Source organism: Schistocerca serialis, chromosome 1 (genome assembly GCF_023864345.2).
Source record: "Schistocerca serialis cubense isolate TAMUIC-IGC-003099 chromosome 1, iqSchSeri2.2, whole genome shotgun sequence".
NCBI classification, from domain to species: domain Eukaryota; kingdom Metazoa; phylum Arthropoda; class Insecta; order Orthoptera; family Acrididae; genus Schistocerca; species Schistocerca serialis.
In genome coordinates, this window is record NC_064638.1 from 813,957,164 (window position 1) to 814,245,521 (window position 288,358).

At 43.3% G+C, this 288,358-nt stretch overlaps 1 protein-coding gene, 1 long non-coding RNA gene and 1 other non-coding gene across 3 annotated transcripts; all 3 read right to left on the reverse strand.

Annotated features, from left to right (window-relative positions):
* Positions 1 to 82,603: 82,603 nt before the first annotated feature.
* LOC126484258 (failed axon connections) lies at positions 82,604 to 240,153 on the reverse strand. The gene is made up of 7 exons (XM_050107681.1): positions 239,704 to 240,153; positions 92,253 to 92,455; positions 90,755 to 90,890; positions 90,534 to 90,671; positions 90,294 to 90,424; positions 89,922 to 90,102; positions 82,604 to 84,553 (listed from the first exon to the last, which is right to left on the reverse strand). Exons 1-7 carry the CDS (start codon positions 240,004 to 240,006, stop codon positions 84,479 to 84,481), a joined length of 1,167 nt encoding a protein of 388 aa, XP_049963638.1. The 5' UTR covers positions 240,007 to 240,153; the 3' UTR covers positions 82,604 to 84,478.
* LOC126484268 (uncharacterized) lies at positions 133,760 to 206,886 on the reverse strand. Its single transcript, XR_007587831.1, has 3 exons — positions 206,761 to 206,886; positions 189,485 to 189,515; positions 133,760 to 133,803 (listed from the first exon to the last, which is right to left on the reverse strand). It is a non-coding gene; the product is annotated as an uncharacterized LOC126484268 (long non-coding RNA).
* A 28,095-nt stretch (positions 240,154 to 268,248) lies between the features above and the next one.
* Positions 268,249 to 268,321, reverse strand: Trnaa-cgc (transfer RNA alanine (anticodon CGC)). Its single transcript has one exon. It is a non-coding gene; the product is annotated as a tRNA-Ala (tRNA).
* Between the last annotated feature and the right edge of the window lie 20,037 nt (positions 268,322 to 288,358).

Below are 288,358 nucleotides of genomic sequence, written 5' to 3' on the forward strand. Positions count from 1 at the left end.
TTTTAAGGCAAAATAAGGGGACCACATCCTAAACACGAAAGACACTTCCATACCGTAACACCACCTCCTCTGTACTTCACTGCCGGCTGTACACATCATGGCAGGCACCGTTTGGCAGGCACTCACCAGACCCGAACCCTTCCATCAGTTTGCCACAGGTTGTAGCGTGTTTCTCTCTCCATATCACTCGCTGCCAATCATCCTCTGTTCAGTGGTGTCGCTCTTGACAATGACTACAGAAACATGTGGTTTGTGAAGAGTTGCTCGACCATTTTATCCCATTCTTTTTAGCTCCCTACGTACAATCATTGTACTTCCTGGCCCGATGGCAGCACTTTGAAACTCACGAGTCATTCCTTCCGCTTCCGTGTGATTTGTTACAACCAGTTTTGCTTAATCATCTTTGGTATTAGATCGAATATATTTGAAAGAACGTCTTGGCGCTCCAAGCGCTGCGCAAGTGCTTTCGTATCGACTGTTCCATTCCCGTCGACGGGTGTTTGGTGACTTACGTTGAGTACAGTTTCGACATTAAGAAAGTACATTCGCTCTTGTGTCCATTTACGCGAATTTTCCACATCTGTAGTCATAGCTGTAATCCGAAAGGAAACATTGAAGGATGATTAAGGTTTAACGTCCTATCGAGAACGAAGTCAGTGGAGACTAATTGCAAGCTCGAATGGAGCAAAGACGGGGACTGGATATCGAACAAGTTCTTTTCAAAGGAGCTATCCTGACATGTGCTTTCAACGACTTAGAGAAGCCACGGAAAATCAAAATCTGGTCTGGGGATCTGAACCCCAGTCGTCGCGATTGCTAGTTCAGTATCTTAACCTCTGTGTAGACTCCCTCGATGGGGTGTTAAGCAAACACTGAATTGTACTCATCATGATTTTCGTTGAGCTCAGCTTATGGCAAGACCAGCGAGGCTTATGAAGGAACACAAAAAGAGAAGCTGGGGTGATGAAACTTGGTGTTAGCCCTTCTCTACACATTCAACCATCAATAATACACGTTTTACCCAATGATGGATGATCTGGGCAGACCTTGGTTGTAGAAGTTAGCATTTTTGCTTCTCAGAAACCGTCCCACACCAAAAACATCGCCATTCTAGAAATGCCTGTAGTGCAATTAATTCTTTGTCCAAGGATAGAGGAAGAAGTCTCTGGGTGCCATGTGGAGAGAGTACAGCCAAGGAGGGGGGGTGGGGGGATGCATGGGGAGGCGAAATTTGATTGCACAAAGAACTAGCATGTGTTGGCTCACCATAAATGTGGGGTTAACCCAGATAGTCCTGGTTTTTAGTGCTATACAGGTAATGTCTGTGGTTACAAAATGTCCTGTGTTTGAGGATTTTATGACTGGGGAGAAATTGTGTTTTAGTTTTAGCCCTTTAAGTTCACCATCGTCTTTTTAAATACTCTGTTACGGTTGTGCCTCTCTCAGCCGACTTTGGAGCCACCGGTTCCGCCATAGCTTTTCACTTAGTCATTTGGCAGCACAATAGGACAATGTGGTTATGTTGTTTTCGTGTGTAAAGTAACTCGTCTACAAGTTTTTGATCATTTATCTACTGTTCGTGTCATTGTTGAGCAATGTGCAAACGGAAGTTCGTCTTTAATGTTAACAGGCAAGAAGAATATAAATTTTTGAAATTGTGTGCTTACAGTAACAATGAACGTCTCTTTTACATGCTGTGTACTGGAGAATTTTCTGTTGTACAGAGAGGAAAAAATGATATTAAAGACCACGTGAAAACACCTAAACGTAGGAATGCTATTCCTGCTACTGCTTCACCAAATACAAGAGATGTTTTTAAGTCGAGAGATGGGAATAACCGTGGTGTGGAGTGTGCTGCCAAAGAAACAATTTTTAATGTGACAAAAGTCAGATATTTCACGTTGCAATATTTCTAAAATGGTTTGGTTGGCTATGGCTTTGCCATGGACATTTGCTCCAATTGGGATGGCTTTTAAATTGTCGGAAACATTTGGTATGTAGAAAGGGACAGGCTCTCAGTAACTGCTGTTAAATGTCTGCTAAATGTTAATATTAATCACTAACTTTCTTGTTATGAATTTTATGATGCCATTAAAGAAGACAAATCATTTCTGAAACTAGTCATTTCTAGTGAAAAATGCATCTGCATGAATAAAGTTTAATGTTTTAGTGCATCGTTAGGACTCTTTCACAACTTCAAGAAATGTGTCCTGTGACAGACCCAAGCATGTGTGATCGTGTCCCGTGCAGAATGCGCTGGGACGCTGTGGAATCAAAACACCCCCTTGGACAGCCTTCCGCGGTGCTTTCATCTTACAGCCTCTCATATTCTCATCAGGAGATTTCAGTATTAAGCTCCCGTTACTGCGTCTTAAGAACATATACTTTTAGCACCGCACCACGACAGTCACAAAAAACACTCAAGACCATTATGGAGGAGTCTTCAGCTTTCTCAACTGTGGTGAATCCACATGTTGCCAGTGTTTGCTTTTCCTAATTTGTCTCGGGGTCGTAGTGACAAACACAGCACTCGTCCATGGTGATTAGAGGGCTAAACAGTTCATCTTGAGTGATCTGGTACAGCTGCAACATTTTCGCTGCTGCCTACTGCCTCGGTTCCGCAGACTTTGTGTGTGTGTGTGTGTGTGTGTGTGTGTGTGTGTGAGAGAGAGAGAGAGAGAGAGAGAGAGAGAGAGAGAGAGAGAGAGCAGTCACGGTACCCAGCGGACGTCGACCTTTGTCATCTTCAAAATGCTACACATTGTGTTGAAAACCAATCCATGATTGATTTCCACTTTTCCCATTATTACGGTATTCTGACGGGGGTATTACTGCAGACACATACCTGTAAACAAATAAAAAAAGTAATTACGTAATTTTATGTTTTGAGGTGATAACTAAATCTTTATGACTACTCTTTGTAGATAAGCCTTATAGAGAGCGCATATAGGGCATAGAGCAATAGGGCGAAAAACAGCTGCATTGTTTTGAGGAGTCATGCTGAAGTCGGTGAGTTATACGGTAGGATACAACTACTGACAGAATGCTCGTTTTTTGATGCTCGCTTCTAGTTTGTGGATGGTATATGGCTTTCTGTGAATTTTTGTATATCTTGGTGAGAACTGATTCGAAGCATTTGTCCATTACCATAAGCATCATGATTGGATGATACTTAAGTGGGGTGCTGTTTGGTCTATGTGATTTTATAACACTGCAGTTTTGCTGCCTTCATTGCTCGGGACGATATTTTCGTTTTATTGCAGCATCAAAGATGATTGTAAACACAGTTTGTTGTTTTATTTTGATTTTTATGTTTTCAACCAAACATTGCATCTATTGACCAAGTCAGTACTGACAATTTAGCAGTTTCCTTCCAGATTCGGCTTATTTCACCGTCGTGTTTGGGGGGCAAGTAATTATCCCGCATAGCAAAATTTCTAGCTTATTAGTTTCTCATGGTGTATTACTTTCGTAATACAAAGTGTACCATACATTTATATCCACATCTAACATGTGCCTAATTAAGAAAGAGAACAATAAAATATACTAATAAATGTAAATAATCTCTATGCACTCATTTCTCCAGTCCATGAAGTGATGTAACACCACTCACTACCAAGGTACATAGACAAGAAAGGCCATTCCGGCAACTATGCTCCGATCGGTCAGCGACGTGTTAGTTCACTAGGCAACCAGAGCAGTCGCATACTCGCTAATGGGAATTACACAGTAAAGCAATTTTTCACGTCTATTTTCATTTTATTTTGAGTATCTCATCGATGGGATGATCGGAAAGAACTAATATTCGAAAGATTCTAAAGGAAATGTGAAGTGGCGAAGGCACTGATGACAACACTTTTTAATATCCAACGCTAGCTGTAGATGAATGTGACTGCGCTGAATATCTTACAATTTTACGTGTTATTTTAGTTCGGACATATTTGGAGACTATTATGACAGATATGACGAAACTTACCTGATTATGTTGACACGGAAAATTTAATTCGAAGTTACTGAAGACGACGCAATCCAGAGAAGATTTGATGCGGCCCGACACGAATTCCTCTCCTGTGCTAACCTCTTCATCTCAGAGTAGCACTTGCAACCTACGTCCTCAATTATTTGCTTGACGTATTCCAATCTCTGTCTTCCTCTAAGTTTTTGCCCTCTGCAGCTCCCTCTAGTGCCATGGAAGTCATTGCTTGATGCCTCAACAGATGTCCTACCATCCTGTCCCTTCTCCTTGTCAGCGTTTTCCACTAGTCCTTTCCTGTTCGATTCTGCGCAGAACCTCCTCGTTCTTTACCTTATCTGTCAACCTAATTTTCAACATTCGTCTGTAGCGCCACATCTCAAATGCTTCACTTCTCTTCTGTTCCGGTTTCCCCACAGTCCATGTTTCTCTACCATACAATGCTGTACTCTAGACGTACGTTCTCAGAAATTTCTTCCTCAAATTAAAGCCTATGGTTGATACTAGTAGACTTGTCTTGGCCAGGAACGCCCTTTTGGCCAGTGCTAGCCTGATTCTGATGTCCTCCCTGCTCCGTCCATCATTGGTTATTTTACTAGCTAGGTAGTAGAATTCCTTAACTTCATTTACTTCGTGACCATCAATTCTGAAGTTAAGTTTCTCGCTTGTCTCATTTCTACCACTTCTCATTACTGTCGTCTTATTCGGTTTACTCTCAGTTTATATTCTGTACTCAATTAGACTTCACTCATTTCAGCAGATCGTGTAATTCTTCTTCACATAGGATAGCAAAGTCATAAGCGAATCTTATCATTGATATTCTTTCACCTTGTATTTTAATTCCACTCTGAAATAATTCTTTTATTTCCACCATTGCTTCTTCTATGTACAGATTGAACAGGAGGGGGCGAATGACTACATCCCTGTCTTACACCCTTTTTAATTCGAGCACTTCGTTCTTGGTCTTCTACTCTTACTGTTCCCTCTTGGTTCTTGAACATATTGCGCATTACCCATCTTTCCCTATCACCTACCCCTATTTTTCTCAAAATTTCGAACATCTTGCACCATTTAACATTGTCGAAAGCTTCTTTCAGGTCGATAAATTCTACTAACGTGTCTTGATTCTCCTTCAGTCTTGCTTCCATTATCAACCGCAAAGTTAGAATTGCCTCTCTCGTGCCTCTAGCTTTCCTAAAGCCAAACTGATCTTCGTCTGACACATGCTCAATTTTCTTTTCTATTCTTCTGTATATTCTTCTTGTCACCAACTTGGATGATGAGCTGTTAAGCTTATTTTGCGATGATTCTCGCAGTTGTCATCTCTTGCAATCTTCGGAATTGTGTGCATGATGTTTTTCCGAACGTTGGATAGTATATCGCCAGTCTCACATTTTACACACCAAAATGAATAATCGTTTTGTTGCCATTTCCCCAATTGATTTTAGAAATTCTGATTGGATTTTATCTATCCCTTCTGCCTTATTCAGTCTTCCAAAGCTCTTCAAATCCTGTTCTAATACTGGATCCCCTATCCCTTCTACATCGACTCCTGCTTCTGCGTCTTCTTCTATCACGTCATCAGAAAAGTCTTTTCTTCATAGAGGTCTTCAATGTACTCTTTCCACCTACCTGCTCTCTCCTCTGCATTTAAAAGTGGAATTTCCTTTGTACTCTTAATTATACCACCCCTGTTTTTAATTTCACTGAAGGTTGTTTTGACTTTCTTATATGCTGAATCAGTACTGTCGACAGGCATTTCTTTTTCGATTTCCTTACATTTTTCATGCAAGCATTTCGCCTTAGCTTCCGTGCAATACCTATTTATTTCATCCCTCCACGACTTGTACTTCTGTATTCCTGAAATTCCTTGAGCAGTTTTGTACTTCCTTCTTTCATCGATCAACTGAAGTATTTCTTCTGTTACCCACGGTTTCTTTAGAGTTACCTTGTTTGTACCTGTCTTCTTCTTTCCTACTTCTGTGACTGCTCTTTTTAGAGATGCCCACTCCTCTTCACTGTAACTGCCTACCGAGCAATTCTTTATAGCAGAGAATTTCGAGCGTATGTTTCATTCCTTAGTACCTCTGTACCACACCTCTTTGCGTACTGATTCTTCCTGACTAATCTCTTAAATTCAGCCTACTCTTCATCACTACTAAATTGTGATCTGAGTCTATATATGCTCCTGGGTACGCCTTGCATTCCAAAACCTGGTTGAGGAATCTCTGCATGGCCATGACGTAATCTAACTGAAATCTTACCGTATCTCCTGGCCTTTTCCAAGCATACCGCCTCCTCTTGTGATTTCCGGCCAGTGTGGCCGAGCGGTTCTAGGAGCTTCAGTCTGGAACTGCGCGACCGCTACGGTCGCAAGTTCGAATCCTGCCTCTGGCATGGACGTGTGTTATGTCCTTACGTTGGTTAGGTTTAAGTAGTTCTAAGTTCTAGGGGACCGATAACCTCAGATGTTAAGTCCCGTAGTGCTCAGAACCATTTGAACCTCTTGTGATTCTTGAACAGAATATTCGCTGTTACTAGCTGAAGTCTTTCTCCTCTCTCAATACTTGTCCGAAGTTAGTATTCTCCTGTAACCTTTTCTTCTACTCATTTCCCTACAACTGCATACCAGTCCCCCAAGACTATTAGATTTTCATCTCCCTTACCGAAGCGTATTACTCTTTCAATATCCTCATGTACGTTCTCTCACTCTCTCCATCTCCGGCGTGCGACGTCGGCATGTATACCTGGACTGTCGTAATCGATGTTGGTTTGTCGTCGATTGTGATAACAACAAGCCTAACACTGAACTGTTTACAGTAACAAACTCTCTGCCTTATTTTCCTATTCATAACGAATCCTACTCACGCTATAACACTTGCTGCTGCTGTTGATATTACCCTACACTCATCTAACCATATATCTTTGTCTTCTTTCCATTTCACTTAACTATATCTAGATTGAGCCTTAGCATTCCCCTTTTCAGATTTTCTAGCTTCCCTACCACATTCAGGCTTCTAACATTTCACGCCCCGACTAGTAGAACTTTATCCTTTCATTGGTTGTTCGATCTTTTCTCACGGTCATCTCCCCCTTGCGAGTTCCCTCCCAGAGATCCTAATGGGGGACTATTGCGGAATCTTTTGCCAATGGAGAGATCATCATAACACATTTTTTAATTACAAGCCTCATGTCAATTGGCTATACAGAATGTATCTTTAATGCAGCGGTTTCCGTTGCCTTCTGCATCCTCATGCCGTTGATCTACATCTACATCTACATTTATACTCCGCAAGCCACCCAACGGTGTGTGGCGGAGGGCACTTTATGTGCCACTGTCATTACCTCCCTTTCCTGTCCCAGGCGCGTATGGTTCCCGGGAAGAACGACTGCCGGAAAGCCTCCGTGCGCGCTCGAATCTCTCTAATTTTACATTCGTGATCTCCTCGGGAGGTATAAGTAGGGGAAGCAATGTATTCGATACCTCATCCAGAAACGCACCCTCTCGAAACCTGGACAGCAAGCTACACCGCGATGCAGAGCGCCTCTCTTGCAGAGTCTGCCACTTGAGTTTGCTAAACATCTCCGTAACGCTATCACGCTTACCAAATAACCCTGTGACGAAACGCGCCGCTCTTCTTTAGATCTTCTCTATCTCCTCCGTCAACCCGATCTGGTACGGATCCCACACTGATGAGCAATACTCAAGTATAGATCGAACGAGTGTTTTGTAAGCCACCTCCTTTGTTGATGGACTACATTTTCTAAGAACTCTCCCAATGAATCTCAACCTGGTACCCGCCTTACCAACAATTAATTTTATATGATCATTCCACTTCAAATCGTTCCGCACGCATACTCTCAAATATTTTACAGAAGTAACTACTACCAGTGTTTGTTCCGCTATCATATAATCATACAATAAAGGATCCTTCTTTCTGTGTATTCGCAATACATTACATTTGTCTATGTTAAGGGTCAGTTGCCACTCCCTGCACCAAGTGCCTATCCGCTGCAGATCTTCCTGCATTTCGCTGCAATTTTCTAACGTTGCGTCATCCGCGAAAAGCCGTATGGAACTTCCGACACTATCTGCTAGGTCATTTATATACATTGTGAAAAGCAATGGTCCCATAACACTCCCATGTAGCACGCCAGAGGTTACTTTAACGTCTGTAGACGTCTCTCCATTGAGAACAACATGCTGTGTTCTGTTTGCTAAAAACTCTTCAATTCAGCCACACAGCTGGTCTGATATTCCGTAGGCTCTTACTTTGTTTATCAGGCGACAGTGCGGAACTGTATCGAAAGCCTTCCGGAAGTCAAGGAAAATAGCATCTACCTGGGAGCCTGTATCTAATATTTTCTGGGTTTCATGAACAAATAAAGCGAGTTGGGTCTCTCACGATCGCAGTTTCCGGAATCCATGTTGATTCCTACAGAGTAGATTCTGGGTTTCCAGAAACGACATGATACGCGAGCAAAAAAAATGTTCTAAAATCTACAACAGATCGACGTCAAAGATATAGGTCTATAGTTTTGCGCATCTGCTCAACGACCCTTCTTGAAGACCGGGACTACCTGTGCTCTTTTCCAATCACTTGGAACCTTCCGTTCCTCTAGAGACTTGCGGTACACGGCTGTTAGAAGGGGGCAAGTTCTTTCGCGTACTCTGTGTAGAATCGAATTGGTATCCGTCAGGTCCAGTGGACTTACCTCTGTTGAGTGATTTCAATTGCTTTCCTATTCCTTGGACACTTATTTCGATGTCAGCCATTTTTTCGTTTGGGCGAGGATTTAGAGAAGGAACTGCAGTGCGGTCTTCCTCTGTGAAACAGCTTTGGAAAAAGGTGTTTAGTATTTCAGCTTTACGCGTGTCATCCTCTGTTTCAATGCCATCATCATCCCGGAGTGTCTGGATATGCTGTTTCGAGCCACTTACTGATTTAACGTAAGACAAGAACTTCCTAGGATTTTCTGTCAAGTCGGTACATAGAATTTTACTTTCGAATTCACTGAACGCTCCACGCATAGCCCTCCTTACGCTAACTTTGACATCGTTTAGCTTCTGTCTGAGAGGTTTTGGCTGCGTTTAAACTTGCAGTGAAGCTGTCTTTGCTTTCGCAGTAGTTTCGTAACTTTGTTGTTGAACCACGGTGGGCTTTTTCCCGTCCCTCACAGTTTTACTCGGCACGTACCTGTCTAAAACGCATTTTACGATTGCCTTGAACTTTTTCCATAAACACTCAACATTGTCAGTGTCGGAACAGAAATTTTCGTTTTGATCTGTTGGGTAGTCTGAAATCTGCCTTCTATTACTCTTGCTAAACACATAAACCTTCCTCCCTCTTTTTATATTCCTATTTACTTCCATATTCAGGGATGCTGCAACGGCCTTATGATCACTGATTCCCTGTTCTGCGCTTACAGAGTCGAAAAGTTCGTGTCTGTTTGTTATCAGTAGGTCCAAGATGTTATCTCCACGAGTCGGTTCTCTGTTTAATTGCTCGAGGTAATTTTCGGATAGTGCACTCAGTATAATGTCACTCGATGCTCTGTCCCTACCACCCATCCTAAACATCTGAGTGTCCCAGTCTACATCTGGTAAATTGAAATCTCCACCTAAGACTATAACATGCTGAGAAAATTTATGTGAAATGTATTCCAAATTTTCTCTCAGTTGTTCTGCAACTAATGCTGCTGAGTCGGGAGGTCGGTAAAAGGAGCCAATTATTAACCTAGCTCGGTTGTTGAGTGTAACCTCCACCCCTAATAATTCACAGGAACCATCCACTTCTACTTCACTACAGGATAAACTACTACTAACAGCGACAAATACGCCATCACCGGTTGCATGCAATCTATCCTTTCTAAACACCGTCTGTGCCTTTGTAAAAATTTCGGCAGAATTTATCTCTGGCTTCAGCCAGCTTTCCATACCTTTAACAATTTCAGCTTCGGTGCTTTCTATCAGCGCTTGAAGTTCCGGTACTTTACCAATGCAGCTTCGACAGTTTACAATTACAATACCGATTGCTGCTTGGTCCCCGCATGTCCTGATGTTGCCCCGCACCGTTTGAGGCTGTTGCCCTTTCTGTACTTGCCCGAGGCCATCTAACCTACAAACCCGCCTAGTCCACGCCGCACAACCCCTGCTACCCGCGTAGCCGCCTGCTGCGTGTAGTGGACTCCTGACCTATCCAGCGGAACCCGAAACCCCACCACCCTATGGCGCAAGTCGAGGAATCTGCAGCCCACACGGTCGCAGAACCGTCTCAGCCTCTGATTCAGACCCTCCACCCGGCCCTGTACCAAAGGCCCTCAGTCAGTCCTGTCGACGATGCTGCAGATGGTGAGCTCTGCTTTCATCCCACTAGCGAGACTGGTAGTCTTCACCAAATCAGATAGCCGCCGGAAGCCAGAGAGGATTTCCTCCGATCCATAGCGACACACATCATTGGTGCCGACATGAGTAACCACCTGCAGATGGGTGTACCCTGTACCCTTCATGGCATCCGGAAGGACCCTTTCCACATCTGGAATGACTCCTCCCGGTATGAACACGGAGTGCACATTGGTTTTCTTCCGCTCTCTTGCTGCCATATCCCTAAGGGGCCCCATTACGCGCCTGACGTTGGAGCTCCCAACTACCAGTAAGCCCACCCTCTATGACCGCCCGGATCTTGCAGACTGAGGGGCAACCTCTGGAACAGGACAAGCAGCCATGTCCGGCCGAAGATCAGTATCAGCCGGAGACAGAGCCTGAAACCGGTTCGTCAGACAAACTGGAGAGGCCTTCCGTTCAGCCCTCTGGAATGTCTTTCGCCCCCTGCCACACCTCGAGACGACCTCCCACTCTACCACAGGTGAGGGATCAGCCTCAATGCGGGCAGTATCCCGGACAGCCACAGCCGTAGTCTGATCGGGGGACGCGTGGGGCGAGCAGGCCATCCCCGACAAACCCCCATCCAAACCCCCACAGTGATGCCCATTGGCAACAGCCTCAAGCTGTGTGACTGAAGCCAACACTGCCTGAAGCTGGGAGCGAAGGGATGCCAACTCAGCCCGCATCCGAACACAGCAGTTGCAGTCCCTATCCATGCTAAAAACTGTTGTGCAAAGAACGTCTGAAATAATCTACAGAGAGCACAAACAATTCGACACAAAATTTAAACGGTTATTAAAATACAAGATTGCCTAGTAAATGCAGTAATGCTGCTACTTGCGCACTGCTGACACACTGCTCGGCGGCGGAAGGAGACTACGCGATTTTACACTATTCAGGTACTAAAACGCGATGCTACAACTCTCAAATACTATAATACGCCCGAAATTTATGAATTAAACAATGCAAGTACCCAAAAACACGCAAAGAAATTAAGAATTAAACTATGTAACAAATAAGTGAGCTAAGAGTATACGACTTGCTGCCTGGCTTCCGCCTTTAGGGTCAGTTTCCAACCCTAAGGTCAAGAGAGTACCCTGAACTTCTGTCCTCCCCCCCGCCCTCTCTGACAAGGCCGATGGCAGAACGAGGCTGAATTCTTATGCCGGAAGTATTCGGCCCCCAATGCTGATTATTAATCAAAATTTAAGCGGTGGTGGGTTTCGAGCACGTCATGATTACTAATCAACGACGCTACACCACGGGTACAACTGCATCCTATTGGCTCTTTTATTCAAAAATCTAATGTGGGTGAAAGTTCTCGTTCTTACATATAACTCCATCGATTTTCTTTTCGATTGCAGGAAATCTTGTTTGTGCTAATGATTCTATCACACACTTGCAGTATGAAATATTTGCTCCGTGAAAAGACGCAAAAATATTTCGGCATCTGATAGTATACCAAACCACTCTGGTGATGGAGATTTAAGCCCACCTTTCGAATGTACACTTACCCAGTCTTGCAGTGCTCTGCCCTTTTGTACTACCTTGTGTATGCGGTAATACCGCCATCTCTGTATGTTGGGCGAATTTGTTACATGAACTAAGGATTCCGAAAAGGTAGAGTAAGCTCAAGCTTCACTGGCTCATTTCGTAAAATTCCATTCATCAATACATAATGTTGATATTAAAGAACTTTGCGGTGGAACATTTAATGACGGTTCAACTGCAGTAGGAATTAAGATCCGTAGAACGAAGTGTAGCGCAACACCCCCATCTTCAATAACGTTTGTTACATCATATAGGCGATGGATCTTTTAATATTATTATTGATGAGTGTAATGACACCAGTGACAGCAAAATGTTGGGAATTGCGATTTTGTGTTTTACTTGTAATAAAATGTGTTTGATTACCACTTTTTTTCTTATCTACAATTTTTTACTGTGATGCCGAAAATGTCACCACATGTATGCTGCAGCTGTTAAATGACAAGGGACTAAAAATAAAGAATATGAAAGGGATTGATGTTGACAACGCCATTGTAATGACAGGGATTGTGAAACGCATGTCCCAGTCTTATCTTCATTCGATGTGTGTGTCAATCATTATAGTTTGTGATGCCGTCAGCTTCTAAGTGTTTACTGATAAATTTATATTTTTTCCTATGAAAAATTGCATGTAGCTAACTGGTTTCCCCATTCTGCTGTACGTCACTGCATGTACAAAGCTCTGTTTGCCGCAATAAGTTACTGTAATAGACACGAGTTCACAAAATGTGTGTCATACGCGACAGCTTTCGATTGAAAGTACAGTTGCTCGTATAGTAAAACATGGCTTGAGCTGTCTCTATGTTTGGTTGGCATCGCGACGTCGAAGGAGAGTGATTACGCTGTTTCAACTCCATATTCCTTGTATCTAGTTCTCGACGACAAAACTTTTGCATATGTCTTTCTTCATACGGTTTTGACAGAAGTGCGAAGTTTCAGTACGTCATTTAAACCTAGGCTGCAAATCCTTAAAAACTCTTGGAAGACTTAACAGCTCGATGCTGCTGCTGGTGGTGGTGGTGGTGGTGGTAGTAGCGGCGGGGGGGAGGCATATCACTGCAAAGACATTCGTTCTGTAAGCATGCACGAAGGATATCTTGACAGAGAATCTTGAAAGCTGGGTACAATATCGTGAATATCTAGGCTTTGAAACTAACCAAAAATTACAGAGTTTAGCTGTCTGCTGAAGAAGATACAGAATTTACGAAAAATGCATTACTTACCTTCTTAAATTATATTGTGAAGTTCAAGCAAGACTTCCACATAATTTTGAAGTTAAATTATATTGTGAAGTTCAAGCAAGACTTCCACATAATTTTGAAGTTGTGATAAATATGTCAGTCTGAAGTTGTTTGTGAGTTCCGATAGTCAAGGAATCACTATACCAATAATGAAACATGTGCAAGTCTCCAGTGAGGCAAATCACAAGAGCAGATTTTCAGTGGCAAAATTTAATATCTGTTACAGGTGCACCTACGTTTCTATCGACCACACAACTACAATTTGAACCTGATGATCCAACAGAAATCTTTATTGAAATTAAGGTAATCAACATGCTATCAATATAATATTAGTAATAGCTTATTTCAATGCAAAAAAGCTTATTTTCGAGCGTCTTTTATTGGAATTTCTCTTAGGCATTTGTAACAATGGTTAATCCTTTCCACAGATATTGCCTTCATTTGCTTTTTGACATTTTCTTTTCTTGTGAAGATACTGAAAACAGCTGTTGCCCTGACTGGCGTCATGTCCAGCTAAATTGAAGTGTAATAAACATTTGGTTTTTGTGTTTGTATCGTTGTACATTGTACCCTGAATGGTACCTCTGTCGACTGAGAGAAATGCGGTGGATTCCAGGTTTCTGCGGTCAACTGTTACACCGGAAAGTGACCAGTGTGGAGCAGAATTGTGACAAAATGGTTAAATGTCGTCCAGTTTCATTGTTTGTTGTTTTCATTGAAAATTTTTATTCCTACCACGAGCAGCAATTCTATTAAAAATATTGGTTGCCACAAATATTTAACTATTTTCCCTGTTATGTCACTAATTACGAGGTTGTGTTTAGGTTGGAAAGTGACCGTTTGGTTATAAGTTAGCGAAGCCAACGACTGTGAAAGCTAAAAACCTACCGTACTTTTGGTTGACAGACCGATCTGTTGCGTAACTCGAGGTGTAGGTCAGGTTGGAATGCGATAATTTGGTTGTGGGTTGGCTGGCGGAGCCAACGAATGTGAAAGCTACTTGTGACAAGACTGATAGGTGACTTAGTCCGATGTAAAGATTAAGGGGTAAATAAACACAACAACATGCATGAGCGGGTTTAGGATAAGTTTGCTTGAGCGAGAGGACTGTACAAGCTGCCAGGACAGGATAAGTCCGAAGCGGCCGCATTGGGTGCACAGCTGATAGGGACGCCCAGAAGTGCCCCTAGAACAAAATTTGTTCACAGGGTTTCTCACAATTTACTGCTAAAACAAATAGTTTCCACGGTCACGAAATTTAGTTAGGTCTTGGCCCAGGGTAGGACAACTAATGTATGAAAGAGGGAGGGAAAGGTGAGGCGTAAAATGTTGTCGCTTGTGTGGGGAAAATGGTAAGCGGGGAGAGGAGGGGGAATGGGACAAATTATTTGTAGCTTGTGCAGCTGAATGTTCTTGAACGTTCATTGCTGCTAAGTTTTCTAAGTGACCATATCGAGCACTTGTGAAAGCCAGCCTTTCCTGAGGAACATCAAATCAAAGGCATATCATGATAAATGAAAAACTGGTGGTACATATGATCTCTTTATTGTTAATTATGAATCAATTTATTCTGCAGCAGAGAAAGTTGTAGTAATAAAAAATAAATTCACAGAGATCAAATTACCACTGGGTAAAAGGGAAAAAAATGTTTTTAGCGTATGAGTTCTCAAAGTAAAAGCATAGTCTCCTAATAATACATATCCCAGTTTTATGAAACTTTGCGACTGTAGTCCTTTGAAATACTAAACTACTTGCTAAAGTTGCAAAAAGATTATATATTCTTGACACCACCTCTACCTGATATTCTGTCATTTGTCCCAAAATCAAAGACGATCCATGATCTACAACTGCTATTGCAAGTAGGACAATACTGTATTTTCATAATTAAAATAAAATAAGCCACTTTCGGCTGAAGAAACTCTCTGCATACTTTCCATCAATGCATGAATTTGACCTCTTTGCAAACTCATTCTCTATCCTGGATCAGTCATGTGAGTGCATCGTCACCCGAGTTTGACATATTTTGGATGTGGGGGCTAATACACAATTGAGCGTGTGTCACCCGAGTTTGACACTTTTTGACATAAGCATAGATGTCGTACTGAGTCAAAGGCTTTTCAGAAACCAAGAAATACTGCCTTTACCTGACTGATTTGATCCAAAGCTTTCAGTATGTCATGTGACAAAGTGTGAGTTGGGTTTCACATGATTGTTTTCAGCATCCATGTTGGTTGGCATTATAGAGGTCATTCTGCTCAAGATACTTCATTATGTTTGAGCTCAGAATATGTGCTAAGATTCAACAACAAATAGATGTCAAGGATGTTGGATAGTAGTTATGTGGAACAATGACTACGCTTCTTGTAGACGGATGTGACCTGTGCTTTTCCCAAGAACTGGGTGCAGTTTTTTGTTTGAAGGATCTACAGTAGATTGTAGTTAGAGGAGGGGGATAATTCAGCCACAAATTGAGTATAGGATCTGACAGGGATTCCATTGGGCCCTGGAGATTTCTTCAGATTTAAGTTTCAGCTGTTTTTCAACACCACTGACGCTATTACTTCTTTCATTCCTCCTTTCAGTGGTATTAGGATAAAATTGGGGCAATTCTCCTGGTTTTTGCTTTGTAAAGGAAAACTTGAAAACAAAGTAAAGCATTTCAGATTTTCCTTTGCTATCCTCAGTTTCAGTACCCGTCCGAAGAGGGACTGGGAACTAACTTTGGTGCCACTAACAGCCTTCACATACGACCAAATTTCTTTGGGTTTTGTGAAATATCATTCGACAATATTCTGCTATGGTAGTCACTGAAGGCATCACACATTGCTCTTTCAACAGTCATTCAGCATTCAGCATCTCTCTATCTATAGCCCAATGCTTTGTTTTACACATATTATGCAGTAATCTCTGTTGCTTTAGAAGTTTGTTTAGAATGACTGTAAACCATGGAGGTTCTTTCTCATTATGAACTGTTTGACTGGATATGTATCTATCCAGTGAATTGTCAACTACTCTTTTAAATTTGAACCATAGTTCATCTACGTGCTCCTGCCCTATGCTGAAAGTTTCAAGTTCCTCATTGAGATATGGCACTACTGATTTTTTATCTAGATAGTGACCATATATATCTTTCTGCTAGTTTTAGTTGTCCTTTGTACTTTGGTTGTTGCCACATCCACTTCATGATCACTGATACCAGTATCGATGTGGACGTCCCCAAAGAGATCAGGTAGATATGTTGCCATTAGGTCTTTCATGATGAGTGGGGTTCCTAACTATCTGTTCTATGTAGTTTTCAAAGAAGACATTTAGTAATGTATCACAAGATGTCTTCTCATGCTCACCACTAACAAAACTGTAATTTTCCCAATTAATTGTTGGATGATTAAAGACTCCACCGATGATTAAAGGATGATTGGGGAACTTATGTACATGAAGCTGAGATTTTCTCTAAAGTTTTCAGTCACATCAGGAGATGAGTCTGGTGGGCGACACAAGGATCTAGTTATCATTTTATATCCATCCCTGCTACTGAGTCTTGCCCAAATGATCTCACATGGAGCTTCAGTTTCTATCTCTGTGGGTCTGAGTTTCTTGTTTACTGCAACAAATACACCGCTTCCGTTTCCCATTTGCCTATCCTATTGATATACACTTCAATTTCCCCCCAAAATTTCAGTGCTATTGATTTCAGGTTTCAACCAGCTTCCTGTACCTAGAATTATGTGAGCTTCAATGCTTTTCATGAGCACTTCAAGCTGTGGCACTTCGTTGCAAAAGCTTTGGCAATTACTCATTGGAATTTTAGTACTGTCACCTGTGGGAGGCATCGTTGCAAAAGCTTTGGCAATTAATCATTAGAATTTTAGTACTGTCACCTGTGGGACGCATTTCTTTTGATCTTGTACTGATATTTCTGGGTTTCCTACAACTACCATTATCATCAGGACCGGAAGGAGAGTTGCCTAATCTAAAAAGCCCTTGTGTGCATCCCACACACAATCTTCTATCTTAGCAGCAGCATCTTGTGTGTAGTGCTCACATGATCCATTTAGGGTGACCCTACAGTTCTCAGCCCTATGGTGCTTGTGACATAACCTTCAAAGTCTTTGGTGCTGTCCTTCCTCTCGACTCAGAATCAAAGGGCTGTGATCAGTTCTGGGGACTATGCTGCATTTTGTCAGCTTTGTTGAAACTACAAGCGTGACTTCGAAGCCCAGATGACAGGTATGTGCACCACAGTCTGCAGTTGGTTGCAGCCTGTTCCCTCAGTGGCTTCTGGAATAGCCTCTTCAACATGTTGAATGAGGCCCCCAGGCACAGACACTGGGTGCACTTGGTGCCCTTTCCTGTCCCTTGTTGCCACTTCCCTAAGGGGTATCATCAATTACTGTATGTTTGAACTGCTGATGATAGACCCCTGCTGCTTTGTGTTTGCATACTCTTGACACCGAACAAACAGGTTTCTCAAAATCCCCAAACCATGTGAAGGGAGTCCCTCTGGGTCACAGTTTTAGTGAAAGACAGCAGCTCAAAATTGATGGTTCAGGGGATTGGTACAACAACCAGATTCCTCCCTTGCCCCCATCCACCCTATACAGGATGCCTAGACTTACTATTGACATGCCACTCACAGTCAAATGGGCAAAGTAATGACAGATCCTGTACTTTCTGTAGAAGAGACAGGATCCACAGGAGAGGATAGTACTTGAGTTACCTACGGTACCAATATCAAAGGTACATGACTCTTGGGAGCTCTTCCAAAACACTGATTTTAGCAACTGCCAATCATCTGACAGCAGTCAGGGTGATTTCCAGGTGCTTATGAACATTAGCCAACTCATCCCATGTTCATGAATGAAATTCACAATGGGGCTGCACTTTGATGGGTGCGCAATGTATTACAAGGCAGTGAACAAATAACTTTGAAGTAAGTCTACTGATTATCTTTTAATGTATTAAGCTAAAAAGTTGATAATTCCTTATAAGAACTGAAACAAATACACAAAACGAGATTTCTATTAAGGCAACACAAAAACCAGTGGTAAAAATTACTAGTTTCCTAAAATAATTTGAGGTTAATTATAACTGTTAGCAAACTTGAAAACAGAGTTAGTTTATGATAATTGCAGATAATATATGGGTCTACCCCTCTATAAGGGAAAACTAGTGATGGAACTAAACCAAAGATGCAGATTTACTATATATTACTTATAGATTATGCAAAGGACAATGGTAGCTTCCAAAAATTACGTGTTATATATATGGGATATAACAACAAAGTTTAAATTTATAATCTTGATTGTTACAAATATTTGAATGCTTTTTCCGAATATATCATAAAATACGGGGTTTACGTTAGGTTCAGAGCTAATAGCACAACTTTAATAGCTCTATATAATATGAGCAGCAATTAAGTGTACAGTCATACGATTTCACAAACATATGGCTCTTTCTTCTGAATTTATCATGATTTCTGAGTTTGTGATATATTGATGTGGCAATGTGATAATATTCCTCTATCTCTTACCGCCAAACAAGTCATCTGTTTGCTGCTCTCTCATTGGCTGCATAGAACCAGCAACTGGCATCCCTTTTCATTCCCATCATTTCTTACAGCGAGCGATGACAACATAGCCTACCTGCACAAAACATGTAAGTACACCACTGGCCCTAATCTAGACTGTTACCATAGTGTAATAGTTCATAGTATTTAATCATAGAGAAAGAAATCAGCCTTCACCTTACACAATGAGGTACATTGTCATTTACCATACCTGACTTGGGAAACTATGAAGAATCTAAATCAGTTCAGCCAATTGAGACTGTACAGTTGCCAAGACGTTGGACCCTGGAGGCAGGTGATTCGTCATCCAACAATTCTGATTGAGGTTCTTTAATGTTTCACTGTGTATTCTCAGGTGAATTTCAGGGTAATCCCTTGGCTGAAGCCAAGACCAGTTAGCTTCTCCATCATTGTTCGGGGCAAACTTGTACACTACCTCCAGTGAGCCTCATGTCAACAGGATGTCAATCTACCCAGTTTCTTTCCTACCTCCCTACCTTGCCATTCAGCATTTAGATCTCTTGTGTGGTGGTGTGATGTGGTGTAAGAGAATGGCATATAAGAAACCCAGAGTACATGCATTAAAATTAAAATTCTATGTCATTCATCCAACATGTTTACAACTTCTTTCTTAAATAATCATCAGACTGATGAAGCAGCCCAGAATGTGAAACTAGCTGTTATGAGGCTTACTGCAAATGTGATTATTAACCCATTAATCATGTGGTATTTAAATACAAGCTTATTCAGAGAGAATCAGCTCTATTCACACATTGCTACCTTGATATTAATTCTTGTAAGGAAAACAGTAATATTAACAGCCCTATTTGCATAAGTTACAAAAGCTTTTTTGATGTGTTTTATCTTGTGCTCTTTAGCATCAATAAATTGTTTGAGTGACAGTATAATAATTCTACCAAAGCAGTGGTTTTATATTACTTACTCTTCTGATACTGATATTAATTTGAGGCTGTTGTTGTTACTGTCTTCATTCCAGAGACAGATATAATGCAGCTCTTCTTGCTTGTAGTCAGTCCTGTGTAAGTTATTACAACTCTGCACAAAATTATTCCTGTTCTTTTTGTCTGTAGCCTATTGTTAATCATTCATGTTCCATTTCCATATAAAACTAAACTAAAGCAAACAGTTCCAAAAAAAAGGCTTTCTAACTCTTTAAATTTGTAGTGACATTGTGTTGTTCATAACAGCTTTTCTTGCTATTTCCAATGCTCTGTTTCGCATTGGCCACTGTCAGTTAGTTTGTTGTTCAGTGTCACATTTCAAGACACTGTCCATTCCATTCATTGGTTTTCCAAGTTCTTTACCATCTCTGGCAGAAATAAAGCGTCAGCAGCAAAACTTAAGTTTTACACCCTGAACTTTAATTCCTTTTTTAATTTTCTCCTTGTTTTCCTGTACTGCTTGCTGTATATACAGATAGAATAACATGGTGAATGGGCTGCAACCCTTTCTCATTGCTTTCTCCAGTACTACCTCCTGTTCATGCCCTTCAACTCTAACTCTTCTAACATGATTTATTTTAAGTTTTTAAGTGCTCAGACAAATTTTTCTTGCACTATCTCATCCACTTACCTTCAATTTTCTCCATTTATGTAACCTTTTTTAAATATTCTTCCCACATTTCAGCCTCCCCCTAACACTGGCGTACCATCTGTGCTCTTGATATTCATACAGCTACTTTTCTTTTTCCCAAAGGATTCTTTAATGTTAATATATGTGGTATTTATCTTACCCATAGTCAAGCATGCTTTATATTTCTCCTCTCCTCTAGCCCTTCCAATAATTTCTAGATTGTCACGTAGCATTTTGCTCCAGTTTCATCTGTGTTACCTTTTGTCTGTCCCATTTGCTACATTTTTACATTTTCCCCTTTTTCAGTTAAATTTGTTATCCTGTAAGTCATTGAAGGATTTTTACTGGGCTATGTCTTTTTGTCCAATCCTTTCTCTGCTGCCGTCACTATTTCATTTCTCAACTTCATCTATTCATTTTGTATTGTTTATCTTTCACATCTTTTTGTAAGTTGTTGCCTAATGCTTCCTGTAAAATTCTCAACATGTGTAATTGTTTCAGCTTATCCAGGTCCCTTTGCCTTAATTCATTTCTCTTTTAAATTTTGTATTGTAATCTACAGTCGTAACATATAAAGTATGATCAGATAACACATCTGCTTGTGGATATGTTTTACAATTAAAAATCTATTTTTCAATCTGTCTTACAATTATACAACAATACCAGAGAAGGAAAGTTGCTACTCTCCATATAGCGGAGATGCTGAGTCACGATAGGCGAACAAAAAGATTCACACCACCTCCCAAAGTCTCACTGTCCAGCAACAGAGGAGCATTCCCCTTGTAACTCATTGCAGGCTGGGACTGGAGCAACTGAATTACATTCTCCGCCAGGGTTTCGATTACCTCTCGCTGTGCCCTGAAGTGAGAAATGTCGTGCCCACTATCCTTCCCATCCCTCCTACACAATATACTCGTCCATCCTTACACAACCCCTGCTCCCATTCCCTTACCCCTGTAATAGACCTAGATGCAAGACCTGCCCATACATCCTCCTACCACCACCTGCTCCAGTCTGGTCACTAACATCATCTATCCCATCAAAGGCAGGGCTACCTGTGAAACCAATCATGTGATTTACAAGCTAAGCTGCAACCACTGTGCTGCATTCTATGTCTGCATGAATGGCCACCGACAAACTGTGGCCAAAAAACAAGTGGACCACCCTGTTGCTGAACACACTGCCAAACATGATATCCTTCATCTCAATGACTGCTTCACAGCCTGTGTCATATGGATCCTTCCCACCAACACCAGCTTTTCTGAATTGTCCAGGTGGGAAATTTCCCTGCAATACATCCTACATTCCTGTAACCCTCCTGGCCTCAACCTTCGTTAGTCACCGTCCTCACCCATCCAGCTCCCTCCCTGTTCCCATTCCAGCACTACACGGATGTCATTTCACTGTCACATCATCTTTTAATTTCTTTTTATTTCTCTCCTTTCCGCTACATACCCCCTCTCCCCTCCGCACCTTCTCTCCTGCCCTCCATCTAAACTGCAACACTTCACTGTGTGTGTGTGTGTGTGTGTGTGTGTGTGTAAAAGCTATAATTGTGTGAATCTTTTTGTTGTGCCTATCGCGACTCAGCATCTCCGCAATATGGTGAGTAGCAACATTCCTTCTCTGGTACTGTTGCATTCCATCCTGGATTTTCCATTGTTTGATTACAATATTAAAATCTATCTGAAACACTGTAGTGTTCCATGCCTGTGTCATGTACTGTGCCTTCTTTCATGATTTGTAACCCAAGTGTTACCCATGATTAAATCATGCTATGTGAAAAGTTCTGGCAAAGGAAGGAAGGAAGACTGAGGTATAATTTTCTGTCAATGATGAGGTCATTGGAGACAGAGCACAAGCCCAGTTTTGAAAAGGCAGGGAAGAATATTAGCTATGTATTGTCTTAGGCAATCTGCAGAAAATCCTAGCCTGTATGGCCGAATGAGGCCCCCTCCCATTTGCGAGTGCAGTGTCTTGCCAATGTGCACTCTCATTTGGTAAAATTGTACCAGGTGGTATCTCCTTTCAGTTTTTTTGCCACTCCATGTTCTCTTTACCTTTTCCTACTGCTGAATTCCAGTTCCCCACCACAATTAAATTTTACTGAATAATTTCTTTTATCTCATCATAGATTTACATCTTCATCATCAGCAGAGTTGGCAGGAATATGTGCTTGCCTATGGTGGGCATGTGTCTTGGCTAAGATAATAGGTTCATTACACTGTTTATAGTAGTTTACCTGATTCCTATTATTTTCTACATTATTAGATCTACCCCTGAAATACCCTACTGGATGTTGTGTTGATAAGGTTTGCTTACCTACTCAGAAATCTTGTTCTTCCTGCCACTGCGCTTCATCAATTCCCATTACCATATATCTAATAGAATAAATATATTAAAACTTGCAACCACAGTGAAATTATTGTAATGTCATTCATGTACTTACGGCTTTGAAAAATGAAACTGAAGAACAACTGTGGATATTGGCCTTAGAGTTAGACACTATTTGCATCAATACTTTCAAATTTTATAATAATATACTGTTTATAACAGGGTATTCAAATTATGTAAAGCATGATAGATATGAAAAGAGTGATTCGAAGGTCTGGCCTGTCTTGTTCTGGACATAGTACAATGATGTGCATTACAAGGCTACAGAAATGATTAATCTATGTACCAAGTGACACAGCACAGTCGTTAAAATATTGTACCCATATTCAGCACCAGAATACAGAATCACACTGTAAATCTTAATGGACATTCTTTCTCTGTCTTGTATTTAGTTGCATAAATCACAATTCAACTGAAGTTTATAATTATAAAAAATGCATTTTACTGGAAGTGTAAGAAGTCGAAGATCTTTGAAAAGACCTTCAGAAAATATGTTATGTACTTTCTGTAACATTCTTATTGCTTACTTATGTTGAGTGGGTATTTTGCTAGTGGTTCATATTTAAAAAAAAAAAAAACTGACAGTCAAATGCCATGAGAATGCATTATTCAATGTGGAAATGTCCCAAAATATTTTATTATTATTATTATTATTATTATTATTAGTAGTAGTAGTAGTAGTAGTAGTAGTAGTAGTAGGAGTATTAGTATTATTATTATTAGTGTTACTATTAATGTTAATAAAACATTTAATATTATATTTATGATGTGGATTCAGAATCATTGGTCTCACTGTTAAGGCAAATAGAATTGTTGTAAACAATACAGCTTTGTTTCAGTTGACTGATCAAAGCTGCGCAATTTATTGAGGCAAAACCAAGGATTGTGATACCACCAATTGGCTTTGGTCTGTGATTTCATCGAGAGGGTGGATATTCTTATTTCAGGCTTGTACAGTATGACAACCATTACATCACTCATTACATTCGTGAACAGACACAAATATAGTGGAACTTCATTTAATGAGCCCCTCCCATATCACTACGTAAAAATAGACCTACTTAAGGAGCAATGTTTCGCATAATGATTGATGACAATTTAGTGTGTTATCACCAGCTATTTGCATGCAGCAGGGAAACGTACAACAATGTGACATCTTTCACTCTTGGCAGCGGCATATGAACAGTGTCTTAAGTATGTACTGCAGTCTAGGTTTAGCACTCTTTCTGTTGCCATCTTAGTACAGCTTGTGACCACACATTTTTCTAAACTTGTGTTCACACAGAGCTTTTTTTGTACACAAATTTTAATAACTTTCATAGAAATGTCCCTGAAGCCACAAGAAGATGACTATAAGAGAAAGAAATGAAGCATAAAATTATTGAGAAATGCAAACGTGGTGTGACCGTTGCTAATTTAGCATGAACATACAATCAGTCTACATCAACTATTTGCACTATCCTCAAGAACAAGGACAAGATTAAGGAGATAGATGCTTCAAAGTGAGTGACAAGAGTATCTAAACAATGGTTTCGTATTCTGGACAATGTCAAAAGGTAGCTCCTTGTATGGATAAATGAGAAGCAATTGCAGGGCACAACTATCAACAAGAACATCATTGTGAGAAGATGAGAATGATTTTTGCCAACGTCATTAAGAAGATGCCAGGAGCATCAGCAGCCAAAGAAGTGTTTAAGGGAAGCCGAGGGTGGTTCAAGAAGTTTAAGAGAAGAATCGTAAGGCACAGTGAAGCAGCTCAGCAGTTGTCTTATGGTGAGCTACTTCCTATCCTCATTATTATTGATTCTCAGAGCATTTGAACAAGTTATCTGTTGCATGGATTGATCACTGTGATCTCATTTCATTAATATGTTGTCTGTGACTTGTGAATAGCTGGCCACACAAGTGGATTTCCATGATGGGCCAAAACCACAGGCCGTGTCTGTGGCTATCTGTAACGGACTGTGCCTGTCGATCTGAAGCCATTCAGTTTCCACTAACATGCAGGCCCTGCCCAGTGGTTGTAGTCTCACCAGTCTACCTGCACACCAAGTCTGTTTAAGTGTGGCATAATGCAGCAGATTTTCATGGTTTATTTATGGATCCATGACTACGATGCTCCTCAGGAGGCCATGGGCAATGGACTTCAGGAATTGTGACTGTCTCACTGCAAGTAAGTTGTGCAGTGTGGTGTTTTATAGACATTTAATTTGTTCTAGTACATGTTGACATTTCAAAAGTAGTTTATATGTTAGTATGGATGATAAGAAGAAGAAAATTGTGTCAGTCACTGGGTGTTTGTACACTATGTACTCATTTATTTCTCAAAAGGAAATCACAAAATGCCTGTAAAATAATAGATATAACACAGTTGGTAATAACTGACTGTAACGAACATAGAAGAACCAACATTGTATGGGCAGTCACCTACAGTGTTGGTTTACACAATACTTCCCTGCCTTGTACACTTCTTTCAAGAGGCCTACTTTTTTATGAGGTTGTTTCTGAAATCAGTGAAGGTATTTTAAATCTCTTGCAATTCCAAAGAATTGCATATTTTTGTCAGCAAATGTGTTTCATTTTATTGAAATAAAATAACATCAGTGGTCTTAATGAAACACATACCATTTAGCTCGCTTTCTCTATCTAAAAACAGTTCATTACAAAAGATGTTAATGTTAGTACTTAAGATTTATCTCATATCAGGAAATGCCATCTGCTTGCAAGTTTTTTAAAAATATTTCCTCATTTGCACTATCGTTTCTTGTACCGCAGCTGCAAAGGGAGATAGTCAACTTACATCTTAACTTTCCCTTGATATCTCAAAACTGTCATGGAAAAATGGTAAAACTTGTCTGGAAATCAGGGAATTTCACTTGGGGAAACTTGTGGCAACCCTGATATACTGGTCCCAGGTTCGAGGTCGGAATTTTTGTCAATTTCATACCATCACCACAAATGTAACCTTCCTTTACTTGGCAATTAAACTGAGTAACTGAAGAAATTTAATCATGATGAACATGGGTCTCATTGCAGCATGCAGCGACCTACTCGTGAACTTAATCATATCTGCAACGAACGAAAAACAACACACAAAATTAAATCTCAGGCCATAAATCTCCACTAATAGTTTCAGACCCAAAAATGAATCTGTTAGCCATAACTGCCAACATCAAAATAACAAACTGCCACAAACTTTCCCAGTACTATTCTCACAAACAGCACTCAAGAAGTCCAATGTATCAGTAAGAGAACTCACGAACAATTTAGAAACAAACATCATAGACTACAGAGCACAACTAAATACTCCAGTATACCTTCTGCAAACACAGTCTATTTCAAATACAACAGACCACCATGATATCACACAACATAACACAGTTATGTCATGGGTCAAAGCAGTTGGATGGTACCAAATACTTTGGTTGATCCAATAACTGAATGAAAATACGTTGACTATATCCAAGGCTAATTTATTCTGTACGTATTTTTGTTTCCTTGAATACAAAGCCATGAACATCATTGCTTCTGTACACATGGTAGGGACTCTCAATTTGTAATAATTTTGTTGTTATACCAACAGTCATTCGTCATTTTCTTTCTTGAGTCAATAATTGCTTTTAGCATATGTCCATAATGCACAACAGAGCCATGGTATTAGATCCAATTTTGTCATGTCAGGATAGAATATCTCTGTTTTGAGGGAAGAGAAAAATGTGCACTTTGAGATACAGGTGATGGACAATAGTATGGAAATAATGGGAAAAATGCACGCTTGAACGTAAATGCAGGCGCTAGCTGAACTGAGACGTAGCTAATTGGAAACTCCTCCATCTGTCATGCTTTCTACTCCTACAAATAGCTAAATTTCTGTACTTTTGCTCTCTAATTTGTCCAAATCAGATGACACCCTTCACTAATTAATTAAGCCACTAATTAAGATTTTGGATAATTTACTATAATTATATTAGTTTTTAGATGAATACCATACTCCTAGTTAGGGTATTTCCAACAGCGAATTATAAGATGATTCTGTGTACTTTAGTTAGACCAGGAACTCGTTATGAATTTCATCCCAGGTCATCTCTTGTAAATCATTCTTTAAAACATTTGTTATGAAGCCATTAATTATTCCAACTGATTTACACTGAGGAGAGTCTATAATGTAAGGCCTTACCTTATTTATCCTAACTAACTGTACATCAATATTAGAGAGAGCATTTGTTACTGCGTGTAAAGGTTTTTCTTGCTTTGAGCTTCATCAAAGAAAACATTGTCAGTTAGAGCCCTACTGTCTTTATCCACCAGTGTTTGGAAGTTAATTACCCTGATCAAATTGTAGGATCCCAAATAAGGTTTCCAGAGAACTTTTCCTGTAAGAAACATTCAGAAAATCTACATTGAAATAACTGTGGACTATTAACAACTTGTTGCTGTCTGACGGATAACATAATCCTCTCAAGAGTTCAGAATTTTCCAGTGGGGATCTGTTTACAGTAACAATTAAAGGTTAACTATCTTTCAGAATTAATTCACAAGCACACACTTTTATCTACTGGTCTCCACAAAATCTACTTGGTTCAGTGTTTTTGATCATGGATTCTATTTTAATAGATGTAACAACTCCTCCTGAATCCTCACTGTAAATGATGCTAGTAACCACACGGATCTTGCTTTTTATGACAGTGGCCATTTACTTATTTATTTATTTATGTTACACATCTAGTTCTGTAGGACCAAATTGAGGAGCAAACACCAAGGTCATGGAATGTGTCAGTACATGAAATTACAACATAAAAGTAATAACAGATAAATATAAAATGTTTATGAACCCAAAAAAGTTATTCCATAAGTTGAAGTAAATGCAGTCAACAATATAACATAGGAATCAGCTTAATTTTTCAAGGAACTCCTCGACAGAATAGAAGGAGTGACCCATGAGGAAACACTTCAGTTTTTATTTGAAAGCACATGGATTTCTGCTAAGATTTTTTAATCTTGTGGTCAGAATACCCAGACTTGTGAACTGGGGTCAACAACAGGTTAATGAACTTACACCACTTATTGCCTGAACTGACCGTTTCTGAGCCAAAAAGATCCTTTGAGAAGAGTTACCCCAAAATATAATACCATATGACATAAGCAATGAAAATAAGAAAGTAGACTACTTTTCGTGTCGAACACTGACTTACTTCAGATACCATTTGAATAGTAAAAATGGCAGCATTAAGCCTTTGAGCAAGATCCTGAACGTGGCCTTTCCATGACAGTTTACTATCTATTGTACACCTATAAATTTCAACTGTTCAGTTTCATTAGTCATATTCCCATTCTGTGAAATTAAAACGGGTTTTGTTGAGTTGTGTGCTAGAGACTGTAAAACCTGAACACTGATTGCTGGGGCACCCCACATTTGACCGTGCCCGTCAGACCCCACATCACAGCCATCCTCAACACTGTGAATAATGACCTTCTACTATCTGTGTTAAAGTAAGAGGTGAACCAATTGTGAGCTGCTACTTGTATTCCATAATGGTCAACTTCAGGAGCAATATTTTGTGATTAACACAATTAAAACACATTAGTTAAATCAAAAAATATGCCTAGCTTTCTAAACCCTTTGTTCAATCCATCCAGTACCCTCTGTATGTTAAGCAGGAAAGTTGATTAACCACACACTGATATTGTTTCCAGAACAAATTTTCTTTCTGAATAGAATGTGCACCAATTTGAAACTCCCTAGCAGATTAAAACGGTTTGCAGGACCGCGACTTGCGCGCAGCATGCTAGTCTCACCAGGTATGAAGGAGAACTTGTGTGAAATTTGAGAGGTAAGAGAGATGTGCTGGCACAAGTAAAAGCTGTGAAGGCAGGTTGTGGTTCATGTTTGGATAACTCAGTTAGTAGGTCACTTGCCTACTAAAGACCAAGATCCCAGGTTCAAGTCCTGGCCCAGCAACAGTTTTAACCAGCCAAGAAGTTTCAAATCAGTGCACACACTGGTGCAAAGTGAAAATTCATTCAAGATAATAGTTGTACTGTAGAAAATGAGGCTTTTTGTATTACTGATTCCATTGTAGAATGTAAGGATTAGATTAGATTCGATTATATATACCTTTTTTCTATAGATCTATAGTGAGGAGTTCCTCAGGGATGTAGTACTTGTCATAAAACAAGAGTACATATAAATATTAACAAAAAAAGAGAGATGTTTATACTCCCTTTCAAATTTCTGAAATGAATTGTTCCTTACAGATGGGGATTAAGTAAAACTATCTTAAAGATACTGAAACAGTCTAAAAGAATGGAAGGACTTGGTCATGGTGGGTACGACACATTTCTCCAAATTTCATTTCGTCAATAGCGTATTGCTAACTCAAATTTATTGCAATAGAATACTCAAAAAACATGCAGTAATATTCATAAACAGAAAATTCTCATCTAGTCAAGGCAATGTTACAATTAAAAGAAAAATATAATTTTAAACAGTTACATAGACATGCTTCAACAGATACAAGAATGCAAGCTGAAATAATTTTAGTAAAAGTGCTATAACAATGGTCATAGCCTCTTTAATAAAACAGTTTGCTTGAAGCTCATAATCTATAAATCTCTTAGTATCCATGCATGGAAAATACTGCTGGAGAAATGAGCGCCATTAAGCTCTGTAAATGTTTTTATATACACAAAACAATCATCAGCACTTAACACAGTTACCACTTACCAAAAGCTCAAGGCAAATTATACTTATGCAATGTTGCTCATGAACTGTCATATAACTGAGTCCTGATTAAATACAGCAAACCAGCAACACTGAAGCCACTGTGCTCATTAACTCTTGAGACAATAAACTTTTCTTAAGCTAATGGCACTAACTGTTTTCTGAATAATAACCGAGGGAATGCAGCACTTCTACGCAGATATCAAGATACACATGGGTCCACAACCCAGAACAGACAAGTTATCAAGCTGCCTGTAAGTGACCAGGGATATTAAAGGAGCTAGTCAACAAGTCAAACAAATGACCTTAACGTATTAGGTAACTAGATTGTAACTCCCACTGTTGACAATATGGACCAAGGAGGTAGGAATGCCAGGCCTTGGAAATTGTCTCCAGGCCGAGTCAATGATACTCGCAGGTCAAAGGCTGGAGGGGCAAGCCCCACTGTTGTTGCCACTTCATTTAGTGGTCACAACAGTCACACTGTTCGCAATGCCACTCTGCACTATGAGTGGTGGAACTGCACATGGGAGTGTTTGACTACATCGCAACAGTAATGACTTTTTGAGTTTGCACTATATTTTACTTTAAATGGTAATAGTACACTTATCAGCAACAGTATGATACACTGAGGTGCATATGATAATTCTTAGACTATTGTAGATATACATCATCAAACAGAAAATGTGTTTACAAGATTTATTTACGTTGATCATATTACTGTACAGAAGATGTGGAGAAGGCAGGTTTGACATAAATTCATATTATTTGATATATTAATAATACATAAGTCAATTTTAAGTCAATTGATTCTTCCAAGAAATTAGTCAAGAGTAGAAAGAATCCTTTCCCACTCCTCCTAAACTTCTATAGCTACAATACCTGAAACTGTTGATAGATGATGTAGTTGTATAGAGTGTCATCGTGTTATCACTAGATAGCTGTGTAGTGCAAGATGACTTGGAGACAATCATCACTTTGCTGCAAAGACTCACAGCTGATCCTCAATACTGATAAATGTAAAATGCACAAAATGTGATGAATTGTATCAAGGAAAATTCAATTAAGAAAACTAACAAATGTCAGATAGAAAGACCTAACAGTGTTTGGCTACATTATTAGTGATCAGTCTCTGGAACTGGTCTCAACCACACTTTGTCTAGATATATCTTTCTGAAGTAACTTAAGGTGGAACAACATAAATAACTGTGGAAGCACTTTCTGAACCATGACTCATTTAAAGAGTCCTAAGAAAGAGCAATTCACATCAAAAAGAAGCCTACTATAATACCCTTGCTCCAAATATTCTTGAATGTTTAACATGAGTCAGAAGTCGTTATCATGATGGATTAAGACAGGAGAAAGAGAAGATTGAAAGGAGAGCTGTTAGTTTCATCATTGATTGGTATAACCATTGTGGGAGCATCACAGAAGTATCCAACAAACTTGAATGGGAGATATTACATGAAAGAAATTCTGTATCACAGAGAGCCCTACTCTAAAAATTAAGAGCGTCTACTTTCCAATATAAGTCACACTTCCTCCAACACATGTCTTGTGTAATTGCCACGAGCATAACATTAAAGAAATCTGGGCATATACAGAGGAATATGCAACAGTCTTCTTCCAAGCATATCATCTACAAATGATAGACATACGATGAAAAATTATTCTAGTATGCTACATACCCTTTGACAACAGCCTTGCCACAGTGGATACACCGGTTCCCATCAGATCACCAAAGTTAAGAGCTGTTAGGCGTGTCCGGCACTTGGATGGGTGACCATTCAGGCCGTCATGTGCTGTTGCCATTTTTCGGGGTGCACTCAGCCTCACAATGCCAATTGAGAAGCTACTCGACCGAATATTAGCAGCTCCGGCCAAAGAAAACCATCACAACAACTGGGAGAGCGGGGTGCTGAACACACGCCCCTCCTATCCGCATCCTCAGCTGAGGATGACATGGTGGTCGGATTGTCCCGATGGGCCACTTGTGGCCTGAAGATGGAGTGCTACATACCCTTTGCTTACCCTATATGAAAGCTTAATAATGACTAAATACGTGATAAGTATCACAAAAAGAAATTAATGAATTGGTGATAACCTCAACAATAGAAACTGTTCATGACACAGTTTAAAAAGGGGAATCAGGGAGAAGCAGCTGCCCCCCTCCCCTGCCCCCACACCTCTGAAAAAAAGGAAGATCTACACAAACCAAACCTGCATCCTGCTCCTCGCACTCAAATATATCAATTTAGTATCATTGTTGAAGAAAAGTGGATCATGTTATGGATACTGACTAATAGTGAGTGTAGAGTACACCCACAACCATTTGCCATGAAACCTAAAAACTGTTTCACCACCCACTGCAAAAGTAATGGGGGTTCGAGAACTATTGTGATTGAAAATGCTTTGCAGTTTCTTAGTTTTGGTTTATTGTGTGTATTCAAACATTATGGTAATTATGACAACATTGCTAATCCGGAGAAAATAAGTTGAATGTTATTATATTAAGTAATTATATGGATCATGGATAATATTTAGAGACTGTCATTCTAATTATGTGTATTAAGCGATCATCTAGAGTGTAAAAATGTCGACTGAACATATCAATACACAACAAGTTGAGATTTGGTGCTTGAGAACAGACCCAGTTACTAAGATAATTGACCAATACCAGGCAAAAAGTGTTAACAAAATGCCCTTGAATACAGTAGCAGTATTTGGGATATAAAAAGCTGCTGCTGAGAGCCATATGAATGAAGACATCATGAAGAAAATTCACATTGTCCATCTAATTGAGAAAGGAATATGTGAAGCAAAAAGTAGCTCTACTGAAAGGGTTCAAACTATATAAAGATTTTTCTACAATACACGATAATTATTGACAGATACAGTTTGTCACAGTATCACACTCTTCCTGTGTTGAGAAGGAAGTGCAGTTGCACAGTTTACCAGATATTTGAAACAAAGTTGTAACTAACAAAAACCAATATTATGTGTCACACCAAATGACAATCAATGCAAAATACACATTACTTGTTTTATATAAGCAAAAGAATTTATTTTCTAAATGAAGGACAGAGCCACATTTCATTGCAATAACATTAATCTAGCTATAGCCTGACAGGATTTTTCCAGTTCTAAATATCTGCAGAATTATGGTTCAGTGACGCAGGGCAAAACATTTCTCAGCAGCACCCTTAGCTAATACAAAGGTAAATAAAAAATAGAAAAAAAGTGTTTTGCATGAACAAATGAAAACAGTATGTACCTAACACCAACGCGTGTATAATTGCTGTCACATGGAAGTAGAAATAGCTGTCACTGCCCCATTAAGTAAAGTTTTGCAAAGCTAAAAGGTCACATTACTCCACAATTGTAACATTGGAAAACAATGTGCTCTGATGTATGCTCTGCGGTTAGAAGAAGTCAGACTAACAGACAGCCACTACTTGTGCAATATTGAGCAAGAAACGTAATTGAAAGATTTACAAGTGTGTGAAACACATTAAAATGGAATGCACAATTGTAGCAGACAAAAGGTAAATTGGCTGTCCAAAAAAACCCACAAGGAAGCAAATATCCATTGCATGGGTGACGTTATCTGAGACAATTGAATAATCGCATTAGACCATGTAGTGGAACATTTGGAAATTTGCTTATGTATTTACATGCCATCATGTGTAAGTCTTTTCATCTAATGACTATGGTAATCCACACAGCCTACTATAGAAAAAAAAGGAAGGTGTACTAGTGTGGGCATCCACAGGAACTTTTCCACAGGAGGGGGTGAAGACAAGACTCGAAAATTACCATTTTCCATATAAATGAACTAGTCAACAAAAAACTTTTATCATTATTCAGTAAGTAGTGGTTTTAGATAGACTCTGGTATGAACAAAAACTCTGTACTCAAGATTACACAAGGGGGCCAAGATTACACAATGGGGGTGGGGGGCAGTTGAGCAGAAAAAAAAGTCTCAGTTATTAAATAAATTGTATTTTTCTCTCACTCTCTCTCACTCTCTCACCCTTTTTAGTGAATGTTGGAAAGTAGGCATGCCACAAACAATTGGTGCTGAAAATGGCAGTGAACCAGTCATAGAAAATTTTGTGTGTGCCAAATTTTCCCTTTACCAGTCCATAGTGTGTGTACAAAGAGCTTCCCCTGGCAAGTTTCGCAAGATACCACCAGTGTATAACAACATAGTAAAGTGTTACAAGAAATTAGAGGAGGCTGGTTATGCAATGCAAAATGTTTGGACCAATTGGGCTTGTCGGAGCAGACAGTGAGCTGTGGGAAGAACATGATATTGCAAAGTGCCACAAAGTCTACCGATCGAGCTGGTGCATAATTGAACATTCCACAGACAACAGTATGGAAAATTCTTCAAAAGCAGTTAAGAAAGAAGCCCTGAAGATTGCATCTCCTGCAAGCCATGTCATGATGACAAATTGCAGTGCCTGCAGATCTGCTCTGATATGCAGAACTGTCTTGAAAATGACAGCTTTGCAAACAAATTAATCTTTAGCAATAAAACCACTTTTCATCTTTTGGGAAAGATAAACAAATACAACATATGCATCTGGGGAAGAGGGATGAATATCTGACTGTCCAAAGTATCTGAGATTCCAGGAAAGCTAACATGTTCTATGCTACATACAACAAGAGACCCATCCTATTCACTGAGAGAACTGTCAATACCATCACCTTTCTTGGCATGCTGCATTGTGACTCATGACCCAAATCGATACTGATAGCAGGGATTTTATCTATCAAGACAATGCCCCTTGACATTCCCACAACCATGTATGAGACTAACTGACAGATGGGGTTCAGCCACTGACTTAGTGCTACTCCAGTGGCTACCGTGGTTGCTGCACTTAAATTTTCCTTTTTTTCTTGTGGGGTCACATAAAGGATAGCGTGTGTCTTCCACCACTACCACAGAACCTCAGAGACTTGAGACAACAACGTCACAGCAGCTCTTCTTCCATCACTCATGATATGCTGTGTTGATTACACTGCAGAATTGGACTATCTGCTAGATTTGTGACTTGATGGAGGGTGGACACATACATTTTCTGATAGTATCTGGACATTCCTGTGTAATGCAATTTGAAAACTAAATGACACAAGAGGTCACCCACCAATACAAAAGGAGGTGTATGTAGGATACAGTAACAACGGAATGAGTCAGTCAGGAGAATTCATTGACTTTGAATATCACCTAAGCAACAAATCCATCAGTGACATTTCAGTCCCTCTAAAGCTGTACGAGTTGACTATTGGTGATATAATTGTAAACTAGAAACATCAAAAACCACCACAATGAAACCAAGACCAGGCAGATATCATGTAATGATGGTCGGGGACTGTGAGGCGAAGGGTGATAGTAAAAAATCACCTGAACTCAGCAGAAGGTATCACCTACGGGGAATTAAAAAGAACAGTGTAAAATATCCAATTGGGTCCACATGAGCACAATTTCTGTAGTCAGTGGCTCTGGATGGGGGATGGCTGGAAATGAGTGATGAGTGGTAAGTTTTGGATTTGGGGAATGCTTGGAGAATGTTACCTGCCTTCATGTGTAGTGACAAAAGTAAAGTACGGGGGAGACGGTACTATGGCGAGAGTGTGTTTTATGTTTTAGGGTGTGGTCCTCTTATTGCACTTAAGAAAATGCAGAACAACATCACATATTTAACAGCATTGTATATTGAGTACAGTAGAGGAGCAGTCCGGAGAAGATTTTATCAGCACGACAATGCACCTTATTGTAAAGCACATCTGTGAGGCAGTAGTTTGTGGACAATAATTTCTGAAATGGACTGGCGTGCCCAAAGTTTTGACCTGAACTCAATGGAATGTCTTTCAGATTAGTTACAATGTTGACTTCACTCCAGACCCCAGTAGCCAACATCACTAATGCCTCTTGTTTAACCTTTTGAGGAAGAATGGACTGCCATTCCACCACAGATATTCAGACACCTCATTGATAGTGTTCTCAGTAGAGTTGAAGCCATCACAAGATGCAGGCTGCTAACACCATACTAATATCCACTAATAGCTGTCCGAATACATACTTTTGACCAGATGTGAACATATATAAACTTTGTAAAAAAAATTGCAAGAGTTTGGACTTCATAATTACTCTTTATTTTATCTCTAATGTGTTCTGATGTCAGAAGAATCAGATGTATATGTCAAAGGAAGTCACAACTGAATTACTCCATTTAACTGCATTATCTGTCACTGGTCCCTGACACACAAATATTCCTAAACCAACTTATATCTTTGATACTTAATAATATGTAGCTAATAATCTAACAACAATCATTAAATTTGTCTCATAATTTGATTTATCTCCCTTTTTGTGAACTAGTTTTGAATTAAGTACTGCAATGATACATCAGTTTTGTATCCTGATCAGTACAGTAAAAATTTTCTAATCATCTATTGCATATCTAAGCATCACATCTTGCTATCAGACCAAGGGCTGTCTAAACCCAAAGTTAACTCTGGTGGTACACAGCGTTCTCCACATCTCATATGGGCTGTTTCCCAGATTAGATACTACTAAAAATTTCCTTTTCAAGTGTCTTTAGCAATTCTCAGCACATGGCTGTTACATTAATTTTCTTGGGTCTGCAGGGAGTTTCAGACCAGAGAAACACACACTTTTTATCCATACCTCTGGCACAGTCCAATCGATGCCAGTTAATAATGTAATAATGGAAGTTGTTTAGGAAAATGAATGCCCTAATGTTTTTTTTTTTTTTTTTTCCCCCGTCTACAATCTGTCCTGTTTCTGCACCTCACATATAAACCCACAGAACAATTCAAATATTGCCATTGTCATGTTAGTACTCCGTTATCTCATTTGATACTTTCCTGTTTCCATGACGCAAACCTTTTTCTAGTCCTTCTTAGATTTCTTTCTTCTTTCCACTTGTTGATTTTTCTACAATACCCTCAGAGTTCCATGTCTTTAATTTCTCTGTCTCCCTGACAGGTATAATCCAATTCATGTAATGACACCTTTTGACTTATCGTTTTCACCACATTAGACAATATTCTATCTCTGTTTATGACATGTGTACAGTACTTTTGTCCTTCAACGTGCACCATTGTGCCTCTTGTTACATATCTGTGCATTTCATATCCATGATGATGATGTGCTATGGCATCCTAGCTGACCACAGTCATACACATCACTTTTTAATCCTTTTCAGATACGGTCCATCACCAGAAGTATAGTGGACCAATTTCCAAGAGGTATTGATATCACCATCAATGATCTTTTATCAGTGTTGTAAACACATCTCCCAGTATCACTGCAACCACACAATTTCATGGACCTTCTCTCCATGTCACCCCTCTAAAACCTCTATGAGGGCATCTCCTGGTGCTGTCAATCTTCGGCTGCACTATGGCAGACCCTGGAGAAAAAGTTCTGTTGAACATTTAAATACAGAGCATCAGGAGTCAAGTCAATAAAAAGGGATGATCACACATGGATGTGACTTATGTGTTGCCACTCAGGCAATCACACAATTCACAGCATGGTCTGTTTTCAGTAAGAGTTTACTTGCGCAACTGATTTACAGAAGTATTCAATGTAACCAGAGGCTAAATGTTTGCAAAAGACAGAGCTGCCATTTACACACAATTGCAACAATCAGTGGAGAAACAAAAAATGACAACTTTGTCAGTACAAAGGATAACACTCTTCAACACAATGGAGCTTTTCCATCAAAACTTAAGAAACATGTTAAATCAGAAAAATGTGCATCCCATATCAGTACAAGACACTGAAAACCTTAATACATGCTACGTGTAAACGAACTTCATTTGGAAGTTGCAGAAATTGAACAAATGGACATGAACGAACACATGTTAGCATCAATTTTCTATAGGTACAGTATGAAGAAAAGGAGTGGGCACATACACAAAAAGTGGAATGAAGTCTCAGGCTATTGACCTCAGTGTGGACTGCATTCAACAGCTCTTTGAGTGAGGTACTGAAGTAACAGACTTGGGAACATAGAAGATTGCACAACTGTACACTGGATGAGGTTCCATTTCCTACACATCCAAACTGATGGTAAACTGAGGTGCACTATCTTGTGGATAAGTTAATCAATATGCTGTGTTGCTGAGCACTAAGAAATCTCTCTCTCTCTCTCTCTCTCTCTCTCTCTCTCTCATTGTGCTGACCTGCAGACGGGACTGCTAGTATACTTTCCCTCTTTACTGTGCTACTGCATAACCTCCCGGGGTAATGCAGCTAATGTAAAAAGAGTGTTTATTCTAAAGAAATGTGTTATAAAAATACAAACATCTCACAGAAGCTTGCTCAGGGATCTAAAGATTCTTACACTTAAATGCTGACAAATTCACTCTGTAATAGTATATGTGGTTAATAACAAGAGTGAATTTAAAATGAGCTCTGAATTTCACAACCACAGTACCAGAAAAAAATAAATTTCATACAGCCATTCCACTCTAGAGAGTACTGTGAAAGTCCATAACAGGTTGCAGTAAGCATCATCAGGAAATTGAAACACCTCAGTAGCCACTTATACAATTTATAAGAATATTTTACTCAGGTATATAAACTTTTCTTAGCTCTAATATTTGTATTACACCGACAACAAGACCTCATGTAGACCTTATTTTAGAGACTTAAAAATTCTCACAGTCCCATCTCTTTATGTATATTGTTGCCTATTAAACATAAAAGAAAACTTAAACAACTACACTATAAGGAAATCGGTTCATCAACACAATACTCGACAAACAAATATGATTGATATACCCACAACCAGGCTTAAGAAAACCCAATCTAGCTATGAATACATAGGCATAAAATTATTCAACACTTTACCCGTACAGGCTCAATTGGTTTCAATGGATATTTTCAAAACTAAAACCAAAGTGTGGATGAAGAAAAATACTTTCTACAGTGTAGAAGAATTTCAGAATAGTTGTAAAGATGATCTAATTTATTGATAAACTAAGGCTTACTATTATGTATAGTTATGGATGTAGAGGCAGCTAGCTATAAGCTAATAGGGTACAACACTATCTTTTTTTTTCCATGTAATATTTTTGCTATATGAAACATAATGTACAAATAGCTATAATACTTCTGACAACATTGATTGCATGTTAATGCTGATAAATTATGGCTTACTGTTATGTATGGATCTAGGTGTAGAGGCTGTTGTAAGCTAATAGTTTACAACATTGCCATATTTTTACTATGTAATATTTTGGTATGTAAAACATAATGTACAAATAGCTGTAACTCTTCTGACGACATCGATTGCATGTAGGTGCTGAAAGATGGATAAAATAAATAAATAAATAAATAAATTGCCAACACACAGACAGTTGATAGTGATCCATGAGTAAAATGACATTAATAGTTTGTTTGAAGTATTAGGTAAAAACAGCAACTGAGTTGTGTAGGAGGAGAAGCAGTGGTGTTCTTTTTTTTTTTTTGTTCCTCCATAGTACCTATTTTTCTCCTAAGAGTTATTACCAAGAAAAGATGAAAAGATAATCATGTTGATAGTTAAGCTCTTTTGTCCGTGTTACAAAGAAAAGTTTAGGGGATTTCAAAACTATAGTGTCTTTTTAAATTGGCACCAAATGTCTGAAGAACTGGCACCAATGATACATTAAGTTCCGTGTTCCAGACCCTTAAAGCCAAATTTGATGAAAATTAACCATTAAAACTCAAGAGATATCAACCTAACAACCATATCAAAATATAAACAGGAAACTGTCATAGTAAAGAGGTGGGATATTCCTAGATTAACTAAAATAAAATGTATTGTGTAGTTACTAAATGATAAAGTGAAGGGTGCTAAAGATAGTGGCATTAAGGGTAGATTGAGCTACAATTAAATACAGGCTATAAGGATGTACGGAAAAGAAGTAGAGAAAGCAAAAAAGGAAAACTGTCAGATTTACTGAAAAGTTTACAGTCCTTGCAAGGCAGCATGAGACCTGGTTAATGACAACAGGTGAAAGGGCACCTCTTATTCTAAAATTGTAGTCCAAATGACTATTTTATAAACATAGTGGAACATGTTTGTTGAAGAAGTAAACACGATGTATTACATATATGTTAACTATGGAAAGTAAGTACGTGAAAATCCTGACTTTGGAACAGATCCTGCAGTTGCCATAAAACTTGGAAATAAATACAACATTGTTATGGAAAGAGAGTGTATCCAACAGTGAAAAACTACAAACACTTGTGGAGACCTGATACGTATGGAATCTCCGGTACTATATTAAAGACTTGTGTGTAAAATTGCTCAGCCACTGACAATTGAGTAATTAAAAAAAAAGTGCCTCCGTGCTGGGGAATTTCCAGACTCTCTGAAAGTACCATGTACAGTACCAGTTTACAAAAAACATAATCCACATGAAGTATCAAGTATATGAATAATACCAGTAATAGCTAAGGTGATAGAGTCCATAATGAAAGGTCAGCTTATTAAATTGTTTTTCCAAAGGAGTAACCTCTTTTGTGATGCACAGCATGGCTTCCGGCACGACAAGTCGGTGACAAAAGAAGTACTTCACTTAGTTACAAATATAAATCAAGGTTTTGAAGACAAGCAGAGTCTATCACTGATACTCTGTGACCTTAGTAAACCATTCAATTGTATCCCATGTAAGGTCTACTCAGCAAACCAAAACCATATGGCATTGTGGGAACTGTTCTGGAAGCACTCGAATCCTACCTGAATAAAAGAGGACATTGTATCCGTGCAAGGAAGAGACTCAGTTGAAATGAAGTTACAACACGGTGTGCCACAGGGATCGATAATAAGGCCTCTGTTATTCTTAATTTTTGCTAATGTTGTTGGCTCCAATGGGCACACCTTGCAGTTTGTGGATGATACAGCTTTGTCCTCAAAAGAGGAGGATGTAGTTCAAACTGTTCAATAAGCAGAAGTTCTGTTCAGTATGGCCAAGGCCTGATTTATCATGAACAAAGTGAGAACTGTTGAAGACATAACATGGAGGATGATATGCAGTCTCAGTAACACTGGAGCCCTAGGTGACACAGCAGCTGTTAAGCATCTTGGCTTTTTCTTTGATTCTTGTTAACCTGGCAACAGCAGACTAAACATTATCTACTAACAGTATTCTATGCAATGTTCTACAGCCACATCGGCTATGGTCTAACACTGTGGGGCATTTTGCAGGCTTCAAGAATGTGTTTCTGTTATTATTTATTATTTACATTTTATGGCCTTCATTGGACCACTCTAGCCAACTTTATACAAAGAATTTTTCAGTTTCCTGTCAGCCCAGTACCACTTCATTCTCTCGGATCTCATCCTTCTTTCTTCATTGGAAATCACCCTTCCTATTGTCTGTTTGTTGATTGTCGTTTGCAGTCTGGTTAGTTTGTCTGCGAGTTTCCTGATTTCGTCAGTTTTGTTTCTTAGGTCTTCCAATGTAATCTGTAGCTCATTCATATCTTCCTTGATTTCTGTAATCCACTTAATGTTGCACTTACTATTCCACAATTTTTATATTATGTGCTTTTATTACAAAAGAAAGCGATGATGTCGTTACCTCGGGCAAAGAAACTGACCCTTGCTAATTTTTTCAGTCAGTATACACTGACAAACCACTATTTCCCGGTCCTGCCTCTAATTCACAGTATAATCACACAAACTGTCAACCAGATATCTGTAAGATCGTGTTCTGTATGGAAGATGGGATTCTGGTCAACAGGCAACCATGCCAACAATGATGTCAGGGCACCTGTGAATGAGGTAGTGTCTGCCGGGTAGCCCCACATCCACAATTGCTGTGTAAACAGCCACAGACTGCGCAATATGGCAAAAAGAAGATGCCTAGCAGCCTCTCTGCAGTAGAGGGCCCTAGAAAACAGAAACAAGCAAGACAGTCACAAACGGATGTCGCTTGATGGCTTAATGTGAATCATTCTGTTGTTTCTCAGATGTGGTGACAGTTTATAGGACCAAAACACTATCCTTAAGTCCAGGGCAGGGCCGACCACATGTATCTTCAGAATAGAGGACCATTGTGGCTGTAAGGGCATGTCATTACTGCCTTAGTGCTGCCTGTCAGCTGTGACCTCGCAGCATCCACTGGATGTGTTGTATCAAGGCAAACAGTGTGCAGAAGGCTGTGGGAGAGTGGCCTTAATTGTCGAAGACGTGCTGTATGTCTACCTCTGACATGTCTTCACAGAAGGAAACATCTAGAGTGGAGTCATCAACACGCTACCTGGATGGTCGAACAGTGTTGTTTTCACAGATGAGTCCCAATTTAGTCTGCAGAGTGATTCTTAATGTATTCACATCTGGAGGGAATGTGGTACATGACTGAAGAAACCAAAAATTGTGAAAGAGACCGATATCGAGGAGGATCCCTAATGGTGTGAGCAGGGATTATGTTTACCACTTGAACCCCTCTTCATGAAATTGTATGGGTGAATTGGCAAGCTTTAACTGCTCTCAGGTATTGTGACGAGACCTTGGGACCTCATTTTTTGTTGTTATGAGATCTGTGGCTCAGACTTCGTATTGATGGACGATAATGCTCAACCTCATAGAGAATGGGTGGTTGATGTTTTCTCCAAAACAGAAGATATTGCACACATGGTATGTCCTGCTCACTCTCCCAATTTGAATCCCATAGATGGTGTCTCGGATGCACTAAGGAGATGGCTTGCATCACGACAGCATCCACCAGCCACTCTCCATGACTGCGAACAGCTCTGCAGGGAGAATGGGCTTTATTACAACATGAGACTGATGATATCATTCACAGCATGTCCCATTATCGTCAGGCCTTTATTGCTGCCAGAGATGGTCACACCCCATACTGAGCACGCTAACCAGTTGTCCGAACATGTGTGCAAATCTATTATTAAGTTAGAAGAAAATTAAGGACTTTTTGTCTACCGTTATGCATGTTGCAGTAGCTTACATTTTGTATTCTTGCATTGTTTCCACTTTACTATCACCTATTTATACTCTTTTGTGGCAAGATAAACACAACCTTGCAAAATTTCTGTTTATCACTTTAATTTTGGGCGCCAGTGTATTTTCAGGTACCTCATTCACACAAAGACAAATCATGAGACCAACAGGAAGAGAAATGGAGTTCATCAACACACTACTCACAATGAAGACATTACAGACAGGACAAAACAAAAAATCGCAACGATGGCTGTAAAATTATTTACTAAGGATTTTCAGTAATTACAAATTGAGGAATTTAGAGCTAACATTCTTGTACATTAAAAGAGAAACCTAAATAAACTTAATACAGTATTAAAGAATACTTGTCTGGTATAGAACAGTGTCTACCTGAGCTGCAACTCAGCTCAGTGCATAGTATTGTAAAGCATATTGTAATCTAGTTGTTAACTTTCTATTTTATACTTTGTGAGCACTAGCACAATGAGTTGTTCACATGATATTCATTGGAATGTTGCCTGCACACACGTGCCACATCAGTGCTCTTGGAAGAGAGCTGTGGTGGTGACATGGCTCCATTGTTCCCGCATAGTGATTTGCAAAGATAATGTGGGGGGGGGGGGGGGGGGGGGGGGGGAAGAGATTCAAGCAGTGATTAAGTACTACATACAGAAAGGCCTGAAATCAAAGGACATTCATGGCAATTTCCAGAATACACTGGCAGACTCTGCTGTTATTCAACTGTTCCCAAGTGGACAATAGAAATTAATGTGGTCGGCCAAGATGTGTCACTACTCCAGAAATCATTGCGAAAGCACATAAAATGGTCATAGAGGATTGCCGATTGAAAGTGCGTGAAATAGCACATGCTTGCCAAATGTCATCTGAAAGGGTATATCACATTTTATCTCAAGAATTATAAATGAAAAAATTATCTGCAAGATGGGTGCCGTGACCCTTGGTGCACTCCCGCACAAATGTGCTGTTGCCATGGCAAAATTACATGAACTAAGGTGTGAATTGTTGCCACACCTGCCTTATTCACTTGATAAGGCTCCATCAGACTTCCCAAAACTGAAAATTTTTCTTGGTGGATGAAGATACACTTCAAACGAAGAATTGATAGCCAGAGTTGACAACTATTTTGCAGGCCTGGAGGAAACTCATTTTCGAGATGGGATCAAGGCACTGGAACAACATCGTTGGACCAAGTGCATTAATCTACAATGAGACTACATTGAAAAATAAAAAATTTTCAATGATGTAAGTACTTTTTTCTATTCTGTTCCGAGAACTTTTCAAACCACCATCATAAATTGGTATTTGCACATAATCAATTACGTTGCTCCCAGCCAAACACGCAGTTTCTAACTGCAGTACCTATATTGTGGTGTTAAACTTTTAACATACTTCTTAATGAGCGGATTATGATAGCATTTTAAATTTTCATATTTGGTCGATAATTATGTCTGCATTTTACATCCTCCCTACATCAGACATCATTAGTTATTTTACTGCCCATATACTAAAATGTATCGACGGCTTTTAATGTCTCATTTCCTAATCTCATTCCTTCACCATCACCTGATTTGATTACATGCCATCACCCTTGTTTTACTTTTGTTTATCTGTATGTTATAAACTCTTTCCAAGACACAGTCGATTTTCTTCAACTGCTCTTCCAAGTCCTTTGCTATCTCTGACAGAATTACAATTGTTGGTTGGTTTGTTGGTTGGAGGGGACCAAACAGTGAGGTTATCCATCCCATCGGATTGGGGAAGGATAGTGAACAAAGTCGGCTGTGTCCTTTTCGAGGGACCATCCCGGCATTTTCCTGAAGTGATTTATGGAAATTGTGGAAAACCTAAATCAGAAGGCTGGATGCGGGTTTGAACCATTGTCCTCCCAAATGAGAGTCCAGTGTGCTACCCACTGTGTCACCTCACTTGGTAGAATTATAGTGTCATTTTCTCCTAATACACATTCTTAAAGTGATCCAGAAGTAAGTCTCACAATTATCAATGAAATTAGTTTATCACTACTCAGTTCATTCCTCATCCCTGAGATAGCTTTCCTTTATGATGAAATTTACAGGAAACAACATGTGACTAGATGAAAAAGTAAGTCATTAGTAGCAGGTCATCTGCATAAGTGACACAACCCATTAATTCTGGCATGGCTGTCTTTTTTCCCTTAAAAAAGAAAAAACAGGGTTGTATGCCTAGACCCCAAAATACGACCCTGCTGACACCCTTTCCTTATTGCTTGCTGCATAACTTTATTTGAGCAAGTAAGTGTGGTCCACAATTGCTACAATAGTCCCTGTGACAACAAGGCACCATACACAGGTTATCCAATGCTCCTGCTATTAACACAATTATTCAGATGGCTTAAATACCTGCTGTCTTTTACAGTGCTCGCTGCTTGACTGATGCCATCTCCTGTCAGTTTTCCTTTCTTAAGCCTATACTGATTTTCATAGAGTCTCAACCCCCACCCCCATTTTTATTAAGTTACTGGAATGTCATATCTGTCAACAGGACTTTGCTACTATAGGATCCTTGTCATACCCTTTCTTAAGGGTGATCTCTTGCCCTTCTTTTATATGTTGGAGTATTATTAGTTCTAAGTGTGATCATTAAATTGACTCATTGATTGTATCAATTAGATCTTGTCTCTTAGCATCAGTGTCGTCTATTCCACAATATAGAGTGTACATTGGCATTCATAGTCACAGTATATTTTCTTCTGCCTGCTACAAGAATCACAGTTTTGATATGGTCTAAGCAGTCATTTATGTCATCCTTAATATTAGAAATAAATTTTTGTTATTGCCATTTCTGTTGTGGCAATAACTTCCCGACTGTGCTTTTCTCAAAGTTGATACATCTTTGGAACCATCAAATTCCTTTGGGGTCCAGACCTTCCAGTGTCACCATTGTTGTAGCACTTGATAGATTTACAATTTTACTTTTTCTAGTATTTGGTTTCTGATTTATGCTACGTAATTGTAGCACTCTTCACAGAATTTAAGTGTACTCCAAACAATATTTGATTTGAACTGAGCCATTTTAGTGCATTTGTACTTCCCCTTTGCAATCAGTATTGAGAGAAGTAAAATGTTAAAAAAACCCATTAACCTGAAGAGGATCTCTGTACACCTCATCCAGATTGTATGTAACATTTTGCATTGTGAATACTCTAAGCTGAAGATCAAGAAGCTATTTCATATCCTGAGGTAAGTTGTTCTGTTTAGCTGAATCCCATCCATCACCTCTAACACTGGAAATGTGACGAACATAGCCAGAGGATGACCTTATGTCACCAAATGTCTCACTACAGTAAGGAGACTGCACATTTCCTGTATAATAGCTAACCTTGTAGCATCCTCAATTCGATTTTAAATTTCGTTTGGAACACTATGTTCTTGTAAAACGTGAACATTGAGTTCAAGTAGACAGAGTTTAGCTTGAGGAGAAACCCAAATTTTTACTTAACTGAAGGATAGGATACTTTCTCTATAGCTGCTTTGTCATCACAGCTAAACCATCATCTTATATAGCTTCACTCCTTATCAGACCCGTAACTTCCAGCTTCAGTGTTGAACTGCCCTCAGCAGCCCTAGCTTTGTCCCACACCACAGGAGATGTACAGCTCTGAGTTGCACTACACAACTGAACTGCAACTCTCAGAGATGCACAGGGATGTGTCTCACAGAGACCACACAGAGACCTTATTCTGGAAAAAGATCTTGATGTTTGTCAAACCATGAATGATGTTATGAACGACACAGTGCATGAAGCAAAAAATTGTGAAGTTCCTGTGCCCCTGAGAGCTACAATAGCAAGAATCACTTCTCAATTTTTGGCATCAGTTTTTTTTAGGGATCAGGATTCTTTATTTACAATAATATGCACTCAAAATACCAACAAGTTTTACATCAAGATCTAGATGAAGCTGTTTATGTGTGGTGTAATGGATCAGAAATGTAGAACTTGTTGGTGATTTGACTATATATTATCATAAATAAAAAACCCTGATCCCCCCCCCCCCCCCCCGAAGGAAAAAAACACTATACATTGTTCATTGCCAAAAGGCAAGAAGCAATTCTTGCTGTTGTAGCCCTCGGGGGCACTCTGGGATGCTCTCCGTATGAGGCACCCCTGTGCATCCCTGAGTGTCGCAGCTCAGTTACTGTACACATCACTGAGTTGTATTCAGTCAGTTTAGTAAGAGTAGAAACCCTAATTTTATTTAACTGTAGGAGAGGATACTTCCTCTTTCGCTGTTTTGTCATCACATCTAATCCGTTGTTTCTTACTATGCTTTGTACAGCACTGTCTTGATTTACATCATCTTGATTTGGTTCCAGTGGCACCTCACATTTTATGAAATAATATATTGAGCATCACCTGTCTACCCTGATTTTTATTTCCTTCTCTCAATGTGATCCTCTCCCCCCACCCCATGAGATAAAACTTGCAGTGATTTAAAGGGGGGAGCAATGGGTCACATGATGCTAATGATAATTGTATCGTGAAACACATTATGAATTTCATGTAATGAAAAGTTGGCTGTATGTGCCATCACAGAGTCCTGCTGAAAGTTTATAAAAGCAAGTTTTCTAGTTCTCTCTCAGTTAATGGGAAAAGGGGGGACAGTAGCAACAATGTTTTCCACATCTCTCTCACTGTTAATTGTTCCCTGGAAAGAACAAGGCCTAACACACCACACTACTGTTTTTTGATCATGTTACATTAGGCTTTTCAGAACTCAGTGGTTATATGGGAACTAACATATCTACATAGGTGGAACAATGGTTTTTCCAAAATTGCACTGCAATTATTTTATAGGGTTATAAATTCAGTAACTTCATAAACATTTGAAAAGAGCCAGAGGAAATTCCCATTTGCTGAGAAATATGTTGAACTGAATTCCTAGAAGAATTTTCTAGAGCATGTCCAATTTTATCCAGAGGTCCTCCTGTGATTACTGTACATGGTTGTCTTTGTTTTCTGTCAATAACACTTCCTGTTTCATGAAATTTATTTATCAGTCAATGAATTGTACTCCGATTAAGATACTGAACATCAAGAAAACTCTCTTCAAGTAATCTCCTTATTGCACACACTGATTCTGCATGCACATATGGATCATACATAAATACTCTTTGGTGAATACAGTACTTGTATTTTCACTTTTCATTTTAAACACTTTCGCTCAGTACACTGTATTACATTGCCTATCAAACATGTGCAACCTGCACAAGATTTCTACACGAACAAAGGCCCCACAGAAGAAGTTTACTTCCTGCCAGTGCCACCACCGCTGGCTACTGGCATGGGGGGGTAGAAGCCCACCATGCGGTTGCGTTAAGGATTGATCACACTGTATATTCAAACAGAGTGAAATGATGAAGTCAAAGTGAGTTAAATAAGGTAGTTTTAAAGAATATAACATCAATAATTGAACAACATTGGGGAGAGGCTACAACCCTGTCTCACTCCCTTCCCAACCACTGCTTCCCTTTTATGTCCCTCGACTCTTATAACTGCCATCTGGTTTCTGTACAAGTTGTAAATAGCCCTTCACTCCCTGTATTTTACCCCTGCCACCTTCAGAATTTGAAAGAGAGTATACCAGTCAACAATGTCAAAAGCTTTCTCTAAGTCTACAAATGCTAGAAATGTAGGTTTGCCTTTCCTTAATCTAGCTTCTAAGATAAGTCGTAGGGTCAGTATTGCCTCACGAGTTCCAATATTTCTATGAATCCAAACTGATCATCCCCAAGGTCAGCTTCTACCAGTTCTTCCATTCGTCTGTAAAGAATTCACGTTAGTATTTTGCATCGGTGACTTATTAAACTGATAGTTCGGTAATTTTCACATCTGTCAGCACCTGCTATCTTTGGGATTGGAATTATTATATTCTTCTTTAAGTCTGAGGGTATTTGGCCTGTCTCACACATCTTGCTCACCAGATGGTAGGGTTTTGTCAGGGCTGGCTCTCCCAAGGCCATCAGTAGTTCTAATGGAATGTTGTCTGCTCCCGAGAACTTGTTTCGACTCGGGTATTTCAGTGCTCTGTCAAACTCTTCACACAGTATCGTATCTCCCATTTCATCTTCATCCTCTTCCATTTCCATAATATTGTCCTCAAGTACATCACCCTTGTATAGACCCTCTATATACTCCTTCCACCTTTCTGCTTTCCCTTCTTCGCTTAGAACTGGGTTTCCATCTGAACTCTTGATATTCATACAAGTGGTTCTCTGTTCTCCAAAGGTATCTTTAATTTTCCTGTAGACAGATACTATCTTACCCCTAGTGAGATAAGCCTCTACATCCTTACATTTGTCCTCTAGCCATCCCTGCTTAGCCATTTTGCACTTCCTGTCGATCTCATTTTTGAGACGTTTGTATTCCTTTTTGCCTGCTTCATTTACTGCATTTTTATATTTTCTCCATTCATCAATTAAATTCAATATTTATTCTGTTACCCAAGGATTTCTACTAGCCCTTGTATTTTTACCTACTTAATCCTCTGTTGCCTTCACTACTTCATCCCTCAAAGCTACCTATTCTTCTTCAAATGTATTTCTTTCCCCCGTTCTTGTCAATTGTTCCCTTATGCTCTCCCTGAAACACTGTACAACCTCTGGTTTAATCAGTTTGAAAGGGTACAGTACTGCCCGACATTGAAAATAGGTACAACATACTTCATTATTTTTGTCAGAACAACACATTTTTTTTGTAAAATAACTCAATTTCAATTAATACAGTGAAGCCGGATACCAGTGTTGGAAAGAATGACAACTTATTTATTTAATTGATCACATGTGCACTCCCTCAAAATAAATCCCTACATCCAGTTTGGTGAGATCTGTGAAATGAATGAATATATGGTCGTCTGCTAACCGCAGATAGTGAATGTGAATATATGATCGTCTTTGAGACGATCCTTTGGCCACCTTTGGTGGGACCAAAGAGATGAAATTTACCTGAGCTTTGAGCACCTGAAATATGGCTGACCAATACGGTAGCAAGGTGCTCCCCCACTTCAGCAGAGGTGCGAGAGGACCTGAAGAACGGCCATGTTTCAGCACTCTGCCGCTGGATCTTGTGCTGTTAAGACCTGTCTTAGTTGTGCTCTGTAAAGACAAAAGAGTGGAGACATGGTATGCATGTGGAATATTTAAGAGTAGTTTGAAATAATAATTTCTCTATTTCAGGAACTTTTGTGGGGAGAATTAAATGTCAGGCAGGTAATATTAATGGGATCGTAGTAATCTTCGGAAGTGAGCAACGGTCACAATGAAACCACGTGTAGCAATAAGTTGAAATACTTCCGTGTGCTTAAGTTAAGCTGAATTACTAGCGTGTGTACAATAAGTTGAAATATTTAAGAAATGGCATGTGCAGGACTCGAAATTAGAGACGAGTACTTCCACGTGGTGAGTACTGTGTGAGTCTCAATCTGTGTATGTGACAGAGGATAAAGAGAAGTACTCATCCATGGTATCAGTTGAGGACTCGCGTGTGTGATGAATATGTTCTTAATATTACTTTGCGTGATATGATTCCGTGTGACGCTAGATTCAAACTCTGAGAGAGAAGCGAGGTGAGTCAGCCGTCTATCCAGCAACGCCACTTGGCTTGCATTGCACAGGAAGATGTGCATATATCTCCAGAGTTCATAGTAGGAAAGTAGAATTACAAAGTGGGGCAGTGTCGTGTGAAACTGGGATAAATACTAATTGAAGTGGGAAAGCTGAAAGTGATAGTGTTGTGACTATTTATTGTATTGTATTCCATGTTGTAGTGTGGTGTATGTCATGTAATTTGGGTATGTGTGGTTTGCATGGGAGAATAGCAAGGTAGTTTCAAAAGATTAGTGGGTTATACTTGTTCCTATTGTACCGCTCGATCTGGAGGAAAGTTTCGTAATGATGATTGTGAGAGTCGAAGTGTGAGATATAATAAAAAAATCCACCATCCTATCCAGAAAGTGCACTGTAGCGTTAAATAATTATGAGACCATAATATAGAGATTCACCAATGTAAAGCCATGCCCACTGGGCGAAATTTCTCATGTGTTATTGTTGTAGGTTATAGAATTTGTGTGTTTAGGTTATAGAATTTATCGGAATAAATAAGATAGTGAAAAGAAAAAGATTGGTGGCCGTTTCCTTCGAATTGTATGTTGTCATGATATCCAGAATTTATAATGTGTGCGCCACTGTATTCAGTGCGATGGCCACGTGTTGATAAAAGCCGTTAAATAAAAAAAAGAAAGAAAATGTGGTATTGCCAGTGCGTAGTGAACAATCAGAGTTCTGTAAATTACTGATAGTCAGTTGTGTATTATTCATACAGGAGGATAATTTGTAACTTAATTGTGAGTACGAGAGTTCATGTTACTCGATAAATAAGAATGAATCCACTCGCTTGGCAGACCACTCATCTTGCAGGCCTGACTGCTTGATGCCACAGTATGAGCAAGGCATGTGGGTGCCTCTCAAGTTTATCCAGGTCCCATCTCCTTAAATTCCCACCTTTTTGCAGTTTCTTCAGTTTTAATCTACAGTTCATAACCAATAGATTATGGTCAGAGTCCACATCTGCCCCTGGAAATGTCTTGCAATTTAAAACCTGGTTCCTAAATCTCTGTCTTACCATTATATAATCTATCTGAAACCTGTCAATATCTCCAGGCTTCTTCCATATATACAACCTTCTTTTATGATTCTTGAACCAAGTGTTTGCTATGATTAAGTTGTGCTCTGTGCAAAATTCTACCAGGCGGCTTCCTCTTTCATTTCTTAGCCCCAATCCATAATCACCTACTACGTTTCCTTCTCTCCCTTTTCCTACTAATGAATTCCAGTCACCCATGACTATTAAATTTTCGTCTCCCTTCACTATCTGAATGGTGGTGGTTAGTGTTTAACGTCCCGTCGACAACGAGGTCATTAGAGACGGAGCGCAAGCTCGGGTTTAGGGAAGGATTGGGAAGGAAATCGGCCGTGCCCTTTCAAAGGAACCATCCCGGCATTTGCCTGAAACGATTTAGGGAAATCACGGAAAACCTAAATCAGGATGGACGGAGACGGGATTGAACCGTCGTCCTCCCGAATGCGAGTCCAGTGTGCTAACCACTGCGTCACCTCGCTCGGTCACTCACTATCTGAATAATTTCTTTTATTTCCTCATACATTTCTTCAATTTCTTCGTCATCTGCAGAGCTAGTTGGCATATAAACTTGTACTACTGTAGTGGGCGTGGGCTTCATGTCTCAGTCTGTACACTGAGCAAGCAGTGAAGGAAACAAAAGAAAAATTCGGAGTAGGTATTAAAATCCATGGGGAAGAAATAAAAACTGAGGTTCGCCGATGACATTGTAATTCTGTCGGAGACAGCAAAGGACTTAGAACAGCAGCTGAATGGAATGGATAGTGTCTTGAAAGGAGGATATAAGATGATCAACAACAAAAGCAAAATGAGGATAATGGAATGTAGTCGAATTAAGTCGGGTGATGCTGAGGGAATTAGATTAGGAAATGAGACATTTAAAGTAGTAAAGGAGTTTTGCTATTTGGGGAGCAAAATAACTGATGATGGTCGAAGTAGAGAGGATATAAAATGTAGACTGGCAATGGCAAGGAAAGCATTTCTGAAGAAGAGAAATTTGTTAACATCGAGTATAGATTTAAGTGTTAGGAAGTCGTTTCTGAAAGTATTTGTATGGAGTGTAGCCATGTATGGGAATGAAACATGGACGATAAATAGTTTAGACAAGAAGAGAATAGAAGCTTTTGAAATGTGGTGCTACAGATGAATGCTGAAGATTAGATGGGTAGATCATATAACTAATGAGGAGGTATTGAATAGGATTGGGGAGAAGAGAAGTTTGTGGCACAACTTGACTAGAAGAGGGGATTGGTTGGTAGGACATGTTCTGAGGCATCAAGGAATCACCAATTTAGTATTGGAGGGCAGCGTGGAGGGTAAAAATCATAGAGGGAGACCGAGAGAAGAATACACTAAACAGATACAGAAGGATGTAGGTTGCAGTAGGTAATGGGAGATGAAGAAGCTTGCACAGGATAGAGTAGCATGGAGAGCTGCATCAAACCAGTCTCAGGACTAAAGACCACAACAACAACAACAACAACAACATCAATAATACAAAACTAAATCAAAAATTTACTCAAGCTACCACTTATTTTCAGGAAAGAAACCAGTCCCCTGAAACAGAAAGAGGATGAAGCATGTGACTCAACTCTTTTTTTTTTTTTTTATTGTATGTATAAATGTTTTACTAACATTTCAAATATTTTATCATCATTTCTAACATTATTATGATTATTATTATCCACTGTCCAGTTTATCAGCCATAAGATAATCCATTCCTGACAAACCCTTTCCACAGTGAAAGATGATAGTATCATTCTCGAATTTTCAGTCCTGCTTATGAAGTCCTCTGGGGCTCCCGTCCATTAAGGCCACAGATCAAAGTTCTTATATTCCATGTACAAATGACCTAGTTCTGGAAATGAGATACTGATGTTTGTCAAATCATGGATGTTATTATGACTGACACAGTGCATGAAGCAAAAAATTGTGTAGTTCTTATTTTGTCCTCCAGCAGAGTCTCAAAATACATGAAGCTATTCAACATTGTCATTTGTACAGTTAGTAATGAAATGACAAAGAAATAATGCTACCTCATTAGGACCTTTCCTGCTAATATCTTCATGGTACACATAGAAAAGTGACTGTCCTTTGGAGATAATGTGGATGTTAAATGAATACATTGATAGCTGACATTTATACTACACATCATTCATAGTTATGTTTGGTATTCAAACTTTTTTGCAAAATCCATGCAAACTGTTTCCATCATCTTGGTTTTCATAGCTGTGTGTCTTGCATCTCTTTTTGCATGGTAAAAAGTTTCAGCTTTTCTTTCATTTCATTCATGGTTGTTAACTTTTTAATTTCTTATTTATCATTTGTGAGGACAGTGCTTTCAATTTGGTAGAGAATTCTTCACAATGAGTGCATGCGTTACTGCATCAGTATCTGAAGGTCATGTTAAAAGTCATGTTCTCAGAGTATCTGTAGGTTTCATGGAAAACATCAACTGTACAACAAGTTCTTTAAAAATCAGGAACACTTTGTTTACATTCAGATGTTGATGCAAACACGTCTATAAATAGCTTTGTTGACCTTTAAAACTGCTTATGTGACTGTATCAATGATCTAGTAGATTTATCTTATCAACTATGTGGTAGATTCATCAAGCTTCCTGTGCAGATACTTACGTTTACCCCTCTTGTCTTGCAGTGAAAAACCAGTCACCTTTCAGGCTCTTCTGTAGATATTCGAATTCATTTTTGTGATACCATGTATTGCACAAACATCTTGCTTATTATCAGATCCTATAGGAACTAACTCTGTACAAAAATGCAGGTAACTTCACTTCACAGGCCTGACTTGGTCCCCTTCTGTTAAGATATAGCATTGTTAATAAATTTTTTCAAATGTGCATTCTGATCCAATCATAATGTGTTTCTGGACTGTTAAATTTGTGTAATATTTCAACTCTTTCTGCTTCAGTGGTAATGTCAAAGCTTCTAAGATATGAACATTCGCAAGACTACCTCATTTCATGTGAACTTTGCTTTAATTTCTTAGCAACATCAGTAACTAGGCCGGTGTTTCCCTGTTTTGTAGTTTCACTTTCGGAATTCCATCTTTATTCCCCAATGTCAACATCTCATCATGATTTAGCCTATGACACAGTACTTAAGTAACAACTTTCTCTAAGAAACACAATGGATAAAACAAATTGAAAATTTGTGGTAAGGTCTTATGGGACCAAACTGCTGAGGCCATTGGTCCCTAAGCTTACATACTATTTAATCTAACTGAAACTAACTTATGCTAAGGAGAACGCACACACCCATGCCCGAGGGAGGACTCGAACCTCCGATGGAGGAGCCTCACGGACTGCAACAAGATGCCTCAGACCTTGTGGCTACCCCACGCAGCGTGATGGAGATGAGGACTTTTTGAGAAAAAAATGAAACTTACCTGGTTTTTTCCTGGACTCTTCTTTATGACTGTTCTCCCCACAATATTAAGCACACCTTTCTGTAGCAATATATCATAGCCGTGCTCCAAACATAGCTTATTGTTAATTTTTTTTTTTTAGCCTCAGAGTTTATATTTTTAGATGTTAGCAGCCATTTCTTTTTCTCAGGAACTTTTTGTCCTTTTCCACCTCCTTTATTTATCTATTTCACTTTAAAGATTGTAAAATTATCCACCTGTTTAATATGCAATTGTATAAGTTTAACATTTAGCCATATAGTACGACCACCTGTCATGCACATCATAACCTTAGTTTTCTTCGTGTTTTTGTACATGTTATAGTGACAAATTACCACACAATTCCATTTAATCAAACACCTAACGCAGTTACTGGTCACTTTTGGCGAGTACTACTATATCTCCAGAGAATCATATCATGCCAATTTTCTATGTGTGTCAAACGACTCCCACATAGTTGTAATACTTTACTTAATTTCTCCTTTAATATCCAAATTAAATGTCAATGATGACAGTCGTACACCTTTCCTCATTTTGGCTTCTTGTAAAATTCTGTTGGCATTGCTTACTCCAGAACATAACACTTACATTGTAACTTGTACAAATGCAAGGATCTGAAAGAACACTGATTTAGTTTCTTCTGCCAAAACCCTAAAAATGTAGTAATGAACAGGATGAACTAAAGTGGAAACACCAAGTAGGAGTAGTAATAATAACAAGATACCAGCAGCAAATATTTTCAGTTACATCAAACGGTTAAGAGTATTAACGGAGTTATGCAAATTTAAATGAGGACTCATTGTTTTTGCATACTTTAAGTTGATTTCCTGTTATAGAGGAGCAAAAAGAAAGTTTCTAATCATGGAACAGAGGTGGTGGTCACTTCTGCCCGCTGCTGACTGGTGAGTCTTGTTACTCTACTGTGCAGTTCATCAAAAGATTGCACTATTCAGTATCAAGCAATAGTAGTTCTTCCTGTAGTATAATTTATGTGTGTGTTGTATAGTTTCCCTGTTATTTTAAAATCATCACCATATATGGCAAAAATGTGGATATTGCCGTTTGTCAGTTGATTTGACATGTAGTGATTGTGTATAGATCTTTTACTGAGGTGACTGCAGTGAGGTGACTGCAGTGAGGTGACTGCAGTGAGGTGACTGCAGTGAGGTGACTGCAGTGAGGTGACTGCAGTGAGGTGACTGCAGTGAGGTGACTGCAGTGAGGTGACTGCAGTGAGGTGACTGCAGTGAGGTGACTGCAGTGAGGTGACTGCAGTGAGGTGACTGCAGTGAGGTGACTGCAGTGAGGTGACTGCAGTGAGGTGACTGCAGTGAGGTGACTGCAGTGAGGTGACTGCAGTGAGGTGACTGCAGTGAGGTGACTGCAGTGAGGTGACTGCAGTGAGGTGACTGCAGTGAGGTGACTGCAGTGAGGTGACTGCAGTGAGGTGACTGCAGTGAGGTGACTGCAGTGAGGTGACTGCAGTGAGGTGACTGCAGTGAGGTGACTGCAGTGAGGTGACTGCAGTGAGGTGACTGCAGTGAGGTGACTGCAGTGAGGTGACTGCAGTGAGGTGACTGCAGTGAGGTGACTGCAGTGAGGTGACTGCAGTGAGGTGACTGCAGTGAGGTGACTGCAGTGAGGTGACTGCAGTGAGGTGACTGCAGTGAGGTGACTGCAGTGAGGTGACTGCAGTGAGGTGACTGCAGTGAGGTGACTGCAGTGAGGTGACTGCAGTGAGGTGACTGCAGTGAGGTGACTGCAGTGAGGTGACTGCAGTGAGGTGACTGCAGTGAGGTGACTGCAGTGAGGTGACTGCAGTGAGGTGACTGCAGTGAGGTGACTGCAGTGAGGTGACTGCAGTGAGGTGACTGCAGTGAGGTGACTGCAGTGAGGTGACTGCAGTGAGGTGACTGCAGTGAGGTGACTGCAGTGAGGTGACTGCAGTGAGGTGACTGCAGTGAGGTGACTGCAGTGAGGTGACTGCAGTGAGGTGACTGCAGTGAGGTGACTGCAGTGAGGTGACTGCAGTGAGGTGACTGCAGTGAGGTGACTGCAGTGAGGTGACTGCAGTGAGGTGACTGCAGTGAGGTGACTGCAGTGAGGTGACTGCAGTGAGGTGACTGCAGTGAGGTGACTGCAGTGAGGTGACTGCAGTGAGGTGACTGCAGTGAGGTGACTGCAGTGAGGTGACTGCAGTGAGGTGACTGCAGTGAGGTGACTGCAGTGAGGTGACTGCAGTGAGGTGACTGCAGTGAGGTGACTGCAGTGAGGTGACTGCAGTGAGGTGACTGCAGTGAGGTGACTGCAGTGAGGTGACTGCAGTGAGGTGACTGCAGTGAGGTGACTGCAGTGAGGTGACTGTAGTGAGGTGACTAATGAAGTACTTTAAGAGGCTGTCCATGGAGCTCTAGATTTTGCTACCAAAATAAAAGAATCTTGGAAAAGGAAAGATGCTTAGAGAGGATAAGGAAGGGTATATTTGTAATTAGTTGTGCTGAAGAGGTAACAATTTTACGAGAACTGGGAAAAGATAAAAAGGAAATTCCCAAAGGAACAAAATGCAGAAACCAAATTTGAAATTCTACCTATCGAAAAGATTGACAAATTAGCTGAAACAGGTAGGGATGAACCTTAGTCAGCTTTAATGCAAAACAGGAAGTATCTAAGATTAAGGGAGTGATGGAAGCCTGGAGTCACATGAATCTTTAATCACGTATTAAAAATCTAATATACAACAATTAGGGAATGACCAAACAGAAATTAATGAGAATTGTGAAAAAACTCACAAGCAGCAGGCTTTGCAGATAGAAAATTGCATCTTGATTTGTATAGGAGAGCAGAGGTAGTTAAAAAGACTCCATTCAGAACTGAAAGAAATTCAGAAAAAAATTGATAGCAGATTCAAGGTATAGTTTGAATCATTGGCTCAGTATGCCACTCACATTGAGCCTGAAATAAAGCAAATACTTGAAGCTTAGTATAAGTAGAAAAAATGGAAGGAAAAAATAAAAATTGTGTAATGTCTGATGATCAGTATCTGCAAGTTCCGTAGTTTCTCTGCCAGAGGGAGCACTCACCCACTTGCCGTCAAACAACAATTTAAGGGATATTTCCTGAGCAATATGACATTAAGATGGGAACAGGTTGCATAATTATTAGAGGAGGGGGTAAAGCACTATCTTGGGCAAAGTGAAGAGGATCACAATTCAACTCATACGACCAATTTATAAGGGCATTTGTGATTCAGTATTGGTTGAGTAGTGGGTAGAATTGCTTCAGTAGAGACCTATTTGAAGGTTGAAATGCCATTAGGTGCAAGTTCAAAAGTAATAAAGAGTTCTTTCAGATATGTTTAGAAAAGAATCTGTATGTGGACAATTCATTGAAAGAGTAATCTAATTTCAATCATAATGACCAAGTTATGGTACCAGTACAGGCATAGGCAAACTTAATCTGGATTCTGAAAACGGATGTCATTGTAATTACACAGGCTTTGGTTCAGTTAAGGCTTGTTGGCAGGTAACAATCAGAATTTCAAAGGTTGGTATGGAAATAAATTAGAAGACAATAGGCAAAACAATTTGCAAAGACAGAAAGAATTAATGGCACCAGCACAGGTATTTGTACAATGAGAATGGGAATAGAGGTCATAGCACAAAGCTCAGGATTCGCTTAAAGGTGAGGAATGGTTGGATTTAATAGAAGAAAAAGAAGCATCATGGGGGATTGAGCTATTTCCATAACAATGACAGAGATTATGAACGACAGGCTTTATCTCAGGGAAATTTCAGTACATTTGGATGAGGTCTGATCGCAGTTGGCAATGACTAATTTAACTGCTACAGATGAACTTGAGTCTAAAACAAAGAATAATAATGAAATAATCAAAAAAAGTAAGATTTGATAGAGCACATGACAAGGTGTTTAAAAGATAAAAAATATTGTTATGGCCACAAAAAACAAGGTTACTAATGTATTTAAGGCAATACAGAGACCGTAAATACAGGGAAGAAGGTTGACTTGATGGAGTCTGCTGGGCAAAAATGTGTAAGCGAAAACATAAAATCTAAAGGAGCCAACATCTCGCGCATCAGTATGGTGAGAGAGGTGGCCTCTACAGAATTTTACCTTTGTGGTAACCCTTGTGTAAATATATGGAATGAAGAGTTGTTGAGCATTTGTACTTTAGAAAGTTATAATTATAAACAGATAGAGGATGAAAAGTTAAAGAATAAAGGAAGTACAAACAGTGAAAGTCATGATAATTTTATACCTGCAGACAAAAGTATGGACTTATTTTAGGAGTAATTCACAAAGTCGGTTTGCAGTTAGAAAATGAGGGAAGGGAAGCTAGTGATGAGGAGAAGGAAGAGCAGTGATGTTATTGGAAAGTAATGAAGAGTATAATAAATATTTTGTTAAAGTCAGTGTTATAAAGAGTAACTCAGGTGGAGAGGATCTGAGCAAGGTCTAAGAGAACAGATCTGAGCATCATACTAAGATCTCAGGGGATTTGACACTCTGCTAATTACATGGTTGTTGAGTAAAAGGACCTGAGTGCCTAGTCATGTTACTTATCTTTTGTCCTATGTATGATCAGGCATATTCCAGCTGTCCCATCATTCTTTTCGAGCTAATATTTCTCTATCTCTAAAAAGCCATGGTTGAACAACACACTAGAAAGGAGTCTAAATAATGACTATGACAAATATAAGTATGTGAGGCAAAACATAAAATAATGGATGCAAAGAAACATGAAACTGATTAGAATACATGCAAAAATAAGGTTTATATTATTGGACAGGATGTACTACAAGCAGTGAAACATTTACTTCTGCCATACTGTCAACACGAATTTGTTATATTACTACAATAGGTATACGTGATTTACACGCATGAGCATACTAATATACCATAGACAGCATGACAATTTAAGATTATGAATTAGACGAACAAAAAGGTTAAGAGAATAATACTAAGAGCGAATAAAGACTACAGGAAGGTATAACATAGAAAAAAACTCTTCTTCTTCTCATATTAGCACTAAATGTTTGTGAATTGTTGAACTGATGTGTGATGTGGCTACCAGCCTGGTATTCACCTACTGCACTGTGGGAAACTGCCTATAAAACCACATCCAGGCTGGGTGGCACACAAACCATCATTGTTAATCCATTGGGCAGATTTGATCTGGGGCCATTGCACCTTCCCATCCCGGAAATGATGCTTTGACCTAACAGCTATCCAGGTGGGTGGAAAAAGCGTATCATTGGTTGTTATAATAATAATGGCATACATATGTGAAAATGACCATTTTAAGTCGACAGTAAGTACCCTGACTTACAGAGACTACCCAACACAGCACAAGAGCAAAATGTCATTTTGGAGAGAGAGAGAGGGGGCGGGAGAGAGAGAGGGGGCGGGAGAGAGAGAGGGGGCGGGAGAGAGAGAGGGGGCGGGAGAGAGAGAGGGGGCGGGAGAGAGAGAGGGGGCGGGAGAGAGAGAGGGGGCGGGAGAGAGAGAGGGGGCGGGAGAGAGAGAGGGGGCGGGAGAGAGAGAGGGGGCGGGAGAGAGAGAGGGGGCGGGAGAGAGAGAGAGAGGGAGCGGGAGAGAGAGAGAGAGGGAGCGGGAGAGAAAGAGGGGGCGGGAGAGAGAGAGAGAGGGGGCGGGAGAGAGAAGGCGAGAGAGAGAGAGAGGGGGGCGGGAGAGAGGGGGCGGGAGAGAGAAGGCGAGAGAGAGAGAGAGGGGGGCGGGAGAGAGGGGGCGAGAGAGAGAGAGAGAGAGAGGGGGGCGGGAGAGAGGGGGCGAGAGAGAGGGGCGGGAGAGAGGGGGCGAGAGAGAGGGGGCGGGAGAGAGAGGGGGCGAGAGAGAGGGGGCGGGAGAGAGAATGGGAGAGAGAGGGGAGAGGGGGGAAGAGGGAGAGGGGGGCGGGAGAGGGGGGAAGAGGGAGAGGGGGGCGGGAGAGGGGGGGAAGAGGGAGAGGGGGGCGGGAGAGGGGGGAGAGGGGGAAAGGGGGAGAGGGGGGAAAGGGGGAGAGGGGGAAAGGGGGGAAAGGGGGGAGGGGGGAGAGGGGGAGAGGGGCAAAGGGGGGGAGAGGGGGAGAGGGGGGAAAGGGGGAGAGGGGGGAAAGGGGGAGAGGGGGGGAAAGGGGGAGAGGGGGGAAAGGGGGAGAGGGGGGGAAAGGGGGAGAGGGGGGAAAGGGCGAGAGGGGGGGAAAGGGGGAGAGGGGGGGGAAAAGAGGGAGAGGGGGGGAAGGGGGAGAGGGGGGGGAAAGAGGGAGAGGGGGGAAAGGGAGAGGGGGGAAAAGAGGGAGAGGGGGGGAGGGAGAAAGGGGAAAAGAGGGAGAGGGGGGGAAAGGGAGAAAGGGGAAAAGAGGGAGAGGGGGGAAAGGGAGAAAGGGGAAAAGAGGGAGAGGGGGGAAAGGGAGAAAGGGGAAAAAAGGGAGAGGGGGGAAAGAGGGGGAGGGGGGAAAGAGGGGGAGGGGGAAAGAGGGGGAGGGGGGATAGAGGGGGAGGGGGGAAAGAGGGGGAGAGAGGGGGGAAAGAGGGGGAGGGGGGAGAGAGGGGGGAAAGAGGGGGAGAGAGGGGGAGAGAGGGGGGAAAGAGGGGGAGGGAGAGGGGGAGGGAGAGGGGGAGAGAGGGGGAGGGAGAGGGGGAAAGAGGGGGAGGGCAGGGGAGAGAGGGCAGGGGGAGCGAGGGCAGGGGGAGAGAGGGCAGGGGGAGCGAGGGCAGGGGGAGCGAGGGCAGGGGAGAGAGGGCAGGGGGGAAATGGGGAAGGGGGAACGGGGTGAGGGGTGAGGGGAGGTGGGACGGGGGAAAGGGGGAGGGGGAACGGGGTGAGGGGGGAGGGGGAAAGGGGGAACGGGGGGAAGGGGGGAGGGTGGAAAGGGAGAGGGGGGAGTGGGGGGAGGGGGGAATGGGTGGAGAGGGAAGAAGGGGAGAGAGGGGGGAGGGGGGAAGGGGAGAGAGGGGGGAGGGGGGAAGGGGAGAGAGGGGGGAGGGGGAAGGGGAGAGAGGGGGGAGGGGGGAAGGGGAGAGAGGGGGGAGGGGGGAAGGGGAGAGAGGGGGGAGGGGGGAAGGGGAGAGAGGGGGAGGGGGGAGGGGGGAAGGGGAGAGAGGGGGGAGGGGGAGGGGGAAGGGGAGAGAGGGGGGAGGGGGGAAGGGGAGAGAGGGGGGAGGGGGGAGGGGGAGGGGGGAAGGGGAGAGAGGGGGAATGGGGGGAATGGTGAGAGAGGGGGAGGGGTAAGAGGGGGAGGGGTAAGAGGGGGAGGGGGAGGGAGGGGAGGGGAGGGGGAGAGGGGAGGGTGAGAGGGGAGGGGGAGAGGGGAGGGGGAGGGGTAAGAGGGGGAAGGGTAAGAGGGGGAGGTGGAAGGGGGGAGGGGGAGAGAGAGGTAGGGGTAAGAGGGGGAGAGGTAAGAGGGGGAGGGGTAAGAGGGGGAGGGGTAAGAGGGGGAGGGGTAAGAGGGGGAGGGGTAAGAGGGGGAGGGGTAAGAGGGGAAGTGGAGAGAGAGGGGGAGGGGGAGAGAGGGGGAGGGGGAGAGAGGGGGAGGGTGGAGAGAGGGGGAGGGGGAGAGAGGGGAGGGGGAGAGAGGGGGAGGGGGAGAGAGGGGGAGGGGGAGAGAGGGGGAGGGGGGAGAGAGGGGGAGGGGAGAGAGGGGAAGGGGGAGGGGGAGAGAGGGGGAGGGGGGAGAGAGGGGCAGGGGGAAGAGAGGGGAGAGAGGGGGGGAGTAAGAAGGGGAGAGGGGAGAGAGGGGGAGGAGTAAGAGGGGGAGAGGGGAGAGAGGGGGAGGAGTAAGAGGGGGAGAGGGGAGAGAGGGGGAGGAGTAAGAGGGGAGAGAGGGGGAGGAGTAAGAGGGGGAGAGGGGAGAAGGGGGAGGAGTAAGAGGTGAGAGAGGGGGAGGAGTAAGAGGGGGAGAGGGGAGAGAGGGGGAGAGGGGAGAGAGGGGGAGGAGTAAGAGGGGGAGAGGGGAGAGAGGGGGTGAGGGGAGAGAGGGGGAGGAGTAAGAGGGGGAGAGGGAGAGAGGGGGAGGAGTAAGAGGGGGAGAGGGGAGAGAGGGGGAGAGGGGGAGGAGTAAGAGGGGGAGAGGGGAGAGAGGGGAGGAGTAAGAGGGGGAGAGGGGAGAGAGGGGGAGGAGGGGGAGAGTAAGAGGGGGAGAGGGGAGAGAGGGGGAGGAGTAAGAGGGGAGAGAGGGGGAGGAGTAAGAGGGGGAGGGGGAGAGAGGGGGAGGGACAAATATGAGGGGGGGAGTGTGAGGAGGAAAGAGGGGGAGAGGGGGGAAGAGAGGGGGAAAGAGGGGGAGAGGGGGGAAAGAGGGGGGAGGGGGGAAAGAGAGGGGAGAAAGAGGGGGAGAGGGGGGAAAGAGAGGGGAGAAAGAGGGGGAGAGGGGAGAAAGAGGGGGAGAGGGGGGAAAGAGAGGGGAGAAAGAGGGGGAGAGGGGGGAAAGAGAGGGGAGAAAGAGGGGGAGAGGGGGGAAAGAGAGGGGAGAAAGAGGGGGAGAGGGGGGAAAGAGAGGGGAGAAAGAAGGGGAGAGGGGAGAAAGAGGGGGAGAGGGGGGAAAGAGGGGGAGAGGGTTCAAAGAGGGGGAGAGGTGGGAAAGAGGGGGGAGAGGGGGAAGGAGAGAGGGGGAAAGAGAGAGGGGGAAAGAGAGAGGGGAAAGAGAGAGGGGAGGGGGAGGAGGAGAGGGGGGAAAGAGAGAGGGGAAAGAGAGAGGGGAGGGGGAGGAGGAGAGGGGGGAAAGAGAGAGGGAGGGGGAGGAGGAGAGGGGGGAAAGAGAGAGGGGGGAGGGGGAGGAGGAGAGGGGGGAAAGAGAGAGGGGGAGGGGGAGGAGGAGAGGGGGGAAGAGAGAGGGGAGAGGGGGAGGAGGAGAGGGGGGAAAGAGAGATGGCGGAGGGAGGAGGAGAGGGGGGAAAGAGAGAGGGGGGTTGGTTGGTTTGGGGAAGGAGACCAGACAGTGCGGTCATCGGTCTCATCGGATTAGGGAAGGAAGTCGTCCGTGCCCTTTCAGAGGAACCATCCCGGCATTTGCCTGGAGTGATTTAGGGAAATCACGGAAAACCTAAATCAGGATGGCCGGACGCGGGATTGAACCGTCGTCCTCCCGAATGCGAGTCCAGTGTCTAACCACTGCGCCACCTCGCTCGGTTGGAGAGGGGGAAAGAGAGAGGAGGAGAGGGAGGAAAGAGAGAGGAGAGGGGGGAAAGAGAGAGGGGGGAAAGAGAGAGGGGTGGATAGAGAGGGAGAGAGAGGGGTGGATAGAGAGGGAGAGAGAGGGGTGGATAGAGAGGGAGAGAGAGGGGTGGATAGAAAGGAGAGAGAGGGGTGGATAGAGAGGGAGAGAGAGGGGTGGATAGAAAGGGAGAGAGAGGGAGAGAGAGGGGTGGATAGAAAGGGAGAGAGAGGGAGAGAGAGGGGTGGATAGAAAGGGAGAGAGAGGGAGAGAGAGGGGTGGATAGAAAGGGAGAGAGAGGGAGAGAGAGGGGTGGATGGAGAGGGAGAGAGAGGGGTGGATAGAAAGGGAGAGAGAGGGGTGGATAGAGAGGGGTGGATAGAGAGGGGTGGAGAGAGAGGGGTGGATAGAGAGGGGTGGATAGAGAGGGGTGGAGAGAGAGGGGTGGGGAGAGAGGGGTGGAGAGAGAGGGGTGGAGAGAGAGAGGGGTGGGGAGAGAGGGGTGGAGAGAGAGGGGTGGGAGAGAGGGGGGTGGAGAGAGAGGGGGGTTGGAGAGAGAGGGGGGGTGGAGAGAGAGGGGGGGTGGAGAGAGAGGGGGGGTGGATAGAGAGGGGGTGGATAGAGAGGGGGGGTGGATAGAGAGGGGGGGATAGAGAGGGGGGGATAGCGAGGGGTGGAGAGAGAGGGGGGATAGCGATGGGTGGAGAGAGAGGGGGGATAGCGAGGGGGGATAGCGAGGGGTGGAGAGAGGGGGTGGAGAGAGAGGGTGGATAGCGAGGGGGGATAGCGAGGGGTGGAGAGAGGGGGTGGAGAGAGAGGGTGGATAGCGAGGGGTGGGGAGAGAGGGGGGATAGCGACGGGTGGGGAGAGAGGGGGGATAGCGACGGGTGGGGAGAGAGGGGGGATAGCGAGGGGTGGGGAGAGAGGGGGGATAGCGAGGGGTGGGGAGAGAGGGGGGATAGCGAGGGGTGGGGAGAGAGGGGGGATAGCGAGGGGTGGGGAGAGAGGGGGGATAGCGAGGGGTGGGGAGAGAGGGGGGATAGCGAGGGGTGGGGAGAGAGGGGGGATAGCGAGGGGTGGGGAGAGAGGGGGGATAGCGATGGGTGGGGAGAGAGGGGGGATAGCGATGGGTGGGGAGAGAGGGGGGATAGCGATGGGTGGGGAGAGAGGGGGGATAGCGATGGGTGGAGCGAGAGGGGGGATAGCGATGGGTGGAGCGAGAGGGGGGGATAGCGATGGGTGGAGAGAGAGGGGGGATAGCGATGGGTGGAGAGAGAGGGGGGATAGCGATGGGTGGAGAGAGAGGGGGGATAGCGATGGGTGGAGAGAGAGGGGGGATAGCGATGGGTGGAGAGAGAGGGGGGATAGCGATGGGTGGAGAGAGAGGGGGGATAGCGATGGGTGGAGAGAGAGGGGGGATAGCGATGGGTGGAGAGAGAGGGGGGATAGCGATGGGTGGAGAGAGAGGGGGGATAGCGATGGGTGGAGAGAGAGGGGGGATAGCGATGGGTGGAGAGAGAGGGGGGATAGCGAGGGGTGGAGAGGGGGGGGGGATAGCGAGGGGTGGAGAGAGAGGGGGTATAGCGAGGGGTGGAGAGAGAGGGGGGATGGCGAGGGGTGGAGAGAGAGAGGGGATGGCGAGGGGTGGAGAGAGAGGGGGGATAGCGAGGGGTGGAGAGAGAGGGGGGATAGCGAGGGGTGGATAGAGAGGGGGGATAGCGAGGGGTGGATAGAGAGGGGGGATAGCGAGGGGTGGATAGAGAGGGGGGATAGCGAGGGGTGGATAGAGAGGGGGGATAGCGAGGGGTGGATAGAGAGGGGGGATAGCGAGGGGTGGATAGAGAGGGGGGATAGCGAGGGGTGGAGAGAGAGGGGGGATAGCGAGGGGTGGAGAGAGAGGGGGGATAGCGAGGGGTGGAGAGAGAGGGGGGATAGCGAGGGGTGGAGAGAGAGGGGTGGAGAGAGAGGGGGGGATAGCGAGGGGTGGAGAGAGAGGGGGGATAGCGAGGGGTGGAGAGAGAGGGGGGATAGCGAGGGGTGGAGAGAGAGGGGGGATAGCGAGGGGTGGAGAGAGAGAGGGGGGATAGCGAGGGGTGGAGAGAGAGGGGGGATAGCGAGGGGTGGAGAGAGAGAGGGGGGATAGCGAGGGGTGGAGAGAGAGAGGGGGGATAGCGAGGGGTGGATAGAGAGAGGGGGGATAGCGAGGGGTGGAGAGAGAGAGGGGGGATAGCGAGGGGGAGAGGGGGGTAGAGGGGGGCTGGAGAGAGGGATGGAGAGAGAGGAGGATGGGGAGGATAGAGAGGGAGAGAGAGGTGAGACAGGGTGGATAGAGAGGAAGGGAGGGGGGAGAGAGGGGGGAGAGAGAGGGGGAGAGAGGGGGGAGAGAGAGGGGGGATAGAGAGAGGGGGGAGAGAGAGAGGGAGAGAGAGGGGGGAGAGAGAGGGGGGAGAGAGAGGGGGAGAGAGAGGGGGAGAGAGAGGGGGAGAGGGGGGATAGAGAGAGAGGGGGGGTAGAGAGAGAGGGGGGTAGAGAGAGAGGGGGGGTAGAGAGAGAGGGGGGTAGAGAGAGAGGGGGGATAGAGAGAGAGGGGGGATAGAGAGAGAGGGGGGGATAGAGAGAGAGGGGGGGATAGAGAGAGAGGGGGGGATAGAGAGGGGGGGATAGAGAGAGAGGGGGGATAGAGAGAGAGGGGGGATAGAGAGAGAGGGGGGATAGAGAGAGAGGGGTTAGAGGAGGGAGGGGGGATAGAGAGAGGGGGGGGGATAGAGAGAGAGGGGATAGAGGAGGGAAGGGGGATAGAGAGGGGATAGAGGAGGGAGGGGGAGGGGGGATAGAGAGAGAGGGGGGAGGGGGATAGAGAGAGGGGGAGGGGGGATAGAGAGAGAGGGGGGAGAGAGGGGGAGGGGGGATAGAGAGAGAGGGGGGAGAGAGGGGGAGGGGGGATAGAGAGAGAGGGGGGAGAGAGGGGGGAGGTGACAAAGGAACTTTGTGTATCAAAATGCTTTTATTGAATATTGATAGCTACTGAGAGGAAATCGTAAACCTTTGAATGTGTCTCAAAATAAACTACAATGTTGTTGTGAACTTATGTTATTGGTTAAATTTTCCATGTTGCCACAGTGCACTGGCAAGTGGTTGGATTATAGGGTACAGTACAGAGGTTTGCTTGCACATTACAGCATACTGACGACCAGTCTCATGTAGCTATCATCCATTATCAAGTTTCCTAAAAATAAAGGAGCCAAAATCGAAGGTAACTGACGCTAATGCTATAATACAGAGTGATTCAAAAAGAATACCACAACTTTAAAAATGTGTATTTAATAAAAGAAACATAATATAACCTTCTGTTATACATCATTACAAAGAGTATTTAAAAAGGTTTTTTTTCACTCAAAAACAAGTTCAGAGATGTTCAATATGGCCCCCTCCAGACACTCGAGCAATATCAACCTGATACTCCAACTCGTTCCACACTCTCTGTAGCATATCAGGCATAACAGTTTGGATAGCTGCTGTTATTTCTCGTTTCAAATCATCAATGGTGGCTGGAAGAGGTGGCCGAAACACCATATCCTTAACATACCCCCATAAGAAAAAATCGCAGGGGTAAGATCAGGGCTTCTTGGAGGCCAGTGATGAAGTGCTCTGTCACGGGTTGCCTGTCAGCCGATCCATCGCCTCGGGTAGTTGACGTTCAGGTTTCATAGCTAACCTTTTTCGTAGGACTCTCCATACAGTTGATTTTGGAATTTGCAGCTCTCTGCTAGCTCTGCGAGTCGATTTTCCTGGGCTGCGAACAAATGCTTGCTGGATGCGTGCTACATTTTCATCACTCGTTCTCGGCCGTCCAGAACTTTTCCCTTTGCACAAACACCCATTCTCTGTAAACTGTTTATACCAATGTTTAATACACCACCTATCAGGAGGTTTAACACCATACTTCGTTCGAAATGCGTGCTGAACAACTGTCGTCGATTCACTTCTGCCATACTCAATAACACAAAAAGCTTTCTGTTGAGCGGTCGCCATCTTAGCATCAACTGACGCTGACGCCTAGTCAACAGCGCCTCAAGCGAACAAATGTACAACTAAATGAAACTTTATAGCTCCCTTAATTCGCCGACAGATAGTGCTTAGCTCTGCCTTTTGTCGTTGCAGAGTTTTAAATTCCTAAAGTTGTGGTATTCTTTTTGAATCACCCTGCACTACAAGGACTCTATAGACATAATTGAATTGTTAAAATGTTTCCAAATAGTGATGAAGTCACTACTTCTTCACAGATATTTTAAGATCTGTAGATCTTTGAGGGTCAACCCAATCTAAAATTTTAGTAATCATAACATAAAATACAGGGTTGAAAAAGCCTATATGATAACTACATACAGACTTTTTTGTTCATTTGCAGAAAAGCATAAAATTATGTTGGGGTCTTCAGTCTCAAGAGTGGTCTGATGAAGCCCTCAATTCTACTCAGACAAACTCTACTTGCAGTCTTCTCAATACATAGTTATGCATAGTTTAGTACTTCAAAAGTGAAAACTTTCATACTATGGAACTAGGTTTAATGAAGATGAAATTACAGATGATCCTAGTGCAAAATTATTATTCACTCATTGAATTCTTAGAAGATGATTTCTTTGTAGAGTAATAAAACAAATTTTTAATGTTTATTTTTACAGAGTGACTCTTTACACACTATCTGTTACGTTATTTATATTGACGAGTCTCCTGTGCCGTAAATCAATGATTTATTAATGTCCAACCTGGATAATAAAATTCTGAATATCTACCACATGTAGTCCTCATTCTACTATATCAACCCATCATATCTTCACCATTCTTCTGGAGCCCCACATTTCATATACTTCTGTTCTCTTCTGCTCTGAACTGCACTCCCATATTTCACCTTGATGCATTGCCACACTAATGCTTACTAACATTTAAACTTTTTATTTGATGTCAAATTATTATGCCCTCACTGAAGGCTTTCTAACACTAGTAGTACGTTGAGTCACACATTAAGTTATGTATAGAAATATTCACTTTGATATTAATACTGGATGTTAATTTCTCTGTGTCAGCTTTAAATTCTGATTTACTTAGTTTATAAGAATTAAGAAAAATATTTTTAAATAACTTACAGTATTATGCTTAACTAGGAATGGGAGTTAGTTGCTCTAAAATATTAAGAAAATTGGGCAAGTTCTTGAAAACCTCAAAGCAAGTTTATAGAAATCCCACTCTCTTGAACACGAAGGCAAATCCAAACAATTTATTGTCAAAAATGCTCCTTATGGAGAACATTAGTTATATTGATTAAAACCGTATTTTCCACGATGCAAAACTGTTGCACACTTGAATAATCATAGGTCTTAAAAAAAAACCATAAGATCAATCCTATTTCAAGTTACCTTTATGACATTAAATGTGTTATTTTTATTGAATAAACTGACATGTTGCTTTATCTTGTCCTGCATTTTTTCTTCACTTCATTCTAAACCTTGCTTTTATAATTACAACTAGTTGATAGAAACTGTAACATTGAAGAGTTTACACTCCAGCACACTCAGTGAAAATGGGTTCATAAATTACGACTTGAATTTTATTTATAAGTTAATAAATATGAATTCCCTACAAAAACAGTGCAATTTATTTCTTGGTGAGCATCAAATAGCACTGCAACTTCTGTTTTTCTCCTTGTGACTACCACTAAATCCACGATGCAATGTGTGGTGGAGCATACAATCACCTCTTTTATCCCTTCCATTTACAAATGACGTATGGGGTGATCTACTCTCAGCGAGCCTCAGCCTAAGCATAGTGCTCAGATTTTTTCATTTCTACCTACAATGAATGTTACGCAACTACTTGCATTTCATGACACTTCTTTCTTTAGCAACTTTAAGGTTAATATTCATTCGACCTGTCATCAAATGGTGGTATTCGTAATGTACACTGCAGTTCATCTTTTAAGTTGAAAATATTTTTTGTAAAGTCAACTTTCCCTACTTCTCACACAACTAGGCCATCACAGTTGCCAAAATAAAATTGTTGCTGCTGTAGTATTCTACCTGTTCTCCACATTTGTGACTAGATTTTTACACTTACTAATCACTATCACATGCTTTCATCACCCAAAGATTTAATGGAAGAGTTTGGAAACTTGTCACACCCAACTGTTTACTGTCAGGTTTTATGGTAAATACTGTCACTATGCTACTTTACTTTTTATCCAGTTTTCATTGTTCAATTGAGCAGCAGAAATTTATCACCTTACTTGAATAACAACATAGTAGTCTAGTTTTGTCACATTACCTTTAGGCACAATCTCACTGTATTGCTAAGAGTGAATTAAAACAGAACACCAGTCCTACTTCGAAAACCACAGGTTTCTAGCTCAGAGGACAGAGGATTTTGTCTGGAGTGGGAGGTGTGACACAGGGGGATGGTTGGAAAATAATGGACAGTTTGCTGGTTACCAAGCTGGAAAAACAGTGGAAGATGAAGGAAGTGCCAAGAAAGAAGAAGATCAAAGACAAAATGTTATTAAGAGTGTCAGAATTGTTTAAGAGGTGATAGAAGGGAGGGGTGAAATGAGAAGAGAAGGTGGGAGTTACAAGAAGTAAAAAATCTCCTTTTCACTTTTTATTCCCCTTAAAATCTCTACCTGTCACCACGTCCCTAGTATCGCCTCTCAATTGAAGCTAGCACAGTGATTGATAACTTAGCTTTGACCATTATCTCCAGCACTTGCACCTTAATATGGTGCTAAAGTACTAACTCCTGATGTAAGTAAATTTTCAGACACATGGTTAAAGGATCTTGTTTGATGTGCCTAAACAATACAATAAACACGCTATTGGCCTTATAAGGTTCATCAACATGTTTCGACAACTAATTTTGTATCATTTATGGTGTCTCAAAAATGGGGCAGTATTACACAGCCAGTAATGGCCACAGAGGTCAAGTGGGTTCCCAGCTTCACTATCAGCTGTTGTCTGCCAGGACAGAGAGAGGTCTAAGTATCACTTCTGAGAAAGTTTTTACTGCAAGTTACTCCTAAAAGCAAATAATGACCAGATCATCTTTCTGCACTTATGGCAGTTTTGTTAACTACATTTGGTTTTTAATATTTGTAACTGAATATTACGCCTCAAGAGACTGGGAAGGTTTTTCTACAATCACTAAATTATTCTTTTTAGATGTGACATTGTTACACTGTCATATTTAAAGTAATTGATTTACAGTGTGTGATTAAAGCAAATGTTATGAAAAAGTGGAAATTTAATATAAAGGTTTTCAGTTGAATGTGGAGCCAGTTATCTCAACCCTTGGTCTCATGTAAAATTTCTCACCACCTTGAGCCACACTCTCAGCCACGAGGTGAAATTCGGGAGGGGGGGGGGGGGGGGGCTAGAGCTGGTGCAGAAATCCACCACAGCAAGCCTGCACCAAATTCCCACTGCACTGTTGAAACCTTAGACACTAGTGCCATTTGTTACGTAGTTAAGACAACAAAAGATGACATTCTGTGAATGTCAGCAGATGGGGTGTACATTCTGCTGGATAGACCCTGAACAAGCTGAGGTAGTTCCTGCTGGGATAATTTCAAGTTAATAGTTTAATTGTATTAGGAATTTACATCATTTCATGTTAGAAAAATATGGTGCCCACAATAATTTACTTGATTTTCCTACCATTTACTCTTACAGCCCTTTGAAATGAGTGCTTAAGGTTTATTTTCACATCTCTCACTTTCTAGACAATGATGCATTAAAACCATAAAAACTGATGCCTTTCTATCATTTATCATCTAACTTAAGGCAACTCAGTTCCATATAAAGCTAAAAAAATGTCACAGATGAAGGTTCCAGATAACCACCACAAATTGCAGTTTAAAAAAGTTAAAACTGAGTAGAATTAGGAAAAGTTCCTTCAGTTTCACTGAAATTGAAATTATACTACTAATTCATGAAGGGGCTACCCAAGTTTCAACACAGGACCAATAATTATATTTTACACGTTTTCATTGCCCTATAATTTAAAAAATTAATTATTTTTGAGAGACAAGAGGAAAAGGTAAGAGCTAGATTTGATGGAGCAAGTTATTACTGCTGTTTTTAATTTCAGATAGTAGCTGAAACAGATACTCTTGATACTGTGAGATATATTCAGTGCCAATAAGAGGGATGGAGATAGTTACTTGTACACAGAAGACACGTGACAAAATACACATTTGATACACAGCAGTTCTGAAGTTCACTGAAGCAATGGAAGGTGTCTAGTGACTACAAAAATATGCAGGTCATTGCCATTTTCAAGAAGGGTTATAGGACATGCACGTAATCAGTTTATGTCAGTGTCAGTTGCAGAACTATGGACATGTGAAATCTCCATAAATATTAACACGGGTTCTGCAAACACATCTTGCGAGACTCGGCTCGCTCTGTTCCTCCAAGAGATCCATAGCTAGAGATAACAGCACTCAGAAAGGTGTTTGACACTATCCCATACTGCCACTTAGAGAGAAAAAAATACAAGGTTACTGAGTATCGGGCCAGATTTGTGCCTAGATTGCTCTTTAGGACTGGTTGCAGATGATGCAATGGTCTGTAAAAAGTATGAATACCAGAAGACAGTATCGATTTGCAAAATAGCGCAAAGAAGATTGATGAATGATGCAGGCCCTGGCAATTTACCTTTAACATGCATAAATGTAACATATTGCTCATAAACAGGGAAAGAAATTAACTATTGTACAACTACTCTATATCAATGACAAATTGATAGAAGCAGTGTCTACCATAAAATATCTGCAAGTAACTATCCAGAGTGACCTCACGTGTAACAACCATAAAAACAAATAGGAGGAAAAGTAGATGCCACACAGATTGATAAGAAGATTCTTAAGGAAATTTAACTCATCCATGAAGAAAGAGGCTTACAAGGCATGATGAGAGGCATTACCCATCAGTTTGACTACTGCAACTTAGAGTGTGTGCTTTCAGGGACTAGTCTGACTTCCTGTTACTTCCTCCCACATAAATATTGCCAAATCCACACATCAGTTGGCTCGTGGAGTGAATGTACATAAAGAAAATCTGCAACAGGTTCATGCAAATGCTGAGTTGGAGCCAAGGCCCTTCAGTATTGTCAAGGGAGATAGTTTTATTAATCTTTCACAACAACTAACCAGCATCAGTGCCATGTATGGCACAATCTATTCACAAGAGACTGCTTTCACCAACAATTGTCTCTCAACATGTGTATGATACTGCGAATCAAGTACGAAGTGAGATTTTGCTTAAAGCAAAGGAAATTCTTCAAAGATGCTTTAACTTACCAAACGAGAAAGTGCTGGTATGTTGATAACACAATTAAAAAAACCACACACACACACACACACACACACACACACACACACACAAATATTTAAGCTTTCGCAACCCATGGTTGCTTCATCATCAGGAAAGAGGGAAAGACAAACGGATGTGGGTTTTAAGGGGGAGGGTAAGGAGTCATTCCAATTCCGGGAGCAGAAAGACTTAACTTAGGGGGAAAAAAAGGACAGGTATACGCACACACGCAAATGCAAAGAGGTTGGGCAGATATGTCAGTCAAGGTGGACGCACAAAGGCAAAGATGTTGAACAACTCACTCGCCCTCCACAACCTTTCCAACAACCTCAACCTCTTCTCATTGCACACAGACCCAGTCTCTCCCATCTACTCAATCTCCCACTTCCAGTTCCTTTCCCCCCAAAACCTCAAAATTCTAATAAACATCTGGAACCACAACACCCTAATTCAGTAGTTAACCTTCCCTCCAAACCTCTCCCAATCCGAAACCTCTGTCCTATCCAAAGGCCTCACCTTCAGTCCCACTCCCAGTTTCAACCAAACAGCCCTCTTCAAAGATATACTGTCCTACACTCGTAGTCTCTGCTGTAAGTATCACTTTGCCACAAAGAAAAATGATCCTAATCCTACTCCTAATGATCCAGCTCTCCAAGACACTATACAAATTGAACCACGCCTGGAACAGTTCCGTCCTCCATCACAGTGGGATCCACCTCCTCTTCCTCAAAATCACCTTCTCCAAACCTTCCAGGAATTTCTCACTTCCAGCCTTCCCTCTCAATTTTCTTGAAAAACCTTAATCCTACTCCCAACATCACCACAGCTGAAGCCCAGGCTATCCGATCCATTGCCATTCTTCTGGCTGACAAGGATTCCATTATCGTGGTACTTTATCGTAGGGAGTATGAGGCTGAGGGACTGCGTCAGCTTTCAGACAACACTACATACAAAGTTTGCCAAGGTAATCCCATTCCTGATGTTCAGGCGGAGCTTCAAGGAATCCTCAGAACCTTAGGCCCCCTACAAAACATTTCACCTGACTCCATCAACCTCCTGACCCCACAGACACCCCGCACCCCTACCTTCTACCTACTTCCTAAAATTCACAAACCCAAACATCCTAGCCGTCCCATTGTAGCTCGTTACCAAGCCCCCACAGAACATATCTCTGCCTACGTAGATCAACACCTTAAATCCATTATATGCAGTCTCCCATCCTTCAAAGACATCAACCACTTTCTCTAGCACCTGGAATCCTTACCCAGTCTGTTACCCATGGAAACCACCCCTGTAACTATTGATGCCACTTCCTTATACATAAATATCCCATATGTCCAGGGCCTCGCTGCGATGGGGCACTTCCTTTCACGCCGATCACCTGCCACCCTACCTAAAACCTCTTTCCTCATTACCTTAGCCAGCTTCATCCCAACCCACAACTACTTCACTTTTGAAGGCCAGACATACCAACAATTAAAGGGAACAGCCATGGGTACCAGGATGGCCCAGGAAGCAGCCTTGGTTACCTAAGCCTGCCAACCCAAAGTTTGGTACAGTTTTATTACCTCTCACAGAAGAACCCCAAAAGTGCCCCACCTGTGACAGGATACTTTCCGGGACTGGATCAGACTCTGAATGTGGCTCTCCAGCAGGGATACGACTTCCTCAAATCCTGCCCTGAAATGAGATCCATCCTTCATGAAATCCTCCCCTCTCCACCAAGAGCATCTTTCCACCGTCCACCTAACCTACATAACCTCTTGGTTCATCCCTATGAAATCCCCAAACCACCTTCCCTACCCTCTGGCTCCTACCCTTGTAACCACCCCCGGTGTAAAACGTGTCCCATGCACCCTCCCACCACCACCTACTCTAGTCCTGTGACTTGGAAGGTTTGCACGATCAAAAGCAGAGCCACATGTGAAACACACACACAAATATTCAAGCTTTCGCAACCCATGGTTGCTTCATCAGGAAAGAGGGAAGGAGAGGGTAAGGAGTCATTCCAATCCCGGGAGCGGAAAAACTTACCTTAGGGGGAAAAAAAAGAGGACAGGTATACACTCGCACGCGCGCGCACACACACACACACACACACACACACACACACACACACACACACACACACACACACACACAGCCATCTGCACATATACAGACACAGGCAAACATATGTAAATGCAAAGAGGTTGGGCAGCAATGTCAGTTGAGGCGGAAGTACAGAGGCAAAGATGTTGAATGACAGGTGAGGTACAAGGGGGCGGCAACTTTAAATTAGCGGAGGTTGAGGCCTGGTGGGTAACGGGAAGAGATAATATATTTAAGGGCAAGTTCTCATCTCTGGAGTTCGGATAGGTTGGTGTCAGTGGGAGGTTTCCAGATAATCCGGACGGTGTAACACTGTGCCAAGATGTGCTCGCCATGCAGCAAGGCATGTTTAGCCACAGGGTGATCCTCATTACCAACAAACACTGTCTGCCTGTATCCATTCATGAGGATGGACATTCCCACATAGAAGGCTTCACAGTGTAGGTATGTCAGTTGGTAAATCACGTGGGTGCTTTCACGCGTGGCTCTGCCTTTGATCATGTACACCTTCCGCTTTACAGGACTGGAGTAGGTGGTGCTGGTGGTGGTGGTGGTGGTGGTGGTGGTGGTGGGAGGGTGCATGGGTCACGTTTTACACCGGGGGTGGTTACAAGGGTAGGAGCCAGAGGGTAGGGAAGGTGGTTTGGGGATTTCATAGGGATGAACCAAGAGGTTACGAAGGTTAGGTGGACGGCAGAAAGACACACTTAGTGCAGTGGGGAGGATTTCATGAAGGCTGGATCTCATTTCAAGGCAGGATTTGAGGAAGTTGTATCCACACTGGAGAGCCACATTCAGAGTCAGATCCAGTCCCGGAAAGTAGCCTGTCACAAGTGGGGCACTTTTGTGGTTCTTCTGTGAGAGGTTCTGGGTTTGAGAGGATGAGGAAGTGGCTCTAGCTATCTGCTTCTGTACCAGGTCAGGAGGGTAGTCGCAGGATGCGAAAGCTGTTTTCGGGTTATTGGTGTAATGGTTCAGGGATTCAGGACTGGAGCAGATTTTTAGGGAAGGGACCGTTTGATATGGAATAGGTGGCAGCTGTCATAATGGAAGTACTGTTGCTTGTTGGTGGGTTTGATGTTAACGGATGTGTGAAGCTGGCCATTGGACAAATGGAGGTCAACGTCGAGGAAAGTGGCATGGGATTTGGCGCGGGACCAGGTGAATCTGATGGAACCAAAGGAGTTTAGGTTGGAGAGGAAATTCTGGAGTTATTCTTCACTGTGAGTCCAGATCATGAAGATCTCATCAATAAATCTGTACTAAACTTTGGGTTGGCAGGCTTTGGTAACCAATGCGGCTTCCTCTAAGCAACCTATAAATAGGTTGGCATACGAGGGGGCCATCCTGGTGCTCACGGCTGTTCCATTTCATTGTTGATATTTCTGGCCTTCAGAAGTGAAGAAGTTGTGGGTTAGGATGAAGCTGGCTAAGGTAATGAGGAAAGAGGTTTTAGGCAGGGTAGCAGGTGATCAGCGTGAAAGGAAGTGAGTGCTCCATCGCAGCTAGGCCCTGGATGTGTGGGATATTTGTGTATAAGGAAGTAGCATCAATGGTTACAAGGACGGTTTCTGGGGGGTAACAGATTGGGTAAGGATTCCAGGTGTTCGAGAAAGTGGTTGGTGTCTGATGAAGGATGGGAGACTGCGTATAATGGGTTGAAGGTGTTTATCTACTAAGGCAGAGATACATTATGTGGGGACTTGGTAACCAGCTACAATGGGGCAGCCGGGATGTCTGGGTTTGTGAGTTTTAGGAAGCAGGTAGAAGGTAGGGGTGCGGGGTGTCTGTGGGGTCAGGAGGTTGATGGAGTCAGGTGAAATGTTTTGTAGGGGGCCTAAGGTTCTGAGGATTCCTTGAAGCTCCGCCTGGACGTCAGGAATGGGATTACCTTGGCAAACTTTGTATGTAGTGTTGTCTAAAAGCTGACGCAGTCCCTCAGCCACATACTTACGACGATCAAGTATCATGGTTGTGGAACCCTTGTCAGCTGGAAGAATGATGATGGATCGGTCAGCCTTCAGATAACAGATAGCCTGGGCTTCAGCTCTGGTGATGTTGGGAGTAAGATTAAGGTTTTTCAAGAAATATTAAGAGGCAAGGCTGGAAGTGAGAAATTCCTGGAAGGTTTGGAGAAGGTGATTTTGAGGAACAGGAGGTGGGTCCCACTGTGATGGAGGACGGAACTGTTCCAGGCGGGGTTCAATTTGGATAGTGTCTTGGGGAGTTGGATCATTAGGAGTAGGATTAGGATTATTTTTCTTCGTGGCAAAGTGATATTTCCAGCAGAGTACGAGTGTAGGACAGTAAATCTTTGAAGAGGGCTGTTTGGTTGAATCTGGGAGTAGAGCTGAAGGTGAGGACAGGACAGAGGTTTCGGATTGGGAGAGAGGTTTGGAGGGAAGGTTAACTACTGAATTAGGGTGCTGTGGTTCCAGATTATGTTTATTAGAATTTTGAGGTTTTGGAGGGAGTGGAGTTGGAAGTGGGAGATTGAGTAGATGGGAGAGACTGGGTCTGTGTGCAATGAGAGGACGTCGTCACACACATCCATGCCAGAGGCAGGTTTCAAAACTGCAACCGTAGCAGCAGCGTGGTTCCAGACTACAGAGTGAATGAGGAAAAGATACATATACACATACGTACGTATACATCTCGAACAGTTCAATTTAAGTTACATAGCATAGTTGAAGAGAAAGATCCCACTCCTTTCTCATATAGAAATTATGGAGCTGGCATTCAATTTCCAAATGTACAGATGTGCTTTGAGAACTATTTGAACATGGATTGCTCAGATTATTACTTCAAGAATGTTTTAACTTTGTGGAAGGCTAATCAATGCCTGTGCCTTCCCCATACTCTGAAGTGGCTAAACAAATGCTATGCATTCCCACCAATATCACTGCCAGTGAAAGGCATTTTAGCATGCCAGACTAGTCTTATCAGAAGTGCTGCTATCTCAACGTAGATCACAGTGATATGTTGGTAATTCAAAACAATAAGTACAAGTAAATTATTTTCTGAAGATAATATACAAGTATAACTCACAGTATCTGTTTAAATAGTCAACTTATATGTGTATACACAATTTTGTATTCAGCAGTTACTGTCAGAAATAATAGTCACATAGATGTCGTGTACTGTATTGTTATCTTCAGAGGTTGCTGCAGTAACTGATTCTATTTCATGACTCATTTATCTCACAGTTTATTTTTCATTTAGAGAGTATTATCTCTTTCACTGAAGAGTTATGAAATAACTTTGTAAATTGAGTGACACAGAAGAGTAAACTTTTTACTTCTTGGCACACGTCCAACTAACAAAATTGCATTGTTTTCCAATACTACAATTTTTCTAAAGAAGATAGCAAGAAAATTCATAGATCAATATATTATGAAGATGAATAATAAATTCATTTAAAATGCATGTGGTGTTTGTGTGCAGTTTTAATTGCAGGCCACTCTTGGTCATACTTTGTCAGTGTTTAGCTATGAAAATGAGTGCTGCCTCACTCACGAGCACTTGTGCTCAATCCGAGAGCTTCTCACTGCTCCACAACCAAGTCAGGAGCAATCTTCATAATGGCATAACTGAAGACATCTAATGTGTTTGTTCAAGTAATCATCAAAGAAAGGAGAGAGACTTTACTGTTACCCCGCAGAATCTAGTCATAGTCCTGCCTCAAACAGTGATTAATTACATGAAAATCAATCAAAATTAATTGTAATTTCTAAAAACATTTATGTTATATGCAACATGGCTAAAGAGGATTGTTATGGAACAGTGCAAGGTAAAGGCATCCTTATGCATAAATAAGTTTGCAGTACATTGTCTTGCATGAACATTCAGCTGTGAACAAGGTCTGTGCCCAAAGGATTCCACAGAATCTGGCAGTCTATATAATAACAGGAGATGACACTTTGCTGCTTAGTTTTCGCCTCACACATATCAATCAACTGCTAAGTTTCATCATGATCTGAAACCAGGAGGCAGTCAATGAAGTACTCAACAGAATAATAATTGTTTCTCTGGTTGTAATGGATGTGTCATGACCATTGATTTACTGGATTGAGGAACACTTTAATGTTCAACTGCATTTAAAGTTTTTTGCCAGACATCTAGAAACTCCGGAACCTATAAAATACGTCAATTGTTCATCATGACAGGCCAGCTGTACAACAGAACATCAGCCAATTGATTATTTGATAGAAATCACAATGATGAACTGCCTGTTTTCACCAATCTCCACCTCCAATAGCTGTCTAATCCTTCCAAACATGTTTATAAGGTACCAATATCAAAGTGGGAAAAATATTTTCGTTATTGGTTGAAATAAATGTGGAAATGTGAGTTTTAAAGGTAAATATTCTGAGAAACAAATACTTACATAAAGAAATAGCTGACATCAAAAATATACCTTTATTAGTGTCATGAAATGCTGTGCTTTGAGCACAGCTGTATGTGCACGTAACAAGGACACTGGCAAGACAGAAGTAAAACAATTAGGAAATAATGTTATGATGTTACAAGATGGACTGGTAAACTGAAGAACAATCATGGCCCTCAGCAAGTCAGTGAGGAAAGATCACTAATAAAGAAAATTAGATGAAGAGTTGTAATCGTTTGACAAATATTTAGTAGTGTGCTGCTGCTGGAAACTATAGATAAGAGTAAATTGAACTACTTTTGCAAATGTTAGCATGTATCATTTGCATACAATGCGAGAGTGAAATGAAAAATACAACTGGCAAATATCAGTACTGGTATGCTATACAGGGTTATTACAAATTATTGAAGCGATTTCACAGCTCTACAATAACTTTATTATTTGAGATATTTTCACAATGCTTTGCACACACATACAAAAACTCAAAAAGTTTTTTTAGGCATTCACAAATGTTTGATATGTGCCCCTTTAGTGATTTGGCAGACATCAAGCCGATAATCAAGTTCCTCCCACACTCGGCGCAGCATGTCCCCATCAACGAGTTCGAAAGCATCGTTGATGCGAGCTCGCAGTTCTGGCAAGTTTCTTGATAGGAGGAGGTTTAAACACTGAATCTTTCACATAACCCCACAGAAAGAAATCGCATGGGGTTAAGTCGGGAGAGCGTGGAGGCCATGACATGAATTGTTGATCATAATCTCCACCACGACCGATCCATCGGTTTTCCAATCTCCTGTTTAAGATATGCTTCTGCTTTAGCCTTTTCTGTAAGATTTTCCAAACCGTCGGCTGTGGTACGTTTAGCTCCCTGCTTGCTTTATTCGTCGACTTCCGCGGCTACGCGTGAAACTTGCCCGCCCTTCACTCACTGCAGGCCGACCCATTGACTTCCCCTTACAGAGGCATCCAGAAGCTTTAAACTGCACATACCATCGCCGAATGGAGTTAGCAGTTGGTGGATCTTTGTTGAACTTCGTCCTGAAGTGTCGTTGCACTGTTATGACTGACAGATGAGAGTGCATTTCAAGCACGACATACGCTTTCTCGGCTCCTGTCGCCATTTTGTCTCACTGCGCTCTCGAGCGCTCTGGTGGCAGAAACCTGAAGTGCGGCTTCAGCCGAACAAAACTTTGAGTTTCTCTACGTATCTGTAGTGTGTCGTGACCATGTCAATGAATGGAGCTACAGTGTATTTATGAAATCACTTCAATCATTTGTAATAGCCCTGTACTTAATTAACTTAAGCACAAGTTACTTTAATGGCAAATAAAAACTTTTTATGAAGATTTTTTTGAACTCCACTAGAAACATTCACATGCGGTAATACTTATCTCATGACTAGATGGTTATATTTTGAAATCTACTTTCCAAGTAACTATTGGGATAACCTTCAGATCTGTCAAATTTGTACATATTTTCACATAGTGTAAATGAAAATTTCCTTCTCATTGACCATCACTTTGTGTTGAACTATTACTATGAGGAATTCCTTAACAACAATTCGAGAGCAACTCAGTAATGACTCGTGTGGATCAAGTTGAATGCAATCCTGAACCTAGTTACTAATCTTCACACTGTTTGAAGTAAATGAATTTTTGAGAGCCCTTGATTGCTATTAGAGAAAGTTGGCACAATGTGTGATTTATGTATGACTTATTTTGCACAAATTTCTGCAAACAAACTAAAAAATTCCAGAATGAAATTTTTACTCTACAGTGGAGTGCGCACTAATGTGAAACTTTTTCGCAGATTAAAACTGTGTGCTGGACGGAGACTAAGTGGAGACCTTTGTCATTTGTGAGCAAGTGCTCTACTGAGCTATCCAAGCACAATTCACAGCTTGTCTTGACAAACTAATTCTGCCAGCAAAGAAATTGACACAATCTGATAAAATACTTTGTTCAGGGACTATATACAGATTACAAATTCTTACTGGTTCAGGGCACACATTGATACACAGCAAATGCAATAAATCAAACTTATTTTATTCCACTAGTGCAAGTGTTAAATGAAAAACCCAATATCCTTAACTGATCAAAACAACAAGAACTGCACATACCCTCAACGTACTTTGAGATACAAAATGTAAGCTTAACTTACAACCAATCATTGGTTGGTAGATTCATGTTGCTCTGAGATTCCTGTTTGGTCAGTTAAGTTACCTCCAACACAGAAAATCACAACAATGCTGGTTTCAAATAGAGATTCAAATATGATATCTATAATAAATACTGTCAGTTGGCTGGACGATTCCTTTCTGAGAACATTTTTAATAGTGTTAACACACTCTTTAAAGCAATGCATTATTGCTGTTTTTGAATGTATTTTGGGAACTATGAAATTAGCAACTACAGCAAGGGTTATCACAATGATGCACCTGCTAACACAACCACAGTGACGAACCAACACATTTTAGCAGCAACATTAATTTTATGAACAATTTTTAACTAAAAAATTGTCCAGTCTTTTGTATTCTGCTGAGAGCTTTCCTGATTCAAAAATCAAATATTATCAAATACACTTTTAGTTATAACAACAATTGAAAAGTTGTATTGACAACAGAGCAAGAAACACAAATGTGTTAACCAAGTTTGGAACCTGATGTTCCAACTCTTAGAACTGTGGGAGAGAATTAAAATGAAGGGGAAGATTTGGGAAACTTACATATGCTAATAAATTGTGAGCTACTACATACAAAACAGATTAGAGTTTAATTCAGTGTGGTGACAGGAAATTTATTAATTTCCTGTCCTTCAGAAATGTAACCGATTCCATGTGCACTACATATCACAAGAACAGTTTATTCTTTATAGAGTTTATTAACAAACTACCAATGGCTGCATTGGCTATTCTTTCATTACTTTAAAATGACATCTACTGCTCAAAGATGTTGCTGTTTGGATGGAGCACTATTACATGCTACAGTGTATTTTTAAACTTCAGTTGTAGTCATACTTTGAAACAAACCTGTATTACAATTAAGATCGTTGACAATGAAACAAAAACAGAAAATCAAGAATTTTACCTTTATTGGCCAAATTTTAATTACAGTCCATAAAGCAAAAAAGCTGATATATTTATATATAATATATATATTTTTTTCTATGAATTAAAGAGTATGTGGAGTGAAAGAGGGAGGGTATGCCATATAGTAATATAATTCTATGAGTATTTGCAATTCTAAAACACAGTCAACTGTTAACAGGGATTTGGTAAAGGAATGGGGGGAGAGAGATGTAAGATGTATATTCTACCCCAAGAATTGTTGGCAGGTTGGTTGAGGCAACATTAACTGCCAAATCATCCCCTGATATGCTTCATGGAGTCCAAAATGCCATCTGCAGAAAGGGCAAGCACCTCTTCCAGTTGCAGAATGAAAAACACACATCTCCATATAATACACATTTTCATGCTGCACCACACATTCAATCTTTATTCACATGCTGTGACACTTTAAATTATATTTTAATAAAATCTTAATATACAGCTATGGCTACACTAACAAGCTGATGTGGTAGGGAAGAAATAAGGACAATTCACATTTATTTAAAGTATAAACATTCTATATGCAGCTTTCATGCTGTACCAAGCTGCCTCAAAACTCACTGAACCAAAAATGTCATGATTCACTCTTTAGTGACACTGAGGTTTATAAGCATGTATTACCCTGTACAGTTTATCAGTCATTCCTAAGGTACCAAAAAGTGAAACAAACAGTACTATTTGGTTACACACTGTACAGAGAAAAACAAGCTCTTACCATCTCGTTGCTCAGTCATTTATCATTTTTTAATCTTATGTGCTCTTGTACTGTATGTGTGTATAAAAGTGTCCACTGCTTGTCTGGTCCCAAGAATCTAAAACCATCCTTCACAGTTGCACTTCCAGGGATGCCATATTTGGTTGTTTCACCACAAAGAGCATTGCCCCTCCCCACTTGTTTGCAGACTTTGTGAAACCTGCACATTAAGTGTCTTCATGCGAACATTTAACGAGGAGGAATAGTAGCTCACTTCATTCTCAAAATAAAATGGTTCTTACAGCTAACATACATTTATATATGCAATTTTGTTTCAGAATCTGGGATCACTTGACCACATAACAATCACTCACAAATTTATTCAGGTGCGTGATGTCAATAGCAGCAGTCAAGGACCTTCAAATGCTGTAGTGTACATAAAAGATATACCACTACAGCTTGATATAATAGTTACAATGAAAGGAAATTAAGGGGAAAATGATTCTCTATCTACTTACAGTATTTTCACTTTATTCTGGGCATCTCTGTCTTTCACATCATTCTTCTCTACTCAAAATTTAATGCCTTAAATCTTGTGCTGGCCAGCTCAGTCTAGAATCTCACCTTTTCCATTAAATGTAATTGTAAAATCTTGAGCCAACAGAAAAGGCTTCTTTTCACCAGAACCCTCTCCTTGACTAAAATCTATGATTCTACAAACACAATTATGTTGAAAAGTCTTCAAAATATCCAGATGGTATAGTGGAATGAATATTGGAATACTTTGTATCGTAGTAAACACATCTCAAAAAGTTGAAGAGGAAAACAAATCCATATTTCATATACTTTAAACAATAACTGTCATTAGTATTTCTCTTAATACACACAACTGTATAGAAAAACTTCCATAAAAAGCTACACAAATAACTCTTGAATTTTTTAAAAATTCTTATAAAATGGTTTTACAATTCTTTAATTTGTGTTGCACATGAACATAAAAAGCTCTCGTCTCATCGACTGCAAGCTGGTTGGCCGGCGGCCGAGGAGAGTTTTGATGCAGTGAGCTAAGCTGGGTCACACAACACACTTAGACACCAAATAAAGGACTTGGGAGGGACAGGGAAGGTTTTCTTATCACACTCTTCACTTTGATTCTTTTTCTTCTTTCTGCTTGTTCTCCTCTACATCTTTTTCAACTTCTTTCTCTTCTTTTTCAGACTGAAACAGAATTACCATTTCCATAAATGTGTGTAATACTGGATAGACAATCACAAAGTAATAAATAAAACTCAAACCTGCGTAATTAATTTTAACATATGGACTGTATATCAGTTGCCACTTTGATAGTGAAAATGTGAGCAAAATGAAAGAACTTTTGAGGCTGTGATTGCCAGAGATAGCGGGTAGTACATTGTGTAAAGGAGATTTAAGTGTAGAGATACTTTTAATAATCTTGAGGATAGTTTGGGAGGCTACAGTGCAACAGCTTCATAAATCTGATTGAATAATAATTCCAGCATTTCAAAATGTTTTCACATACAGTATTTGGTGATGACTGCTGGTTTAAGAATCTTGCTCTCCTCCAATGCATCATGAAATACAGTATCATATCCTGAACATTAACACTAGATCAACAGAAGATTTGTAAAATGATTGTCATTCCTTTTTCTTAAATTTAGTATCAATTTTTTTGTTCATTTATGAAAGGTTATAACTTTTCATACTTTTTCTTTCCTTTATGATGATGTGTTAGAATTTACAACATTTTTGACAGTTCATTCAACATACCTAGAATGGCAGACGGTCAGTTTGACACCACTGTAATATCCAAGTTTATGTAGATAAACCAACAATGAAGCTGCAAATACCAGCAATAATGCACAGTTCTTGCTACTCATTATTCAATTATGGCAGATGCACATATCATTATGACAGTTCAGATCAGTTCATTCACATGACTCTTTGGCAGTTTAAGACTTTTTGAACACATCTCAGAAGTGTTGACTTTCCTGATGAAGAAACGTTAGATCTCGGAGAACTCCAACATTGAATTTGAAATTGACTTCACTGATTAAGGTTAGTGTTTGTATCAGAGACAAGTGAAGATGAAGACACTGAATGAAGATGGGTTAGGGGAGGGGGCAGGAGGATTCAGATTCTAATCTATGTAAATCCTTACAGCAGACTCAACTGAATGCCTCTACAATGATGATTACTAGGGATGGAATCAGGCGAGAGATTGCCAAAGTTTGATCTTGTGGCAGAATGTTGGTTACAAATATTGTAAAGTAGGAGGAGGTACTACTACTACTACTACCACTACTACTACTACTACTACTAACACTATTTGCAAACTAGTAGACTTGCCGATGCTTTCCACATGATGTTTGGCCCTGCAGTGCTACCTCTCAAAGAAACACACAATCAAATGCTCGAGAAGTGCTAGAAAACAATCACTGGACTGTGTCACTTTACCTGGAAAAATTTCTAACCGATATATATGCTTCTGGTGTCATTTGTACAAAATAATGTGTGCGTGGCTGATCTTTAGTCACCTTCTTCGAAGCCTACTATTATGAATAGAGGTCATACTTCACGAGCTTCTCAGGTTTCTCAGTTCTGATTAACTATGAACCCAAGCTGTATACCTACCAGCCAAAAAATTCACTCTTATCTAAAATTTGGGGGAAATTCAGTGGAAAACTTTTTCTACCTGTCCTGCAGAAAACAACTATAGATAAGCAACTCCTGACCAAGCAAATCAAGCTGCAGTTTCACTGAATTCATGTTTGACAAAGCTGACAAATATGGTCTCAAATTCCACAATGCTGAGGTTGCGCTTAAATGTTTACAAAATGAAGTTTCCCCGTACCTCAGGAAAGAGGAAACGCATTTAATGGAGGAGCTATTTCTAAATCAAGAAAGAAGCTCGACAGACCTCTCTTCAGACAGCGCAGAGGAAACTTTAATTGGTACAGTGATTGTCTGTTATGAGATCCCTGATGAGGCAAGGAAGCCAATGTTTAAATACACCAATACTTTATCATGTCAGAAAGGCAACACAGACTGCATCATGACTACAGCATGGAAAGAAGAATGTCATTCTCCCGAGAACACTGCATGCTGAAGTAGGTGAAACCATAAAAATCTACAATGGAATGAACTATGGAGTAGACATGGTTGATCAAATGACCAATGAATATACTATCAGGGTTGCATGTAGGAAAATGATGACATGTCTTCTGCATCATCCTGACATGGCGGCAATAATGCATGCATCACTTGCAAAAAGTCTGTAACAAGAAATGACTGAAGGAGAAGTTCACATTTTAGTTGGCAAATGAACTTGTGGAAATAAAGAAGCAGGGAGTACAGAAAAGAGTCAGACCATCCACTGCAAAAGCAGCAGGACCAGGACCAGAAGCAACTTTGTGAAGTGCCAGAAAGCTGCGTGCGGAGAACATGCGTGTGAAACAGAAGTCACCTGCACAAAGTGCACTAGTAGAATACAACGGCTTTAGTAGAATGTCCATGTGTTAATAACATATGTGAGAGTAAGATGGGCAATATATACTAAGTATACCTAGAAGGTTCTACAAATAGCTGTATATTGAAGTCTACAGTTAGGAAACTTGTTAGCATGAGCAAAGAAATTAGTAAGTACATGCGTATTAATTATCTTGTGTAATTGTTATGTAGCTAGTGAAAGGTAGAGATTAACATGTACTAAATTAAGGTATTAGTGTAAATAAAATATGAAAATATTTGATGCAGAGTCCAGATGCCCCCTTTCCTCCCATTTTAGGACTGTCGAAAATCTGTTCTATTGTTGACCTTTATTGTTGTACTCTAATATGCAGATTAATCTTTTCAGCCTTACCCAATTCGGCTTAATTTCTTATACAGTTCAAGCAAGCACAACTGACTTCTACGACATTAGCTAATTAGCAGGTATAGAAGTATGAAACTTGAATTTCCCTTTATATGGTGCTACCCATCAGTGTAGAGCCCGTGAGACTACTCCTGCTGTGCCATCTGCTTCCTGCAACAGCTGACTAAGAATGTCAACTCACAGTAGCCCGAGTTCCACACATCAGTTTCTGTTTCAAACCCATAAACATGTCTAGTTTTGCGTCTACAAACTATGGTTAACAGACAGTATTGATTTTCTGTTATTTGAAGAACAATGCTGCCAAATTGCATCTAATTCTTGCTGAAGCTTTCAATGAACCTGCTTTTGGGAAAGAACAGTGTTTCGAGTGGTTCAAAAAATTCAGAAGTAGTGATTTAGATGTGAGAAATGGCGAACACAGGAAACCATCGAAAAAATTCCAAGACAACTAATTGTAGGCCTTATTGGATGATGATGATGATACTCGGACTCAACAGGAACTCACGGAACAATTTTGTGAGATGCAGAAACCCGTTTCTGCACTTTTCCCATAGCTTTCAACTGACGAAAAAGTGGGAAAATTGATTATGCATGAACTGAATGAAAGACAACAAGCAAATCAAAAGGCCAATTGTGAAATGCTACTTGCCAGATACAAGAGAGTCGTTTCTCCATTGAATAGTGACAGGTGATGAAAAATGGATATCTTTTGAGAATCCTAAGTGTTTTAAGTCATGGGTGAATCCAGGCAGACCAGCGACATCCACTAGAAGACCGAATCACTTTGGAAAGAAGACAATACCTGTGTTTGGTGAGATCAGGAGGATGTACTCTATTATGAGCTGCTGAAACCTGTTAAACCATTAACACTGATCACTATCAACAGCAAATGAGATTTAAATCAAGCATTACGTGACAACTGAAATATGGAAAAAGGCAACACAAAGTCATATTGCTCCATGATAATGCTCCATCACACACACCAAAACAGGTTAGGGAAATGATCAAGGCATTCAGTTTGGAAATACTAGGGCATTCGGCTCACTCTCCAAACGTTGCTCCCTCCAGTTATAAACTATTTACATCACTGGGACGCACTCTTGCTGAACAACACTTCAACTCATATGAAAATTTAAAAAAAATTGCTCACTAACTGGTTCACTTCAAAAGAAGAGCTTTTTTGGCATGGTATTCATAGCCTGCAATACAGATGGGAGAAATATGTAAACAGCACTGGAGATTATTTTGAATGAAATACTGTTTATCAGTTTTAAAGAACAGACATGTAATTATTGAAACCAAATTCAGGTTTCATACTTCTACACCTGGTAATCATGATAGTTAATACATTTTGTATGTGCTTTAACAACTTATATTTGCTCATATTAACAATATACGAGAATAACAAGTTTTTCGGAAATGAGATACCAGTATCTATGGATGCACCACATTAATCAATATTGTATTGCAAAAATTTTGTGAAAAAAGTACTCTGCTAATCTTCAAGCATTTTTAAGTACTGTAGAACCTTTGTTCTACTAGGCAATGTTACAGCGCGAACTGCTGCAGTAGAAGATAATGTTCTATCTTTACTGACAATATTTGCTGTGTGTCCAGCTCTGGGCCCCTTTGGTATATATTTCTTCTAAGACTGACAATTTACATTCTTTAAATTCAAGAACTCAAATTAACATTTTATATTTGGTAATTTTTGCAAATACAATATAATGTTTATGATCTAGGTGACAAAACAAATTAGACAGCTACAGACAGTAGATGAAACAAGGATCTACTTGATGACAACCTCATAAAATTTGCTCCTGTGAGAATATGGAGTTGACAACTAATTAAATATGAAGTAGTATATTTAACACACACTTTTTTGGATGTACATTACAGTTCCACAAAATTAACATTGGACACAAAATAGGAAGACTTGCTGTTATTTATGGCATACTGAACAGAGACCTAGGAACTTTTGTATAGGAAGCAATTTCAAAAAACCAATTTGGATTCACACTTTGTGTAGAGCGAGAGTGGTGTGGGTTCTAACAACAAAAAAGGTTCAAAGTGGAGGGGAAAAGGGGGTCAGGGAGAGGGGCCAGGGGAGAAAAAGTTTATTGCAAAGAGTATACAAATAAAATGAAACTGCAGAAATGAGATCAGATTGACATTAAAAAGTTGAGGAATATGTCATGGATTATACTAAAAGGCGAACAGTGGTGGGCCATGTTCCAGTTCCACAAACTTATGTATTGACTGAGGCATGAAATGTGTGTTTAGGAGGTTATGCAGAAAGGGGGTAGGGGACGGGCAGGGTTAGGGGGCAACCAATATCAGTACACGATTTAATACACTACATGGGCTAGTACATGTAGTAACAACATATAATCTGTATTCATAACAATGGAGAAAACAGAAATATGTTAGCTAACTTTTAGGTGTTAATACAATATTCTAAAAACCAAAACAAGAAATGAAGCTGCCTCATTTTAAGCAGGAGAAATGGAAAACGTTAACCTCCTCCTCCTCCTCCTCCTCCTACTACTACTACTACTACTACTACTACTACTACTACTACTACTACTACTACTACTACTACTACTACTACTACTACTACTACTACTACTACTACTACATTAAATCTGATGTCAAAATTAATATTCATCTTTTAAAGGCTAGTATTTACACTACCTTTTCTTTCTCAATCTCTTTTTCGATCTCTTTATCACCCTCCTTGTCACCTTCCTTCTCATCCTTCTCCTTTTTCTTTTCCTCTTCCTTTCCTTTGCTCTCTTTCTCTTCTGGTGGAGGTTTAGGCAGGTGAGAGTTCAGATCTAGAGTTTTGCAGATCTCTTCCCAGTCAGGGAAGCACCTGCGTTCAGAAATTAAATTTATAAAATTATGCACAGTTTCTCGCAAAATATACTTCAGTTATCCTTGTAGTAATATTCTAAACCCAATAATGAATGTTATTAGCCAATAGTTTTGTCAAATTTCTTCCATTAACACAAACACATATCTGAAGCATAATATATATATTCCTTAACATGACGGACATATTACCTTTCTTTCATTCTGTTCACATGGCCTACAAGGTTTGCACAGTTCTCTTGCATGTAGTCTCTTAGCGAATACTGAACCTCCTTTTCAATGAAATATATCTGAGCCAAGCTTGAAAATGCTACAACGTCCAACTGAAAAATATAAAGGCAAAATCAAATTAAATACGAATCTTTAATCAGAGCATTTGTGAAAATCAAGTAACAAGGAAGTTTTTTAAACAAAAATGTAAAGAAAAATTACCGTCGTCGGCTCATCTCCGAAGAAGAAAGGTTTGTCTGCCAACATATCTGACAGTACTTTGAGATCATTTTGACCAAATTCAATTATTTCCTCAGGCTTGTGTACACCAATTCCCTGAGCTTTCACTTTCTTGGCTCCCTGAAACATAGAAACATTTATTTTTATACAAACTGTCAACAATGTACTCAGATGTAACTAAGTTTATGTTTGTTTAACTTTACCTTGCGGGCAAATGTGAACTTGAAGAAGAAGTTTAATATTCCATTAGGGATTTTTGAGCCAAGGGCATGCTGCAGGTTTACTTTATATCCCTTGATAACATTATCTGGGTATTTTGTCCTCCACCACGCAACCACCCTGTAACATTTTAATTTGTTATGACATTCTTACTTTGTGATTGTGTGCCATGTGATGATACCTTACATCATTATTTAATGAATGAATGAACATTTAGTACACAGAGAGAAAGAATAATAGTAACAGAGTATCTTTCCAACTTTATTACAAATTGTCCTAATAGATGTGTCTAAAATTTCCTCAAAGCAAAAGTAAGTCAATTCAAGGTAACTTTCAATTTTTTTTAACCTTTCATTTGTCCACCCTATTGCCACAAATATGGTAGAATAAAATATACAATGTGTCTTCATTTCTTGAGATGGTATCGAAGAGAGAAAAATATTACCTGTATAGAGCTGAAGTACAAGAAATAAGAATGCTTCAGAGCAAACATGTGTACATGGGTTGGACGAAACAAAAATTCAAATAACTCCCATAGTTTTTTGGATAAATATTTAAAAATCACTAAAATAGAAAATTATTTATGATCTGAATTAATAGCTAGTTACTGAATTAAACTAAGATAATATCTGTTGGTGAGACAGGTTTATATGCTTATCACTTCATAATAGCAAAGACAATGTTTTCAATTTATTCCCATTCTGGCCAAAATTGTTACATTTGAGACACACTCAGCTTGTCTAACTATGCAACATAGTGACTCGTTTACTATACTTTTTGTAATAGGGCCTGCAATTGACAACTAAGCATCGATAAAACCAGAACATTTATTACTATTTGAGTATTTCTCACCAAGTTTCCTTAAAGAAAACTGATCCAATATCACTCTGGATGGAGGTGTTAAAGTTGTAACATATTTTGGCATCCAGCCAAGCTGTCATCAGTGATAATGTACCAAGGTGCTGTTTCTGCATGGGAGCAGGGGCATTGCTGCAAACTCCTCTGAGTGTGGGTCCATGCGTGCTCTGCCAGGACTCCACGTGGTGTTGCTTGTGGTAGTTTAGACAGTGTCTAAACCAACTTTCACTGCACTTAACTGGTTTTACTTACTTCATTTTGTAATATTTTAGAAGCAAATGAAAGGCCATTTTGCCTTGAGAAATTTGTAATTACACCAACTTCATTAGAAAGTGGAATACAGAAATAATTCCATGTTATGCAGCAGGCTGTAACATTACTAGAACTAAACCGACACACTACATGGTGCTGAAAATGTTTGGGCCATGAACTGAATCACATTAATATTGGCATGAGCAGACTCTACTCTACATCTCCAACAGGTCTATTCAACAAATTAAACCAGGGCCACACAGCATTGTTTCACCCATAGACAAAATTAATGTGAACGTTCAACCAGATATGAACTGACATCTTTACATACACTCAGCTTCTGTGACTAGTGAAGAGGCATTTTACACTTACCAAACTAAATGATTCTCAATCATTGAGATCATTGCATGAGAGACATTCTTCTGATCATTTGTCAGACCTGCATCCAAGTCTTTCCCAAATCTTTGTCCCAGCTCTTTTAGGATGATGGTACTGTCAGCAATTTCTTCACCATTCAGCTCTACAAATGGCAGCTGTCCCTTTTTCGACCGGAACTTCATTTTGTGATCAACATTCTGGAAAAGAAAAATATCTTACAACAGGACACTTATTTACATCCTTACAGTTAATTAGATAAAAAGAGCCTGTGTTCACCATGTGTGTGGCAAAAACAAGAGACCTGAATAGGATTAATGAGTTTAATACAACATGATGGATGGGCAGTGTTTGAAGGCAAAGTGACTCACTGTATGAATGAATCACCCATGTGTGTTTCAGAAGACAAGTTTAGAATTAGGTAAGTTTGTTCTTTCAGACATATATTTTAAAAGTATAATGTTTGTACATTTAATGTTATATTTCCTTTATCTCTTGTGTGTTCTTGAAATGCTCATGCTTTTAGACGATTCAAATTAATTGCAGAGGCATCGATCTTCACTTAAGTCTCCAAAATGCTCCTTCCATGAAAAGGATAGTTTACTGTGGCCCTCTATGGAATTTTACTTCTACAACAGCAGTTTAAGTGGCACACTATATTTCCCTGAAGGTACTGTAATGTTGCAACATTGATTACTAACACCACTTTTTGTAATTATTTCATACATCAGTCCTATGAAGTTTATCACAGTTTTTGTCTGTTCCATCAAAAATTCAGCACCTAATGAAGCTTATACTCAGCATCTTCATTTTATCAAAATAAACCGTAATTTTCTGCAAAGTGGTTAGTATTTCAACTGTGGAATCAGCTGTTTCCATCTTAATACAAATTCTATTCCCCACAAAAGTAGTTTTTTCATTACTCTAACAGTCTGCAAGCAGTTATAGCATTCACCGAGTAAATGCAATGCCAAAAATAACCAAGCTCACTGGGAAATTAATGCTGACAGTCAGGAGTGAATCTTTGGGTTTCCCAAGTGATATTACTAAAATTGGTATAGAACAGATCTGCAAAGCTTTCTTTTCCCAGTATTCATCTTTCACTTTACAAACAATGAATGTTTACATATCCTTCTGGGCTAGTACTCAAAAAGTTATGGCAGAAACTGACCGCATACTAGGAAAATCCCGAAGGCTTTGTGGTTCTACTACTTTCCAATACTTTCTCTCCCACAGATGCTAATCCAACAAGATATCCAAGCAGGAGAACAATACTGGCATATTTCAGGGTTGAACCAAGTTGTGGCAGCTTCTTCAGTTGTTTAATATTGATCACAATGGGCAATGTTTGATAAGATATAACTGTGCTCACCTGAAGCACCAATGTTAATGTTGTGACTTGGTTCAGATAATTTATAAGCAGTAAAGAGTTTTCCATAACTTCTCAGCTTACAGTTACAAAATGCTGTTACTACAGCTTACAGTACCTAATCTTTGAGGGGAGGAGAATCCAAAAGTTTTGTAGTTATGGTAAAATAGTTTCAAGATTTAGTGACCATTATGAGTACATTTGCTACTAGTCAGTATCCACTAAACACACTTCAAGTCTTGAAACTTGTGTGTCACTGCATCAGGGCAGGCTGTAAGTTTGGTTTGTAAAATTTTTTCTAGTTACACCCATATTGGCATTAACATGTTCTCTGAAAGTCTTGCTTCCAGCAGGAACGAGAAAATTTGTGAGTACAGTTGTATGTTAGAGCCAGAGATTATCATGGTAATTCTGTACCATGTATTTGTGAATTATTTGCTTGTTACTTGTTAACACTCCACTTAAGTTTGAGGGAAACAGATTTATGTTAACTTCACCCCAGCAGTCACTAATTTGTTGTAGAACACCTGTGTCTGTCACGACTTATTTCAGGCACCTCCATATTTTCCCTTCGCCGTACTTCTTGCATCCTCGTCCCTAACATTTTTCTGGTGTGTCATTTCATTATAACGGGGGCAGCGACTAACTAAATTGTAATGCTTGTGACAAACAGAAGACAAATCGTAACGCTTATACTACTACAGGCAAGAGATTAGAAATTTACTCTAGCCTCCTGGAGTACGCGAGTCCAGTGATCGCGAAGGGTAGTGCACGCACGATCGAGTAGTTCCGTCGGATTGTGCTGCTGCGCGAAATCTCGCCGGGACGTGGCAGAGTGGGGCGGGATGTTGAGGGCTGGGGGAAGGCGGCTGCTCGCGCCCGGGCAACGGCCGCAGCCCGTGCTGCGCTCGTATTGATCGTGCTGGCCGCGCCCGCCCAGACGACGAGCAGACGGCAGGCTCGGGAACAATGCTAGCCGGCGCCGGCGCTGGCGCTGGTGCTCCAGCAACAGCCGCGTGCGCGCGCGAGCTCTACTGTTTCCATCGACGGCGGGTTTTCCGCACATTTGCACGCCATATTTTTCGCAAACAGAACAAGTAGGTTCGTTCTGAATCCGTTTTGAAGGGAAAACTGGGGCATAGTAAGTAATTGCGACCGCATCAACCAGTTATTTGGAATGGAGTGCTTTAAACGCGAAACGGTATGTTCTAGGTGACTAGTCCATCACCGACACACAATTTTGTGCTACGGAGTAATGCGATATTAATATTAGTGACTTAGCGGATAACAGTTGCAGTTTCAGTATTTCGCACAAGGCATCGTTCGTTATGTGGCTGTATAAGCCGATAATTTTATTAATAGCCAGACCTATCACGACAAGATATCAGCCGCGTGCAATAATCGTTAGCTAAATGTAATTAAATAAAAGGTATGCTCGGCGAATTTGATGGAAGTAGCAGTCTGACTAGTACTTGGGTCATGTCACACGAATTGGTACTGGAAAACAATTATCAGTAGGTCTATGAAATTTAACACCTAAATAATCGTCTTGTCGTGCAGTTCTTCTTCTTGTCTCCGTGTTTGCTGAGAAAATGGGATGAGAAGTTTCGCCTTATGCAAGACACCTTTTTTTCTATTGTTTCACCCATACATGTTTCAGCACTTTTGTGCTATTGTCAGTGGGTTCTATTTTTTATTTTTAACTGTAAATATGTTAACATATTAACATTTGTGTTGTTTACAACATTATGTAGACGTTGCATTTATAACTTGATTGGCAAAAAGTGGGTGTAAGCATATGGACAACAACATGTAAGGTATGTTAACTAATGCTTACATCCACTTTTCGCCAATTAAGTTATAAATGCAACTTGTACATAATGTAGTAAACAACACAAATGTTAATATGTTAACAGATTTACAGTTACAAAAAAAGAAATAGAACCCACTGACGATAGCACAAAAGTGCTGAAACATGTATGGGTGAAACAAAACAAAAAACAGGTGTCTTGCATAAGGCGGAACTTCTCATCCCACTAACACCGAAAACGCTGTTTTAGGTCAAACGTAGCTGGGACTGCTGAAATGTGTGCATCAGTGTCACAAAATACTGACAAGGGCATCGATTGCGTACAAAGGGCAAGGCAAACTATCAGATTTCTCGCGCTAAAGACGGTGATAAAAAGCGTCGAACGTGTCAACTGACTCAGGATAAGAACTGTGTCTATGAAACCTAACTACAAAATCCCGAAAACTTTTCTGGATGGAATCGATAAATGATGTGAAACCCCCTAAATCGACGTATCTGAAGTCTGTAGATGCGGAATTATTAAGAACTGGTACAGGAGTAAAATGTGCTGCCATCCTTGGGCGGAAATGGATAAGAGTCATACAAGAGGCAGCACATACGGTCATTCAGTTTGCAGTCCTATGTAGAGCGCGATGTTCCTGTTTACAAAGGTTTGATTGAGTGCTTGTAAGATGCTGTTGTCGCCAAATTTATCTGATCAGCTAAGTACAGTTTTCTGATGGAATTCAGGCCGATCAGGTAATATACATTTTTTCCATGCCGTCAATGTTACTGTTTGGTTCTCAGTTGCAGAACTTCAGGAGGTTAACTTTTTTTTCTGTTCCGAAGGGCAATCAGTGTCAAAAAATATTCTGCTGGAGTTTCATTTAAGTTTCATCCTTCATGCTTCAAAGAAACGGGACGCCAGATTGCTCTGTCCCTACAGTATAACTGGACTCGCGTATTAGGATTTATCGATATTTTATTTTATTTTGTTGCTCATGACAGCGTCGTACATCATACGCTACAGTCACGATAATTCGTGGATGAACGACCCCTTCTTTCCCGACATTGAAGGGTCCGCGATTAATATTTGTTTTTCTAATTAATCGCTGCTCTCTCAAATGTGGAAAGAAAGTAATACTCTATCGGTGTATGAATCTCGTGAACACATTTGTATGTATTTTTAGTTTCATTGCTTAGTATATCGTGTGCCTGAGCTTCCATTCGCGCCAACTCTCAAGTAAACACGCCATAACTCATCTGCTCTTCCTTTTTTACAGTGAAATAATACTGTGCGTAAATTTCAGTCTGCTTCGTCTTTTTATCGAGAACTAGCATCGCACGCTTTCACTGTATTTGTAAGTTTTGAGTTCACACAATTAATGATTTCAGTTACAAAAGAATAACGATTTTCCAAACTAACATCCAGGAAGAACGGCCTGAAAAAAATTTGAACTTTGAGAATGTGAAGAGCGAAGTGATTACGATTGCAGAAAGCTGTGCGAATACATAGGTCCTTTTCTGTGATACGAAGTTTAATTACACGAAGTTCATGCAATTAAGAGCCACCAAAATAGCAACTTGGAAGCAAGAGTCAAATTCCTCATCGAAGTCTAATTTCGCATTAATCAACTTGGGAGTTCAGATTCCCTGACGACGCTTTCGTGCGCACACGAAACAAAGAAAAAATTGCATGAAATCTGTAAAACAGACGCCACCAGTGCTGTCGCTAGCCTAGGATTTGGTTCATTGGTAACTTCATTTGGAGAGCGATTATTAATGTCGCTGGTTGTAACTTCTGAACAGTTTCATTTCGCATCATGTTTGTCCAAGTTTACATTCCATAGTTCATCACTTCTTGCGAGTTTTAGCTTTTTTTAACAGCATCCAACACGATGAGCAGAGTAAAAACAAGGTACACAAAATACGAGTAGGACACCGGGTGAAGGCAAAAGTACTTTTGAAGCCGAAATTTAGTAAAATTTTCCTAAGCGTGAAAACGCCATTTAAACGCCCAGGTCGGTAGTGGTAACAATCAGGTGAAATTTTGACGTTATTTAATGAGAGTTGAAGGCGGTGCAGTGCGTGGTGACTGATCACCGAGCCAGCAGTGGAAGCGGTACTGGTCTGACTTGTGAAGGTAGCATGGAGCACCCAAAATTTGGTAAAGATAAGACACAGCAGTGACAGGTGAAATCAGGAAGAGTGCTGTGGAATTCTAACAATAGGAATGGGGTCACTAAGAATCCGGCACCGTTTACTTGTATGACCTGATTTGTCTCAATACGCGCACCCCGCAGCACGTACGTTTAGCACCTTTGCTTAGCTGAAGAGCCACGGCCTCCACAAAGGTGTCAGGACATTCCAGGCAGCTGGTGGCCGGACGTGTACCGCTTTCCCGGGCTGGCACGCGCGGCATACTGACACAGCTCGCGGCCAACAGCAGTCACGAACCCCGCCAGTCACGCACCCTCTGCTCCAAACATAGAACTCCCATACCCCTTTCTGTTCCACCGCTCCTCACGTCACTTATTTTAAGCTGTCGGCCTTCACCGATTCGATTCCGCGGTTTGTCCTTGTCTGTCAGCTTTTCCCTGTCTGCCTACACCACCACACACTCTTCACTGTTCATCATTGCCAGACGCTTCACATTTTACCCTCTGCAGTTGTGTATGGTAACTCAATTCCTTAGCATATGCCCACCACTCTACTTTTTCTGATATCTTTCTCCGCGGTCTGCTTTCTCTTCCAGTACTACATTTTGGACTGCAACAATTTCCGTCTATAACTATAATTTCAGATGCTTGTACACATCAATCAAAAGTAACAGTATCACAAAATGTGGGGTGGGGCAATGTGGCCGCTTCTCCTTGACCAGTGCCAACAATATGGCTGCAACGACAGCAGCATTGTATTTGTTCTGGATGCAGTCACTCATAGCCGATGGCATTGCAGTATTGAGTTTGCTTAGGAGGATGATGAAAACCTTTAAACTTTTCTGCGTGTTTTCTTAAGTGGTTTCCGATGTTCTGTCGCGTAAAATAAGTTCACAGAGAAATGAAATTTATTCCATTCATGTGATGTGTGAGTGTGGGTAAATGAATTTATAATCTGAGAAATGGACAGATATGTGGAATATGGAACTTTGGATCGGTCCAGGGAGCGTGTTCGGATAGCTTAGGTGGTAGGTGACCTCTTGTGATAAATAGGAAATCCGGATTAGAGCGCCGGTTCAGTACAAATTTTCATATGTCGCTTTAGGTAGTGGATCTGTGCCTAATAATTAAGATGAATAAATTTGAGAACTAGTTCGTCGTCAAACATCTGCATCAGTGCCTAACAAAACTAGAACGAAAATATTTTCATTTGACGCCCGTTTTGAAGAAGCAATGAGAACTGCTTTCTCCTTATTTTTTATACACGAGGGTTGGAACTTTAATAGTGGCAACCACTTATTTACAACTCGTACAAAAGAGATACATGTTTCGAAGTTTTCCTGACCTTCAAAGTAGTCTCCAGCATTGTGTACAACCCGTTGCCAGCGACGTGGAAGTCGTAGGATACTCTTAGCAGTGCCAGTTGTGTTGACAGTTCGAGCGGCACGGTCTATTGCCCGACGAATTTGTGGCAGCTCTGAAGCTAATGCCATGAAGTGTATCCTTCAGTTTGGAAATCTGAGTTGAACTCACGAGGGCTTAAGTCAGGGGAGTGCAGCAGGTGGCATAGCACTTAGCAGCCCCAAAACGAACAAATCGGTAACAGCTTGCACTGTACCGTGCTTGAGCATTGTCCTGCAAAATCATGGTCAGGTCCTGCAGAAAGTGTCATCACTTCTGTCTCTAAGCTGGTCGTAGGTTGTGTTCCAAAAATGAACAATTTACAGACAGAAGTGGTGACACTTTCTGCAGGACCTGACCATGATTTTGCAGGACAATGCTCAAGCACGGTACAGTGCAAGCTGTTACCGATTTGTTTGACTGATAGGGCTGTGCTATACCGCCTACTGCACTCCTCAAGCCCTAGTCAGTTCAACTCAATTTCTAAACTGAAGGGAACACTTCACAGCCTTCACAGCATTCGCTTCAGAACTGCTACAAATTCGTTGGGCAATAGACAGCGCCGCTCGTACTGTCAAGTACAAACTTTTTGTACCGGGGGGTTCCAATGCTGCACATCAGACTCATCGCGTCAAATCTGCGTGACCAGACTTCTCACGTTCGTGCCGAAGACGGCATCTCTACAAATAGGCCTACCTGTACGGGGGTGCTGCAGGGGTCGATTCTCGGCCCTCCTGCTGTACTCGCCGTATACATCCGATGTACCACGCACAGACAGGGTATACCTCGCACTATATGCGGATGACACCACACACTACGCGCGTTCCGTAAGGATTGACGTCGTTCGTTCGCCGCCGCTTACAGGAGGCATGCGACGTCCTGGGAGCCTGAACTACGAAATGTCACCAAAAGAGAGGCTGTCGTAATAACGCGAAGTAGAGTGCCCATGGACTTTCAGCTCCTGCAAATCGTGGGAGGCCCGTCCCCTGGTCTCGCACGGCTAAATATCTAGAGTAACTCTCGATAGGCACCTCACCTGGAAGCCGCATATCCGTGAGGTCTGGGGAAAAGCGCATGCACGCCTGAAGGCATTGTATCCCCTACTAAATCCAGAATCAACGCTTCCTCCACACTGCGGAATTACGCTGTATCTGGAACCGATCCGACCAGTGCTACAATACGCGTCTACTGTGTGGGGGAACGCAGCCGATACACACATACGTCGGCTCCAAGAGGGAGCTCTGCAACTCATCTTGCATTTACCGCGGGAATGCTGGACTAGAGCCTTGCGTGAGGGATCAGGCATCGACATGACAAGGGAACGCATGAGATACTGCCCGACGGTTCTATGAAGCTACGGGAGTGTGAGAGTATACAAACGCGTCAGTGCTCCAGACGCAAAGAGGGCAAACAACAGTTCGGTCAATGTAAACATACTTAGAGGGAATAACAGGAACAGTTACACAAACCAGCCTGCAGGAAGACAGTAAGGACCGTCCTTTTAGGAGAACAGGTGACAACTGCAGTATTTTTTTTCTTTGTTTTTTGTGCGCACAGGCGGCATCATCAGAAACGTCGTTGACCAGAAATGCCGATTGACCGTTTCTCTGCCTTAGAGGATGAGCACCTTGTCGAGTTGGTATCCGAAAAGCATATTTTGTCTAACATGACCAATGCCGACTTGAGAAACAAAATGCAAAAGGGCTTAATTTGGGCTAAACTGAAGGAAAATAATGTAACGTGAGGAGAAATGTCTTAGAATTTGTCCAATGTAGTCTGATTACGTCCAGTGTAATGCATTTTTAGATATATGTGTAGACAGCCTGTAAGAACAGTTTTACTGAGGTGTATGTTATTGTGATCATTGCTATGAACGACGATTAAAATTCAATCCAATGAAGTAATGAGTGAATTCACTCCTCATAAATCCTTCAGCTTTGGCGTAGCCGCCGACACCTCCAAAGGCTATGTTGTTATGCAGTTCATTAGTTTCTGAAAAGTCTGCGTTATGAAGCATTGGGAACTGTCAGCCCTCCGGATCGTCGTGCAACTTTTGTTACTAAAATGTTATACGCTTTGACCCCCACAAAAATTGTGAACGGAAAAATTTGTCTTGCAAATTTCGGATATTGATATGCTAAAAATTCCAAGCCATACGTGATATTTTAATTTATTAATTCACTGTTGTTGACTATTGTCCAGAAAGTTTGCACACGTTCTCGAGATGTGCTACTGAATCCAACTATAAAATTATGTTGTACAACAGTTTAGTAGATTTGGCGTGATAAATATTGAGAGCGCGAAAAAACCAACTGTTCTTAAAAGCGTAAATGTATCTATTCCAATGGCACAAAATTTTGATAGAATTTGAAGTGTCAGAAGTTAGTTCTCGTATCACTATCATGTGCAGTTGTCAAATTATAAGAAACTCCCTGTGCCCAGTAAATTTTTCACGCAGCGTCCTGCGGGCCGCAGGATAAATTTCCGCACCTAGCAAAACGTAGCTTTATTCTAAGAGAGTGCGTGTGTGGCAGTTAAACCGCTGTTACTGCTTCACTACAGTGGAAAGAGCCAATAGGAATGAAACGGATTATTGGATGGTGTACGACTGCGGTACTCAGTGTGGGAAGTTAGCGTCGTTGTGCAGCTCACTACAGTTGCGGTAAATTCGAGCAGCGTGGCGGGAACTTGCCCCCGTAATGGCGCAGTGTGGACGGCGCGCAGTTTGGGACGGGTGCCCGCGGGCCCGGCGCGACGCGAGAGCCAATTACAGTGGAGAGCAGCAGCTAACGGCGCCGCTTTGGAGCCCAGCTCTGCTCTCCACAGCCGCAGGCAGCCGCCAACGGCTCGCAGCGTCCGGCTGGCGGCCTACCAGTCAGGCGCCAGCACCTCAACATTCGCGCATCGAAACTACGAGGGTTATTCCAAAAGTAAGGTCCGATTGATTGCCAAATTGAAACCACAGTGAACATCAGAAATGTTTTACTTGTAACAATTAGCTACACCTTTCAGCTACTTCTCTACGTAGTCGCCGTTCTGACTTAGACTTTTGTCATAGCGTTGTACCAACTTTTCAATAGCCTCATCATAGAAGGCAGCCGCCAGTGCTTTCCGCCAATTCTCCACGCTGGCCTACACCTCGTTGTCTGTGTCAAAATGTTGTCTTCAAAGACAGCGGTTCATGTGACCAGAGATGAAACTCAGGGGGAGACAATTGCGGACTGTATTGTGGGTAATCTCACATTTCCATTTGAAAACGATGCAGGAGCATCTTCATTGCCCCTGCAGAATGCGGCTGAGAATTGTCGTGAAGACGACACAGCACGACAGTTATGTAATGTTGGCTGCATAGCTTCAGGCGAAATTTCTCACCAGGCCCTCGTACTTGGCGGCAGACACTATTTTCTAGACATCTTTACGCACTCACTGCGAGCTCAGAAATGAGAAGAGCGACGTGATGCTAACTGGGGTTATACTAGAGACACTACCCAACACATCTGTGCAAAGCTTTATCGGATTTTCATAGTCGTTTCCATTTCGCGACCGATCGGACCTTACTTTTGGAATAACCCTCGTATTATCTGTCGTATCGCCCGGCGCAACACTCACAGCTGATTGCCCCTTGTAGCTATCTGATGTGCCTAAGAAATTTATGTAGATGAAACAATGCTACATCAATCTCCGTACTTAGTTTCCCAGCAAAACTAACTTCCCACGTAAAAAACCAAGGATTCGCGACAGTTCTCCGCTAAGCAACCTCTTTCATTAGATTTGATATCGCAGCTTAATAAACTGATTGCTCTCTCTATTGCCCACAGTTGCTGTGGTGGTACTTTGCAATTACGTAAAACAGCACGTATTTTGAAAACTTTGCTGTAAAAATGTAGTCGCCGGCTAGTCTGGTGCATTTCAGGCTATACAATGCTGTGTACCAAATGTGAGTAACCTTACGAATTTTATTTATTTATTTTTTTTCTGGAAGGAGAGCCGCAACACTTTCCGGTGTCGAGTAAATACCGGACATTTTAAGTTGTCCGCGACGTGCCACAAGCGAGGCTGTTGTCGCCTGCTGTGTGTCGTCTTGTTTGTCGTATCGCTAGTGTGGCAGCAGGAGCGTCGCACAGGTAATTGTCGAGTCGCGCGACTTTTATTGCATCGTGTCATAGCATACCGTATTGCCTCCTACAGAACCGCACCAAGGTGGCGCACTCAGCTGCAAGCTTGTCAAGCATGCATGGTCAAGTACCCTGTGCAAGCATTCCCGTGACTGACAGTACCGTAGTTTCGTCCACGTATTCAATACTGTAAGCTGCTGTTGCTCATTTGATCTTGAATTGGGTAAGCTATGGGAGGCATGCTAATGTGCACATACCAAATGTGTACCGACTATAGCTCTTCGTGCACCACGGTCTCCACATCTCTTGCGATTTTAGGTCCTGCACTGATTGTCTGCCACTTCGTTCTTCGGCAGTCAGACTTACTGGAAACTACTTCGCCATTCTAACCACTGGGTGATATGATGCGCTGATGGTGTACACTTCCGCCAATGCGTTGTACCCAACCGAATACAAAAGAAAAATACCGCACTATACTCTGTCAATGGGCTGCTTCATTCTGGCGTGTTTTGATGCGTACTAGCAAACGAAACAATATTTCCAAGGACGTAATTTACACTTCATGACTGCCGTAAAATCATAAAAATCTGCGGCACAGCCTGTATAAAACTTGCTTCTTGTAAAATAACCACACCAAGCTGTTGGTCTATATTTGATTACTCAGCACTATAAAATAAAAATTTCAGATCGGTGTTTTTCAAGAAAAAGCCTTATGCACACTCTTACTAGTGAGAGCAGGAATTTGCCGTCAAACGCCTGCATTCGGCTGCTGCAGCCGGCTCTAAGTAAGGCCTGAATGTTAATTTCGTGGGGCTGTCCGGAGCCCGTTACATATTGCAGCCGTACAGCAGTCCTCTGGTGTAAGACAATTCGTGTGACGGTTGTGTTTTAGAAGTCGCATGTAAGTGGTCTTTCGTGATCAACCAAGCTGCTTTTCCAATACTGAAAGGCCACGGGAATCTACATTGCTTTCTTTGGTCTGGGCGTGGAATATTGTTTTTCTCTGTGAGATGTGGTTTAGTGAGCATGGACGTGGTCGGCACAGAGGCCTCACAGCAGAGCTTGTAACCAGTAGATAGCTGCCGATTATGAATAAAATGATGCAGTTAGGTTTGATCGAAGCCGGTAAGTTTCATTTGCTTCTGCGGAAACAATAGTGTTTTGTGTATGGTGGCCCACTTTCTTTGAACTGTATTCCAGTTTTTTGTGAATATTACCGGCAGAAACTGCTAAGAGCCGGCTGGAAGTCGTGTGTGAACTGTTAGCCATGTGCAATTTTCCACTTCAGTGATCGGATATCTCAATCTTTCTAAGGTAATTCGATGGTGAGCCGTGCACCGGCTTATACTGATGAGTTATGAGTGTGTTCAGAGATCTTGTTATTTCGTCGTTGGGTGACTGATTTCGCCGCGTCGCGGTAAGGGGTACGCGAAGAGGCGGCTAAAGAAATTTAGCGCTGGATGCTCCTGCTCGAGGTTTGTCTCGCTCAGTACACTGCCTGGTGTTGACTGTGCCTGAAAGCTGGAGCCGTCTGCTACCAACTGATGAATCGTACTCAAGTGTTAATACCCCTGTTTAGGGTGGGGCGTACCGTGAGGAAGTGTGTCATTTAGCAGTAATCGTCCCTGTATGTGTTGCGTCGTAATCGATCTAAGGTTACCCTCGGGTGGGCCTTAAAACTGTTGATTACCGGTTACTGGAATTTCATCGGAGTAGCTGAACTGTTGAATCTGGTAAGCCTACACTTGTTAAACTTTAAGTATGGTTTTGATTCTTTTGAGACCCGTTCTCCTCTGACGCTGGCTGCGCACTGGCGACCTGAAATATAGCAACAGTATTAGAGGCTGTCAAGCGTCATATAAGAGGTTCTTAACGTGGTGAGGCAAACTTTTACTTTGCTAGTTCTCTAGAAACTCCTTAGATTTAATACCTCGAGCCAAATCTCTCTTGTATACAGGAATTTGTTACACATGTGTACTACGATATTAATGCGAAGTAATGTTTAGCCTGTAATTATTTTCGGCAAGAATTTCATGTTCCATAGCCTGTTGACTGGGTGTCTTCCTTTCATGTAACGACGTATAGGGACTCTCCCTCTCTGTTGTTGTAAAGTGGCCGATTAGCGCGAGTTGCCTTCTTAATTTGTGATCTACACACACACGTGTACGAATTCGACCTCGATCGATGTCAATATTCCTGTAACTGCAGTAAGTTTAACCGATTCTTGCAACTTTTTCCATAACTTTAAGATTTGATTACTATCATTAAATTGGGCCAAATTTCCTTTGTTAATGTCTTCGGTAAAGAAAATAATTGTGGAAGAACTTTTCCGGAGCCCAGTACTCTTACCGCTTTGTGATCCATGCACTGCAACACTTCGACTGGTACAGTGCTTTATTGACTTTGAAGTAATGGAAAATTTAACCCTGTCGCTCAAGTCAAAGCGAGGCTGCTGAGCTGTGGTTAGGCATTTGTTTGCGTACCTGTGCAGGATTTGCTAATGAACGTTTACGACCTATACTTCGCGTAAAGTCTCGCTTGGAGCACATTGCGAAGACCGCGTTAATTCCGGGCGTAGCCGCGATTACGACGACATAGTAGCTCCGAGGACACACGAGATGAGCGTTTCAAATGGCCGCCATACTTCTTTCGTACTGCGGTAAGTAAGCACGAGATGGGTACGCTGTCTCTGGTCGCTGAGTTCCCACGGCAGCGCCGTTCACTTTTTACGACGCGCTGCTGGGGACACGTGGAGCTGCGCGAGACCGCCACGTGCGGCGCTGCCGTGCTGTATCGACCGCCGCCCCTACCAGCTACAGCGGCCCCGGCGGTGTAGCTCTCGCCATCCAAGCTGCCCTTTCTCTGGTTTGTAACCATTCCCACTCTTTCGGCAAAAACTGATTGTCCTACAATTACCACCACCTAGCCCCTCGGCCTCCCCCTGCTCAAACACACAGTATTGAGAACTTCCGTTAGGAAAAAAACCACTATTTTACAAATATTTTCAAATCTCAAATATTAGAAAAAAGAAAAACCGAAGTGCTATAGGTTTACAGATAGTTGAGTGCATTAGGAATTTAACAAAACTGCATTTTGACAAAATATCTGAAAAATGACGATGCCTAATGCACTAAGTTAAATGGAGTGGCAACACTCGTAAAAAATGAGCAAATCTGATGACAGCTGTCGTTTAGGAAAACGGAGAGAAATTTCAAAAACCTTAGGACGTACAGTCAGTGAACAAAAATAAAGCAAAAATTGAAACAAACTAAGAAAGTAGTCATTTATTGCTTATTTAGCCTGACTAAATTTGAGCAGGAGCAACATGTGCCAATTATATTACAAAACAATCTTAACAGCAACAATAATAAACAGCATTAAGAATTGCTATTAGTTTAGTACATTTCAAGCCGTGTTTAGTATTGTCAGCAGAGGAAAGTGTAATGAAAGAAAACTGAAATGACAATGTTGATAACAAACCACTGAAGACGAAAGGAAGGCAAACGGAAGGCCAACGTTTTGGGGGAGGGCGTGCTGTTGAGAGCTGAAGAAGAGGAGAGACCTGTTCTGACAAGTGGACCATTATCTGTCTTTTGAAGTTTTGAAGGAATTCAATTTCTCTAATATTTTGAGGAAGGTCGTTACAAAGTCTAGTTTTTGATACAGAAAATTAGAGAACGTGGCTGTGTTATGTTGTAGCACAGAGAGGATATTACTTCATCAAGCAGTGTTTCTATTGCGCTATTCAGATAGTGTAAGAGTTCGAGAAAAATAGTGCATCCATTGCGAAGATATTGCAAAAACAGGATACGATCGTCTCGGCACGTAGCCGTATTAATTGATCCTGGGCAGGAAATAGTGTATGTCAGAAATTTATATTACAGAAATATTCATCGCATTTCCGGCCGGCGTGCGCTCATCCTTATTTCTGGCAACAAGTGAAATATCTGACCGCCACAGCATTATCAGATGCGGAGCTTTGACATGTTGCATAAAGCACTGATTTCTTAAGTCACACGAGCTGACGAGAAGGTTATGTTGCGTCTTGTACGAAGCACAGTATTTCTTCCATTCTGATGTGAAAACTCTCATATCTTTTCACTGAAAATCTACAGAAGTTATGTTTGAATTAACTTTACTATTTTCCAATTCTATGAAGACGAATATATTTAGACTGTTCGAGATACAATAAAATTAGGCCTTAGTACATCAGATACAGCACAGCCGCACCGATTTAATTTCCATGTTAACTGCAATCCATGTAAGAGTGTATGAAGAACCTGAGTAACTTACTAATCGGAACATGCTATTGAGAGACTATGTAGTCACAATTTTTAAAATTCAAGTTGGGACCGTCCGAAATTTAGTGGACGGCATGATATAGCGATCAAATTTGCGTCTACAAGGGACTTTCACTGTTAGCTATGCCTAGAACATGAATCAGCAGAATGAAATGGCAAAAATTTTCGCCCGCTTCTCTATGTTTCTCCTGTCATTCCACCGATGTCACACGCAGTATCTCTTACCTCAACAACATAGTTTCTTTTATGTATAGCCCTCGTGCGTTGTACACGTGAATCGCTTCCATGTCGCGGAAGATTTTCGTAATGCAGATAGCGAGGCCGACAGTTAATTGAAACTCTAAAAGTTATGTTGCTGTTATCTGCTACTCACCATACTCCACTGGAACTCTTACCGCGCCAGGTTGCCACCACTGCGGAACAGCGTTTGGTGCAGAACGGTTTAGCCACAGGTAGAGGAAGGTGTGTCGTAGCAGAGCAGTCCTATGTTTTCACGCGCACTTCGCGAAGAGATTTTCCAGGCCAGTGTTCTAACGATGGTGATCAGTATATTACCCTCCCTGCCCCCCCCCCCCCCCCCCCCCCAACTTTCGTTTTCTCTCACCTCTTCACGTACGTAGAACCTAGAAGGGTGTCAAGGGGGCATTTCCGTGCTGGTAGCGATACGAGTACAGGACAGGACAGGACAGGTCCCCCGACACAGGTGTTGTAAAGCTGCGCAGCGAGGACGAGAGGGGGGCTGGCTAATCAGCGGGAAAGCAGGCGCCGTAGGGCGCGGCTGCCATCGCTGTCGCCACCGCCAGCCGCACAACTCACCCGCCCCCAATCCCCTCCACCCCACGTGTTTTTTCGGTTCTCTGGTTCCCATATTACCCCACTCTCTCTAACGAACTTCTAATCGACACACCTAATCGTTTGGCCGTTAGAATTACATTTTATCTTCACTCGTCACAAGTGTAGAAGTGTAATTCAAGGAGCCATTACGAGTCATTTAGCAAGGATGCCTTAACATTCCTACAAAAAGATTATGACGGTCTTTCACAATATATACAAGATGTAACAGAAAAATAACGATTAACTTCGAGGGGGTGTAGAGGGCCAGGAGGAACAAATATAGGACAGGAATTCACGTCGGAGGAAGCAATCTAACCACGGTACAGCATGTCTAAGTTAAAGGGACCAATTACTCTCCAGTGCCTGCCGCTAACCCACTCCGTCGGCAGCAAGTTTTAGTTTGTATGCTGACGTACAGCAAGAGGCACTTCACGCAGTTGGCATGACAGTATTCAAACCGTCAGAAGCATAGAACGCGTCGACACTGAACAACACCGCTTGCGTCGATCTTAGTAATTTCGACGCTTTATAGAGTTGTTGGATTAAGTTTCCAGAGAAGTGCCTATACTTTGTGTGTCCCTCAGGACACACACTACAACACCACTAAGCCTGTAGATATCGTTTTGCTACGCGCTCCTTTAATAATATGCAAGTAATAGTATTATCCGCGCCTCCTAATACTCTTTATTGCGTACTCTTTTCAGTCTCTATCTCGCTTGGTTGTATGGTAAAACCTTGTAGGGCAAGCACAGCATTACAAATACACACATCCCACAGGTGTAACGCTTATTCAAATAGGTATATCGAAATGAACGTATGTTCTCTGTATTGCCATACTGTTCATCCGATTGTGATCAACTGTAATCGTGCGGGGTGTAAGAAACACCTACCGCTCATAGGTGGTGGGGGAAGAAAGGGAGCATCATGAGAGTGACTCGAATGTATGGAGAATTTTCAATTTAATTTTGCGTATACATGACTTATTTGTATAAAAATATTGTGGGAGTAAGATACCCCAACCATAAGTAGGGGTGGAAGTGAGAAAACGTGACATTTAAGTACACGGTAACTGCAAATCCGTAGTTTTCGGTGTCACAATGACGTTGCACCCCTTTGGTTGGGAATAGAAAATGGATGTATGCATTGCAAAGCGTGCAGAGCGAAGTTTCTTAATAAATAACATTCGCAACCAGGAAGTTATTTTTAAACGGAGCAACGAAACAGCAGCACTGTTCTTTTCCGCGTTCCCGGAACATTTCTACAGCAACGTACACAAATGTTATTAGCTTCCACCACTTGCCTTGAACCCCTGTCTTACAATTTACCGAACTGGCTCCTAGAAGAACTGTGATACCTCAATCTGCCAAACAGATTTACTGTGCGTTTTGCATACTCTCAAGGCACCGACCGCGTGGCGTCGTGTTCAAGGTTCAGGCGTGCGCTTTGTTAACTTTAAGCACCACTCATCAACCTTCTGATGTTTTATCTATGAATTCGGCTTTCAGAAAGGCCACACGAAAATTTTACGAGACATTTAACATTTTCACATCCTCCCGTTCAATACCGCAACGAAAACATAGAATTAATTTTATATACAAGTTTGATATGCTTCATATTTTACTGAGAGCTAATATGTCCTTGGCGGCTCATTCGTCTGATTCCAAGCGACGAAATTACTCTATTTATAACAGAACGGAACCGTATTTAACAACTAAGTAAATTAACACGTTATCAATATGGGCGCCATAATCTATTACCATCTGAATCTCTGGACGAATAGCGCGAATGGAGTTTCACAAAATCGCTACTAGTTGGATCCATACTGATTCTCAGGCACATTTTCAAGATGAAACGTGTCTGTACAGAGATACAACTTCTTACTTTACAACAGATTGCCATCATCGATATAGGGCCCTCTATATACCAATACGTGCAAACATCCTTCCCGAAAATGGCAAAGACGTGCGTCTGTTTTCAATCGTTTAGAACTGTTTCTCTAGTGACAAAAGGCTGCTAGACAGGGAGAAAGTTCTTTCGCATGAAGTTAAGGAGAAGCTGTCAACCCGAACGTTTATTTGCAAAACAGTATCAGGTAAGCTGTATCGGACGTGGTACGCTCTTACCGAGCCGGTTGTAGATAATAGAGTTGTTCGGGACTACGAATCCCCCCCCCCCACTCTCTCTCTCTCTCTCTCTCTCTCTCTCTCTCTCTCTCTCTCTCTCTCTCTCTCTCTCTCTCTGCCGGAGATGACTAAAGAAATAAGTTGCAGAAAGAACTCTTCGCATCGAGTGAATATTGAATTCAGAACGTTTATTTGTAACGTACCGATCCATATGTACTTGCGACACAAAATAGAAAAGGTGTTCCTCACCTTCAGTGTGTTTTTCTCGTTGTTACCATCTTCAATCCGAAGACTGCTTTGGTGCAGTTCTCCATTCTCGTCTACCCAGTTTAAATTTTGAGTATCCACTGCAACCTATTTCCTTTTTAACCTTTTTACTGTAGCCAATGATTTGGCAGGCTCTGCTAGTTTTATGCCGCAGGAAGTGTCCAGTCAATCTGTCTAAGTCGTGCTATCAATTCCATTTCGTCTCCTGCCGTTTCAATACCTCTTGGCTAGGAAAACGATTGAACTATCTTCTCATCAGCATTCTTCTGTAGTACCACGTTTCGAAAGCTTCTATTCTCTTCTTGTCTGAACTGATTATCGTCCACGTTTCACTTCAGCACAAGGCTACACTGCAGACACATATCTTCAGACAATACTTCGATGTCAGATTTGTCGTTTTCCGAAGATAGTTACTGCCAATCAGATTTTCTATTTTTACTTCCGCCATCGTCAGTTAATTTGTTGTCAAATAGAGCCATCTATTTGGATTTGACGATCATTTAAACGCATTAATCTACAATAATCCACGTCAGTGAACTCGAGAACTGGAAGATGTGTAACTGCGATCATTCCACCACAGTGCAAAATTTGCGTGCGATGGGGGAGAACAATCTCGTTTATAGTGCATCGCATCTCATGTCTGATCATCAACTGGTTCGTGAACAACACCGACCATTCGTATCCTGTATCGTTACTGGTGACGAAGAGTGGTGTCTTAGTGCTAACGTGAAGGAAAGAAAGGAAGCAAGGAATGACTCAACCCAGACGAAGTAGTAACTCCCCGTATAAAGACCTGCGCGTTTCGACGGAAGCTAAGTTATGTTTCTGGCGGAACAGCGACGGTGAGGTGTACTGCGAATTGCTTCCCCGAGGTGTAAACATCGCTGCTATCATTTATTATCAACAACTGACGTCTTGCAGACGCGATCCAACAACAATCAGTAAGACTGCCTGAAGTGACGCTACTCCATGATAACGCCCGCTCATATTCTGCTAGACTAACAACCACTACACAGAAATTGGGAAATCATTCGGCTGCTCTTGCACCCTCAAATTTTCACACTAACAACCTTCAAGGAACTTCCTTTCTGGATGAAAGTGCGATCCGAACATGGCTAGTTGAGTTCTTCGCCTGAAAACCACCGGAATTCTACAGTCGCGGATTCAAAAAGTTACCCCAACGTTGACGGACTCGTAAATAATGAAGGGGAATAAATTACTGATGATTTAAGTCTTCTGTATATCTGATTCTCTAGTCTCTCCCGGCGTATTTCTTGCTCAAAGTCCACGGGTGTAATAATTCGGCTATCAGACATGTCGCCATTGTCAGGTGCTCTGACGAACTGGGCTCCTAAGGGCGGGCGGCCGTCCGTCTTAAATCCCCTCCCCTCGCGAGGCGTTCTCTCCGCGGTCCACGACCGCCCGTCAGCGGTCGCTGAGACGCTGGCGTCGGCGTCGGTGTAATTGCCTCGTCCGCGCTAGTCGCCCGTTCGTTTCCATTGCTGAGCGTCTTTTTTCAATTAGACTCACTGCTGGTTCCCATGCCCTGCTGAGGTTGTAGCCGCAATCCCGGTTGACGAGTCCGTCCCATGTACGAATTTCGATAGCCTCTCTAACGATGCTGTCCCAGTATTTAGTTCGTCACCGCACCTGACGATGGCGACATGTCTGATCGCCGAAATAATGTGCCCGTTTGACACTATGGACCGGCAGTACCCCCGTAGACTGTTCGAGCGATTCTGTATATCCGTTTAACTTGTGGAAAAACGTTACAAACTTGTGCACCAACCAATTAATTCCCTGCGCATTACCTGATTAAATGCACTATCCATTCACACAACTTTTACGTCCTTTGCCGTCAGACGATCACAAGGTCACTGGCAAATGTCTTCTGCCTGAACTTTAATTACTTTACCAGATTTATCCTTACTCAACAGCTTGCTCAATGCACAGATTAAATAATTCGGTGAGAGCTTACAACCTTGTTTCACTCCCTTACTTTGGTTATTTTAACCGCCGTCCGGTTTTTATGCAAGTTGCAGATAATCTTTCGCGTCATGTATTTTATCAAGCGTATATCCAATAGTGTATTCCAGCGAAGATTGTTAATAGTTTTCAAGTTTACGAATGTGTATCTTTTACCTATCCTCTAAGATTAGGCTTAGTATTTGATCTCTCGCTTCAACACGTCTCCGAACGCAAAGTCTTCAGTGTTAGCTTCTACCACTCTCTGCGCTACGGAGAAGTTTTATAGTTGATTCACAGTTACGGGAATTATTCGTGTGTGACTTCAGCGTTGGTGCTGTCATGTGAAAGTAGTAGTGGGTTAATTGGTCCGGAGAGGAGAGCGGAGTGGAGGCAGGGTGTGACCGGCTGGTGGTGGCTCGTTACTGCCCAGGCGACGCCGGGGGCGGCTTAATTGAGCGGCCCCAGCCCTGCCGCGCCCCGGCCGCCACCCGTTGCTATGGCGACTGCCGCACAGGCCGTTCACCCTGCCGCCACTGACATAATGCCACGCTGCTCCACTCGCAAGCGCCGCGTCCGCATTGCACACACTAGCTCCACTTTTATCATCTTGCACTGTTTTCCCTACTATTTTTACCACCTATTATTTTACCACCTACTATTATTTTTACCACCTACTATTATTTTTACCACCTACTATTATTTTTACCACCTACTATTATTTTTACCACCTACTATTATTTTTACCACCTACTATTATTTTTACCACCTACTATTATTTTTACCACCTACTATTATTTTTACCACCTACTATTATTTTTACCACCTACTATTATTTTTACCATAAATGGCATGATCTCTGCAAGTAATACATATATGTTTACAATGTTAGTCACTTATTTTTGGGTTCCGTGCCTCAGTTGGTAAGAACGGAACCCTTAGAGGGTCACTGTCCTTACATCAGACTTAACATCTTTTTCTCAGCAACTGGCAGACTAATTGAAATTTGGCACATCGGATGGTCTACGGTCCCTGTCGGTGTAAATAGTTTAAGCTAAGCCAATGCACTCTAAAGATATGGCCATTGATGTCTTATTTTGATACTTGCAAAATTCACTCATCGAAACACGTAACTAACTTCCTGTTTAAAATTACGAAATTTGGCAAGCAGCGACGTTTCACCGTGCAACTGAAGGAAAAATTCCGAAAATTATTAATCTGTAATCATATTAATTGAAACATAATACTCACATGATACCCAAGTGTGTGTGTGGGTTTATTAGACCACTTTTCCTCAGGAATTATAATAGCAAATGCGAAATTACACAACATTTGAACTTAAAATTAAAACATTCTGTAAAGTCTCAGTTCTCGGGATGCGTTATCTATATACGTAAGTTTGTACAAAACCATTAGAGCGTGAGTCCTACTCGTGCTTAGCTAATTTAGATGACTAAATCACGACCCTCAGACTGAGAATGACTTACTTTCTTGGTATTATTCCTGAGGACAGTTTCTTTCACAGCAGCAGTCCCAATGAATACTAGGTTTATTTAGTCTTTTTCAGAAACAGCACTCTTACAGTTAAATATCTAAACTGACACTGTGCTTGTATAAGTACAGTTTCATAATCACGACAACGTGGAAGCTAGAAAAAATTTCGAATCAAATGTGCCACATATTAGCTTTACTGCCGACAGACAGCTTTACGCTGCAAGAAAATTAACTCCGTGGCTAAGGTCAAATTTCACCGAAACATGTATGGGTGAAAAAGAAAAATGTATGCTGAAGGAAAAGGCCTTTTCCAAAAGGAATTATGCAAGAGTAATGTGTTCACACAGGTAACGTACAACCAAACAAGTGATGCGCAGTGCTACTTCCTGTACTTGCTCTCCGCTGTACGTGAGGTGTGACATTTTGTATGAACATGACAATACAGACCTTTCTGGTGTCATAAAAAAAAATCTCTGTACACAGTAAAGAAGCACTGAGGCATTCTGCCTGCTGCTGTGGAAAGTTATTTGAGCAGTGCAATAATGCAGTATACGTAACTATGGTAGTCTCCAGCTGAGGATGGTGTGTGCAGTCTGAACGCTTTGTGATCCAACAAACAAATCATTGACTCAGAACACTTATATTTACACGTTTTCCTCTACAAATTCAGTTCACTAGGAAATGACAGCGCATCTTCCGTCGCCAGATATTTCCTCCTTATAAGTCTTCTACTCAATTTCTCTCTCGTCTCTAGCGACCGATGTATTACTGCAGTATTTATTGAATCTTAGGAACCATCGGAGGATTACCTGTTCAATGTGGAACTATCATATAAATCAAATTTGCAGAAGGAAGTTGCTACACAGACTTACAACCAATGGGAGACGCTATCAGACAGCCAGTAACAATCACTGAAATTATGGCACAAATTTTGAATGCACACAAAGTACGAGTTAAGGAACATTGCTATCATCAACACACCTTGTGAAGTTGCTTCACTTTGATAATTTCGAGAATATGCACAGGGAAATATACAGTCCTCTACTGGAGTAGGGTAGGAAGGACGGAAAACTATGATACACTGTGTGGCTGACGGAGTTCATATTTCATGTAGATGAAGATTGTCTATTTGTTATCCTTACGTTAGAGGGAGAACAATGTTGCACTTTACAGACACCTATGCAAATATATAACAATATTGTTTCCTTGAATTGACATGACGCTGACTACGCTACAGATAAGCTGTTTGGTCTTCAAAGATTACCAGAGAAAGTTCTGGCTGTTGTAACATTGAGGAAGAATGGAGAAGAGTATCCACTATCGGTGTTTTTCTGTTTACTAGATAGACCAGTATCATAGCAGTTGCCACCTCCCAATCAGCAGAAACCACATATGCTCACGTGACGCCAATATTCGTTCTCTTAAGAATCACCTGTCATGGCCTTCGCTCGTTCCCATAGCATTACATAATTTTCTTGATGCACGGCACTTTTTAACGCCTGCCCAATACCGCTGATCTTTGAACCAAATGCTTCACCTGCTGTCCAGGCACCACAGCCTTAGACTACCGGGAGAAAGAGCAGGTTTCATTTTCTTTAACTATTTTTCATCATCCTCGCCTGCCTTATCCGACTGGAAAGTTAACTTACGTCTTTTCGGTTTCTCGAAATGGTTTGATTTCGGTACAGTATCTGTTCTGTCAGTTTTCACCGCATAATGACCCCAATTTTACCTTTTACTCCCCGCTCATTATCGAAATCACACCATCTGCTAACTTCTCGAATTTTTCTTTATTTTCAGAAGGCCATAACCCGATTTTGCTTCAGGAACCAAAAATCTATCACGCACATTGTTTTACAGCTGCCTTATGCACAGTTTCTTTAGCTTTTGTGGGGTGTGCTTTTATTCATCTGAGCTACAACTGCTTTGGCTGAAACTACAGCAATCTCCTGCTGATCCTGGTTTACGCGGACACGAGGCTACACGAATAACCGGAGACTTTTACTGTATTTATTAAATAAGCTGCATGTCGTGTTCTTTAGCTCACTGGGAAAGAGCTAGGCAATCCTGCATACGGGCAGTTCATTAAATCGAATATTTACACAACTGCAAAGACATCAAAATGGAGAGTGACATAATGCCAATATCGGTACGTCTCCGGCTGCCCAGGGCTACGACATTTAAAGCTCTGGCGTCTGTCCTCCCCGACGCAGCGTTCATTGTTTTAACACCCGCACGCGCAGTGCGCCTTGCGTAGGCAGACCACGCAATCACGCACTTCCGGTAGTTGCGTAGACGCGCCTCGTGCAGTCGTCACGTCCTGTGCCGAGACGCGGGAGTTTTGTGTACGTACACAGGCGACGCATTTCTTACTATCTCTGAAACTGTAATTTCCCGCTGGGCGACGGTATTTTCAACGAAGACTTCTCAGAAAGAAAGTTCCATTCTTGAAACTTTTCCATAATGGACAGTGGACTAAAGAACGGGCGTTGTAGGAAAGAAGGAGTCTAGGGCAGGTAGGTCTCGAGGTGTTAGCATATCATGTTTCACGAATGACAATACTTTGCTCACAGGATATAAAATGAGTTATTTGGCACTAACTTTACGAACCTGTGGCATCTTAATTTCCATAAGCTACGCAGTAACTAAATGAGCCTTAGCAAACTCAAGTTATTTTGGAAACCTCAGGCGCCGTCATTCACAAACTAATCTTTAAACACGCTATATACGTCTCTATTAACCGGTCAAACAACTCCACTTACCACTTGACAGACGTTGTTCAATATTACGAATTGGTGGCTACTCCGATGTAATTTCCTTTAAGAGGCCAATCAAATTGAGTCTTCTAACCTTTCCCTAACGAAATAACTTCAGTATATCCGTTGTTTGTGCCTGTTGTGTAAGAATGCTGCTGTTCTCTTGCTCTATTTCTCAATCTTCACCCAAGTGAATACACGACGTATTTCATTCTAAAGGCACTACTCTTCAGTCTGTGCACCTGGCCTGATTTCTCAAATGGAGGCACACCGTTCCTTTCGCCAAACAATGTTTTACTATGTCTTCTGCAGCCTCTATAAAAAGGCAAAGCCACAAAATTAAAAGATACGCAATTTAATGTAAGATAAGACCGTACACAGTCGAGATCTTAAGATGACAGTTGAAAAAGTAAAGGTAACTTTTCCTACGGTCTCATCAATCTACATTAAATGTGTTTTTCCGAGTAAGAGGAAAGACTCAAAACATAGTCTAGCGATACAAAACTGTTTGGGTATTAAAAACAAAAATTACTGCTTTGCGAAAGTTAATTTCATTTAATGTCCCAAGCAACTACGTACTTGTTGACGTAACTGAACTGATAACTGTAAGAGAGCCAGCATTTCACGCCAAAGCAAATAGTGTCCCTCGGTAAATGGTTAAATTTCCTGATTTCGATGGTTTCAACTCTATGGCGGATACTGGTTAACTGGCCCAGGTGTTGGAGGCAAGTTCAAATAATAAACACTAGGATAAAGGAAAACAGGTGACAGTTCACAGACGACGGATCTGGTGCATGAATGTAAACGTTTAATCTGAAAACCACACTAAACTGTCAGTGTGCAAGACGCTACTTTTCAACTATATCTCTACCGTACCACATACTAACAGAGCGTAGCAAAAATTACCTTTCTTGTCTCTCCTTCCGAGTACCATTACGAACATTCTTCCCTAAGTGGAGAAAACTTTTGCATTAGGAAGAGAAAGTAGTAACTTAAAATTTCATAATCAAGACCTGACCGCAATGAAGCTTTTGTTTAAATGTCATCCTAATTCACCATATCCGCGACACTTGATCTTCGTTCCATGATAAAACCCGTTCTTTAAGCTCCTCTCAATGTTGTCTGGTAATCTGTTCTGGTAGGGAGCTCAACCAGAGACTTTTACCAGAGTCTTAGGATCTTCGAAGATTCGTCAGGTTACCTTCCATTAGTAAAGTGATTTATAAATTATAAAGCGGATCAATCAGTCTTCTTTTTGCAGGTTTTATTACGCAGATCCAGATTTCTGCTAGTGCCTAGTCATTATCAATGCACTATTTTCTAATCTCGATGCATGTTAGTTCCCTGTTTATCGGGCGTCAGTCACAGTTCTTTGAATCTTCGACCATTGCTTTGATGCAGCTCTGTGCTAGTCCATCCCGTGAAATCTGCTTCTTTGCTTTCCTACTGAAGCCTAATTTCATTTTAACCCGCTTACTGCATTGACTGCCTTGCCTGTCTACAACTTTTACCCCTCGCAGCGATCTCTGATACTGAATTTAAGCTTCCGTGACGACTTACTATGTTTTATCAAACCGCGCCTTCTTTCAGCCAGTTGTTCCACAATTCGATGCAGTTCCAAAAAAAATGCTCCAAATGGCTCTAAGCACTATGGGACTTAACATATGAGGTATCAGTCCCCTAGAACTTAGAACTACTTAAACCAAACTAACCTAAGGACATCATGCATCCATGCCCAAAGCAGGATTCGAACCAGCGACTGTAGCAGCAGCGCGTTTCCAGAGAAGCGCCTAGAACCGCTCGGCCACAGTGGCCGACGATGCAGTACCTCCTGATTAGTTGTTCGTTCTATCCATCTAACATTCAGCATTGTTCCCGTAGCACCACACTTCAAATGCTGCGATTTTCTGATCTTCTCCCAAGAAATACCTTCGAAATTTACTTCCTGACAAATTGTATTCGAAAGTAACAAATTTCTATGTTTCAAATATGATTTTCTTGCTACTGCAACTCAAACTTATATCCGCCTATTTCGGCCATCAGGTAATTTGGTTCCCTAATTTTACTTTTTGTTGATATCTTATAATCCCTTTCACGGATACTGTCTATACCGTTCAACTAATCTTCCCATTACTTTACGGTCTGACAGAACTACGTCATCGGCAAACCTCGAAATTTTTATTTCCTCTCTCCTAAACTACTGCCTGCCTTTCATGTTCGACTTCTCGACACGAATAGAGAATTTAAATGAAGTTAATCTCTGAAGTACAGCCGCAACGGTGTGATGAGCTTTTGCAGCAGAGGCAAGTTTTCTGTTTGTACGTTGCCAGCCAGCGCAGTGTAACGCGACTAGCGCCGCTGTCAGGTCGTCGTCCGCGTGCTAGGGTGAGCAGCGGTGAGTGTGGGCGCGGCACGCCGGGGTGTGAACAGGGTAACGCGGGGCCCGCCGCTACCGTGCCGGCGCCGGCGCTCCACAAGCGCGTCATTGTGCGCACCCGAGGTGTGAAGAGCAGCCCAGAGGAGGGGGAGCGCACGCACGCAGGCGCGCCTCCCCGCGTCAATAGCCGCCTTCACGCCCCACACAGACACCATCACCGCCGCAGCCGCCGACGCCGACGTTCGCAGAACTCATTTTCGCAACTTGTACGACCACTTTCTCAATAGTGTTGCACTAAGTCGTTACGCATGTTGCGCCGCATGGACGCATATATCATTTTTTTGAGCCATAAATACTTTTTGATCGTAGTCCCATTTCATCTGACCATTTAGGTCAGTGCACTTTTCCACCATTTTCCACTGAGTGGAGCCATCTTCTGAGAGCAGTTTACCAAGTACCAAACACCTATTTAGGAGTACCAAACACCTATTTAGGAGTACCAAACACCTATTTAGGAGTACCAAACACCTATTTAGGAGTACCAAACACCTATTTAGGAGTACCAAACACCTATTTAGGAGTACCAAACACCTATTTAGGAGTACCAAACACCTATTTAGGAGTACCAAACACCTATTTAGGAGTACCAAACACCTATTTAGGAGTACCAAACACCTATTTAGGAGTACCAAACACCTATTTAGGAGTACCAAACACCTATTTAGGAGTACCAAACACCTATTTAGGAGTACCAGTCCCTTTTCATTGGATTCAACCCACATACTGCTTCACAAGTGGAAACCCGCGGACGTAAGAAATAGGATGAAACTTACAAAAATCTTTGTATCCCTCAAGCTTTCTCCTTGTCGAAGCACTTTTCTGAGCAGGTCCCCAGTACCACATAGTTCCTGTATCTACCCCAAACTACCCTATGGTGAGAAGCGGTAGGTACTTAGCGTACCACTGGTACTACTATCGCGAGTTATCCGCGAGAAAACCGTCGAACGTTAAAAACGGTGCTTAATGACGCTGAAACAACGAGTTACTAAGAACAGTCGCTTTAGACTGCGAAGCTCTCTCGCTAATTCCTTCGGTTATTCTGATTTTTTTGCTCGTAATTGTCACGAAACACGTGTATCGGCAACAGCTTACCAGATTCTTACCGAAGATCTTAGCGTGTACGTCTGAGACCTCTGCCCCAGCAGTTATTCTGGCCCTTTGCGCTAGACCAAATGTAGAAACATTGGAAATTTCAGTTACGCAGATGAGGCAGAGCTGAATTCTTGGAGCATGTTATGCGCTCATTCACCACAATGCCGAAGAGTTTCACTGACACTTCAATATTTAGCCTGCAGGCCTGTTCGGATTTTTTTTTTACAAGGAACAGTTTGACACCATTTAACATTTACAGGCAGCAATCTGTCATTTCCAATGATCACCAGGTGGGCAGCAGTTCACAGATTGCTTTATCTGTACTAATGTATGTCTCGAGGTAGCGTTCATTTCCAGTGTCGTGGGCAGTATGTACACAGAGTGAAATTAACTACGACAAAATTGTGGAGGTTGTTCAAGGATAATGTCAGCATTTTGGTGGCTCCGTACAGAGCAACTGCATCTTGTTTGATTCCTTACCCCAAATATGCGCACAACAGTAAATATCGATGGCATGCCCCTATGTCCCTCGTTTGGCGTTTTACTCTGTCATCAAGCTCACATTCAGTCAGAACGGTTCTGTTCAACTGTTTTTCCAGCAGCGTTTATCGTCCGTTGACTGTGATACACTGCCGTATGGATAGGTTTAGTTGTTCAGGTTTCTGCAAACCGCACCTCCCGCATGGGTTCACTGAATTCAAGGGAAGAGTGGTACTGGGAGGCTACGCTGTTTTCCCACGTGCAGCAATCACATCAGAAATTTTTCTATCTGAGACTGCACTACTGATTTGTGCTGCACGTTTTGGTGATTGCGTATTACAGGCATTTCAGTGTTGTGAAGGTGTTGTCAAAGGAATGAAGGGAACTAGGGCAACAGATCGAATAAAACAATTACATTTCTACTACAACGAGTCACTGGAGACCATGGGTCCCTTACATCAAAAAATCCTACACGAACACTTTGGCTAATAAAATTACTTAAGTCTTGGTTTTCAGACCGATCACTACACAGCAAGAATACTGATTATTCGGAGTGTGTTTCCGGATACGGTGACGCGTAGGTTGCCACTAGGAAGAGGCCGTGACCCGCTAGCTGCCCTCGACAGCCATTAGTGGACGTCTCAACCGGACACCGGGAACCCAGCTCCTCTCATCTTCAGCCTACCGCTCTCTCCCGCCTACTTATATCTGGAACGTCCACTATACTCCATTCCTCAAGACGCAGAAAGGAAGGTGTTGAACTCGTTTAATCACGAAAAGTGAGGGTCACCAACTGATGAACTGGTAACCAGTTGCATCCTAGTTTCTAGGGTTCAATATAGCTGCGACTTTCTTTTCTTCGCCGAGCTCACGTAAATTGTTTCGAGTATCAGTTGCTCCGCAGTTTCTGATGACCCATCAAATTATTCCACAATACCGGGAACAATTACTGTAGCTTTGCAGAGTGTAATGAATAACCTATACTGTTTCTCTACTCGGAATGTTAGAACGAGCTATCAGAAATTGGCAACGTAAAGCGTAGCCTTTATCAGCCGTATACCAAGCGAATTGCTAGTGGAGCAGAGGATATCCCAGTCGAGAGAATGTGGCCAGGAAATTCCAGTTCTGGCATTTGCTCTACAACCAAGGGACCTCACACGATACCCTAATAGAAACTGGAGAATTCACGATTTCGACAGTTTAATTGGAGGGAAAACCGACCAAAGCATGTTCTTATGGAGTCAGTTTGACAATTTTCAGTTTTTTCGGATGTTCCTAAGTAGAAAATATGATCTTCAAATGGCTCAAAAAACTTCAAAAACGCTTTTGGTATAGAGCTATTCTATCGAATTTTGATGAACATTTACAACCAAATAACGCTAACAGAACCTGAAACATTGGCAAGGACTATTAGATCGTAACAGAAGCTTCCATCACTCTAGTGTTCACAGGTAATTAACTAACGAACGCCTTGCATTATTCGTATCACACTTTCATGCTTACCGTCAATGTAGCCATGAAGTAAGATTTCTTTGTATGAAGTGGTACAGAGTCCTGTCTACAAACTACAACGCATTTTAACTTCCTATACACATTTCTAAACACTGAATCTAGCGTACAGCCTTAGTTCAAACATGAACTTCTAAAATTCGCTAACGTTTATTAACAGCAGATATAGCCTGCCGGACAGTTTCGTAAAATTGAGGACACCGTTCGTTGCGTCACATCCACGGCACATTTAACATTTGACTACGCACCTCCGCGGGGTTTATTTTTGACGCTCTTCGCTCTATACTGCGGCTGAGCATGCGGGAACTTATTTGAAGACAGTCTTCACCTGCTTGCTTCGTCAGCTTGCATCATACGATATTTTTTATGGTGTTACACGAACACATTGCTTCTCAGTGAATGGAAGCGGCAAGGCCTTGAGAATTAGTAACGGGGCTGTTAGCTCCTCAAGTACGAGGTTTTAATTTCAATGCTTGGAAGTACAAGTTTAGCGGTAACGGATACTTCAATGGCAGTTACAGGCTCCGCATGGTTTAGAGAAACTCGTCTTCACACTGGAGCAGGTTTTATATCTGGCAAGGTAGGATCAACTGTCTCAGCACTCATTCGTACTCTCAGTCGTTACGTTTGTTCAGTTCTTACAGTGAAAGAATAGCGACTTTGACAAATATCGTCGTCGATCTGGCAGTCTTAACTGCGCCGCCCGGCAATCTGTTTCGCAAGTTCCTTGTGTTGTGACAGGCTGCAGTTTCGAGTCCGTGGGAACCAGAAGTACTGTCTTCCGTGTATCGCATCATCGGGACGTTTGTCTGGTGACGAGGAAGCTGCGGCCGAGAGATATGACAGGCACTTCCTGCCAGCTCTAACATCCCGCGCCTGCTGCACTATCGGCTGGGTCGTCAACACCACTATCTTATACGCTCGTCTGTCACTTCTCACGATTCAGTGCACCGCTTCATTCATACGAATGCGCCACATCCTATTTATCAAGGAGTCGTTCCACGACAGGATCAGCCGACAGCTTCCTGTTAGCGTGAACATCCTAAACTTCAAGCAACGGGGTCATCGTAGACGGCATCCAGTGGCGTTTGCAGAAACTGCAGACGCCCAATTTCTCGTATTCGGTACGACGATGTAAGAGGAAGTGAAAAGTCTTATTGGTACAGACACCGCTGATATAAATTTTTATGTTAATTTCGTGTAGTTTTGGTAACATTCTAGCAAGGATCGACTATCTGCAGAACGATTCTGATTAGAGAGCTTTTTACAGTCCCGTGGTACGTCCACTCAGATCCACGAACGTCAATGGAAATTCAGAGGTGCTAAACTACATATTAGAAAGTTTAACAATCCACCTGAATGAAGTCGGAAAGCTTCACCCAGACGGAAATATGGAGACAATGCACAATATTTTATCATCGGATCTTTTTTATTTATTATGGTGTTTAAATTAGAATCACATTTCAGCGACGCTCATAAATTGTAAATCACCTCTACAAACGTGATAAACCTACATCAAATCTTAAATATTTCGGCATGTTCTGTATAAAGAATTAACTACAAGAATTATTACGCAATTTGGGTGATTCATTTGCCGCATACTGACCAGAAGCAAACGACAAAACTTTCTTTCAGGGCTTAAAACCCAGCCGATTTTTTGAGCCGGTTTATTAATGTACGTGAGAAGTGAATCTGTCATTCCAACAAGACGCTATGGGCTGTCACATCTGAACTTATTACCAAATCCTACCTGTCAACGTCAACTTTTTCTTTAATCCTCCTGGTTGATATTTGTTTACCTCAACAAACTATTTTACAAGAAGGACGAAGTAGACATTTCAAAACGCGAAACACTCCAAAGTCGCAATGCTTGGAGCAATAACGCTATTCCGTTTTCACTGCTTCCTTGATCAATGACAAGCCGGAGCGAACAACGAAAACGCAAAATTTTCGCTTTTTGCGGTGGCTCACTTGGCATAAAGAGAGGGGTTCCAGTTTCCGAAAGTAAGGAACAACCATATATACACTAGAGAAAAGTTTGTTTTACTGAAAATTTTGTGAACGCAGTCCACCCAGATCATTCACATAGGTCCGTTCGCCATTTTAATGCACTCCAATTCCTCTTCTTCGCCTCTATATGAAGTTAACTGCTAACAATGTCTTCACACTTGGCTGACGGAAGTCATGGGATAGCGGTATGCACATATACAGATAGCGGTAGTACCGCGTACACGAGGTATAAAAGCCTTTGGGCTGAGCTCTCATTTGTACACCGGGGATTCATGTGAAAAGGTTTCTGATGTGGTTATGGCCGCACGACGGGAATTAATAGCCTTAGAACGCGGAATGATAGTTGGAGCTACACCCATAGTACATACCACTTCGGAAACCGTAAAGCAATTCAATATCCCGAGATCCACAGTGGTAAGTGTGTGCCGAGAACACACATTACTTCTTACTATACACAACGCACTGGCCAACTGCCTTCACTTAACGACCGAGAGTAAAGGCGTTTGCAGATAAAACTGCCTTAAATAACCAGAGAAATCAATTACAGAGGTACGATGAACGTTTCTGTTACAACAGTGCGGCGAAATTTGGCGTTAATGAGCCAAGGCAACAGACGACCGGAGAGAAAGCCTTGGCTAACAGCACGACATTGCCAGTAGCGCGTCATGACCGCTTTACCGTATCTGTTGGACCCAAGACGACTGGAAAACCGTAGTCTGGTCTGATGAGACTAATTCAGTAGGTAAGCGCTGACGGTAGGGTTCGAGCGAAGCGCAGGCCCCACGAGGCCATGGACTCAAATTGCCAACAAGGCATTGTGCAAGCTGGTGTTGGCTTCATAATGGTGAGAATTATGTTTACATGGAATGGACTGAGTGCCAGTCATGTCTGGCTACTTTGAGACCATTTGCAGCCATTCATGGACTGCATGTTCCAACAAATATGGAATTTTTTTATGGATGATAGTGCACCATGTCACCGGGCCACAATTGTTCGTGACTGGTTTGGAGAATATTCTGGGCAGTTCGAGCGAGTGGTTTTGCCAGCCACATTGCCTGAAATGAATCCCACTGAACATTTTTTGGACAATCTAGATGTCAGTTCGTGCACACAATCCTGAACTCGCAACAGTTTCGCAATTACTGACGGCTGTAGAGGTAGCATGGCTTAATATTTCTGCAGAGGACTTTCAATGATTAGTCGAGTCTATGCCACGTCGAGTTGCTGCACTACGGCGAGCAAAATGAGGTCAGATACGGTATCAGGAGACATTCAATGACTTCTGTCACTTCAGTGTATAAACAGACCGAAAGAGTTCGGTTGTGAGCGGGCGACATTTCGTACCGCGGACACCGCAAACACTAGCCGCCTTCGTGTAACATCGCTCCCCCACCAAACAGCGAATTATCTCACTGTGATTGTCTTAGTTCCCCTTATAACGTCGCTTCGTGGAACTCTCACGAAGTTCAGACTGACGCAGAGGCATGACGCGTTGCCGTGATAATTCCGGGAATTTGTGGTAAACAGCCGCGATTGCCATGAGAACTACTTCCAAACACGGACTTCTCACTAAGAGCTCTCTGCTATCCTGAGCTGCGTCAACGGCACAGAGAACTTCTAGCCGTTCGCTAAATGCCTGAGGTGCTCGATTCCTCCATGTTCAGTCTCCGAAACAAACATACGCCTACTTATGTCACATCGTGAGCAAAGGTACGATTGAAAACTTTTTCGATAGTATTATTGAAGTTCTTAAGACATCTTCCCTCTCTCGTCAGTGAGTGGAAGGAAAGCTTAACTCAATAAATAGCCAGGTGATTTTAGCCCGATCAGCATATTACCTACATCTCAATACTGATTACACTGTTCCTGAACACCTGAAATATTTCTTCGGAAGTTCCACGATAAATATCAATCAGGTTTTCGAAACCACCAAAGTACAGCAACTGAATCAGTCTGACATCAAACTTGCCAAGGACAGACCCGACGCAACTATTTTAAGACTGCTTGATTTCAGCAATATTTTTGGTAAGTTTATTTCAATCTTTCTTATTAAAATGAGTTCTCGAACAGCGTTCTCGACACCTATCTGAACATAGCATGCCAACGAGGCACCTGTTGGTCGGAGACAGCATGCAAAAATGTGCTCCGATGACCCTTATGGTTCTTTCTTTGGTCCATTGTTTTTCTCTTTGGATATCAATTGTGTTTTTACTGTGATTCAATCTTTTAGGCACTATACTGTGAATGTATGCACGATGATTGATTTGTGGGGCTCTCGACTGCGCAGTCATCAGCGCCCGTAAAAAGACCGAATGTTTACACAGTCCAATTGTTGCACAATCCAACCTAGCCACTGTCACGAATGATGGATGATATGATACAATGAAGACAACAAACACCCAGAAGTTTAATTTCTTTACCCGTTTTAGGAATCTAGCGCCCTTCTTCAGAAGACTCTACAGAAAAATACTCTAAATAAATTAATACAAATCCTGTATGGTTTTCAAGATAATCTCCTACCCTTCATACAAAGTAGTGGCAAGTTCAGGTATGCAGGCTGAGCCATCTCGTGCAACCCTCTCTCCAAAGCAGACCAAGACAATAATAGAACCGGACGTCGCTGTTTCTATTACAGCCTTTAGAACAAATAACCCTGTAACCCGCGCCTTATGCAAAACCACTCTGGATTCAACCGGAGATTAAAGCTTTATCTTCTATTATCGGCGTGGCTTCGAAGCCTACGGTATTCTCGTCCCTTTCGATTTCCGCTTTCTTCTTCCTGTTTCATCTGCTAAACTCACCCCATTATTTCGCGCTCTTTCACTGACCTATTTTGACTTCAGACTGATTCCTTTTGTACGGCTGTGTTACCTTCGTGTCACATGTAACCACTTACATTCGGCCCGAAAGTAATGAGGTAATTGCTTCATTTCAGTAAGACAGTGTTAAATTCCAAATATTCATTAGTATAAATATCGTCATCGTGAATTGCGTATGTGGCATACCAGCTTCCATATTTACTCACTAAGGGAGCCTGCTTCGATGTACGATGAAATAAATTAGTAAATAATGTATCCTACCAATCAAAATAAGCACCTGTTCGTCGCAGGGTTGAGAAAAACCCCTATACTTTTAAGTCCAACACAGTCGATAAAATTGCGTTTTTATGGGTTTGGGGGTTTTTTCGTTTTGACGATTAAATAGTTAAGTCTAAATTCATACGATTAATCTCCTCTGAACACTAACCCATACTTACGACTGTTTTATTAGTGCCTTACTTCTTGCGCTGCCAGCACTGCGTCCATTGAGAAGCTTCACCTACTGGCTTGTTTGGTCTAAATTAAGACGCAGTTTAGGAGAGAAGAGACCCGAGAAATTTGTGGTCTATAAATTTCTGCACGGTACTGAAAGAAGGAAATTGTCACCACGATTTTACGTGAAGTTAAAGTTTTTCCAGAAGTGTAAATGTTATTTAACTGCGTTTCTTACATTGCAACAAAACTTGAAATTGAAATTGAACAATAAATAGATGCTTTTAATAAATATGACTCTTTAATCTGTTTAGGGACTACTGTGTAAAATTTATGTTAATAAAATTTTCATAATTAAATCTACTTGGGTTTATTGTTTTTTTGGCGACTAATTTCTTTAGAACCCGCAAGATTTTGTTGGGTGGTTTCAAATTCTAACAACCTTGATACTTCGGCAATTATAAACTGAAAATTCAATACTGAACGTTACGTAATACTTCTTTCAAGCATTCATGTGAATATCCCGCGGGAAGGAATACTTAATATGTAAAATATTGCTACTAATATAATTCTTTATTCGCTTCTGCAATGTGAACTGAACTTCATGAAATTAAATTTCCACAACTTTTTTTCTGTTTACAGTTTACACTATGTAGCGCAAATTGTAAACATCCTGCACCATTCGGCTCCTAAGTTTTTCATTTTTGTTGACACGAGGTTAACTTAAGCCTCTTTTTCGACACGAGAAGTATTCGAACCAATTATTATTCTTGGATGAGTAACGGGGAGGAAGAGTAAAGGGTTGCAAAAGGACAAGAGTGCAATATTTTTAGTGTTGATTCTATTGGAAATGCATCGTTGCTTAGATTAGTCGTACGTGGAAGATTAGAACAGATGTTCGTAAAATAGCTAATTGCAGCCAGCATACAAATATCCTAAACGCGTAAAAGTTTATGGGTGTATTTTAAATTTTGTTGTTGTTGTTTTCAGTCCTGAGACTGGTTTGATGCAGCTCTCCATGCTACTCTATCCTGTGCAAGCTGCTTCATCTCCCAGTACCTACTGCAACCTACATCCTTCTGAAAGTGCTTAGTGTATTCATCTCTTTGTCTCCCTCTACGATTTCTACCCTCCACGCTGCCTTCCAATACTAAATTTGTGATCCCTTGATGCCTCAGAACATGTCCTACCAACCGGTCCCTTCTTGTCGAGCTGTGCCACAAACTCCTCTTCTCCCCAAATCTATTCAATGCCTCCTCATTAGTTATGTGATCTATCCATCTAATCTTCAGCATTCTTCTGTAGCACCACATTTCGAAAGCTTCTATTCTCTTCTTGTCTAAACTATTTATCGTCCATGTTTCACTTCCATACATGTCTACACTCCATACAAATACTTTCAGAAACGACTTCCTGACGTTAAATCTATACTCGATGTTAAATTTCTCTTCTTCAGAAACGCTTTCCTTGCCATTGCCAGTCTACATTTTATACCTTCTCTACTTCGACCATTATCAGTTATTTTGCTCCCCAAATAGCAAAACTCCTTTACTACTTTAAGTGTCTCATTTCCTAATCTAATTCCCTCAGCATCACCCGACTTAGACTACATTCCATTATCCTTGTTTTGCTTTTGTTGATGTTCATCTTATATCCTCCTTTCAAGACACTGTCCATTCCATTCAACTGCTCTTCCAAGTCCTTTGCTGTCTCTGACAGAATTACGATGTCATCGGCACACCTCAAAGTTTTTATTTCTTCTGCATGGATTTTAATACCTACTCCGAATTTTTCTTTTATTTCCTTTACTGCTTGCTCAATATACAGATTGAATAACATCGGGAGAGGCTACAACCCTGCCTCACCCCCTTCCCAACCACTGCTTCCCTTTCATGCCCCTCAACTCTTTTAACTGCCATCTGATTTCTGTACAAATTGTGAATAGCCTTTCGCTCCCTGTATTTTACCCCTGCCACCTTTAGAATTCGAAAGAGTATTTTACCCCTGCCACCTTTAGAATTCGAAAGAGTATTCCAGTCAACATTGTCAAAAGCTTTCTCTAAGTCTACAAATGCTAGAAACGTAGGTTTGCCTTTCCTTAATCTTTCTTCTAAGGTAAGTCGTAAGGTCAGTATTGCCTCACGTGTTCCAATATTTCTACGGAATCCAAACTGATCTTGCAAAGAATTCGCGTTAGTATTTTGCAGCTGTGGCTTATTAAACTGATTGTTCGGTAATTTTCACATCTGTCAGCACCTGCTTTCTTTGGGATCGGAATTATTATATTCTTATTGAAGTCTGGGGGGATTTCACCTGTCTCATACATCTTGCTCACCAGATGGTAGTTTTGTCGTGGCTGGCCCTCCCAAGTCTATCAGTAGTTCTAATGGAAAGTTGTCTGCTGCCGGGGTCTTGTTTCGACTTAGGTCTCTCAGTGCTCTGTCAAACTCTTCACTGAGTATCGTATCTCCCATTTCATCTTCATCCTCTTTCCGTAATATTGTCCTCAAGTACATCGTCCTTGTATAGACCCTCTATATACTCCATCCACCTTTCTGCTTTCCCTTCTTTGCTTGGAACTGGGTTTCCATCAACGCTCTTGATATTCATACAAGTGGCTCTCTTTTCTCCAAAGGTCTCTTTAAATGGGAATACACATACTTCTGAATGATTTTGGCTGAGGCTCAGATCGTGAAGCAACCAGGTAATTAAAACATCTAATGTATTCGTAACTGCGAGTAAGGACTACCATCAACTGTAAAAATCCTTAAGGCACAACAAGGTGAAGAGGGAAGAAAGTAACCTGCGGTCTCCTGTGGGGTACACGCCACAGCGGGAGGCTCTCCTCTCTCTCCCCCCCTAAATCACTTAGGGAAATGATGGGACGGTTCCTTAATCAAGGCCACAGCCGACCAAGTTTACTATCCTCATAGACCAATTGTCCTAACCTCAAATGATGTTATGAATTCCGTGTATTTTGAGCTACTGTTTGTATTATATTAGGTGGACAATTTCCATATCATTGTGATATGAACCTTGAATGTAGATAGATAAAATAAATCTGTGTGCGTGTGCGTGACGTCTCCGAACGACTGGTTCGATTTCAACCGAACGTTGTACACACATCCCTTATTGTCAGCTAACAATCGCAGAGTAAGAATGACCTACTTCTAACAGTTCAAGAGATACGACGTCATGAACTGAGATGCGTGAAGAAAATGCTGCATCATGCATGAAGTTTTAGTACGTCTATTATTGAGGCTTTCAGGCGTTCTGGCTAGAATTGCGTACATTAATGTTGTTGTATTTTAGCTGCAACACAAGCAGTTATCCCTAATCGAAGCCTCATGTACACAATCGTGGATGTTCAATTTTTTCACCATGCCGAAGTGCTGCCACCTGTTGGACAGCTATAAAATTATGAACAAGTGAATGTAGCAGTACGCAGCAGCTTGTGGCAGCCAGAACACACGCAAGTGGTTGGTTAGTTATTAATAAGTATTTTTCATGGTAATGACTACGATCAGTTTGTTAGAACAGTGAATATTTCAAAAATTTTGCCGTTCAAAAGAAGCCATGTGTAGAAAGTTATTTTCAACACAGGTGTGTATTAACTTGCCTCTAAAACAAAAATGAAACAAAATTAAAGCATAAAGAAACATTTTTCTACCTCCAGAAAAATTCAGGTCTGAAAGAGTTAAGACATTCCTGCAATCGACTCAACTTTCAGAAATCCCTAACGCCTGTCAGCGCTTTTGACATTTGACATCTACCAACTACGAAACGCAAACTCCTGTAGGCGGAAAAAATAGCCGTTTATGTAGCTATGAAGAGTTGTTTACAAAATCGCTTAGTAGACATGCCACGCAGCAGTGCCCAGCAGATAGAAAGTGTCTGGGATCATCTCTCACCAAGTCTACAGATAAGGTTTCGTTTCTCATACAAAATTGCTAAAAATGAACATCCCGGTAATGCCTGGTTTGTCAGCTAGTAAAATAAATACAAGTCTAACTTCCATATCTGCAATCTAGTTCAGTGGCAACACCGTCGACTGCAGGAAACACCCATTGCCACGCTGAAACTATCAGCGTTCAGTGAACTTTGTTTATAAATCTGTGTGTTCCGCCTGTTTGGAATCTTGCAACTTTGGGGATATCTACCTGATATGTAAATTCCTGAAGGACGGCGGTGCCGGTGAGAGTTGTCGGTGTTTACGTACGGCCGGTGAGGGAGGAGTTGGCACAGCCGACCGCCGGCTTTAATTAAAACACGCGCTCTGATTGCCAGGTGTCGACACATTCCACAAATAGACCGACCCAGCACTACCTGACACTCCCTCCAGACCCCCGTGCCACAGCAACCCATGTCACACAAACTTTAGAGTCAACAAATTAATTTTCAGCGATCTTCCTCTACTTTATGTGCTTTTTTGAATTTTTGGTCAGGCTTTACTTCGGTACTAATTATCTTTTATACTTTACACGATAACTCTGAGGAACCGATTCGTACTAACAAAGTCTGCTTCAAGTCACGTGCAGTAAATTTAATTGGTTGAAGGCTTGTGTTACCGTCTGTCACCAAGAAACAACGTAAGCCTAAGGGAAGGGAGTATTCAAAAATTCCGACTACTTTTACTGCCTGAAGTATTCTGAGCCATCCACAATATGGATACTTCGATTAACGCTTGCATTTATCAGAGTAATGAAGTCCACTAACTCTTCGCCACAATCCTGTAGCTTGTCCACGAACTGGCGTGATCAGCAGCTCAATTTTCGATTTCTCAGTGATAGAGAGTTAGTTTTAAGCGTTGCTTCCGGCTCAGTAAGTGCAACAACGATATTCAGTGTTCCCCCTCTTCTTAAACAAAAAGAAAGCTACACTGTGATCAAAAGTATCCAGACACTCCAGAAACATACTTATTCATATTAGGTGCGTTGTGCTGCCACCTACTGCCAGGTACTCCATATCAGCGACCGCAGTAGTCAGTAGAATGAGGCGCCTCGCGGAACTCGCGGACTTCGAACATGATCAGGTGACTGGGTGTCTTGTGTCATACGTCTGTAGGCGAGATTTCCACACTCCTAAACGTCCCTAGCTCACTGTTTCCTATTTGATAGTGAAGTGGAAACGAAGGGACACGTACAGCACAAAAAGCTTACAGGGCGACCACGTCTATTGACAGACCGCCGATAGTTCAGGACCTCGTAATGTGTAATAGGCAGACATCCATCCAGACCATCACACAGGAATTCCAAACTGTATCAAGATCCACTGCAAGTAATTGACGGTAAGGCGGGAGGTGAGAAAACCTGGATTTCATGTACGAGCGGCTGCTCACGGACGCACATCACGCCGCTAAATGCCAAACGCTGCCCCGCTTGGAGTAAGGAGTGTAAACACTGGACGATTCAACAGTGGAAAAACGTTGTGTGGAGTGACAAATCACGGTACACAATGTGGCGATCCGATGGCAGAGTGTGGGTATGACGAATTCCCGGTGAACGCCATCTGCCAGCGTGTGTAGTGCCAACAGTAAAATTCGGAGGCGGTGGTGTTATGGTGTGGTGGTGGTGGTTTTCATGGAGGGGCTTGCACCGTTTATTGTTTTCCGTAGCACTATAGCACTATCACAGCACAGGCCTCCATTGATGTTTGAAGCACTTTCTTGCTTCCCACTATTTAAGAGCAATTCGGAGATGGCGACTGTATCTTAACACATTCGTAATGCATGGCCAGTGGCGGAGAGGTTACACGACAACAACATTCCTGTAGTGCACTTGCCTGCACTGAGTCCTGACCTGAATCTTATAGAATACCTTTGGGATGTTTTGGAACGCCGACGTTGTGCCAGATCTCACCGACCGAAGTGGATACCTCTCCTCTGTGCAGCAGTCGGTGAAGAATGTGCGCGCCAGTCCTCAAGAAACCGCCCAGCACCTGATTGAACGTACGATTGCGAGAGTGGAAGCTGTCATCAAGATTAAGGGTGGGCAACGCCGTATTGAATTCCAACATTACCAATGGAGGACGCGACGAACTTTTGAGTCCTCTTTAGCCAGCTGTCCAGATACTTTTGATTACAGTGTGTGAGTACTCCGACATGTGGAACATGTCGTGTTCTTAATTCTGTAAGTACTTGTAGTATATCTTACCTCAATCGCGCCTAGGGAACCTTGCTTGTAAATCAATTTCTTACCTGAAACAGAAAGAAAACAATATGTAGGACGAATGGTGCAATATTAAGTTTAACACAGATTTGAAACTAATCTGACAATTATCAGCTATCGTTACGAATTAGCCTCGTATCCGGATGTTACATAAGGTCAAATCCGATGTGGAACAGCTGACAACCACCAGATAATCTAGATTCATACACTCCTGGAAATTGAAATAAGAACACCGTGAATTCATTGTCCCAGGAAGGGGAAACTTTATTGACACATTCCTGGGGTCAGATACATCACATGATCACACTGACAGAACCACAGGCACATAGACACAGGCAACAGAGCATGCACAATGTCGGCACTAGTACAGTGTATATCCACCTGTCGCAGCAATGCAGGCTGCTATTCTCCCATGGAGACGATCGTAGAGATGCTGGATGTAGTCCTGTGGAACGGCTTTGCCATGCCATTTCCACCTGGCGCCTCAGTTGGACCAGCGTTCGTGCTGGACGTGCAGACCGCGTGAGACGACGCTTCATCCAGTCCCAAACATGCTCAATGGGGGACAGATCCGAAGATCTTGCTGGCCAGGTTAGTTGACTTACACCTTCTAGAGCACGTTGGGTGGCACGGGATACATGCGGACGTGCATTGTCCTGTTGGAACAGCAAGTTCCCTTGCCGGTCTAGGAATGGTAGAACGATGGGTTCGATGACGGTTTGGATGTACGGTGCACTATTCAGTGTCCCCTCGACGATCACCAGTGGTGTACGGCCAGTGTAGGAGATCGCTCCCCACACCATGATGCCGGGTGTTGGCCCTGTGTGCCTCGGTCGTATGCAGTCCTGATTGTGGCGCTCACCTGCACGGCGCCAAACACGCATACGACCATCATTGGCACCAAGGCAGAAGCGACTCTCATCGCTGAAGACGACACGTCTCCATTCGTCCCTCCATTCACGCCTGTCGCGACACCACTGGAGGCGGGCTGCACGATGTTGGGGCGTGAGCGGAAGACGGCCTAACGGTGTGCGGGACCGTAGCCCAGCTTCATGGAGACGGTTGCGAATGGTCCTCGCCGATACCCCAGGAGCAACAGTGTCCCTAATTTGCTGGGAAGTGGCGGTGCGGTCCCCTACGGCACTGCGTAGGATCCTACGGTCTTGGCGTGCATCCGTGCGTCGCTGCGGTCCGGTCCCAGGTCGACGGGCACGTGCACCTTGCGCCGACCACTGGCGACAACATCGATGTACTGTGGAGACCTCACGCCCCACGTGTTGAGCAATTCGGCGATACGTCCACCCGGCCTCCCGCATGCCCACTATACGCTCTCGCTCAAAGTCCGTCAACTGCACATACGGTTCACGTCCACGCTGTCGCGGCATGCTACCAGTGTTAAAGACTGCGATGGAGCTCCGTATGCCACGGCAAACTGGCTGACACTGACGGCGGCGGTGCACAAATGCTGCGCAGCTAGCGCCATTCGACGGCCAACACCGTGGTTCCTGGTGTGTCCGCTGTGCCGTGCGTGTGATCATTGCTTGTACAGCCCTCTCGCAGTGTCCGGAGCAAGTATTGTGGGTCTGACACACCGGTGTCAATGTGTTCTTTTTTCCATTTCCAGGAGTGTACATACAGGAAATTGGTGAAAGAATTTCTTCACGAAACGAGAAGGAAACGTAATGGCGCACCCAACGACTGCCAATTGTAAGTAGCGTCCGCAAGCACGGTCTGCACAGCAGCTCCCGGACGTCTGATATAGGTTGTGGTAAATCTCACAATAAGCTGAATAAGTTTTCCGGTGTGACGCTCCGCAACACTGCTTAAACTAAGCGAATTCAACGAAACATCAAAATGATGTTCAAGAAGAACAGATGAAGTGGAATTATAAATACACTTACCACACAAGGGGGCATCATAATGGAAAGGTGCTGTGACAGTCATGAACTGACCACTTGGCACTGATAGGGCCAGTCGAGAGAAAACAGGGAAAACACAGTATTCGTTGTGTGTTTTAACTGTCTAGAATATACAGAGATAAAACTATTAACTCAACACGGCGATACTAGAAAACTCAGGTGCCATCAGTGACAAAGAAGCAAACAATCTACGAAGGAAACAATGTTTCTACTACTACTATTACTACTAGTAGATTAATAAGAACGCCCACCGTTGCAGAAGATAAGAATTTTTCATAAAGGACAAATTTCGGAAGTACTGTCACTTCGTACGTAACCCTGTCAGGAGCAACGTTCTCCCCATCGAAGGCTACCATTCCCTCCTCTGTGTGTACTCAGTTTGATGTACAATATCAGCTATTCGGAACTTCCTGGCAGATTAAAACTGTGTGCCGGACCAAGACTCGAACTCGGGACCTTTGCCTTTCGCGGGCAAGTGCTCTACCACCTGAGCTGCGAGAACGGGGCGCGAGTCTTGCTTGGGTAGCTCAGGTGGAGCTGCGAGAACGGGGCGCGAGTCTTGCTTGGGTAGCTCAGGTGGTAGAGCACTTGCCCGCGAAAGGCAAAGGTCCCGAGTTCGAGTCTTGGTCCGGCACACAGTTTTAATCAGCCAGGAAGTTCCATATCAGCGCACACTCCGGTGCAAAGTGAAAATCTCATTCTGGAATCAGCTATTCGTTTTGCAAATACAAACCACTTTCTCTTGCTGCAGTGTATATTTCTTCTACGTGAGTTTTGCCATTTACTTTAAGGCATCGTCAGTGGAATAGCTCTTCGCGTTTTTTGTTGGTATCTGCGTTTCCTCACATCTGGTCACACATTGGAGGACGCACTATTATTTCGCTTACGAAACATGCGCATGTTTTCATGTTATGAACTTTTGCTTCACAATAGAAACAAGGAGAATACAGTCGTTGCGAATGTCAAGCACAGTTTTCGTGAAAGATCTAGGACTAGTGACAGAAGCCAAGCAGTGCTCCACAGCAGTTAGCGCAAAGAATTATGAAGGAAAGCTCATTACATGAAAACATGCCTATGTTTCGTAAGTTATGCTACAGTACGACCAACATGTGACCAGATGAAAGGAAACGCAGATAATACCAACCATAAACGCGAAGAACTAATCCACTGACGATTCCTTGAAGTGAATGAAGCATCTGGAAGCAGTACATGAACAGTGCAGAAAGAGAAGACGGTTTTTATTTAAGAAACGAATATTTGAGCTTTCTGTGGATGATGGCCACACACAGCATTAAAATAATACTAGCTTTATACGGAAGATCTTACCATTCGCCAATGTTTTGTCCAATTCTCGTACGCCGCTTAAATGCCCTCACCAATAAAACGCACAGCGAACAGCCACAGCTACGGAAGACACAGTGGAGGTATGGATCTAGCAGGACTAGTGTTGTGGAGTGTACAGGAGGTGGTGGTCACACACAGCGTGGACTTCCGGCGGGGCGGCTTTCCAGTTGGCTGGACAGCGGTGGCTGGTGGAGGGCTGGGCGGACTTCCTGCACGCGCGCCACACACCTCACAACGGCCTTCACATTCTTGTTCAACTGTGCGGAAGTTTGCGTCCTTCAGTCCGAAGACAGGTCTGAAGCTGTGCACCACGTCAGTCTACCCTACATCCAGTCTCTCGATCTCTGCATAACTGCAGCAACTGACACCCATTTCCACAAAACACTCCCAGGAAATGCAGGAACTTAGCCTGCGCAAAACTGACAATTCGGACTTATTAGGACAAGAGCAGGTACATCCAGTTCAACATGCTTACCGTTGGCGAACTTATTTCTCCCTCCCTCACCACACAATTTCTTGCTGCCTTATGATGTATCACATGAACATCCCTTCTTCAATATAATTTTGTCAATCTCTTATTTGATTGAGCGTCTCAGTTATCGTATATTCCCACCTTCAGCATTCTTCTGCAGCACCATATTTTAAATGCTTGTCTTAATTTCGTATCTTCCAGGTTTCACCTTTCTTATAAGGTCAAGAAGCTTCAAAAAAGCTCTAACGCCAAATTTTTTTATTCGATGTTAATAAATTTCCCTTTTTTCAGAAATGCTTTTCTTTCTAGTGTCAGTCTGCATTATGTATCTTTTACTTCTGTCGTCAGTTATTTGAACAGCGTACGTCACCTACTTATTTCCTACTATAATTCAGCATCATCATTAGATGCAGTCATTTCTCCATCTTTTACTTTCGTTGATATTTGCTATTCATCTGATAATCTGTTTAAATGATTTCCCAATTGATTTCTTGTCTGAAAGGGCAATCTCATCAGCAAACCCCAAGGATTTTATTTCTCTTCTCTGAACTTATTATTAATTATTCTTGGTTTACTTTACTGCTTGCTAAACTTACAGATTGGGCATGGTTGTAATCTTTCCCATCTATGTTACTCTTTTCTGAACAACTGCCTCCCTTTGGTTTCAGTTTTTTCAACATCGCTCACTTTATTCCTGTTACCATCAGTTTTCCCTCGAAATCATCCTAAGTTGAAGGAAAATGTGTAAATGCTATAAAGTGACGCATTTCCTTAACCTGTGGTCTCATAATTGAAACTCCCAACTGATACCCTCTTAACATGGCGACACACAGCAATAACGAGGCAATATGAAGAGATGACCTGATAGATGAAGTGCCATTACTTCTAGATCAAATTTCCATTTCCCTCTAATTAAAAAGTAACTTAGCACATTGTCTTACTGCATACTTCTACATGGTAGACGAGAATTTTAATGAATTCAACAGAACGTTTCATTTCCAGTTAACGAAAATATTCTCGTCCACTGTAGGCATGGTTCTACATGCGACTATTTTTTCATTTAGCTAGCCTTGCAGCAATATAGCACAAAAATTATTATAGTGTGTGGTTTAGGTCACATCAGGGAGCAATACATTCTTTTCAGAAATTGCAAATAGAAGCGGCGGATTTACCTTCGCGAGACCACCTTTCACAAACTAGCAGGTTGATACGACTGTGCAGCAGGCTGGGTGGTGTCGAGATGGAGGCCTGGAAACTTATTACTTGTGGAAACCAATAATAACAGGCAAACACGAAGCAATGTTCAGGTCTGTGCAATATGACTACTTCACGCATGCGACTATTTCAAATAACTGGGAGACATACTCAGTGTGTATGCTGACAACATTACGGCTGTTACTTTAAATTGTTCTGATTATGATTGAAAATGAACAGCAAATAATAGGCCGATAAGAGTGGTTTTGTAACTAGCGAAGAGGGCCTTTTGTTGATGCGTTACAGAGGACGGGATAGTAAGTCAATCCGTGTTTAAGATGCCGATGTTCAGCGGGCCGAAAAAAAATGTGGCGTAACCAACAATTGCTGCGAGATAAATACTGTGAAAAATTATAAAAATATAACGCCCATGCCGTATTTCCATTTCTCAGCGATTATGCTTACCTGCAGCTGCATTTAGACCATAATGTAATACAACAGATTAATCTTATTTATAAGCCTTTTTCAGTTGATATTAGAAAAATCCATTCTTCGTGTAATGGAATGGACTGATGTTGCCACATTACTGTACCTACGCCAAGCATGGTTGTGATGCGACAATTTTGTTTGCAAAGCGCCAGGTGGAAGTTATGACAACACAGACTCCACCTGCTGGAAAGGCGATTTTCGTAAATGGATTTTGCATGCTGTAGGTAGTCTTCAGCGGCCGAGTACGTTACAAAGGAGCTTACACCTAAGCTGCTAACGTGGCTGGCAATTACCACACCAGTGGCGCCGCTCAAATTCTGCTCTCTGGTTTTCTCTCAGGAGCTCCCCTAGGAAAAGCTCGCTCTCCATGGCTACCGGAAGAACTTTTTACATTATTACTGCAACTGCACACGTTCATCCAGCTTAATCATACAATTCCACTCTGGAAGCTACCGCAGAGTACAAGGCATTTCCTTCTTGAAAGAAGAGGAGAAATGATTGGCTGTTTACCTCTGAATGAACTCTATAGACACTATCTTTGTTAACGAGACATTTGCATAAACGTTTGAGAGGTGGAACAACTTACGTGACCCATGGAAACGTCGTACCTCAGCGGACCTTGGTCCTTGGAAGGCGGCCATTGTCTGGCATTGTGCGAACTACGCGAGTTTTACGAATTTGGCGCGCTTGCGTTTTACCAGGATCTATCAGAATAAAGTGACTGACATTTTAGCATGGAAGAGGGGCAGGCGGTGAGTCTGCCGTTACGCACAAGCGCACTATGTCTCCGGTACCAGAAGTTGGGCACTTCCGTACTGAGTATGTTGATGTTCCCTTTTAATCGGGTGTCATGAGTTCGCTTTCGAAGATTGTAAGAGCTCTATCATCTTCCTACTCGATAGCTTCTGCCATAGGCCGGATCTTAACATGGAGCTCTCCATGCACTTTTGTTATTTGTTATCCTCTTCGTTTTCTCGTAATTGTTTTCAATCCTTATACTATCCATTGTCTGGTCACCTGCTCCTCCAAGCACCCATCAATATATAATATTTTGTCATCCAATTTCCAAGCAAACTGTGTTTCCCCTTCCCGATTACCTTAAAAATTTGTCTCTTTCCACTCTTCTCAACCTCATTTCTGACTGTATCCATTTTATTCCTCCCATCCTCCAAATCTGCAACTCAATACTTCCGTTGCTTACTGCTGTTTACTCAGTGTCCACGTCTCTGCTCCGTATAATTCCACGCTTCAAATAAAGCACTTCGACAGTTCCTTCCTAACGCACCTGTCCCTGTATCAACATAGCAGCCGCCTCTTATAAACTGCCTCCTTGACGACTGCTACGCGCATTTTCATCTTATTGCATCTAGTGTCTTCAGTTATTACGCTTCCTCGATATCTGGAAACAGTAACTTTATGTCTTCCAACCCAACTTTTTAATTTCTCTCACTTTTCTTATACCTATCACAATGCACCGTCATTCCGAACTCCTCACAGCTCTGATTCAATGCCGACTGGTTCTACTTCAACATGCGGCCGTTAACATCCATCTAAACATAGCGAAAGGGAGTTTAACGCCTGTCGCTCCAAATCATTAGCTACTTCCGCGCTGTTCTTTAGTCTCTTATATAGAAATTTAAGTGGGTATCTACATATTTGTAAAATCAATTCTTATTTTTGTTCTACCAAGCCCATCCAATTGAACGTTTCCCGTAATTAACGTTTCTCACGCAAATCTCGGCACGGATTACAATCGCGGCAATTTTTTGGAACAACTTTCAGAACAAATTAGCGATCTGGTTATGAAGCAAGCAGTTAGGCGACGGGCTGTGGCAGAGACAGCCGCTGGGGCAGCGGTCCGGCAAGAAATGTGGCAAGGCGGCGGCCGGCTGCCCGCGGTAACCCAACGCTGGGCCGGGAAGGTCACGCGGGGGACACGAGACAGCCGCAGCTCGCCGGCCTGCCGGGCGGCTTCCAGCGTTACTCGAACCCTGCCCCCCCTACAAGACCTGCACGCTCATCTATTTCTCAAAATTAATTACTAGATATCGTGTTGCAGTACGCACTGATTTGACAAACACTAGATAGTGATATTCACATATACAGACAGCGATAGTATCGCGTACACGAGATAAAAGAAGGGCAGAGCAGTGGTGCTGTCATTTGCACTCGGGTGATTCATGTGAAGAGGTTTCCGACGTGATTATGGCCGCACGACGGGAATACATAGACTTTTAACACGGAATGGTAGTTGGAGCTAGACACATGGGATATCCCATTTCGGAAATCTCTAGGGTATTCAAGAGTGTAAGCCGGCCGCGGTGGCCCTACGGTTCTAGGCGCTGCAGTCCGGAACCGCGGGACCGCTACGGTCGCAGGTTCGAATCCTGTCTCCGGCATGGATTTGTGTGATGTCCTTAGGTTAGTTAGGTTTAAGTAGTTCTAAGTTCTAAGGGACTGATAACCTAAGATGTTAAGTCACATAGTGCTCAGAGCCATTTGAACCAATTCAAGAGTGTGCTGACAGTACCAGATTTAAGGCATTACCTCTCACCACATAACGCAGTGGCTGACTGCCTTGACTTTACGACCGAGACCAGCATCATTTGTTTAGGGTTGTCAGTACTAAAAGACAAGCAAGACACCGCGAAACGACCCAAAAAACCGCGAAACGACCCAAAAAACCGCGAAACGACCCAAAAAACCGCGAAACGACCCAAAAAACCGCGAAACGACCCAAAAAACCGCGAAACGACCCAAAAAACCGCGAAACGACCCAAAAAACCGCGAAACGACCCAAAAAACCGCGAAACGACCCAAAAAACCGCGAAACGACCCAAAAAACCGCGAAACGACCCAAAAAACCGCGAAACGACCCAAAAAACCGCGAAACGACCCAAAAAACCGCGAAACGACCCAAAAAACCGCGAAACGACCCAAAAAACCGCGAAACGACCCAAAAAACCGCGAAACGACCCAAAAAACCGCGAAACGACCCAAAAAACTGCGAAACGACCCAAAAAACTGTGTGGACCGTGCAACGAACGTATAAGAGATCGGCAAAATCTAGCGTTATGGGCTATGGTGGCGAGTACATTTACTAACCGCATAACATCGACTGCAGCGTCTCTCGTGGGCTCGTGCCCATATAGGCTGGACCATGGACGACTGGACAACCGTGCCTTGATTATAGAAGCCCCGAATCCAGTTGGTAAGAGACCCCACAAAGCCGCGAACCCTAGTTCTCAACATACTGTGCAAGCTGGTGGTGGCTCCATAAAGATGTGGTCTGTCTTTATACTGAATGGACAGGATCCTCTGATCCACCTGAACGGCTCGCAGACCGAAAGTTGTTATATTCGTCTACTTTGAGACTATCTACAGCGATTCGTGGACTTCATGTTCCCAAACAACTATGAAATTTTTTTATGGATGACAAATCTCCATGTCATCGGGCCACAGTTGTTCGCAACTGTTTTTAGAACATTCTGGCTGTTCGAGGAATGACTTTGGCTTCCAGATAGCCCGACTTCAACCCCATCGAACATTTATGGGACATAATTTATGTCAGCTGGTGTGCAAAATATTGCACCGGCAACGCTTCCTCAATTATGGACGCTATCGAGATAGCGTGGCTCAATGTTTCTGCAGGGGACTTCAAACAACTTGTTGAGTGCATGCCACGCGGAGTTGCCGCAATACGCCGTGCAAAAGGTCCGAAACGATATTACAAGGCATCCCATGACGTTTGTCACTTCTGTATAATTAACTGATACTGTGCCCAATGGAGAACGTGCCTGTCACCCTGTTAAAAATGCACCCTGCTCCCGGAGAACTGCTCATTTTCCACCTCATTGGACGCAAGGCACCGAGTGCACCTAATGCCCATTGGACTTAACCTTCAACGTGAAGGATGTAGGTTCCGTGATATTTTTGTACCTTCACTTGGGCCTACTCTTTAACGTGAAGATGAGCCAGGATGATTGTTTAAACGTTATTGCTGTCAAAGTGTTGACCTTTTATTTCTCTGTTCATCACTCCTGTCTCCCAAGGTGACAACTGATCTTCAAATGCGTACGCTTACGTTCCTGGTTTGTCGAACACTCAAGAGCCGTACCGCACCTCGATTCGCATGCTTAATCCTTTATTCGCGTGCCTAACCGTTTGAGCGACTGGTTTCTTTCGCGGCTCACCATTTTATTCATTTTATTCTCCAACCTTAGCGCTTTTAGCATGAAACCACCGATGCTACGGAAGCTCTGAATCAGAACTTTCGCAGTATCTGTGGCTTCATGCTGAACACGCTGATGCTCGAGAACAAAATTAATAAAATGGTTGATTGCAGCAGAAACCACCGGGGCTCAAAGAGTTGAATCTCACAATCCAATAGAAAAATGTCGGATTATTTCAAACAGCCGGTGAAACTTAGCACTCAGCCCTTACTCAGTTTTGTATCTCGAAGATGATATCAATGGACAGCTTCAACTTAAGATGACAACTGAACAAACTTGTGGACACACTACCTCAGCCAATTGAGGCCATCAAAGCTACAATCGCTGTTAGACGTTATTTGCGTGACGTCTTCTGGGGAGGGGTCCACTGAATTGGTACGGCGTGCTTATTAGAAATTTTACACTGCTATTACCTTCCTTCCAACGCCGCCTTTACTGTATGAACTAGGTAGCTGCCAAATTTTCAGCGCGAATTCAGAAATTCCATCCGGCGATGGTAGTGGTTTTAACACCTACGTTTAAAAGATTTTCCTTTGATGCCATCCAACGCCCAGCCACAACGATCCCGCAAGACAATGACGCATCCTTGTCATTAGTGTTACGACAGCAGCCATGTGCCAGTATTAGCTTATTTGGACCATCTCAATGTGTCATTCCGCCATGCATTAAGCGCTAACACCTAAAGAATCTTATCTGATATGGGCAGACATAGCTCGCCTAGGAACGTAAGTTATTTCCATGCTTGCAAGACGACAAATTACACGTCCTGGTAAAAGTTACGTGTCCCAGTACCCAACTGTTTCTTAAATTTGTAATTTCCTCAGTGAATTCTTTCGTATATTACATTTCGTATTTTTATGACCTTAGGTTTTCTAAAAAAATATACAAGGTTAATCAAATAGATTGACAATTTGTGTTTCACGATCGGTGGGACATGAACAGTATATCGCAGGAAAGCTTGATTTCCAAAGTTTTGTTTCGGTAACTAGCTGCATGAACGACCGCTAGGGTATTCGCGTCAATAGACAGTTGTAAGCACTAAGTGGAATAACTTAGTTTGACATGTTTGAATAATGGCTTTTTCCTTAACAGGACTTAAGTTTTCCAACAGGATGGGGCTCCGCCATAATAGCACCGTCATGCCCGAGAATTTTCAGATCAATCCCTTTCTCGGCGATGGGTAGTTCGCATGGGGGCGATGGATAGGTCGCATGGGAAATCATGACCTAGCTCTACACTTCTGGCCACCGAAATGATCTGATCTCACGCCCTGTGATATTCTCGCGGGGCTGTCTAGCGGAGCCTGTATACTTGCCACCTTCATCGACAACTCTGGCCGACCTGCGGCATCTTGTCACTGCTGTGGCAATCTCCGAAGCACGAGACATGCTTCTTCGCATGTGAAACAAGTTTGGCTACCGCTTAGATGTTTGCCGTGCAGCAGACGGGGAAGATATTGTGCAATTTATACACGATGACATGCCCATCACATTGGCCTAATCTTTAATAACCCTGCACGTTGTCAACTCTTACTCATTGCAGCTGATACCTTCCAGTGTGAACTTTCTAGCTCCCGCTCCTTCCACCATTAAATTTTTTTATGTACACCGAAAAGGAAGTAAAAATTTGAAATGACATAACCAGTTTACGAATTTCGATATTTAGGGCAGTTTAAGAGACAGGGGCACAGGAAGATAAATAATCCAACTGTTACTTTGTTTCCATAAATCTGATTGCTAGAATCGTTTCTTTATTAAAAATAAGATCTATTTCAATGCCATCCTTCTCCCGTAATTTCTTTAAGGAAAGAGTCTCTTTCAAACTAACCTTTCGATTTGTACCATCACCAATTTGGGCTTATGGTAATGAAGATTCAATGAGAAAACCGTTCAGAAATTTAGTTTTCAGCGAGCCAAGAAGAATTTCATGTTGAGCGTTACAAGCGGACAAAGGAAAAACAAATATCAGCCAACAGATTGGCCTGCAACATAGTAGTGATGTAAACGAAAAAATGCTGATGTTGGTGGACGTTCACGCAGTCGAATGAATGCTACATGAACCAAGGAAGTTCTGTGCTAACTTTCAAGAAATAAGGCCAAGACAACATAATCGAGGGTGGGCAAACGACATTTGGAAACTCAGTACATCAATGCATATAGGAAGCAGAAATGCATAAGGGGGAAGAAGGGGAGCGGATTTACGAGGGCTGATGATTCTCCAGTATGTCGTATGATCCTGTGTCGCAAAATTAATCTAAAAAGCAAAGTGTGGATTTCGAATGACTGGAGAAACATCGAAGCTGTTGCAACAGTTCCAATTCGTATCTGAGGGTTGGTAATAAAGGGAAAGTACGTTTTCAACTAAACCTATGTATTTGACTCTTGCCGAATTTGAAATAAGATCACAAGCTGTCATCGGTGCTTTTGTGGACAGCGGATCAAGACTTAGCTTCGACATTTATGAACCTTGAAGCCTGCATATAAACCGTGCTTGTTCACCATTATGCAGACTTCTGGCCTGAAGACTATGGCATTCATAACAAGGTCTGATTTAAAAACCATATAACTGTCTTTAAATTCTGCAACCCTGAACTATCTTCTTCACTTCGCCTTCGCAATGTCTGACGTCACTAGCCTACGAAACAGCATTAAGTGGATGGAAAGAAACGACACTTTCGTCCTTCGTCCGCCCAAGGGCGAGGAAGAGGCCGCTTTTACACAACCGACTTTCTTGTCAAGATCTACTACTCATACAAACTAAACGTAGATGACGCCACTTACTATCAGCAAACTCATTTCCCCTGTTCAGTTTAAGGAACTGACAGCTTGCCCTGACCCATCACGGTGACTGACGTATTACATCACGGTCTGACACCGTGGAACAGTCGGCGGTTCAGCATCGATATCGCTTAGTAGTAACAGATCTTCTCCATCTCCATTATTTGTTTTCGAGACAAAACGCAAAGGTTCCTTGAAGACTGGAGGTAGTCCCCTATCTCTTAGAAACTTTCTCCTACAAGGGAGACCAAATGTCTTATGTTTTTTTCTAATACCCGGACAAAGCGAGCCTACACAACAAATAACGTAAACGTTTAATGAAAAATGTTTCAACAGTGGAACATCAACTTTACTGAACGAGATAATTAGTTTTCTAAGTTACTCGAAGTTATTTGGCACTTAGAAACCAATGACAGGAAAGAAAGCAAGAAACATTTTTACTGCTTTCTAAATATTGATATAAGAGCAGTAGCTAATGTTTGTAATGTTTGGGCGTTACTTTAACTTGTCAGCTACTGATACGAACTTTGTCAAAAACATCCACTACGCATTTTACTTTGATCATTAATAAACCATCTCGTCACTGTTAGCCAACGGCCTTTTCGCAGTGGTAACGCCGGTTCCCGTCATATCACTTAAATTAAGCGCTGTCGGGCTTGGCTAACACTTGGATGAGTGACCGGGTCTGTCGAGCGCCGTTTGCTAGCGGGATGGACTCAGCCCACGTGATTTCTACTGAGGAGCTAATTGAGAAATATCGGACCCAGTCTCTGGAAGTGACAACAGCCAGGAGAACTGTGCGCTGACAACCTGCCCCCGCCGCTCCTGGCTTTTCGTTGTTGTGTCCTAATAAGATGATTTACTGCCACTGCCAGAGCAATAGCTCCAAAAACAAGTGTGTCCTCCATGTGCAAACTGGTTATATATATATATATATATATATATATATATATATATATATATATATATATGTCTGTGTAACGAAGAGTCGTAATATAAAACCGTTGAGTCTAATTCAGAATGGTTCAAATGGCTCTGAGCACTATGGGACTTAACTACTGTGGTCATCAGTCCCCTAGAACTTAGAACTACTTAAACCTAACTAACCTAAGGACATCACACACATCCATGCCCGAGGCAGGATTCGAACCTGCGACCGTAGCAGCCGCGCGCGCGGTTCCGGACTGCGCGCCTAGCTAATTCAGAATAGTAACCTACATAAGAGAATGAATCAATAAACAATGATAAAAACAGTTTCTTATTGAATAGGAACCTTAAGCACACGTAGATGTTGAACGAATGACGTCCCTATAGGTCACACGACGCCCCTTGTGTTTCGCGCGGTAGAACAAACGACTTCACAAGATATCAGACAGTTCTGTTTGCGTTTCGCGCTTTATTACCGTCTACTGCGCATGTGCGCCAGGTATATCCCGCGTATATGGTGTAATAGGTCTACGTGAACCAGTACGTAGTTACAGATATGCCCGCTTGGGGCGCTTTTGCCTAGGTGTACGGATTAGGCGCATTGTGAAATAAGGGCTTTAGAGTGCAATGGGTGGAGGCCGTTTCGAACCAGGTAAGACCATGAGAAATTAATGGCACGCACGAGGTCTGTCGCGCTCGCACGTGGCCTCCGCCTCCAGCTGTGCGATGCGCCAGCGCTCGTCAGCTCGGCGCCTGCGGCCGTGGCCCGGTGAGGTGCGTGGAGTCCCTGGCCGTGAGTCACACCGCGCCGTGTTATGTAAGCGCCTTGGCCGTGGCGGGTTCTCACGCGGCGGTGCGGGCGATGCTATCGGCCCACAATGGCGGCCGCGCGTTCGTTAGGCGGCTCCCATTGTGCCTGCCAATTGGGCGGACACCGACCGGTGCGTGCGCCGGCCGGCCGTCTCATTGGGTTAATACGGGCCGGAGCCGGGGGCGCACATCCGGGCCCGCCGTGCCGCACCAATTGGGAGGGTAATTGCTTAACGGAGCCACACCCCACCCGCATTCCAGCCGGTGGCACCCCCGAGGAGTCACACCGCTGACCCAGACACTTTCACATCATCTCGCCTAAGTTGATTACCTGCGGCAGCAGCCCCCGATCTGTACCAGTGCTCGCTGCTATGCTCTTCAGTCTGAAGGAGCTCCCCACGTTCGTATATCCTATGCATGCCTCGATCTCTTTAACTACATCTACGTTCATTTCAACTCGCTGTGTCGTCCGAACAAGACACAGACAGGCAAAAGCAACACAGACGCAAAGATGCGAGCTGGTTCCATAGACTTGCCACTTGCGCGAGTTCCACCAGCGCCGCGGGCGGCGCTGATAATGAAGATATCGACTTCGCCTCGGCCAACCGGCGGCCGAGTACAATCCTCCAATGACCGGACGACAACGGACGGAAGCCTTCTCTGAAGATACATGAAGCAGCTCTCGCCCACTGGGGTTATAGATCGCCCACGGTTCACAGACAAGGAACATCGTTTTGTGAACTCTTGGAAGTTCACACAGTTGTAATTGCATTTGCTGTGTATTGTGAAGTTTACCTACGATTATTTGAACTTACCCATTGAGGCCTTTTTTGTCTCTCAATGTAAGAAATATAAATCTTTTAGCTCGTATGTGACTTGCTAATTTGTTGGAGTGTTTCAGAATCTTCGTTTCCCTATCCTGCTACCTCACCCTGTGGCATAGCTGTGTAATAGTGGCAGGGAGAAATTGTCTTAGCGGTATTCTGCACCAGAAGCCGTTTCACGACCTCCCAAAGTGTCTACCGTAACAACTGTGGCAACTGCCTCCACAGCAGTAGCGACGAGGCCTTTAGAGAACTGGTGACGGGATTTACAAAACTTTTTTGCTTTATTCATCACTGCCTGCCTCTACAATTTTTACACTACACTATCATTGTTTACTAAACTGACCATTCCTTCATGCCTCAGGATAGGTCCTATCAATCCTGGATTTCAGTCAAGTTCTGTAAGTACTTTCTTCTACACCATTTTGATTCATTCGTCATCAGTTACTCGATCTACTCGTCGACTCTTAAGCAGTCTTCTGTAGCACCACACTTCAGACAATGAACGGCTTCTGAACTGCTTATATCTGCCTTTCATTTTCATACAATGCTACTACACTCCAGCTACATACAGTCAAGAAATTACTTCCTAGCAAATTTATATTCAGTAATATTAACAGATCCTTTTTTTCAAATTTTTCTTCCTATTGCCACTATTTTATATCTTCTCGATGTCTGCCGTCATCACTTCTCTGCCTTAATAGCAAAACTCATCCACCACTTTTAGTAGCATTTCCCAATCTCATCGCCTCATTTACTTCGACTGAATTCTGTTACCCATGCTTTACTTTTGTTGATATTCATCTTCCATTTCATTCCTTTTAACTGCTCTTCCAAGTCCTTTGCCTTTTGATGTTTTAAAACAGATGAACTGAAAACAATAACGACTAGTTTGCATTCCAGCAAGTAACAGAAAAACGTAATGGAATATAATAGTTGGGAAGAAATTACAAAGTCGACTTAATATGCAGACTTGAGACTACGTAGTGGAGAGTTTTCTGCAATATTGGACTGTAAGAAAGCCGAGAAAACAAAATGGGTTATTTCACATTTTAACTTCATACTTACTGAAGTATGCTTAATCTGAGCAAATTACTTTCATTTACAACAATTTTGAGCACATTCAAATTAACAAATATCAACTTCACTTGTAGAAATGCTGACTAAATGATAAAATGCCGGACTATGGAACCAAAGCTTTTGCGTTCGAATCCCAATACCTTACTACTGTCATTTCACCTCTGATATATTATTTAAAAAAAAAAAAAAAAAAAAGCTTGGATGCAAAGCTGTTTGGATACCACTTGGAACTCTAGATCCATCTACAAAGGACTGGGGAAGACAGTTTAATCTGACAAAATTAAATGATTGCGGTTGGTACCAATTGGCGGTTCCCAAATCTGTTATAGTCAGCATTGGGTGTAAACCATGACTTTTGCTTATTTCGTATGTGACATACCATTTGAGATTTTTAATTATAAATAACTAGCGCATAAACTATAAATTATGACTTCCTTTCAATGAAATATGGAGCAGTAAAATTTACTATGATTTAGTAACAGTGTAACATTTCCCCCTTTAGTGTTCTAGAGTTAAGGGTCAGAAAAAGGCAAGAGAGTTTCCAATAGAAACATGCGTGATAAAGCACCAAACTTCGGTCGATAGTTTTATTGTGGATATTCATTTTAAATTGTCACTCAGATGACTAGAACGGCGCCTGGACCAAATGACAAACCTATGAGATTCCACGTAGATTAAGCCGAACAACTATCACCTTTTAACAGCAGTTCATCCGAAGTCGCTTGAGCAATGAAGTGCTGGTTTTCAAGAAGGGTCGTCGGAAAGTTGCACAATTTTAGGTCCGCATAGCCGACACCAATCGGTATGAGAATTTTGGAACATTTTTAAACTAAGACATGACGTTCTACAGAACGAAAATTTAGTTTGTAAAAATACAACATCGATTCTTCAAGAAGACACCTTCGTAAACACAGCTAGCACTCTTCATCCATTAAATCCAGAGCGCCGTAAATAAAGGAGCCTTAGTTGATGCCGCGATCGTTTACTTCCGAAAGGTATTCTAAACAGTTTCATTTTGTAGTTTAGTAAACGAAATATGGTATTACTAAGTATCATAGTCCGTTTCGGGGTGGTTTCGTAACTTCCTAGGTGACAAAACTGATTTTACTATTAAAGCAACGAAATCGACAGAGGTAATTTCGGCAGTGTCGCATGGGAGTTTTACGGGCTCTTACCATTTAAAATGTACACATCTTATCTAGTGGATAAGATCGGAAGCTCCATGAAGCTGTTCGCGGACAACGCCGTTCTGTATTGAGAGTTTGCAACGCCAGGAGACTAATGAACTGCCAGAGGACCTGCACAGGCCCTGTTACTGGTGCAAGGACTCAAAGTTCTGCCTAATTGTAAGTGCGGAATATGAATAAGCGAAGAAGCCCGTTAGTGTTAGACTGCGCTATTAGCGAAAAACCGCGGGAAACATTAAGGCACCTAGGAGCAGCCCCTTGTAGTGACCGATGGAATGTAATGAGCAGTAAGTACTAACTGTAGCAGAAGTTCGTTCCAGGCTGAGACTCATTGCGACAATAAAATTTATTTCATCGACTAAAGAAGTCGATTCCGAAACACGAGACCGATTCTTGAATATTGTTCCATAGTCTGGGACGTTTATCAGATTAATGGCAGTGTCCGATGAAGAACGGCGAGTTTCGTCGTTTATTAGCATTACGGAGACTCTTTAACGACCGTGGTAGTCGTTGGAAGAGCCGAATTGTGTATCAGAGACAAAAATACTGCTGAAGTTTTAAGAGCATACATTCAGAAAGGCTGGCAGCATATTTCCTCCCACAGTACCTCGCGAAATGATCACGACGATAATTAGAAACAAATTCATACGGATGTTTACCACTAGTCGTTCTTCGGATGCAAGGGGAATCAAATCCTGATACCAGAAGTATTCTTCTTCTCCCCTCCCCCCCCATACACACACGTATGATTGTATGTAACAGCACTGAAGGTCTGTTACTTTTAACTAACTAATGCATAACCCATAAATGACTTTCTTTGAACAACAATTTGTAGAATTTGCGATGGCTTAGTATAAAACAACGTACCATTTTCCCTCTTTTGTTCTAGAATTAAATAACTATCGTGATGGGTTGGAATTTTGAGAAAAACACGCGAGATTTGTAGTTAAATCGGTCGATACGATTATACACGATCAGTAAATTCGAGACTGTCACTGCACTGGTAGAAGTTGTATTATCACGCGAAAATCTAATAATCCACTTTCTTCTCTTCCTTGCCTCCTCCCCTTCTAAATACCAGTCGACACAGAACCGAACTCCCAACTAGCACAGAGGCATCAACTATTTATCCTGTAAATTATCAGTATGGAATGGGAACCAAGCAAATAATAGTTGGCCAAAGTATTTTTGTCATACAGCGTAGAGTATTCAGACTAGTATAAAAAACCTGAGCCTCTTTACAGTCAAATGCTCTCCAGTTCGATCTGTGGAGAACAGGTCTCACTGGCAGAGCAATCTCTGCAGGTGTGCTGAATACCGGCAGGTGTGCAAGGCAAATTGCTCTTAATGAAAGCAGCTGCCAACAAGCAGTTGCCTGATGTTCCAGTGCGTCATCGGCTTTGCTACTCTTACTACAGCAGTACCATGACTGCTAGCGAAAAGCAGATGTTGGAACACACCACACAGAGGCAGTATTATTACAGGTGCGTAACCTATTTGACTATTCACCAATCAGTTCTAGCCATACGACTTTAGAGAATATCAAGTATTTAAGTGAAATTCAAGACACTAACGGCATTCCTTTTCATCACAAATAACCACTCAAAAGCGAGTACTTAACGAGGATCTGTAACATGGAGACACACTAATTTAATACGGCTGAGAAATTTTTCGATGCAGGCATTGCAAGTATACCAGCTATCATGAGAATTATCACTGCGTCTCTCAACATTTTATTTAGTTTAAATACAGTAATATGAAAAGGGGGTTACTACACACTGTGCACAGCTGTCATCCTTTTGCGTATGCGTCCATTGTTTGCTAACAATTGTCTACAGTTTCCTGCTGATCAATTTACACTTCATGATGAACCCAACGACTTCCCATGCAGAACCGGTCTTTGGTCCCGTTTAGCGCGATTATTTTTAAGGTCAGCCCCCACGACATGCGTCTTGGCACTGTGCTTCCGACAGGAATTTCACAGAGCTTCAGTGCACCATAGGAAGTGGAATTTATTCCTTGTAGTTAGGGAAGAGCATTCGTGCGTTTCCATTTACTTCCCTGTCGATCCTTTCAGGCAGCTAGCAAACACTGCTGTATTTTCCCTGTATAAATGTTTAGGCATCAGTCGTGTTTTCATTACGAACTATCACACCATGCCAGCGCTGAGTTACAAAGGATGAACTCTTAGGTTAAAAAGCACTTTTTCCTGACAATATTAAAACCTGAACGAAGTCTTCCACGATGTATCTGCTTTTTACGGAGAATCATTTTCCTTGACAAACATTTCAAGCAGTCAGTAAATAGAGAAACCGTCGAGCGTTCATAAATATATTAGATAGAGAAGGAATCTCAGTGCTATGATAGCGAAGTAAGTAGATACGACACTAGTGATATTCGGACGGACCGAAACACATTCTTCGCGTACTTCAGCTGAATGGCCGATTTTTTCCACCGTCTTCCGCAGACCCTGCAGCTGATGTAAGGTGCACTGTGGTTTCTGTAATGTTGGGCCATTAAGCTGTGCTGTTGGTACTAGTGCGAGGCGGTCGTCGTCTGTCTCAGCTGCCAGTTGTGAGACGCGGGAAGCAGAGCGTGACGGGCCGTTACCAGACTGCCGTGTCTGCTCGTCTCTTCCCTACCGCTACGGCACGCTACGCTGGCAGCCGTAACGGCGCACCACCTCTTAACTCTTACAGCTGACGCCGAGCACATAACGGCAAACAGCGTTCCTCATATGCTACACGACGCGCTCAACATTTTCCAGTTTAATGTTCACCGTTTGCTGATGAGAAGAGGTAGTCAAAGATTCAATTGTTTACAAAATTTCCAGTACAGTTATAGTAAGGATCTCTGCTGAATTATTGGAGGTGTACAATTCACTAGCAAATGAGGTGGTTACGTGGTGCAGACAGTCTACTGTGGTCAAACATTTCTGAATCTCTGACAAGTAACCGGCATACCATCCCTGAGGAACTATCAATCTGAAGTGCAAGCTCTAATGCTCGCAGATTGGAGAATTACAATCTAGGCCGAACTGGAATAATCAAACATTGGAAAATCCACGATGGAACAATATTATTGAAATGATAGTTGCTACTCACCATAGCCGAGATGCTGAGTCGCAAGACAAGCACAAAAAAAAAAAAAGACAGTCAAAGTAGACTTTCGGCCAGCAACAAGGTCTTTATCGGAAAACACACACACACACACACACACACACACACACACACACACACACACACACACACATCTCAACACGACCAGAGTGAGTGAGTGTGTGTGTGTGTGTGTGTGTGTGTGTGTGTGTGTGTGTGCTGCGACTGTTCACCCTCGTTAAAATTGCCCACTAAACTGAAGCAGCGGCGGAACACGGCAGCTATGTCACGCCGATCCAGATGACTACTACAGCCGCCTACCCACTACATACGATAATACTAACACGCTGATTCACCACCGCTGGAAAAGGAGATCCAGCCATCATCGAGCACGGCTATGCTGAGTTTTTGGTGACTGCAGCGGTGTGGTGCTACGAATTGTGGTTGTAAGGGCAAACCGCCACGACAGCACCAGTCCAACTCCACTGACGAGCTTACTCGGAGCTGTCAAGACGAATCGTGGCGGGAAGTGGTCTGAGGTGTGTTTTGGTCAACGAACCAGATCTTTCTGCATAGGGTAAGTTACACGTGGCGCTTCTCTCGGCTATCAAACTGGGCCTCGTCGCCGTGTTCTGATAAAGCACTCAATGGCTTCCTCTTTTCTCTTGTGTGAACAGTTAAAATGCATACTCTTACAACTAATGTCTCCGGCAATTCATACATAGTTGTGGAAAACGTGTCGCGTAGAAGAGCGAATACATAGAGTAACATGGTCGCATTCTTAGACAGTTGAATGTTCATTACTATTCTATTTGCATTATGATGCCATCCACACACATTACCACGCGTTTCCGTTTTCGAAGCTAGCGTACAATGCAGTTGAGTTTACATAAAATACTGTAGTACTTTATTTCCCACGTTATTGTAGCATTCTGGTAGACGAAGTTGAGACGCACTCTCTTCATTAATCGAATATAACAATTTTTAGCTTTGTTATCTGCCTCTTTAAAGTAGTTTCATCCTCACCGGAATCCGGAGAATATCAGAATGCATCGTATGACAACCGGGTGAAGACTGGCAATTATGGAATTAGCTGCATTCCTATCTCATCTTGAACGAAAACCTGACGCTCCGAATATAATGAGCTCAAACGTCATGACGTTTCTGAACGAAAACTAGCTTCTCCCAAAGAATTATCATGGATTCGGGGGGGGGGGGGGGGGGAGTGGAGCACTTGTGCTTAAAAGCAAGAGAGCAGTAAGACTCCGCCTTCCTGGCTTTCTCAAAGGCTTTAAGCACTGTACTTCACTGTAAAGTACTAACCAAAGTACAGTCATACAGAGGTTCTTCGCAACTGTATGGCTGGTTCGAACAACATTCGACTAGTAGAACCCAGTACGTTGCACCCGGCAGCGAGCGTACCACAGAAACACCGGGCGCGCCACAAGGAAGCCTAATAATCAAACTTTTTCATATACAATTTATCAGACAGGACAGCAGTAGCAGCACCACTCTAAAATTATTTGCTGACAATACCGTTGTGCACAGAAAGCACCGCTGTTGGACAATCCAAAAAATTACAGGAAGATTTGGACTAAAACTTCACTTGTATAATGACCAGCAGCTGTGTAAATGTAGATGGTGACAATGCCAACGAAAAGAGAACATATGGCAACATTACACGACTAGCGTTTGAAATAAGTCTTGCCCGTGTTCCATACGAAATCATGGGTAGTTTTAGTACTAGGAAGCGATAGGAAATGAGACGATCACAAAATCTGTGCTACTAAAGGCTAATTCTTCGAAGAGGTCTGGGGAAGCACGGAGCATCTGTAAAGGAAATAGTCACAGGCGCTGGGGCGACCAATTCCTTTGCTCCACCGTGGAGCCACTAATTGCATTACACAGATCGGTCACCTAACGGAAAATCTCGGCGAATGTAAATGCCCCAGGTATCAGGACGGCGGCCAGCCGCACGAGATGGATGCAGACTGCAGGAGGAGCAGTGGCGGGCGCAGGGAGGCAGCTGTGTGTGTCTTTGTTGGGCCGGCCGGGCGGCCGCGCCGGGCACAAGGCCAGCAGCCTCAAGGCCGCTCCAAGGCCACGACACCGCCACGCCAACTCTGCAAGCCTCTGCTGCTTTGCTGCCTCCGCCCTCTCTGCCAAACTAACTGCCCCTTAGGTGCTGGACTGCACCCACACCAGTCGTAACCCCATTGACTACAAATGGTGCATCGAGAAGACATTAAACCCTCGAGACTTGCAACTTTATCAGGACGAATGGCTGTTCGTTACCGTATATTTGTTTCTAGCATTTCTCACAAATGAACATACACTGAGGTGACTAAAATGATGAGATACCTCCTAATGGGACTCAAGGCATTCGAAGTTCTCTGCAGAAAGAGCCATGCTGCCTCTATAGCCGTCCATAATGGCGAAAGTGTTGCCGGTGCAGGATTTTGTGCTCGAACTGACGTATGTCCCACAGATAATGGTTCTATGGGATTCATATCAGGCGATCTGAATGGCCAAATAATTTGCTCGAATTGTCCACAATGCTGTCCAAACCAATCGCAAGGAACTGTGGCCCGGTGACAGTGATTTGTCAACCATAAAAATTCCATTGTTTGGGAACATTAAGTCCATTAATGGCTGCAAATGGTCTCCCGGTAGCCGAACATAATTTCGAGTCAATGATCCGTTCAGTTGGACCACAGGATACAGTTCATTCCATGTAAAGACAGTCCACACCATTATGGAGCCACCAACAGCTTTCACAGCTTGACAGCGGGGATCAATGGTTTTTGGGGTCTGTGCCACACTCAAACCCTACCATCAACTCTCACCAAGGGAGATTGGGGCTCTTCTGACCAGGGCAGAGTTCTACAGTCGTCTCGGGTCCAACCTATATGTGCACCAGCCCACGAGAGACGCTGGAAATGTTAGCAAAGCCACTCGCTTCGGTCTTCTACTGTCAACCCCTAAATGCCAATTTTGCCGCACTTAACGGATACGTTCGTCAAACATCCCACATTGATTTCTGCGGTTATCCTACGTAAACTTGCTTGTCTATTAGCACTGACATCTCCATGCAAACGCGACTGCTCTCGGCCGTGAACTGAAAGTCCGTAAGTCGTTGCGTTCGTTGTACGTGGTGCGAGGTAATGCCTAGATTTGGTATTTTTAGTACTCTTGACACTGTGTGTCTGAATATTGAATCCCCTAACAATTTCCGAAATGGAATGTCCCAAACGTCTAGTTCCAACTACTATGCCGTGTTCGGAGTATTAATTCCCGTCGTGCGACCATATCCCGTTGAAAATCTTTCCGCGTGAATATCTGTAGTACAAATAACAGCTCCGCCAATTCACTGCCCTCTTCTATCTTGTGTACGTGATACCACAGGCATCTGTACATGTTCGTATCGCTAATCCATGACTTGTAAGCTGAGATAGTATCACCGGCAGGTACTGCGAATACTTATGCGCAACTATCCAAACTATTGTCACGTAAGTAGCTTGTTGAGCGCCACCTACTGCATCTGTTTTAAACGTACTTATGAGTAAGAACCAAGACCAAAGTAATCACGTTAGTAAAACAAGTCTACCTCATTTATTGTACCTGGCCGCGCCCCATTCTAATATTCCTTTCTAGCAAGGCACACTAGTTAAGTGTGTCACTGATTCTGTTCCAAGTATCTTATTTTCCTTTTCGGAAACCAGCATTCAACTCCGTGATGTCACGTGCACTAATTCAGGACATGAACTGTAGTTAGAACACTTGCAACCCCGAATGAATATTAGCGTTACCAGGCACTAATCACGGAGGTTCTTTGCTGTACCTGGAACCACCTCACGTAAGCTAGTTGTTATTTTCATTTCTCTAGTTATTGTGCTGATAACCGTACGGCTCTACCGTTTGCTTATCTTAGAACCTCCACTGTGTGGGTTGTGTACAAAGACAAAGAACTATTGTCACACTTATCTTTACATTTGCCATCCTCCGTTGTTCGTTCTAGCTGAACATTAGGAAGAATTTTTCTGTTGGTAGACATTTATTTGGTTGCGAAGCCATGCGTCTATTCCATTTAACAGTTCGTTTCGCCACGATACATTTGTTTGTATGATAGTACAGGGCGATTCAAAAAGAATACCACAACTTTAAAAATGTGTATTTAATGAAAGAAACATAATAACCTTCTGTTATACATCATTACAAAGAGTATTTAAAAAGGTTTTCTTCACTCAAAAACAAGTTCAGAGACGTTCAATATGGCCTCCTCCAGACACTCGAGCAATATCAACCCGATACTCCAACTCGTTCCACACTCTCTGTAGCATATCAGGCGTAACAGTTTGGATAGCTGCTGTTATTTCTCGTTTCAAATCATCAATGGTGGCTGGGAGAGGTGGCCGAAACACCATATCCTTAACATACCCCATAAGAAAAAATCGCAGGGGGTAAGATCAGGGCTTCTTGGAGGCCAGTGATGAAGTGCTCTGTCACGGGCTGCCTGGCGGCCGATCCATCGCCTCGGGTAGTTGACGTTCAGGTAGTTACGGACAGATAAGTGCCAATGTGCCTCTCCATACAGTTGATTGTGGAATTTGCAGCACTCTGCTAGCTCTGCGAGTCAATTTTCCTGGGCTGCGAACAAATGCATGCTGGATGCGTGCTACATTTTCATCTTTCGTTCTCGGCCGTCCAGAACTTTTCCCTTTGCACAAACACCCATTCTCTGTAAATTCTTTATACCAACGTTTAATACACAACCTATCAGGAGGTTTAACACCATACTTCGTTCGAAATGCACGCTGAACAACTGTCGTCGATTCACTTCTGCCGTACTCAATAACGCAAAAAGCTTTCTGTTGAGCGGTCGCCATCTTAGCATCAACTGACGCTGACGCTTAGTCAACAGCGCCTCAAGCGAACAAATGTACAACTAAATGAAACTTTATAGATCCCTTAATTCGCCGACAGATAGTGCTTAGCTCTGCCTTTTGTAGTTGCAGAGTTTTAAATTCCTAAAGTTGTGGTATTCTTTTTGAATCACCCTGTATAATGACGCTGTCATAATAACCTGGCTGACTTTCTTTAGTTGTCACTTGTCGATGGATCGTATGTGCAGTTCATATCAACCACCACATCCATACTGTGACATTGATGACTGAGGGTACTTTTATTCTGCGTTCCGAGGTTTCTTCCCGCTCCATTCAGAAATAGGGCGCGGGAAGAAGAATCCATAGACGCTTCTGCACGCACTGTAATTGCCTAATCTCCGTAGTTTCTAAGGCAGAGATACTTAGCAGGCTCCTATACTTGTTTCTTTTTGGAACTTTACAAATAGGCTTTCGCTGGGTAGTGCATGTGTTTGTTCAAGCGGTTGTCAGCACAGGCTTCTCAGTGACGCTTTCCTGTGGTCCAAGGAGTACTGTCCAATAGCGCAATCTTTTACGTACGTTGAGTATTCCCTAGCAGTCCTACCTGGTATGGTTTCCATGCGCTTGGGCAACATTCTCTGATGGGTCGCAGAAGTGCTTTACAAGCGCTCTTTGCATTTTTCCCAGTATATTGCAAATCAACGCAAGTCTGCCATTTGGCCTATAACAGTGTCTTATTCCATTTCAGATCGCAGAGAATTCAATATTCATCTTCGGCGGGTTAGCCGCAGTAATTACCGAAGACTAAATAAATGCCACTTGGCACTGTTGCCTAGGAAATCCAGCCGAATGGATTCATCAGTCTAGCACAATGAATGCTGTTCCTCCGTGCACAGTGGCTCTTCCCCTCTCTAATATTGAGTGAGTTGTGACGTATCTAGAGCGTTGGAAAGTGTAGTGGATGCGTGTGTAGTGTAGCGATACGTTTGTGTTTTATTGTGAGATTAGGGAAATTGTGAAACCCTATGCCAGCTTGTGATGAAAAGCACGACGAGTGCGCTGAGTTTTATGTCTCCCTCCCACGGACGGATCTCACCAAGTGTCACTTGTTGACACAGGAAGAGTAGTTTGGAATTTGATCCAGTTCAGAATTTCTCACCAAGTGTTCTCCCCTTGTTAACTCATTGTTAAAATCGGTTCCAACATCAGGCTTCGAACCAGCTTAGCTCAGATCAGATTGTAGCACCGCCGTACAGGCGTATAACAGCGACGTCGGCGGCTACGGTGGCTAGACCGTTGTATGCGTCATCCATTACAAACGCTATCGTGGTACTAACTAACCCTGCACTCTTCGTTTGGGAGCAAACTAAGAACAGGAGTCAGACGCGGCCGAGTGCCCGACACGAGTAAAAAGGAGCAGCGTCCGGCGAACGATTATGTTGCCAGTGTGAACAACCAAGTGATAGCCAGCCAGGCAGAGCAGAGTTTTTTGCCCCCGCTTGCGAGTCGTTTATTTTGCGACCTTGGCGTAAAGGTTCATTTGCGCACGGCGCGGTGAGAGCAACGTGCGCGGACAAAGCGCCGTGTCGAGTTTCAGTGAAAGGCGGCGGCGGTGGCGGAGGCGGACCACGTGTGATGGCGGAGGCGCTGCCACGGCCGGAGCCAGAGGCGCGGGCCTCCCTCGCAGCCCAGCCGCAGCGGCCACCGCCGGCGACGTTGCCACGTGGCCGCACCACCGGCGGGACAACGCCCCAGCCCCACGCCGCACGGCGGCACCGGCCAGCTGCCGCGCCCCACACCACATCCGATGTCCTCCACTTACACAAACCTAATCTAACACTGTTCAAATAAAACGCGAATGCGGCCGGATGACGTCTTTGACAACCGGCGGTAATTCCAAAACACCCTCTCAGTTTCACGCGAACAAACACAGTAAGCACTAGAGCCACCAAGCAATCTAAGATGGTCAACGTCAAAAGTTGATAGTGTATGTTGGTAACCAACAGGTGGGGCACCATTACTGTTCCTCTTGTGCAAAAAAGGACAATTAATGCTCCCGTCTGTTGGTTATTAATATTCAATTGAGAACTTCCGGGATTGGTCGTTTGATGCCCGCGCGCTGATCATTTTATACGCTGGGATAAATTTAGTTCGCACAGGAGCTAGGAGCTATGCCACGGTTAAAAAAGTATCTAAAGTCGTGTCGCATCGCTGCACTGACGAGTCCAGTTAATTGGAGAGGACAGGCGGATCCATCGTCAATAGCATCTCCGTTAGCAGTCTGCAAGTCACTTTTTGGTGTTGTAGAAGTTACTTCTAGTCCATCTCCCTGCCGTTTCCCCACCCCTCCGCAAAATTCTACCCTCTTCCAGTCGCGAATGGCACACGAAATTATTTGATGGACACCAGTTGACCCTAACTTCGGATTTTTTGCGGCCACTTCACGAGATGTACATTGGGTGACGTTATACTCCATTACACTGCCGTACTGAATTTATCTTTAGATGACTAAATAGGATCGCATCACAACTTGTCCACCACTTTTCGAAATCTGTATCATATGTAAGGGGACGATCAGAAAGTTTCTGTTCGAAGACCGCACAGTCCAAAATCTGTAGTCACACAAAAGCGCAGTGAGCATTGAGGCAATCCAACGGCGTACCAGGTTGACGATATACGTTTAGTGGAACGCCGTGCCCTGTTGCGTGAAGTAGTCCGTAACTGCTTGCTGCACATTATCGTCCGTCAGCAATATTCGACCCTTCGAGGCAGTGAACTACCAAAGGCGTGATAATCGGATGGGGAGAGTTCAGCACTCTCGAGCGGCTGTTCTGAGTGTTCCACTTGAGTTGGCCTAACTTCTGCATTACGACATTCGCGGTATGACAACACGCGTTATGAAGCAGCAGCACCCCTTGTCGCACCATTCCACAACTGGTTCTAGACAGACGTGCGCCCCATACTCATTCTTCATTCTGTGATGGATGTCTACTGGTGTTTGTCCTTCGCCAGCCAAGAAAATGACAGCACGTTTGTCCTACTTGGAATTATTTGGTAATAGCGTCGCCATGGTTCACCTTTTCGCACTTACCGCACGCACGTTTGAAAGACACGAACACCACAGTCTCTTGCCTACATGTCGGTGCTCATGTACCCACTTCGCAGTCTACGTTGCATATACGCTGCAGCAACGCCCTCAAACGGAAACTTTTTTACCACCTCTTATACGCACACAGTCCCCTGCACATCGCACAGACATGGACTGGGAAGACATGGAATTTACAACGCGCAGTGGCAGATTTTAGTAATCGTCCACCGCGCGCTCCAGAAGCGAAATGAACTCTTCTAAATCTTAATATGTGGTACTACACTAATACATAGTCTCACATACAGCAAAGTCTACCAGTCTGGATGAATGGTTTCTTTGAAATATCACATTCAGTATCTCGTCCAGAAATTTAATGTTATTATCTTCACTGTAAGAACGTCCACTATGACAAACGCGAAAGCTTGTCTGCTTAGTTTCACTTCCTTGCGTACTGTGATTTTCTGAGGTACCTGTGCATTCACCAAGGATATTCTTACACAAGAGATGGCGATCAGGCTGATCTACCATGTCAGTTTGCGAATTCGTTTAGGCCTTTCAGGTGAGGAATTCAAACTGCCATCCCTGTACATACACTCCACCACGCTATCTGTTGCCAATGTTGACTCATTCACAAGGAACTGCCTGCCACATTCCACTCTGAATACAAGACAGGAAAACTATCTTCACTTTGATCTTTCCTTAATCACTGTACACAATGGTGTGCACTATTCAGCAGGTGTTTTCAATAAGTTTCTAGGAGAACTGATTGAGATGGTTATGGGACTAAACAGTTAGGTCATCAATCCCGCGATTCAATAGTTAACATGCGTAAGATCGAGGCATCCACCAAAAGTGGGCGGATCTAGTCATAGGGGTCGAACTATAACGCGGGGAAGCTAAACACAGTAGAAGACATAAATAGGGTAGGCCAAACAAACTGAAAAAACAGAGGGATAATGGAGTGGCCTTTGCAAGGGGGCGTGGTCATGGGTCCCTGATCCAGGAAACAGGAAGAGGGCACCCAGCCACAACCACTCTGCTCCAAGAATAAAACAAAACCTTGTAACTGTAAATAAAAACCATTTTCACGAAGGAAACTGTGGACCAGCTGAACCATCTGTGAATAATATCCGAATATTAAAGACGAAGAATTTGGACGGGTATACTTAATATGAAGCACCAAAAGAAAGGGACATTCCATCAATATATGGGATACCGTCTGTCTGGCTCCACTATCACATTGTGGTGGTGGTTCGTTACTCAAGACGAAAGAATGAGTGAGCGAGCCTGGCATGACCAATGCGTACACGACGCAAGACAGTGGACTCCTCCCGAGAGGAGCGGATGGAAGAGCGCGAAACTGCAGTAGACCCCTTGATTGTGCGGAATTTATTACTATGAGAAGTAGGGCACCAAATGTCATTCCACTTTTGGATAAGAAGATATTTGATGTGTATCCGCATATCTGCATCTGGAATCGTGGAAGGGTGTAAGTATTTGCTTCTCTAGCACAACGATCAGCCAGTTCACTCCCTGGGAGACGTAAAAGCGTATCCTGCATTGTCTATCGCTTTAGACCCCGCAGTGTAGAATGTGGTAGCGCACCATGGAACTCTTAAGGATGGAAAGTACAAGACGCCGGAATATCATAGGACCTTAGGACGCTGGAATAGGTCGGTCCTGATCTGTGGTCTAGGCACCATCGAAGGCAGCCCCCACCCGAGGGTGGCAGAGAAAAACTGAAAACCGTGCTGAATCTTTAGTATTCAAATTCATGCTGAAAGGTTTTCTTCTGGCACCCTCCTCTTGCCGTCATAGAGATTTTCTCTGAAGTTATCCGACAGCAATTTAGTAAATATTTATTTACAGAATGCTGATTAGAAAATTTATGAACTGTGTAACGCCTCGTTCGATAACGAGGTAGTGTTGCCGCGCACGATCCACGGAATTTGATAAACTGTCACGCTTTTCAGTCTTGGAAGATATAGATTTAAATCCCTGGAACAGAATAGAACATACAATAAACTGTTTTATGAATGAGATATTTAAGGTAACTGTTGCGACTTGCATAAGGTGATAGTTTCAAGCCACAACTAAGTGTGAAAACATCTAATGGCAAATTGCTGGCCGCTTGTCTTTAGACAGCTGCAGTATAGACCAGTTTTCAGTGTCATGGTGCTCTACATTAATTTTTATTGGACGTGAAATTTAAGCATATTCAGTTACTAAGGGAAAGATGCTTATACAAGTCGTAAAACTGCATATTTGACATGAGGCGGTCATCGAGATTTAGACTCGTTTCGCTTCATTCGTAGAAGGCATGTGTAAGAAGTGATCCGTGGAAAAGGACTATTTCCTTTTCAGTGTTTATATAACCCGTGCTTTGTGTTCTGTCTGAAGTAATCTCGTCGATGGGAAGATAAATCTTACGGTTTCTTCCTTTCTCGAACGTTTGAGTGCAATGTAAGTACAGTAGGTCTGAAGAAGAAACCTTGTGCAGCGGTTATTCCTGTATGACTGGTCAACACAGCAGCATAAAATCTTGTTGGGAGTACAGATTGCTTCAAATGAGTTACAGGAAGCTGCGCTTGACTCAAACTTCTCTTCGTCACTTAGCTCTGAATGCATTGACCATTAATGCTCACGATTACTATTACTGCGGACTGAGTAAATGCTGGGACTCTCCTGTACAGTTTGAGAGGAAACAATCGTTTGTATAACTGATCAACAGTTCAGACACTCCGTGACATCAACTGCGGAGGAGTCTAAAGAGAAAGTGCTGGTGTTAGGTAATACAAGATCGCATGACAGTCACCTAGGAAACAGTCTGGGAGCGTATTCTCCCATCTACGTCCATTCATATTCTAGCCCACATTCTATCTGATCTCTACGCAGCGATCTCCGAACAAACTCTACAGATATCGAACACTTTTTAGCTCGACTTTACGGCGTACACCGCAAACAAGAACTTTACTCCAGAACGACAATGTGCAAGCGTTGCTATTGTCAGACTACCGAGATGAATAATTACAAATTCATGTTTGTAAACTATTCAGGTAAAACAAAAACTTATCACAGGGTTAAACAATACGTAATCTTGCATCCACCTAAAAATTTTCCAGAGTAGCTATACTGTCTTACGTCAACAGTGAACATGTTGTAAAAATGTTTTACTGTGTATTTCAGATCAGGGCATTCAGACAAAATTAAGTTTCAACTTACGCTTAAAAAGAACTAATTCAGTTACCCGGTTTTTTACTCCATGTTTCAGTGGTAAACTGCCAGACAACAGATGTAAAGGTATCTGGTTTGATACCTGGTCAGCCCTACGATTTTTATTTTTCTGTATCTTTCATATCTAGCAATATCAATTAACTAAAAAATTCCGATATGCAGCGTGGTTAGGAATCCACGTGAACTGAAGGTGGTCGTATAACTGGCTGGGTACGTCAGATCAGAGGTCGCCAATAAACCTTCAGGCTGATGATAGGTTTGCTTTACTTTTGGTATTGTACTATTCCCGTTTTTTCTTTCTTGATTGCCGAAATGAAGAGATTGCTGACAAACATTGCAGATAACCTGGACGAGACTAAAGGTTTGAGCCGCGTGTCCGCTAGTGAGGCAACCCGGTGGTCTGTGGCTGTGGAGCGGCGCAGCGGATGTGTGCCGCGGGGCGCTGAGCGCTGAGCGGCGTTTCCGCGCCCCTGGGACCACCGGCGCCGCCACAACTCTTTCTATCTGGCACGCTACACGCCTACATCTCAGCTCGGCTCGGCCCCCTTGCTGTACAAGAGCCTCGAGGCTGTATGAGAACAAGGTCAGAAACGCTGGGCCTCGACACGCGTTGATACAAACACCGCTGCTGTATGGTCGACAATGACTGCGACCTAGTGGCACTTGCACGCCGTCTTAAAATTATGTGGTCTGCCGCGCAGAAAAATTTTTACGTTGAAGACAGTCAAAGTCCATGCAGGTTCAAGAGACTCCATTCAAACCAGTCTCAAGTTCTATCGCTGCAGAGGGTGTCCTGAAAGATGCCGTCAGTATTCTGCCAGCCTTGTTGCTGCAATTATCAGTCTGAAGACTACTTTGATGAACAAGAGAACAGTATACAGCTGCAAATCCTTTCCTACCTGCGTGACTACTAAACCTTATACCTATTCGAAATGAAAGTGTTGTCAAGCCTGTGCAATGCTGCTCTTCCTGCCCTCCCCGCGGTCCCAATTTCCCTCGGTTAGCAATCTGACTCCTTTATGCTTCAGAGGATGTCTTGTCTGCTGTCCAGGGTTCCCATGTTTGCCTCATTAAATGAATGTACTACACCATCATGAATACACTAAGCATATTCAGAAAGATGTAGGTTGCAGTAAGTACTGGGAGATGAAAAAGCTTGCACAGGATAGAGTAGCATGGAGAGCTGGACAAACCAGTCCCAGGAATGACGACGACGACGACGAAGACCACCAACTGCACCACGTGCTGCCCAGTCTCGAAGGGTGGTCGTCCGGCTAGTCCTGTCCCCTGTGATGATCAATTTTTACAAATTTTGGCTAATCTTTGAGGAGCCATCATCCCACATGATCCAATTTATTTTTCTTCAACCAATTATTTCAAACAATAGAGCACAGCAATCAGTCGACCTTTGCTTCCAGGTTTTATTAAGCAAATCTGGATTTCATGGCATCAATGCATGTGTTAGTCCGTTCGTCCCCCTGTTGTTCGGGCGTCTGTCACCGTTCGTTTAGCACTACTGCACAATGAAGATAGGCTTTGCAGAGAAAACCTAAACTAAACCCTTTGGTACTTTCTTATCGGTTCAGGTTGAATTGTATCCTTTTTCTAATCCTATCAAAGGTTTTCGACAAGTCAGCGAAGCACAAGTAGGCTGGGATATTTAAGCATGTCTTTCTTCACAATCTGTCAAAGCGAGAATAGCATCTGTAGTGCCCCTGTTTTCCCGAATCCTTGCCGTTGTTCTGCTGTTGACCTAGCTTTTCCTGTATTCGATGTGTCAAAGCTCATTTTCCTTAATTCGATGAAGCACTTCAATAATTACTAGATCTACCCAGCCAAGTTTCGGCCTTCTGTTACATCCCACTATAAATTATCTTCTCATCACAACTGTTTACCTTTTACTTTTCACTTCCACATTAGCATACATTCCAGAGAACTAACTTCAGCGAAGACTGACTTGCGTACTTTTCAAGTTTCAGCTGCTACTGCCATTTGTGCCATAGTTATTTTGCTAGCAAATAACTAAACTCATCTACTACTACTAGGATCCTATTTCCTAATCGATTCCGCAGCATGAAACTATCTAGCTTTGCCGCATTCCATTACCGGTTTTCCTTGTTAATCTAAATCATTCAACTCTTTTGAAGAGGCTATGCATTTTGTTACTCTCAAGCCATGGATATTTCCGCGGTGGGTTGACATGCGACTCAACGACACGTCTAGCTTAGCGTAGGTGCAATCACAGCGGGGGGGAAGTTGGACAGGGAAGACGGAACTATGGTTAGAGAGAGAGAGCGCGCAACATTTTCGGAAGTTTTAGAGAGGCAGCAATTTGGATGAATCATTTGGCCTTTTAACATTCTGTAACATGGCCTTCCTACTAGAAACAATTTTCCGACTGTCTGCAGTTTTGTTGTAAGCATCAAACAAATCTTCGAACTTTGTTACAACAGAAACACATTCCGGTGTTTGTTATTTGACGGAATTACGACCTCATAAGCTAATGGCTATTTCTTCTGCTTCACTAATTCCCTTTCCAACATTCCCCTTTGTTTCCTTTACCGCTTAATGTGCAGGTCGGACCTTGCCTCATTCCATCCTCAACTACTGCTCCCCTTTCACGTGCTTTTTGAAATGACTGCAATCTCGTTTCTGTACAAATTGTAGATAGCGTGTCGGTCCTTGATATGTCTCATAACTTCACAACTTCGAGTTTATTTCTATTTACTTTGTCTAAAACATTTTATAATGCTAGAAATGAATTTCTTCCTAAATGTCTAGTAGTAGTAGCAGTAGTAGTAGTAGTAGTAGTAGTAAGCATTGCCTCACGTGTTATGTTTTTCTGATTTTTTCGGAACCCGAAGTGATCTGTTCGAGGTTGGGCATTACTCATTCCGCTCTACAGGTAACTTTGTGTTTTCGAATGATTACTTTTTGAACTAGTGATATGGTAATACACTTTTCAGTACGTCACGTCTTCGGTATTGAAGGTATTCTACTTATCACTTTCCACAACATTCGGTAATTGATGTCCTTCCTGAGGCAGCGATTTCACATTACGAATATCTGCAGCAAACTGCTTTCCGTTAAAGAAGTATTCCGTATTACAGAAAATCCACGCTTCTCGATGTATGTCGTTATTTGACGAAGTAGCAGTTTTACACCTATCTAGGTGATTCGTATGAACTTCAGTAATGTTTCTGCTAGATTAATGAAGACTCAGTGCGACTGGGGCCGTCGAACGTAACAAGTTGTGGAAAGTAACGTCCTGTTCTTCCACATGACAGAAGGTGCTAAGTAGCGTTACCAGACAGTGGAGCGACGTGCGGGCCCGCTGCCTGTGACAAATCTGTGCGCTATTTTCACGTGCGCGCTGCCTGTGAGCAGGAGCCGTTAGCAGCGTCAGTGAGCGCCAGGTGCGTGGAATGCAGCCGGCGTGCATGGGCCGTTACCCCGTCTGGGCCGGCCTGGTCTCGTCTGGTTTGGTCCCGGCGCACAGGCGCTGCACCGGGCCGTCCTTAAGGTCAGACGCGGACGTTTCCCTTGCGGCGACCGCCAGCTGGCATCGTCATCGCGTCCCATGCAGCCCAAAATGTCAACAACCTGACGCTGCCAACAGCCTCTCTTGTCAGTCATGAGGGGGAACAGTTTCACTTTAAGCTCAGACATCGGCGCTGGTACTTCATAAATTTTTCGTAGCGACGCCGCTTAAATCTGAACCTGCGGAACTGTTTCACCTGTACCGCCTTTTGAACGCAGTGGAGCTATTCCTTCCCTGAAATCTGCAAACAAATTCATCCCCGTCATTATTTGACGGTCTATCAAAGCCGAAGGTGATTCATAACGGGACTTCACTTTTAACTTTTAAGAAATCAGCGATTGAATGCAAGCGTGGCCGTGTTTCTGAATATAACCAATTTAAGTGCGTCTCGGAAATGCAGATCGTTTAAGTGTAAGATTTTGGACGATCAGTGACTAAAGGTGTAGGAAACATTCCATTCCAGAAACATGTCAGATGAAAGACTCCTTTCGCATAACTAGGCCCACGGAAGCCTTACTGAATGTGGAAGCCTAAGGGGACGTAGATTAATTACGCGAGGGGTTTTCTGTAAAATGTGGACGCCTTTCATGATATTTCATGAGATGTGGTGCAGACCTCCCACCCCTCACGTGGGATTTACCCCGGAATCGGGTAAAATCAGCAGAAACTAATTTAAAAAAGTAGGTTTAAACATTGATTGCGGCACCTTAGTAACACCATGTTTTACTTATTAAGCGCATTAGAAAGTTTGACAAGTGATTAGAAACACTGTTGAACATGCCAACCGTAAGTAGTATTCAGAGAGAGACGGACAAAGGAATCACTAAGGATTTTTCTCAGTGAACTTCCAGCTTACTTTCCTTCCACAAAAAAACTTCTTGCTTGCGCGCGTTTTGACTCGTCGACACCGCTTAACATACCAGTGTCAAAGTTTTGAAACAGATTCATGCTGAACACAATGGCATGGACTTTATATGCTGTTCACAATATCACAACTGAAAACTCCCGGTGTCTTAGACCGGTGCGGCAGTGAGTCCCCCGAACGGAATCTGTCACTCGTGCGGCAGTTGTTTCAAATCGGGGAATCCCAGGTTTGCACATGTTTACGGCGTTCAGTCAAGTTAGGTCACGAAGACAGATAGGCACTGTAATATTGCCTATGTTCCAGATTAAATCTGTAGAACAAAATGTTATTCGTTATAACAGTGTATACTTTGACTAGAAAAGTTGAGCTGAGATTTTCATTGCCGCCCAACCGCCCCCCTCCCTTTCAATAAGATTTTGAGCTCATTACATGAGTTTGTGGAGCGCTCAACTGCACCGTTATCAGAGCCCGCACAAATTCCCAGTCTTTTCACAGTCCAGCCTCGCCACTTTCCCGAATGATGAAATGATGAGGATAACACGAAAATCCTGTCCCCAGGCTCAGAAAATCTCCCATCCGGCCGAGAATCGAACCCCGTGATCCAGAGGCAGCAACGCTAGCCACTAGACCATGTAATTAATGGACATATTTGCTGAACGCTTATCAGAAAGTGGGATCGAGAATAAGTTTTCCAACAGTGTTCAGTTTGAAGAATAAACGTGCAGAATTTCTGCGTCAATTTGTTAGTGTCTATGATATGAGAGGCCACAACTTCACGTCAGATAAGAAAGCTTGTGATCTTGCACCAAAATGACGTCGATTGTTGCTGAGTGACAGGATACGGCTCATGTTTTGTGATAGTTTCTAGCTACTTTCCAATAGGATGAGACTGGCGAATATATATTAGAGTCTTGCCGTGTGAGTACTACAATTTCCGCTTGTCAGCTGACAGGCACATTAAGAGCGAAGTTTCAGCATGGCAGCTGTCCCCGTTATTCGGACTGACGCTCCGGGACTCTGCAGGTAGTCAGTGACCAAATACGGAACCAGATTCCCTTACGAGCCACTCCCGTTATGTCGCGCGAGCATTACCACCTGCTGCTCAGGGGGCGTGGGCCGCGCCGTTACTGCACGCAGGAAATCCTGCTCTCAGCCATAGGCGTAAACGGAATGACAAGTCCAATTTCGTACTCAATGGCACTCTTACTAAAATTTCATACAATAAACCATTATTCGTACTTACGCGTCTTCATGCCTTTGACACTCAGACGCCGTAATCCTTTATGGCAAGGTGTTGCCATTTGGCAACAAGTTCACTTAAGGAAACCACTCGTGCGTGCATGATCTTGCCTACTTGTTACATTATAATTTGTGTATTAGGCCATACCTCTAGATATTTTTCCACTGAAATAGATTTCCTAGAATAAAATCATGAAAGAGGGTTAAAGATTCCCCGCAGTGGCGGTGAACAATGTTGCGGAAGTTGAGATTTGCACAATATTTTAGCTTTCTTCCCATAAACTAAAAACATTGTGTTCTGTATTTCGCAAAAAATGACATTTCTGAAGAGCGGTGACCTGTATAGCTTTGTGCGGTCATCTTTTTAGCTGTTTGTTGACTGGTAAACGTTGTGGTCCTTTGGACAGCAGGTCATGAGCTCTACACTTCGAGTGGCTGTTATCCAGAGATTGTGCTCTGTGAATGGACAAAATATAACGAACAATGATCTAGGTTTTTTTTTACGTTAGGTACTGTAGCACGGCGGCATATGTACATCAAAAGTGATAATACTGCTCAAATTATATCCAGGAACCGTTTAGTAGCACCAGTTACTCCTGATGGAGTGAACCCTGTATTAAGTCGTACGACGTTTTATGCACCCTACTAGCACAGAGCGGCCTGTCAAACAGCTTTTCCAGGTTGAACCACATACGTTGCTTTGGGACAGATAGTGGTTTCAAGCAGCACACTGAAGTGAGTGAGAATTCAAATAGAAAGATCGACCCTCCTGGCACAGTATGTTTGCCACTTCAGCACTTTACGCCATGCCCTGGACTACTTAAACTTAAGTGTGTCACTCCTCAAGCACAACTTTTTTCAGGCATACGAAGCCTATTTTACATCATAGTGAGGCGGTGGCGATTTCCGTTTTCAGTTCGCTCGAATGTTTATCAATTACGATAACACTAATGCATCCGAGACTTCAAGGAGTTCTCTCCAGTTAACACTACTTCTTGTATGCAAGGTCCGCCTGTGATACAAAACTTTTCAATATATACCCATAGGTGTTTTAGTACCTTTGTGCCATCGACAGTGGGTTTCTTTCATTCAAATTAATTTCACATTACGCGGTTACGCAGGACCCTCTAAATTACGTACCGATAGCTTGCCATCTGCAAGTTTAGCTTTGACAAATGTTACACGTCTTACAAATTTTTTTTTTAAATAACAATTTTCACTTTCCTAAGTAAGTTTTTTCGGAAAGTGAAAAGTTATTTCCAAACGAGAATATTGTGAAGTATACGTAACATTTGTGCGTGGCTCAGTAACTTTAATGATTTGCCTAAGCTCAACTTGCTGATGACAAGCTATCAGTACATCATAATGCACAGAGGGGTCCCGTGTGACTATATTGTAAAATTAAGTCTTGCACTCAAGAAAAATTCTGACAATGGCACGAGGGTACTGAAACACGTTTGGGTAGCATGAGAAACATTACATGACGGACCTTACATACGATGCTGTCATCTGTAAACACGGCGAATACAAGAGTAGCAAATCCAAGTGAATACTTGTTACTTTACATTATATATTAAATAACAAAAGTATTTCTTGGATTTGCTGCTCTTGTATTCGCCGTGTTTACAGATGACAGCATCGGATATAAGATCCGCCATTTAATTTTTTTTCATGTTACCCAACACCTGCCACTCTTATTCGAAGTTGCAGCAACTTGTTCAACGACGCGGTAGAAAAAACTATTTCTTCCTGGACAATACAGTTACGTCTTTTTATTTGGCATCAAATTACGGTTAGTGTCAGATAAAGCACTGAAAGGAAGCACCGTTGTGAGAGCCACGCTTTACCCAGTGGGAACTGGTAATCTTCCATCGGAACTGTCGCCCAGCCTTCACTGGATCCCAGTGTAGCAGCCAAATGCAGTAATGAAGCGAGATAATGCAGATTTATCGTCTCACCGGTCAAGGCGTTCCGTGCCTAATGCAGTGAGCAAACCGCCACACCACCGCTTCCAATACTATCTTCCACGTCTGTTTTGCCAACAGAAACTCACTGCTTCCTTCGACAAATTCCTCTGAGCCCTTCAGCTGAATAAAACTGAAGCAACGATCTTGTGAACGGCTTCAGCATTTTAATGAAGTTCGGGTACTGCCGCCTTAATTGAAATACCGAATACAAACGCAGTTCCGCCACCAGGGCGCTTTATCTGTGCGGGGTAAGTTCACTCAATTCTTCTCGCGCGCCTTACTCCGACATTCAGAAGCAGAGGCCTCAAGAGCTGCCCCCGCACCCGCACTGTCTTCATAATTAAGCCCGCGCTTATTTTCAGAAGATGCCACTTCTTTAACACCGTTCGCTGGCCCGGACTGCTGAGGGTCATTAAAAATGCATATTTTAATCACGACAGATACTGCAGGCCCCTGTGAAAGCCAGCGCTTTCCCTATGCACTACGATGAACTAAGCGCAAAGGGGAAAGCGAATGGATTAAAAAAGCTAAACTAAGCAAAGCTGAGCCAGTATTCCCTCTGAAGGAACAACTATTCCGAACGCTGTGCGCATCAAGGTCCACGAACTACCTTTCAAATATCAAAATGAGTTTAGTGAAAACTGTTAGTCTCCCATCAGCCAACATTTTGAAACTAACTTGCAGTTTTTTCCAGGTCGGTTGACTGGTTTCTCATATCTGCAGTATTTCCAACAATCCACGCATTAGTGGCAACCAAGACCAGTCTTCTTTTAGACACCTTAAACCCTTACAGGTATGATACGAAATGTTACTTCTAGCACACGTCAAATATTCGAAAGTGTCGAAAATACAAATCTTAAGGCTGCGAAGATCAATCGGAAGAGCGATCTCACGTGCTATTCCAAAGACAATCCACATATGTCAGCTTTGTAGTGTGCTGATTCTGAAACCACGTATGCTGGAGCAGTAAGACTTAACTCACTATGTGAAAGGAATGTCGATCATAATTTATGATGAGTACAGTTCTACATTCCGCCGGCTTTTTACGGGTGTGAAGTTTGGACTTCAAAACCAAAAAAATTGGAGTACCCCATTCACACTTCTCCAAAGGAACCATGACTTAGGTATCTTACGGGATGGGGTGTGATACTGGACGCCTCTCCCGGAAATCCTGGTCATGCAGCTTAGCCCCAGGTCTAGGTTTGGTTTAAAGGTGAGAGTTGGTTTATAGTTGGTAAAGCCAACGAATGCGAACACCAAATAAAGTAGGTTGCGGTAAGACTCGCAACTATAGCGTAGCGTGACGTTTACGCCCGTCCCCAAAACTGAAGACTAAACGCACTTTTGATAGTTAAAACTGCAAGAAATTCCGAACACATTAGGTAACGGCCGAGGCTCCGACCACTATTTTCATGCGTATTATGTACACATCTTAAATTACGAAAAGTTTAAGGGCGATGCGCAACTTTTAGCGAAAGTTTAACGGTACCTATTGTGCATCCACAAGATGCATTTTTCCCCCGCAGCATTAAAATACACAGGTGAGCTTCCGTATCCTCAAGTATTGCACTTTAAATGTTCCCAATGTCAACTTTTAACCATCTCTACTTCGAACACACTTCATTTGCCTATCAACCTTAGACACACACAACCAAGTCTTCACCAAGAATTACAGGACAGAAAATTCTGGAGTATGGAAGGTCTTTAACAAAGAGTGAACGGAATTTTCATTACTCAGTAACAGTACTTCACATTTCTTCATCGGCTCTTTCAAATCGCCTAACTACTTCAATGATGTTGAAATATTCAGCCTGCACACCTCAGAGACTAGAACATATCACTTCTGTTGCATTGACACTGTTCACCTGGCCAGAAGTACTGGCTAGTCGATAAAATTGTTCCTCTGTAACGTTTAAGTGCGATTTCTATGATTACTGATACTTCGTACTAGTTATCTAAAACTCACGGTGACCAACCGAAGAAAATCTCATTTTGATGTTGTGAAGGGATACAAGTTGAGAATTCGTGAACTACGTTTTTGCCCTGAGACAAATTGCAATTAAAAATAGCATTCACGAAAAAATAGCATTCACGAAAAAGTAGCAGTCTCAAATCACTGATATCGGCGATACAGTTTAGCACGTTCCTAGTGATCTGAAGTGCGCCGTGGGAGACTGCGTGGAAGATAACCCCCATTCCTCGGACAGCGCGGAGATGTGACAACAGCGTGGCGGAAACAACCCTTGGAACGTGTCACGACCTGTCTACACGCGCGCAATTCACGGCCATTACGCATCCCTTGGTCTGATCTGGAATTTCCGGCTTTTTCTGTGGCCCCCTAAACACGCCAGCCGTGTGAGTGCAATGTTTGGACAGTGTTTGTCGCACTTGTAAAACGCGTCTTACCGAATATTACTATACCTCGATATTTAGCTGTGCACGATCTCTGCGCTCAAGATTTTTTTAAATTTTTAGATTTATCGATTTGTAATTGTGGATTAACATTGTGCCACACAGTCAGCCGTAACATATCCAAAACTAATTAAAATACCGTATTAGAATTATTAAAGTTAGAACCATAAAATTACAGAATGGAAGCATGCAGCCCAACAAAGAAAACCGGCACGAAGTACCAAACAACACATGAAGTTTTTATAATAGGTGTGTTTACAAAAATCAAATTTAATTTAAAAAGTGAAACTTGTGAATATGCATTGAAAATGTTGGCCTTATCTTTATGACTATGCAAAGGGAACGGAAGCGTTGTCACTGGATGCTTTTACAATAAAGCAAAATGCATCTGGTGACTATAGTACGCTATGGAAGCAAAAAAGTTAAACGTTTTAAGATTCTTATCAAATATGTCAAGCCTTTCAGTTAGCACTCGCTGGTACAAAGCTGCTGAGTTAGATCAGAGATACACATCCCGTACATTTCTTGTGTGTGTGTGTGTGTGTGTGTGTGTGTGTGTGTGTGTGTGTGTGTGTAACAACCGTACCTGTGAAATGAATTATTACTTTCCACATATCTTACAGTACAACCAAATGCCACAGTTGATGTCACGAATTTATGAGCAGCTAAATGAAAATGATAGAATTTATTATATCAGAAGTAATCGCTTTACTACATTTTTCCCATTGTGGGGACAAGATGGTAAATGTGTCACGCGGAGTCTTTGCAGAAACTGAAGCGCCCCGTAACGTCCAACCGTCCAAGTATGTTGAGTGACGGCATCGTTCTGCCACAGTATGACGCCGGGCCGAGGTTGTGGAGAGTACGCAGCCCAAGTTTCGTTGGGGACCTGCTGTACATCATCCACACTGCCGCGATCTCTCTATGCGATTTCCATATGGTATTTCTGGAGCCCCGAAAGAAGACATTTGTGGCCGCAGATTTGCTTCGTACGAAGTGGTGCACGCCCGGGTACAGTAATAGTTCTGTAAGCAACCGCGAACATTCTTCCACGAAGGAATTGGCCGTCACGTCTCCGTGGGATAAATGTTAATTTTGGCGATTACTTTTGAAATAGTTTACCTTTTTTCTATCTGTCGCTTTTGACAGCCTCTTACAATAAAAACGCTTAGTGAAAGTATGCACGACAAAATAATACTTGTATTGACCGCCTGCAGACAGCACACCTGTCGGCTGATCGAGATACTGGCTTCAATATAAAGAAGTCATGCCTTGACTATCATCTATGGTCGAAGGTTCAGTTTATATTAAAAGCCGCCATGCTTTAATTTCGTCAGCTTCTGCGGCTAACACTTTCACAGCCAATCCGTTGTGCATACAACTGGTGTGGCTGTTTCTAACTAGGCAAATACCTGATTTCCTTTAGTCCAGACGGCCATCAAGTTCATAAACGCGACTCAACGATAAAGATACTTCATACACTTTGCCACACAGCCAGCGACGCAACTATAGACAAGAGCTGTTTGTAAAACCAATTTACTGCGTTAATTCTGATAGAAAGTAACAGCAATCAGCCGCTTAATACAGTTATTTAACAGAAACAGGTAGTGAAGTTACCTGTTTTGAACAATCAGTTTCCTTCTCAGATGGCTGTTTAAGTTTATAATTACATTTAGCTTTGACTGCACATGCTATGTTGGCAGTTTTCGTTGTGGCGAAAGTTCCTTGGAGTTGTGTTCCCCTACAGCAAATAAAACCGCACAAGTTCGAGTAAGACTCACTGAGGGTTCTGTACGCACTTATGTATATAATTTCGTGCCCCTCAGTGGCTTGGTGCAAGTCTTTCTACTAGACGACATTTCGTTGACTTGCGTGTGTGTCTGTATCCCAGTTATTCAATGGGGGAAAAGGATTTTACAGTTCAACTTTGAACCCGAACCAGATATTTCTGGCGACTTCACGTAGTTGAGATCTGACGGCTGCGTTAAAACGAAGACTGAAAAATCTTGCTGCGACCGAGATGCGACACCACGACCTCTCTTACAATGCACGAGCTTTACCGCTGGACGACTAGTCTCGATATTTGTACAGGTAGTTCATTCATAGGTTTTGAGTTTACGAATATCGGTGTGACATGTAAGGCCGTTATCTTTTGACTGTATTGACTTAAAAGCTGAAATGCTTTACACCGCCAAGGGACTGCAGACCTTGCTGCCCGAAATTTGAACCATACACCTCAACCGGTTCCTGAGAAAAACGGTTCTTAACAGGCATGGAAGATCAGTTTGCATTCCGGAGAAATGTATTGGCACGCGGGGCAATACTGATCCACGACTTATCTTGGAAGATTGGTTGAGGAAAGGCTAACCTACGTTTATATAAAGTTTGTAGAATTTGAGAAAACTTGACTGGAATACTGACATTCTGGACGTAGCGGGGGTAAAACACAGGATCCAAAACGCTATTTACAATTTGTATGGAAACAAGATGGCAGTTTTAAGCGTCGAGGGGCATGAAAGGGAAACAGTGGTTGAGCAGGAAGTTAGACAGTTGTAGCGTATCGGTGATATTCAACCTGTGCACTGAGCAAGGAGTAAGGAGTAAAGCAAAACGGAAAAAAATTTGTAGGATTTAAAAGGCCAGGGCGAAGAAATAAAAACTATGTTTGCTGATGACATTTTGTCAGACTGCAAAGGACTTGGAAATAGTTGAGTGGAATAGGCAGTGTCTTGAAAAGAGGATATAAGATGGACATCAAGAAACACGTAACAAGGATAATGGCATGTAGTCGAATTAAATCAGGTGATGCTGAGGGAATTAGATTAAGAAATGAGAAAGTAGACGAGTTTTGCAATTTGGGCAACAATGATGGTCGAAGTAGAGAGGATATAAAATGTTGACTGGCAGTGACCACAAAATCGTTTCTGAAGAGAGATTTGTTATGTAATACAGATTTAAGTGTCAGTCTCTTCTGACACTACTGGTATGGAGTGTAGTCATGTACCAGAGAGACAAGAAGGGAGCAGAAGCTGTTGAAACGTGATGCTACAGAAGACTGCTGAAGATTACATCGGCAGATCACGTATTTAATGAGGAGATACTAAACAGAATCGGGGAGAAAAATGTGTCACGGCCTGATTAGAAGGGGAACCGATTGGTAGGACACATTCTGAGACTTCAAGGGATCGCCAGTTTTTTGTGTGTGTGTGTGTGTGTGGGTGTGTGTGTGTGTGTGTGTGTGTGTGGGGGGGGGGGGGGGGGGGGGAAATCTTAGATCAAGATATGAATACATTAAGCAGATTCGGAACGACGCAGGCTGCAGTAGTTATTGGGTGACGATGCTTGCACAGGATGAGTAGCATGAAGAGCTGCATCAAACCAGTCTTCGGACTGAACAACAAGAATCTGTGCGTTTACAGCCACCGTCTACATGCGATTTTCGGCTAAATGACAATACCTTTGAGTAACTTCAATCTGATTTTCAGTGCATTTTGCTGGCCACTGGAAAGTGGAGATGTTCTTTCCAACCCATGTCCCGGTTCTGCTATCCTGGTCAAATCTCGGCAGAGAGAATCCGCGGGACGAACTGATGCGGCCGAGAGATAGTGCTTGTGTGTACGGGCGGACGCGTGATCGGGGCCCGGTGTGTGTGCCGTGCGGCAGCGAGATGTGGCAACGGGGGCCGCGCGCCCTCCCACCACAAAGGCAGCTGCCGGCGCATCTGGCGCTGCCCTGCCCGACCCAGCCGGGCACACCAACCCTCTCCTCTACGTCCGCGTCGCATTTACACTGCTAACACCATACACACGTGTGCACCCAAATTCTTCGAGATTTTTGAGTAGCGATTTCAGTCCGACGGTCTGAAATCTGGCTACTGTGCGTACAACAATGAGCAACTGAAGGTTCTCTTACCAGAAGGCTCCTTTCGTTTCTTAAGTGTGTTGTAACTAAACTACAATCACGAACTTTCTTTTTCGATCACAAAAATTGGAAACATTCGTCCCATAACTGATTTAATTGCTAAGTAATGCACGTCCATGTAATAGTTCAGAATGTCTGTACTCTGACCCCATAAACGAAATTTCACTTCCACGCGTCTGTTTACAGATCCGGAGTTAAGAGACTTCATTTGCACTTCGGTAAGCCTAAAATATCTACAGAAAGAGCGTGGGAACAGACTCTTGATTTAGAAGCCTAATCAAATCAATATATTGGAAAAAGTTTTTGTAGAGCGTTGTTACAATCCTTATGTCTCTTATCTAATGAGCAAGGCAAGTGCATGTCGCACGCGTAGCATGTTCTGCCTCAATGCTGCCCAGGTCTCACATGGGGATCATCGTATTTTCACTTTGGAAAACAGGCTGTTGGAGACTTGGTCCCAGTTCACGAACTGGTAACCTCAGAACGTGCGAAAATTTTCGAACCGTCTCGAAGCTCAGTTCTGGCAGATTGTTACTTTGTTCCCATTCCCTGCTTAAATCTTCAGCCTTACGTGTTTTGCTGTGTTCGATTATGGCCTTTGTTTCTTGTTGACACTGACATGTGTTGGGATTTCCAACACCGCACCTCGCGAATTACGTACCTGTTTTCCTCATAGTACGAACTATGTTCACAAGAACGAGTCAGTTTAACGGTCCAAGATTTGATGAAATCTAGTCGTCGTTGGATGGCGGAAGATTTCAGTGATAAATCCACGAAAAGGAGAAAGACTTACTACAGCCAGTGACCACATTTCAGCTCGTGAACAGGACCATTCAGGGGAAGAACTTCAGGACAGCTGTAATGGGGACCTTTGTTTCTCCAGTGCAACAGAAGTGCTGGTTAAAAATCACGTGTTCTCCGTGGTGGTAAACAAAAATGAAGGCCGCAGCGATGAACATTAATTTTCCAGACTTTTTGTACTTACCGAGGGCAATTGTGTGCAAGTGTAAACGCTGGAAGTTTTATGCGAAAATTTACGTTATAGAGATACATTTTTTCAGAACACAAAATTCAGCGCACTGTGTGCACTACACAAAAAACCACACCAAAGCATGTGATTTTCTTTGATGAAAAGTAAATTATAGCAGGTTTTATTCGTGCAAAAATGAGTATTTCATATAAATTAAATTTCAACTGAATTGCACCTTGAAACAGTTTAAACATAAAGGGTCTCAAAAACCCCCACCTCACCACATACGTTACACTCTAGTCACATCTTCCGTTAAAGGTTACGAATCCATCCACTGACTTTGTGGTTTTCTATTACTCGCCAAATTTTTCGGTTCCTCACTAAATTTCTTTGTTATCTAACCACTGTGGCTGTAAAGTAGTTTTAATGGTGGTAAATAAAACGTCCCACCCTGCCAAATCTACAGTTGGTGTGTCGCTGCTAAGTCAGTAGTGGGGACTAACTACTTTTAAATGCAAGAAACCATGAACTGAAATTCAATGTAAATTTTTATCAAAACTGTCATTTTGGGACATACTCAACTACTTTTCAGAGCTAGTACCGATGAATGGAAAGTGCATAGAAGTCTGTTCCAACTACAAATCAAGTTTCGGGTGCGTTGCCTGGATGGTTCTGCGGCCATTTTATTATTTCATGTTTAGCAATGATGTGAAGGGAGGTCCACTTCCGCTACGTCGTCGAAATTACGTATTAACTTACCTGACATCTCTGTTAACCACCTAAGCGAACCTTCACAGGTAGAAATTCCGACCCGCGACATGTACAACAGTCATCTGGTATATAGACTGCATAGCATATGTTTACCTCACTGGCAGAGACACTTCGACATTTTCGCCTACACCCAACCGCATTCAGAACCGTGAGTCATAAGAATGCAGCGTGCCTCCCATAGTGATGTATGGTTTTATATAGTGGTCACTGTTTCAAACTCATCTTTTCATTTCATCCTGACTAGGTGCACCTCAATCATCGTAAAATTCTACTTAGCCTTTTCTCGCGGCTGCTAGCTACGAAGTCAAAAGCCGTATCCGATTTCCAGTAGTTCCACGTAATCTCATCACACGAAGTATTAGACATCCTCTTGAAAATGCAGGCTGGCCGCTTTTGAGCGCTTCAGTTATAGAACGGATACCAGAGTAAGTGACCCACCACCGCACAAGTCAGTAATGGTAGTGGCGTCTATGCCGTTTGGAATAATCGCAAATGTGGAGGTACGACAATTGCAGAACGGCACCGTGATGATGCTTGTAGGTGCATATGAACACGGCTTGAATGAGAGTGCCTGATTTGTATGTGTGCAAAACGCGTACTGCCCATCGAAAAATGGTTCAAATGGCTCTGAGCACTATGGGACTCAACTGCTGTGGTCATAAGTCCCCTAGAACTTAGAACTACTTAAACCTAACTAACCTAAGGACAGCACACAACACCCAGCCATCACGAGGCAGAGAAAATCCCTGACCCCGCCGGGAATCGAACTGCCCATCGAATCTACGGGGAATTGTGTGCCACTTAGTACATTGTTCATGTGTAAACATCCAGTCTAGTATCACTGCCGTAAACAAACCACAACAACAGGACCGTGACACGCTTAGGCAGTCGCTGGCGGCTGCGGCTAAGCCAGTGTGTGTAAATATAGCGGTGTTAACGTTTACGTTCGGCACGTGACCTCGTGGCCGCCTGCGTGCCATTGCGTCTCCTCCTCCTCCCCCCCCCCCCTCTCTCTCTCTCTCTCTCTCCCCCCCACCCCCTCCACCAAAAATTAGTTACCTCATGATATACTATCACCTCTGGCCTTGATTCAACGAGAGCAAACAGCCAGTTTTTACCAATGCACAACAGCCTCGTCACCAACAGATTACATCGTAAATAGCATACAGATCAAGTTTTATTGATGATTTAAACGTGGCTAAGAAGCTGAAGGTTTGTTCTATTGGTAAAAACGTTTCTATATTTCCTGTATAATTCGCAGGTTATACAACCTATTTAAGAGCCAGCCTTCAAAGCCAGCTCATGAGCAACAATTTTGAGACTGCTACTGCTTCCTGTAATTTTATGTAGCTTAGTTCTACGTTTAGTATGAGAGTACTGGCAGTTCTATCTTGCATACTTGTTATTTGGAAGATATTTTCTTCTCTTTCAAACCTTTTTAATTTCGCGCGATCGAGATTTGTGCGAGCTTTTTCAATTCTGTTTGAGCTGAAACTGTTGCCTCATACGCGTAGTACATATACAGTTCATATATTTTGTCCACCTACAAGGCACGGCTTTTGACTTGACACTTCCCCAAAGCATGTTTGTATTGAAACTTTTAGGGGTGGGCAAAAAACCACCTGTCTTGCCGACCACAGTGATTGATAAGCCGCTGTTTTTACAGTAGCTTTACAGTATCTGGCAAAATTTCTGTCACAACAAATTCACAAGTAGCAATTAAAAGTAACTTAACATTCAACGCTATATGCCATCTCATTGTCAAGGTCCATTCTTCATTCTACGAATTTTGTGCCTGTGATCGAAGGAATGATCGAAGAAGCTAATTCGCTATGATAAAAATTTTACATTGATGTTTTACCTGGCAGCAGCACTGGCATGTTTGGCTAAAGAGTGATACTGGACGCTCCCCGCTCCCTCTTCCACTGAAATATTTGTTACGTAGCGTAGTCCTAGATCTAGACGAGGTTGAAAGCTGATAATTCCAGTAAAGAGTTGGTGAGCGAACTAATCTGAATGTCAAAAGATGTGATAAAACACTGACATACCGGGTAGCTCAATGTTTACGCTCGCCCCATATTTAAACAAAGATGACGCACTTATGCTAATAAAAACTGCGAAGTAAATTCAGAAAACCAATTAGGTGATGGCCAATACTTAGACGCTTATTTTCGTGCGTGTTAACATCTTATAGAAACTACGAAAAGTTGAAGGGAGATCCGCTACGTAACTGGTAGTGTATTCACGAGATGGATTTTTCAATACTACAACACACAGGTGAACTTTTGTATGTTTAAGTGTTGCAGTTAAACTATTCCCGAAGTGAACTTTTACTGGCAGATTTGTACTTCCCACTCTTTTCACTTGAAAATTTTCAACCATAAAACATAACCAAGTCTGTAAAAAACTATATGGCGGAAATTTGGAGCCATCAGTTTTAACAAGACGAATTTATAATTCAGTCTCGATGTATTTCATATTTATCATCCCTTTTAAATCGCTGAACGACTTGTCCCTTTCAAATGTGAATTTCACGCTTTACAGGCGGGGACATATCAGGGCGTTAACACATTCACTTGACAAATGCGAGTTAGCAGATATACTTTCGAGTGTCCGTTTGTTGCTACTTGCAACTGATAACAGCGTAACATCTAAGGTGATGAATGACGGAAATCGCATTTCAACATTCCGGGGAAACTAATAGTGAGATTTTGAACTGTTACAAACCGCAACTAAAAATCGGAGTTACGCAAAGGTAGCAATCATACTGACTCAGGAAAGTCACTGCTTAGCCCACCCTAGAAGCTTTTGAATGGAGCTCGTTTCCTGCCACAGGAATGCAGGTAGCGGGGAGGCGGCGTTATCGGCTGGAACTGGTCCGGAATCCAGCCTATGCGCCCCCCTGCAGGCTCACGGCCCCTCCTGAGGTAATCTCGGGCAACGCGTCGTATCTGTTGGCTCTTCTACCCGCCACGCCCCTCCTAATCCATCGGCAAACACCACCACTTCCACCAATGTTTGCCCTCGTTACAGGTAATCCCTCAATAGCATACTGGAATGCAACGCTTCCATCCCATCTATGGATGAGACTGATTCTTCTCACATTTCACACATCTGAAACTATAGCAGACATGCGCCACAGGGTTTTCTCCTGAAACAAAACCGCTGCCATCAGTTCAAAACTGATTCAACACCGCTCTGACTTTCTAGGATTGTTCCTACTGAGAGTTGACCCAGCTTTCATTCTATGAATTGATGTCCTTTGAAAGTGGTTTCCGAAACGTGTATCACGTCTACATCCGTACTCCGCAAGCTACCGTACCACTGCTAGTTATTCTCTTTTTTGTTCCACTGGAAAATTAAGCGAAGGAAAAGTTGTTTATGACTCGATAAGAATCCTAATTTATCCCGTCTGCGCGGTCCTCCTGGGTTATGCATGTTTGTGGCAGTTTATTTATTCTGCAGTCAGTCGCAAACGCCAGTTCTATAGATTTCCTTAGTAGTCCAAAATTGAGACACTGCTGGTTTGAAATTTCCTTGTGGGCAAGTGCTCTACTGTCCAGGAAGATTCGAATCAGCTTCCACTCCGCTGCAGCGTGAAAATTCATTCTGAAAACAATACTCCAGGCTGTGGGTGAACCGCCACTCCGCAGTATCCTTTGTTCCACGAGTTCTAGTCTTTAGAAACGTATGCAAAAGAATTTGTAAAGTTTAAAAAAGTAGAAATAAGGCTGTGAGGGTGTATCGTGAATCGTGCTTTATAGCTCAGTCTAGCGCACTAGCCCGCAGAAGAAGGTAAGAGGTTCGAATACCGGCCTCTGGTAGAGTTTCAACTTTCCATCAGTTTCTTTCTCAATAGTGTTTCGCCAACAGAATGTCTTCTCTGCTAGGAATCTTATTTATTTTTCCAAGCATTTCCGCTACGTTGTCCTGATCGAATCTACCGGTAACATATCTACCAGCACACCTCAATCCGTTCGACGTCGCCCTTTAGCCTGAGCTTTGAGCGATCCCAAACACTCTACAAATACTCAAAAATGGGTCGTATTAGTGTCCTGTACGCGGCGTTTTGCTATAGATGAGCAACGCTTTCCTAGAATTCTTTCAATAAACCAAAGTCGATCATTCACCTTCCCTACAACCGACGTAATGTGCGCCGTCCACTTTATGTCTCTTTGTAACGTTACGCCTAAATATTTAATCGAGGTGATAAACACAAAAGATCATTTGGCAGTGTTGAGAGAAGTGATTGATAAATGTAACAGGATCGAGAGGAGACTGAACCCTAAACCTTTAGTTTTGTGTCGTTTACACGCCGAGCCACCGAGCCCCAGGGGAGTTAGAAATAGTGCGAAAATTTGTCGGCAGATTTAAGGAAAACACAAATTTGCGTTTGATTTAAAGGCATTAGAGAATGTTACTATTTAGCTTTGTCAATTTTCACAGTTTAGCGCCATGCGACGTTCCTTAGTTGTTAAATGGCGTGATCGTCTACCAACATTAAGAAAAACTGAATGTTGAGTTTTCTTGCATCGAGACTGCACGAGTATCCCTAAACTTAATTCCATACTAGGGGAACTAATGATAGTCTTTCAGTGTAGCATTTACTGCCACTGCTTGTACTTTTGTCAGTACTTATCCACTTTTTCTTTTATCTTCTGCTGTCCATTTTCGTGCGCGTGCGCGCGTGCCCCCCTATAGATCGTTAGTATTTACCTAATTTCGTCCAATTGTTCCGCGTGTTTGTACACTTGCGTTGCGTCTTAAATGTTTTTCCTGTTGTATTTTCTAACGTCTTCCACTCAGTGTTTCCCTTTTCCTGATTTTTCTTTTGTATTTATCCCGGAGTTTCTGATGCATGTGCATTCTGGCCGAATTACTGTTCCGTAATGGAGTCTTGCCTTTAAAAACTTTTCTAGGAACTCTTGTTAAATCTTTTATTGGGAAGTCTGACAATTCGCCAGACCATATGTAGAATGCAATCTTTTATCCGTCTCTTGGGGGGGAAGTACCGTGTGAGGCGGCCGGAATGAATGAGACTGTGGTGACCGAGACGGCTGACGTCGCTTCCGCCGTGAAGTCAGCTTCCGGCGCTTCCTCGTTGAGATGAGGAACCGGCCGCTGCGGCGCTTCCTGCTAGCTGACCAGCCGCGGCCAGCTTCGACCCTCTGCTACGTAGGCTCTGCGGGAGACGTCCGTGGTAATAAATTCCATAGAACCGAAAGCTGTTCTGCTCCGACAGATGTTAACGTTAAAATTGGATGGCGTTGGTAACCATTTCTCTTACGCTGGACTTCTTGCGCAGTAACATACGACAAAACCTGCTTCATCTAACAAGGAGACGGCACGACCGTGGGTTCGGGTATTTGTCGAATATTTTGTATGGTGAAAGAGGACCTCTATCACCTCACGTGGTTAAAATATTAGGACGCACTACCCGGAAAATCCCATGAAAAATCTGTCCAAAGTTTCTTAGGTGCCTTGTGAGTGTAAAATGTTAGTACACTACCGAGCCGCCGTCTGGCCTCGGTGTTTAGGGCTCTGATTCTTACGCCAGAGGTCTCGTGTTCGATTCCTCCTCTGGCATTTTTTTCTTCTGTCATTTTCTTTGGTTATTCCACCAATTATTCAGAAAGTTTCCCAAACCTACATTATCTTTAACAAATTAGTTACACTATTGAATAAAAATTTTTTGTCCAACAACACAATTCATGGCGTTGGGTTTTCCATTTTTCATGGTAAAGTATGAGGAGAAACATTGCCTTTTTAATCAGAATGACAAAGTCGATTGCAAAACATTCAATTTTTATACATATGATAATTATAAACAAGAACCGCAGTGGTAATTATCGTAAAAACAAACAAAGCAATAATTTTTGCGACATCTTTGGCAACATAAAAGCGAATTTTTTAGAATCACAGGCCGTTAGCAATAAATCTGTACAAAAACATGCCCATTAACATTTACGAAAATATTTCGAGTTTGACAATTTTGAGGCAAACCGGGCACATTAAATCATGTTTCGGAATATTGGTGACGATAACTGGTGGTGAATTATAGAATGAATTTTTATACAATCTTCCCGGGAATTAATTACAAGATTCTCCTGTAACAATGCGCTGCAATTTTGCAAGGAACAGAAGAAAAGAGTGCCGGAGGAGGAATCGAACCAGAGACCTCTGGCGTAAGGGTCAGAGTGCTAACCATGTAGGCCAGACGGCGGCACGACGCTGGACTAATGTTTTATCCTCATAAGGCACCTAATAAACTTTGGATAGATTTTTCTCGGGATTTTCCGGGTAGTGCGTCCTAATATTTTAACCACATGAGGTGTTAGGGGCCTCTTTAACCACACGAAATTGCGGACAAATCCCCGACCCCATGGTCGTGCCGTCTCCTTGTAAGTAGACTATAAATTTTCCGAATAGCGTTCTTCCAAATGAATAATGCAATGCAATACCACGGCATCACAAAATTCTTGGCTATTGAGTGGTTTATTGCAAACGAATATGAAGTCCTTTTTCACTTAAATCGGAAACTGAAATCAAACACTTTTCCAGATTCAAGTGAAGCGTTGTTCCAAAACTGCAAGCACTGATGTTCACTTCGAGAAAGCGTATAAATCGTAACGAACGATTGAATATTTTAGGTGTCGAACGACTGACGTAGGCGTATCTGCAGAATGAAAGCTTTGGACTACGCGACTGCAGCATTTTTTAATGTGCACTAAATGCAAATGCGGAAAAGAATCAACTGGTTTTGCGCGAGGTTACGGAAGGTTAAGTCTAATCCTCGGGAAAAGTTATGACCAGTGATGGCTGGAGCGGACAAGGAATTTCTCATTACGCAAATAAGTTTGCTACAATGAAAACATTTTAAAAACCATAATGCTTCACTACGCATGATCGTACCGCTAGCTGCATACTCTCATAGGATGGAACAATGTTGCTGAAAACAAGCCTTCTGTAAGAAGTGGATGAGAAAATGAGAGTTCCATTTTGAAAGACTAGGTGCTGGCCAGTCCAATGAAATCATTGTGGCAGTCTAACATGTAGTTTGTGAACGTTCCCTTACGTTACTTTAGGGACAGACATTAACCCGCCAGAACACTACTGTATGAAGTCCATCTAAGATGTTTAGATGGGAAGGTTCATTTTCCCCTAAAACAATCACCAGACTCAAATTTTCACATTTCGTATCTAAGCGTGGTTTGTGCCGGCTTGAGAAAGCTATCTGAAGACCAAGCGATCTACAGAACTAGCAAAAACGTGCATGTAAATTTTTCTCTAAAATTTTATTTTTCTAAATTTATCGTCTCAGAGGCTAATTTCTGGGAAAAGGTGAGTCCACGTCCATAATACAGTGTTGTGTGGCTGCGTACCAGCTTTTTAATATCAATTTTAGAACTCTAGCAACTTTCTTAAATTTGTACTATACATAGCTATCTTTATTTCACAAAAATTTAAATGTGACAATGATGCACTTTCAAAACTTTTTCCATAGGAAGTTTTGTTCAACGTACAGCATCTGTAGCAAATTTCACTTTATCTGCAATTGCTGAGCAGGAAACTTTTTCACTGAATTGAAGCTGCAGTAAATGCAGAAAAGTGAGTTTATTAGCATTTATGCCAAAAATAAGTACTTTACTGGTGGCCATAACAATACATTTGGTGTTTTTGGTCTCCACGTAGCTTAGTCTGATCCTCCTAACGCGCCCTTTTGGCAATATCCTTCACTGGCGGTTCAGAGGTAAGAATGCGCACATCATGAGTCTTGTTCACTAGGTTTTCAGTGAAGCAACCTAGAACAGGTTCTAGTCTCAAGGTCCTGAAACAGTTTTACCATCAATGAACACCGGTCAATCATGAGGAAATTGACTGTCTTCTGGCGTCTCTTCTAAATGAGGTTATTAAAGCTTTCGTTCGGGGTGTGTGCATTTCTTTGATGAGTGAATAGTCGCATCGAATATGGGGCCTCAGCCTTCCGTGCCTTACAGATCTCTTATCTGTTGGTAGAAAATATCACAATCGATGACGGTCGTGTAGGAAAGTGGGGCGTGGACAGCGCATTGATTGAAACAAAATGGTTTTTAAATCATTTGACGCACGACTCAAAATCTGCAAGACGACTTGTCACCAATAAATTTTTGTACAACGAATCTCTCTCTCTCTCTCTCTCTCTCTCTCTCTCTCTCTCTCTCCCCCCCCCCCCCCCCAAGCACACGCTGAGATCAGCGGTAGGAAAGGTTTGTGGTCCCTATACGTTACCAGAGAAGCGCTCCTGCGGGTAAATGGAGCAGGGCGTCAATTAGGAGGGCTGGGAGTGGGCTGGACCGCCCCCTTGCTGATTATGGGCAGGCGGCTGCATTCCTCAGGGGTGCGCGCCGATGCCCAAGCAAGGACTGCGCGCTATTACCTACTTGTGCAGCAACTGTGTGGCGGCATTAGCAGAATAAGGGTACTTACGCTACAGCAGAGCCGCAGGACACGCACTCACCTGAAACAACAGAATAACGTACTGAACTATTCAGGTAGCATTATGAAGAAATCAATTTACACGCTGAGCTTTATTCGAGCCTTTTCCATTCCTTGTTTCGTGACACTGATCAAGGTTCAGTTTCAACTGCCGCTCACAGCAATAGCATTTTAAAACAAGACCAAATTTACGAACTATACTTTGGCGTTATGAATACAAAATATTTGCGGTTGGTTTCAGCGCCACAGCCCCATTCTCAGCTTATTTTTGTAAACAACCAAGCTGCACCTGTAGTCAGCGCTACTTGCAAAGAATGGAACACACAGTACTATCTGTGTAGCAGTAGAACTTTTAAAAATGTCATTCCACAGAAGCGTAAATAACTTCTTCAAAAATGTGAAATAATAGATGTTCATTAGAAACAAAACTGGCACAGAATTTTAGAATGTATTATACAGGGTGTAAAGGAAAAGTATGGCCAAACTTTCAGGTAACATTCTTCACAAGAACAAAGTTTATTATACGAACATTGTCTGGAAATACCAGATACTTTATTTCCAAGTTAGAGCGCATTTTCTACTTCTCTTCAGACTGAAAATCATGGGAAACGCACGGAAACAACTTCCAACATTTCATGTTATGTTCAATTTATCCTCTTGGTTAAATTTAGTTAGAATGTACAATTCTTAGGTTCACCAGCAGTGTTTGTTGTTCCAGTTTAACGAAGGTAATGATGTCATGAGATTAGCCCTATTGCTCTGCTAGTATCAAACGAGTACCATGAACTGTGGTGTACCGATCACGATCTTTGTTTCCGGTACAGTGCTATGGAAGAGTACTCCAATGCGGAGCTGGTAGATGACCATTTGCTATACGGATTACCAGATAGCTCAAAGTTTGTACCTTGAGATATTTATGTAACTACAGTTGCCAGACTGGAAGGTGTGTCGAGCAATCTTGTATCTTGGAGCATTGGACTTAAGTCTACTACAGCCGACTGGATAAGACCTAAAAGAACGAGTACATCTCAAATGATGAAACTTTTGCCGTTATCAACCATAGTGTCAGCGAAATCAACCAGGTCCAACAAGTAATGTTGACCGCATGACTTGCCAGTGGTACATCAGAACCTCTACCGCATGCGTACGATGTACTGCATGTGCAGGCACTATCAACAGTGAAATTTCCTACACGGGTACACTTCTACGAATGGCTGAACACTGTGTCAACCCTCACTGTAGTGGACGTTTTAGAGGCAAACGGGCTGTTCGCGGGCGAGGCTTCGTTTGGAAGTAGATTATTATGGTGGGTTATAACTGCTCAGACGAACGCCGTGTGATTATCCTGTCTAAAATATACAATACGTTGCAAGGGTAAGCATTTTCGCTTTTTAAATTCAGATGGACGTTAGTACCCAAGGTGACGATTAGAAACTGATTAGGAAGGCTTTTCACTGGAAAGGCACAATACATTTTAGTTCGACGTTTCATGTTTTAAGTAAGTTCTGTTCGAACAACCTTCTCGTGAAAGAAGCATACCACCGTCATATCTGATGGATTAATAAATAGCTTTGAACTATGTTCATGTTCTGGTATAAATCATGTATTAAAGATATGCATCTACTGAGTCATTGTGTGAGCCTGATAGACTTAAGAACGGTATAGAATAGATTTTTCTCTGTCCGTTCTGTTTCACAACTGTCTACAAGCTACACATTTTTTTCTATGCAGGTGTATGTATAAAGTACAACGAACTGATTTTTTGTAGGAGTGACAGTCCACTAATTTAAGTATACCATATGACTAAAATTGGCTAGCTGACCACTTAAACATAACGCACAACCACTCTGCAATCCTGTGCAGACAAATTAAGTCCAGTAGCGTTGGTTCCTTCTTTAAAAAGCTTCCATGTGTCACAGTATTTCTGGTTTCATTTATGATCCGTACAAGTAAGATTAAAGTCTTACTCTATGTAAATATATTTCTCAAGTTTGCCAGTAGCTTAAACGCGAGAGGAAATTGACAATTTTTGATCCGGACACACGAAGTTTAACAGACAGCTTCATTCCATTTTGTTTTCAGGCAATGTATTTAAATTCCCAAGCTTTTTCGAAGAGGAAGTTTTGATATATGAAAATCGAAGCTGTCTAGTTGCTTGTAAGTAACTACTAGTCAGGGACTAGGCCTATTCCAAGCTATCGACTGCTGCCCACAAGACAGTGCGTGGAGCGATCTTTGGTCGTGGGACATATTATGTCGCAAATTCTTCTAGTCGTCGCAGGCAGTGAATGAATCCTGGTGGTGCCGCTACTTCTTTATTCAAGCAGCTTCTCGTTTCGTATCGAGGACTGAAGACATCACACCATACTCCCCTACCTCAGAAAATGTCCGAGGTGGTACCGGAAATGGAATCATGTTCGTTCCTCAACGGGGGCAGCGACGCGGTAAATTAACAAAAATTTAATTCCAACGGTGTTGCAAGGAACTTCGAAAATTTATTTCGGGTGCAGAAGCCAAAGTCTTGTTGGAAACAGTACGCGAAGTGCTGAGCACATGCGCACTTTTTTTTTAACTCTCCGTGCACACACTGGACTGAGCTGCAAGCCGGTCTCGCCACAGTGTGTTCCGGTATTGCTGTTCCAGGAAACGACATTCCGAGACGTCGGTCGTCGCCAGCTGTTTCCGCCGCCACAAGGCAATGTTTGAGGAGCCTCGGCGATAGGAATTTTCTGCCGATACGAGCAAAGGCGACAAGACAAAGGGCAAGCTTGCGGCGGGCTGGCCGGCCCGCCACAGAATCTGTTTGTCGGAGGAAGCCGAGATAGGGCTTTATTTAGAGTCTGAGCGGAGACGAGACGAGATAGCCGGGGAACGTAGCGGCGCGGCGAGGCGGCCAGGATCAAGGGTGCCGAAGCCTTGGCGGACCGCGTCGTGCCGTACATGACAAGACAGGACATGACACGACACGACGCAGCTGCCTTGCATTACACTCTGCCTTCCCCGTTAAACTTCGCGGAAGTTGGCCAGGCATGCGGCAGGAGTACTCTGCTTCAATGTCCGTCCCTTACTCCCAACAGCGTTCGGTTTAGCCACGTTGCGTAACTGCGTATTTACCTGACATACCAATTGGCGGAACACTTAGAAGGTGCAACAGGTCTACCAAAGAGACTGCTTACACTACGCTTATCCGCCCTATTCTGGAGTACTGCTGTGCGGTGTGGGATCGAAAAAGTACAAAGAAGGGCAATTCTTTTTACTATCGCGAAATAGGGGAGATAATGGAACAGCCATGATACGTGAATTGGAGTGGCAATCATTAAAACAAAGGCGTTTTTCGTTGCGACGGGATCTTCTCATGAAATTTCGATCACCAGTTTTCTCCTCTTATTGAGAAAACATTCTGTTGGCACCCACATACGTAGATATTATCACGATAAAGTAAGAGAAATCAGGGCTCGCACGGAAAAATTTAAGTGCTCGTTTTTCCCGCGTGCCGTTCGAGAGTGGAACGGTAGGCAGACAGCATGAAGGTAGTTCATTGAACCCTCTGCCAGGCACTATTATGAATAGAGTAATCACGTAGATGTAGATGAGACCAATCAAGATTTTTATAACTTACGAGTGCGCGGAATAGTAGATATGCGGGCGGCTTGACGCAAACATTTTCGTAAATATGCTACCATTGCTGATATACAGCGCCAATCGCTCTAGTTTATCCAACGGTTTACGGGTATATAACCCTGATCGTCGCCCAACTTTTGATTCCCACCAGCGGTGATCCTGACAAAATTCTGATGAACAGATAAGAGATTCCATAAATTGAAACTTCCTGGCAGATTAAAACTGTGTGCCCGACCGAGACGAACTCGGGACCTTTGCCTTTCGCGGACAAGTGCTCTACCATCGGAGCTACCGAAGCACGACTCACGCCCGGTACTCACAGCTTTACTTCTGCCAGTATCTCGTCTCCTACCTTCCAAACTTTCATATCAGCGCACACTCCGCAGCAGAGTGAAAATCTCATTCTGGATTCCATAAATTGTCAACGTTTAAATTTACGATTTAGTTGCTTAGGCTATGAATCTGGTATTTCTACCGCTGTAAGGTCTGATTCGAAAATGTGGGTGTGATCAAGATCTGAACTTCGCGAAGAGTGATAAGTCACCAGTGGAAAAGCCATGTCTGGCTGCCACAGAAGTGTTAGCCTGAAAAAGGCGTACCAGTGATTTTCAAGACACTTGTGCTGTGCGGGGGCATGCTAGAGGGAAATAAGCCGATTCGAATTATGGTGGTGGAAAACTTTCACTGACGTAAAATTCCTGATCACTGGTCTATTGGGCCAGCGTGGTGGATTAAAGACCAAACTTCTGCTATGTTTCATTTAGTTGGTGTTTTGACACATTTTGATCCTTCTGCCTGTTTGGACAACCTCTGCGGTCTCCTTGGTGCAATTAGAAGACCATGAGCCGGCACTATTTACCCTCTCCCTTCACTTCACAACCTCGACAATATACTGTACAAGCACTCGTCAGTCACCCACATGACACAGATATACACTCTACACTTCGGAACAGGTCAGAGGAAAGCAACAGCAAACATCTCCAGTATGACCTTGCCTAAAACGGCGATACAGGATTCGTGCATCTGCTCAATACGACTACTTTGATCTTTCAAGATCCCTAGGAAAGCTCTTAGCGTCAAAGGATGACTAGCCAGCCAAGAATTCGCATTTTGAAGTAACTTACCATCTTGCCTTGAAAATGGCTACAAGTTTTCCAGTACAATATGTTGGAAGCCAATATTCTGCCTCCCTATTCCACAACCGATGCTACACATTACATCTTACACGTATCATTTGAACGATTATTTTATCAAAATTCTGCAGAACGGGTCAGTCTGTAGGACATGCATACCTGATTAATGTTAAATGTTAACACATGTTCAGTCCTGATTTAACTACAGTTTTGATAGACTGAGTTATAAAATAGAAATTCGTCCATGGGACAGAAATCGTTCCAGAGAAATGACTACAGGTTAGATTTAAAACTCGCTTTTGCTACCTGTCGGACTGTCACTGGGCATGTGATAAATTTCCATTGCTGCGCATTTAACACCTTTCTGAGCCACTGACAACTTTAATAAGGGTAATAAAGGCAATTTTTTCCTTTAGTGTAAACATATGGATATCACTATTCTGAACTTGCGCTGGATGACTACGAATTTCGTTAGAATTGCAGTAAAAACCCAGCTCCTTTACGCGGTGCCTACGTGACAGAAGTGGGCGAAAATCATTCTTACTGCTCGCTTCTGTCGAATCAGTACTTTGAGCGATGAATTGTCCCAGCAAATTATTTCGTAAGAGATAAGAAGTAAATTATATCAGGAGGTTGATTCGCTTGTTTCCAAGACAAGTCTATACGCAGATCGGAATTAGGTGAAAACAGAGTGGCTCAGTTATACGACTCCAGTTCAAGTTTTCATAAACATGTACGCCACAAAAAGTTTTAGCATTCTACCCTGTTTACTAACCTGTTCATATGCTACATCAATTATTTGTGTACACAATGAATATAATGCGTTTCCTCAAAATTTAGAGGAATCCATTTTATAAGAACCACTTTATTCTTTTCTAATGTTTTCCATTATCTTTTATTGCTCTCTAACGAGGTTTATTTATAGCATTACTGTCATCTGCAAATATTACTCATTCTGCTTGTCTAATGTTTATAGGAAAGTCATGCACATGAATAGGAGTGGACACAAAATTTAACCCTGTGGGACTGATCTCTCTCCAGTCACCTGGCTTTTTATTACCACGTACTGGGCTTTAACCGTCTGAGCTAGTCAGGGACAACACATAGCCCACCCTCACAGCTTCACTTCTGCTTTTAATGTATCTCCCTTACTTTCCGAATTTCGCAGAAGTTCTCTTGCACACTTTGCGGATCTAGCACTGCTGGGAAGTGGTAAGGTTTCTTTCTGGAAAGAAGGCACTAGATTGTGGTTAAGCCAATTCTCGAATTCCTTTCTTCCGAGAGTGCTAGTCTCACAAGGTATGCGGGAGACCTGATTTCGAAGGGAGGGGGGAAGAGAGATGTGGGTGGAGGGAGTAAGGCTGTGAGGACAGACCTGAGTAATGTCGATGAAAGCATTTCCCGCGAAAGCTGAAGTTCAGGGTTACAGTCACACGGCTTTAATTTGCCAGTAAGTTTCCAAACAGCGCTCAGTGCGCTAGCGCTTGCTACCCCTGTATTTCGCAAAACTAATTTAGAATTTATACTAGTGTTCACCGCTGATACTCATGGTGTTAATCTGTGTAGTTTATCCATGTGTTCTCAGAGAAACTGGAAAGTATTACTTTCATATTATTGCTATCAATATTATCGATCTTATAGATACCTGCGTTTGCATGGCGTTGACAGCCTGGGTGCGAGGCAGTGATAGATGTGAGCACGGTATTTCCGTGGGAAAGGTGGTGTGCAATGGCGAGGTCGCAGTGGGGGTCTGGAGCTGAAGGTCTCGCGACGCACAGGGTTTTTGCGAAGCGGCAGATGTGGCGACAGGATTTATGGGGGAGCAACTGTCGCGACGCCTCCAGCCTGTCTGGCCACGGTGCAGCCGTCAACTAATGGCCTAGTGGCCTACGATTCGCTGTCTGCCATACCGTCGAAAATCTGCAGCTTCGACATTACCTAGTTTCTTGAAAGCATCTTCCCATCTTGTTTAGCATTGATGGTTTCGACTTGGTCTTTCAGTTGTTACTTTAGTGCTGTCCCACACGTAGTTACCACACATTCGGCATACTTACCACGGAGGAGTTAATGAATATGCTATTGCTCCACGACGTCAGCACCTGAAGGAACGACATCAGGAACAGGAAATGGGGGGCGGGGGCAGGGGGCACACCGCTTAGAGCCATCAAACCGATCCCGACGGTTTGGACGACCTCCTCACGCCCTTCCCGGCGATAGGTCATTTTGGCCACCGCTATCTTGTTCGGTGACCCCGCCACGCAATGCCCTGTGGTCATCCATTGACGGTGCGCTATGTTTTTTTGTCCTGTTCCCGTTTTATTCACTCTCGTGTTGTCCTATGTCTGCCGTCTACCTTACAGGAACTTTTAGCTGATGACGCTCGAGCAGCTGCTTGTGTCCTTCGATTTATTACACTGACGGACTTGTCCAAAAAGATCTAACTTATTTTGTTTCTCTGCGTCTTTGTAACTACTTTCTGATGTTGCCCCCTTGCGTATTTCTACGCTATTAGTGCACTAACGTTTGTGACTGGGCGGTAATGACCTTAGTAGTTTAGCGCCCTGAACACAAAAAAACGCTCCCAAAAACAAGCTTAATGATGTCGCTCAAAACTGGAGAGGCAGGCAATGTCAAAGACATCCTTCGTAGGGGACGTTTCCCTGTGTATCAAGAACGTGATCACAAAGTGAAAGCTACATTTCAACGCAGCCCTAAGAATCCTTTTTACATAGAAAGTGAAAATGGTTCACTCACCGCAGCGGAACGATTATCTACCGCTGTTTGTTCCTTACAAGGGAACCTCCCCATCGCACCCCCTTCAGATTTAATTACAAGTTGGCACAGTGGATAGGCCTTGAAAAACTGAACACAGATCAATCGAGAGAATAGGAAGAAGTTGTGTGGAACTATGAAAAAAATAAGCAAAATATACAAACTGAGTAGTCCATGCGCAACATAGGCAGCATCAAGGGGACTACAAGCTCTGAAGCGCCGTGGTCCGGTGGTTAGTGTGAGCAGCTGCGAAACGAAAGGTCTTTGGTTCAAGCCTCCCTCGAGTGAAAAATTTTTTATTTTCAGACTTATCAAAGTTAAGGCACTCAAACATAACTTCGCTCTCCAAAATTCCAGGACATGTTCCGATTTGCTTGGACACATGCAGGATTTGACGGTCTACACACGGCAAAATTTGAAAACGTTAGAAACATATGTTTTGACAGAGCACAGGGGAAAACTGTGCGATTGTGAAACTGCTGCAGTCATTTGTTGCAGTTCATGTGCAAACTCCTATGTTTTCATCACTTTTTGGGAGTGATTATCACATCCACAAGAAAACCTAAATCGGCAAGGTAGAATAATCTTTTTACCCATTCGCCAAGTGTACAAGTTAGATGGGTCGACAACATATTCCTGTCAGGTGACGCACATGCCGTCACCAGTGCCGTATAGAATATATCAGACGTGTTGTCCTGTGGAGGAATCGGTTGACGTATGACCTTGCAAGCAAATGTTTTCGGTGCCCACCGGAGAGGCACGTCATTTCGTCTACTAATCGCACGGTTTTGCGGTGCGGTGGCGAAACACAGACACTAAACTTATTACAGTGAACAGAGACGTCAATGAACGAACGGACGGATCATAAATTTGCGAGAATAAAGAAAGTAAAATTTTCACCCGATGGAAGACTCGAACCAAGGACCTCTTCCTCAAGAGCTGCTCACGCTAACCACGGCGCTCCTGAGCTCACAATATCCTTAATGTTGCTTATGTTGCGCATGGACTACTCAGTTCGTATGTTTTGCTTACTTTTTCGTAGTTCCACACAACTTCTTCCTGTTTTCTCGATTGATCTGTGTCCAGTTTTTCAATGTCTATCCACTGTGCCAACTTATAACTAAATCTGAGGGGGGTGCGATGGGGAGGTTCCCTTGTTAGATGCTGACAATGACCAAGAAAAAACGCCTATTTTTAGATTAAATAAAGTTCCACATTTCCGGACATGTGATTCGCCAAATCATATCGGGCATCAGAAACCAACAACGCATGTTAGCACAGACATGAAAGCCCGAAGTTTAATGTCCTAACGCACAGTAGTGTCATAGGCCCGTCTTTCTTCAGAGGAAGAAACAGGAAATGCCCAAGTGGGCGTGTTTCAACAATTCCTGCTACCACAGACCGAAGAGCTGCCATTACCCGTCTTCCAGCACCATGGTGCGGCCCCACATTGGAGTTTGTATGAGGTGTTGAATGACGTTTGCTGATAGGGGCATGGATGATTATGGTCGAATTGCACGGCATCTGCACTCTCGCTGTGTTATGCCGTTAGATTTCTTTTATTAGGCATTGCTTCTTTGATTCGCGGACGAAGCGTAGCAATCAGAGCTGCTGATCTTACAATGCCGATCCGTGCGTGGGCAGAACTAATATCACCATGATACTCTGCGAGCAGCGAGTGGGGCGCACACGGAAATTCTGGCATAACAAAAAACAGAGCTGCTAAAAGTTTCACAACAAGCCGCATTGCTCTAATAATTTGCAAAGCACTTTGTGAAACGCTAGCTGGACTTCATAGACAATGTACTTCCTAGTAACTATGTTTGGGGTAACTTTCAATTGTTTATCATTTCTCAAACCTAGACCGTACACAATCCCCCACGTTAAGTCTCCTACCCACTGTTGTAATCACTTGGGTACGACATTCTTTCGTCTTCAGTAATTTGTTATAATTCGGTAACAAAATAGCTGTCATTTACTGTAGTATGTGAGTGCCTAAATCAAGGACAGGTTGTGTGTACCGCACCAGTAAAAACCTATTTCGATAGAACCGCTCTTCATTTACAGCAGCTCTGAGCGGGTGTTGTAACATCTGAGTGCAAATAATGTGTCCGAGGCATAAATTGAAAAACTTGCCCTTTTTCATCCCCAAAAATAATTCACGTGCTCGCTGGCTTCGCACTGGACAATCATCTGATCCGCAAACCTTTCGCGGCGAACTGAAGGTTTTGCAGGCTAGAAGATAATAGAAGCTTTCGAAATGTGGTGCTACAGAAGAATGCTGAAGATTAGATGGGTAGATCACATAACTAATGAGGAGGTATTGAATAGAATTGGGGAGAAGAGGAGTTTGTGGCACAACTTGACTAGAAGAAGGGATCGGTTGGTAGGACATGTTCTGAGCCATCAAGGGATCACCAATTTAGTATTGGAGGGTAGCGTGGAGGGTAAAAATCGTAGAGGGAGACCAAGAGATGAATACACCAAGCAGATTCATAAGGACGTAGGTTCCAGTAGGTACTGGGAGATGAAGCTTGTACAGGATATAGTAGCATGGGGAGCTGCATCAAACCAGCCTCAGGACTGAAGACCACAACACCAATTCTATAAATTTTTTCACAGCATTGATTGGAAATCTTCAAGCTATTGTCAAGGTCAATGGTGCAGCACCAACTTAGCTATAGGCCCGAAAGTTCAACTTTATAGTGATGTGCCATGTAACAGTTTCATTAGGTGTATTTGCTCGTTTTAAGCACTGTTCATGAATTCCTGCGTTGGTGAAATGCCTAAAAGTCCAACCTTCTGACTGCTTTCACACGAAACGCCAAAGGAAGTCTTGTCTGAAGCCATTCCTTTCTTTTTAATCTATTACCATTTACAGGTGCTCACTCAATTCAAAGCTTAGTATGCTACATACCAAGAAGATGCTGCCCGCAGGACTTAATATACCGGAAATTGTTTTTAATATCCGACATACTTAAATTTCCTTACATCTACCAATTTGTCATTTCTGGAGTATTTACTTTGGGCAGATACAATCGTCGAATTTATTTCTTATGGCACCCCTGAAAAGGTCAGCGAATGTGGTAGGATACCAGACCATCAGCGGTCGTTGATCGCCAGGCAACGGCACTGTTCTCTGAGAAACATTCTGGACCGCGGCGGCACGCGGCGGTGTTTACTGCAGCTCGGCGCTACCGGCTTGCAGCGGCTCGGTCACCTCGCCTCACCTGGCCAGCTGCACGCAACAACAATGTTTGCCCTGGCCGGCGGCTCTTTGGGCGCGCAAACAGCGCTCTGCACACAGCTCCGGGCCGCGCCGTGTCAACAGCCCCCACCCTGCCCCAAGCCGTGGCGTGGCCCGCGCACCAACGCTTTGTTCCGTCCTCCGCGAATACCAGCTGCGGCCCCATAGCAGTTTACAGTCGACACCAGACAGTTGAGGGAAAGTCGCCAGATACTGCAAGACTGTCTCACCGTTTTACAAGTTCGTCATTTCTGTGCGGTAGCGTCTCGTCGTGGAATATGTTTCGTTTCTTGTTCGGACTACCGTAACAGGAAAGTAGTTAGTACAGACGGAGATGCCAGTGCAATTCGGATACTGCTCCGACGCGATGAAATTGTGTATACACGCAGGCTGAAGCCACGAGTTAAAATATTTAGCTCGCCTGGATTCGGAACTGGATCTCTTACTACACAGATGCGCTAACCACGGCGCCACCGCGACGCAGGGGCTTTGCGGAACTGCACGGGCTACCTTAGCACGCCTCGATCCTCAATCCAAATTCCCATTCACGCCTCAACCCAATTCGTATTCCCTAAGCTCTAAAATCATTGCAGAGTCTCTCAAACTGTTTTGGAATAGCACCTCAGCGTCTAACGAAATACGGGTTCGAAACCCAGCGCCGGTACCAATTTTCATTCGCCGCGTCAGTCTGCATTATACATCTTACATACTTCAAACTTTAAAGTATCTTAAAGCATGTTTCATTTGATGAATTTTTTTTGGTTCACAGCTGATTAAGCTCACTTAACGGTAATCGTGTCAGTGCCTTTTACGGTGCTAGGCGATCATACTTACGAAATGATTTTATCGTTAACGGCAGCATAAATTTAATTTTTGAATGTGACAAAGTACTAGTGCCATACCAACAATGATAGCGTTATGATTAAACTTGTTATAACATGTACAAGAAGGGTGATTCCTCAGTATTTCTCTGAAAATGTTCCGGAAAAAGTAAGCTATGAAACGTTTACTAGCGACTCGTGTCAGTAACCGCAAAGTTTACATGTTATGCAACTAACTGAGTTTATCTTAACAGGGTGAAACATTCAACCTTTGACTTGAAAAGCGCTAGAGGACATTAAAACTAATATAGTAAATCCGTAGGTTCATAGTTAGCAATGGGCATATTTGGGGGCCGGAAGCCTCTGCGAATTATGACCCTATTCATTTAAATTCAAATTATCCATCAGTTCGACAATAGCTCGACAGTCTGAAAAATGCTTCCCTCTGATAAAATACAGTCTTATAAACACGTTTAAAGACACTTTAAACTGTCAGGCTTAGCGTTTTCCGTTTGAGTTCCGAATTTTGAAACTTTCAAATTTCTTAATAATAGTACACTGTTGGGAACGGGGGTGGAGTGTAATGGCGGGTACAGTCCATGTAGTGCAGTTACCTTCGCCTCCCGGTCCACCATATGCCGCTGCTGCTACCCCGACTGAAGTGCCCCTGCAATTATCAAAACCAATCTCTCTCTCCCCTCCGTTTCTCACTTTCATTTCGGGTCAATCAGGGCCATCGTCAATCGCAAATTGCGTTCCAGAATGAGTTATTAGCCCTGTGGAGTGCCGTGCTCTGCAATTGCGGACGTTTAAGATTTAACACTGCGCGTCGGACCGAGTGTAGGCCCCGCATGCCTACATTCCGGACCCGGTGCTACCGACCACGCCATTCCTATACAAGCAAAGCTCGTTGCTGGACTAAAAGCTTGTATCAGTAACTGCTCCTAGCTACCGTAACGGCATCGGCGCACTTGTTTATAACCTGACTTGATAGGCTAACATCCCTCATGTTACGATTACTACAAGGTATGCATCAGTGCACTTGGGCAGGAGGAAAGCACAGGGAAGTTTGATCTTAGCCTGTGCGTGAGGGCTAAGTTGGTAGCAGCAATTCCTCCAAATTTCAGATGTTCGGCATAAATTAAGCTGTCTGATTGCACGAAGGTTTTTGCTACAGCATCCCATACTTGTGGTAAGGCTCAATGAATTCCGCTACTGCCTCATGACTGGTGGCTTAGAAAATCCGTCACTGGCATGTGTAGTTACAGAAACCTGAGAAACTATTTGGCAACGTCTCCGATGCTCGTTGGCAAGAACTACCGAAACCGTCGGGAAAACACAGGGACACATTTGAGCAACGTTAATGTTACATTAACCAGCGCACGTAACAAATACGTCAGCCAGAAATGTATTACAAAGGGTGGGCGGGGCAGTAATGCCTCATCACTTTCTTCGATCCTTTACAGTAGTATCATTTACGTCTGTAAACCAATGACTAACATTTGTGCAAGCGTGACGAACCATTTGACAATTACTTTTAACTTCTCTGTACAATACAAATCTACTTTAGTAAGCTATTATCGCAAAACCCCGTACTGGGCACCAGTTGCAGGTTGAAACATCCTGGCGAATTAAAACTGTGCCGGACCGAGATTAGAACACGGGACGTTTGCCTTTCCTGGGCAAGTAGTCCACCGATGAGCTACCCAAGTACGACTCAGGACCCGTTGCCACGGCTTTACTTCCGCCAGTACCTTATCTCCTACCTTCCAGATTTTAGATGACCTTCAGAGATGTACTCGCGGAAGGAAAGCTACGAGGACGAGTTGTGCATGCGTAGCTCAGTCGGTAGAGCATTTGGTCGCGCAAGGCAAAGCCCTCGAGTTCGAGTGTCGGTACGGCAGAAAGTATTAATCTAACGGGAAGTTCCCTATCAGGGCACTCTCCGCTGCAGAATGGAAATTTCATTACGGCATCTGCAGGTTGCCAATGTAACGGCTTCGAGGAGCCACAAAAATTTAATTTTCTCAATTCGTTGTAATTACGACCGAATTGAAAAATTTAGAATGGTGTCAATGTCATTAAGAGGTATAATCTTGTTACAAGTTTAACACAATAAGACAAGTATTAGTTAGAAAATTGTGTCAAATACTCCTAACAAACTTTAGACATAATTTCAAATCTTTTACCTAACTTTCTCGATGACACCCACGCAAAATTAATAGAAGTTTATAGCTTACTGTTCACGCAGTATAATTTCAGCATCAGGCATGAGGTTTTAATTTCTTTCTTCTCTACTAGTAACTGCTTGCAGACACACTCGACATACCACTGAACGTACTGCAAAATTTTATTATTGTACGGCAGTTCAGGAGTTACGTCGTCAACAACATACGTGAAAACTGGCTTTTGCTTAAAATGGAACGCAAATTACCCCTACTAACATCCAGTTTCATAGCTAGAGCACTTAGCGACTGCGAACCGTGCACAGGCGGGGTGACGATTCTAGCGAGCGACCAAATGGTGTAAACTGCCCGGAAGATGACCCCATCGCGGGTTGAAACTGGTTGGCAACAAAATAATGCGTTTGTGACTCATTTTGAGTAACAAACTAAGCATCATTTCAAACCTTTCTTAGATTTGTCGGTTACATGCTTAATGTCAAATATTTAACATTAACCCATTTGTATGGTGGACGTCTGAAGATGTTTTATAATCGGGGTTTAGTGGTGCTACCTATTCTTCCTATCGGAGTTAGCCAAAGGCGAGATTTTCATTGCTGCATTTCCTGATTTATGAAACGCATCTTTACAACAACCACGTCTGTGAGTCTTCGTAATCTTTAGTATGAAATAGCGTTTTAGACAAAAGGCATTCACATACACTTTGTCCAGGCCAGAGCCTACAAAACATTTCAGTACATATTGAGCTTTGTAACTTTATTTGTTCAAAATTGTACACAGAATCCTAACTTTTTCTTGCATCTTTGTACAGTTCAATGTGGGCACTGTTTGTGGCTCTACAGGTGTCAAAACTGTACTCCACTTCTCGCAACATGTTCATACGCATGAGAAGTGTTCTAGCCTCTACTGGGCTTAGATACTTAAATGTTCAAGATCTCTATCCTTCGTCCCGTAAATTATGTCTTTGATAAACCTCCAAACACTGAAATTCAGCTGTCAGACAGAGCGAAGGGGTCAGGGCATGGGACACGCCCTTCCAATCGAACGCTCTGGAAACGTCTCACGGAGAAATATGGTAACATCCCCATGATAGCGGGGTGGGTGGGGAACTGTGGTGCCACAGTTCACAGGCAGGTCGAGAAAGGTGTGCCGCGCCACTCGCGCGCAAGCGCCGTGCGACTCAGCGCTGTTCATGAAACAGTGACTATCGATCGCTTAAACATAAAATGTCGAGTTCTTCCGTTAAAAGGATTTATTTGGGTATGCCTCTAACCAGAGCACACACTACAATTCCGCGGTGGAAGCAAGCAGGACTGAGGTAAGCAGAGAGATAAGTTTGGCCATCGTGTGGTGGGTTTTGAGGCGGTGACGGGCTGCGTGGAGTGCAGTGTCGGTGGCGCTCCGGAGGCGGCGCGGCATTGAAAATCGATGCCAGCGACACGCGCCTGCAAACAAAGGCCGAGGCGATCGCGCCAGCTGCCGCGTCTACAACACAACTGTACTTCACTGTACTGCTCTACCACTCCAGCTGTTTGCTTGCTCGCAAATACTGGAGAGATTACAAATGCTTCACACGTTTAACCAACCGCTTGGGTTTTACACTGTCCGACAGGATATCTACATCTACATTTATACTCTGCAAGCCACCCAACGGTGTGTGGCGGAGGGCACTTTACTTGCCACTGTCATTACCTCCTTTTTCTGTTCCAGTCGCGTATGGTTCGCGGGAAGAACGACTGCCGGAAAGCCATGTGCGCGCTCGAATCTCTCTAATTTTACATTCGTGATCTCCTCGGGAGGTATAAGTAGGGGGAAGCAATATGTTCGATACCTCATCCAGAAACGCACCCTCTCGAAACCTGGACAGCAAGCTACACCGCGATGCAGAGCGCCTCTCTTACCGAGTCTGCCACTTGAGTTTGCTAAACATTTCCGTAACGTTATCACGCTTACCAAATAACCCTGTGACGAAACGCGCCGCTCTTCTTTGGATCTTTCCTATCTCCTCCGTCAAACCGACCTGGTACGGATCCCACACTGATGAGCAATACTCAAGTATAGGTCAAGCGAGTGATTTGTAAGCCGCCACCTTTGTTGATGGACTACATTTTCTAAGGACTCACCCAATGAATCTCAACCTGGCACCCGCCTTAACAATTTTATATAATCATTCCACTTCAAATCGTTCCGCACGCATACTCCCAGATATTTTACAGAAGTAACTGCTACCAGTGTTTATTCCGCTATTATAATCATACAATAAAGGATCCTTTTTATGTATTCGCAATACATTTAATTTGTCGATGTTAAGGGTCAGTTGCCACATTGTTGATCTACGGATATCTGTGCATATAGCATCAAGAGAAGAGCACTAACTCCGTCTGAAGAGCCATGGATATCCCTAGAGCAATATCGTAAATTTGAGACTGCGATATGAGAAATTTGGCTTCTTTTAACAAAATGGCTGTCTTCGTTGAAAGCCGAAAGAACACGCCGAACAACTGACGCGTGCTCAAGGTGACAGAAGTAATGTGCCGTGGCGTGCAGAAAGAAACATTTTTAATCCTATCATTTTTGTAATATTACGTAGAGAATCTTAATGGATGTATTAGGGTTAACTAAATATTTTTCTTAGAGAAAACTGCAGACGAATGCACACTGAGAAAGCTGTTGTCCGCCAGCAAGAAACGAGGTCGTAAATCTCTAATAGGTATTTTAAGAAATAAGCGTTCGATCTTCGTGTTAACTTGCTTGGAAAGTAGTGAAACAGAGGTGGGAAACCCATAAAAAATCCCTTCATACGTTAACACGTGAACACGGTGCATTGGTGAAGGGCGTTTTGATGTGGAAGGTTAAGGGCACCATTGTGACCCAAAGGAACTGGTTTCAAATCCCCACTGGCTCAGCCAGATATCGATATTTTGAAGTTTTGTGGATTCCGTAAATGACATATGGTAACTGGTACGATGGTCACTTATAACATTCGAATTATGATTAAGTCATGGTTCTAGCCCCCTGTCCTCGCCCCCCCCCCCCCCCCCCCCAGTCTGCCCTCTGTTACGCGCGTGGGCGAACCGCGACGACAGCAGGTTAGCTCGGCTGGTCAGTCCGTAAGTGCACTTAGAATTTCCGCGGTTCACAGGTTTTTTGTTTCTGCGACGCGTGGGAGTGCTACACTGAATTCGCACGTCTGAAAATTTACAGGAGATATTTCACTGTAATCAGCTTGATATCCAAAGAATCTTAAACAATACCTGTGGGCTACGGTAACAATAGGAACTGGCAAGGGATTTTGAGGAATCACCTCAGGCAAAATTACACACGAAATACTTAAATCGTGTGGCCGGAAGAAGTTTTGAACAGTGTACTCGAGTAAACAACTACTCAACCACTGCACTGCGTTGGTTACCAATACTGCTTGCTGAAATTGAAACTAATCTACAGCTTTCAATGGGTGCGATAACTACAAAGATTTCAGGGGCTGACTTACGTTGTATGCGGCGAGACAGCATACAGGCTAGTTGGCTAGATAGCCGAGCGTCCGGCTGCGACCCGGAGGACGCACCAGGCAAGAAGCGGCGTGGCGTGACCGGCGCAGCAGCTGCTCAGCCTGCGGCATCCGTCGCCCACCCGCTGCTGCGCCGATCAGCCGCTCTGACGTCACATCCTGCCGGCCACCGCGGCCTCCGCTATGTGCTATGACCCCGGCCTCTGCCGGAGCTGCCACACATCGGAATGTGCAAATGTATGTAGCGAGTACCCACTAAACTCCATTCCTTTCCTGATCCAACACATCCGCCCAATAGACGCAGTTTCTCCGCACCATCAGTTTATTACCTCAAAATTCAAGAACTCTTCAATGCACGTTTTATTCGCAAGGATCACGTCTCCATTTCCTTATGTACACATTGGTGAAGATTACTGTCTAACAGTAAATTACATAGAAACAGATTTGTTTGCGCTTTACAATGTGTACGACAAACATTCTCGACGTCCTTTACTTCTGGGAGGATCCACACTGTCGTTTAGCGAACAAAACACTAACAATCAAACAGATCAAATATCACTGGACTGGACTTCTTCGCAAATAGACTTCAACACTTCGTTCTTGACGGAACAAAACTGATAGAAGCAAAATTAAGGTCAGGAGCAAAAGGCAGTTTTCATAGACCGATTACCACCTACAATTAATAACACCGTGGCTTAAGTCAGCAGCTCACTGATGTTCGTCGGCGTGGCTGTTCACAAAAAGTTTGACGCCTAACATACGCGATAAAAAGCTTCAGATGATCTGCGATTGGTGCAGGGACTGGAAATTCACCCAAAACGAGACTAAATTGAACGTGCTACCATAAATTCATCTATGTATACTGTCGACATTTCGATAGCGTATGTTCCCAGTAGATACGGGCAACGTATTACTTCCACGTAATTCTCAGGAAATGACCACGAGGGAAAAAACTGCAGTAGCGTGCGAAAGCTGAAGGACGAAAGTGAACTCTGGGCCATACGTAGAACTGCTACAGTATACACAGAGGTGACTGAAGTCATGGTATACCGACTAGCATCGTGTCCTTTTCTTTTGCTCGGAGTAGCGCAGCAACTCTACGTGGCATGGACTCAAGTCGTTTTAAGTCCCTTCCAGAAATACTGAGCCATGATGCCTCTATAGCCGTCCGTAATTGCTCAAGTATTGCCGGTGCAGGATTTTCTGCGCGAGCTGACATCTCTATTGCGTGGCATAAATGTTCGATGGGAGTCATGTCGGGCAACCTGAGTGGCCAAATCATCCTCTCAATTGTCCAGAACGTTCTCCAAAATTAATGGCGACAATGGCCTTTTGACATGGCACATTGTCATTCAAAAAATCCATTGTTTGGGTAGAAGTAGTTCGCGAATAGCTGCAATTGCGAACTTAACCATTTCCAGGCAATGATCCGTTCAGCTGGACCAGAATGCCCAGGCCACATCATCATGGAGGCGGCAACAGCATGCACGATGCTTTGGTGATAAGTTGGGTACATAGCCGCTACACTCGTATCCTTACAATGAAGGCCTTTCACGACCGGGTGTTTCAGCTGCCGAGAATTCTTCCGGCTTCTATGGCCGTGGTCCATGGAACCCTTCTATCCCTGACGTTTCGACCAAAGCTACGTTGGACATCTTCGGAGGTGCTCCTGGTTGTGCTAAGTCTTGCCGACTCTTCTAACTAGTTGACGGTTTTCCAGTCATCTAGGGTCAATCAGATATGGTGACAATCCACGGAGAGGGGCTGCAGGCGATGTTCCGTTAGCAAAGGCACTCCTCGGTCTTCTGCTGCCACAGCCCAACTTCGCCACACTGGCCAAAAGCACATGTTCGTCGTACGCCCCACACTCATTTCTGGGGTATTTCACACAATGTTGCTTGTCGGTTACCACTGCTAACTCTACACAAATGCTGCTCAGTCGCTAAGCGAAGGCCTTAAGAGTTGCTGCCTGAAACTTTGTATTATTGGCGCACTGTTGACACTGTCGATCTCTTAACAGTTATCTACGATTTCCGAAACGAAATGTCTTAAGAGTTTAGCTCAAACACATCGATCACCTACAAATGACTGTCCAACCAATGCACTGCCTCTTATACCTTGCATATGCAATGCTACCCTCGTCTGCATAAGTGCATATGGCTATCCTACGATTTATCTCCTCGCTGTAGCACGGGAGGTACTAGCAAGAGCTACGCAATAAGACTAACAAATGACACTTTTTCAGAGACAATTACCTTGAACTCACCGCAATTTATGATAGTGTCCTGGACACTGCAAAAGGCGAGAGATGCTTTTTAATAGGTGTATGATCACCATGGACAGCGTTGCATGCTCTGCAACGTGCTGTGCTGGCTGTAAGTCTGGTGAGGGTTCTTGTGGTAGGGTGCTCCGTTCCTGCACCAGCGCAGTTATGCTACAGCACGTCTCCCCAAGGCACCAGGCGAGTGGTCTAAGTCATTTAGTTAGGGGAACAGGCAGGTCAGTCCATTCACCGAATTTCATCTCGTTCCAAGAACTTCACCTGCACTGTTTGATGCTGTCGCACATTGTCATCCACAAAAATTAAGTCAGGGCAGAATGCACCCTGGAAAGACTTGCGTGGTGAAGGACTACAGTTTCACAAAAAGATTGACCATTGAGTGTAGGATGTTTAAAGATTCTCAAGGCAGCACGCCTATGCAACTTTATGCATCCCCGCACCGGAGCAACAAAACCAAGTTGGCTTAACGTTCTTGGGTGCATCACGTGTTCCACCACTAGACGTATGACTGTATATATAGAACCACTAATCAGACAATCTGCTCTCATCGGAGAATAGCACGCGACTCCGCTTCTCGCAGGCAAAGCCCATATCGTTTTCGAAACATTGGAAATGGTGTTACCGATGTTCAGATGTCAACGCAACAAAGCACTGGTCGTCGGGCAAAACTCACCTCGTGCTATCGCCTTGCTGCTGGGGAAATTTAGACTGCATTCCTGTTAAATGTCGCTGCAATGGCACCCACTGTGACGTTCTCTGTTTTGCTTTTGCACAATGTAGCGGTCATCTGCTGCTGCAACAGTCTCGTCAAGCGTCTCTCCCCATGTAATGCTGTGAGGAATACCCACAGTCCTCTGTTATACTATTCACACTTCCGTCATCTTTCCAGTGGCCCGATGGTTCTTCCCTGTGTAAAGTCATTGCTACGTGACCGTTTTCTGGAAGCGGTCACAATATGTGCAAATTCGTAATGATAGACTGAGTACGTAACTAATGCTGAAGACTATGAAACAGCAGTACGATACTAGTAATTGCCGGTAATTTCTTTTTTGGTGGGGTTTAAGGGCGCTCAACTACTGAGGTCATTAGCGCCCAGTCACTGTTAGAGCACATGGAATCTAGTAAAACTCAAGGGAGGGGGGGGGGGACACCAGGAAGACCTGACAAAGATGCAGATAAAATAAGTAAAAAGGTTAGATGTCTTTGGACAAGCCAGTCAAAGTTATAAAACGCAGAACACTAGCAGCTGCTCGAGCGTCATCAGCTAAAATATCCGGTAAAGTAGATGGCAGGGACAGGACAACACGAGATTGACTAAAGCGGGGACACGACAATAAAACATGGCGCACTGTTAAAGCCTGACCACAAGGGCACTGCAGGGCTGGGTCACCGGAGAGCAGGTAGCGGTGGCTAAACCAGCAATGCCCAATCTGCAACCTGGTCGGAAGGACCTCCTCTCGCCGAGATGGTCAGGAGGAGGTTTTGTCCAAGCAGTTGGGAGCGGTTTTACTGCCCGGAGCTTGTTTCCTTGGAGGGATGACCAAGCATCCCACCACAACGACACAAGCCTCTTACATACATCCCACGAACGTCAGATGACGGGACACAATGGGAGGCTGGCCGAGGCAGGAGGACTGCAGCCTTGGCTGCAGCATCCGCATTCTCATTCCCAAGCACTCCATGTCCGGGAACCCACAGAAAGCTGACAGGAGAATCATTATCAGCGAAAGAATGGAGGGACTGCTGTATCCGTTGAATCAAGGGATGGACCGGATAGGGAGCTCCAAGGCTCTGAAGAGCACCGAGTCAGAGCAGAGTACATACGATGAATGGCGGTGGCGGCGGGCATACTGAACGGCCTGATGGAGAGCAAACAGTACGGCCGTAAAGCTGGAACATTTGTCGAGGACCCGGTATTTAAAGGTGGCGGCCCCGACGACAAAGGCACAGTCGACACCATCGTCAGTTTTGGAGCCATCGGTGTAAATAAAGGTGTGACCGGCAAGTCGAGCACGAAGTTTGACAAACCGTGAGCAATACACTGCAGCCGGAGTACCCTCCTTCGGGAGTGCGCTGAGGTCGAGATAAATATGAACCGGAGCCTGGAGCCAAGGTGGTGTCGGGCTATCACACTCTCTGAAGGTGGTAGGGAGGGCAAAATCCAGGGCAGCAGGGCAGACACATACAACCCATACTGACGGTCGAGAGAATCGGCGAAGAAGGACTGGTAAGAGGGGTGGTCGGGCATAGACAACAGCCGGCAGGCATACCGACACAGCAGTACGTCGCGCCGGTAGGTCAATGGTAATTCGGCAGTTTCAGCACAAAGACTCGACAGGACTAGTGTAGAAGGCTCCGGTCGCAAGACGTAACCCCCGATGGTGGATGGGGTTGAGACGGTGTAAGAGGGATGACCGAGCAGACGAGTAGACGAAGCTCCCACAATCCAGCTCTGATCGGACTATGGACCGATCCAAGCGAAGCAGGACAGTGCGATCCGCTCCCCAAGATGAACCACTAAGAACTCTGAGGACTTTAAGAGAACGTGTATAACGGGCCGCCAAATAAGAGACATGCGGAGACCAACACAGTTTCCTGTCCAACGTGAGCCCTAGAAACTTAGTTGTTTCCACGAATGGGAGAACGGGACCGAAATGTAAGGATGGCGGAAGGAACGCTTTATATCGCCAAAAGTTGATACAAACCGTCTTCTCTTCAGAGAACCGGAAGCCATTTGCCACGCTCCATGAGTAGAGGCTGTTTAGACAACGCTGAAGGCAGCGCTCCAGGAGGCGTGTTCTCTGGGCACTGCAGTAGATCGCGAAGTCATCAACAAAGAGAGCCTGAAACATTGGGTGGAATGCAATCCATAATTGGATTGATCGCGATGGCAAAAAGGGCTACGCTCAAGACGGAGCCCTGAGACACTCCGTTCTCCTGGAGGAAGACGTCGGACAATACGGAACCCACACGTACCCTAAACTTTCGATCCGTTAAAAAGGAATCAATGAAAACTGGCAGGCGACCGTGTAGGCCCCACCTGTGCATAGTGCGGAGGATACCTCCTCTCCAACAGGTATCATAAGCCGTCTCCAAATCTAAGAACACAGCTACCGTTTGGCGCCTTCGCAAAAAGTTGTTCATGATGAATGTCGACAAGGTCACAAGGTGGTCAACAGCAGAGCGGCGGCGACGAAAGCCGCATTGGACATTGGTAAGTAGCCGTCGAGATTCAAGAATCCAAACTAACCCAGCACGAACCAAGCGCTCATCACCTTACAGACACAGCTTGTAAGAGAAATGGGGCGGTAACTAGAAGGAAGGTGTCTATCCTTCCCGGGTTTGGGTATAGGAACAACGACGGCGTCACGCCAATGCATGGGGACCTGACCTTCGGTCCAGGCGCGATTGTAGGTACGAAGAAGGAAGCTTTTGCCCGCCGGAGAAAGGTGTGCCAGCATCTGAACGTGAATGGCATCTGGCCCCGGAGCAGAGGACTGGGACAGTGCAAGCGCACGTTCGAGTTCCCGCATAGTAAAGGGGGCATTATAAGTTCCCAGATTCAGCGAGTGGAAGGAAGGTCGCCGAGCCTCTTCCGCCTCTTTCCTGGGAAGGAAGGCAGGGTGGTAATGGGCGGAGCTTGAAACCTCCGCGAAAAACCGGCCGAAGGTGTTGGAGACAGCCACAGAATCAACGAGGACCTCATTACCTGAGGTCAAGCCAGGTACCGAGGAGTGGGCCTTAATGCCCGACAGCCGGTGCAGGCCACCCCATACGACAGGAGAGGGAGTAAAACTGTTAAAGGAGCTGGTGAAAGAGGCCCAACAAGCTTTTTTGCTGTCTTTGATGACTCTACGGCTTTGCGCTCGGAGTCGTTTGTATCCAATACATTTCGCCAACGTAGGATGGCGGCGAAAGGTGCGTAAAGCACGTCGTCGAGCACGGATAGCGTCTCTACAAGCCTCGTTCCACCAGGGGACGGAAACGCGACGTGAAGAAGAGGTAGTACAAGGAATGGAACGTTCGGCAGCATTGATGATAACAGCCGTGAGGTATTCGACCTGACTGTCACAACTGAGAAAATCGTGGTCCGGAAAGGTCGCCAGGGAGGAGTGAAGTCCCCAGTCAGCTTTCGGTATGTTCCAACGGACGTGGGGATGCGGTGTGGTGCAGGAGACGAACGACACAGGGGAAGTGGTCGCTCGAATAGGTGTCAGAAAGGACATACCACTCGAACCGACGGGCAAGAGTGGTAGAACAGATCGAGAGGTCCAAGAAGAAGTAGGTATGAGTAGAGTCCGAGAGGAAAGTCGGGGCGCCAGTATTGAGGCAGACAAGATTGAGATGGTTGAAGACATCCGCCAAGAGTGAGCCTCTTTGACAGGATGCAGGAGAGCCCCAAAGGGGATGAAGTCGCCTAACAATAAAAACGGCGGGGGAAGCTGAACAATCAGGTGCATCATGTCAGCCCGACTAACAGCGGATGACGATGGAGTGTAGATGGTACAAACTGAAAAGGTAAAAGCAGAAAGAGTAATACGGACAGCTATTGCTTGGAGTGGGGTGGTCAATGGGATGGGATGGTAATAGACATCGTCCCGAACGAGCAACATGACCCCACCATGAGCTGGGATACCGTCCACAGGGGTGAGGTCATACCGCTCCGAGGTATAGTGGGTAAAGGCAATATGGTCAGTTGGACGCAACTTGGTTTCCTGGAGACCAAGGACGAGCGGACAGTGCAGGCGGAGGAGCAGTTGTAATTCCTCCCGATTAGATCGAATATCTTATGTTCCAATGTAACAAGGCCATCGCTAGTCAAAAAGAGGGGGAACGAGATGGGGGAAGAGCTGGTCACCTCGACGGCCGCGGAGGGCCAGGTTTCGAGGGATCAACGCTACAACCGGCGGGAGGTGGATCCTGTTCCATCGAGTCGTCGCCAGCTGCGGCCGCTGTCCCTGGTGGTGTAGGAGGGGCAGCATCATTTGCCGACGAGAGGCCAGCTGAGCGCCTGGCAGCAGAGCGTCCCGGCGAAACTGAGGACGGCCGGGAGCGGCGACTCACGGATGGAGCGTCAGACGAAACGCGCCGAGGTGGAGAGGTGGATAGAGACTTCTTCTTGGAGGCCTTCTTGGAAGTCCGAGGAGGCACAGGGATGGTGGGCTGGACCCGAAGAAGGTCCTCACGTGCGGGGTCCGTTTTGGAACGCCGGACCTCGGAAGCTGGGGTCCGGAACATTTCCCCGATGGACGCCTGAAAGAGGATCGCTTCTCAGGCGGCGGGGGGAGGGGGGGAGGAGGCGGAGGAAGGGTGGCCCCTGGGGCAGAGGGGGTGGGAGCCACGGGGAAGGAGGATTTGGAAGGGAGGGATTTGGGAGGCGGAGGCAGAGACCCCGGATGGGGGGAGGAGGCGGAGTGGGGACAGGATAGGGGTGAGGATACCGCAGAAGGAGTGGACACAACTGAGGCAAACGAAGTGGTCAACGGCACAGGATGGAGGCGGTCATACTTCTTCCTGGCCTCAGAATAAGAGAGACGATCCAAAGTTTTGAGTTCTTGTATCTTCTTCTCCTGATAGGCGGGGCAGTCTGAGGATCTAGGCGAGTGGATGCTAGGACAACTAATGCACCAAGGTGGTGGGGTGCATGTATGTTCCTCACGAAGAGGACGTCCACAATCGCCACAAAGGGGCTCAGCCTCACACCGTGACGACATTTGCCCAAAGCGCAAACACTGAAAACAGCGCACAGGAGGCGGGACGTAATGTCGCACGTCGCACCGGTAGTACATCACCTTTATCTTCTCTGGGAGAACGTCCCCCTCGAAGGCGAAGATAAAGGCCCCGGTGTCGATGCGACGGTCTTTGGGGCCGCGCTGGACTCGCCGGACGAAATGCACGCCTCGGCGCTCCAGGTTGGCCCTGAGCTCCTCATCAGATTGCAGCAGGAGGTCCCGATGAAAAATAACTCCCTGCGTCCTATTTAGTGCCAGATGCGGGACAATGGACACTGGAATGTCCCCTAGGCGGTCGCACGCCTGGAGCGCCGCCGATTGTGTGGCGGAGGTGGTCTTTATAAGAACGGACCCCGAACGCATCTTACGGAGAGCCTCGATTTCCCCGAAGATGTCCTCAATGTGCTGAACAAAGAACATGGGCTTGGAGGTGGCGAACGTCCCCCCATCGGTTCGAGAACAGACCAAATAGCGGGGGAAGTACTTCGCCCCAAGCTGGCGGGCCTGTCCCTCCTCCCAGGGAGTGGCCAAGGGGGAAAGGGCAGGAGAACCAGAACTAGAGACAGTACCTTTCCTTTTGAAAGACTCGGCCCCAGAGCCACCTGATACGTGTTGACGTTTCATCTACGGAACGTCCGCCCCGATACCACCCACTCCGACCAGGGGCTCTCCCCACTGGCGCCACCCAGCCTCAGCAAGGGCCACCTGGCAGGATGACCGTTGCCGGGAGTCCTGATGCCCCAAGGAGACGGGCATCTACTCCTTGGCCGACGTGGGGAGGGTGCAGCTCAGGTATCGGCAGTACGATCCCTGTGTTGTCAGGGGGCTACAACCTAGAGGGTACATGACGACCCCACCACAACGGGCTGGCTACCGTGCTGGATTTCTGGTGCCATAGAAAGTCCATAATGATGTTAGGTGCAGATGGGGACGCACTATGGGCGTAACTTGTACAACCCATCAGGCGTTTAGGCCCAATTTGAGAAATAGTGGGTATGGTTACAACGCCGGTACAATGCTGAGTGCCAAGGTCTTAGCGCACTTAGGACCAGTGGTACACCACGTAACGTGTCCTTCCCCAAAAGGCTCGTACTTCTGTAGAATTTTGAAAAATGGAGGTCAAACCCCAAGGGGGACCATCGCATGGAAGGCCGAAACTGTTGAAACTCCTTTTAGTCGCCTCTTACGACAGGCAGGAATACCTCGGGCCTATTCTTACCCCGGACACGCAGTGGGTTGTCGGTAATTGGCTAATGTAACGTTGCTCTTCATTTACTCTATTCGGATTTGTATACTTTTAGCTGAGATGATGCCGACAGTGGGCCCACCGCCACGTTTTAAGGCGTTTTACCAGAGGCGTCGTCAGGAAAAGCAAGGTTCATTAGCCCATAGTCAGGCAGTTCTTTGTGACTGCACCCTGGGGCGTCTAAAGCTTTGTCGACACAGATAGGACCTGTGGCGCGACCTTTAACTCGGGAAGAGAGGTTTTCACAGAAAGCACTATTTTGCACAAAAGCAAAGTTTTCCAGACAGCATTCGACCCCACACACAAACATCTCGAAAATGGAATTGGGACGCGCAGTTTTGGGTATTTGAAGACACATAACAACGCTGGATGTATTGATTCTGCAAAAAAATACGCTACGTAAGAATTGCAGTGACTGGCTCACTTAAACTAGATGTTAGACAAATTTTCAGTGGTGGCTATGAACAAGAAAATGAAGCGACTTTTTGCGTAAAATGGAAGAACGAAGATTATCTTTTAACCGAGCACAAGAGAATTTTTGTCTGTCGGCGCTGTGAAGATCTGGAGCACAGCCAATCTGAACTTAATAAGAAACGCAAGACGCAGCAATGTGGAAAAGTTTCCTTGTATACACTGCAGGAGAAGTCGCTTAATCTTGCACTTCAAATGAACCTCCAAAATCGTCCTTGCCGAGTGCCGCCACCAGAACTCAAGTATAGAGGACAAATTTCGGACTGATTTGCCCTTGGTGAGGTTGCTGGTGCAGCCAGTAACTGATTTTGGTGCCACTTCAGCCGCCACCTACGTCACTATGACCACCTCGAGCCGCAATTTCTAGGCGTAGCGTAGAGATACTAAAGTCATTTTCTAACATATTGATCACTTGAAGCTTCCCTATTAAAACTTACGATTTCGAATCAATGAACAATCTTTGCATCCCGACAGCAGGTACATTTTCCTCAGTAGTATTAACTACTTTCATTTAACGTCACGACAATCACTGCGCACTTCGCCATTACCGTTTACTTGTGCTGTTGTCTTTCCCCCTATTTCATATATGCAAAGGCCTTATATATTAATATTGTCACTACTATTTGTTTTGTTAATTTTACCGGTATAAAAGTAATTATGATTCGTGTCGCCTTTAGCAGTCTTAAATTTCCTCATTTTGGAGGGCACCCTAATTTTTGCGAAGCCTGCCACGTTTACAATTCATTTCAATCCGGGTCACTGCAGCATCCAAATATCTCTGGGCCATATTGCAATAAGAACCACCACCACCACCTTAACGCCTCGTTGATTGGCACCCATTTCCCGCTCCTTCAGCTGCCTTGTGTTATGGGTTCAGCCCCGTTTGGTGCTCTAGTCGCACTGACCTCACGGCTTATGACATCCAGCTTTCTGTGCACGGCTGTGAGGCTTCTGGCAGCAGGCTTCCACACTTACAGTCATTTCCAACGAATAGTTAATGTTGCTTTATCTCGTTCGTCCTTAAGTCTTGCAGAGCAGTATGTATCTCATACGGAGGCTTACAAATAATTCTTCCTATGCACCATTCGCGAACAAACTGGAGGGGTGGGGGGTGGGAGGACTGCAAGTACCTTCCACCACACGAAGTAATGTGGCTTATTAAGTATGAATGTTCACCGCCTCTAGACCTTAGAATTTCATCAGGCGGTTCTTTTTTTGTGGGGTTTTAGGGCGCTCGACTAATGTCATTAGCGCCCAGTCACAAATGTAAGCGCACGTATAATCCGGTAAAACTCAAAGGGGGGACACCAGAAAGTTCTTACAAAGACGCAGATAATATAATTAAAATAGTTATATGTCTTTGGACAAGTTCGTCAAAATAATAAAACCAAGAACACGAGCAACTGCTCGAGCGTCATCAGCTAAAATTTCCTGTAAGGTAGATGGCAGAGACAGGACAACACGGGATTGATTAAAACGGGGACAACAATGAAACATGGCGCACTGTCAATGCATGACCACTAGGGCACTGCGGGGCGGGGTCACCGGATAGCAGGTAGCGGTGGCTAAACCGGAAATGCCTAATCCGCAACCTGGCCAAAATTACCTATCGCCGAGATGGTCGGGAGGAGATTGTCCAAGCTGTTGGGAACAGTTTTATGGCCCGGAGCTTATTTTCTTGAAGTGACGACCTAGTATCCCACCATAATGACAAGCCTCTTACAAACAACCCCACTAATGTCAGACGATGGGACACAAAGGGAGGCTGGCCGAGGCAGGAGGACTGCAGCATTGGCCGCAGCAACAGCAGCCTCATTTCCAGGCACTACTACATGGCCTGGAACCCAAATAAAGCTACCAGGAGAGCCATCAGCAAAAAAATTGAGGGATTGCTGGATCCGTTGCACCAAGAGATGGACCGGATATGGAGCTCCAAGGCTCTGAAGAGCACTGAGTGAATCAGAGCAGAGTACATACGGAGAATGGCGGTGGCGGCCGACATACAGAACGGCCTGATTGAGAGCAAAAAGCTCGGCCGTAGAGCTGGAACACTTGTCGAGGAGCCGGTATTTAAATGTGACGTCCCCGACGACAAAGGCACAGCCGACACCATCGTCAGTTTTGGAGCCATCAGTGTAAATAAAGGTGTTACTGGCGAGTCGCGCGCAAAGTTCGACAAACTGTAAGCAATACACTGCATCTAGAGTACCCTCATTTGGGAGCGAGCTGAGGTCAAGATGAATGTGAACCGGAGCCTGGAGCCAAGGTGGTGTCGGGCTCTCACCCTCTCGGAAGGTGATCAGGCGGTTCGACATACAAATGTGTGACAAAGGGGTGCGACCACAAAAAGACGGCGGGTGAGAAGGGAGGAAGCGGGAATGAGTCGCTGCCGGGAAGTTGGGAGCTGCCTGAGAAAGCGGCGAACACTGGGCGAGAGGAAATTAGGTGCGCCTCGCCAACGGTGCGTAGCCAAGGGTGCAGGAAATTAAGGGCCCAGCTCAAGGGGAACGGACAGGGCCGCCATCAACACCTCCAGTACAGGCCGTTTGCTCCGGTGCACCGCACGCCAGGCTCACGCTGGCGATGGCTACGGGACACTCCGCGACCGGTCGAAACCAATCACGTCATGCTGTTTGCCTGCCGCTTCTCTACAGACCGATTCGAGTCAATACAAGTACACTCCATGACCGTGGACACACACACACACACACACACACACACACACACACACACACACACACACACACACCGCCATGCCTACCACCTATTCCTAAGTTGTTTTCTCTTTCGCGAGAGTCAAAAGAGGCATGTAATGCAGTGCCACACATTTTAGTTCTCGGAATTTTTCTCTAGCTAATTTTAAGTGAAATTTTCATCTGACTTCATGTTATCACACCACTCAATTCGTGAAAACCACGTAACTGCATTTTTAATCCTTCCGATCATACCCAAAGCACAGTTGTACCTTTGCACTAGAAAATATTCCAACGCTGTGCTTGCGCGTACTATTCTGGAGCAAAAACAGTTCCTCTGTATATATTCAGTTTTCTCTTAAGACTTAGCCTGGTTTACATTTGGTTCCACCTTATACGGTTTTCACAATACATAGAAGTGCCAGTTCATTGTTTGGAATCACAGCTTCCTGCAGTTCCATTTTAGAAACATACACCTCATTGCCAAGTTTTAAGTGGAAAGAAAAATGGCAAAACGTGTGAAAATGCGGGTTTATCAAATAAGTGAACGAATCACTGGCTTCTACAGTTTCATTCAACACCGCGACAGTTTCAAGCATTTTAAATTTATGTAGTGATTAATGTGATTTTCTATATCAAGCGTCGCACTTCCTACAGGACAGATTTTCCACCCAACGAAGCAAACTAATTCCTCAAAAATATTCGGAGATATTCGTCACGTGCACCTACAGATGGGACCTCTACCTTCCGAATCTCTATGGCAATGCATCCTAGTGGTTTGCATTAAGCCCGAAGATTCAGCACATGTTTCAAGCACGTTTATTCAAAGCCAAAACCTCTCTTACAGTTACATCGTTAAGTGCTTTTGAAACGTACCACAAAACACGAAATAGCACACTTTCTTGGGCGCTACAGTAATAGTGCGTTGGTTCTATGTACCGTGAAAATCTCAACCCTGATCAAACTGCCAAAACCAAACCTCTTACGGACACACAAAACCCTTTGTTCGTAGTTTCCTGCTGTGTGACTAGGCCATTAATGAAACGATATTTCTCACTCCGCGGCCTTAAATACACTGATCCTTTTTCACCAGTATCTCGTACGAAGCGTTCAGATGCAAGCCAATATTTCTGAAGAGCGAAGATTTTTCTTGCTGTTTGGTCTTTCAATGCTACAGTTACAACCTGACAATTCAGTGTCTTAATGAACTACACCCTCCCTACACATATGGAGCAAAGTGCCTACATGTCAAAAACTCGCAGAATTTAAGGATCTCCCGCAAACTCTTCAAGAAAATAGCAAGATATATCTGCTGTAAGAAATTTAAGGCATCCTCGTGAGCCTTCGGCAAGCCATAGCAAATTTAGCCCACTCTACGTGGTAATTTATTTTTCGGTGCTTTGTTCCTCTGTGCACATCATGAATGCTTGATTTAATAGCTTATTTCGGACGGCCTGCGTCCGTTTCTATATATTTATTCCGAAATTAAGGGGGTGATTGAGGCAAGTTGACATCTTACGTCCACATATGTGCCTAGCGATTATATCCGAATGTCTTCAATTTAACAATTTTTAGTTTCTGGGCACGTACAAGATATTTACGTTCGAAATTTACTCTGCTTCTGACTATCAATCTCGACAACGGGTGACAAATGTGTAAAAGCTCGTTAAAACTGATTTTGCTATTAACGAATGTAAGCAAGGAGTTTTTATTTCTGCACCTAACAGCTCCCATGAAAAAGCGTTAGATGCTTGAAAATCGACCTGAACAACCTTGCGTGACTTCTCTACAGAAATAACGGTCCACTGACTGCACCGCGCGCTTCCTGTGTCACTACTGTCGAGGTGTCTAGTGTAGTAACCATCGCAGTCACACCGACCCATGTTATACGGCTGCAATCCTTGGAGGGCATGGAATTCCTTTGGCGTGATGCATACCCACAGGAGCACGTCACGCCACTCTTGTTTAAGCTGCAGAAACAGGTTACAATTCCCGGACCAGTTCCTTGGACGATGAGTAAATACTGCCGGAGCTGTGTCGAGACGCCGAGCTCATGCGTTAGGCGTAATAGCGTGAGTCAAAGAGTTGCGAGAAGCCGAATTCACACCACTGACTCAACAGATGCAAGCTGTGATAACGTGTAGTTATCTCCACGCACGCGGCGTACTTTAAATGAATGATCCGTTGACTTCTTGGAACAGTGACTAACGGCGGAGCTGCTACATCCATACTCCCGCAAGCGACCTGACTGTGGCGGAGGGTACCTTGATTACCTCTATCGGTTCTCCCTTCTATTCCAGTCTCGTATTGTTCGTGGAAAGAAAGATTGTCGGTATGCCTGTGTGGGCTCTAATCTATCTGATTTTATCATCATGATCTCTTCGCGAGATATACGTAGGAGGGAGCAATATACTGCTTGACTCCTCAGTGAAGGTATGTTCTCGAAACTTCAACAAAAGCCCGTACCGAGCTACTGAGCTTCTCTTGCAGACTCTTCCACTGGAGTTTATCATCCCCGTAACGCTTTAGCGATTACTAAATGATCCTGTAACGAAGCGCGCTGCTCTCCGTTGGATCTCTCTCTCTCTCAAATATATATATATATATATATATATATATATATATATATATATATATATATAATCTGGTACGGGTCCCACGCGGTATGTACACGTGCAGGCAATATTTACTCCATTTAATTTCGATCCTTAGCCAAGTTATCGAAACTGCACGATATACACACAGCATACCGGACAAGCACATTACAGCAACCTGTGAGGAGTTTTCATTCTGCGCTGACTAAGGGAACTTTGAGCGGAAGTGAGCCCCTGTTGTCTGCTAATTGCCCCGGCGCCCCCTCCCCTTGGGGCGGCGGAACGAATGCTGACGACTAATGGGCGCACCCCGCCACCCACGCTGTCATCAAAGCCCGTTTCACATGAGCGGCTTTCTGGTCAAAATCAGCTACACACGATAGGCGCGAGTCGTGCACTACAATTGTCTTGAGTGCAGTTCTAGTCTGCTGCAGAGAGTTGTTTCGCCGTGCTCTCGTAGTAATGGATTTTGCGCTTTTATAATCTACCTTATCTGTTTTATTTTCTAGTTTGCATAGACTACATTCGGATTTGGTACTCTCAGTGTTCTACCAGAACACAGAAGTTCCACTGTTCACATTTTAGAATGTAAACACAAAGAAAATTAACAGTTAACAAGTCTACTTACTGAACAGAAATAATTTTCAAGATTTTACACTGACGAAGTACAAATATGCTATCTACTGACTTCTACATGTTCAACTTTATGTACTCGTATACTGTCTGAGAAACCCAGAGTCGCCCGGTTATTTTTTACAATCCTCTAGTATCAGTCCATCTCCTCTCCTCTTTCCACTGATCTTCTCTGCCTTTATCCAAGTCTCCTCCCCCTAACTACTCTGTGTCCACCTCCAACCCACCCCCTAATGTCAGTCTCCACCACCCCCTCCCTCTCTGTACATTACCTCCTGGCCCCCCTCTGTCCATCCGCGCTGTCTGCCCATCTCTTCGTCCTCCCTTTTCTTTCCACTTTATCACGCTTATCCCTATATGAGACTTGTGGCTGTTACCCCCTACAGTACTTCTTTCCAGATTGTGACTAATGTGAGTACCCTGTTTGAAATCGCTCCAGGTGTTTAGTACGAGCTTTTTACCGGAGGCTTTCCTCACATACGCGCATGTCATGTCTGACATTTAACATAGTTCACGCATATTTGACACTTTTCACCCGTGTATAACCAATTTCGCCCTACAGTTTCATTTATAGGCAGATTAATGTTTATGACGTATCGCCTGAACTAAGTGTCTTGTGATGTAATTTTTCTGGTATGCTCAGTGGCGTTTGTGAATACTGTCTGCAGAATGTGTAAAGAATACAATTAGTAGTGAAGTAAAATTAAAACGTCACACTTCATGTAGCATGAGCTGCGAAACTTTAAGAACGTTTATCCTTTCATGATTTTGTGGGAATCGTCAGAGCGCCGTCACGCTCACCCCTTTGATAGATTCTTACGCCCAAAACTATTCTTTCCAGACAGTAGATTTGTGCCAAGTTTGGTTGACTATAGGAGGGGATGTGGAATATACATACGTACGTCCAGTATTAAAACATGTATGGATTTTTCGAGAAAAACTTTGAACGCTCGAAAGATCTTTTCCCCTATGCTTTCAATTCAACTTCAGCAAATATACCAAACGACCTTGCTTAAGGAGGTTTGGAATTTTACTTTCGTCATTAACTATGTATACTGACGTTGCAAGTTTCTTAATCCTGTAACTGTATTTGTATCATACAATAACCCAATTTTCTGCGTTCATATTCCGAACTACACAGCAGGCAGCTCTCAAGCAATTTTGGCGCCGACGCATAAACAACGACCACTCAGACGAGATTCAATTCAGCAGTAGTACGCCTAAGGCATTGCTGTAGACTCGCTTGCCACGAGCAGTCTATTAAAACAAGTTGTGCAAAAAAGGCTTAACACTGTCTTCACACGGGAAGTGAAGGCCGCTGAACCTTATTTCTGGCGTGGATGGCCGGCGGTCAGAAACTATCACACGGGACGCTGTCGGTAACGAGATCTGGCAACGCACACTAACGGCAGTTTGATCCCCGTCTAGTACGCTGACAGCAGACTGGGGTAGCTCAGTTTACCCATACCGAAAGTAGGCTTTGACTCTTAATGACGTGTGTAAGGTCATACTTGCGGAAACATCGCAGAATATTCGTTTATTTTGCTTGTATACTATCATTTGGAAAGCAGAATGTGGTAACAGACTGGTCTATTGCGTAGACAAAGGCAGGCTGTGAGCGGGCAATTCTAACATCCGTTGCCATGAGGCTACGTTTATTTTTTATTGTGAAGAGTATATTACGCATCTTAGATTTCAGTGAGTTTTGTGTGTCCGAAATCTGCATGACGCGATGGGACAAAGTGATGGTAGTTATTGCCCTACACTGAGTCCTTAATTTAATACGCTTGAAACAGCTGTATTAACTCCATCAGCTACTCTCAAAGATCTGAAGAAAATACCTAAAAACGCCACGGACGTTATCAGTTGATTCGAACGTGCTTAAGACATCAGGGAATAACTTTTACTACAGTGTACATGGTACTACAGGGTAAAAACTGTAGTAAGACTGACGGATACACCCAGCAAATAATTGAGGATGCAAGTTGGAAGTGCAGCTGAGATGAAAATGCTGACACAGGAAAGGAATTCGTGGCGGGCCGCATCAAACTAGCCAGACGGCTGATGACTAAGAAGTAACATTTGCACAGTTCCGTGCAATATTGAGCTTGCTGCGCAGTATCATTGTAGTCTTCCTGCTCTTCTGAACATTTGCGAGAATGGCTTCAGTCACTAAGAAACCATGTTGCACAAAAGACAACGAAACGAATGTCACCGGCCACAAGTGACTGGTAACCCAACACCAGAGGTAGCAGAACGGTAGTGACCAGAACATACGTTACGACAAAGTTAATTTTCAGTTTGGCTGTTGCTGTACTGTGTCACCGACGTGAAACCGACTTACTGTTTTCTGACATTTGTTACAAATTATGCCAAAAATGACGCGCCTTTGACATGTATGTCAAATTTCTTGCAATCTAGGAGTATATGCCCTTTGAAGTTCTAGTACAGAAAAAACCGATCACGCCACTAGTTTTCTAAGCTGTATTCCAGTATAGCGACTGATCAGTTTAGCCCGTGACGTTTGATTTTTCATCGTAGCTGTTCACTAAATATGCAGAGATCTGTCAAACTGACTACGTCGCATAAAAAATCACAGCATCTTAAGAATGAAGTCACACCTTTAGTATTGGTTCGTGTTTCGTAGCAAGCTACAGTAATTTGTCATCCCATAATGCTATTTTCAGGGACGCATACGCTTCACATCGTTTAAATTCTTGCCCTGTGGGAAGCAAACTTAGGTCGTTGGGGATGCTAACAGTGCTTTAAAATGGACCAGGTCAACGTGAGATATCTATACAAAAACATGGTAGCAAGAAAGAATGATTGAGAATCTGTACAGATGTTAAAACGGTGCCTTTGATCTATCTCTCGTGTTAAACTGTCAAGTATTCCTTTAAAAGCACCTTTGATCGATCACACCGCGAACCAGAACTGCTGATAACATTTACCGTCGGTACACCGTAGCGTGATAAAGGAACTGTCTAGCCGGCACGCACTTGCTACAATACCACCTAGTCTGGCGAATGTTTAGAGTTAATGCTGCTGGACAGAAGTTTAAATGCATTCCACTTAAAATATTGCCTTCATGCTTCCGTAAGCACTGCCGTTTAACTACACACGCCGTGACGCCAAAACAGGTCTGCAATGGACCGCCACAATGTGGATTTTAAGAGTAGGGTCAAGCCCTCTTAACTGTACGGAAGGGATTTGGGAGTCTTACGACCGTGGCCTCAACAACGCGACTCTTCCCGACTTACGAGCACGTGCGTCTAGAGTGCATGCCGGGGATTTGTGAGGGTCGTCGAAAGCTATTCACTCGTTACCATCAACTGAAAGTTGCATGCTGATGTGAGTCATCCACCGAATTTCAGCGGTCGGCGTGCGTGAAACGAGGAGGAACAGAGTTCCATTTCCTGTTCTGCCAACTATTTCTCCTAAGTGGAAGAACAGGAAGGGTGCATTCACTCTCGTGACTCCGAATGAGGGCGTACTTAAGTAGCGGTTCGAAATGTCGAGAAGTTGACTGCTACGAGAGGGGTGTACAGATTACATGTCCCTCTATACCGCATCCAATGAAGCCGTTTTAAGGAGACAAGGCAGCCCTTTAGCAAGGGGGTAATCTTCATGCACTGGTCTTGTTTTTAGGTTAGTATGTACTTTGACACTCCCAACGCAACACTGGAGTCATTCCGCTAGTCCTTCCACCAGCATGCTTAGCAACTATCAGGTAAAGTTTACACCGCATTCACATTAATACCTTCCTCTAGCAGAAAAAACGTGAAACAGTGGCCTTTTATGTATCTGTCCTAACCTCATTTAGGATCACCGGGACCAACTGAACAGCCCCACCCAAAACTGACATACGCACTATCTGTTCCGTGCTTCGTTTGTAATATACGTTTAAAATGTGTGTACTCATTCTTTTACGTTAATTTATGTTCATAGAAATAGTGTTATTTTAGATCCATATCAATACTAACATGGCCAGAAAGAGGAAATTTTTCTTCAGAGATACCGTGTCGTCTCGCACATCTCTCAGGTGGTAGCTTAATCTCCCCGCTACGTCCAGTCAATAATATGAAGCAAAGCAGGTAATCATCAGGAACAGCTGTGAAGTTTACAGTTTAAGATTTAAAAGAACTTATCAAAATTCCTTTAAATGCCTACATCGCGTACAACTACCGAAATTAAAACAACCACTCGTTTCAGTAGTCAATCCAACTATCTTCAAATCTAACTTCTAAATATGCTAGGCAAAATGTTTTTGAAAAAATATTTTTAAACGTTAATAGTTTATCTACATTGTTTTTTCCAAAAAAATTCAATACTAATGTTTATGACGTCAGGTTTCAGACACTGCATTACTAGCACGATTTCTCAGGCCAACAACCAAGAGGACCATAATATCTCTTAAAACTGACATGCTTCAGCCACTCAAGGATCCACGAGCACCATGCTTAACAGAAACCACATTTGTTAGATGATGGCTGACGGGATGCACAGTGTATTATTTTTGAAGAAATTTTAGTTCACGATATTTTGTGTTGAGTAGCCAATTCCGTTTGTTTTGTGGTTTACTAAATCCATGTAATGCCGTATACTGCTGATCCTTTTCAGGTGCACATACATTAAGCTGCACCGTCCGTCATATCACGATCTTATTTCGGATGCTTTTGTACAACCTCCATCGTTTCGGCCGTCCAAGTAATGCCTTTCGGTTATTCTACCGTTCTATCTTCTATAGAGCACTCAACCATACGAAGGGCAGTCAATAAGCATAGCAACATTTTTTTTCTGAAAGCAAGTTTTTCAGGATTCCAGTGAGTCATTATCCCCACTCTTTTCGGTAAAAAACCTATATTTGAACAATCTCCGTTCCATGCGGCGGCAGTATGGAATCTTACTGCGAGGGCCTGTTTGCCTGCATGGTATCACACTACTTTACGTCTGAGCTAACGTCGAAACATGCCGAAGTCAGAAGGCACGAGATCCGGGATGCATGGTGCATTAGGAACAGTCCAATGAACTTGTCAGCTCCTGTCGGGTGCTGAGACTTTTGAGGCCTTGCTCTGTGACGCAGAATTTAGTTTAAAATTTTTGTGGCGACTAACACGCTGATGCCCGTTTAATTTCCTGAGGTCAGCACAGTAAAATTCAGGGTTATCACCGCACAGTGAGGGAAGACAGCAGTGTAACCTCTAGAGTCCCACAAGACAATTGCCACGACTTCACCGCTTATAGAACGTCCCTCGTATTAACGTAATGGCATTCTTTCGCCGTTAAATTTTCAGCGTGTTTACCACAGATAAATTACTTTCATGTACGAAATATACTCCGCAACCTACTGCACACAGCATGGTGCAGAATACTCCAAGCATTATTAGCTAATTTGTCGTGTCAGCCGAATCGCATATTAAGCAAAGGAAAAATGACTGCCCTGTACGTCCCCTAAACTATCTTCATCGCGTCAGCAACTGCTTCGCCCACGGGAGATCGTATTCGCGTACAAGAGACTCGCCTGCTACAATCGAGGCGACGGCACGTGCGATGTCAGCCGACAGTAGCCGAGCTGCAGCTATTACGGCAGACCCGCCTTCCTGGTATCGCGTGCCCCGCTGCGCCTGCCCGGGTGGGCCGCCCGCACGGCAGGGCAGGGCAGGGCAGCCGGCTATCTGCGGGGCGCTGCCGCAGACACGCCGCGCGCATTAAAATACCTTCCCTGGAAAACGGGCCGCAGATACCGCCACCCGCCGCCGATATTTCCGGCAACACCGTGCCTGTGTCGACACTGCATTCCCCTGAGCAGCCCCTCTTGCCGCATGCGCTCACGTGGTTGCCGACTGCTTCCCGTGCAGGTTACGCTATAGCAACTCACGTTGTCGATCCGTCTTTCCTAGGGAAACTTCCAAGCCTGAACCATGCCAGTGACAGTTCCAGAACAAAACTCACGAAGATTTAGTGGAGAAATACACGGAACGTAGTTCGCACAGTTCAGAGAGATTAAAAGGAATCTCACCCCAACACCAAACAGCTATTGAAAAATCAGAATACCGGAATATTAGTAGCAGGTTCACAAATGTGAGAACACCAAACGAGAGCTATACAGTATAATTCACCTATCCGCTTCAGTCGTATTAATTATTCAAGTGTATGATTTATTGTGGCCATTAAAATTGCTACACCACGAAGATGACGTGCTACAGACGCGAAATTAGACAGGAAGAAGATGCTGTGATATACGAGTGATTAGCTTTTCAGAGCATTCACACAAGGTTGGCGCCAGTGGCGACACCAACGTGCTGACAGTAGGAAAGTTTCCAATCTATTTCTCATACACCAACAGCAGTTGACCAGCGTTGCCTGGTGTAACGTCGTAGTGATGCCTCGTGTAAGGAGGAGAAATGCATACCATCACGTTTCCGACTTTGATAAAGGTCGGATTGTAGCCTATCGCGATTGCGGTTTATCGTATCGCGACATTGCTGCTCGCAATGGTCGAGATCCAATGACTGTTAGCAGAATATGGAATCGGTAGGTTCAGGAGGGTAATACGGAACGCCGTGCTGGATCCCAACGGCCTCTTATCACTAGCAGTCGATATGACAGGCATCTTATCCGCATGGCTGTAACGGATCGTGCAGCCACGTCTCGATCCCTGCGTCAACAGATGGGGACGTTTGCAAGACAACCATCTGCACGAACAGTTCGACGACGTTTGCACCAGCATGGACTATCAACTCAGACCATGGCTGCGGTTACCCTTGACGCTGCATCACAAACAGGAGCGCTTTGCGATGGTGTACTCGACGAACCAGGGTACACGAATGGAGAAACCATTTTTTCGGATGAATCCATGTTCTGTTTACAGCACCAAGATGGTCGCATCCGTGTTTGGCGACATCGCGGTGAACGCATACTGGAAGCATGTATTCGTCATCGCCATACTGGCGTATCACCCGGCGTGATGGTATAGGGTGCCATTGGTTACACTCTTTGTCAACTCTTGTTCGCATCAGTGGACGTTACATTTCAGAAGTGTTACGACCCGTGGCTCTACCCATCATTTGATCCCTGCGAAATTCTACATTTCAGCAAGATGTTGCAGGTCCTGTACGGGCCTTTCTGGATACAGAAAATGTTCGACTGCTGCCATGGCCAGAACATTCTCCAGATCTCTCACCAATTGAAAACGTCTGGTCAATGGCGGCCGAGCAACTGGCTCGTCACAATACGCCAGTCACTACTCTTTATGAACTGTGGTATCGTGTTGAAGCTGCATGGGCAGCTGCAGCTGTACCTGTACACGCCATCCAAGCTGACAATGCCCAGGCATATGAAGTGCGTTATTACGGCCAGAGGTGGTTGTTCTGGGTGCTGATTTCTCAGGATCTGTGGACACAAACTGCGTGAAAATGTAATTACATGTCAGTTCTCGTATAATATATTTGCCCACTGAATACCCGCTTATCTGCATTTCGTCTTGGTGTAGCAATTTTAATAGCCAGTAGTGTATTTGGTAATGCGTAACAAGCGGTCGGGCCAGTCAGAAGTTGGCATTCATAACGTGCGGCTGCCCGACGGCGGACAGTTTCTGTGAATATGCAGTGATTTGGAACTCTTACACTAACTGGTCCGACCGCATTTTGTGTTACCACACACAATTTCATACACCTGAAGACGAGATTTTAAAATCCCGAAATCCGTTGTTTGAATATTTAATTAGTACGACTTAAGCAGATCTCTAATTATGAGTCAGTTGTGGATGTTCTACATGCCAAATCTTGTGGTATACAGTATTGTTATCTAAATCCAGTAGCTTTTCCGTGGACGCAAGAACGCAGCTATTTGGAAAATCGCTATCTCCCCTTCTGTTCGCCTTCCCTTGCGGACCCGACCGTCTCTCTCTCTCTCTCTCTCTCTCTCTCTCTCTCCGCCTGACGCTATGAATACTTAAGCAGCCGCCACTCTGCCTGGCGCCGTAATTAATCCTCCTCCTCGGGCCGGCACCAACTGCCGCAGGAAATTACTCATGATGACGCTATTGGACTTAACAAGGGGCGGCCACGGGATTCCAGCCACCCGAGTGCTTTATCTATGTGGAACTCTGTGCCTGAACAGTGCTTACGTAGGCGTACTACCCAGACATGGGACACAGTGTTCCTTCGACTATATCATTATGGACTGATCATTTATGATGTATTGCTCGAAAATTGATTCATCTCAAAATGAGGCATAATTTTACGATATGAAGATGGCTCACGTAAGGATGAACGTACCATCCTGTCCCAAACGATCTCATTGCGGTTGAGCCATTTTACAATACACCCTACGAGGCAACCTATAATTTATTAGTGTGCAATGTTACTTCAGTAAGGCGCATTCTTGCTGCCTTTCGCGGAACGTAACTGTGCTGGAGGAATCAAACAGACCAAAACTGGGAGTACCACTTTGTACAGGACACAGGGATACAGCAAGGGACAAAAAATAAGAGATAAATGAGTTTAAGAAACACCACTACTGCAGGTTCATCACTTACAAATACCCTAGCAATCATTGACACATGTAATGTGAAGCGGGATGTAAATTAAGTAATAGGATAATCTACCCCTTGCTGTTCCATGCGCAGATGGTGTATGAACAGAAAGGCTGTCGGTATACCTCTATCACTACACAACTTCTCTACTGTCATCACGGTCATTTATGGATGACGCAAACTTCTTGGCGTAATGGGCGTTTGCTCGCCGAACGTTTAATGTTAAGTTTGTAACCCACAACGTCTCTTGTGTTCCAGAGGGGTTTGGTTGGGCATTTCTGTACGCCCTCAATTTCTGCACTGCACTCAAAAATAGCCACATTACCATAATCTTAATGTACATGTGTTCGATGACAAAGCGAGGGCGTTTTGGAAGATCGATAGTCATACCACGGTGGTACCAGAACTGCTGGGTGGTTTGAGGAATGAAAGTGCTATTTTCGTACACGGCAGCAGGAGGGCGCGGAATTTCTCGGCACCCTTCAGTGTGCCTAATATAGCCTCGAGATGGCGTCCTGTCCTCAAGGCAAGGGGACGCGAAGCAGGAAGGAAGGGCCAAAAACGCGATTACTTCCGGTGTGAGACCCCACGACGACAGACACTTTCGCCAGCACCACCCCAGCGCACACGTGAGCCTGTATCTTGGCCGACACCCTTGTGTCAGGAAGGTATACCACGTTCGACATGAGCTGCTTCAGAATTCAACAATAAAACCTAGCCACTCACCGAGCGTAGTTGAACCATGTTGTTGGGAATGTAAGACCTGAGAAGTGAAACTTCATTAAATTTTTCAACAAGCTGAGACAGTTGCACCTGGTATGGAAGGAACAAACTGACAGGTACATGGTAACCCCCTCCCCCGCTCAGCAAATACTGATTTAATTCTAGACTGGCGAAAAAATACATGAAATGAACTGGAATAACCTCTTCCTGCCAACCGATCATGTTCTTTTTTGCTCTGCGACCAACTGACTGCTACAGGAAGTGGGAACAGTCCCAACATTTACCTTGCTTAATATTCGTGGTGACTTCAGATTTATCTCACTGCATCATTCTGTAATATTTGCCATTAAGTGGCTAGCATGCGAACGTTCAAACTATCGTTTATACTCTTTAGACTTTAATGAATGTATTCACATATGACCCACTTCCTACTTCGACAAACGTATTGCCGGTTAATTTGTGTATCACGTCTGGTGAGCTACAGGGCTTTCCAGGTTGGCAGTAATCAGTAGAATATTTCTTCAAGTACTGAGTCCTAAAACGCCTAAAAATATTCTTGCCAAATAATATCTAAAACATTTGGAAACATTATCTCCGATCAAAAGAAACTACATACTATGCAAAATAAGACCATAACATGTCACGTAGTATGGAAACCGATACACTACTCCATCACTGAACACCTAACTTCATAGCGCTATATTCCCAAGTGGAGACGTTGGCTAGCAAGTCTAAAAATGACGTGTCACAGCACTAATCACAAAATTCCGATGAAAAGCTCTGCAAGCAGCAATAACAGCCTAGAAATTTAAACTTCTCGGCCAACAACTCAGCCATGCAGCAACAGCGTGATTAACATCCAAGCTTTTTCATAAAATCGGCTGCACATGTGAACGAGAAAGCTGTCCTCAAACCCAACGTCTCGCATGAATCTTATAGCGCTATACCAGGCATGGTTTTCTCTAACGTTCACCCTTCACTGTTTCATTATCCTACCCACTATGGGGCAAAAGTACAGCTAAAGCCATGAATAATGCCCCAGAACATTTTATAATTCGTCTTTTATGGAAGTGTTATAGCGTAATACAGTCCGAACTGCTGCATTTCGTGGTTAATTATATCTGGTCTACTTTGAAGTGTAATTTACGTTGCCGTTGTACAGCAGATTTTTACTACTATAATGTTAAGTAACAGTGGTTGTGTCAGTGGTCAGATTTTAGTCGTTGCTACTACACCCACTTTTTGCTGATATGCTCCTGCCACCATCTCATTATGCATAGATCAGTACAAACGAATGGATTACCCATAAAAATGAACCACATTTACTCTTGTTCAGTATACAAAGGTTAGAATGATAGACTTAAAGGATAATTTCAGCCTTTCTTTGCTGCATACGTGGAGTGGGATATATCCGTGCAACATCTGAAATGAAACCAGCTCGTGTCTTACCCTGTAGTTGGTAGCCTCTTAATTTCTGTGGAACAGAATCTCAAGGCGGGCCGCTAGCCAGACCTTAGCCACGGTCCACGGAACTCCAGCTGCGCAGGCTGAGCTCGTACCGTTATCCTTCACAATGGCCCGCTGTCACCGGAGCCCCGTTCGATGGCAAAGACATTCATCACGGTCATAGCCTCCACGCTTAGTTTCAGTCGAATCCTTTGTGTAACATTTAACGAGTCGAATATTAACTCTCAGTGAATCTTACACCAATTACGGTCTTAGGTAATGCTGAATGTTTGAATCACGTTTTACGTCAAAATTGAAACAGTAATTTAAGAAGAGTTATGAATTTATTCTTGCGTATTCCTTCTGACGCTTTATCACAAACCTAGCCTTAACATTCCCCTAATAGCTCGTTAAAAGAGCTGTCCACAACTTCATCGCTCATTTGAACACTACACGTACTTGGCGTTGGTGGTGTTTCACCCTAGCCTGCCTCCGACCTCTGAAGTAACCCAGCTACTTGTGTGATCTGCAGATCAACGCCGACTCCGACTCAGTGCAAAATGGCTTATTTCACATTGCCAAATCGCGGACAGGTGAAACACTGAACTGAAGCACAGACAAAGCCAGTTCCAATTTGCATATACATACAAAATACCGTGTTTTATTTCAGAGAACTTTTTTCTCTCGCCCAGTTTCCATGAATTCACGCTGATAAAACTGGTTACAAGAATTAACACTCTTCACAGAGGCCGAAAATTTCTGACTACCTTACCGCAACATCACGAAGTTTCTCAGTATTCTTTATGTACCATCGACGCGTAAACTATCATTTACGTTCCCTATAAACCAGTTTCATATTTATCTTTACTCCGAATCTGATATCTTCTGTGGAGCAGATAACTGCTGCATTCGCTGTACTTCACATGAGTCACTTCCAGAAATCGTGAACACAATAGCTTATCAGCTCGCCTTATTTCACTGACTCCACATTCTTTGGCAAAGTGACAAGATAAATGCAGTCATTCCAGCTGTTGCTTTCAGTAAGTTTTGATATTCATCTACCATAAGTAGACATTTTACATAGCTGATTCATTGTGTTTCCTGCAATGAGTCAGCTAGATAAAACTACGGCCTTTTCGTTTGACAGATGAATTAGCTCAATTACGTTTCCCATGAGACCGCTTAGTGATAAGGGTACTGTTATTTGCTGGTTACTGATGTGAGGTCCCAGGTTCGAGTCCCAAAGACCATCTGGAATTTTTCTGATACCAGCCTTGAACAGTGGCCATTCCACCCCTTGAGGCAAAACAGTGAGTAAAAGCACTCCGTCTTCAGGCCACAAGTGGCCTACCGGGGCCATCCGACCGCCGTGTCATCCTAAGTGGGGGATGCGGATAGGAGGGGCGTGGGGTCAGCACACCGCTCTCCTCGTCGTTATGATGGTATTCTGGACCGAAGCCGCTACTATTTGGTCGAGTAGCTCCTCAATTGGCATCACGAGGCTGAGTACAGCCCCGAAAAATGGCAACAGCACATGGCGGTCAGGATGGTCACCCATCCAAGTGCCGACCACGGCCGACAGCCCTTCGGTGATCTCACGGGAACCGGTGTATACACTGCGGCAAGGCCGTTGCCTACAATCTGAGTAAAAACGTGGCAAAATTGTTGCCACTACGTGTATGTTTCACCTGTATCACGCAGTAATGTTATTTGATAATTTTTTGAATCTGGAAGCAAACCTGTGAAATCTCTTCCTACCCAGCGTGGAAAGAGTGAAACATTCTAGACATTAAGTAACTGCAATAGCAATGTGTACAGTGGCCAAGTAAACTCCAGATGCAGCTGGAAGCGAGAGCCTTCCTCAGGCGCAACATCGCCCTGCTTCCCAAACAGCCCCATTGCCCTGGGCAGGTCGTGACCGCTTCAGATGTCCAGTGCAGCAGCTCTGCCCTCCAGCGCGTGGAGTGCTGAACGCTGGGCTAAGGAGCAGCTTCCGCGCGCTAATAGGATCTGTCCCGAAGCCGCCTCGCGTCTATCCTGCCGCTTAAGGCGGCTCTAACATTTTAAAGACCGCGTTCATCAACGTCAGGCTTCTGAGCGAGAACCTTCTGATACTCCATTAAGTAGTCAAGGGTCAATCTAGACACCAGGGGGTCGGCATAAATTTTGTGGCTAACGAGGAGCAGTAATGGCAGAACCTGTCTAGACTCTGCATTTCCATTTTGGTTCGTAACATCAAACTCCAAGTTGGCTGCAATCTTGTGTAAGATTTTTGTTCGACGATTTATTTACCGGGAATCTAAACAGTGACTCATCTGAATGGAGGAGGATATTAGTGTTTAACGTCCCGTCGACAACGAGGTCATTAGAGACGGAGCGCAAGCTCGGGTGAGGGAAGGATGGGGAAGGAAATCGGCCGTGCCCTCTCAAAGGAACCATCCCGGCATTTGCCTGAAACAATTTAGGGAAATCACGGAAAACCTAAATCTGGATGGCCGGAGACGGGATTGAACCGTCGTCCTCCCGAATGCTCATCTGAATGATTCATGCTTCAAAAGAGAGAGAACTTTCGCCAGTTGATCTATCAAGACGTTCCAGCTCAGCTCATTTCAGTTTAGTCCAAGATAGTCAATGGAATTTAGTGGCCTGGCTGCCTTAAATTCAGGGATTGAGTACTGTGCTCGGGATGAACAAATTTCGGCAAGTAACTGGCCATGGTCTATTTACCTGAGAATGTATGGAAACTTATTCTAGGTGCGTTGGAGATCTGAGTCTCCAGTGAAACATTTGACTTCGGAAGATATCGATTAGAGGACTTCGGAAACAAAGCAAAAATTAATATATTGAGGCTATTCACATTTTAAGGTACAAGGAGAATACGATACGTCCGAGTATCTTTTTTTAACTCTGCTAAGATGCCACTTTTCCTTAAACTAGCTCTGATTATAGCCCTGAACTCGAGAAACTACGAGTGACCAGTCGCAACTTTTATGTGATTTAATGAACAGAAATAACGGAACGGCCTTGAAAATGAAGCTGATGTACTGCAAATTTTCTTGGGTCTGTACTTGCTTCATTTGTCCTTTATACTAGGGGAAGGGGGAAATTACACCCCTTTCGGGAGTGAAAACTTGTTCGGGGCCGTCACTGCAAATCTAAATGGTATCAAAGTACAGTAGCCCCATGTTCCTATCACTTAGGAAGATCAGATTGAGGACCTCACATAGTTTTCTTTAGATGCGCTTTTTGCATGTTTCGTCCACAGGCTAATTATTGTATGATAGTTTCCTAAATTGAATCATCCATACATGATTTTGTCCTGTAAGAATTCATATTACACCAATTTGTAGTCTTCCTCCTGGTTGAGAGGTTATTGAGAATGTAGGAAGACTGAGGGACGAAGCTGTTGGATGCAGAATGAGATGTGGCTGGCTAAGGATGAAACAAGAAATCGGCCGCGCCCTTAGACGACTTAGAGGAACCGAAGCGTCGTAGAAGTGCGGGAAACTAATCTACATGGTAGTGGAGATCTTTCAACCCTGCTCTTCTGAAATACTTCCTGAAATTACGTCAGTATGCCAGTACCAAATTGGACCGAACTGGTAAGGTTTATCGTGCCAAATGTGTTGCTGAAACATCTAAGCCAGAATTTACATCGGTAAGTACAGAAATACACTACTCAGTGGCGTTCACTTCCTTACGAACGTGGCATTAGCAACAATGCACAAGGAAGTGAGTCGCCTGTGGGCTTTGACAGATTGCTGTATTCCATTCAGCTGAGATGATTTGGAGGAACTTCGGAAAACTCAAATTTAGTCGCGAGGTTATCGATCCTAAGAAAGGCCATGTCTTTCGGTATCATAGCAAAATTTATCTACCGAGGCTTTTTGTACCTTTCTAAACACGACGCAACCGTGCCTTTTTCACATACAAAAAAGAAACCAGACAAGTGACAGCCAAATTATTCCCAGGTCAAACAGAAAAATTCTGAGCAACGTATTTATCCCTAAGCGACTACATGAATCTTGTGTGGCCGAGAAGTACTCAGCGTTGGTAAGTTGCCATAAAGCAAATACGTTCCTCAAAACTCTGGTAAAATCTAGAGTACAATATAACGTCAATCTAGTATTGCAGCTGCTGCTCCGCGCTGACAAACCATATCTACATATACGCTAGAAGAAAACAATTTCTGAATACAGTGAATTAGTTTAACACTTAGCGGAAGAACATTTCCCTCTTCCACACGCTGAAATTTCTACTTCACGAAGTATACATCTTTTTTTAAACATTCGCCTCAAAATAGGCAACCGATGTTACACGTGATTAGTGAAACTATATATCTTGGTTTACAAAGTATTCTTAGTTATCACCCCACAGCAAGTGGGAACTTCAACAGCCCAGAGAGGGTATGCCACTTGTCAGAAGTGACGTATCGCTGTCCGTGGCATTCCAAATGACTCAGCCGAGCATGTTGATCGATCTCGAGGTCAAGCGCATCGGTTACAGGGAGGCAAGTCCCCCTATAGGACGCGGCGAGCCCAATACCGGTTCTAACATGGCCCGAGGAATCTGTCACCGGCCGGAACTGCACATCATTGCCACTAAATCGAGGTAATTATTCCAAGATGGAAATTAATAATTGAAATGACGTAACAGACGAACGTTGACCATGTAATCATCAATATTCAATGCTTTGACATATTGGTGTACCGTATGTTGCAAGCCACGCCCAGGAATCTACAATGAACAAGATTATTTGGAATAGATATAATTACATCTTCACGGCTTTCAAAAACCATCTGAAACTTTACACTGCTTGTTATCCCTCCCATTACCTCACGCGTAATCGTGATTATACCTTGAAGTAGGACATATTCATACGGGCCTTTAGTGTTTTCAAAACCCGAGACTGAACAGCAGGAAACTTCAAATACGCTGTGATTGAGCAGCTAACAATCAAACAGTATGGAACTATGATAGTTCCAGCCGGGGGGAAACTCGCCCGTATGATCTACTGAAGATTTTAAATACCTAGTTCAAATGACTACTTTGGATCCCTATAACTACATAATTCCATGACCAGCTACGAACAACAGATCTGTAACCCAATTTTGATATAAGTACTTTCACATAACACTACAAACTTGTGATCTAACGGCTGCCGCTGCTGAGTTCTAGCTTTCGATTCAAAGCGATAACTTCACTCGTTTGGAGCTAAATGCATCAAAGACAAATACAGCTCAATAAAATACTCTTAAGTCGCTGAAATTCCACGAAATTTTAAAAGCCCGCTCCATACTGCGTGCCACATGCGTATTATCCGCTATTTCTCCTCCAAACATCCGAGCGACGCGAGCTTATATGTTGACTAACAGTAACTTCAGTTATGGGGCAGTGTGTTGCACGCAACGTTAGCACGCGCTCTGACCGCACAAGCCGGCTAGTGCAAAACCCGTATCAACTGCCCTATTCGACGTGCTCGCAGTGGTCCGAAGTGGAAGAGCTGCACAGTTCACGCGATTGTTCCTCTTCCCCCAACCGGGCTGTCATACTGGTTGCCACCACTGCATCTCGCAGGCGCTCTAACTCCGGCGTCGACAGCACGTATGTTTACGAGTATGTGCTGAACATTGCATGCAGCTCTCGGCTAACTAATAAAAAGCTCCTTTAGTTTACGGTCTAGACATATGAAAATGTTGAACAAAGAGTGGATGAAGTCTTGAGCAGTAAATCTTATCGTCAGTGTCAACTGATGGATTGTCACCTCCGATCTATCCAACGTTTAAAACCATTTTCGACTACAAAAATTAAGGCTGCAAAACAAAGCAGTAGGACTTATTAGGATTTACAAATAAGGTATCTACTGTTCTGGTAAGAAAAAAAAAATTCATTTCGTGCTGTGCGGCAGCTAATGTGACAAATTTCAAATAAGCATCTTCATGGCAGAATTTCTTAATCCAGCTTCTTTCAACACACTAGTTGAAAACTTTGTACCAATGAAACATTCCACTAGCACTGATAAGAGCTACCGGTCGCCAAGCCCTCAGGTGGACAGCGAATGGCCACTGAAGCAGATTCGAAGGAAGAAAAATCTGAGGTCTCAAAACAGGCGTCTTTGTCAAACAAGCTGCATAAATAGTACCACTGCGGGGCGTTTAAAGAAAGTAAAATTAACTGAAGAGAATAGGGGAGGGCACGTGCATTCTGCAAGCCACTGAACTGTGTGACAGTATCACTTAACAGGGTTCTTCCCGTTCCACCAGTGCATGGGGCACTGGAAGACTAAATTGAATGAAGCCATTCCAGAACCGGAGAAACACGACTGACAGGGTAGATAAAATTCGTCTTCGGATCCTGAGTCCAATGCCTTATACATCAGGCCTGAAGATCTAACTGGCTATACTGCAAATTACCAATGAAGTGCGTCGTCTTTTATAGGATGCTGCACAATCCCGATATTTTTGGAATTTTAGTTTACACTCAATATCAGCTACGCCAGAAGACCATCAAACAGAACAGCAAAACGAAGTTTTCCGGAACGCTACGGCGCATGAAGCGGTGGCAACTCACCTCGTATTTGATCCCGGCGAGCCGCAGCCACGTCTCCACTTTGAGGCAGTAGGGCGACAGCGAGGGGATGAGCGGCGTGCGGGAGAACTGGTACAGGTAGACGACGTCCTTCTCGAAGTTGGCCTTGTGCACCGCGGGCGCGGGCTTGGCGGGCGCCGGCGCCGTCTGTTGGCCAGCAGATTCTTGCTGCTGCTCGGCCTGCTTGTTCGAGTCGGCCGCCCCCGTCTCCTGCTTCTCCGGTTTGTCCTGCTGCTCCTTTTCGCCCGTGGTGTCCGCGGGGGCCTTGTTCTCGTCGCTCGCCATCACGGGGCTTCCTGCGGCTACCGTGGTGGAACGCTGGGGCTGCGCGCTTCGCTGCGACAACTGCTGGCTCGCTGCCTGCTTGCTGGACGGTGCTCCGCTGCGCTGCGTGTCCACCACTTAGTCGTTGTGAGCGGGGCGGCTCGAGCACTGAGCGCGAAGCCGCCGGGCCCGCGACGCTCGCCCGAGCGCACGCCGAGCGGCCGTGACGTCAGGCGGAAACAGCCGAACGCCGGTGCACGCGCACCGGAAGTCTGGGCACGGCCCCGCCCGTGCTGCCGGCTACACGCCGCGCGGCGCCGCCTGCCACCCCGCCTGTCGCAGCATAGGGCTTGTCGGCTTCCCTAGCAGCCCTAAGGCGCATTCCGGCCGATTCTTGGAATATTCGCATCGCGAATGATTTTATTTCTTAAGCCCCCCCCCCCCCCACACACACACACCAGTTTATCGGCTTACAGACCGACCAGCTTCGTGGCAGCCTACACACATTCCAACCGACTGCACTCAGCGATTACAGCCTCGCCCTGATTCATCCATCTTAAGTTCATTCTGTTTATGTTCTACGAGACCCCGCTTGGTTTTACACGAAAACAAAAACGGGAGTTTGCCTTGGCTGCGTTAGAGGTAACAAGGCCAAAAAAGCCGAGAGGAACCAGAGGACAAGGAAGTGGCTAATGCAAGGGAAGAAAGTCACCCCCGTTATGCTACTTAAGGAGCTGGGAGTCGATGATTTTAGTAATTATCTAAGAATGGACGAATCACGCATTTCGGAGCTGCTGGATGTCAAACCATTCTTAACGAAAGATAATACAGTCACGAGAGGGGCTGTAAGCTGCAAGGAGTGGCTGTTAGCAACATTATGATTTCTAGCCACTGGCGGAAGTTACGACTTCCTCAGATTCAGTGCTGTTCCATCCTCACAATTAAAACGATTCCTGAAATCTATAACGTGATTTATAGTTACCTGCGGAAATACACATTGGTAAAGTAAAATACATAAAACAGAAGACGTTCATGTAAACGACATTAATTTATTTGTGTACGTAGCATAAAAGCTCTAGGACAGACCAAAACAAAAAATGCATACCTTAAGAGTTATGAGCACTTGTACCATAAAGGAGACATGTTTCACATTACAGAAGATGAACAACTGCTCATAGTTCCTCATTTATGCATTTTTGAGCCCATGTTTACTGGACATTTTTTCTTTGTTTTGGTCCATACTACCACCTACGAAAGCTTACAATCTAAGCAACAACAGTACCAGTACATGTATTCCACAGTCAGAGGTATCACAATGGTTTTCGCTTATGACTTCCGACTAGTTTGTATCCTTTCCGGATCTCTTACCTCAGATTGATACATTTGTCCTGTATTTCAGATTTTAGGTTTTATTTCCGACACTTATCAGAAATGAAATCTAATTCTGATACGTATCAGTTAAGATGCAAAAACCGATATATAGACGGTCTATAGACGTTTATTCGTAAAATATACTTGATTCAGTGATATAAGTGTAAAAAAAAGTCGAGTCCATATCCAAGCCTTCTGCTGCGAAGAGTAAGGTATGGATTTTTTTTAACAGTTCTAAAAGCTGTTGCATATTTAGTAGGTGATGTGCGCCACCAAAATTTGTGTCTTTCTTCTACTCATCTGAAATGAATTTCTTAAATTTACAACAACATCTTTTATGCTAGATACATAAAGATACTAGTAATTTTAGTATGAACATCTTTTCTTTCATTTATTTTGCTTTACCGTGATGTATTTTCTCAGGAAAGTATAAATTACGCTGCAGGTTTCAGAGATAATTTTAGGAAATGATTCTGGGGATATAGCAACACTGAATTTGAGATCCTCTTCTGCCACTGACTAGAAACTGTGTTGGTATTGTAGCCAACAGCCTGTCCTCGCAGCTTACAGCTTCGCTCATGACTGTATACTTTTTCGTTACGAAAGTCTGAATGATGTTTAGCAGCTCTGAAATACATGTTTCATTCTTTCTTAGATAATTACGAAAATCACCGGCTCCCAGCTCCTTAAGTAACAGAGGTGGGTGAATTTCTTTCTGTAAATTAGCCACTTATTTGTCCACAACTTTCTCTCGGCTGTTTGGCCTTGTTACCTCTAAAGCATAAAATGAAAATGCCGATATTTCTTTCTCTGTAGAGCGAAATATGCGCGCCCCTCCCACCGGAGGTTCGAGTCCTCCCTTGGGCATGGGTGTGTGTGTTGTTCTTAACATAAGTTAGTTTAAGTAGTGTGTAAGTCTAGTGGCCGATGACCTCAGCAGTTTGGTCCCTTAGGAATTCACACACATTTTAACATTTTAAAGCTATATAGAATGTCGTGAAACATAAACTCGACGAATTTATACAATAATGCAATGCTTGTGTTATTCCGAATTACAATGCCATGTATGCATGTCCGAAGGAACTTTGCATCGTAATTCAGAATAACAAAAGCATTGCAATATCGTATTTATCCGCCGAAACCGGGCAGTGACTTTCAAGTAACGTATCTTCTCTGTAAGTGAATATACATAACTGATGTACGAGTACAGGTTGTAGAACCGTGGATGACGACACATGGAAGTTTGGGTCTGGCAATGAGTCGTGCTCGGATAGCTAAATGGTAAGGCGACCGTTCGCGATAAGCGGGAAATCCGGGTTCGAGTCCCGGTCCGGCACTAATTTTCACTGTCGTCATTCTATTATACAGTTGACTGCTGCCCGTGTTCGCAACTGCGAACACATTTCATGTATAACAATGAACTTAAACAAATCACAACAGGATGGGGCTGTGATAGCAGAGTGCTGTCGATCGGGACGGGTGTAGGCTGCCACAAAAATAGTTCATCCGTCCGTCAGCCAGTTAATCGGTGCGCGTGTAGCAATTCGGACAACAAGTTTTCTCCAGCGAACTCGATCAGTTGCCTGTTTTACAGCGTCCTTGCATTTCACGTCCACGCGTTGAAGATACTCTGCTGAAGTTCGCATCCAGGTGTCACGAGGTTTTTCCTTACCTCTGAATACATCCATTGGTTTCCACAATAGTGCGCGGTAATCTTCAAAATTCACGTCAAGCGTTGTTGGTAAAAAACACTGAGTTCGTGTGCCGATTTTGTTGACATTTTCCGGGTCTCACATGCGTATGCTGCCATCGATAGGATGATAGAGTACAGCCGAAGCTTTGTGTACACACTTATTGTCTGCCATATGGATTGCAAGATGATTTCTCAATTCTGCTGGTGATGTCTACATACAAGTCCCCCTTCCTGCATATAATCCTGCTGAGATATTGAAATCGATCAACCTCTTATAGGACCTTCTGTTGCGCTATAATTTGAGTAGTTAAATTTCCACTTTTGATGCACATTGCTTTTGCTTTATTAAATTTTTTCCTACAGAAATAGTCATTCCATCCACCTTGCTAATCATTAGTTGTAAATTTTGTGTGATTTCTTCCAGAATAATAATGGCATCAGGAAAACCAAGGCCTGTGAATCCAGTTGGTCAATGTTGGACTTGTCCACAGTGGTAGTAGAGCTACGTTCTTACGAGCACATTTTGTTTGTGCAGGTTGCCACATCAGGGGTAGGTTTGCACTGAGGAGGCAAACCTATTGTTCTTCTTTGATTGTCAGGTACTTAACCTATTGTTCTGTTAAGTGCTTTTCCGTGTCATCCCCATTTCCTTTTGATTGACAGGTACTTAACCTGTTGTACCCCCCCCCACCCCCTCCCCCTCCCCCAACCCCTCCCCCCTCGCTGCTACAGGCACACTTTCAGGTCTGAGTTATTGGAATAGACCCCCCTCTCACTCTTATCAATTTGATTGACTACTTAATTAAATTCATCACTTAGTTAACACCCCTCGTGAAAATGTGCCACGCCCCCCTGCCACGCCCACCTGGACTTGGAATCAATTTTTGTGAGTGCCACACCCACCTGGACTTGGAAGGAAATAGTTAGTATCCACCACGATCCTCAACAGACCGCCACATCCCCCTACAAACCCATGTCGATGGGCTAGTGTGTACTAATGTGCACTAACATGCACTAACGTCTACTAATGTGTAGTAACGTGCACTAGTGAGTACTAATGTGTGCTGATGTGTAATAGCATGTACTAATGTGCACTAACTTGAACAGCGCGTGACGTCATCCAAGATGGCGGCTATGATGTCAGCTGATGACGCAAGTACCGTTATCCAAATGGCGGCTTTTGGCGGTAAAGTGCCATGCCTCCCTACCCCGAAAAATGGCGCGAAGTTCAAATTCCAACAGGACAATGCAACCTCTACTAACCTAAGAAAATGGCGGGAAGATAGGTCACATTGACTACTTTATTAAATTGATCAATTAATTAACCTCTCTGGTGGGAAAGTGCCACGCCCCCTGTGATGCCTTCTGGTGGAAAATTCAAATTCCATCAGGACAATGCAACCTCTACTGACCTAAGCTCTCTGGTGGGAAAGTGTCAACCCCCCCCCCCCCCCTCCCCGCCACACACCCCTGGTAGGAAGTTCAAATTCCATCAGGAAAATGCAACCTCTACTAACCTAAGAAAATAGCAGAAAAAAGGGCACCTCTACTAACCCAAATCATCCGACCACCACCTCTTCCTAGGAATTAGCGGGAAAAAGACTCAGTTGATCGATCATTTGGAGGATATTCGATTGTAGTGTATGGTATACTGTGTAAACAATTTAGACATTGTGTGAAATATTGTTTTTTTTAACAAGTTAAGGGATTCAGTGCATTGTATGGAATATAAGTAAATTAGTGGAAAGGAAGGATCTCATAACAGGAAATTCAAGCGTGTATTGTTTATTTGTAAAAAAATCAGTTTTTGGGGGGTTGGATTTCTTTTGCTCATCATTCTTCTGCTTGGAAACATGTAGGTCTTGCAAGAAGCAATTATATGGGGCAAACATGCTATATATCCTAATGTTTGGCACTGTACTTCGGGTGTCTTAACCTAATGTGTGGGCCCTTGTCGGCACTTAACCTATTGTTCCATTAACTGGTTTTCCATGTCACCCCCCATTTGCTTAAACTATTAAACCGCCTTTGATACCAAATTAAGTAATCAGTTATGGCCTTTCACCATTTTCTGGTACATGTTTTGAATTTCACATGCTTTTCAAAGCCATTTCTGACGGATTGTCCTTTGTCACCCATCCCCTTAAACTATTGTACTGCATTTTACATAAAAATTATGCAAATTAACGTAGTATTCTGCACATAACCTGCTGTTCTGCTACATGTCACCCACTCACGCATTCCCTCCCATTAACTACTGTACCGCAAACACCACATTGATATAAAAAATTTATGCAAGTTAATTAAATCGGTATTCTTCACATGTATGGGGTAGTTCTTCCTAATTCGCAGCATTGTATTGGTTGGTGAAATCGATGGAATATAGTTTAAACAAAAGTTTGCTAATAAAAACACATCCCACCACTCGATGCCCGACGCCGACGCCGCCCCCGCTGCAGCCGCCACCGCGAGCCACTGCCGGAGGCAAGCCGGCGCGAGCCATCGCTATCACACCATTGCAGGTGAAAGCTGGGTCTATTTTCGTGTATAAAATTAGAATTCATCGAGTGTTATACTGACATCACAGAACTCCAAGGCGCACTCACACTGGTCCCATATGCGATGACGTATAGCTGTGGTATGGTCCAGCACCGAGAGGGATGTTCCAATGCTTCCCAGAATAGCAAAGGATACATCGTTCCTAGCGATCCTTTCGCCATAGTTTTCTGCAGTCAAGCCTATCAGCGGTAAAAGTATTTTGCACAGATCGCTAAATTGCACTGACAGTCAAACACCACAAAAGTTATCTACAGATCATCAAATACATACAAGACTCACAAGAATATTGAAAGCCAGGAAAATATTTACCAGTGTAACTACAATTAAATATTACGATTGCTGGTACAGTCTGACATCGATCGAAGTACAGGTAATGTCTCCTGTTGACGGCTGTGGTTCTGGAACGACTCTCAGTATGTATAGCGAACTCTTGCAAATTGCATAGTGTCCCACAAATACTTAATGTGCGCTTTTGTAGGAGTTTTCGTGTTGTCTCAGCTTGTATGCACGGAAATTCTTGCCGTAACAGAACCTGTACAGAAAAATAGCGCAGAATAACGTGGCAGCCCGTCCATCACTTGTTACCCTTCCTGCTTTCAACATACACAAACGTTCTCGCCGCTAAAAGCCTGTGCATGCTCATGAAAACACCGTTAATCATAAAAGCATTGTTATTGTTTGGAAAGAGAGCACTCTCTAAGCACAGACGGGGAAGTCAGAACAATTACGCAAACAGAATTAGAAGCACTGTCTTACAGAAGAGAAAAAAATGGCTGGAATTTTCGGTATCCTACAACTGCAGGTCTGGAGATGTCCTAATGCCACGGTGGCATATGAGTGACAGCATCCCTGCCAGAGATGGATGGTCTGCTTCAACTTGCCTTTGAACACTTGCTTCCTCAGAACTTTCTGTACATACCTTGTCTCCATCTTGTTCAAGTCAGTTTGTAGAGGCTCCTACATCCCAGCACAATGGATGTCTTGTGAATGAATAGAGCATTATGATTGTATTTTGTACAGATCATCATGCTGCATCGACAGTTAAACCCTGCAACGTACCCAACATATCGTGAAATACAGAAAGACTCTTACTCAATTACATTGCTCTCTCACTGAGGACAGGAGCTTGAATATTAGAGCGCGAAACAGATCTCCAACCCAGCAATATATCACCATGTACTGTGTTGATGTAGTAAACATACATTTCCTATCCTGCGCCATAGAAAATCATCCCTTTTACATGATCTGCGAAGGCAGACAGCACCATATATACTCCTCACAGCATTGGATATTTCAATGTGAGGTCGGTGGTCATCAACCCCCGACGGGGGTCACTCTCAGAGCTGTTCTACAAATTCGGACTCGTTTCTCCCTCGGTACAAACACGTTACTGTTTCTGGTCCAGATCTGCTTGCTTGCTCACTTTTCTACACACATCTCCAGACTCAGGGTTTACAAGAACACACGTATTTTCACATGGTTCGCCATAATATTATACCATTTTCGCGGTACTTCTCGATATCAAGCACACAGAAGTATCCTACCGATCGCTCACACAACGTAATTCCGAAGATATAGACTGGAAATTATTTCTCTACGAAACCCGGAACTTTAGCTAGGTGGTTGAGTGCTGTAAACCACTGACTAACTAGAAACGTATGACATCTGCAAACACATTTATGCGGAAACTCGAGAAAAATAGAGAAAAATGATATTTCTAGTCACGAATACTGATGCTGGTGATGTAGCAGATTCCAAATCATCCCTATAATTTACAAGGTTAACTAAGGTGTGTCTCATGTCTAGAGATCCGGTAAACGTGTCTTCCACATGCTAGATGCACACACCACAATCGATTTTCCCTCAACTAAATAAAGGCGCGAAATATGCAGAAGCAGTCAGCCGAACAGTTTATAAGGGAGGGAATAATGGTCCAGCGCAACACGCCTCCATATTCAATCTCAAATTTCCACGCTATCACGAAAGCTATTCAACACATACTAAGTATTAGTTCGCTATTCGGTAGTCTAGAGGACATCTACATTCCTACACTCCAACAGGCCTCTCCATTCTGACAGCCCGTACTGTTAAAGGAAAACCTGACTAATTCCCGCACAGGTCACGGGCGCTGCAGGCCGAGCATGCTCAGGTAGAATCAATCATCCTAAGAAATCGGTAACATACATATTTTATCCCTGTACTTACAACTAAATGTTACAATCACAGTCTCAGTTGAACATTTGACACTGAGCGAAGTATCGGAAATACACCATGTTGACGACTATGGATCTGGAAATAGGAATATCAGTACCATTCTTATGACTTGACATACTCTTCCCTTTGCTATCACAGTACTAGACGTCAAATACATATGTCCCTTATGAATGGGCATAGTCATTTCCTTTGCATATGTTGAAACACAAACACATACTTCATAAGCCTGCTGCTCAAGGCGAACCTATTACACACCCCGTACTACTAAGTATAACACTTCGTCAATAACTGATTACCTACAATACAGAATAATACTAATAGAAAATCAGCGCTGGGTGGACATGTCTCATAAGTTTTTCTTGTGAGTGATAACACTGTGTCTTAGAAAGAGAGGCGTAATCATCTCATATGTTTAAAAAACCCTATTCCAACAACCACTGTATGTTATTGCCACAAGCAGACTTGGCTCTACAGGTGCACACAAGTATCCATGTTAAAGGCTATACTTGCTTTATAAATCCACACATGAGGTTACCTACGAATCACGTGGGTTTTCCAGACAAATATCGAGACCGTGATAGCTGGAGTGTATATTATCACACCAGCAGTGCGGTTACATGTAGCCCACGATGCAACCTCGTGATAAAATCGCTGAATTTTGAAAGTGATTCGGCTAAGGAGCGTGGTATGAAACAGATACCTCCAACCCCCTCACGCCACTTCCACTAGATGTTTCTCCAGTATTTGTAACCCATTCTGTCTCGATGCCATATCATACTTCTGGCACTAACATATCTCGAAAACGAGCCATCTTTTCCGAACCTATCTGCTACAATAAAATTCCAACGTGATTTTAGGTAGCCCCTATGTATCTTGCAACTACCCTTTAGACTGTGCGCTACCAGTCCTACAGCTTTGTGCACGTGATTGTTCCAATGTAAGTTGGAACTGAGTAGAAGCCGGAGAAAGCTACACGGCAACCCATGTAGAAACAGGCGAAGTTGAGTTACTGCAACAGAACTGTGTTTGGATAATTCGACGGGAACGAAGCCTGATCCTGCAACACGAGGTGGTATAAAAGACAATATGGGAGCTGGGGTAAGGACGTGGATTTTGCTACTGCATTGTGGTGCCTCTCTAAACTAAAAGCAGGTACTACAGATCTGCTTCCTTCAGGGTCCACTTGCGTCTATCACCTCAACATTCTTTTTTTTTTATTCTATTCCATCAGCCAGAGAAAAATTATGAACTATAAAAGTTTAACTAACTTCATCCGATAGAGAACAAGATAATATTTTTAACGCATCTCTCTCCTCCCATATATCGAAACCAAATATGACATGCGTGCAGGCATCGAACACACGTGATGATCCCATTAAATATTCTGGTATTGATGAACTGCACAGACCAGATTAAGATTTCATCACTCATACTGTAGGATGATGACCGTATCCCACAGACTATACTGTATGTCGCAAGAGACGCTCCCTGTGACCCTGTGTCGTTGTTTGAAACATTGTTTTCTAACACGCTTTGTACACTGACATACTTTTTTTTCTGCCACCGCTTTGAGGTCTGTGTCAGGACCTAAACTGACATTAAGACGCTCTGATCCATGGCCTCTCGCAGAAAACTAGACATTGCACAGTGTAAATAATTTTGTTTCTGCGGCTACCATAACACGTGACTCACGATCGTTTTAAATTAAAGGCACTTACTACATAAGGGAACTAGAAGAGTTTGGTAGTGTTATGGAAAGTTTCCAAACTGATGTCTGATAGTGACTGACGACCTCTACATTTAAACTAATCTGCCACAGTGATAGAATATATGATGGCTCTGCATTCCCTTTCGGCTGCTTCCTCATATTGCACGTGATCACTGTTTCGGTGATAGCAACCCCCCGAAGGTGTCACCCATCCACAAAACTCATTCCCCAACACAAACAAGCGCTGTCAGTCAATCATTATGTGGTAACCAACAGTGCACGAATGCACAGATGGGCTGGAAACGAAACCACGAATGTACTGTAATAACAAGCATCACTGTTGATAGCGCAGACAATTTTAGCAATTTTACAGTAACTTCAACACCTGCCAATGATGTAACAGCATGTTTCCCCAATTTCAGTATCATAGCTAAACTGCCCCTTCTCTACTTCGCGAGTATCATTTCGAATGTAGATAGATGAGTGCACAGTACATCCATTCAGTGTGAATTCTCGAACACATAAATCATCAAAGTATACCAGATAGAGCTCTACATATTTCCCACACCTCGAGCACAGTGCTTAATTTACGATCTATCGCTCTGCATATTAGAGGCACAGAGCATACTCTAAAGTATTGGTCTAGAGTCTAGGATTCTTACCTGCAAGGTATTGGTAAGAGAGAACATAAACACTTGCACTCCTAGGTCTACAACGTTCTGCACTTAAAACGGGCTGTAATGTTAGACCGCCTGCATTTCCAACCGATGAGTCATATAGAATGTAGCGCTGTTAATATTCCAGTGTAAGAAATATATTTCAAACGCAGGACATACATCCTTCTTCCCAGTTTCTCTATGATAAACTATTTATCGAACCGTAAAGCCGGCCGGTGTGGTCGAGCGGTTCTAGGCGCTTCAGTCTGGAACCGCGCGACCGCTACGGTCGCAGGTTCGAATCCTGCCTCGGGCATGGATGTGTGTGATGTCCTTAGGTTAGTTAGGTTTAAGTAGTTCTAAGTTCTAGGGGACTGATGACCTCAGATGTTAAGTCCCATAGTGCTCAGAGCCATTTTTTTTGAACCGTAAAACGAAAAAAACTATTTCCTTAAAACATTGGCTCTCTGTGATACGGGTACAATATAGCTTTCCGGAGATGTATAGCGCCCACTATTCACATCCGATCGCGGTTCGGAAATTATACTATGCCTGCATCAGCCCTATGTAAAATGATCGTTAGTAACGGCGTATACCTCTTACAAGGAAACAGAAAAACGCATAGCAGCAGTGTCCGACATGTGAAACTTACCAGTCATTCCGTCACAAACTCAGTAAACAGCACACCTGTCAGGCAAATGCATACACAGGAAATGCAGTGCTTTGCAAACACCTATAGCTTAGTTCTGACACTGAAATCTAGATTTTACACCCAAGATGCGACAGGGGGGATGGAGTATATCGCATAAATCAAAGTTTGTTTAAAGGAATGTGTCACATCTCATTACACATGAGATGGAAGTCCTCTGATGACCGATAGGTTTACCACAGAAGGCTCCCAGGACCCAGTCCCCTCCACTGGTGGACCAAACTTTGAACATAGAATATGTGTCTGGACATAGTGCGTGGTTGGTCCACCCGCGAACCCTATCGCTGGATATGACATGTGCTGGATCCACCTCCAAACATTGGTCCGAATATATATTCTGCGGTAGATCCACACTTGGTAGGGGGATGTGGCGGTCGGTTTAGGATCGTGGTGGATGATAACTATTTCCTTCCAAGTCCAGGTGGGCATGGCACTCGCGAAAATTTATTCCAAGTCCAGGTAGGTGTGGCAGGGGGTGTGGCACTTTCCCACGAGCGAGGTTAACTTATTGATCAGTTTAATTAAGTAGTCAATCAAATTGATACAGGTGAGAGGGGGCCCTATTCCAGTAACTCAGACCTGGAAGTGTGCCTGTAGCTGTGAGGGGGGAGGGGGTTGGGGGTGGAGGGGGTCGTGTGGGACAATAGGTTAAGTGCCTGTCAATCAAAAGGAAATGGGGGTGACATGGAAAAGCACCTAACAGAACAATAGATTATGTACCTGTCAATCAAAGGAGAACAATAGGTTTGCCTCCTGAGTGCATACCTACCCCTGATGTGGCAACCTGCACTAAGAAAATGTGCCAATACTCCGTTCCAATGGGGGAGTTGAGGGGGAGGGGGGGAATAGGTTGACATGGAAAAGCACTTAACAGAACAATAGGTTGACATGGAAAAGCACTTAACAGAACAATAGGTTGACATGGAAAAGCACTTAACAGAACGATATGTTTGCCCGAGTGAATACCTTCCCCTGATGTAGGCAACCTTCACTAACAAAATGTGCACGTACGAAGGTAGCCCTACTACTCACAGCTCTTCTCATTATGAAATCTATAACTAATATGAAAAGGAATGGTGACAAAATGCTTTTTTATCTGACGTCTGTCAGAATACTAAAGGAAGGATGAACCCATCTTCTGTTCTGCAGCTCGAATCGCGGTACAGGTTGAAACGGTTTGAAGAATTATACACGACTGTCCTTAAACTGACACACAATATTTTGTTAGCGCAACGCCATCTGACTTTCAATAATCCGTACAAAAGAATGGGCCCTGACTAACATTAAACTATACCTTTCACAAATCACTTACCTCACAAAAATCTTCGCTACTCAAGCTACTGCAATACAGAGAGCGCCACTACTGCCAGCTAAATAAAAGATTCAAACTACTGAAGGCACTAACTACTGATAGGGATAGTTAGCAAATGAAAGATATTAATAGAGAACAAACAATGTATTTACCTTGATATCATCATATATAAATATAGCAGTTCATGACAAATTTCAAAACTCCGCCATCTCTCTCCCCACATCCACCACTGCTGGCGGCTCACCTCCAACTGCGCAACGCTACGCGCTGTTCACATCCAGCTGCCGCTGCCCAACACTACAATGGCAGACAACAATGCAAAGCAGCCACAGACTGCACACAGCACAGCCAGTGATTTTCATACAGAGGTGGCGTTACCAATAAAAAAACCTAAACAGCCTACTTACAAGGTTTCTGAAAACATGAATGAGTTGTTTGCGAATTACAGGTAGACTTACAATATTCCACAATGACTCTTGGTGTATACTGCCAAATGCTTTTTTAAAAGCAACGAAGTTTGGGTGTAGTGAATTCTATAGATTGTCCCACTACCTTCCGTAGAACAAGTATTTCTTCGAAGCAGAATCTATCACTTCAAAAGCCAGCCCTTTCTTCTCATAGTCGACAATCTGCTGCTTCTGTACCCTTTTTAGAAGAACCAGGTAAAAGACTTTGCTAGCATCTAGAGAAGAGCGATACCTTTTTGATATGAACATTCAGTTAGATTTCCTTTCTTCCACAGTTTCACAATCATTTTATTATGTTACATAAATTTTGGTATCTCCTACTGCTGCATTTATTGTTTTTCTTAAGGCACGTTTATACGGGCTACATTTTAAGGTAATCTCTGGCGTTTCTGTTAACTTTTCTGCAATGTGGCTACAACACACGACAATTTTGTTGTGTTGCTGGGCAATATTGCTGATACTGCAGCTAGTTCCGAACGTACTGCCAAGGGATTGCCGATGATATCAACGAAGGATGGAAAGTAGCACTGTTGCAGGGCCATTATCTATCTCTCTCAAACGAGAGATCTATCAATTTCACAATTGCGATTCATCTACGACCGCAACTATGGGACATTGAAAGTAATGTATACAAAAATTGCAATCTGAAAAAGGACAACTGGTAAGTTCTCGCCGACGAGGTCGGAAATCGGAATCACACTTGATTTTGTTGTGAGCTTCATCACATCTGTTTCCATCTGCTGGTGAACAAAAAGAAAATATAAATAAAAATTGTATTCTTATTTCAGACTAACCTTAATGAAAACCTTCATTTCTTATTCCAAAACGTTCCATACTTCTGGTACAAATAGGCTTATTGAAGAATGATGCACTTTAAAGAGATACATTAAATTTCTGTGTGAGTCAGCAATAACTAAAAAGCGAAGTGTCATCGCCATTCATGTTGTAACTGGTATATGCTGTCTCATATCTCAATCGGTTTCAGCAGTTCTTGGTCCAGTTACTTGCACTAGATACTCAAAATTGTGTTTTGACATTGTGGTAAAATTGAGGAAAAGGGTGTTCAACACCAGTTCACGAGTGAAATTTTCGGAAATATTCCGCTTACTTAACTAAGAATGAATCCACAAAGCTCGATTTCTCTTGTTCTTTATAACTTTATTCTCTGTGTGATGTAAAAACAGCTAAGTAGCACTTACTTCCCCTAACTCACGTTCGTCCATTTTGTGGCAATAATGTGCCCCCTCGTAAACTCTTCTGGCCCAGAAATGTGTTGCCGCAAACATAGCAGGGCAATAATGGTCAGTAATATGGCTACAATTCGTGTGGCCGCAATGTTGCAGCACAAAATTTTCGGGGTAGATTAATGGCAAACTGTAATTTTATGGATCAAATAAACGAACCTTTAGAGCCTTGTTCTTTGTTTTGAGTTTTAAATCAGACACACACAAAACTCACTACATTTACATGTGACACAACTTACGAAAGACAAAAACCGAATTTCGGGAACCGTTTTTCGCTGTCGTGTTTACCTGATAAGATCTGCAGCGGTTTTGCTAGTCTGTCAAATATCGGTTTTCCGATCTTCAGTTGTGTTCCGCAAATGGCGTCTGGAAATCAGCTGTTCTGGTTCCTGATTTAGCCAGCACAGTGTCAGTTTGCGTTTATTTAAAACTTGCAGATACACAGCTTCATTCTCGGTCTAGTGTTTCTACTTTTCCTTCAACGAACGAAAAGACACTACGACCAGATTAACCGGCAATTTTTAAAAACAAGACGTAACCTGACAACCGAAGCACATTTTGAAAATGACTGTGCGTTTACATGGGAGCGAAAATCGATAGTGAAAAGAGAAGTCCAGGCAGCTAGGTTGGCATTTCCAGAATCGATATTGGACTGTTTACATGTACAGCTAGAAGCCGTAATGGGAAATCGGTTTTGGGAGGCCTATATAAAAAATAATGACTGAAAACTTGACAAACATGCACTGCACAAGCATGCTTGACCGTCTGTAGGGTAATTTTTCTCAAGCAGTCAGCCTGTTCAGGTCTCCTGAGACTCTGTCGAGTTTCAGTCATGAAAGCTCGTGCAAGTATAAAGGCGGCCATACACATAACTAAAAGTTTAACAAGCTTTTATGATGAAGCACTTTGTGTAAACACTCTAGGCCGTTTGTGGCGTAATTTTTCTGGAACCCTTAGAACTGTTCAGGTTGCTTGACCTTCATAGATTTTCGATCACGCAGGTTTGTGCAACCATACCAAAACAAGTTGGTTGGAGCCTTTGTACCGACAGTGATTAAACTTGCACAAACTAATCGTAAAATGCGTTTTAGACAGGTACGTGCCGAATAAAACTGTGAGGGACGGGAAAAACCCACCGTGGTACAACAACAAAGTTAGGAAACTAATGCGAAAGCAAAGAGAGCTCCACTCCAAGTTTAAACGCAGCCAAAACCTCTCCGACAAACAGAAGCTAAACGATGTCAAAGTTAGCGTAAGGAGGGCTATGCGTGAAGCGTTCAGTGAATTCGAAAGTAAAATTCTATGTACCGACTTGACAGAAAATCCTAGGAAGTTCTGGTCTTACGTTAAATCAGTAAGTGGCTCGAAACAGCATATCCAGACACTACGGGATGATGATGGCATTGAAACAGAGGATGACACGCGTAAAGCTGAAATACTAAACACCTTTTTCCAAAGCTGTTTCACAGAGGAAGACCGCACTGCAGTTCCTTCTCTAAATCCTCGCACAAACGAAAAAATGGCTGACATCGAAATAAGTGTCCAAGGAATAGAAAAGCAACTGGAATCACTCAATAGAAGAAAGTCCACTGGACCTGACGGGATACCAATTCGATTCTACACAGAGTACGCGAAAGAACTTGCCCCCCTTCTAACTGCCGTGTACCGCAAGTCTCTAGAGGAACGGAGGGTTCCAAATGATTGGAAAAGAGCACAGATAGTCCTAGTCTTCAAGAAGGGTCGTCGAGCAGATGCGCAAAACTATAGACCTATATCTCTGACGTCGATCTGTTGTAGAATTTTAGAACATGTTTTTTGCTCGAGTATCATGTCGTTTTTGGAAACCCAGAATCTACTCTGTAGGAATCAACACGGACTCCGGAAACAGCGATCGTGTGAGACCCAACTCGCTTTATTTGTTCATGAGACCCAGAAAATATTATATACAGGCTCCCAGGTAGATGCTATTTTTCTTGACTTCCGGAAGGCGTTCGATACAGTTCCGCACTGTCGCCTGATAAACAAAGTAAGAGCCTACGGAATATCAGACCAGCTGTGTGGCTGGATTGAAGAGTTTTTAGCAAACAGAACACAGCATGTTGTTATCAATGGAGAGACGTCTACAGACGTTAAAGTAACCTCTGGCGTGCCACAGGGGAGTGTTATGGGACCATTGCTTTTCACAATATATATAAATGACCTAGTAGATAGTGTCGGAAGTTCCATGCGGCTTTTCGCGGATGATGCTGTAGTATACAGAGAAGTTGCAGCATTAGAAAATTGTAGCGAAATGCAGGAAGATCTGCAGCGGATAGGCACTTGGTGCAGGGAGTGGCAACTGACCCTTAACATAGACAAATGTAATGTATTTCGAATACATAGAAAGAAGGATCCTTTATTGTATGATTATATGATAGCGGAACAAACACTGGTAGCAGTTACTTCTGTAAAATATCTGGGAGTATGCGTGCGGAACGATTTGAAGTGGAATGATTATATAAAATTAATTTGTTGGTAAGGCGGGTACCAGGTTGAGATTCATTGGGAGAGTGCTTAGAAAATGTAGTCCATCAACAAAGGATGTGGCTTACAAAACACTCGTTCGACCTATACTTGAGTATTGCTCATCAGTGTGAGATCCGTACCAGATCGGTCTGACGGAGGAAATAGAGAAGATCCAAAGAAGAGCGGCGCGTTTCGTCACAGGGTTATTTGGTAACCGTGATAGCGTTACGGAGATGTTTAATAAACTCAAGTGGCAGACCCTGCAAGAGAGGCGCTCTGCATCGCGGTGTAGCTTGCTCGCTAGGTTTCGAGAGGGTGCGTTTCTGGATGAGGTATCGAATATATTGCTTCCCCCTACTTTTACCTCCCGAGGAGATCACGAATGTAAAATTAGAGAGATTAGAGCGCGCACGGAGGCTTTCAGACAGTCGTTCTTCCCGCGAATCATACGCGACTGGAACAGGAAAGGGAGGTAATGACAGTGGCACGTAAAGTGCCCTCCGCCACACACCGTTGGGTGGCTTGCGGAGTATAAATGTAGATGTAGAACGTCGATTGTGGGGCAATCTTCGTAGCGGGCTTAACGTCGAGTGACATGGTGCAAATTAATAGAAAATTGATGGACAAGTTAATTCCCGTACTCGAAGCAAGTCTTACTTTGACAGTATTAAATCTAAAGCTTAACACAGCAAGGTAAAGATGGATGTCGTCTGCGCTAGACTTTTAACACAATACAAAACAGCTGAACCTATCATAAACAAAGACTACATCATGAAAAAGATAAATTCTCGTACGAGGAAAAAAAAATTGAAGGAAGAGGTGAAGTACAAAGGTCAACATAGCTACAGTTGTTTGTAGCTGCGTGTTTGAAGTATTTGTAGCCCCCTACCTCGCACGAGAAGCTTTCGTGTGCTGTTGCAGTTTCTCTAATGATTGGTTCATATTTATTAATTGAAGATATTGCGACGGTTTGCTTGGGTGACAGTGACCTCACTGAAGCGCGGACTCGTCTTCGAAAACAGAAGCGCATTCTTCACGGAGATAGCTACACGGCACACCTCATCTGTAACACTTTCCGTCTGCGAGTGGGTCTTCTACCACACCGAAAACCATTGGCCTTTCTTCGTGCGTTGACTTCAAAGTGTCTGGATGGATGGATAGATTTAATACTGTCGGGAGCTAAAAATTGCCGGGCGCTAAACAGTGTGGTCTTCAGCGCCATTTCTCAGGATCTCGGTACTGGTATACAAGGTGTAAATTTTAAGTTGACAAACGAGAATAACTCGAAAAATAAGTTTCACACGAAAAAATGTGTAGAATCCAAAGTTGATTATTTTCGAGGGAGACATCTGCTCGTGCTAAAATTAGCCCGCCACCCCAGCCCCCTGGGGTTGGGGCTGAAGGCACTTTAAAATTTCAAATGGGAACCCCCATTTTTATCGCAGAATCAGATTCTACATAAAAACTTAAGTACAACTACAAATAGTTGTATCGAGTGACAGAAGAACGGTAGTCCACCACAAACATGCTGAACAGTGTGTGGATGGCGAAAATACGAAGAGGTGAATATAGAACAGTGATAAAAGTGGAATTGCGACCTCCAGACAAGATGTGAGGAAACGCAAATCAGCAAATCGTAAGTAATTACATTATTTACAAAAAATCGCCAAGTGAACTGCTTGATAATCTATAACTAACAAAACTGTATCATTATAGAGCCCACTGATGATGCCTTAAAACAGTAGAAGGCAATACGCGTATGGATTAAATAAAATAAATAGCAGCAGGAAAAGGCAGTTTGATTTGCAAAACAAGACTTCAAGGAGTTCTCATACAGGGATATCGTCTCTATTGATGGCGACTCTGCTGCACGGCGAAATAGGCGTGTTCTGCGTGTGAGGTATCAGACGTGGAGCAGCTGTCGTGACGAACGGGCTGGAATAAAAAGGATCGCGCCCTGTCCACTTGAGCCGGAGGGCGCCTAACGTATGGCGTTCGCGGTTAATAAGAGCGGCACCGAATTAGTCGCGGTGCGTGCCGGGGCGACATAGGGCCGGTGTGGGCACGCGAGCGCCGCGGCCCCGCCCACGTGTGCGCTGCACGCTACTGGCCGGTAGCCGCCGCAGGTAACTGCCCCACAGGCAGGCACGACCGCGGCTGCTAACTTTGGCTGCGTTCGTGCTCCGGCGGCTCACCTGCTGCTCAGCCGTGCAGGCCACGTCACTGTCTCGCCCGTGCTGAGCGACCGGCCGAGGACAAGCTGGTGGCAATGAGCATCGTGCTGACTTCTGCTTTCACATAATCCTCGTCCTTAATATTTATCACGTTTCTTGTAGTGGCCATTTTCGCAAAAAAATGGCTCTGAGCACTATGCCACTTAACTTCTGAGGTCATCAGTCACCCAGAACTTAGAACTACTCAAACCTAACTAACCTAAGGACATCACACACATCCATGCCCGAGGCAGGATTCGAACCTGCGACCGTAGCGGTCTCGTGGTTCCAGACTGTAGCGCCTAGGACCGGACGGCCACCCCGGCCGGCTGCCATTGTCGCAGCAGCTGTATATAAACTGCAGTTGTTTCAAAGAAAATGCCTTTTGCATGTTGCATATCGAAATTTTTATTTTTACTTATGCAACCAGACGCGTTTCGCCTTTTTTACAAGGGATCTTCAGTGGTTGTCAGGTAACTTGTAATTCACTGCATCTAAGCAAACTGTTTTTTCTCGTCTTACAGTTCATTTTCAGTTCACTGTTTCCGTTACACAGCGCTGTAACTGCCAGCTTTTTAACACAGAGATTCATTTGTTTTTCTAAGTGTTACCAACTGTTTTGTGAATGTGTGTGTGTGTGTGTGTGTGTGTGTGTGTGTGTGTGTGTGTGTGTATTAGAGAGGGAGACAGACTTTTTAAAATTTTTTTTATTCTTAAAAATAATAATAATAATAATTATTATTATTATATTTTTCGGTGTATACTTACCAGAAAGAACTAGACATCATCACACAAATAGCAACAAACAATGGGTACAATAGGGAACCAGTCACCAAATTAAACAAAAAAAATAAAAAACAAAAACAGTCGTCGCGCGGGGTAGCCGTGCGGTCAGGGGCCTCTTGTCACGATTCGCGCGGCTCCCCCCGTCGGAGGTTCGAGTCCTCCCTCGGGCATGGGTGTGTGTTGTCCTTAGCGTAAGTTAGTTTAAGTTAGATTAAGTAGTGCGTAAGCCTAGGGACCGATGACCTCAGCAGTTTGGTTCCATAGTCCTTACCAAAAATACATACAAAATACAAAAACAGTCAGTGAACACAGCACATAAACACCCACAAACAACACTACAACAAAACATTACACAAACAGGCACAAACAGCAACAGAACAATAACGACACAAAGAATACAAGGAAACAAGAAACAAGATTCAAGGTGGTACACAATGACATACAAGCACAAACTCACACATAAAATGACAAACATTTTCAAAAGACAAGGGATGAACATAGCATTCAAAACAGACAATTTAATCCAAAGGCATATTCCAAAAATAACAAAAAACACAGATATCTACCAAAAAGCAGGAATATACCAACTACAGTGCAACACATGTGATGGGAGGTATATAGGACAAACCAGCAGAACATTTGACACCCGGTACAAAGAACATATCAGAGCATGGAAATATGGAACGAGCCACTCAACTTTTGCAGAACATTTGAGAGAAAATAACCACAAACCTACTACAAGAGAAAATGGTATGAAAATAATTAGAATAAATAATGAAAGATATCTGCTAACATTACAGGAAAATTATCGTATATACAAAACAAAGGCTGAAAATAAACAACAACTAAATGAAATATGAATAACAACTCACTGTTTACACTGATTGATCGTATAATAGACAGAAATCCCAACAAATGATTACACATCTCATTCCTCTCATAAGTATATACACAAAAAATAATAATAATTATTATTACTATCTTTAAGAATAAAAAAGAAAAAAGGAAAAAAAGTCTCTTCACATACACACACACACACACACACACACACACACACACACACACACACACACACACACACACACGTTCACAAAACAGTTGGTAACACTTACAAAAACAAATGAATCTCAGTATTAAAAAGATGGCAGTTACAGTGACGTGTAACAAAAACAGGGAACTGAAAGTGAACTGTAAGATGTCCACCTGGTTGCCAGATGAGAAAAAGCTTAGATGCAGTGAATTACAAGTTACCTGACAGCCACTGAAGATCCCTTGTAAAAAAGGCGAAACGCGTCTGGTTGCATAAATAAAAATAAAAATTTCGATCTGTAACATGCAAAAGGCATTTTCTTTGGAACAACTGCAACTTAATATTTACTTTACATCTACATCTATACTCAGCAAGCAAGCGTATTTTTTATTTCATTTATTGTTTTATTTAACCTGCAAAGTTTAGCTCCAACAGGTCCTCTCTTACATTCTATACCTACATCTACACTGAAGCGCCAGAGAAACCGGTATAGGCATGCGTGTTCAAATACAGAGATATGTAAACAAGCAGAATAAGGCGCTGCGATCTGCAACGCCCATATAAGACAACAAGTGTCTGGCGCAGTTGTTAAACGGTTACTGCTGCTGCAATGGCAGGTTATCAAGATTTAATTGAGTGTGAACGTGGTATGATAGTCGGCGTACGAGCGATGGGACATAGCATCTCTTAGCTACCAGCAATAACGTGGGGATTTTGCCGTACTACCATTTCAAGAGTGTGCCGTGAATATCAGGAATCTGGAAAAACATCGAATCTTCGACATTGCTGCGTCCGAAAAACGATCCTGGAAGAACTGGACCAACGACGACTGAAGAGAATCGTTCAACGTGACAGAAGTGCAACTCTTCCGCAAATCGCTGCAAATTTGAATGCTGGGCCATCAACAAGTGTCAGCGTGCGAATCATTCAACGTAACATCATCTATATGGGTTTCCGGATCCGAAGTCGCAATCATGTACCTTTGGTGACTGCACGGCACAAAGTTTTACGCCTCGCCTGGACCCGTCAACACCGAGATTGGACTGTTGATGACTGGAAACATGTTCCGTGTTCCGACGAGTCTCGTTTAAAGTTGTATCGAGCGGATGGACGTGTATGGGTATGGAGACAACCTTATAAATCCTGGACCTTGCATGTCAGCACGACACTGTTCAAGTTGGTGGAGGCTCTGTAAAGGCGAGGGGCGTGCGCAGTTGGAGTGGGACCCCTGATACGTCTAGATACGACTCTGACAGGTGACACGTACGTACGCATCCTGTCTGATCATGTCCATTGTGCATTGACGGTCTTGGGCAATTCCTGTAGGACAATGCGATACCCAACACATCCAGAATTGCTACAGAGTGGCTCCAGAAACACTCTTCTGGGTTTAAACACTTCCGCTGGCCACATAAACGTTATGGAACATATCTGGGATGCCTTGCAACGTGCTGTTCAGAAGAGATGTCCACTCCCTCGTAATCTTAGGGATTTATGGACACCCCTGCAGGATTCATGGTGGCAGTACCCTCCTGCACTACTTCGGACATTAGTCGAGCCCCTGCCGCGTCGTCTTGCGGCACTTCTGCGTGCACACTGGTTCAAAAATGGCTCTGAGCACTATGGGACTTAACATCTATGGTCATCAGTCCCCTAGAACTTAGAACTACTTAAACCTAACTAACCTAAGGACAGCACACAACACCAAGTCACCACGAGGCAGAGAAAATCCCTGACCCCGCCGGGAATCGAACCCGGGCGCGGGAAGCGAGAACGCTACCGCACGACCACGAGGTGCGGACAGAATGAGACGGACAGACGTCGTTACGTTACTCAGCACGGACGACTGGTAGCGCAGGAGAAATGCAAACAGTATGTTGCCTGCAGAGGAATGACCATAATTAGGTTCGGCGCAGCCTTAGAGAGGAACATAGAGTTAGTACGGCGTGGTGCGTAATCGGAGGCTCCACCCCAAAATTTGTTTCTTCTACTTTACCTATAGCAACCAAATTTTAAAATCATGTCTACTATGTAAAGATACAGCAGTACCCAAGTTTTGAAGTCCATTACTTAACTGGTTTTCTAATTTTGAATTTTAATATGATTTTAATGGTATCTTGGAAACCAACTTTTGGTATTGATACCAAGTTTCGCGTGCCGTATTTTGCAGGTACATTTACAAGACATACTGTAGTTCAACGATTCTGTGCTTTCATTTTATGAGAAGTATTAATAATCTGTTTTCAGTGTTTATTTAACATTCCAACCTTAAATGTTCTTTAATTATCGATAAATAAATGTGACGATAAAATAAAAAATTACAGTTTCGATAATATTAATGCATAGAAGTATGAAAACACATCAAAAGTACTTCCTGAAAAAGTTTCATTCAGGTTGGTTAATATTTATGATAAAAAAGTTGGCGCTCAGCTTAGAAAAACAAACTTATGGGAAAATGGATTTTAACATTTTTTCATGAAATGAATGTTGCTGCAAGATACATTTTCATAAAAATTCACTGGCGCCATAATGATTTCCCTTCCTGCTTATACGAGGCCTATTCTTGTAATCTCAAGATCTAGGTAGCCTCTCTCTTGAATTTTCTGAATAAAAATCTACTCACAGTCTTCTTGAGAGGGTGAAGTGGTAGGGATATTTGATTATAAGCCAGTACCTGTTTCTTTGGAGTTTGTTTTCTGCACTGAACAGGACTGCAGTGTATCCCTAAATTTATATTTACGCAGTCGACAGCCAAAGTAATTGATTTTCAATGACTGGCTGTAATTGCTTCACTTCCGTTTTCCTGGAAATCTTGCAACTTATTTTTCCGAATTAGAGTTTATGCCTTGGTAAAGTAAAGATGGTTCTGTTTGATGGCGATAGAAATAAAAAAATATCTTTGGTGTCTTTCAGTGTACCACAGACCCTTATGCAGTCAGTATTTCAAACATTTCTTAAACGTAATTGGAATACAGCCAAATCGTTCTGGGATCTAGGAGGAAACACTTTAAAGTTGTGAAATAGCCATTAATTATTTTTTGCAAAAAATTGGTGTTTAGGGTGGAGTCTCCCCTTAAAATGGAGAGTAGCTGTTCTTAAAGGGATGAAAAGTAGCATGATGGTCGGGTTAGGACCTTCAAAGCGACGAGACACATCAACATCTAGTTATGAGTGCAGGATGCCTAGTCTATATGTTTATTGTACGCGATAGTATCAATATATGCTTAGTGTTCTATTAATGTGTTTCAAAACTTCGAATATGACGAAAAAAAAATAGCAAACAGCAACATTACAATAGATTTCCATGCAAAAGATTATGGACACTTGGAAAGTGAAAGTGAGAATCCGAAGTGCAGAAAAAACCCTCCCCTTTTGTAAACGGTATTTCAGCATCGAATCTGTTCTTACGGAGTTTTACACACTTCGAACCATCACAGTCTACACAGTCCCTTCTTTCCTCGTCCAGTAGTAATCCATATTTTCGACAAAAAGTCGAACAATTTTCTACGCTGGATAAACATGGAATTAGATTTTTCCATGTGAGAGAATCCTTCGAAGAATCCTCAAGAACAACAGACATTCCTTCTCACTAACGACATAAATCGTTTGGGATTCCCTGGCAACTCACAAATAATTCGCGAAGGCATGTAATTTTGAGCAAGTAAGGGAACGACGGAAAACAAATAAAAATGACGATCACAACACCCGAGAAGGGAAATACACTCCTGGAAATGGAAAAAAGAACACATTGACACCGGTGTGTCAGACCCACCATACTTGCTCCGGACACTGCGAGAGGGCTGTACAAGCAATGATCACACGCACGGCACAGCGGACACACCAGGAACCGCGGCGTTGGCCGTCGAATGGCGCCAGCTGCGCAGCATTTGTGCACCGCCGCCGTCAGTGTCAGCCAGTTTGCCGTGGCATACGGAGCTCCATCGCAGTCTTTAACACTGGTAGCATGCCGCGACAGCGTGGACGTGAACCGTATGTGCAGTTGACGGACTTTGAGCGAGGGCGTATAGTGGGCATGCGGGAGGCCGGGTGGACGTACCGCCGAATTGCTCAACACGTGGGGCGTGAGGTCTCCACAGTACATCGATGTTGTCGCCAGTGGTCGGCGGAAGGTGCACGAGCCCGTCGACCTGGGACCGGACCGCAGCGACGCATGGATGCACGCCAAGATCGTAGGATCCTACGCAGTGCCGTAGGGGACCGCACCGCCACTTCCCAGCAAATTAGGGACACTGTTGCTCCTGGGGTATCGGCGAGGACCATTCGCAACCGTCTCCATGAAGCTGGGCTACGGTCCCGCACACCGTTAGGCCGTCTTCCGCTCACGCCCCAACATCGTGCAGCCTGCCTCCAGCGGTGTCGCGACAGGCGTGAATGGAGGGACGAATGGAGACATGTCGTCTTCAGCGATGAGAGTCGCTTCTGCCTTGGTGCCAATGATGGTCGTATGCGTGTTTGGCGCCGTGCAGGTGAGCGCCACAATCAGGACTGCATACGACCGAGGCACACAGGGCCAACACCCGGCATCATGGTGTGGGGAGCGATCTCCTACACTGGCCGTACACCACTGGTGATCGTCGAGGGGACACTGAATAGTGCACGGTACATCCAAACCGTCATCGAACCCATCGTTCTACCATTCCTAGACTGGCAAGGGAACTTGCTGTTCCAACAGGACAATGCACGTCCGCATGTATCCCGTGCCACCCAACGTGCTCTAGAAGGTGTAAGGCAACTACCCTGGCCAGCAAGATCTCCGGATCTGTCCCCCATTGAGCATGTTTGGGACTGGATGAAGCGTCGTCTCACGCGGTCTACACGTCCAGCACGAACGCTGGTCCAACTGAGGCGCCAGGTGAAAATGGCATGGCAAGCCGTTCCACAGGACTACATCCAGCATCTCTACGACCGTCTCCATGGGAGAATAGCAGCCTGCATTGCTGCGAAAGGTGGATATACACTGTACTAGTGCCGACATTGTGCATGCTCTGTTGCCTGTGTCTATGTGCCTGTGGTTCTGTCAGTGTGATCAGGTGATGTATCTGACCCCAGGAATGTGTCAATAAAGTTTCCCCTTCCTGGGACAATGAATTCACGGTGTTCTTATTTCATTTTCCAGGAGTGTATAATTTGTCGTATTCCAGTTTTTCTGTAATTGCGAGATTTATAACATTCAGGGTACTCCAACAGAAAGTGTTTCAGACAGGGCATAATAAACAGCTTATATGACTGATTTCTGAAATCAATTTACCCTGAATGTTACTTTATTTTGAAGGTATCAACATTCATTGCACATGTGTGTGTGAGAGAATGTATGTTGTACGTCCACAGAAAGCCGCAGTCATTCTGACGCCTATGGATCGAATGGCACGAATTGGCAAAACTCTGATTTTTGTTAATGGCTTACCTCTGCTGTTACTGTTACTCCGTGCATTTCCTGTACTTCACAAGTTTCTTAGGATTTTGCTGACAGATATCGGACGCACTCGTGCATCTCCCATGTCTCGTCTCAAACTGATGCTAAGCAACGGTTTGGCCTCTGCAGGGAGCCCACTATTGTTAAGAACCACGTCACGTCGAGATTTGTTGTTTGCTGTAAGGGGCGACGTGGAAAAATTCGCTGAATGGTTAAGAACACTATGGTACGATAACAGCAGGGCGTATCAATACTGACACACCTGGGGAAATAGGGAAATCCAAGGGACGCACGAGAACATGGGCTACCTTTAGCGCGAAGGAAAGAAAGGGGGGAGGAGATAAGTGGAAAGGAAAACGGAAAATCTAATAAAATCGATAAACTCTAATGAAACAAGTGAAATATTTCCCCATTATTGTTATCTCCATTACTCAGGTCAAGGGTTAATCTGCAAAAGGACTCGTTCATCAGTTACGGAATATGTATATTGAAAGGCCCCAGACGTGTGCAAATCTATTGGCCAATACTATGGAGGAGCATCAGTCACAAATGAAGCATATGGAATAAATAATGGAGTCTTAATTTGAATTTAGTCTCTAAACGCTCTGTTGAGATTAATCAGCCCTGTACTGCGAAACAATTGACAACTTGTTCCGTGAGTCCTTCCAAGCTAATGCTAAGTATACTAAACACAACGTTTTGGGAAGGCAAATACTACGCCTTCTATGCACTTACAGAGAGATTCATTAACATTCTCAAGTCTCTGACAAACATGATTCTTACAAGCAAGAGATATAACGAACAGAGTGTAGCAATAGGTCTTAAAAGCATAATTGAATCCTACACCTTTGTTGAGCAACGTAAAGCACTAGACAGGCAAATTTGGGACTTTGTATGGACTTCGCAGCAGCAAATGACCTCTTATAGTAGGAGGGTCTGACATGTGGGTCACATTCTGTATTTGAAATAAAAAGAGACACGTATTTCGGCTTTTCGCTAGACACTCCCTAGTTTTTGAAAAAAATCGAATTCAAGGTTGATGACAGAAGATCGTGTTTTCAATGCCATACATCGAAAAACCACCGAAAAACAATTTTTTTTATTAAAATAACATGGGAGTCCAAAGTTAATCATGTTCGAGTTATTAACGTTTTTTGTGTTTTCATGTTACAGCTCGCGAACTTATCATTCGACGTGTTCAGCAGAATTTTTAATTCTCTCTACTTCAAAAAAAAAAAGTCTTAGGTTTGTTTTTAGGCCATCCATATGTCAGCCCGTCCTTGTGCTCGCCAAATCATGCCTTCATCGACAAGTTTCCTTCAGCTGTATTGAAGTTTTCTTAAGTATTTAATTCATTGCAGTTTAGAAAAATTAAAATTTAGTTCAGACTGTATTCGAAATGAGCGAACTAAGCTATACTTCCACACAGACTCTTGACTTCCTCTGAAAAGTAATTATTTGATGTTTTCCTTTTTAAAAATCCTTGTTTTTTTTATAAAAAGTGTATTACTGGCCGAATTTTTTCCTTTTTCCAGTTGTTTCTGACAATTTTGTCCCTTTCGTGGTGCAAAAATAGATTGAATTCAGTTTCAGATTCACCTCCATCGTTAACGGCGTATTTCATATGGGAATACATAAGACACGTCATTGTTTTTGTTTTTGAAGCGAGGAACGTTTTGAAATGCGTGTACATTATCTTCTTGGTGTTAATTTCAGCCATTGTCGTTGTTAATAGCGTCACACATTTAAAGTTAATCTGCTTCCATAAACCTAGTATTCGTGAACATCCTACTGTTGGGTGTAGCGCTGTGTCAGTTAATCCACAATGTTCACAGTAAGGGTTTCACTCGAGTCTCTGGTAATGTCACCGTTGATGTTGTCGGAAAGATATCGTTTAAGAATGTGTAAACTGGAGAGCACAGCGTTGAACTTATAGTCGCATCTGAAAAGTTAGACCACACTAGCTTCCAGTTAAGATCTTCGTCGGCCGAAGTGGCCGTGTGGTTCTAGGCGCTGCAGTCTGGAACCGCGAGACCGCTAGGTCGCAGGTTCGAATCCTGCCTCGGGCATGGATGTGTGTGATGTCCTTAAGTTAGTTAGGATTAACTAGTTCTAATTTCTAGTGGACTAATGACCTCAGAAGTTGAGCCCCATAGTGCGCAGAGCCATTTGAACCATTTAGTTAAGAGGAGGAGGAGGAGATTAGTGTTTAACGTCCCGTCGACAACGAGGTCATTAGAGACGGAGCGGAAGCTCGGGTGTGGGAAGGATGGGGAAGGAAATCGGCCGTGCCCTTTCAAAGGAACCATCCCGGCATTTGCCTGTAGCGATTTAGGGAAATCACGGAAAACCTAAATCAGGATGGCCGGAGACGGGATTGAACCGTCGTCCTCCGGAATGCGAGTCCAGTGTGCTAACCACTGCGCCACCTCGCTCGGTCATTTAGTTAAGATCTTCGTGTTTTATTTAGCTGACTGGTGTGTGGACTGTTTCTTCCTGTAGTTCTCCCATGATCATTTTCGTGGTGAAGTTCTTATCATTTTGGAGTTTTTCCACAATTTCCGTTGTGAGTTCTACTTCTTGTGGTAATTTCCCATGCGGTCTTCCATAGATCCGACTGACTTGCTGGTCGTTCCAAGAATTTCATAACATTTTTAACTATGAGTGCTGTGCGTTTTTCTCACATTCTGTTAACCCAATGCCACTTTCATTTGATAGCTTTGTTAACTGATCTTCTGCCACACGGAGTAGCAACCCTTTCCAGATGAATCATCGTATATAATTCTTTATTTGAGGAATATATTTTCGCGCTATGGGTATTATTTGAGCTGTTACCACATTTTTGAAAGATCCAGCATACTGACAGACAGTATCCTTTGAATATGATTTAAGTTCCAAGTGCTGTTCGCTATTAAGACGCTTCTTACTTTCTCCACTATTTATTTAGAATTATCTCCAAACAAGTTGTTCATGTTCTTCTTCAGTTGAACGTCGGGCACTACCATTTCGTGGCGTTCTATGAGGGGATGCGGAGTGAGTTTAAAAGTTTTGTTTAACCATAGGAGTCGCGTTTTGTTGTTTATTGTTGCTCCTGTTGCTTTCTTATAAGAATCCTTTACTTCTAATATCTTCCCAATGTCCTGTTGCTGCGTGAGTAGAACTGTTATATTGTCGGCATAAGCGTTAACAGCGAACCTTTGTATACCAACATTTCCTCCAGAGGTTTGGTTGGTGATGAGTGGATTACTGGTTCCAAGGAAATTATAAATAATATCATGGATAACAGGCATCCCTGCCGGACTGAGCGCTGAGTTGAGAATTCTATCATGAAGTGGCCATTTATTTGCAGTTTGGAGACCACTGGTTTCCGTTGGGGTGATAGCAGACCTGTTGTGGTCTGTGGAAAGTTGTAATCTTGTAATACATTCCTTAGATATTGATGACTGACTTTGTCAAAGGCATTTTCTCAGTCGATGATCAACAATTCTATCGTTCCGGTTTGGTGAATCCACGAGAAGAAGATAATGTCTCTCAGAGAGCAAAGTCCATCAATGGTCTTCCTGTTGGAAACACTACACGTTTGGCCAGGTACGATTACCTCTGGAAGAGTCTCTTTTAGTCTTGCGGTTATCATGCGCAACATTATTATTGAGTCGGCACATAACAAAGTTATTGGTCTATAATCAGTTATTCTTCTTGGCTTCGAAATTTTTAGTAGAAGTACTATAATTCCTGGTTCATTTTCTAGATATGTGTATTTGAATCACTCTTTTTTTTCTCTTTCATGGGCGCCATGAATTCCGCTTTGACAACTGAGCAGAAGTCTTTGTAAAATTCATATGGTATGGCGCCGCTTTGATAACTGAGCACAAATCTTTGTAAAATTCATACGGTATGTCGTCAATGCCAGGACTCGTATTTCATGGTAAGTGCTTTAAAATGTCTTCAGTTTCTTCTTCGGTTATTGATTTTATCATCATAGTGACATCATAGTGACATAGTGAGGGAGGTCGTGCAGTGTTGTAGCAAACTTGCTGTCTTGGTAGGATCTTATGGTTGTTCTCCGAACAGTCTCCGGAAATGTTCCTTAATCTTCCCGTCGGAAGAATTTATATCTCCGATAAATCTCTGTCTGCACCGTTTCCGTACTCTTCTGAGATGGCAGATGCTCCACTGTGCGAGTGGAATGCATCCCTTATCTTGCATGTGATTATTTTGCCGTCGAGTTCTTTTTCCGGTAGTTGTAGGATCTTTTTGGAGTTCTTGACCAATCACATAACAGAATTCGATGTTTTTCCTTCTAGTGTCACTGACCCTATACTCTACGTTTCTAAACAGTTTACGAATTCCAGGTTTAACCAGTTTATTCCACCATTCAAGAACGCTACTAAAGAACCGCTTCCGATGAACCCATGTTTGACAACATTCGCAGAATTCTGTTTTTGCACATCAACGTTGAGCTGGTTGCAGTTTAACTTCCAGTATCTCTTTACCATTAGTATGGGTCGGGGTAAATCTTTTATTTTAGCGACAACTGCCTAGTGATCCGAGAAGGTAACGGGGATTACCTCATAGTCCTGGTGTGGTATAAAATCTGTCCTGTCTCGAGGCTGTCAGTGAAGATACGTATGTATAGTAGGGGTCGCTTTATGACTAGTCGATCTATGACGTCTATCAGTTTTAGTCCCCATCCACGTTATTTAAGGGGTCGCAGTTAGGGATGATCTTGTTGTGTCTACATATCTTGCAACACAATTAAAATCTCCCGCCGTTATTATGTCATCCTTTGCGTGTCTCATAAAGTACGGAATAGTTTCACTAAAAAGCTTTTCTCTACTAGTTCTTTTATTTGTTCGTGATGGGTCACAAAGGTTTAATATTGTTATTTCATTAAGTTTGGCTTTGATAACGCGTCCATCCGGTTGCTTTTCTAAGTTCTGTCATTCCAGTCCCATTCTGGTTAAAATGCAGCAACCCTTCCCGCTAGACCCGACATCGTTGTCCACATTGTACTGCTGTTGTATGTTCATCTCTTCGAAAGTTACTTCCTGAAGGAAGGCAACATCCACATAATTGGTTTTTAAGATATTTCCAAGAATCCTCATCTTTTTTCACTTGTTTTTCCTCAGATATTTAGCGCGTGTAGAGTAAGCACCCTCCTATTGTCCACTGCAAGCTGTTTGTCAGTTTGCCGGCCGGATTGGTCGTGCGGTTCTAGGCTCTACAGTCTGGAGCCGAGCGACCGCTACGGTCGCAGGTTCGAGTCCTGCCTCGGGCATGGATGTGTGTGATGTCCTTAGGTTAGTTAGGTTTAAGTAGTTCTAAGTTCTAGGGGACTGATGACCTCAGCAGTTCAGTCGCATAGTGCTCAGAGCCATTTGAACCATTTGTTTGTCAGTTTTCGTGTCCATTCATATTCCCCTACTTAATCGTCTTGTCCGGATTCGTTTCCAGGAGTTTCACTTCCATTTCTCCTTTCTCGTCGTCTTCCCGCATCTTTCTTATTTTTCCAAAGCGCCGTATGTAGATTTGGTATGCCTTTCGTTCTCAGTGCCTTCTCAACCTTGAGATTTTATAGTCTTTTGGTTGGTAATACTTCCCTCTGCTGCCTTACTGCGTGCTTTGCAGACCGTGTAGTGACCCTGAAAGCTGTTTCGTCGCAATCTTCTACTTTACTTTCCCATTTACATGCTCCAGTGACAGCTGCGTGGCTGCAGTCAGCTTTTCCTGTGTTGTTGTCTGACGTGTTGCTTCCTGCAATGGTTGATGTTTGCTCTCCTGCTGTAGATGGAACAAGGGGCTCGCCACATATGGTTTTCGTGAATGAAGAAAATCTGTGTCCCCATGAGTTTCCATCCCATCTCGGACCCAGCCTGTATTACTGGAACTTTATAGGTCTTCTGTTTCCTTGGTATCTTTGCCAATGTTTCTTCGGGGTCTTCTTCGCAGCTCGTACTGATCTTTTCTAATGGACATTTCTTGTAGTCCTGATTTCGATGTGAACTTTCATTTTCCATGTCTGTTTCGTTTTCTTGTTCTTCCTTTCGATCGTCGTATGATTTCTTGTATTATTCATTTGTTGCTGGTCTCTTGTTCGAGGGTGGCAATTTCTCTTCAATTAAACCAGGGGATCGGTCAGTTTTTTCTGTGTGAGTATTCTCGGTATTGCCTGTTGCAGTACTTGAAGGAATCAGTCCTTTTGTCTCCAGACTTATCCGCTGTTGTAGATTACTTCGTGGAATAAACACGCGCCGTGAGCAGTTTTCTCGAAGATGCCCTGGTTCATTGCATACGTGACCTGTGGGAGTTTGCCCAGTATATATTATGTATGACTTGGAACCGCCTACAAGAATGTGGGACGGGATATCGGACGTAAGAAACATTCGTACAGATCTAATTCCGTTGTAGCACTGAATCTTGAATCTAGGAGACCACTTTTCGAATCAGAATCTTTTTACCTGCACGTAATTAGAAAGTACTTGTACCAGGTCCTTGTTGTCTAGCTCTGGGGGAAGATTTAGCACCCTGGCAGTTTTCAGTTCGCTGTTAGGGTTACTCATATCAACGGTACTGACAGAATCATCACGATGACGAAATTAAAATGTGTCCTGGGTTTTCAGTAATATTCTATCTAACATATCAGACCTGTTTTCTCGCGCTTCCAGCCGCGTCAGGTGGTTAAAATCCCATGAGCTTCCGACCGAGCCCCCCTCAGCCATTGTCAAGTGGTAAGACTGACTGCTGTGTCGCCGTAGCCGCGTCGTTATAGAGCCGCACTGCTGGCTATGACGTCACTAGTGCTCTCTTCCTCGCCATATATGGTAATGTTTTCATCCCGCGTCCGTCACGATCGTTTTAACCTCCCGATGGCCGGGTCCCAGGCTGTGCTGAGCTGCAAGCCGCCGTCCTTGTTGATGGTGTTTTCAGAGGTTTTTATTTCAATAGCTTCTTTTATGACGCTATACCAAAATCCCTTCGTTCTCATAACGACAGATGTGTCGTCGAATAAAATTCGGCGTCCATTTTCTATGGCGTGTTCTGCCGCGGCTGATTTTTCTGGATAGCGTAGGCATAGGCACCTCTCGTGTTCCTGCCGGCGTTCCTCCACAGTGCGTACTGTTTGTCCGACGTAGAAACAGCCACACTGACATGGTATCTTGTACACTCAGGGCGTTCTAAGCCCTCGATCGTCAGCTGGAAGCCCGAGAAAATTTTATTAATTGATATCGCGCGAAACCATGCATTCATACGTAACAGTCCTGTGCATTTTAGCGAAAACGCAGTACTTCTCTTTATCTATTACTGATTTTCATGCAGCCAATCATGAATTTCCAAAGCTGTATGTTGCACATGTCTTGTATTCTTGTCAAAGGCGAACCTCAAAGTGTTTTTTCTGATCGAATCCTTTGACATTGTTTACTGGTACGAAGCAGGACCTCCAAAGACGATGAAGAAGATGCACAAGAGATATTACCACTTACAAGTTCGATGGCTGCACAAGGAACGCAATATTCACGTACCGTAGCACATGTTTAGGTAACCTGTCAGCTACAGCACGCCCACACATGCTGAGCAGTACTTTTTTTTAAATCTCATTTAGTTCGCTTTTGTTCGTTGCATCTGATCGGGGCGGACGTCGTAAGACACCCGTTTAAGTTCGTTGTTGATCGATTAACTCAGTTTTTTTTATTACAGAGGGCAGCTAACCCTCTGACCGAACACGCTGAGCTACCGTGCCGGCTATGCACTAGGCCGTGACTGATGGAGAGTGACGTCGGCGCTCGTGCGGTCAAGGCATTAGGCTACCAAACTACTAGTCCGTGGTCGATTGCTGGTCGAGGCTTTTATTTTATTCGATAGGTTTTTGTGTGTATCTGATAATGTGAATGCCTTCCTTTTCTTCTTTTCATCGTGGTACAGACGCGATACCATAGCGTTTTGGTAGGTGGTGATGTTCAACAGACCTGCACCATGAAAGTGATACCGCCGAAATATACCTCTCTTTGTCGGCTGTGTGACGTTTTCTTCCTCCAACAAGTTAAGAATGTCATCCCACGACTTCAAAGTCATGCGGTGCTGACCAGAGAATTACAAGATAGGGGGGATGCTATCAAAATTAATGCGTTGGTCCATAAACGTCTTTCGAGATATGCTTTTATACGCTTGGTACACATTCAAATCGATATCTGATAGATCTGTTTTTAGCAACGTGAATCAGATATATTTTTCGCGAACAGTGTACCAGAAAACATGGCAATACGGCGAGATTTCGTCCGTGTGTTGCGGATTGTGCGGGAAATATTTATTTTTTGTCTGTATCTGTGATAAATTTCACCCCACTGATTGCGAGATCGGTCACGAATAGACGATCTGTTAGTATTACGCAGTAATATACTTCAGGTGTATCTTTGTGCTATACATCACTGTGAAAATAAATGTTTTATTTCAAGAAAAGGAAAGTAAGATATTCAAAATATTACAATATCATCAGGTACACCCCAAAAAAATATCGAATGAAGAAAAAAAGCCACTCCCAACAATCACAGACAAGCAGCCTGGTAGAATCAATTCACCGTTCGCACACCGAACTCGCTCTGCTAGATACATCGAATGACGTACCCAAGCTACTGCATGGGAACACAAAAACGTTACTAACTCCAAGATTATTAATTTTGAAGCCAGTATTAATAAAAATGTTTGTTTTTAAACGCTCTTTCGATGCATAGCATTGAAAATACGATTTTGAGTCATCAACTTGCACGTTGATTTTTTGAAAAACTTGGTAATGTCTTGCAAACAGCCGGGACACGTGTCTCTTTATTTTGAGTATAGAGCGTCCTTGAAAAGCTTGATCAAAATCGGTGACCCACATTTCAGACCGTCCCCTTTTTAGGAATGGTGCTATCAGGTAAGGTTATTGGACGGGCCGTTTGATGAAACTTTCAATATCTGTGAAAGATGAAACATCGAGTGTAAATTCTCTAACAGACAAATAAAAATAGGAAGGAAGCCTAACGATAGAACTCTAAACTAGAGTTAGAATGATACTTTATTTAACCAATGACTGACAATACATATTCGCAATTAAATACCTGATTGTATCTAATAAATACGTTGTAGACACATAAGGAACCGTACAACACCTCTTTTTTTTCGAAGCTGCCGTCCGTGACGAAGATTTTAAAATAAGGCGTTTAATTTTTGTCACTGACAACTTCTTGTGAAAGTTCTCTTCTGTTTCGAGCACAGCTGGTGTTGATAACAACTTCATTTAAAGTACAAATATCGAAACTGTCTGATATTCATATCAGTCACCCTGACGTACGCACGACCATTTCCGTAAGAGCTTGCAACAGTTTTACAGGACATAGAGGATACTCCACTGAAAAGTTTGAGGTAGGGAACCTGGGGTCGGAGAAGTCAGCTTAAGGGATTGATAGGAATAAAATGACGTTACTGCGTACTTTTTTATTTACATTAGTTACAGTTAACTACACATGTCAGTCTCGACCAAGAGAAATAAACACTTGTCACGACGGATGATGCCTGTTAGGAAATCGTTGCCTGTACAGCCTTTCAACAGCGAGAGGACTGCAATGTACTTCGCGATATACAAGATGCATGTCTCTGATTATGGCGTTGGTTTGTGGGGCAGCTGTACAAGTTCCCAATCTTTCCCTTTTCAGTCTCGCCACGTTTCTAATGACGATGATACGATGAGGACGACACAAACAGCCAGTCCCCGGACGGAGAAGACCCCTACCCTGCCGGGAATTGAACCCGGGACCCCCCGTGATCCAGACGCAGCAACGCTGGCCACCAGTCCACGAGCTACTGACTCTATACGTCTCTGAATAGCACTTATTAATGAACGGATCTGTCTTTGATTCGTAGCAGTTCTGTCGTGGGACAATTTAACTACGATACAACAGAGACACCTCACGGACAGGTAAAGTAAATAAAACCTACATCATGATCTCCTAGTAATCAGGTTCGTCTTCTTTGTTTCCTTACAGGAAATAAGGAATGCACATGTAAATGAACAGCACAGTACGTGTAAACTTGTACGCATGTTAATTGTAAATAAGCTGGGAAACGGTAACGCTAGACAAAGCGGTAGACAAGTTTACTTTCACATCTCCTTAACCTTGCTTCTCCGACCTCAGGAGTCCTACCTCAAACTGTTCAGTGGAACATTCCCTAAATCCCGTTACATTTTTGCACGCTCTTACGGAAACACCCGGTATTTAACGGGACCTGTGGCTGTTGCAAGCCGCGCGGAGTGGCCGCGCGGTTTGAGGCGCCTTGCGCGGGTTGCGTGGCCCCTCCCGCCGGAGGTTCGAGCCCTTCTTCGGGCATGAGTTTGTATATAGTTCTTAGCGTAAGTTAGCTTAAGTAGTGTGAAAGTCTAGGGACCGATGACCTCAGCGGTTTGGTCCCTTAAGAATTCACACGCAGTTGAGCATTTTTTTTTTTTTTTTTTTTTTTGAGCTGTTGCAAATCCTAAGAGTTCATTTACAAAGCTAAAACTGTTGAAAAAATACTTCCGTTCTACACTGATTCAGGATCGGGTACCTGGTGTGGTAGAACAATGAACAGAAGCGCGTTGCGTGTGGTCACAAGGTAGTTAACTGGCGAGCGAGCATTAACAGGGATACTAAAAATATTATCTGGCAGAGCACGAAGCAAGACGGCGTGCATACCACAAAAACGTGACCCGTCTTTCAGTGCAGAAACTACAAAACTTCTTCAGCTACCTCAGTATCCACAGTGAACAAATCACGCAGATGAAATTAGGCAAATAACAGAACACAGAGGGCGTGCAATCAAGCATTCTCTCCATGCTTCATCCGTGCATGGATGAGGCGAAACTATAATGTGCGGTTCAATAAAAAATATCCTCTGCCATGCAGTTCACAGTATTCTGCAGAGTATAGAGGTAGTTGTAGATATATCGACACAAAATGAAGATAGGAAATATTTATTTTTGTAAAATAATAGATCAATTTTGGACGTACTAGCACGAAAAAGGCTAATTTAAGTAATACAAGAGCTGTGAATGTAGTTCACTTTCCCGCGGAAGTCAAAGTTAACATATTGGGGTCGGGCTCTGGTGCACACTTTGGTTTCGTCAGGTAGGTTCAAATGAGTTCACTCTCCGCTGCTGAGTAAAAATTCAGTCTGACGATAAGAATTTAGATCATTAAGCACAAACATGTATTTGGCAAATTACATTCTTCATTGGTGTTCATAGTTATGTACTGCTGCAAATTACTTAATCGTTTGTTTTGTATTGCAGAACTGTAGTAGATATCATTTATCTGCAGTGATATGACACTGCCTTGTAATGAATTAATTTCTAATGTTTTTAGTCTGCAAATGAGAACAAAATGAAGAAAACTGCAACTGCTGTTGAACCAATAATATTTTAATATTTACCACCGGTTTTGGAATAATTTAATTCCATCCTTTGGCATACAATAAATCGTACAAGAATCCTGTGTTATCTCTGGAACGGAAGTTCTGTCCAGCTTTATAAAGTAGGGAACATAGGATCTGGACAGCAGCCACAGTCTAGCCATATTAACAATTATTAGTACGACCAGGCCCGCAAGACGGTGGTTGCTGTCAGGATCCAGTATTACCTATTTCACACTGTCCAGACACATTAATGTGATCACATGTCAAAAGCCTCAATAACCAACTTTTCCTATGTGGATCGCTGAGAAACACGCAGAAAATGGTTCAAATGGCTCTTATGGGACTTAACATCTGAGGTCATCAGTCCCCTAGACTTAGAACTGCTTAAGCGTAACTAACCAAAGGACATCAAACACATCCATGCCCGAGGCGGGATTCGAACCTGCGACCGTAGCAGCAGCGCGGTTCCGGACTGAAGCGCCTAGAACCACTCGGTCACAGCGGCCGGCAAACGTGCAGAAAGAGAGTCAGTGAGCTTCTGGAAGCTACCGACAAGGATTTGAGTCATACCGACTCCAATACCGTAGCCAGCTGCGCTACGTTTCACGGTTAAAGATCCATGGCGAGAACAGCCTGATTTTAAATCCGGTGAGTTTAGTGACCAGGGGAGTACGGTAAACTCAGTCTGATGCTCTTAGAAACGTGCACGTACGCGACGAGCTGTGTGACATGTTGCATTGTCCTGTTGGTAGATGGCATTGTACCGAGGAAAAACAAACTGCGTTTAGCGGTGGTCATGGTCCCCAAGGATAGATGCATAGTTGTATTGATCCATTGTGCCTTCCAGAATGACGATATCACCCAGGGAATGCCACAATAACAGTCCTCAGATCACAACGCTCCCTCATGCGGTATGGATTCTTCCGACAATTTGAGCAGGGTGTTTGCTTTCAGATATTTCACGCCGTACACTCTAATGACCGTCTGTCCGATGGAGGATAAAACGTGATTCGTCTGGAAAGGTTACCTGTCACTACTCAGTGGACGTCCAGCTGCGCTACTGGCGTGCAAATTCCAACCTTTATTGTCGATGAACACTGGTCAGCAGGGGCGCATGAACCAGACGTCTGCTCCAGAGACCCACACGCAGCAGTGTTTGCTGAATGTTTGACGAGACACTGTTGGTAGCCCTCTTGTTCATCTGGGAGGTCAACATCTCAACTGACGCATGTCATTTCACCCGTACACATTTGCGCAGCCGTCATTCATCTCAGTCATCTATGGCTCATGGTGCACCACGGTTGCCACGGCTCCAGTTTCGGATAGCCCTATTTTGCCATGCTTGGTATACTTTAACCACGGCGGTACGCGAACAGTTTGCAAATTTAGCCGTTTCAGCAACGCTTTCATCCTTGGCCCGAAAGCCAGTCATCATGCCCTTTTGGACTTTTGGACGTCAGACGACAATGTGTGTACTGTTTTCTGCGTCCCTCCTTCTACACCCCCCCCCCCCCCCCCCGCCCCCCGACATTATTTTTATACCCTCCACTGCTAGTGCTGCCACATGCCTTCCGTGAGTGGTTATTACACGTTGACGTCAAACATAGGCGGTGGTCACATTAATGTCACTGGACAACATAGGGCGGAAGATGATCTTAGATCTTTTACGCATTTTTACATGTCATAAAATGGAATTACAATATTCCGTTACCGGTTGCAAATTATGACATATTATTGGGCTCAACAACTGTTACGGTGTTCTTCAGTTTGTGAAAATGGACAACTGCAGGTGCTGCTTCCTACGAAAAGAACCCTTTGTTGAAAATAAGCAGATTATCGTAGTAATTAAATACAGATTTTCATAAGAAAAACTTTTGTTTTTAATTAAAATTTACCTTAGGCAGCGGGCAGTCTTTGTTATTTGTAATGACGAATATCTATTTCATGAATTGATAGAACAGAGAAAAATTGTTAAGGTTATATTTCACTTTATTAAAGCATTACGAATAAAATAGGCCGTTTTAAAAGGTTTTCTTAGTTGTCTTACTTTTTGAACCAAGTAGAACTTGATTCAAAAAGTAAGATATGTAAGAAAAACTTTTGAAACGGCCTATTTTATTCGTTCAAATGGTTCAAATGGCTCTGAGCACTATAGGACTCAACATCTTAGGTCATAAGTCCCCTAGAACTTAGAACTACTTAAACCGAACTAACCTAAGGACATCACACACACCCATGCCCGAGGCAGGATTCGAACCTGCGACCGTAGCAGCCTCGCGGTTCCGGACTGCAGCGCCAGAACCGCACGGCCACCGCGGCCGGCTATTTTATTCGTAATGCTTTAATAAAGTGAAATATAACCGTAACAATTTTTCTCTGCTCTATCAGTTCATGGAGGGAGGCGGGCGGTTGACTGAGAGAGACGATGTGTGGGTGACGTTTTACTCAGTGTGGAATGGTGGAGCAGGCGTGCAGAAGGACGAGCGCCCCCACTTTATAGACTTGCCCTGGGGGGCCATGTGACTTTACTTAAGCCCTGGCCCAGAAACGTCCACTAGATTGCCACAGAGAGCCGTGGGAGTCTCCGTTCTGTCTCCACCGTACAGTTTTGACAGTCAGGCTGTGAAAGAATCCTGCTTGTATCAGATGACGGTAGTAGCAAACCGTTGTATGTTTACGGAGTAACACAACGGAGCAGTGTCTCGGAAAGAACTATTTCTTGTACGGTGTCAGGAAGAATGTATTAACTGGCATTTTGTGTATAACAACCTTATGAAAATGTGGGGTGAATTAACTGCCTCTCAGATATTAGGAACTTTGTTATATTGAGTGCCACTCAAATTAGATTCTGCACAACAAGAAGAACTAAAGCAAGAACGAAGATACAGTTTATGGCAAACTTATTCTGAACTTACCTACTTATAGTATTCGATCCACGATGGTGAACTATGGAACTTTCATACCTTTTCAATTTCAACAGGGCAAGGTGCTGTTGGTTAAAATTTTGTAAAGGGGTTACCTGGATGTGAGACTCTTTTAATCAATATACATTAGTAGTATACCAATGGGGCTTGTGGCTCACGATAAATATACTTCGAATATCACACACCTCTGTTACCTAGATACAGGGTCAGGTTGGGTGGTGGCTAGGACTGTTGATATTTTCAAAAATATCGGGAATTCGATATATTAAAAAGCATCATCTTCAGTCTTCGATACATCGAGAAAGTGCCGGTACATCGGTGGTAAAAATATCGACATATCAGCCTATAAAAAAACGGCTACACATTGTAAATACACTCCAGGAAATTGAAATAAGAACACCGTGAATTCATTGTCCCAGGAAGGGGTAACTTTATTGACACATTCCTGGGGTCAGATACATCACATGATCACACTGACAGAACCACAGGCACATAGACACAGACAACAGAGCATGCACAATGTCGGCACTAGTACAGTGTATATCCACCTTTCGCAGCAATGCAGGCTTCTATTCTCCCATGGAGACGATCGTAGAGATGCTGGATGTAGTCCTGTGGAATGGCTTGCCATGCCATTTCCACCTGGCGCCTCAGTTGGACCAGCGTTCGTGCTGGACGTGCAGACCGCGTGAGACGACGCTTCATCCAGTCCCAAACATGCTCAATGGGGGACAGATCCGGAGATCTTGCTGGCCAGGGTAGTTGACTTACACCTTCTAGAGCACGTTGGGTGGCACGGGATACATGCGGACGTGCATTGTCCTGTTGGAACAGCAAGTTCCCTTGCCGGTCTAGGAATGGTAGAACGATGGGTTCGATGACGGTTTGGATGTACCGTGCACTATTCAGTGTCCCCTCGACGATCACCAGTGGTGTACGGCCAGTGTAGGAGATCGCTCCCCACACCATGATGCCGGGTGTTGGCCCTGTGTGCCTCGGTCGTATGCAGTCCCGATTGTGGCGCTCAACTGCACGGCGCCAAACACGCATACGACCATCATTGGCACCAAGGGAGAAGCGACTCTCATCGCTGAAGACGACACGTCTCCATTCGTCCCTCCATTCACGCCTGTCGCGACACCACTGGAGGCGGGCTGCACGATGTTGGGGCGTGAGCGGAAGACGGCCTAACGGTGTGCGGGACCGTAGCCCAGCTTCATGGAGACGGTTGCGAATGGTCCTCGCCGATACCCCAGGAGCAACAGTGTCCCTAATTTGCTGGGAAGAGGCGGTGCGGTCCCCTGCGGCACTGCGTAGGATCCTACGGTCTTGGCGTGCATCCGTGCGTCGCTGCGGTCCGGTCCCAGGTCGACGGGCACGTGCACCTTCCGCCGACCACTGGCGACAACATCGATGTACTGTGGAGACCTCACGCCCCACGTGTTGAGCAATTCGGCGGTACGTCCACCCGGCCTCCCGCATGCCCACTATACGCCCTCGCTCAAAGTCCGTCAACTGCACATACGGTTCACGTCCACGCTGTCGCGGCATGCTACCAGTGTTAAAGACTGCGATGGAGCTCCGTATGCCACGGCAAACTGGCTGACACTGACGGCGGCGGTGCACAAATGCTGCGCAGCTAGCGCCATTCGACGGCCAACACCGCGGTTCCTGGTGTGTCCGCTGTGCCGTGCGTGTGATCATTGCTTGTACAGCCCTCTCGCAGTGTACGGAGCAAGTATGGTGGGTCTGACACACCGGTGTCAATGTGTTCTTTTTTCCATTTCCAGGAGTGTATAATGCCAGTTTCAGAGCTGTATATTTAAACATTGATTTATTATTAGATATTCTGTACATCAGCAAGCCAGCAGCCTGCCTATGCCCCTTCCAGCAAGAACTAAGAATGGGAAGTGCATGTAAGTGGCACAATAAGAGCGTCCGTTGGGTCCGTTATTCGGTTTCGTCACATATCGGATTTGTCCAGAACATTTCACGTTGACTTCCCTGGTTGTCTCATTGCTGCCAACGCCAGCGACCTAGCAGTTGTAGCATCAAAATTGCGTCGTGAAGTTAGACATTGCAGTTTCTGTTGGTAGCACCGAGTGCCGATTACGTCACTATTTCCCTTCACACGTCTCGCCCACCGCGAACGACAGCCTTGTTCATCATTTTCAGCAACTGTTTTTGAAGAATGCCGATATGAAGAAATAGCACACCTGCTGTGTTAAAAATTGTTTTTTAACGCAAATGGTGTAGTATTTCATTACATTGGAAATCTTGTTATTTCAAGGACCTCTCCCCCCCCTCCCCCCGTGCAGTCGGACTTCTTTGTGCCACCTATACTACCTTCAGACAGTCAAACACAAGGACTGGACGTGATGAAAGCTGCAAGAGTAATAAGACTCCCTCACACAGTGAAAGTAAAATTATGTTCTACTACAATTTAAGTAATTTCAAATATTTATCGAAAATTGCGAAAAGAATGTAATATAAAGTAAAAATATCGCCACTCAATACTGTTATTTCAATATCGATATATCGGGGAAATGATATATATCAAAATCACTCTGGAAAAGGTATCAATATATCGATATTTTATCAACTGATCCGTTGGTGACGAGAGAGGCGGGGGTGGAGAGTTGGTGCAGGCACAGGCGATGTGCACGAACACACACGCACAGATCAGGAGGAAAGGTACATGCTTTGAGGGGTCATAGTGTTAGTGATTCTGAACAAAAAGCTTCACATGGACGTACGCCCTATTCCGAATAGTTTCCCAGACAGAATACATTTGATATCACTTCTGTACGTTTTTCTTGAACAACTTGAAAACCGCACCCTCCAGCGTAAACGTGTCGCAGTACAAAATTAAACTATATTAAATTTCCTACAAAAAAGATCCTATTCATTTTTTACTCTAGAACCAATGGTTTGTGCCAAGAGAGCACGAGAATGTTGAAAAACTCGATGGACGCGCATGCACTATAACTTAGTGGTTTAGTATTTTAAACATAGCTGCGCAACAGCAACGGTTCCACGTAATAGGATTAAAAACAGCCGACCAGTTGCAAAGGATAACTGGTTTACGTAGTTTTTGTAGGCCAATTTGAGGTTTACAATGTACCACAATAGTGTAGAGCAAGTTGAGCCAACTGTTTGATACGGGACACCTGTGGTCTGTCAAGTCGGAAAACTATCTCATGTCTGAATTGTCTGTATTATTGGTCTCTAACAGTACAAAACAGATGTAGATTACTTTATTGGCACTACTGCTGTAACTTACAGTTTAAGGTACACTTGTCTATGAATGTGGTTCGCTCTTTGCATACCACTTCCTGCAAGGCACAATGGACCCACAAATTAAGTGTCAAAAAGTCTTTATCACATCTCAGCTGTCTGTTATTTTTCTATAGCAGTAAAAATGACATACGGCTCCCTTTATTGACACTAGCGGTGTAACGTACGGGTTAAAATATCCATTACACCTAAAACACAGCTATGGACCCTCGAATTAATTGACACAACGCTATTTCCACCCCCCCCCCCCTCTCTCTCTCTCTCTCTCTCTCTCTGACACACAAACACACACACACACACTCACACACACACACACACACACACACACACACACACACACACACACCACACACATATATATATGGCAGCATGCCATACATCATGATGGTACAACGAGAAAAATCTCATTACCCCGAGCCCCAGTCAATAGACTGGGATCGTCGTGAGCATCGGATTCCGGGGGCTCACGGACATCATGAGAAGAATCGGAGCTTCTCAAACTCCCTCAAGACCAAACGCAAACACTACATCGGCACACTCAACGTGAACACACTGATGAAGACAGGAAAGATGAAGCAACTGACAGACACTCTCGAAAAATTTCAAATCAAAATATGTGCACTGCAAGAAACACGATTCACAGACGAAGACCATTTCAACACGGAGAATTTCAGAATATACAAAGGAAAACCATCGAGACAACTGAAAAACCTAAGGCTTTTTGGCACAGGATTTGCAGTACATAGGTCCATCACGGACAGCATAATCGACTTTTCGTCACCAAACGAAAGAATCAGCACCATCACAGTGAAATCAGCCAATAAATCCTACACAATAATCAACGCACATGCACCGACTAATGACTACAACAGGAAAAACCCGGACGAAATTGATGACTTCTGGACGACAATGGAAGAAACTATCAGAAAAATTCCTGCACATAGAGTCAAAATAATACTGGGAGACTTCAACGCTAAACTCGGAAAAGAAAAGATATACAGACATATCACAGGAAAACATACTCCACACAAGGACACCAACAAAAACGGAAAACATCTGATAGACTTTTGTAAAAGCCACGACCTCGCCATTATGTCAACAAAATTCAAGAAACCAACACGAAAACTTACCACATGGAAATTCCCAAGATGAAAGCAAAAACTACAAATCGACCACGTAACAGTCCAGAAAGACTCACAAAAAGAAATTTTGAACATAGACACCCGTAAAGCCTACTTCGACTCAGACCACCACCTACTACAGATCAGGATTCGTCTTTTGCCCAAGAAAAAGCTTCAGAAGAACAAAATTGTTAGACCAGATCCAGAATACGTTACTTTAAACCAGACACAAATATTACACAAAATTAAAATGGAGAAAACGACAGACTGGACACAACTTTCACGAAGAATCCGAGAGGCCATGAAACTAGCACAAGCACCACGCACACGGAAACACCGTTTTTGGAACCACACATGTGACCAAGCTATTGACCAACGAATCAGTGCATGGAAAAAATTTAGTTGCCATAAATCCCAAGAGAATTGGATGAACTTCTTGAAAACACAGAAGCAATCAAGCAAAATCATTCGCAGTGAAAAACGACGGTATAACAAACGGCGACTGACAGAGATCGAGTCGGACTTCATGAAGAACAATACAAGAAACTTCTACAGAACGTTCAGAGAAAATATGACTGGATATCAACCACCCAACTTGTGCTTCAGAAGACCGGATGGAACCCTAGAAACCAATACCAAAAACAATTGTGACATTCTGGCAAAGTACTTTGAAAAACTACTCAACACGGACCCCCCTATGGAAGAAATGAAGACAGAAACGAGCACATACAATCCAGATAGTGAACCTCCAACTCTAGAAGAAGTTAAAGAAATAATCAAGTCACTCAAGAATCGTAGAGCACCAGGAGAAGATGGCACCATCGCGGAAATCTGGAAGTTACAAGACCCAGAACTCACCAAAGACATCCACAGGATCTTGGAAGACATCTGGAAGACCATGAAAATTCCTGACGACTGGAAAACTGCCCTGATACACCCACTACACAAAAAAGGTGACAAGATTGACCCGAACAACTACAGAGGAATATCCCTACTACCGGTCACATACAAGTTCCTCTCTAAAGCTTTACTGAACAGACTAGAATGCCAGACCGACCACTTGATTGGGGAATACCAAGCAGGCTTCCGTAAAGGGCGGTCTTGTGCGGAACAAATTTGGAACCTGAAAATGATTTTACAACACAAACAGAACCTGATCATTACCTTTGTTGACTTCAAAAAGGCGTACGACTCTATCGACCGGAAAACTCTCTTCAAAATTCTAGCAGAATACAAAGTAGACAACAGAACACGGGCTATCATAGAGCAAACTTTAACCAACACGACCTCCAAAGTAAAGTTCTGTGGGGAACTATCAGAGTCCTTTGAAATTCGCACAGGTGTCCGACAAGGCGATGGCCCTTCACCTCTCCTTTTCAATCTGGTGTTAGATAAGGTCATAAAAGAATGGAAAACATCACAACAGGGGATAACCTTAGGAAACCTATAGATTAAATGCCTGGCTTTTGCAGACGATTTGGCGATTGTCACGAAAGGTATAAAGGAAACAAAAAACGCTATTGAAAAACTGCACGAAATCGCTTCCAAAACTGGACTACAGATCTCTTACGAAAAGACGCAGTTTATGAGCACAAAGAAACTCTCATCTCTGAACACAAAGTATGGCACGATTTACAAAACGGCAAACTTCAAATACCTCGGTGAAACACTACAAATGAGTGGACGTAACAGAGGCTCAAACGAAGAAAGAAAGACTAAACTGGACAAAGCATACAAAGTAGTGTGGAATCATTACAACAGGAAGTCTATCTCACAAAAAGCCAAATTACGCCATTACGACACGGTGGTGCTCCCCGAGGCACTATATGCAGCAGAGACCACAGTAATCCTAGGGCATACACGTATCAGACAATTAGAAAAAGCAGGACGGAAAATACTTAGGAAAATATTTGACGCAACTAACAACAATGGAATATGGATCAAGAAACCTACAGAGGAAGTGTACAAACATATGGAGACAATCACAGAAAAGATTAGAAAACGCAGACTACAATTCTATGGACACCTATACAGAATGCCACCACACAGGCTGACCAAACAGATCTTTGACTGGGTAACCACTAGAAACAACAAATGAGTGGCAGAGGTAGAAAACGACCTGAACCAACTCAACATAACAACAGACACAATAAACGACAGAATAAAATTCAGAAACATCATTAAGAAAAGTAAACTACATGAGGTACAATGTGACAAACTAACAGGCATAAAATGGACCGAAGAACGCAAGCAAGATCACAGCCAGAAGATGAAAGAAATATGGGCAACCAAAGAGGCAATCAAGATGAAGCCGAAGACACATAGCCGACAAAAAGCATAAACAGAGGACCGGAAACAGAAACACAGCGAGCGAATGAGGGAAGTTTGGGCAGCAAGGATGGCAGCAAAAGGAACTGGCCATGTAGTTTAGTCCAAATGCGCTCTTTAAAGGCAAAACACCAATAATATATATATATATATATATATATATATATATATATATATATATATATATATATATATATACTCACAGCCTTCACGACTGGGAAGATCCTTAATTCTGTGTGTCACTGAAAGTGCATATTTTGGTAACAGACAAGTGTAACTATGGAAACAGTAATGCTTACCTCATGTAGGTACAAAATGGTGGTTGTTGTACTTTCATTTATCCACTTTCAACTACTTTTCAAAATCATCATTCGTAAGAAACATGTAGATTATCATGAACAGGAGACTTTTTTAGAATTTTTTGACGGGATGTTGAATAAGAAAACAAATATTCTTGTACCAAATGTTTATTAATTTTTGAATGTGCATTACACACAGAAAACAATTCCTTCCCTACTTTTCGTTGATGTGCTGGCGATAGTATCGTGCTTCATTTTTAATATAATTTAAAGCTACATCCAAATAACCCTATTCTTTTTCTAACCAGTAATTCGATAAATACAAAGCAGGTATGCTCTCGATTTCTAATGCACATCTAATTTTTTTCATGTAGACTGTCTCTTTCATTCCCTTAACAATTAACTCAATTCATTCCTGCAATTTCTCTTGTCAATGGCACCCAGGAATTTTAATTTTGCCTTTTATTTCCTGCATTATATTACTGTTAAAGAAATCCACATCTTCTTGGCTGTATATTGCCAACTCTTCTTTTCAACATTCTTGCAGAGTTTCTGTACAGAACTTTAAGCTTACCAGTTTAGTAAAAGCGTGGTTGTTAAATGTAATTATTCTAGTCAGCCTTAAACTTCACAAATGGCTTTTCTGTTGCTAGAAGTACAGTATAAGTCCACCATATTTAGATACGATGTGACCTTCCTTTTGTCTGCAGCTCGTGGTCTTGCGGTAGCGTTCTCGCTTCCCGCGCACGGGGTCCCGGGTTCGATTCCCGGCGGGGCCAGGGATTTTCTCTGCCTCGTGATGACTGGGTGTTGTGTGTCTTTCATCATCATTTCATCCTCATCGACAAGCAAGTCGCCGAAGTGGCGTCAACTCGAAAGACTTGCAGCAGGCGAACGGTCTACCTGACGGGAGGCCCTAGCCACACGGCATTTACATGTTTTTACCTCCCTTTTAAAGCATATCCAAATGAGACTGCTGATTTATGAACAGATTTTTGTGTCTCCTTTAATACAGCAAAATTCCTCACAACCATCATTTTCTCCAACATAAACCACTTTCCTTTGGTATATACAGTAAATAC

Bases quoted from the DNA above. Each gene is read 5' to 3' on its own strand.
- LOC126484258 (XM_050107681.1), bottom strand. From the start codon at position 240,006: ATGGCGAGCGACGAGAACAAGGCCCCCGCGGACACCACGGGCGAAAAG. The intron at 92,456-239,703 runs GTGAGTTGCCAC...TTTCTTTTCCAG, and splicing joins TCGCCGGGATCAAATACGAG to AATGTTGATCACAAAATGAA. The intron at 90,425-90,533 runs GTAATTTTTCTT...TATATTTTTCAG, and splicing joins TCGGAGATGAGCCGACGACG to TTGGACGTTGTAGCATTTTC.